Genomic DNA, 245,914 nt, shown 5'->3' on the forward strand with positions numbered 1-245,914 from the left:
TGCCAGCAACAAAAGAAAATAAAATCAACATCAGTTTCAACATGTGGAAGCTATTGCTGTAACTTTCTGAACTTTTCTCCATACCCATTCCCCTCCATGTGCCAGGAAAAATGTATTGCTAGGAGAAGGGTATGAACTGGTTGTCTTCTTGTGAATAGGAAATCTTGAACTTTAAAAACAACAATTGTATTTTTATTTTAGATATGGAATTTGATTTGGACAGACTCATACGAGAAACCCAAAATGCATTGCTTCCAACACCTGATCAAGAGACAAATCTAATGCTAAGAGAGGTTTGTGATGCATTTATTGTAAATTATGTTCCCACTAGTTAATTTTGTGAAACAGCAAATTTGTTCACTTTAACATGAACAATGTTGTTACTTATATGTCTGATATGTGCACATTGGAGAAATGCAAGTGATCAGAAGAGGTTCTTTTCAACTTCTATAATAACAGCTGATGCGTATATGGTACTTTAAAATCTGCAAAATGTTTTGCATGCATCATCTCATTTGATCGTGACAAAAATTCTGCAAAACAGGAGCTATTACTATTCCCATTTTACAGATGAGGAATTTGAAGCTCAAAGGGGCTGAAGAACTTGCTAAGAATCATATAGTTAGCAAGAGGCTGAAGCAAGATTTGAACCAGGGTCTTCCTGACTCCAAGTTCAGCATTCAGTTCGCTAAACCATGTTGTTCCTTTGCTTGTAACTAGATTTTGAAGATTCTGAAAAGTCAATGATTCCTCACTAAAAACATACACTTTCTAGTTCTTTCATTTATAATTATTCTTCTTTTTAATTTCAAGGTCCATTGAGGCCTCTGTTTTATTCCATTATAATTATTTCTAGATATACTTCCAACTTACCTACCTAGGGAGCCTTCCTTTGTAACCAAGATAATAGGCAAAATTAATCTACATAGTGAACCTTGTCTGACAGCGTAGATGACGTTCTGCCCTCACAGTTCCAAGGTGAGAACGCAAATACATTTCCTCATCTCATCTCTGGGGCTGAATTTGATCATCATAGTTACACAGCATTTAGCTTCATTTTAATTTGCTTTGCATTTACATTACTATGGCAATTATCTATATTATTTTCCTGGTTTTGTTTATTTCACTGCACATCAGTTCACATGAGCCTTCTAAGTTTTCTCTGGATTCCTCACATTTGCTCTGTCTACAGCAGAGTAATATATTCATCTGTCACCATTTGTTCAATCATTCTCCAGTCAGTGGGAACCCATTTTGTCTCCAGGTTTTTACCGTCACAAAAAAATTCTCTTAAAAAGTATTTATTAAGTGTCCACTATATGCCAGGCACTGTGCTAAATGCTGGGCATACAAAAAGAGGCAAAAGGCAATTCCTGAATTCAAGGTTTTCACAATATAGTGGGAGAAATGACAACAACAAATACATACAAACGAACTATAATACTGAGAAAACAGGGAATAATGGAAAAAGGACAGCACCAGAGTTATGATGGGATGAGAAAGGCTTCCTTTAGAACATGGGGTTTTAGTTGGAACTTGAAGAAAGCCAGAGAAGCAAGAAGAGAGAGCATTTCAGATGTAGAGGATAGATAGAGGAAATGCCCAGAACAGAGAGGGAGAAAGATGTTCACGGCACAGCAAGGAGGTCAGTGTCACTGGATGGAAGAGTATGTGGCAAGGAGTAAAGTGTAAGAAGTCTAGAAAGGTAGGAGGAGGTTAGGTTATGAAGGTGTGTAAATCAAACAGGATTTTATTTGATCCTAGAGGTAGTGATATTTTGGTATGTATAAGACCAGTCTATCTTTGTATATTCCAACAGTGGGACTTCTGTCCCACTAATCTCTGGGGCAGAGGGCATGGAATAATGTAATGAATTCCCTCACATGATCCCAAATTCTTTTCCCAGTACATTAATCATCTTCAAAAGATTCATCTGATGAGCTTCCCTTACTTTGGTAGTGGAATGGTAATGATGGTTTCCATGTTGGTCCAAGAAGTTTACTTCTTGTCAAATTCTATTCAATCTTAGTACAGCAGCTGCCAAAGAACATGGTTACAAAGAGGTGTCAACAAGATCATAAGTGCATTCCCTATCAACGTCTTGAATTCTATGTTTCCTTATCAGCCACCATCGTAGAATAGATAGAGGAAGAAATAACTTTCTTGATGTTAGGACCTTCAGCTCTGAAATTTGGTTTTGAACCATTTCTGGATGTAGCTGTTGCTTCCCAGAAGAAGACAACAGAACTGCCACATTAAATTTCTTTATCTATGTTTTGAGAACCTTAATGACCTGAGCCCCTAACTTAAACTCAGAGATATTTATGTGATCTGTGGTGCTCTTCATCTCCCTATTTAGGGTATCTGAAAACAAACTTATGTTTTTTTAAGACGGCCTAGTATGAACATGTTTGATTTGTACCAGATTTGCAAGTATGGCTCAACATTAAGAAAGCAATAATATAATCATATTAACAAGGACTTCCAAAACCACAGGATTATATCAACAAATTCACAATAGTCTTTTATACCATACAAGATTCACTTACACTAAATTAAAAAAAACCTACAAAGCATAAACAGAGAAAGACCTTATCTTAACATGATTTTTTAAAAATATCTATAATCAAAATCAAGTATTATGTTTGATGGAGAAACATTAGTTTTCCTCATAAATACAGGAGAAAAGCAATAATGTCCCTTCTCCATTTTTATTTCACATATCTTGGATATAGATATTCTAGAAATACAATCATGCAAAAAAAAGAAAAGACATAAAATAAGTAGAAGGACTGTCCCTATTCACTGATGGCATGATAGTTTACTTAGAAAATCCTAATGAATCAGGAAAGAAGCTAATTGATGTATTTAACAATTTCAGTGAAGTAACAAGATATGAAAACCTACAAAAGTCAACATTCAGCAAACTAAGGTTTTACCTTACATCGGACGAATTGGCAAAGCTTATAAAAAGTGAAATAGTTCATTTTGAGAGGTTGTAGAAATAAAACACACTAATACACTATTGGTGGAGCTGTGAATTGATCCAACAATTCTGGAAAGCCATTTGGAACCATGCTAATAAAGTGTCTAAAATACCCATGCCCTTTGACCCAGAGAATCCATCACTCAGCTTATACCCAAGGAAGTCAGTGATAAAAAGAAAGGTCCAAATACTCTAAAATCTTTATAGCAGCACTTTTTATAGTAGCAGAAAACTGAAAACAAAGTAGATGCCCTTAGACTGAGGAAATGTCTGAACAAACTACAGTACATGAATGTCATTCAATATCTCTTTGCCTTTTTCCTCATTTGTAAAATGAGAAGTTCTAAGATCCCTTCCATCTCTAAATCTCTGATCCTATAATCCTAGTGGGAAAAGAGTGGAAGAAAGGATGAAGATGGAGAACGAAATTTATATGAACAAATGAATAAACAAGAAAATTAGTGTTTACTAAATGCCAAACTCTATGCTAAATATTAGAGATACAAATAAAAATCAAAAATAATCTCCACCAACAAAAAGTTTATATTCTAACAAAGGAACACAGTCCATAAAGAGGAATGGTGGCCAAGGAGAGGCATTATGGTTTGGAAAGTGGTAGGTGTCATGAGAGGGACCAATAAGGAAGTATCTGCTCCCTAATACTACCCCTAATACATCTACTTCTTAATACACTCCTGCTTTTTGTTGTCGTTGTTTAGTTGTGACCCCATTTGGGGTTTTCTTGGTAAAGATACTGGAGTGATTTTCCATTTCCTTCTCTTGCTCATTTTACAGATGAGTAAACTGAGGCAAACAAGGTTAAGTGACTTGCCCGGGGTCACACAGCTAGTAAATGTCAGAGGCTGGATTTGAACTCAGGAAGATGAGTCTTCTTGACTCCAGGCCCAGAGCTCTATCCACTGCCCCACCTAGCTACCCTTTCTAGTAGAGATTGGAATACTGACCTAACTAGAAACCAGGTGGGAGCATGGTCTTAGGCCTGAGTGGTAATGTAGCTGGTGAGGAGATATTTAGGAAGTATGTGATCTGATATGGACTGAAGTAAGCAAAATCAGGACAACAGCAAACACAATCACCAGAACAACGAAAATGAAAAGAACAATAACAAACCACAGAAACTGAAGGCTATGATATTATAATGACCAAGCTTGGGCCCAAAGATGAGATTTTCAAATATACGTTATTCCTTTTTTTTTTGTAGAGTTTGGAGACTATCAGTGTGGAACACAACATACAATGTCATACTTGCTTGATGTATTATTTAGTTTTGCTGAACTATTTTCTTTTTCATTCTTTGTTATAAAAAATTCCTCCCTGGAAGAGGCACAGGGGGAAAATATACTGAGAAATGTAATGATATTAAATGATATTAAAACAAAAATACAAGGAAAGGTTATTTTAAAGGGAAAAAAGGATGATGTGGTATGCGAAGTGTTAGCCTTGGAGAAATTCCCATTTCTAATATTTGGAAACTTTGTGACCTTAGGCAAATCACTTAATAAATATGTACCCTAAGCTAAGTCTGTTTACCAAGACAATTGATGTTGGAGGAAGGAGTTCCCACACGGAGCTTCCAAAGAATCCCTTCATATAATTGCCAAGATTGCCTATATTGTCCCTACAAGAAGGGATAGGTCTGAGGAAACTGGTCGTTCATAATTAGCATGTTTTTATGCTCCTATGAATTCAATTATCTCTATGCAGAAATTATTCTCAGGTCTATATGTATACAGCTGTAGCCTCTCTTCTGATCTCTAGTCCTACATCACCAATTACTCATTGGACATTTCAGATTAGATGCCTTGTAGGCACCTTAAACTTAACACGTCCGAAAAAGAACTCATTATCTCTCCCTCAGAAGCCTTCCCTCTTCTGAACTTCTCTATTAATGTGGAGGGCACTACCATCCTCCTCGACCAGGCTCACAACTTCAGTGTCATCTGCAGCTCCTCATGCTTCCTCATCCCACATATCCATGACAGATCTTGCCATTTCGACCTTTAGAACTTTTCTCCTGTCTCTCCGCTTCTCCCTAATTACAAAGCTACCACTCTAGTCCAATATCTCATCAGCTCTCACTTAGGCTATTACACAAAGTCCTCTGATTGTTCCCCCTACCTCAAACCTCTCCACATGTCGTCCACCCTCTAATCATCTAATGAAGTGATTTTTCTAATGTGTAGGAATGTCACTCCCCTTACTCAAATTCCAATGACTCTCTGTCACCTCCAGTTTTAAATATTGAGTCCTTTTTTTGGCACATCAAACTCTTCGAACCCTAGCCTCTTCCTACCTTTCTAGTCTTCCCGCATTCTACTCCCATTCTGCTCCCCACTAAGTCCAGTCACGCGGGCCTGTTTTCTGTCCCTTACACACAACAAACACACCCTCTCCATCTCTCTGCCTTTCCAGTAACTGGCTGTTCCCACCCCACATTTTGAAAGTTCTTCCTCTTCCCCTACACCTCTTACAATCCCTGGTTTTCTTCAAAACTCAATTAGAATCCCTCCTCCTCCAAGAGGCATTTCCCAGTTCTCCTAGGTACTAATTTCCTCCCCTAAAATTATCTTCCAACTACTCTAGTATATCTTGCATCTAACTATTTAGATGTGTTCTCTCCAATTAATTTGTCAGTTCCTTGAGAGCAGAGACTGTTTATGCCTTTCTTTTCATCCCCAGCACTTAGCACAGTACATGACAGTACTTACACAATAAGCACTCAATAAATGTTTGCTAATTGATCACCTACATAAAAACAACATCAGATTTGGAGTGAGATAACCTAGGTTAAAAACCTCAGCTCCATCACTTACTACCTCTTTGGCTTTAAGAGGGAAGGTAGGAATAAGCGCTTATTAAGCACCTACTATTTGCCAGGCACTTTGCTAAGCACTTTATAAATATGTCACTTGATCCTCACAACAATCCTTTGAGACAAGTGCTATTATTATCCCCATTTTATGGTTAAGGAAACTGAGGCAGATAGAGGTTAAGTGACTTGCTCGTAAGTTTCTGAAGCTAGACTTGAACTCAGGTCTTCCTGATGCCAGGCCTGCCTTCTAACCTAGCTATTTTGGGCAAGTCACTTTTCCTCCTGGGTCTTCAGTCTCCTCATGTGTAAAATGAGAGAGCTGGACTATATGACCCATAAGGTCCTTTCCAGCTCTAAATCCATGATGTGGAGATTTCCCGTAGTAAATTCTGGATGGGGTAAAGGAATATGACCTTTTGGGGTCAACCCCTCAAATCAGAGCCAGCCATCATCAGCTCAGAGGTTTTTGTCAGGGAGGGAGGCCACAGGTTATAGACTATTTACTTAGAAAAAGAAAAAACAGTGTCTATAGGATAATATAGGTTCATACCAGCCCAACCTCATTTCTTTTCCTGATATTAATGGACGTGGCCAAACCATGAACCTAGATCTTCTGATCTGAACATTCTTTAGAATATCTAAATATTTTTTATTCTCATACATATTTGCTATCCTTCCTTTTTAAAATCAGTACTTTCAAAGTCTCCAAAAGAAATAATAAATGTGTGTGTACATGTATGTAAAATGCCATCCAAAAGGAAACTTAGAAATACCAGGAGACTGTTCAGTATAATGCCTAAGCCTTTCCATGTCTTTTCAAATAGACTATATTTTAAAAGTGTTTCATTGATGTGACTGCCAAAAATTTTTTCTGATGTTTAATCTACACCCTGTAGATGTAGTGTCCTAAAGTCTGGACACAGGCAAAAATGCATATTTTCAAGAAATGAATGAAATTTTCAACAACATTTCATTTAATTGGAATATTAACAAATAACATCTTCAATATGATTTCCATCATTTGTGATGCAAAGGCTGATGCGCTTTGCAAGATTCACGTGAACTTGATGCAATAACTCCACATTGCCATCAATTTTAGCACATTCACACTGTATGTGTTCAATCAAGTGTGTTGCATCTGTGATTTTCATTGAGTACACCTTCTCCTTTAGCATACCCCAGAAAAAGAAGTCAGGGGGGCTAACGTCTGTTAATATTCCAAATATTTCAAAATACGCATTTTTTCCTATGTGTCCAGACTTTAGGGACATCCTGTATATAATATTTGTTTTGGTTCCTATTCGTGTATCTTTTTTATAACAAGGGTGTCTAATCCATTCACTTAGTCCTATAAGTAAAGGAGCTTTATGGTAGTTGAGCTTTTTATAGATTTCTTCTTCCATCATCTATTTATTCCTGTCTCATGTCAACCAACAAACCAAACAATCAACCAACCTCCTAAAACAGCCAAACAAAAATGAAACACGGAAAGAACAAAAATTGAGGAAGCAGGAAGATGGGGTTCCTTCTACATTGTTTAGCGTACCTCTTTGTTAACTTGCTGATATGAGATGCTTCAGATTAAGAATATAATTTCTCATCATCTAAGTTTGCTGATGACTTTCTCAACAAAATAAAACTGCATTTTCACGGTGTTCTTCATAATAGGTTTTGACCAATACAGAGAATCTATTAGTCTATTACTTTTCTATATATTTAACAAAAGATATCATGACTTCTTTTACTTTTTATAATAAACTGGTGAATTGATATCACTTTTGATAAAATGTGTTCTGCAATCATATTGTATATCAAATGAAGAGTGAAAGAGGTATTGTGCTTGATTAGAGTATCAGCAGATATTCAGCTAAGGGGATTATTTAATTCTTTGAAATAATAAAGAGAAAAATAACCCTACTGGAAATTACTACTGAGTAACTTATGCTTTAATCAGCTATTTTTCTCTAATTTGAATATTTTCAAGCTATTGTTTCCAATTTGTTATAATTGATATTTGATAGCGATTCTAACTATAGCTATATTGTATTTATCTGGTGGCATAGAATTTGAGAAATTATATCAAATTATGCCTAATTAACTTTTTCTTCCCTTACAGTCTCATAATATTGGCCTTGGTCCAGAATTTTGCCGGAATCTCTTCAGAGTGGCAGGCCAGAGTCCTCTGGTAGCATATTATATGAAGGGGCATGACATTGCTAGAAATCCAAGGTTTCCCTGGTCTTCCAAGATTCAAATGACTCAGATTTTCCGATGGCCATATCCTTCAAACTCCAAGTTTTGTTTTATATGCCATTTGTAAAGTTTTCTAATTTTCCCTTTTCATTATGTTCAAGAGACTATTTAGAGTACATTTTCTTCTTTCTATATTTAAGGTAGTGCTTGTATGAGAAATGAGTGAGTGAGGATGTGAAAAACTGATAGATTCAATTGCCTTTTAGCCACATGAAGAACCATACCAAATTAAATAATTGATTTCACCTTCTTATCAATACAATTTTGATAATAAAGAACTCCACGGTGTGCTGTAGGCTTCTAACTCACTCCCCAGAACTCTAGTTACTTTTAATATCACCAGAGCATACCTTTTTCCCTGTCAAAAGAAGTCTCACCTTGGGAGGATCCCAGGACATGCTAAGCTCATGTGCTGTGAGACCAGTCCTGTCTTGACTGAAAAATGGAATAGTGATTATCTGTCATGCAAAAGGGTACTTCCTTTCCATGGACTGGGTTCCACTTGGAGGTGATGATGATGATGATATTGTTATTACTATTAACAACAAGAAACTGACATTTACATAGCATTTTAAAGTCTACAAAACACTTTATATTCATTATTTCATTTGAGCCTCACAACAAATCCATGAGGGTAGATACTGTAGCCCAACTTCACATAGTAAGTTGTGCCCAAAGCTATTTTACTGATGCTGCTGACAACAGAGGACATTATTTTTTATTTTATGACCATGTGTCCAAGACAATTTCTTGTAAACATACATATGTACGTGCATGCATGTGCATGCGTGTATGCACACACATACACACACAAGCAACTTCAGAGATTTTGTATCCCCTAACCAATTTTTATGAAGGCTAACTCCAATTCTTAAGCAAATGCCTATTGGTTATCTAATACAGGTTGAGTAACTAATTTACTTGAAAAGGATAAATTAACTGGAAGATGAATGTCTGAAATAGCTTTAAAAACAAATATTGGGGGTATTTTAACAATAATAAACATAAGATGAAGTATACCTTTTCCCATATTAGACACATAATCCTTCTAAAAATAGTATTTCAGAGAAAAAATGTATTATGTTAGATATAATAGGATTTCCTCTTTTCTTCATATATATTTGTTCAGAAGGTGAGAAAGTATTCTAAGAGGGTATATTCTATGTTGTATAAGACTTTAGAAACATTTAGACTTTCACCCTGCATCACTTCAGTATATGGACATCTAGGGATAGGGTGTGTTCAGGGATGATTAGCACCTCCAGTGTGAGAGCTTTTCAAGTCCTTTTCAGGGCTGCTTATCCTCCTTTGGTGCCTACCTTTCCCCAGCTCTCACCTGTGGCTCCAAGAAGCTGTAACATGTGCAGTGGCTACGTTCTGGTAAAATTGTCTCAGGAGACCGGCTAAAGTAGGTTGAGGGTAACCGATGGGCCTCAAACCCATCAGTGAGTTTAGGGGGATATCTACCCCAAGGATGGGAAGATTTCCCCTTGCAAAATGGGCAAATGAGAACAGTTTGTTCCAACAGCCATAAAGACAATCAAAACAGACACTGTGGAGCACTTAGAGCTTGATCAGACCATTGAAGATGCCAAGGTCGTCCACTGCATCCTGGGCCATCTCCAGTCATCCTGACTTTGTCTTGCCACTGGACTTTGATGGCTCTAGAAGGGAGAAGGAGGCTGATGACTTTGTTGCGACTCTAACTCACGCACAAGTCAAAACATCACCCATGATGTCATTGGTCCTCTTCAAAAATTAAGAATGAACAACAGTGACAATGTGAACATCAAATCAGGCTAAAATCCCTGTTCTTTCACCTATCCTACCTTTGGTTTTGGGGCCTGTCAGTCAGGGAGGATCTTGGGAGTAATAGGAGCCTCATCACTTCAGCATTATCTGTGTGAGGGGAGAGGAAGAACAGGGAAATATTTCCCCAAAGTGGTTTTGCTATTGCTACATACTCACAATCGTAGATTTAGTAGGAATTAAAAGGAATTGCTTAACCACAAATCAGGTGGTTTTCAAGGACCAAGGAGTTGAAGTCAGCATGAGGAAATAAGTGGTCAAAAGAATGGAATTGATCTGAAAGTGGGTCTATTTGTCTAACTGTTGTCTGCCCAGGTGACTGTGATGGTTCATAGCCCTCAGCTATGCATTAAAAGCAGTATAGCTTTCCCTGTCGGGGAGAAGCTTTCTAAACTAATACCTAGTAGATGGTAGCAACAGATGATCTGAAATAGCTTAAGCTCAGCAGATGATAGCAGAAAGCAACTTGGTGACCAGGACAGCAAGAAAAAGTCAGCTTATATCCAGAGGAGAGCAGCATGATGATACTGCTGACAAAAGAGGACATCGGCAGCTTTGCGGTATCAGAAGTGACATTATCAGAGGACAGTGGCCTCTACAGCATCAAAAGGGTGAGTTACGCTAGCTATGCATATGCTATAATCATATGGGACCCTATGTGTAGACTTTCCATATATGCATGCCATGTTCACATGACATCAACCAAGTGCCCTTTACATATGTTTCCAGAGGAAATGTATTCCCTATGAATGTGCCCCACCATGTTTTTAGTCACATATGTTCTTTGCATGTGTGTACCCTTCCCCACTGGTGATGGAGTGATCTGTGGGAGAGAGTAACCCATGTGTACATATTAGAATCTTTTTTCTTATCATTTAGACATGATATTTGAGGATTTTTTTGTTGTGTTTTGCTTTGCTTTGCACTGTGTTTTCTGGTTATTGGTGTGAATGTTTGCCCAAAAAGTCCCTTGAGCTTAGGGCAGCTTTTCTGAGAGGAATCCCAGGAACTACAAAAGTAAAACTCAGTCAGTCAACAATCAAGTACCTTCTATGTTCTAGACACTCTGCTAAGTGCTAAGGATAAAAATACAAAGAATGAAATACTCTTTACTCTCAAGCTTACATTCTAACAGGGGAGAGAAGTATATAAGTGTGTATGTAGATAGATGTATATAAATATATAAAGAACAGATATAAATAAAATAAATACAAGGTTGATTTGGAGAAAGAGCAATAGGAGTTGCAAGAATCCACAAATGATTCATGTAGAAAGTACTTGTTGCAGACCAGACCTGATTCAGGCCAGGGTAGTTTTTTCAGGTTCAGAAATACAATAAAATGAGATGTTTATAGACCAGTTGAGAATGAAATATGTTATCTAAACTCTTTTTTGGGCATGGCATTCAGGTAATCCAATGATTCTTAATTTTTTTTCTCCTCAATCTATTTTACAGATCAGTTGTTTTCGGTATGAGATACTCTACACTTTTTTTAGTCTTTTGACTTTGTGTTAGTATCTCTTTTTGCATGGAGTACTGTGCTTCTTTCTGGTCCATTCTATTTTTCATGGAATGTGTTGCTTGGGCAAAGTTTTGTACATCTTGTGCAAAACTGTCAATTCCTTTTCCAATTCTTTCTTTCAGAACTCTCATTTCTTTTCCATTTTTCCCTTAGGCACTCTCATTTCATTTATAAAAACATTTTTGTCTCATTTTTAGCCCTTGCCTCATCCATTGAATTTGTGCTGAAATTAGGAGGTTTTTTTCCTCTAAGGCATTGTTTATAGGTGTTTGGGAATTTTTCTCTTCTTCTGAATTTGTGTCTCAAGCATCCCTGTCACCAAATATCTCTTTATAGTGAGACTCTTTTTTTTTTGATTGACCATTTTTCCAGACTATTTCCCTTCAGATTTTATGTTAATGCTGGGCTCTACAACACTTTTGGATGAAAGCTCCAGGCTAATCCTGTTGCTGCTTTCTTGGGGTATTGATTTGTGTTATTTCAGGATGTCAGGCACAGGCTAAGGACCTGCAAGTTTTCAATGCTACCAGAGTGAGCTGATCCAGGGAAAAGTCTGATTGTTTCTCAACCCCTCCCCATCTGAGCTCTGCAAGTTCCTGACTTGAGTTTCAGTCAGAGAAATAAAAGACTACTACAGGACTCAGGTCTTGTCAGCCAGCTTGATAGTCCTACTGGTCCAAAGTGACAACTACAGGTTCTCCTTTGACCTGGGATTCTTGCCCTGGTTATTTATCTGCAGGCCGAGCAGATGCTAGAACTGAGATCCTAGTCTGCTTCTGGGGTCTGAGTCAAAACTCTTCTCTCTGAACTTGCTCCATTTTCAGTACACCACCAAGGTCTTTCCTTCTCTGGATGCCACCCCCAACCACAGGTCCCCTTCTCAGTCCACCCTGGATCTGTGACCAAAACTAAATAGTAAATGACAAAGCTGCCAGTTGGCACCTATTCCCATTGAGGTGCCTTGGTATGAGGTGCCCTAGTATGGATGCAGGACCTTTTCTTGTCCTGATGAACAGCCTCTCCCTAGGTGGGTGCACATGGTAATCTCCAGTGTCAGCAGATCTCCCTGCCTGTGTCTCTATGCCAACTTGGGTTGGACAAAGGACTCATTGTGACTTTTCCTATATTTCCCCATTGTAGATCTGTTTGGAGGCAGTGTAGATGGGAGATAAGCTATGTCACTTCCTGCTACTCCATCATGGTGGTTCCTCCCCCTTTATCACTATTTCTTAAGGAAGTCTAACAGGTGCAAAGTAATCATCACAGCAAGAGGCCAGTCAGCCAATAGAAAAGCCTGAGTTTCCTCATCTGCAAAATGAGAGGTTGAACTCAATAGCCTCTAATCAATTGGATCACTTGTTTCAGGATAGAAAGGACCTAAATTAATGATCCCATCATCCTAAGCATTTATTAAGATCTTACTATGTTCCAGGCACTGTGATAGGTTCTGATCAATAAGAATACAAAAATAAAAGCCACCATCCTGAAAGAGCTTACACAAAGCATACAAAAGACAACATATGTTCACATAAATAGATACAGAATATCAACATGAATAAAAAGCAGTTTGTAGAGGGTGGAGAGCAGTAGTGAGGAGGACGAGGGAAGCTTCTTGTAGATCTGGGTCTTAAAGTAAACCAGGATTTCCAAGTGGCAGAAGGGAAGAGGGAGTGTGTTCCAGGTATGGGGGAAAGACAGTGCAGGAGCACAGAGATAGAAAACAGAGCATCATATGTGAGCAACAGCAAGTAGACCAGAGAATGCATGCAGGTGAATTATTTGTAAGACCGGAAAGGTGGGAAGGGGCCAAGTTGATAGTTTAAATGCCAAACAGAGGAGCTTATATTGGATAATAGAGGCAAGAGGAAGCCACTGGAGTTAATTGAGTATGGAGTAGAGGTAGTAGGACATGAGCAGACCTGTGCTTTTAGGAAAATCACTTTGGAGGCTGTGTTGGGGGTTGGATTAGATTGGGGAGAGACTTGAAGCAAGAAGACAAATCAGGTGAGAAGTGATGTGGACCTGGATTAGGGTGGTGGTTGTGTAAGTGGAGAGAAATGGAAGTATAGAGGAGAGATGTTATAGAGATGATGTATATAGGAAAGATATCATAGAGCTAGAACTGTCAAAATTTGACAACCGTTTGAATATGTGGTATGAGTGACAGTTGGAGCAAAGAATTTAGGATGAAACCAAGGTTTTGAATGTGGGTGACTGGAAGGGAACTTTGGAAGTGAAGTGAGTTCTGGGGAATAGAAAATGAATTCTCTTTTAAACATGTTTAGTTTGTGATGCCTATTGGACAACCAATTTGAAATATCCAAAAGGTAGTTGGTGATGCAGGATATGAGGTCAGGAGAGAGACCGAAATGGATATAAATGATGAAGGGAGGTAGCAAGAATTTATCAGATGCCAGGTTATTTGTCAGGCACTATGCTAGGTGCTTTATAAATATTTCATTTGATGCAACAACCCTGTGAGGTGATATTATAACCTTCATTTTACAGTTGAAGAAACTGAGGCAGGCAGTGATTAAGTGTTTTGTCTAGGTAGAGCATAGTTTTTCACATAAATGTTAAGTGTCTGAGGCTGGATTGGAATTCAAATATTCTTGACTTCAGGCTACCTATCGCACTACCTAGCTATAGACCTAGGAGTATTCTATTCAGATATGATAAGTGAGCCATAGGAAGCTGAGGTCAGCAAGTGAGAGAGGAGAGACAAAAGAGAAGAGGATCCAGGACAGAATCTTGGGGTATATGCATAGTTAGTAGGTACTATATGAATCCAGCAGAACAGATTGAGAAGGAGCAGTGAGGCAGATAGGAGTAACATCAGGAGAGGGACATGTAATTTTAAAAAAAAAGTATCCAGGAATCTACAGTGATCAAGTGTCCAATGTTGTGTAGAGGTCAGGAAGAATAAGAATTTTGCAATTAAGGGAACTCTGGTAAAATTAGAGTTATGAGGTTGAAATCCAGACTACAGTAAAAGGATTGCCTTAATTACAGTGCCCTCCTAGTTGATGTTAGAGAACATAAATTTGTAGCAAACTCAGTGAGCATGGTTATGTGACTTCTTGCAGCTCCAGTCAGCAGCATGTGAGTAGGAATGGAGGGGGTGGATGGTGGAAATGTACAGGGTTGAATTTTGGCAAAGTATGAGAAGAATAGAGGATAGTGTAGGGTGGAACTATATCACTGAGATATCAGTATTGGGAAGGGAGGAAAATATTACCAGAGTAGGAAAGTACTGAAGGGTAGCAGGATTAAATGTCATGGTGAAAATGAAGAAAACGTTAGGAGGCATAAGGCACAGGGAGAGATGGAATGATAGGGGATAATAATTGGGTAAAAGAAGCTCTTAATCCTGGAAAAAGAACAGCTGTGGCTGATGGCAGGATCAATTGTTGCTGTGTATAACTGAGGTGAAGTGAAGGAACAGTGTGTGTGTGTGTGTGTGTGTGTGTGTGTGTGTGTGTGTGTATATATATATATATATATATATATATGTTCTTCCCTCTTTGAACCAATTCCAATGAGAGTGAGGTTCAAGCTTTGCCCCCCACCTTACCCCATTTCCCCCTCCACTGTAAAAGCTCTTCCTTGCATACCTCTTTTATGAGAGAAAAATTTTCCCCATTCTACTTCTTTCTTCCCCCTTCTCCCAGTGTATCCTTCTTGCTTATCCCTTAATTTTGTTGGAGATCATTCCAATATACCTGACTCACACTCATATCCCCTGACTATGTAAATTCCTTTTAACTGCCCTAAGAATGATAAAGTTCTTAGGGGTTACATGTATCATCTTCCCATATAGCAATGTAAATTTCTCTTTTGTATTTTTCTTTTTATGCTTCTCTTGAGCCTTCTATTTGAATGTCAAATTTTCTATTCAGCTCTGATTTTTTTTTCATCAGGAATGCTTGAATGTCTTCTATTTCATTAAATATTCATTTCCCCACTAAGGATTATACTCCACTTTACTGAGAGGGTGATTCTTGGTTGTAATCTTAGCTCCTTTTCCTTCTGGAATATCATATTCCAAGACTTCTGCTCTTTTAATGGGGAAGCTGATAAATCTTGTGTGATCCTGAGTGTGGCTACATAGTATTTTAATTGTTTCCTTCTGGGTCTCCCTGACCTGGGAGCTCTGGAATTTGACTGTAATATTCCTGGGAGTTTTCATTTTGGGATCTCTTTCAGGAGGTGATTGGTGGGTCTTTTAACTTCTATTTTACTCTCTGGAGCTAAGCTATCAGGGCAGTTTTCTTTGATAATTTCCTTAACTATGCTGTCTAGGCTCTGGCAGTCCAATAATTCTTAAATTATCTCTCCTTGATCTATTTTCCAGGTCAGTTGTTTTTCCAGTGAGATATTTCATATTTTCTTCAATTTTTTGATTATTTTGACTTTGTTTTACTGTTTCTTGATGTCTTGTTGAGTCATTAGCTTCCAGTTACCCAATTCTAATTTTTAAGGAATTATTTTTTCAGTGAGTTTTTGTACCTCTTTTTTTCATTTGGTCCAATTCTGCCTCTAAAATAGTTCTTTTCTTCAGTGAATTTTTGTACTTCCTTTTCCATTTGGCCTATTCAGCTTTTTAAGGAGTTCTTTTCTTCAGTGAGCTTTTCTACCTCTTTTACAATTAGGCCAATTTTTAAGGTATTTTCTTCAATTTTTTGCTTCTTTTACCAAGCTGTTAATTCTCTTTTCCTAAGTTTCTTTCATCATTCTCATTTCTTTTCCCAATTTTTCCTCTACCACTCTCATCTCTTTAACTCTTCCAGGAATTCTTGCTGTGCATGTGTTCAATTAGCATTTTTCTTTGAGGCTTAGGTTGTAGCTGTTTTCATGTTATTGTCTTCTTCTGAGTTTGTGTCTTGGGTGTCACAGTGGATAGAGTGCCAGCTCTGGACTCAGGAAGACTCACTTTCCCAAGTTCAAATCTGACCTCTGACTCTTGCTGTACAGTAACAGCAATGTTATAATGAAGATCAACTGTAAAAGACTTGACTACTCTGTTATACAATGATAATACGATGGTCTAAGATAATTCCAAAGGACTCATGATGAAAAAATGCTCTCCATCTGCAAAGAGAGAATGGATGTACTCATAATACAAATTTAAATATAACTTTCTTGCTTTATTCTTTTTTTGCTTTTTTTTTGCCAAATGGCTAATATGGAAATATGTTTTGTGTGATTTCACATGTGTAAATGTTATCATTTTGCCTGTCTTCTCAGTGGGTGGGGAAGGGGTGGGAGGATGAAAAAGAATTTGGAAATCAGAATTTAAAAAGAAAAGAATGTCAAAAATAAATAGTAAATCTGGAGAAACCATTTTTTTTTGTAATGGGAGAATAACCTAAATCACAACTGAGAAATTTTACATGTTCTCTTTCAGTGGTCCCAAGCTGTTTCCTAGTAGAAAAGCCCAGTTCCTTAAACCAGTATGGGCTTAGTGATGCTATAGAGCTGTAAATCATTGAACACTATCATCTCAGAAGTATCAAAGTTTTAGGGGACCCAGATAGAAAAAAGAGATAGATGCTTGGTTTGAATAGGCTGGGGCATGGAATTTCATAGGGGTAGGGAACTTCAGGCTTGCAAATTTCCTCCACAAAAGAAGATTCCCAAATCATCTGATTATCGTCTTAGAGATTCACATGTGGCACTGGGAGGTTATGTGAGCTGTCTGTGGTTACACGTTATCAGCAACAGGACTTAAACAGAGGTCTTCCTAAATCCAAGGTCAAATTTCATCCCACTATTTCATGCTGCCTCTGTCTTACTCCCTACATGGTAGGTAGTTAAATGTTTGCTGAATTATTGAATCAGAAGTCTTTTCCAATGGTTCGTTCTCAGCCTTTACCTTTATTTGGTGTCAAATTGCTCCTGTGTGGTAGCCAGCTAAAACTCCTCTCTATCTCAGTCACCATCAGATATTATTAGATCTAAATTGGGTCTAAATCAATTAGATTGTGAGCTTCTTGTGGGTAGAAATTGTCTTTTGCCTCTTTGATATCCATAGTGCTTAGCACAATGCCCAGCTGGTGCCTACGATGTGCTTAATAAATGTTTATTGATTAACCATTGGGGTTTTTATACCCAGCCTAAGCTAGTCAAAATGATCAAAATAAGATTTTTGTTTGCTTCTTTAGCATTGTTTAATTTAAAAAAACATTGTGAAGGCTCCCTGCAAAGGGTGTTGACTGCTATGATTTCTGCCCAATGCTGTACCTCTAGCTTATCTGATATAAGATCTCCCATGTCCTTTCTTCCAGAAGGGGAGAAGAAAAAGAAACCACTCTGCAGCAATATGATGCTGCTTAGAGTGTACCAATCCTGTGCACTTGATTTTCTTTATCTCTCTCTGTCTCTCTTTGTCTCTCTCTGTCTCTCTTTGTTTCTCTGTCTCTCTGTCGCTGTGTGTGTGTCTGTCTGTCTCTATCTATCTATCTATCTATCTATCTCTATCTCTCTGCTCTCCCACTTGCTGTCGTCTTTAGGAAGTTGTATCCTGATTTTTCCATAGAATGGCTAGAGTCTACCAATAGCACTGCGCCGCTACCTTGCTGAACAACTTTCTCAGAAGTTGGCCTTATTTAGTCACTGACTGGACTCAGACACAAAGTCTGATATAAATTTGGATAGCGAGGTAGACAAGGTTTTAACTAGTTCAGGCCTACCTCTGCAGTATTTGTGCTTGTCATGACACTCAGTAAGTTGGTCCCTATTATAAACTCTTATTATATTATTTGGCAATGATTGGGGATGTGGGCATCCATGCCTTTTAGGAATATATACTTCACCCTGTTTATGTTTGCATTTCAAAAAAAGAGTTGTATTTTTGTGAGAGGAAAAAAGGAAGAAGGGAAGGCAGGGCTAGAGGGAGAATTCTGCTAATTCCTGCCTGTGTAACTTATAGCAAGACACTTAGCATTTCTGGGGCTTAATTTCCTCATCTGCAAAATGATAGAGTTGGACCAGAAAATTTCTATGTTCCTTCTTCCTCTAGATCCTATGATCAATTTAATTTTATGATCAAAGAAAGAAGATCAAGTAGGAAAATGTGCTAATTTTCCTGTTAACCACACATGGAAAGCCTAGCTGTTTGGACCATGAGATCTCAAGTAAGGGCAACCTAATTACAGGCAAAGTAGTGATGAGGAAATAGTTAGAACAGTGAGTGTTTTAAGTACTGTAGTTGCAAACCTAACCAACTAAAAGCATTAAAGTATCATGACACTCCTAACCAAGCTTATAAACATTGAGGGCAGGAGACGATATCATATGTTTATTTCTTTTGTATGCCTACATTGAATAGAACTGAATTTCAGAGTAGAAAAGCTACTGAAGATTTGGGTTCCTTTTTTAAAAAACTCAAGTTGAATCATGAAGGTCTTTTCTAGTTCTGAGTTTATAAAAATTACCAGGAAATTCTGTATTTTCATCTTCTGAAGCTGATCGCTTTCAATTTATTCAAAACCTACATCTAAGTAGTCATCATTTTCCCTATTATTGTAGTAAATTTTCCATTTGGAAAGCCTTTGAAGACAATAGTAATCCAATAACTGGATTTCCCTGACAACAAACTGGGCACTTCACTGGTCCATAGTGAATATGTCCAGCTTTATGCCTTCTACCCTAAACCAAAGCTGCATGAGATCCCAGTGTGAATTTCAGAACAAGGAAGACCCTCTCCTCCACCTCAACATTTATCAGTTATAGGCAACTAGAGTTATTTAAAGTAGTCACTGCACACTGACCCTGGTGTTGGCCAGCCTGGAATGTACCACAACTCCCTTCCCTCATTAGTGTGCAGTCAGTGATTATCGGTGGCAAGATGGGAAATGCAAGCTTTGCTGACACATACACAGAATCTAGATCAAATTACCTGGAGTAGAAATACTCAAACTCCACAATAAAAAAGTAAGATAATTCAGAGTATATTAGCTTTTACCCCTGCATGAAAATAACGGCTATACACGGTCAACATCTGTTTTTAATTATCAGTTGTGTGGGGGAAGCAGACAGGCAGCACAGAAATTAAACCCCTCTACTCATAAAAGGTTGCCAGCTGTGGGTAGTAAGTCAGCCCATCTTCACACAGAAAGTTTGGAGTGGAGGGGGCAAAAGGGTGGGGAATACTTTAGGAGCAAATGCAGCTTCTTTTCACAATGTTTTGTTTTAACCAAGATTTTCAACTTTCTTAAGTACACCAAGACTCTAATGTTTGATTCCAATTTGACCAATATGATTTTTTTAACTCCACATTTAAAGTTTTTGTTAAGGCTATGCCTAATTCAATTCAAAAAGTAAATGGACCTAGTCACAAAAAGGTGACAAATTACTTGAAAGATAGATTCTGAATAGGCCTGCAAAATAGAGGCTTCCATCCAGTGTCTTTCCTAGCAAAGATATGATAAAATACACTTTTTTATCAGTAGAAAAGCATTTATTTAGCATCTACTATGTGTCAGGCACTAGGGATGCATAGGCTGCTGAAAAGATGCTAAGGAAAAAAGTGTCCACTGTGATATTAATAGGTTGTACTTGTTGGGACACAAGCCATCACCCCCAAGGAGCAACAGTTTTGGGGAGAAAGTTCAATAGAAAGGCAACATGGCACAAAGAATATTTGATTGAGAATTAGAGGAGGTGAGAAGTTCTACTGCTATTACTGCTATTTACTACCTGCATATCTTTGGGAAAAGTCATTTAACCAATCTCTCAGAACCTCATTTTCCTCATCTGTAAGATGAGGGGTATATATTAGATGAACTCTGAGTTCCCTTCCTGTTCTAACTTTTTGAGTCTATGACTCATGCATGGCCCCAATGACTTCTCTTCCCAGAAACCAGCACTGATAAACCCTGAAGGTATGGATTCCCAACTGAGTCTAAGGTAGCCCTAACTTCAGGGACAAAGTTAGAAAACACATAGATTTAGGTGGTGATTCTGTGCTTGAAATGGATCACATTCAATTGGAAAAATATCTCTTGTATACCATGTGCAAGGCATAGTGTAGTGGATAGAGGGCTGGCCTCAGAACCAGGAATTCCAGAGTTCAAGTTTCATTTCTGGCATATACTATTTGTGTAACCCTGGTCAAGCCCCTTAACCTCTCTGTGCTAGGCAACTCTAAGACTGTAAGTTGCAGAGAAGGTGCTGACCTGAATTGGGAGAGGGAGATTCTTCACTTGGAAGTTCCCTGTAACAGTGAAATCAAAGGTTCAATCCCTATCTACTACCACCACCACCACTCAGTCCTACAAGGCAGAACCAACCAGATTTGAGGAGAGAGAAGTGGAAGCCTTGGGATAAAGGACTTAAGAAGCCCTGAATCTTGTCCAAAACAATAGAACGCATGGAGCTTTCCTTGGTCTTAGGCTTGACCAGTGCTTGAGCTCCGCTTACTTTTGACTTTGTTGATCTAGGAATGCCTGACTCTGCCTCTTGCCTAGTCCATTGCTCCACCCGATCCCTTGCTGCTCTCTATTCTTACTGATTTTCGATTATCCGGTGGATTAAAACACTGCTTCTTCCCACACTTAAATAAGTGTTTTGCACTTTGGTTAACGACTTTCATTGACTGATTCTGTTGAGAAGTCAGACTTCTGTATGTGTTAAGGCTGGAGGATGAAATGTTCTTAACTACTTTTAGTTAATGTTGCTGCTTTTCCTTATTTTGTGTAAGGGAGAAACTTCCCTTTCATTTATGGCTTTTAAAGACATGCACAAGCATCCATGGCTCACTGTTTGCAGCTTTCTGGTGTGTACACGTCAAGGCTTCAGGAAAGCTTTTCAGTCACAAGTCCTACCTCCTTACAATTTATAAGAGGAGAGCTGTCATTTTGATCTCAGACCACTCTCCCATTTAGCTAACAGTTCCTCTCTTCTCTTTTGCTTCCCCTTGCATATTTCCACTTGGCTTTTTTTTAATCCATCCAACACAGCTCCAACCAAAAGAAAAGGGGTTGCCAACCCATGGACATTCCCTACTTAGCTGTGCAGCTTCCCCCAAAGTTGCCTAAAACAGTTACTGTCTTTTTCCAGTGAGATTTCTGACCTGACTAAACTTCTGCCCATATCCTTGCTTTCTGAATACAGCATTCTGTAAAAGTTTCTTTGCATGATTTCTTAAGATTATGCATTCGACACGGTGGTAGATTCCCAAATTTTAGAACCTGATTACTACCTGAAACTCCAGCATGATATTCTTTCTCCTCTCCACTCCTTTCTCCCTCTCTCCTTCTCCCTCCCTACTTCTCTCTCCTCCTTCCCCCCCCCCTTCCCTCCTCTCTCTCTCTCTGTCTGTCTCTCTCTCATACACATACACTCATTCTCTCTTATACACTCATTCTTTCACTGTGGGTATATATACCCTTATATACATACACATAACATACAGCCATACATATGTATGTAGACTGACTGTCTTATAAGGGCATGATAGAACAAAACTGAATAAAAGCAAAATCAGGTATGGCAATTTTGTTCTAGAAAAAAAAAGTTTGGATTTATTTTTAGAATACTTTTAATTGAAGTTGTTTTGGGCTATGTTGATGAGGTTGCTAAGCCTTCTCTTTTCTCAAACTCTGCCAGTTGCCTAAGAGGCTGGGACCAAGGAAACCAGGGGGCAGAAAAGGAAAATAACACTTTTTCTCAAGAACACGGTGAACAAAGGAGTTTTGTTTTACTGAAGTAGCCATGTGCGTGAGGAGTGTAACCATTTTTTTCAGCCACCTTGAGCCAGAGACAATTACAAAATTGCTCAGAATATCAAGCCCCTTTTTACTCAAAGGACTTGGTTTAAGTTCCAATTTGGGCTATTTTATAAAGTATACAATACCCAAACCACAATTCAACAAACTTGTTATTAAGCTAACTAATGAGATAAATAGAAGACTTCAGTTGCCTGAGGAAATCAGGTTGGGGAAAGGACATTGTATCAATTTTTTTAACCACAATTTGGACTTCAGATTATAAACATGGTTTATGGAATGGGGTGTGGAAGGAGGGTAGGTTGGGGAAGATAATTTTATCATGAAAGTGGGTTTTCTCCCCTTTTATGGAAATTCAAAATGAATGTGTGAATATGTTAGAGCCAAAGTTGTATCAATTAGGATAAGAAAATGGTTCAGAATAAAGTTGTTTAAATGATCCACAAAGGTTAAAATACACACATACATGCATGTGTTTATACACACACACACACACACACACACACACACGCTCCCATTAACCCTCTTGTTTTTCATTTGGATCAGGTGGTAAACCAACTCTTAAAAGCTTAGGATTTCTTTGGGAGTTGAAAGCAACATTCTAAATAAAAACAAAAATTTGACCAGACTATTTTTTTTTTAAAAAAAAACCACCCACTCATCCTAGGAGGGACTAAAGAAAAAAAGAAAAGTAAACAAATTTAGCATTTGTTACTAGTCATTCACCCAGTAAAAGGTACTACCTGCCTTGGGTAGGGAGCTATTTACCTATATATGATATTTAGAAATCTTATTCTAATTCTAAAATCTTGTCTTTCATTTTCCATGGAAAGCAATACTTTAAAAAGAAAAAAAAGAATCCTGGTTCTAGGTATGACACATATGTCCTACACTGCTATTTATTTCATCTTTTATATCATAGCCAAATGCCTATTTATGTCAAAACCTCCTAGTCTTCCTTTTCCTTCTGCCTCTGTGATAATACATCTCAACAAATCTCCTATTTATATTCTAACTTCCTATGCTTCCATCTCTCTCTTCCTCTCATTCTTCCTAACCACTTTCTATTCACTCACCATGATCTCTAGTCACTTTACTCCTCCCTGCTCTCTATGCCTCCAATACTGCTTTTCTTCCTCCGTAGCAAGGGACTTCGCTCCTACTTTGCTAAGAAAATTGAGGCCATCTATCATATTCCCTCTTCTTACCTGCTCCATATTTCCCAATACTCCACCACTCTCTTCTTTTTTAAGTCTAGGCTCTGAGAAAGAGGGGACCGTTTTCTTTGTCTCTTTTGCCAACTACTCTACCTGTGCCCTTGATCCCATACCTGTCTGTCTCTTCTGGGATCTTGCCCTCTTCTTTCACTTTCATCTGCAATTTCTCCCTATCTACGGCCTCCTTCACAGTTGCCTGCAAGCATGACTGGTTGACTCTCCTTAAGAAACCTTCATCTGACTCTACTTTTACCCAAAATTGTTATCCTACATCTTTCTTCCTTTCCTCCATCAGGTTCCTAGAAAAAAAAATGCATCTACACTCATTGTCTCCACTATCTTGCCACTCAGTCCCTTGTGGAGGGATTTGGTGGGGAGCTCAAGCAAGTCCCTGTTTTCAAGCCGCCATCTTGGCTCCACCCTCCCACTCAGTCCCTCATGAACCCCTTTTAATGCGGCTTCTGGACCCATTACTCAACTGAAATTGAGGTTACCAGTGATCTGCCAATTGTTAATTGTGACAGTTTTGTTTTTCCCCCCTCTTCATCATTCTTGATCCCTGTGAAGCTTTTCACACTGTTCACCATGCATTACTTTCGGTTACTCCCTCTTCTCTTTGTATATCATGACGCTTTCCCTTGATTTTCTTCTCGCCTGATTTTGCCTCCTTTGCAAGATTATCATCTTCTCTTTCCAACTGTGTAGCCCTTTCTAAAGCTTTGTCCTGAGTTTTCTTCTCTCTACGTACTCTCTCACTGATCTCATTAGTTTCCATGGGTTCCGTTATCACATCTACACAAGTGACTCTAAAACCAATATATCTAGTCCTAAATTCTCTCCTAAACTCTAGGCCTGTATCAATTGACTGCTAAACATAACTACTTGGATGTGCCACAAAACATCTCAAAATCAGTATCTCTTTCCCCTAAATCTGCCCCTCCTCCAAACTTCCCTATGTCTGTTAAGGGCACCACCATTTTGCTCATCTAGTTCACAAATTCAGTATCATCCTTGACTCTCACCCCTCTATTACCCACCCATATCCAAATAGTTGCCAGTTCTGTTGAATCAACCTCACTCCCATTTCTCTCTCGTCCTCTTCCAGTTCTTACTGCTCCCATGGTCACCCCACCCTCATTCTGGCTCTCAGCTGTGTAATGTATCACCTGTGTGATTTTAGACAAGTCACTTCATCCCTATGGGCCTCATTATCCCCATCTATAAAATGATGGAATTAAATCAGATCGCTCCCAAGATCCCTGACAATCCAAAAATCTACGAAGCTGTAGTAGTCTGCTAAATGGCCTCCCTTCTCCCAGCCTTTCTTCTTCCCAATTCATCTTCCGTGCAGCTGCCAAAATAATCTTCAAAAAGCACAGGCTTCACCGTATCACTTCCTTACCTCCAAATTCTCAGTCTCCTCTCTGCCTCTTGAATAAACTATGAACTCTTAAGCCTTCCACAAGCTGACTCCCAAATCTACCCTTCTGACCCTTTCACGTTACTCTCCTTCTTACGCTCTACATTCTGACCCAAATGACCTACATGCTGTTCCCCAAACTTGTCTTTCCCTTTTGAGATGCCCCCTCCCCACTGACCATGCCTGGAATGCATTCCTTTCCTACATATGTCTCTAGAATCCTCAGTCTCCTTCAAGGCTCAGCCCAGATATCACTTCCTAAAAGGAGTCCCTGAAGTTCCCGGCAGTTGTCAGTTCTCTGTCCCTACTCAAATTACTTTGTTTTTATATATCTGGATACGTATCGTCTGAGAGCCAGTCTGATAGAGTGGACAGAGTGCTGGGCTTACTGTCATGAAATGCCTCTCTGACTAGCTGGGTGACTCTGGGAAAGTTCCTACCCTCTGTGCCCCAGCCACCTCCCAAGGACTTAGCTACTTACTTACAGCTTCTTTGGCTAGAAATGTTGGAGAGCAGGGCCATCATTCTTTTTAGTTTTTGTATCCTCAGGACTTAGCACGGTGCCTTGCACAAGTAGGTGCTAAATCACTGGGTTTGTTTTTGTTTTTTATCAAATATGTCTGGACATGTAAAATTTCACCAGTAATGTTCAGATTTGGTTGGTCACGAGAATACATCATGATACCCAAGAAGATAAGACAACAAGGGCTGAAGGCTACAACTCTTAACTAAATTCATTTGATCAGGTATTGCCAGGAATAAACTGTTCCACATAATTAAATTTCCAAATAAAAGTAACTTGCCTCTTTAAGCAGCAAGACTGCTTTTAACTATGATAGAAATCTTTCTAAACCCTCTTGCACAATTTTCTCTTTTCAAAAGGAATAAATGGAACATGATATAACCTTTTCTAGATGACTCAAGGGACATCAGGATAAACATTGGTTGTTGTGCTGCCCTCTGGGGCTGAGGAGGGATGTAGGATTGCTTGTCCTGCCACTAAATAGTCCCAAATAACTTTTATTTTCTAGTGATTGTGCCTGCTTTTTATCATTCTTGCTTTCTCTCACAATGTCAAGGAATATCAGTTATCGCTTGTCATTGCTATCACTGCCTCTAAGACACCCCCCTCCCCAACCTCCCCACATAAATCTGTTGCTTCTAACAAACAGTAAATTGGAAGCCAGACAGGCCATGCCTGTTAAATCAGCAGAATACTAAATTCCTAAAGTTGTGAGTAAAGGTAGCTCTTCTATGGAGTAAAATACATAAACTTTGTGTCAATTGTTTTCCATCTATTTTTTTCATTACTTCTCAGGTCATAGGATCACAGACTAGGAGCTAAAAGGGACATTAGACATCACCCCTTCATTTTGTAGATGAGGAAATGTGAGTTGATAAGTGTCTGAGGCAGGATTTGAATTCAGGTCTTCAAGACTCCCAATTCAATCAAGGATTCCTTAGTGCTGAGAAGCACTCCAAAATAAAGACAATAAAAGGTCCCACTTTACCTGCCCTATTCAACCAAAGGCAAGACTCATTAAAGGCACTTGATGGACTTAGCATTCCAAAAGAGAAGAACAGCAAAAAAAGTCCCACCCTAATTACCATTACAGAGGTACAGGGGAGGGGAGCTCATGGCCAACTTATACAATACAATGGAAGCACATCTCACCATAGCCATCTTCAAGGAACAGAGTTTGGCTATTCTTCAGACTTTACTAGCATTAAACCTTCCATTTCCCTCTATAGTTGGAACCAAAACAAAAAAGGTCTTTGAATGTCTTGACATAATAAAAGTTACTGTATTCATTAATGTGCACTAGCTAAAGTCTTCTGAAAATTCTACCAGCAATGAGTAACATAAGGCAATGCTGAAGCCTAAGTCTGTACAGACCACCATACTACATGACACCTCACATAATAACATCAGTGCCCTATAATGACTAAAACTTTGTGCAAGCTGAGAACATATTTACCAAAGGATGTATGCCAATTCATCACACTAATGACATATGTTTAAAATTAATATTTTATAGGGAGCAGCAATTAAAACATAACTCTTTGTTTCCATTCATCAAGATCAAGGAGTGACTATATAACTAATGTGCCAGGCAAACGAAATTAAATTATTTCCGAGCAAAAATGTCATCTCTCTCATGAATACTTCCTAGCGTGAAAAGTCCAATTGGGAAGAATAAAATCTTTGAAAAACCAAGTAAATATTCTCAAAGAGAATTTAAATAATAGCAGGAAGCCGCTGAATGCAAATTTTATTTAGACAGCACAAGGACCACCTACACTTTAGAAAAGTGTTTCACTAACAGCTTCAGCTAACCCGTTCTCTGGGAGAAGCAAAATTCAGTTCCTGCTTTGCATCCTTAGAAAAGCTTGTAGACCCATGGACATTTACTGTAATGGGAGAAGGCGTGGGAAGGCTAGTTTTAATAGCCTGAGTAAATAAATGAATGTTATGTAAAAGTTAATGGCAACAATAAAAATAAGAATTTTAAATTAACTTTTAGTCTTCCCTATCAAATTGATCTTAAAGAGATCTTAGCATTTCCTTCCTTTATTACTAGATTTTCAATACAATTTTCCTACCAGTCAGAAGAAAATAGAAACAGAAGAGCCAGACCGAAGAGGTATCTGGCTCAATTTAGATTGGATGGTTCTTACTCACGTATTTAATGTAATTAGCACCTGTTTTGTAAATCACCTAAATCACTCTAAATTTCATCTTAATATATGAAGTATGCAGAAAACTGCCTATTCATATCCTTTGGCCATTTATTTTAAAAAAATGTGAAGTATCTGTTGAAAACCCAGAATCCATGAAGACACTGTGTGGGTTAGAGGGATTATTGATTTACTGTGGAAAGTGACCTCAAAAATTATATCTTCTGACTGATTCATTTTACAAATGAGGAAACTGACACCAAGAGAACCAAAGTGCCGTATATGAAATTCTCCAAAACTCCAAATGATAAGAAGTATCAATTTTTTTTCTCTTCCATAGTTGGATCAACTATAACTCAAACAACAAAACTTCTACCATTTTCCTTATTGGACTATTCTGATGATTAATATCCTTTAGCTCATATAAACTCTGAGGATCCTGATGCCAACTCCCATTCCTAGTGATGAGTCCTCCAGAGCCAAGCTGTCTACATCTCCTCTTGGGACTCTAGAAGTAACCTAACACATACCATCATTGGCTTAAGCCCCCACCAGCATGCTTTCCCCCAAGATCATCATTTGAGAATCATTTAGTCAGCCAGCTTTGAGTGACTTTTAGAGGTAGCTAATGGTACAGTGGATAGAGTGACGGTCATGGAGTCAAGCATACCTAAAATCAAATCCCCTCTCAGATACTTAATCATTGTGTGATCCTGGGCAAGTCATTGAACCTCTGTTTGCCTCAGTTTACTCACCTGTAAAATAAGGATAATAATGGCATCCACTTCACAGTTGTTGTGAGAATCAAATAGAGATAATATTTGTAAAAAGCATTTAGCACAGTGCCGGGAACTATAGATAAATGCTTATTCATTTCCTTTATTCTCTATTTTCTAAGGTAATACAATAAGAATAATACCATAAAAAGTCTGTGACATATCATCCCACAATAGCATCCAGGGGAAATTGGGATTAGATTTAGAAAGCATATGTGACCAAAGGGTAACTCTCAGCTCCTGATTGCTGAAAGTCCCTTCCTCATTCCTGTTCAAGAAGTTTCCTTTACCCACTTTATTGTCTCTTTACTGGGCTCCTATGGAGCCAGGAGTTCATTCTGTACTTGGTTCCCCTTCATGCAGATGCTGCTGCCAACTCATCTAGGGGAACTGTTTAGCATACCATTATGAAGAAGGGAAGTCCAACATCCCCTGGCCCCTTGAAGCTGAAAGGTCCTCTTCTGCTTCAAGGCTGGGGGAAGGGGAATAGGGGGAGACCTGGCCAAGCCTGAGAGCTATTCTCCTCCTTTTCCCCTCATTGTCCCCCCATTTTCTCATGGTTCCTCCTTAGGAGATATGCTGAAAAGCTACATGCTCCAATTTCTGCAAAACTTCCCATTATAGATAACTTGACACTTTTATATGGAATTCAGAGATTGGAATTAAATCCCACAGCCAACTAGAACTGACTTCTTCTCTGGATCTTTATTAAGTGTCTTTCAAAGACTTTTCACACTTAGTCTGAGGTCTTAATTGATTGCTTTTTTGAGATATTCTCCCTAGTTATCAAGGCTAAAATGAAGTGGGATGACTTTGACCTCACTCTTAGTATAGCAATGCTCTTCGGTTTGAATAATCCCTAGAGTTTCTTTGATAGGATATTATTTATAAATAAAAATATTTTAAGTGGCCTGAATAGACCATGACTAGATGCCTAATTTCAGATTTTGCGATGTAATTTGGTGCTTGCCATGCCCAGCTCCTCTTGACTCCTATTTCCAAAAATTCTTCATGATAGAAAGCCATTAGGCTTTGCTGTACTCCACAGTCTATTGTCTTCTCTTATTTTTTACTCCTGAACCTTGTCTTATTTTTTCACTGTTTTCCTCTGTGTGTATTTGCCTTGAAGTCACTGAGCATTAAAATACATGTTGATTTAATGTGGGAGGTCTTACCTAATGATTTGTATTGATTGATTAATCAACAAACATTTATTAAGCACCTACTATGTTTCAGGCATCATACTAAGCCAGGGTAGGGAACTTATAGACTCAAGGCCACGTGTGGCCTTCTAGGTCCTTGGGTGCTGCCTTTTACTGAGTCCAAGTTTTACAGAACAAATCCTTTTATTTAGAGGATTTGTTCTGTGAAGTTTGGATTCAGTCAAAGGGCCACGCTTGAAGACCTAGAGAGCCACATGTGGCCTCTAAGCCTGACATTCCTTACCTCTGCACTAAGCACTAGGTATACAAAAAGAGGCAAAAGACAGTCTCTGCCCTCAAAGAGCTTACAATCTAACAGGGAGACAACATGCAAAGAAATATGTACAAAGCAAATTCTATACAAGATAAAAAGGAACTGATTAATAAAGGGAAGGCCCTGGAATTAAAAAGGGTTGGGAAAGACTTCCTGTAGAAGGTACCTGTAAGAATTTGCCATTCAGAATGCATTCACTTGGTGGAACCCTAATTATATGTACCCAATTTAAACCAACTTAGCAAATATTTATTAAACACTTGAGGGTTATCATGGATTGATAGGACACTGAGCTTGGGAGTCAGAAAGATCTGGATTCAAATGCTGCCTCACACACTGGCAAATAATTTAACCTCTCTATTCTTCAGTTTCTTCATTTGTAAAATGATAAAGTTAGACTCTGGGTCAGAGCCAAGATGGCGGCCAGAAAACAGGCACTTGCTTAAGCTCTCCCCCAGGTCCCTCCACACACATGTAAAAAATGGCTCTGAACAAATTCCAGAGCTGCAGAACCCACAAAATAGCAGAGGGAAGCAGGGCTCCAGCCCAGTACAGCCTAGATGATTTCTGGGAAGGATCTATCACACGGTGCTGGGAGCAGAACGCAGCTCAGTGTGGGGCACCAGGACCAACCAGACTGGGAGCCAGGTGGAACAGGCCGTAGCACCCTGAATCAGTGAGCAGTGGCAGTTACCAGACTTCTCAACCCACAAACACCAAAGACAACAGAGCAAGTCAGTGGAAAACCTGCTGGAATGGATTGAGAGGAGTGCGCAGTCAGTCCCAGCTTCAGGGTAGTGGAGGTGGTACAGAACTGTGGCTGCTTCTGGCCCCAGGCCCACCCGGTGGCAGGAATTAAGCAGCATATCAAAGCGGGAGTGCAGAGCCTGCTCTGCCCTGCTTGGATCTGGGTCACACTCATGGTTGGCAATTCTTGGGGGAGGAGGAGCACTGCTGGGGCAGACCTTGCTGTGTAGAAGTAGCTCTGAAAACAACATCACAGCTCCTAAAGCTTGGGACAAAGCACTCTCTACAAGCAATCATACCCTGACAAAAAGCTCAAAGGTCAAGTAGTTGGCTGGGAACATGACCAGGCAGCAAAAAAGGACTCAGACTCTAGAATCTTTTTTTGATGACAAAGAAGATCAAAAAATACAGCCAGAAGAAGTCAACAAAGTCAAAGAACCTACATCAAAAGCCTCCAAGAAAAATATGAATTGGTCTCAAGCCATGGAAGAGCTCAAAAAGGATTTTGAAAAGCAAGTTAGAGAAGTAGAGGAAAAATTGGGAAGAGAAATGACAGTGACGCAAGAAAACCATGCAAAACAAGTCAATGACTTGCTAAAGGAGACCCAAAAAAATACTGAAGAAAATAGACTAACCCAAATGTCAAAAGAGCTCCAAAAAGCCAATGAGGAGAAGAATGCCCTGAAAGACAGAATTGGCCAAATGGAAAAGGAGGTCCAAAAGACTGCCAAAGAAAATACTACCTTAAAAATTAGATGGGAGCAAGTGGAAGAAATCAAGATCTTATAAAACAGAGCCAAAGGAATGAAAAAATGGAAGACAATGTCAAATATCTCATTGGAAAAACCACTGACCTGGAAAATAGATCCAAGAGAGATAATTTAAAAATTATTGGACTACCTGAAAGCCATGATCAAAAAAAGAGCCTAGGTATTATCTTTCAAGAAATTATCAAGGAAACCTGCCCTGATATTCTACAGTCAGGGGGTAAAATAGAAATTGAAAGAATCCACTGGCAGCCTCTTGAAAAAGATCCCAAAAAGAAAACTCCTAGGAATATTGTAGCCAAATTCCAGAGTTCCCAGGTCAAGGAGAAAATACTGCAAGCAGCCAGAAAGAAACAATTTGAGTATTGTGGAAACATAATCAGGATAACACAAGATTTAGCAGCTTCCACATTAAGGGATCGAAGGGCTTGGAATATGATATTCTGGAGGTCAAAGGAGCTAGGATTAAAACCGAAAATCACCTACCCAGCAAAAGTGAGTCTAATGCTCCAAGGTAAAACATGGACTTTCAATAAAATAGAGGACTTTCGAGCTTTCTCAATGAAAAGACCAGAGGTGAATAGAAAATTTGACTTTCAAATACAAGACTCAAGAGAAGCATGAAAAGGTAAACAAGAAAGAGAAATCCTAAGGGACTTAATAAATTTGAACTGTTATGTTTACATTCCTACATGGAAAGATGATGTGTATAATTCATGAGACCCTTCTCAGCATTAGGGTAGTTGAAGGGAATATACATATATATGTGTGTGTATGTGTATATATATATGTGTATATATATATATATACACATAGACAGAGGGCACAGGGTGAGTTAAATGTGAAGGGATGATATCTAAAAAATTAAATTAAGGGGTGGGAGAGGAATATATTGAGAGGGGGAGAAAGGGAGAGATAGAATGGGGTAAATTATCTCACATAAAAATGGCAAGAAAAAGCAGTTCTGTTGGAAGGGAAGGGGGGCAGGTCAGGGGGAATGAGTGAATCTTGCTCTCATCATATTTGACTCGAGGAGGGAATAACATATACACTGAATTGGGTATCCTACCCCACAGGAAAGTAGGGGGAAGGGGACAAAAAAGCAAGGATGATAAAAGGAAGGGCAGATGGGGGAGGAGGTAATCAAAAGCAAACACTTTTGAAAAGGTACAGAGTCAAGAAAGAAAATTGAATAAAGGGGGATAGGATAGAATGGAGGGAAATATAGTTAGTCTTTCACAACATGACTGTTATGAAAGTGTTTTGCATAATGATACATGTGTGACCTATGTTGAACTGCTAGCTTCTTAGGGAGGGTGGGTTGGAAGGGAAGAGGGGAGAGAATTGGGAACTCAAAAGTTTTAAAAGCAGATGCTCAAAAAAAGTTGTTTTTGCATGCAACTGGGAAATAATATATACAGGCAATGGAGCATAGAAATCTATCTTGCCCTACAAGAAAGTAAGGGGAAAGGAGATGGTGAGGGGAGTGGGATGATAGAAGGGAGGGCTGACTGGAGAACAGGGCAATCAGAATATATGCCATCTTGGAGTGGGGGAAGGGTAGAAGTGGGGAGAAAATTTGTAACTCAAAATCTTGTGGAAATCAATGCTAAAAACTAAAAATATTAAATAATAAAATATGGGGAAAAAAAGTTAGACTCAACCTCTAAGTCCCTTCCAACTTTGAATCTGTGATTATCATCCTATGACCCACTATATTTAAGGATGCTATGAGTCAGTGTTTAGACCATCTATAAACATTAACTTAGCAACTGGTAGCTGAATGTTTGGCCTAAAAGCCATATTACTGGAGAAATTTAATCATATCAGTCTTGTGACATTTTAACTATGAATGAAACCAGAAGATAAAATGAAGCTACAGCTAAATTGAAGCTGGGTTGGCTCACAGGCTCTTCTTGGAGAGGCAATAAAGGAATTGGTTCAATTATGAATCAAAAGGCAACAAGAAAAAAAGCTTTTCAAGGGACACTTGGTCATCTGATATTGTTGCAGGTTTCATGACAGCGCTGGCAAAAAGAGTGTCACAAAGATAAATTGTGGTCTATGCCCCAGCATCTATTGCAGAGGATGAAGGAGAAAAATTGTACAAATCATGAGGCAGGACCTCCCACATTAAATCAACATATATTTTAATGCGCAGTGACTTCAAGGCAAATAGGCACAGAGGAAAACAGTGAAAAAATAAGAGAAGTCAAAGGATTGTGGAGTACAGCAAAGCCTAATGCCTTTCTATCATGCAGAATTTTATTTTAGAAATAGGAGTCAAGAGGAACTGGGCATGGCAAGCAACAAATAACATCACAAAATCTGAAATTAATTATGTTTTACCAGTCAGAAAAACTACTGTTAACTGATGTGAGAAACATTGCTGAATCATTTGTCAGTTTATCATTAGAACACCAACTTGTTAGAGCAAAGATAAAAATCAATGCCACATTAGAAGAGAAATGAGAAAATGTATAGCATGCAACTGAGGCAACTCAAACCTGAGTCATTTCAATAAACTCTTGGCAACAAAAAAAAAAGGAAGAAAGAAAAAAGAAATTACTAAAAGGGCAGATGTCAGCATAGTCCAGAGGTGGGGAACCTGCTGCCTCGAGGCCACATATGGTCTTCTAAGTCCTTGAGTGCAGCCTTTAGATTGAGTCCAAGTTTTACAGAACAAATCCTTTTATTAAGGGGATTTGTTCTGTGAAGTTTGGATTCAGTCAAAGGGCTGCACTTGAGGACCTAGAGGGCCACATGTGGCCTCGAGGCTACAGGTTCCCTGCCCTTGGCATAGCCTACCACAATTTTCTAAGGAAATTGAATCACTTTAAGTCAACTGCCATAGCAAACAGACCAAAATAATTCAGAAACCTGAGTCAGGAAATTGCCTCCTTGCCCAATGGAGATATGGCAACCAAGCAAAATACCAGTTTAGTATCTTAACATGTTTGTAAAATCATGGAATAAGGGTAGATCATGAGCAATATTGCTTCATAGAATGGTAAGAAGTAAAGGAGGGTAAAACAAGTTCATGGAAAGCTTGGGAAAAGACCTAGTCTAGATCATCCCAAGGACACTTAAGGATAAAGGTGGGAAGGAATGAGTATAATGAGCAGATGAAAAATGGAAAAGATCTGCAAAGACTTCTCTTTTTTTCCACCTGTGTTAATGGAGCCACCACATTCAAACACTAGTATCACAGTTCCTGATGTTCTACCTGAGGAAGTAGAAATGGCATTAAAGAAAACAAAGACGAGAAGAACAGCTAAACTAGGTTAAGTATACATAGAAGAGGTCTACATTGAAGGGAATTGGGGATTGATTAACATATCTGATAGAAATATACCAAACACATGGGGAAAAAAAACACAATCCTATTAGAGACAGAGACACAAACACAGAGAGAGGGAGGGAGATACCTACTTTCCCATTTCTACAAAATCTCTGAGAATAATCAACAATGCATCAAGATTATCCTTGACAAACATTTAAGAAGGGGATAGTATTTTGCAAATGATATTCTACAGCAGGCCACATCCTTACAGTCACTAGGGACTGACATAGAAAACACATGATTCCACTGCGCTTATTGTTTATCGACTATAAAAGAAAAAGCATTTGATGCAGAGGAGCAAAGTGTCCTTTGAGAGGATCTTCTCCAACAAGGTCTTCTATTCATATGTTAAATAATACAAGGATCTTTGAAATATGTAACAAGGAAATCACTTTGCTTAAGGATTCCTTGACTATTAAGAAGAAGAAAGGCATAAGACATGGACATGTATATTTGCCAAAGGTGTTTGTCACTGCCATGGAAGTTGTTCAGGGAAGGGTCTAAAAGAACAGGAGTACCTCCAGATATTCTCATTAGTGAATGACATTTCCCTGACTGCAGCAAGTCCTGGAACACTACAGAACCTCCTAAATGCTATCCCTAATCCCTCCAAAGAGTCCAACCTAACTATCTACAAGGGAAAAATCAAACGAGGGAAGAATGCATATTATCCAGATTATGGTACACAGTTGGATGGACACCCCATAGAGCTAGTCGATCAATAGGAATATTTTGAACAAATACTGGGGTTAGACAATGAGCTGGATCCAGAACTGAACAAGAGAATTGGGCAAATTACCTCTGTAAAGCTTAGCAAGACTTTTATTGACCCCTAAGCTTCTCCCTGACACATCAGTACATTAACATCAATATTCTTCCAGGGTTACTTAATGCCTATGAGTCATGAAATACCACATTGTCCAAAGAATTAAAATTGTGGCTCATCTAAAGGTCAAAAGAAAGTCTGAATATGTGTGTGTGACTGGGTTGGAATGCACTAACAGTGAAGGATTAAGAGAAAAGGGGGTAAAAGATGTTATCTGGGTTGCCTCAGAAAGTAGTGGGTTCCAATTTGCATTTCTCTTTGAGATATCTGCTCATACCCATCAGGGTGGCTAAAATGATAGAAGGAGAATCCAATGACAAATATTGGAGGGGATGTGGGGAAAATGGGACATTAATATACTGTTGGTAGAATTATGTACTGATTCAACCATTTTGGAGAGCAATCTGGAATTATGCCCAAAAAGTTATATAATTGTGTATACCCTTTGACCCCAGAAATACCACTATTATGTCTGTTTCCCAAGGTGATTGGGGAAAAATGAAAAGAACTTATATGTTCTAAAATATTTATAGCAGCTCTCTTTGTTTTGGCAAAGAAGTAGAAATTGAGGAGATACCCATCAATCAACAAGGTATGGTATGTGATTGTGATGGAATACCATTCTACTGTAAGAAATGATGAGTTGGTTGGTTTTAGAAAAATGTAGGAAGACTTGTATAAAATAATGGAAAGTGAAGTGAGCAGAACCAAGAGAAAACATCGTATACAGTAACAGCAATATTGTTTGAAGAATAATTGTGAACAACCAAATTATTCTGAGTATGATAAAGGACCTATGAAGAAAGATGCTATCTACCTCCAGAGAAAGAACTAATAAATAGTATACATAGCATGGTCTTACATATATTTATAAATCTGTGTCAAATGGTGGCCTTCTCTCATGCAGGGTCGGCGCGGGGAAGGAGGAAAACAATTTGGAACTTAAAATGTAACAAAAAAGTAGTGGGTTCCCCCTTATGGAAGGCCTTTGAGGAAAGTAGGAGCCCTTGTTGGGCATTCTTACCCTGGTATTGTTGGAATTAGTTGGCTCCTGAGATCCTCTCTAATCCTGGTCTTGTATGATTCTGTGACAAAAATCTCGAGAAGAGGCAAAGATCTGAGCTATTTTGAAGTGTTGATGCAAAAGTGATCTGGATTCAAGCTTTCCTCCAAGAGTTGATGAGAAGACATGCAGAGCCATGCTCTAAGTAGAGTCCAAATGTGAGAAATTTTTTTAAACTCTTTATTTTATTTTTTTAATTTATTTAACATATTTAGTTTTCAGCATTGATTTTCACAATAGTTTCAATTACTATTTCTCCCCATTTCTACCCTCCCACCCACTCCAAGATGGCGTATATTCTGGTTGCCCTGTTCCCCATTCAGCGCTCCCCTCTGTCACCGCACTCCCCTCCCATCCCCTTTTCCCTTCCTTTCTTGTAGGGCAAGATAAATTTCTACACCCCATTGTCTGTGTATCTTATTTTCTAGTTGCATGCAAAAACATTTTTGTTTGTTTTTGAACATCTGTTTTTAAAACTTTGAGTTCCAAATTCTCTCCCCTCTTCCCTTCCCACCCACCCTCCCTAAGAAGTCAAGCAATTCAACATAGGCCACATGTGTATCATTATGTATAACCCTTCCACAATACTCATGTTGTGAAAGACTAACTATATTTTGCTCCTTCCAAACCCATCACCCTTTGTTGAATTTTCTCCCTTGACCCTGTCCCCTTTCGAAAGTATTTGTTTTTGACTACCTCCACCCCCATCAGCCCTCCCCTCCATCATCCCCCCCATTTATTTTTATCTTCTTCCCTTTTCTTTCCTGTGGGGTACGATTTCCAATTGGGTATGTATGCTATTCCCTCCTTAGGCCAAATCTGATGAGAGCAATGTTGACTCATTCCCCCCATCATCCGCCCTCTCCCCTTCTCTCACAGAACTGCTTGCTCTTGCCTCCTTTATGCGAGATAATTCACCCCATTCTATCTCTCCTTATCTCCCTCTCTCAGTATGTTCCTCTCTCATCCCTCAATTTGATTTTATTTCTTTTAGATATCTTCCCTTCATCTTCAACTCACCCTGTGTCCTCTCTCTCTCTCTCTCTCTCTCTCTCTCTCCCCCCTCTATGTATATACATATATATATATATATACACACATAGATATATACATACCTACACATTCACCCATATATATACATAAACATATATGTATGCATATTCCCTTCAGCTACCCTAATACTGAGGTCTCATGAATCATACTCGTCATCTTTCCATGTAGGAATGTCAACAAAACAGTTCACCTTTAGTAAGTTCCTTGCAATTTCTTTTTCTTGTTCTTTTTCTTGATTACCTTTTCATGCTTCTCTTGATTCTTATGTTTTAAAGTCAAATTTTCTATTCAGTTCTGGTCTTTTCACTGAGAAAGCTTGAAAGTCCTCTATTTTATTGAAAATCCATATTTTGCCCTGGAGCATGATACTCAGTTTTGCTGGGTAGGTGATTCTAGGTTTTAATCCTAGATCCATTGATCTCCGGAATATCATATTCCAAGCCCTTCAATCTCTTAATGTAGAGGCTGCCAGATCTTGGATTATTCTAATTGGGTTTCCACAATACTCAAATTGTTTCTTTCTGGCTGCTTGCAGTATTTTCTCCTTGATCTGGGAGCTCTGGAATTTAGTGACAATATTCCTGGGAGATTTTTTTTGGGATCTGTTTGAGGAGGCGATCGACGAATTCTTTCAATTTCTATTTTGCCCTGTGGCTCTAGAATATCAGGGCAGTTCTCCTTGATAATTTCTTGAAAGATAATATCTAGGCTCGTTTTTTGATCATGGCTTTCAGGTAGTCCAATAATTTTTAAATTATCTCTCCTGGATCTATTTTCCAGGTCAGTGGTTTTTCCAATGAGATATTTCACATTGTCTTCCATTTTTTCATTCCTTTGGTTCTGTTTTATAATATCCTGATTTCTCATAAAGTCACTAGCTTCCACTTGCTCCAATCTAATTTTTAAAGTAGTATTTTCTTCAGTGGTCTTTTGGACCTCCTTTTCCATTTGGCCAATTCTGCCTTTCAAGACATTCTTCTCCTCATTGGCTTTTTGGAGCTCTTTTGCCATTTGAGTTAGTCTGTTTTTTAAGGTGTTGTTTTCTTCAGTGTATTTTTCAGTATCTTTTTTGGTCTCCTTTAGCAAGTCATTGACTTGTTTTTCATGGTTTTCTCGCATCCTTCTCATTTCTCTTCCCAATTTTTCCTCTACTTCTCTAACTTGCTTTTCCAAATCCTTTTTGAGCTCTTCCATGTCCTGGGACCAGTTCATGTTTTTCTTGGAGGTTTCTGTTGTAGGCTCTTTGACTTTATTAATTTCTTCTGTCTGTATGTTTTGGTCTTCTTTGTCATCAAAGAAAGAATGCAAAGTCTGAGACTGACTCTCGGTGCGTTTTCGCTGCCTGGCCATATTCCCAGCCAACTAACTTGACCTTTGAGTTTTTCAGTGGGGTATGACTGCTTGTAGACTAGAGAGTTCTATGTTCCACGTTTGGGGGGGAGGTGCCAGCTCTGCCACACCAGCACTGCTCCTTCCCCAAGAACCCCCAACCCGAACTGGGCTTAGATCTTCAGCAGGCTGTGCACCCCTGCTCTGATCCGCCACTTAATTCCTCCCAGCAGGTGGGCCTGGAGCCGGAAGCAGCAACAGCCGTAGCTGCCCCACCTCCGCTGCCCCCGGGGCTGGAAGCCGAACCGCAAACTCCTTCCACTCCCGGAGCTTTTCCCACTAACCTTCTCCACAGTCTTTGGTGTTTGTAGGTTGAGAAGTCTCGTAACTGCCGCAGCTCACTGATTCAGGGCGCTAGAGCATGCTCTGCCTGGTTGCTGGTCTTGTTGGTCCACGCCGCTCAGGCTGGACTCTGCTCCACTCCGTTCCCAGCTCCCAGCTCCGTGTGGGATAGACGTCACCCAGAGACCATCCAGGCTGTCCTGGGCTGGAGCCCTGCTTCCCTCTGCTGTTTTGTGGGTTCTGCCGTTCTAGAATTGGTTCAGAGCCATTTTTTATAGGTTTTTGGAGGGACTCGGTACGGAGCTCACGCTATTCCCTGCTTACCAGCTGCCATCTTGGCTCCGCCCCTCCCAAATGTGAGAAATTTTAAGGGCATTTAGAATATTTTGTTTCCATTTCCAGTCCTAATTCCATCATGAGGAATTCCCTTGGATCTAGAAAGTTTTTCTATTCTTCAAGAGCCTTTTATTAAAATAACTCCAAAAGAGATGAGCTGAACTTTTTATGCTGCAGAGTTGAACTTTTTATGTGTCAAACTTGGTGCCCATGGGCCATAAGCTCCTACAATATTTCCTACTAAGGAGAAAATAATTAAAACACAATTGAGAAATATTTAACAAAATAAGTAAAAATACAATCAAACATAGATAACATTACATTTTAATACTAAGTGAATATGCAACTGACAAGGATTCTTATGTATGGATTAGTGGATCCCACATTTATTTGAGTTTGACACTATTGCTCTACAACATACCACTCCATTCTTTTTGAAACTCCTTCCATGACTTGTGGAACACCACATTATACAGATTCTCCTACCTCTCTGTCCATTCCTCCTCTGTCACCTTTTCTGAATACTTTTTCTCTCTCCCATCCCAACCCCACCTTCTCTGCATGTAGTCATGATGCCCCAAACTTCTTTCCTCAGTTCTTCTTTCTCTCTGTACACTTATACTTCATCTACTTCTATTATTTCTATCTTTATCGCTAAACTTCCAAATAGATATCTCTAGTATTTATCTTACTCTTGAATTCCTTGTTTTACTAGAGTCAAATTTTATTTATTTGTATTGTTAAAACAAGTCAAATTGAAAAAGAAACTTTAGGTATATTGAAATGATACAGAAGAAAACTACTTCAGCAATGAAAGAGGAGTGAGATAATTGAATATAATTTAACCATTTAAATAGAAACACTATGTATAGAAGGAAAATTCTAAAATATTGACCTCTTATTTCTGTTTCAGAGAAAAGAGGAAAAGCCAATATCAGAACAGTATTATCATTTCCATTTTTAAGGGAAAGAAATCCTTTGAACAAATTGCTTTAATCTTTTTGTTGTCACTTTCTATTGGTCCAGGTATAGAGATTTTATTTATATCTGCAATTTTATAGTCCACTTTCCCTTGCTTTGTAGGCGAGATCTCTTTTTTAAGATTTTTAAATTTTTAAACTATTTTTAAGATTTTGAGTTCCAAATTCTCTCCCACCCTCATATCCCTTGCACACCATTGAGAAGATAAGCAATGATACCCATTATAAATGTGATCAAGCAAAATATATTTTCATATTAACCATGTCACCCCCAAGCAAAACAAAATATAAAAAATGCTTCAATATCCACTCAGATTTTATTCACTTAGAGCTGTTTTCATCATGAGTGCTTTGGAATTAATGTGAGTCATTTTATTGATCAAAGTAGCTAAGCATTTCACAGTTGATTATCATTACAGTATTGCTATGACTGTGTTCAATGCTCTATTTCTATTCCCTTCACTTTCAATCAAATCAGTTCATACAAATTTTTCCAGGTTTTTCTAAAACCATCACCTTTGTCATTTTTTACAGCACAATGATATTCCATCACAATCGTATACCACAACTTGTTCAGCCATTTCCTCAATGGATAGGTATCTCTTCAATTTCCAATTCTTTGCCACCACAAAAAGAGCCTGCTATAAAGATTTTTATACATATAGATTCTTTTTATTTTTCTTTGATCTCTTTGGTATACAGACCAAGTAATAATATTGCTGGGTCAAAGGGTATGCACAATTTTAGAGCCCTTTGGCCATAGTTCCAATTCGTTCTCCAAAATGATTGGACAAGTTCACAACTCCACTAACGGTACATTATTGAACTTGTTTTTCCATATCCCCTTCGGCATTTGTCATTTTCCTTTTCTATCATATTCACCAGTCTGATAGGTGTGAGGTGGTACCTCAGACTTGTTTTAATTTTCATTTCTCTAATCAATAGTGATTTCGAACATTTTTGTGTGTGACTATTGATAGCTTTGATTTCCTCTTCTAAAAACTGCCAGTTTGTGTCCATATAGCCATATCCATCATAACTATAAATGGTAGAATTGGGGAATTGTCAATACCTGAAGAACTGTCGGACAAACAAGGCAGGAAGGGTAAGCTGGTATGAATAGTACTAGTTCAATTTGTACTAGTGGAAGAAATACTTCATCAGTTCTGCTATAATGCTTCTTTTGAAAATGAAAATTTGGTGCAACATGATTAATATATTTGGGAATGATATGAGCCTAACTCAAATTTTGTGTTTGCCTATGCACAATTTCATCCACAAGAAATAGTAAGCAAACACAGAAAACCAAATCACAATTCATAAGCTACAACCCAACACTCACCTCCCCAAGTAAACTTCAGGTCTTTTTCAAGATAAAGTGCTGTTTGCTATATATTTTCTAGTGCAGTAAGACCTTTGACCTGAAGGTTATTCTGTCCCTCACCCTCCACCACAGTCTAGGCCACTGGCCTGGAGTTTCTGCCTATTCAGGCCACCTTCTCAATCACAGGGACTTGACTTTGCTAACCTGTGCCCTGTGGGAAAAAGGGCACTGGCTGAGCAGCAGCCCAAGGCCTTGGGCACTACAACTATTTATTGTAGTATTTACATATTTCTTGACCATTTGATGTGCATAGAGCTGTACTATTGTTTTTATTAGGCTCCATTGCATGTGTGTGTGTGTGTGTGTGTGTGTTTCTGAGAAGTTTTTGAGGCTGTGCCCTTAACTTCATAAGCCCTGTGGTTTTACCTCATGATTTTGCATAGCATGGTGATTTTTAGGAACACACGTCAGATTATAATGGAATTGAATGTACATTGGTGAGAAATATAGACACATTGATTTTATTGAAATTTTGTTAAATATATGCAGAGAGTATAGAAGTTGACTGTCAATATTAACCCCCCCTAATTTTTTAAAAGATATTTTGTAAAAGTGTGATGGTAATGAATATATTATAGTGCCCTGCCATATTAGGTCACCTTGTCAAATTCCAATTTTTGTAAAGGTGCTATAGACTCAATTCTTTTGTTGGCATAGGGCAGTCAAATCTAATTTTCCAACAACTATTCAGTGCTATGCTTTCCTTCTTGTGTATCTTTCTGTTAGATTTATACAGCTCTGAGAGACAGATATAACAGTCTCTTATTATTTTTGAGTGACTATTAATGCCTTTTTTCCAACTGATCCAGGTTTTTCCTTTAAGAATTTAGCCTCTGGGGGCAGCTAGGTGGTCCAGTGAGTAGAGCACCAGCCCTGGAGTCAGCAGGACCTGAGTTCAAATCCAACCTCAGACACTTGACACATGTACTAGCTGTGTGACCTTGGGCAAGTCACTTAACCCCAATTGCCCTGCCCCAAAAAAAACAAAAACCAAAAAAAGAACTTAGCCTCTGTGACGTGTAATGTAGTTTTGTTTTGTTTTTATTTAGCTATAGTATCTTTAAACATAATGTAGTTTCTTTGTCTCTCTTTTGATGCCATCAATTTTTATTATTCCTTTCTCAGAGATCATGATTGTAACTCCTCCTTTTTTAGAGAGGCCTAAAACATTATTTTATTCCATCCCCTTATTTTCATTCACTTCATATCCATTTTCTTTTAAGATATCTATCATTTTTTTGCAAATACTTGGGATTTTTAATTCATTTCTCCAAACTTTTTATTCCTATTTCCAATCTTTTTATTTAATCCACTTACACATAGGAATATAATTGAGTTATTTTTGTTTTTTCCATTAATACAGTATGTATGGGTGCATATGTGTCTATGTATCTGATTTGATGCTCTCTTTGTCTTCTCAAAATCTCTTGGATATGGTGTTAAGATTTTCTTGAAGGTTCAAAGAAAGAAAATTTTAAAAAAGATTTACCCCATATTGATGGTTTTTTCCTTAGCCTTATGAAAACAAATGTTTCATTTCTTAGATTTCATAACTATCTGAAAAGTATTTAGCCTTCTTTGGCTTGGCCAATTTGCACACTGAATTTCTTGCTTAACTCTGGGTTCTTTGGAAGGAATACTTCAAATCCTTGCTTTTTTTTAACCAAACATTCAATTATTTTCCTAGGTTCTTAACCTCATCTTTTCAGGATGTTATTTTAGGTACTGGTTGTTTTTGCTCTTTGAAATATCATATCATATTCCAGTTTTACTTATATTTCTTATAACCACAAAGTAATCTCATGCTTCATATTGGTTCTCTTTGAAATGCAAAGGATGTTTTTTCCTTTTGCTGTTGACAAAATTTGTATTCAAATTTAACTATTATGTTCCTTAATGAGTTAGGTTTCTTTTTATAGGTGTTCTGGGGGTTCTAAATTTAGACTCTGCCACCTACTGCCTATAAATATGCTCTTGTATCCTCCATTCTCAAAAAACCCTCCCTCGATCTTTCCACCTCCACTATCATCCTATAGCTCTCCTGCCCTTTGTGACTAGCCTCCTTGAAAAGGCCTTCACTCTCTTTACCCCTTACAATCTGGCTTATGACCTTATCATTCCACCAAAACTGTTCTCTCCAAAGTTACATTTATCTCTTAGTTGCCAAATTCAGTGGCCTTTTTCTCAATCCTCATTCTCTGTAGCTTTGAAAATGCAGATCACCCTCTCCTCCTTGATGTTTTCTCTTCTCTGGGTTTTCAGGGCACTGCTTCCTCCAGCTTCTCACCCTACCTGACCCTCCCTTTTTTAGCCTCCTTTGCTGGATTTTCATCAAAATCACATCATCTAATGCAGGGCTCTCCAACCTTAGGTTTTTATTGAAACAATAGACAATATATTTTGATTTGCCATTTTAGTGAGAGCTCTGCGGTAGTTCAGCTTCATTTACTAAAGCATTTATGTAAATTTCTACGCTTGTAGGTGGACTCCATAAATTGCACCGCGGGCTGCATGCGGGCTGCATTTTGGATCTAATGGTATGTGTCCCACAGGGTTCTGGGTTGTCTTCTCTTCTCCCTCTATACTACATCAATTAGTGATCTTATCAGCTCCTCTGGACATAATTACCATCTCTAGACTGATGATTCTGAAATCTCTCTGTCTCAACCAGTCTGCTGACCTTCATTCTACATCTCCAACTGCCTTGAAGACATTTTGAACTGGATGCCCAGTGCACCTCTTAAATTCAAATGTCCGAAATGGAACGCATTCTCTCCTATTAAACTCTCCCCCCTCCTCACCTTCCCTATTAGCATACAGGATAACACCATTCTCCCAGTACCTCAGGCTCACAACCTAGGTGTCAGCCTCAACTTCTTACCCTCTTACACTCCCCTCACACACAATCTGTTGCCATGGCCAATTTCACCTTTGCAACATTACTTGAGTTTGTCTTCTCAGGCACTACCACTATTCTAGTTCAAGCCCTCATCATGCCATGCCTTACTTAATTTGCTTGTGGGTCTGCCTGCCTCAAGTCTCTCCCCACACCAATCCATCCTCCATTCAGCCACTAAAGTGATTTTCCCAAAGTACAGGTCTGACCATGTTAGGCAGTGGGAGGCAGAGTTGCCTCTTCACAGAGGTATGTCACGTGGAGTGGATTGTGCACATCAAACAGCACAGGGTCTCCCAAAGGGACCAGACCCAAAATGTTGCCATACATTGTGTTAAGTATTGGGAATACGAAGAATAGCCCTCTCCAAGACCTCACATTCAAACGGGGAAACAACATACAAATAACTGTGTATAAACAAGATATATGCAGGTTAAATTCTGTGGGGAAACCTTCCTGCAGATGATGCAAGTTTAATTTATTTTTAATTCAATTTTATTTTATTTTCAATTCTGAATTCTTTTCCTCCCCTACCCATTGAGAAGATAAGAAAAAACAAAACCCATAAATATACATACCTATATATACACATGTATATAGGTATGTATATGTATGTACACATACCTATATATGTGTATATATACATATATACATGTACATGTATGTATACACATACACATACACATATGATCATGCAAAACAAATTCTTTCATTGGCCTTGTCCAAAAGGGAAAAAAGAAAAAGAAAATATGCCACAATTTGTACTCTGGGTTAATCTCTCAGTCTCTCTCTCTCTCTCTGGAGGTAGATACCATGTTTCATCATCAGTCCTTTGGAATTTTGATTGGACATTACACTGAACATAGTTCCCAAGTCTTTTCAGAGTTTATTATTTTTACCATATTGCTGTTGTTGTGTAAATGGTGCTCCTGGTTCTGCTCACTTCACTTTGTATCAGTTCATATAAGTCTTCCCAGATTTTTCTGAATCCATCCTCTTCCTCATTTCTTACAGCACAATAGTCTTCCATTACATTCATGTACTATAACTTGTTCAGCCATTCCCCAACTGATGGGTGTCCCCTCAATTTCCAATCTTTGCCACCACATAAAGAGCTGCTAAAATATTTTTGTACACATGAATCCTTTTCCTCTTTCTTTGATTTCTTTAGAGTATAGACCTAGTAGCAGTATTGATGCATCAAAAGATATGCACAGTTTAATAGATTTGAGGGACATATTCCAAGTTGCTTTACAGAATGATTGGACAAATTCATGACCCCACCAACACTGCATTAAAGTACCTGTCTTCCTATGGTCTCTCCAAGATTTGTCATTTTCATTTTTTGTCATCTTAGCCACTCTGATGAGTTGTTTTGATTTGCATTTCTCTAAGTGACTTGCAACACTTTTCATATGGCTAGTGATACCTTGGATTTCTTCCTTTAAAACTGCTTTTTCATATACCTTGACCATTTACCAATTCGGGAATGGTTCTTGTAAACTTGACTCAATTCCCTATATTATCTTAGAAATAAGAACTCTGTCAGAGAAACTTGTTGCAAAGCTTTCCCATTTCCTACTTCTTTCGAATTTTAGCTACATGGTTTTTGTTGTACAACAAAAAATATATAATAACATTGTCCACTTTACCTTTTGCTATAGCCTCAATCTCTTGTTTGGTTGTGAACTTTTCCCTTATCTACAGATCTGACAAGTAATTTCTTCCATGTTTCACTAAGTTGCTTATGATATTACCCTTTATGTGTAAATCATGTATCGGTTTAGAGATTGTCTTGATATATGGTATAACATGTTGATCCATATCTAGTCTCTGTAAGACTACGTTCCAGTTTTCCCAACAGTTTTTGTCAAATAGTGCATTCTTGCCCCATCACCTACGATCTTTGGGTTAAGCAAACGCTAGGTTATTATACTCATTTGCTTCTATATATTGCATGCTTAATTAGTTCCACTGAGCAGTCTGTTTCTTACCTAGTACCAAATTGCTTTAACAATTACAGCTTTGTTAGCATAGTTTAGGAATCTGTTACTGCTAGGTCCCCTTTCTTACCATTTTTTAAATTGCTCTTCTTGACCTTTTGTTCTTCCACATGAATTTTGTTATTTTTTCAAGTTCTATAAGTTGTTCTTTGGTAGTTTGATAGGTATGGTAGTGAATAAGTAAATTAATGTGGGTAGTATTGTCATTTTATTTGGCTTCAAAGGCAGCTAGATGGTGCAGTAGATAGCGTCCTGGGCCTGGAGTCAGGTAGACCCATCTTCCTCAGTTCAAATCCAACTTCAGATACTCACTAGCTGTGACCCTGGGCAACTTACTTAACCGTGTTTGACTCAGTTTCCTCATCTGTAAAATTATCTAGAGAAAGAAATGGCAAACATCTTTGCTAAGAAAACCTCAAATGGGGCATGAAGAGTGAGACACACTTGAAACAACTGAACAACAAACCCATGAGCAATGAACATTTCTCCAGTTAATTAGATCTCTCCTTGTATGAAAAGTACTTTGTAATTGTGTTACTATAGTTTCAGTGTGTGTCTTGGCATATACTCTTATCTACAGTTATTGTAAATAGAATGTTTCTTTTTATTCCTGCTGAATTTCGTTGGTAATATACAGAAACGCTAATTTGTGTAGGTTTATTTTATATCCTGCAACTTTGTTGAAGTTTGTTCATTGTTTGAGTACTTCATCATCTGCAGAAAGTTATAGTTCTGTTTCCTTTTTGCCTGTGCTTATTTCTTCAGTTTCTTTTTTTTTAGTATTATATCTAGCATGCCTAGCACAATATTAAGTCGTTATAGTAATAATGGACATCCTCCCTTCACCTCAGAACTTAATAGAAAAGCTTCTTGCTAATACCAGTACAGATACTATTTGCTCCTGGTTTTAGATAGATACCACTTGTTTTAAGAAAACTTCCATTTATTTCTATGCTTTCGAGTGTGTTTTTTTGTTGTTGTTTTAACAGGGATCAGTATTACATTTTGTCAAAAGCCTTTTCTGCATCTATTAGAAGTCATATGATTTTTGTTGTTTTTCTTAACATAGTCTGCTATACTTATAGTTTTCCTAATATTGAAACAGACCCACATTCCTGATAAAATTCCAGCCTGATCATAATAAATGATTTTGGGGATATAGTGTTGTAGTCTCCATGCTAATCCTTTATTTAGTTGTTTGGGGTTTTTTGCATCAACATTCATTAAGGATATTGGTCTATAGTTTTCTTTCTCTGTTTTGACTCTCCCTGATTTAGGTATCAAGACCATTAATTATGCCATAGATTCAAATAGGTTATATAGCATTGGTACAATCTTTTGTAGGATTCACTTATAAATTCATCTGGTCTTGGGGTTTTGTTCTTTGGGAGTTCATTTATAGCACCTTTCATCACAAGTCCTAAAGAATTGTCTTGGATCATTGTACTGCTGAAAATGTCTAAGTTATTCATAGTAGATCATCGTACAACGTTGCTATTACTGTGTACTTACTTTTGTTTCTTTATCAGTTGTGAATTTGGCCTTTTCATTTTTGATAATTTGGTTTTCTCCTTTTCCTTAATCAAAGTACCTAATGGATTATCTATTTTTTCTTCAAAAACCTAGCTCCTATTAAGTCAATGCTTTAAAAAAAAAACTTTCAGTATTGTTAATCCCTTCAGGAGTTCTATTTTTGTGTTTATTTGGGGACCTTTAACTTGTCTGTTTTCTAGTTTTTTTAGTTGCATGCCTATTTAATTGACCTAAAAACAATCACACTCCGGACATCTGTCTATTAGACACCCTGTAGGTGGTGTAGTAGAAAGAGTGCTGGGCCTGGAGTCAAGAAGGCTCCTTGTCCTGAGTTCAGATGTGGTCTCAAACACTAGCTGTGTGACTCTGGGCAAGTCACTTATCCCTGTTTGCCTCAGTTTCCTCATCTGTAAAATGAGCTGGAGAAGGAAATGGCAAACTACTCCAATATCTTTACCAAGAAAACCCCAAATGGGGCCACAAAGAGTTGGACATGACTAATAACTAAGACCTCTGGTAATGATAAAGTTTAACTTTGTTTGGTCCCTTATGATTTCTCACTCCTATTTACCTTTTTATGCTTCTCTTTACTCCTGTGTTTTTCTACTCAGCTCTGATCTTTTCACCAGAAATGCTGGAAGACTTCTATTTCATTAAAGTTCCATCTGTTGGGGGTATTTCCCCCACTGTAGACTTATACTCAATTTTGCTGGGTAAATTATTGTTGGCTGTAAGCCTATATCCTTTGTCTTCTAGTATACCACATTCCAGGTTCTCTGCTCCTTTTAATAGTGGTTGTGGCTAAAATAGTTCTGATCCTAACTGACTCCTTGGTAGTTGCATTCTTTCCTTCTGGCTGCTTGTAATATTTTGCCTTTGACCTGAAAGCTCTGGATTTTGTTTCATCTTCTATCTCTGTGCCTCGGTGCTGATTTCCCCCACACCTGGAATGCACTACCTCTTCACCTCTGCCTTTTGGAATCCCTGATTTCCTTTAAGACTCAGCTTCTACATGAAGCCTTTCCTGATGCTCCTAGCTGCTATACTTCACCCTCCACAAACTCCTTATTCATATTAATAATCTGTATATGCTTATGAATATATCTTGTCTTTTACGTTAGACCAAGTTCCTTAAGGGTAGTGTCTGTTATACTTTTGTTTTTGTATTACCAGAAGCTAGTACAGTGCCTGGAATCTAGTCTGTAGGAAACAGAGAAGCAGCAAGTGTAGACAGGAAAGGATTGAAAGATCTGAGAGCATGGGAAGAGGGGGAGCCTTGGGAGGTGTGAGCAAGGATGCAGAGTTTTGAAAAAGCTGCTTTGGTGAATGGGATAGTGAATCAATTAGTAAGATGTAAAAGAATCACCTTGCCGCAGTGAGAGCTCAGTTGAAATTATGTAACATAAATTTGTAATGGGTCCAGGCAATATGGTTTCACGCTTTTTTTTTCTAGTTCTGTTGAGTAGTACAAGAATAGAAGCCAATGCAAGGGTGATGGCCTGGCAAAGCATTGAGTGCTGGAAGTCACAGGGTGAATGAAGAACACGTTTAGAAGCCATAAAGTCACAGGAAAGATGTAATGATGAAAGAGCATGATCAAATAAAGGGATTTTACAGTTTATGAACATGAAAGTTGAACATATGTGAGTGATGGTAAGATCAAAGGTATGACTCTCTCTGTATGTAGCTGAGGTGTGGTGAAGGATTAAATGGTGGGAAGCTCATAAATTAAGGAACTAAGAAATTAGGATGTGTGAGAGAGTATCAAATATGTATGTTAAAAGTCCCCAAGTATGAGGATAGGAGTTGAGGAGAAGAAAAAGGAATATGAGCACTGAATTCCATGAGGAAGAAAGGACAGTTTCCTGAGGGCTGGTAGATAACACCTACCAGAATCTTCATTGGATGATAAGTATGAATTGAATAAACCTCAAAGAAGGAGTCATTGTGGAGTGATTGGTGGCAGAGGGAGAGTCTGGAAATGTCAATGGAGAGTGAGGAGTATTCCACTTAAGATGTGGCCAATGAGTACATGAGGGGAGATATGAATGAAAGTACAGCCAGAGCTGGAAAGGAGGGCCAGGGATGACACAGATTATCAGTCTGCCCCCAGGGCTCCTAACAGGAGACTGCAAACCCCAGGCAAGGAAATCATAATATTGTTCCCATGATCTTTATGAAAAGCATACATATAGCTTTCTCAGAGTGTGCAGCAGCCTGCACTTAGGATCCTTGAAGAACACAGGGCTTATTACCTGAAACACCATGGCAGAATCCCAAGTAAGACAGGCCAGGATCACACAAGGCCAAAACAAAAGGACTCCGAGATTAGTCCCAACACAAAGTCGTTATCTGGGAAATGAGGCTGGAAGGATGAGTAAATAAAATAAGATAAAGAACTATTATGATGCCAGAGATGCCCAAAACATCTATAGATCCACAAGAGAAGAATAACTCTGAAACACAAGTAATGAAAATGTCTTTCCTTTGGATGTTTATTTCTCCTCAACTTTCATCTGACTTTATTCATCATTCTGCTCCTTTTTTTTCTTTGTGGTGCTTCTGGTGCTCCTTACTGCTAAGTCTTGCCCTTTAGAGGCCTTGGAGCTGTTGTCTCTCCCCCTCGTCCTCGCTGCTTGTTCTGTATTCCCTCAGTTCACCAGAGTTGGACTACATTTAAGTTACTCAAGGAGTGAAGGTGTCTCATTGAGATAAAAGAACAAAGCATAAACAGGTGGCAAATGACAGCTTAGGAAGGAGACATCTACATTTGTTTAATTCTCAAAGGTAGAGTATATTTAGCTATAAACTATGAAGGCTACTACTAGAGGGCAGAAAATGGCTATCACCTAGTGTTACTGCTGTTTCCAGTGCCATAGAAAAAGAGGAGGCATAATAAAAAATGAAGATTAGATTAAAAATACCTTCTTGGTCCATGATTGAGGATCCAGGGACAACATCTGAATTTGAGCCTGTAAAGCATTTCGACATCAGGTAAGCCAAGATAATAACAGGGGTATAACTGCAGAATTTAAGACCCTCTAATGGCTGGATAATTATACATGCTTAACCAAACAAAATCTAATGAGAATGATCTGAGGCAGAATGAGAGCACTTCTCTTTTTTTTCTTTTTTTTTAAGGGGCTGGTTAACATCTCCTTTAAGGACATGGCATTTTGGTGACAGAAAATAACTGGTTAATGTGACCATGTCAGCAAGTCATCCCACATACAACACTATTACTCCCCATCCCACCCCCAAATACATGCAGACAGTCCTGAGCCCCCATTTCTTGGAGGAAGAGTTCCTCCTTTGTGCAAATTCCCCACAGAAAATCCCTAATTTCACAACATAATCAAAATGTAGAGGCTGACCTTTTCTGAGGACATGGAGGAGATACCCTTATTAACTAAACATTTTCCATAAAGGCACACAGCAATTCAGAGACTTGATCATAATGGCAATGTGCTCATTTGATCTCCAAGGAATAGATTGCAACATTTGGTTTTTTAGGCCTTCTTTTGATAGCAGTTACCAGTTTTCATCATTTTGCTGTCTTTCTTTGGGGTCAGATATTATTTTTTCAGTTTTTGTTTCTATATCCCCAGCACTTAACAGTACATGGTAAGCACTTGGTAAGGGTTTGTCACTTGATGGACTCCTCTGATCCATAGGGACACATACTTTTAGCTGCTTTTCCAACAGGATGAATACTCTTTTGCCTTGTCCCTCCTGCAACTAACAATATGCATTTTTGAGATGTGGCTAAGGAAGAGAGTGATGAAAACTCAAGACCTTGCTCTCACAGGTAGCATAATGTTATCACATACTAACAAACTCAATTCCTCATCTATTTCTTGCCACTTCCCTTCTAAAGGTGGCATACAGAAACAATATTAACTATGATATATCGATTACCTTTCAAAAATCTTTTGAATCAAGAGATCTTTAACTATAATTATACAACAGACATAGGTCCAACATACCGCGAAGTTGTCGCTGAAAGCAGAAAAATATTTGCGAGGAACAAAGCTGCTTATAAAGTGTAAGTTTGCCTGCACAGGATGTTGGAGCTAAAAGAAGCTTAGAAATCATCTAGGACAGACGTTCTTAACCTTTTTTTGTGTCATGGACCCCTTCTCAGAATAATGTTTTTAAATAAAGTGAAATACATAGGATTATAAAGGAACTAAATTATAGTGTAATACAGATAAGCCAAGAAGTTCCCAAGCCCCAAATTAAAAGTTTTTGAAATAGCTCAGCTCCTCATTTCATTGATTTATAGGTTAATTTTTCTTTAAGTATCTATCAATAACATAAATTCCCCTTAAGAAGATACTGTAAGGTCAGGTGGGCATATGAAAGAAGGATATCAGTTCTTTTATCTGAAGAGCTATAGCCCTAATAAAAGATATAAGGAGAAATTCAGGAAGAAGAGGTCTGGCAGCAATTATAGAAGTGTGCTGGGACTGCTGTGGTCTCCATTTAGGCTGAAGAGTGGAGAAATTATACTCTTACAAAAAAGGCCTTTTTTAAAATGCATGCTTTGGGGCCTAGATTTTAAACTTAACATTTTAATTTAAATAGCTGTAAATGAATGGTCTCAGCATTCAAATGTGAAAGACTTAGATAACAGGAAGCCAAGTTGTCCATCTCCTTGAGGTTTTGATTTGAAGTAGCCCTTTGGCCCAAGAGTACCACAGCCAGCTCCTAGAATAGAGGTCAAAAAGCCACATCTATTAGGCAGGAGAAAGGAGTAGAGCTCTAAGCATAGTACTTCCCAATGGGCTAAAGGAATGGAACTGTAGAACCTAGTCTACTGATTTGACCTGTTCTTTTCTGTACTCCTACTCCCTCCCTGTAGAGCAGTAATAAGGTCAGGAAATTCAGCCCTGGCCATTCAACTCTTAAGGGAGGGATACAGACAGCAGCAGCAATGGTGTGCATAAGACTCCTGGTACAGGAGATGAACTTAGGCTTTACAAAAGGTAGCATGGAAGGAACAAAGTTTCTATAGAAATGGATTTCCAAAATGAATTTAACATCCTGTTTGTTGCTAGTATTCTTCCCCAATTATTTATTTTAAAGCTTAACCCCCCCCAAAAAATTTTATTTTACAGAGAATACAAGAATATTAGCGATGAGATAAGAGCAATTAAAAATAAACAACTGGAATTTAACAGGAAGTTATTAAGGTTTGTTTTTCATTCAAAAACTTATCAAATAATATAAGTAGAAATATACTCAACTCAGTTATTTTATGAGATACTATCTGTACAACTATTAAAGTGAATCTATTTCTTTGTTGGATGCTATCACGTGCTCTGCTTACTTACCTCTTCTATGAATTTTATTACCACTCTATTCTTTTCTCCTTGGCTGTCTATGAGAGGGACTAGAAGAGAAGAGTATCACACAGAGTTAATTACTTCTCTCTACTCTCTCCAGAGGAAAAAGCATACTATCCTTTTTAAAATGAGGAGAATGACTTACTTGATTAATTGCTTTAACAAATTATTGTAGGAGGCATGACTATGAAGTAATGAAACTCAAAATAAAAAACTTTGAAAGACTTAAGGATCTGATCTATTCAATAGCCAACTACAACATTAAGCAACCACTGATAAAGTGTGTTATCTACTTATTCAAAGAGAAGCCTGAGAGGAGAGAAGGGAAATAGCAATAGCATAGAAAGAAAAGAAAAGAAGAGGAAGAAAGGAAGAAAAGAAAGAAAAGAGAATCATTGAAGTGTTTTTTTTTGAAAGAAACAAAAGCAATTTTATAAAGAAACAGGCAAGGGAGGCGGAGCCAAGATGGCTGGAAAGCAGGGACTAGCATGAGCTTCCCGCCGAGCCCCTCCAAAAACCCATAAAAAATGGCTCTGAACCAATTCTAGAACTGCAGAACCCACAAAACAGCAGAGGGAAGCAGGGCTCCAGGCCACGACAGCCTGGATGGTCTCTGGGTGAGGTCTATGCCACACGGAGCTGGGAGCAGAGCGAAGCAGAGCAGAGCCCAGCGTGAGCGGCACGGACCAACCAGACCAGGAGCCAGACAGAGTGTGCCCTAGCGCCCTGAATCAGTGAGCTGCGGTAGTTACCAGACTTCTCAACCCACAAAAACCAAAGACAACAGAGAAGGTTAGTGGGAAAAGCTGCGGGAGTGGAAGGAGTTCGAGGTTCGGCCACCGCCCCCGGGGCAGCGGAGGTGGGGCAGCTACAGCTGCTGTTGCTTCCGGCCCCAGGCCCACCTGGTGGGAGGAATTAAGTGGCAGATCAGAGCAGGAGTGAAGAGCCTGCTGAAGATCTAAGTCCAGTCCAGGTTGGGGGTTCTTGGGGAAGGAGGAGTGCTGGTGTGGCAGAGCTGGCACATCCCCCAAGCATGGAACATAGTTCTCTAAACTATACAAGCAGTCATACCCCACTGAAAAACTCAAGGGTCAAGTTAGTTGGCTGGGAATATGGCCAGGCAGCAAAAATGCACCCAGATTCAGTCTCAGACTTTGGATTCTTTCTTTGGTGACAAAGAAGACCAAAACATACAGACAGAGGAGGTTAACAAAGTCAAGGAGCCTACAGCAGAGGCCTCCAAGAGAAGCATTAACTGGTCCCAGGCCATGGAAGAGCTCAAAAAGGATTTGGAAAAGCAAGTTAGAGTGGTGGAGGAAAAATTGGGAAGAGAGATGAGAAGGATACGAGAAAACCATGAAAAACAAGTCAAGGACTTGCTAGAGGAGACCCAAAGAAATACTGAAAAATATACTGAAGAGAACAACACCTTAAAAAGTGGACTAACTCAAGTGGCAAAAGAGCTCCAAAAAGCCAATGAGGAGGGAAATGCCTTGAAAGGCAGAATTGGCCAAGTGGAACAGGAGGTCCAAAAGACCACTGAAGAAAATACTACCTTAAAAATTGGATTGAAGCAAGTGGAAGCTAGTGACTTTATGAGAAATCAAGATATTATAAAACAGAACCAAAGGAATGAAAAAATGGAAGACAATGTGAAATATCTCATTGGAAAAACCACTGATCTGGAAAATAGATCCAGGAGAGATAAGTTAAAAATTATTGGACTACCTGAAAGCCATGATCAAGAAATTGTCAAGGAGAACTGCCCTGATATTCTACAGCCACAGGGCAAAATAGAAATTGAAAGAATCCACCGATCGCCTCCTCAAATAGATCCCAAAAAGAAATCTCCTAGTAATGTTGTCGCCAAATTCCAGAGCTCCCAGATCAAGGAGAAGGTGCTGCAAGCAGCCAGAAAGAAACAATTTGAGTACTGTGGAAACACAATCAGAATAACCCAAGATCTGGCAGCTTCTACATTAAGAGATCAAAGGGCTTAGAATATGATATTCCAGAGGTCAATGGAGCTAGGATTAAAACCTAGAATCACCTACCCAGCAAAACTGAGTATCATGCTCCAAGGCCAAATATGGACCTCCAATAAAATAGAGGACTTTCAAGCTTTCTCAGTGAAAAGACTAGAGCTGAATAGAAAATCTGACTTTCAAACACAAGAATCAAGAGAAGCATGAAAAGGTAATCAAAAAAAAGAAACTGCAAGGGACTTACTAAAGTTAAACTGTTTTGTTTACATTCCTACATGGAAAGATGATGTGTATGATTCATGAGACCTCAGTATTAGGGTAGCTGAAGGGAATATTCATATATATATATATATATATGTTTATGTTTATGCATATGTATGTATATGTGAGTGTGTATGTATGTATATGTGAGTGTGTATGTATGTATATATGTATGTGTATATACATATAGAGAGAGGGCAGAGGGTGAGGTGAAGATGAAGGGAAGATATCTAAAAGAAAATCAAATTAAGGGATGAGAGAGGAATGTATTGAGGGAGGGAGATAGGGAGAGATAGAATGGAGTGGATTATCTTCGCATAAAGGTGGCAAGAGGAAGCAGTTCTGTGGGAGAAGGGGAGAGGGCAGGTGAGGGGGGAATGAGTGAATCTTGCTCTCATCAGATTTGGCCTGAGGAGGGAATACCATACATAATCAATTGGGTATCTTACCCCACAGGAAAGAAGAGGGAAGAAGATAAAAAAAAGGGGGGGATGATGGAGGGGAGGGCAGATGGGAGTGGAGGTAATCAAAAACAAACACTTTCAAAAGGGGACAGGGTCAAGGGAGAAGATTCAATAAGGGGAGATGAGTTGGGAAGGAGTAAAATATAGTTGGTCTTTCACAGCATGAGTATTGTGGAGGGGTTGTACATAATGGTACACGTGTGGCCTGTGTTGAATTGCTTGACTTCTTGGGGAGGGTGGGTGGAAAGGGAAGAGGGGAAAGAATTTGGAGCTCGGGGTTTTAAAAACAGATGTTCAAAAAAAAAAAGTTTTTGCATGCAACTAGAAAATAAGATATACAGGCAATGGGGCATAGAGGTTTGTCTTGCCCTGCAGGAGGGGGAGGGAGGGGGGGATGGGAGGGGAGTGAGGTGACAGAGGGGAGGGCTGACTGGGGAAAGGGGCAACCAGAATGTACGCCATCTTGGAGTGGGGGGAAGGGTGGAGATGGGGCAAAAATTTGTAATTCAAACTCTTGTGAAAATCAATGCTGAAAACTAAATATATTAAATAAATAAAAAGAAAAAAAAAACAGGCAAGCAAGACAACTTTGAAAGTGCCTCATTGAACATAGTTTCATGTATACCCTTATTATCTGCTCTACTTTATATATGGAAATGCCCCTTCTATTTGATCATTATTAATTTCAGGGTTTTATAAAATGAAAAAAAATATTGATTAGCAAGCAAAATTTAGGTGAATTACCTTTATTTGCATTTTCTGAATAAAAAGCAGAAATTTCTCTCAATTCACATGAAATTTTTAGACTTTGAATTTGAAATTATGAGTCTTTCTGTTTCTTTTCCTCATCTTCAGTTTTACATATCTTCTTAGCTATCATCTCACCCCTTGTCCCAAGTTTCTAATTGCATCTAGCTCCCTTCTTCCTCACCCATCATCCTTTGTACTTATTTCCCCACCCCACCGCCTTTTTTTGCCTTTGTCCTATTTCTCTCTTTATTCACTCTTAAGCCTGTTAAGAATGAAGATAGTAGTATGTTAATAATGCAGAAGTGGTCCATTGCTATTAAAAAACACACACATAATGTCAGGATGATGCCATTGAAGTTTTTTATTCCATTTTCTTTATTCTGCTATTAGTATGGAAAGCAAAGCCCGATGGAGACCAGAGGAAGCTATGAATGACTGTACGAAATATCTAGAGAAGCTGGTATGTCTCTTATAGGATTGGGGATTCCCTCTCCAATGTTTCTATATAATCAACTCAAAATGGGGATAAATCCGAATTATTTCTAATATCCAAATTTGGGCCAGTAAAAAACCTAGATCTCCCTCTATGGTTTTGGAGGGGAGTAAAATCAACTTGCAACTGTTATTGTCTTATAGTTGCCAACCTAGCTAGATGTAAAGTTTCAGTAGCTCTAAGATAGCCATCTGAAAATCCTATCAAATGCAATCAGGATTTTCAAATGGCTGTCTTAAAGCTGCATCTTTCTTCTCCCCTTCTATGCTTAATCACAGTACTTCTGAATGATGCCTATACTGTCCTCCTTGAGTTCCAACACCTAAGGAACTATCTTAAAAAATAAAGAATACTGTATCATGTATTATCAGTAAAGGGTAAATTTTAGACATCACATACATCAAACACCATTCCCTTAGGCATAAAACTGAAGACTAGCTCCCCATTGCCTACCTTCATCAAATCTAAAACATGGCTGGTTGTCAGGGCTTTCTCTAACTTGGCCACAAACTACCCATCCCAGTCAGGCTGGTCCATGTTATCAGTCTACCTGGAATGCTTTGGTTGGGGAAAGGCCCAGTTCCTGTTGACCCTGGACCTAGCTTCTGTCCCCTGTGCTCTAATCACTGCTAGAAGTACAGAGATTCAACATACACCCAAACACAATCCTTTTCATGGTCACTTTCATCTATAATAGCTATAGATATACCCCTTATTGATCCATAGATGCAAACAGATCAACAGAGGCACATAACCAAACATGTTCAAAAGAGAGCTGAGAAGAGGGTACCGATAAGGAGAAAATGGAGCTGCCTGGTACAAATTTGCTTATAGTGATAAGTAATCATTTAATCAGTAAGTACTTTTTGAAAAGCCTCCCATATACTAGGTTCTGGGAATAAAAAAGCCAAAATGAAATATCCTCTGGATTCAAGGATTTTGTTTTTTGACGGAGGAGTTGATATTTACATATAAAATGGCCACAAAAGGAAGACAAGATCATTCTTTTTTGATGGACAGAGTCAGTGGCATCAGGAGGGAGTACCTGAGCTGAGCTTTGAAGGAAACTAGAAATTCTAAGAGGCAGGAGAGAGAAGGGCCATTTTAAACATGCGGTGAAACCTATTCAAAGGCATCAAGACGAGAAGGATAAAGTGCTACATGTGAAGATGGGCAAATACAGCAGTTTTGTTCCTGGAAAAGTAGGTGTGAGGCAGGTTATGAAGGACTTTCAGTCTATATATGATTCTAGAGGTAATAGGAAATCAGGAGAGTGACACGGTCAGATACGTGTAAAAGGAATATCACTTTGGCCACTGTGTAGAGGATGGATCAGGGAGGGGAGAGACTTCAGGGATACCACTTAGGAGGCCAATGCAAGGGTTATGATGAGGGCCTGAACCTTATATGTGAATGGAGAAAGGGGGATGGTGGATGGCAGAGATAATGCAGCAGTGGAATCAATAATAATTGGCAGATGATTGGATGTGTGGGAGAAGAGACTGCAGAGGAGTCAAGGATGATTCAGAAGTTGGTGTGTGTGTATACATATATATGTTCATTTTATAGCTATTTTATGTGTAAATATTGCTTCCTCCATGAAAAAAACAAAATCTTTGAATCCAGAGGATACTTCATTTTTGGTTTTGTATTCCCAGAACCTAGTACATGGGAGGCTTTTAAAAAAGTACTTACTGATTAATTTATATATATACATATACACACACACACACATGCAGATTAATTATCTCAATTTCCTACCTTCCACTGGGTATAAATACATACAAGAGTAATTAGAGAGTATCAGACCTTTCTTTATAAAATGATATAGACAGCAGTGCACATGACTTATCATAAAAACAAATCCAGAGAGAGGCCTAGGATCTCATGATTCCTCAAATTCCACCTGTTCTCAACCAGGCTACATGTGGAAGAACTCTACCCACCCTCACCCCAATTTGGAACTTTTGGGGGGGCAGGGGTGGGGACAGAGAAACAGTCTTACATTGACATTCTCGAAGTCCAAGATGATCTTCTGAACATTTGCATGTATTTCAATTCATTGTCTGAACAGCGTCATGAAGAAAGGTCAGAAAAAGCCGTATCGACTAGGTCACCATCAGCCGTTGCCGCTGCCACCATAGCCTCGATCCCTGCTTTCGCTTCTGTACTTGTCTGTGAGGCTGTTTATTCTGAAGATGAAGAATCTGAATCTTAATATGAGAAAGAGCCAGATAATCTAGAGTGATAATGCACACACGCACACACACACACCCTGTGAACAAGCTCAACCATTTCATGGCCTCAGTTTAATTATAATAATAAATTTAACTCAGTTTCCAACACATCTTGGTGTCCATGGTGGAAGGAAGAAAACAAATTTATGAGATATGCATGTTTTTATTTGTACAACTGATCATTTAAATCTTTGACATTTTCACATTGGTAAGGTTCACTTAATCATCAGTCATTAAAAGGTCTATCCCAGCAATATCTTGGCCATTATTTGTAATAAACATTTTTAAGAGGGAAAAAAGTGTTCATTACAAAGTGCAGAGAGCTTTCAACAATTTCTTTGGAAATATATCTTGATAATAGCAAACATTCACCATAATAGAAAACAGAGAGGAGATTAATTTACCGTGGCATAGGAAGTCCTGCCAGTTCCTAAATGCCCTAAATAGTTTCTCTGCGATTCTTACATTGTTTAGGCCTCAAGGAAAACCAAAGCCCCACCTCCAGGTTTGGTAGCAAACAGACATTGCTTCTCCACAGCTGACCTTCCCTTGTTGCTTTGGTAATAAGTTTCTTGCACATTTGCTAGAAGGTCAGGCAGCTTGTCAGTAGGTACCAATGATACAGCGCAGCCTCCCCATCCTGCTCCAGTCAGTCGTGACCCTTGAGCCCCAAACTGCCTACAATAATAAGAAGAAAAATTTAGAAACTGTCAATTAAAACAAGAGTGAACATCTATGGCTGGCCAAGTTCTCGGGAGAAAACACATATATGTGTTTCCAGCATTTGGGAAAGGTTACAGAACTTGAGACGTTTTAGTTGTTGATTTGTAACTAAAGTTAGTCCCCAGATTTGGCTGGCACTGGCTGTCCGCAAGGCCATGGCTTTCATCAGCTCTAAAAAAGAATCTTCATAGTCTTAATATTCTGTAGGCTTGCCATCAAAATGCTAATGATGGAGTGATAGAGGAGAAAAGAGACACAATGAACATTCATACCTGGATCAGCTAGAAGATGGCTTTAAGTGATATCAAGTTACAACTTAAAGCCCATATGCCTAAAAAAAAGATTTCTTCAGGTAAAGGTGGGTTTTTTTTTCCCCTTTGTTCTCAAGATTTGTTACTCTATATACAAATTCAAACTCCTCTGATATTTAAAGGTCTTAACAAACTCACCAACCTACCTTTCCATTATTAATCTTATTAATCATACGTATTTATTAAACCCAGACTATATGCCAAATCCTGTGCTTGGGTATAAATACAATAAATGAAACTATCACTACTCTTAAGGAGCTCCCCTTCACAACTTTCAGGCCAGTCTTGCTGATCCTTACATACAACATTCCATGCTTTTACACTGGCTGTCCGGCATGCCTGGAATGCACTCCATCTTTATTGTTGCTTTTTTAAATCCCTGGTTTCCTTTAATACTCAGCTCGTGTAATCTTCCAAAGGAGGCTCACCCTGTCCCTGGCCTCTGCTAGTAATCCCCAATTACCCTATATTTTTTCTCCATATAATTGTATGTATACAATGTTGTCTCCCCTCCTAGGGCCTATTGAGTTTCTCTAATACAAAAATCTCTGGTGCTTAATAAGTGCTTAATAAGCACAGTGCTTAATAGCTTGAGTTGCAGTCAGGAAGACCTAAGTTCAAATCCTGTCTCAGACATTTATTCATTAGTTGAGTGACGAAGGGTCAGTCATTTAACCTCTTTAAGCCCTCTCCCAGTCTCATCTATACAGTAATGATAATACCAGCACCTATAGCACAGAGGGGTTTTTTGAGGACCCAATGGGATAACGTTAAACGTTTTGAAAACCCTAATAACATACTCTATAAATGCTGTTATTTTCATTTTTGATGTGTAGCCAACAATCCTGTAGAGCAGATGACCTTGATTCTTACTAGAAAATCTGTCATAAAGGCATATATTATTAAAATTTATCATTTTACAGAAAAAAATTCCCACGAGAAAAATTCAAGCTTCCCTTATATGAAAATCTCTCTGGTGAGAAGGTGATAGACATAATACTTTCATACCTTTACTCCCTGGAGCCTCCTGGAAATAGCCAGACATTCCATAGGCACTCGGTACCACCAGATAAATGTTACTAACTTGGATGGCAATTGTCCATAAGACAGCCAATAGTCATGGGTTGGTTCCAGTTATCATCAGTTAGATGCTGTTTCAAACCTGGGATATGAGTTGAAGTGATAGGCCCCAATACAAAGTATGTGAGGTTTATTTCTCTCCTAATGGGCCAACTTGCCCTGACAACAAAATCTAACACATATTTGCAATCTTTACTAATAAATTTTTCTCCTAATTAGTAGCAGATTAAAAGCTCCACCACCAATATGGTTTTGCCCCCTTTTCCTCTCCTTCTAAATAAGTTACTTTATACTTCTTGTAAAATATCAATAGGCCATTTCCTCCCCATGTTATAAAACTGAGATTATTGCACAGTGGCAATTCTCTCCACCCACAATTTACCTACCCTTTCCAATGATCTCCTTAATTTACTTCTTTCCATCATCCATTGTATTCACTAAAATTTATTCTTCAAAAAGAGAAACACAAGGGAGAAGACAAAAGCTCACAAAAAGATGAATATCAGTTTTCTTTCTGTCCTGAAAACATTCATCTCTTCCTTCATTAGCTGCCCTAATCTGTTCCTCTCATTCTGAGGTCTGTAGTCACCCTTTGTCTAAAGCAGAGACCTTAAAAGCCACACAGGATCCAAGATTGCCTGGAGATCGAGAGGGCCAGTCTGAAGCGCCCCTCACGCTGAAGGAATGCATCCTCATGTCCAGGCCTTGCTCACTGTGGAGGATGATCCAGGAAAAACTAAAGCGATAGACCCTGAAAGGTTGGCTCCCATCTAACCTGAATTTAGATTCTAGTCTTCCATTTGAATGGTTTGCCCTAGGACTGTGAGCTCTCAAGAACAAAATCCACAACCTCCTACTAGACCCTGCCCCACCCCCAACACTTATTTTAATGGTATATTTTGTCTTTCTGATTTGAGTTATATCTGAATGCTGGAGGCTAAAACTCACCAAAAACACTGTTTTCATGTTATTTTGAACCTGGCTGAAACTAGAAACCAAAGGAGACTGATTAGGAGGTCTGTTCTCTTGTGATATATGTGCCAGTTTTTTAAACAGAAGGTTGAAGATGTTTCAGGTAAACACAAACTCCTGACTACTTTCCCAAGCCCCTTATAACTGATCCATGACTGCCCTGCAAAAGACTTAAAATGGGCTAAATGGAAGGCAAGACCTCATGACCCCAAGCCATCAGGGATCAAATTTCCAAAAGCAAGTATGATAAGTGTGCCTATAAATATGACTAGCATTCTTCAATTGCCAGCATTTGTGTCCACAAATCAAGAAGCTGCCCCAGCAAATGAGGAGCTAGGGCACATGTGCATGAGCATAATGCATACACATGCCCAACCAGATACATTCAAATCCCCTATCTTGAGTATCCACTCTGGTTTTAGTGAGTCCTTCAGGAAATATATAAAGAGTGCTGAGATCACCAAACAGGGAAACAAGAAAGATTTATTTTGAGAAAGACCAATAAGAAAATCATGTCTTAAGATTGTTGGAAGATTTTTCCCCCTCTAGGACCTGTGAGATGTTAAATATATCTACTGAGCTACTGCAAATCAGGAAGGCAATGTAGGAATTATGAAAACCTAAACCATAAACCTCCCAGCAAAACCTACTTTGATGTCTGTGATGGCTCAATGGGAAGTAATGTAGAAAGAGCTGGCAAAGGAGGCCGCGTTAGCCTGTTTCTGAAAAAACGCCATGAAGAGTCCATAAAAATCAAAGTCTGGGGGAAGTGAGGCTACAATGAATGATGCCCTCCTCCTCCTCCCATCATAAGGCACTGCTAATGATTAGTTGTTGTTGGCCAGCCAGTACAAACAAGCCCATGAAAAGCTCCCAGTTTTGTTTTGTGGTGGAATGCAAAGAATGTTGGATTTGGAGACTCTAGAGCTCAAAGAAACCTTGAAGGACATCTAATACAACCCCCTAACCATTTTAGAGATAAAGAAACTGATGCTCAAAGAGACCTAGCAACCTAAGCAAGGTCACTCAAGTAGAAAAGAGCAGTACCTGGGCTGGAACCCAGGTCCTGGGACTCTAGCTCCATATCCCTTTCCACTCCACCAACATTGGGACCCTGGGTTTGAATCCTGGATTTCTGCTAACCTGTGTGATGCAGGGTAAGTCAGCTACTGCCCTAGACTTACCTTTCTTCACCTGTAAAATCAGAAAGCTGAACTAGTTCCCCTCTAAATCTATGCTCCTACAACCACAGTTTAATAAGCACATTCTTTAATTTGTCTGATTGAATAGAAGACAAAAGGTAAAAAGATGGCCAACCATTATATCTCCAAAAACAAAAAGCAAGTTTTCATTTGAAAACTGAGAGAAGATGGACCAAACGATGGCAAACTGTGTCAGTGCCTCCAAAGCGTTACCCGTATAGAGTCTCTCTTCTTCTGGGCAGAAGAGAACCAACTTTCAGCTCCAAATGAAATCAGATAGCTGTAACTATACAAACTGCTCTTCTCAGTTCAAAACTGGAGGGTTGAGATGATTCATGGAGGCAAAAGAAGGCCATGGAATTGGTCTGTACCAATTTTTTCAGGCTACATAGCAACTTAACTTGTGTAACCTTTGCTGGCCCAGTACTTGAAATGGGTTCCATAAAAATTTGTCATTCAACTTCCTTAGTAACTTCAGAAACAATGTGGCAGTAAATCTTCTCTAATTTCAACAAGTGTCAAAACTGATATTAAATATGTGAATGTGTTTCTCAAGTAAAACCAAAACAATTCTTTTCAAGATGGGATTGAAGTAACCAATAAGTAGTGGTGAGGATATAATTGACTTGGCTTCAAGTTCATTTTGTATTGTCAATCAATTCTGCTTTAACATTTAACTATTCTTATAAAAATTTTACATGCTTTTTGTTTATTTATGAGAGATATGTTATAATTCAGGCATCATATTTTTTCCCTTCATCAAGTCAGTTCTGTTGCACATAATTAAAATTTTCCAATAAAAAGTCAAAATGCATTGTGATTTTTTTTTTATCTCCCTCTGGACCTTTCTTTGGATTCGTTGCTAAATAATTTTCCCTTCAAGGTGGTAAAAAGCTATCCTAACAATATGGCAAATACTCACATGACCTCTAATTTTCTTTTCTTTCTGCTAGGGTCATAAAACAGGTTGCTTAGGTTTTACATTTGTGAGAGATCTCTCCTCCATTCAGTCTTCCAAGGAATTAGTCAATCCTATGCAATTCCAAAATGATTCAGTTTCTTTAGGCCTCACTTCTGTACTGCGGTCTAATCTTAGTCCTGGGATAATTCAATTGTTGTCATTCCAACAAGAGCACCACCAAAGAGAATGAACTTAAGCCGCACCACTTGGATCCTTTCCATGTCTGCTTTTAAGACCAAAGCTGGAGACTGAAGGGAGCTGAGGCCAGTTAACAAAGATGGCAGGGCCACCAGATATGGGGGCATTGCATTTCCGGAGGGATTTAAAAATCCTTCCCATTGTCAATTGCTGCAATGGTGAACCCACTCAGGAGGACAGGAGCATGCAAAATGAATAGCAGAGAAAGGAACATGTGTACACAATAAGTGCCAAAGGTGGATTGTGAATTTCAAATGTCAGTGGCAGGTTAGTGGGGCACAGTGTGGGCTAGGGCCAACTGGGCAGGCTGGAACTTGAGATATGATGGTGGATTATAGGTTTTTAGAGTTATCAGAAACCTAACAGATCATCTGGTCCAACCCCCTTTTTTTACAGATGAAGAAATTCAGGAACAGAGAAGTTAAGCAAAGTGCCCAAGGTCATGAAGGTAATTTAGTGGAAGAAGCAGGATGAGAACCCAGGTCTTCTGACATAAGAGCCAATGTTCTTTCCATAAGATCAGGGATTCTTAACCTTGAGTCAAAGAACTTTTAAAAAAATTATAACTATTATAGTATAATTGGTTTCCTTTGTAATTCTATGTTATTTTAATTCATTCATATAAAAGATATTTTTTTCAGAAGGGGTCCATAAGCTTCACCAGAATGCCTCACCTTCACCAGACTTCACCAGAGTCCTCGATACAGAAAAAGTTAAGAGCCTTTGCCCTAGACAATGACCAGGGAGGAGGCTGGTGTGGAATAGTGAGAGAATAATGACTTGAGTAACCTTTTCTTCCTTTAGAGAACTGGGTTTGTGGCTAGAAAGCCTGGACTTCTGAGTTTCCAGATTCATTGCTTTATGCAGGAACATGAACAAGTTACTTAACCTCTCTGATCTTCAGTTTCCTCGCTGTACAGTGCCAATAATACTTGCCCTTCCTCTCAAACACGGTTCTAGAGGAAAGTGATTTGTAAATTGTAAAGCTTAACTACCCACATGTGAGCTCTTGTTGTTACCAATCTGCCTTTTCCTTCTCTGTCTTTGCATCCCCAATGCCCACCACGGTACCTTGCACATAGTAGGGACACAATAAATGGTTCCTGTTTTATCTTTCCTACTTTTTCTATTCTTCACAATCCTTTCATCTCACTCTTGATTTCTTCCTTTGCCATCTCCCAATTATATATGCCAAGTGCCCTGAGTTTTAAAAAAAAAAAAGTGCTGTGGCCTGCCCCTTTCACATGTGATACAAATTACCCTACTGGACACGTGTTTTGTCACTCAACCCCTCACTGCTGTTCTACTCTGGATGTGTGTCTGACACTCATGTCTCTTCCCTGAGAAATATCTGATGTGTGTTCAGGCCATACATACCAGGAGCACTGAGCTCTCACTGACTGATGACTATGGTGACAGCGATGAGGCCATTAGCTCCCCCAGAAATAAAAGTGTCAGACAGCCAAGTCCAGCCAAACATATCAGACCTTGGACAGTAAGTCTTTATATGTTCACCAGAGGAGTAAGTAAAAACTAATTTTGGTACTCTGTAATTGGTTTTCCAAACAAGAAAAAAAAATGGAGAGGAACAACTTTCTCCTTTTTTTTTTCTTTAAACATTTTTTATTTCCCTTTTTCTTACCACTGTTAATTTTTTCTAAAGAAAAAAAAAACATTCCCTTTCCTCCAGCTGTAGTTTAAGGTCTTCAACTTCCATTCTTTAAAAAAAAAAAAAGGGGGGGGGGAGTGCCATTTTCTAAAACCACTGCTCTAGCAAAGGCCTAGTTCACTTGCAAATCACTACCAACAGTGTGTGATACTGAAAATGGTGGCTGTTATATCATAACAGGTGCTTAATAAATGCTTACTGAATAACTAATTGATTCATCCCACAAAGGTCAGGAAAAATTAGAAGAAAAGTACATCTGTAGATAGAACTCATTCATAACTCAGAGAAGTTTTATTTTTCTACTTTTCTAAAGGGAAATGGAGGAGAGAAAAATCTCAAGACTAAGAACTCAATCAATCGATAAGCATTTATTCTGCATCTACTATATGTCAGGTACTGTGTTTGGCACTGGGGATATAGACAAAAATGGAAAAGTCCCTGCTCTCACGGAGCTTATCTTCTCTAAGGGAAAATGTCATGTACACATATGAGTAAATGTAAAACATATACGTAGTTACACAGCAAGCCTGACTACTGTTCTCAGGAGAGAGAACCTCAGCAATTGTACTGGCCAACTTTGCTTAGACAGCTTCTAAAACTACAAACTACTCAACTATGTTTCATCAGAAACAAAAGGGGATAAACCTTTCCTCACCCCTGCCCCACCTGATCTGTCCAACTGAAGTAATGTGCAAACTTTTCCACATCTTCAATAACTAAAATTATTTGTCTCCTCCCATTCCTATGCTCTCCATAGTTTCATAAAATAGTCCCTTCAATAAAACAAACTCCGGAAGATTCTTCTGCAATTAAAGAACAAATATTGACGTCAGCAGAAGGGCTCATTAACACTGGGCAAATTCTCTCAACAGGTTGCATTACACATATGGTTTATGAGCATCAGACCCATTCAGTTTAATCTTTCCATGCTGGCTCTGTGGCAATGGACGAGGCAAACCACCGGCGCCAAGTAGTTAATTGTATTTTCCTTATTAATTACATGCAGCATTTTATTCTGGTCTCACAATGGAAATGACATCTACCCAGCCATTAGAAAGCTCCCTGGATTTCACTTTCTGTTCTTTCCGGTCATTTCTATATTTTTTATTTACATGTCCAACTTGTATATGTTAATATCCCACTGCCTGTAAAGCACAAAGCAAGTCATAAAATATTCTAATTCTTATAAAGTTCAATGTCTCAACTAAACCTTTGATAACTGCTGCTTAATCCCTTTCTTCCCAGCCAAAGAGTCTCAGCTTTACACAGAATCTCAATCCCTAAGAGGCCTGAATATCCCAGTCATGTCATGATCCTCTACTACTTGTACAAGAGAACTCCAGAAACAGGCAAAAAAGCCAGTTTGTTTGAGGGTAGCCTAGGAGTTGTGCAGATTAAGACACATTCAGCCCAAAGTCATCAGTAAGTGAATTAAGAAAATATTTGAAGAAAGCTACTACTGCCTTCATGAAAGATCTAAACACATGATAATAAAGAGTTATTTATTATGGAGATTTCAAAGAAGAGTTGACCCTGGACCAGGGGGGAATTATGGCTGCCATTGAAGGAATCTTTCATTCTGTAAACATTTGTCAGCTGTCGGAGAGAACCAGTGTTAGCTGGAGAATGTCCTAGGAAGCCATTCAGTAAGCACGAGATTGGGACTCATTTTCCTTTGAAAGATGGTCATACATTTTAAACTAATTCTCAAGATGCCCCATCTTTTCCTCCCCTCCCCCAACGAACTTACCGACAGACATCCACCAGCCGATCCAGTTCGGGACAGCTGCACTCGTACAAGTTCTTACAGCTCACATGACTCTGGTTCATCAGGTCTCCCAGCAGCTGGACGGCATTGGCAGGTGCTTCCTCACATATCTTCTTAAACTGCAACACCCTGGCTGCCTCACTGAACACATGCTTTGCACGCTGGTACAACTTGAAAAGGAGTACTTGGTTAAAAAAAGAGGGGGAGACATGTGGTTAGAAATAGTCACAGAATCCCATCCCAAGGGCCCATAAAAATATAATCATCAGGCAGCTATTTCTGTCCTCTTACTTTACCAATCCTTACGTTCAGCCTCTGTTTTGCAAGGTGATCTTTCCTAGCCAAAGCAGACATTCTTATAAACTAATCTCAGATTCAGTAGAAGTAAAACCCCCAAATTTTTATATTTTGAAAAAAAAAATAAACCTCTCTCTAAATTATTCCAAACTGTCATTTTCTACCTGTGTGACCTTGGATAGGTTAATGCATCTCTCTGGGCTTCTGAAGTGTCTTCTATGAAATGAAAGGATTGGACTGGATGACCTCTTAACTCTGAATCTATAATCCTAGGATCTTAGAAGGCACAGCAGGTACCATCAATTAACCAACAAACATTTATAAAATGCTTGTGTTATGCCAGGCAAGAGACAATATGGTGCAGGGGAGGGAAGGCTGACATACTGGCCAGACTCTTAATTTTTCAGGGCCCAGGCAACCCTCTAAGACTACAACAGGGGAAATAGAATCCATTTTCAGTGTTCCTAATACTGATAAAGTTTAAAGTCCAGACCATTCCCTTCACCTCTCTCCCCCAAAATGCCAGGCATTCTGCTAGGCATTAGGAATAAAATGGTAAAAGTGAAACAATCCATGACCTCATGGAGCTTACATTATGTCAGTCAATAAAAAGTGCTTTCTATGTACCAGGCACTGTGTTAGGCATTGGAGATACAAAGAAATGTAGAAGACCTTGGCTCAGCTATTGAGGAGCCACATACTTATGCAGGATAAACTGGAAACACTCAAGTGAGGGAAGGGACTCGAATTAAGAGGGATCAGGAAAAGCTTCCTGTAAAAGGTGGGATTTTAGCTGGGACTTAGAGGAAGTCAGGAGGCAGAGGTAAGGAGGGAGGGCATTCCAGGCATGGGGATGGAGGAAGGGAATGCCCAGGATTGGAACATGGAGTACTTGGTTTGAGAAACGGCAAGGGAGTACATAGGGACTAACCTGTCATTTCACTAATATAGGGAACTCCCTTGGTGAAAAAACTCCTTCTACCAATGAAGGCTGGCACTTCCTCTGCAACTCCTGGTCTCAGAGAGCTGCCTAGGGTACTGAGAGTTTATATGATTTGCCCAGTCACACAGCCAGTCTTACCAATTCTGAGGCCAGATCTCTCCCTACTATACCATACTGCCTCCAGTCATATATATATATTTAAATATATAAAAAACCTCATTTTGTATAAATTTAAATCTGCAAACATTATGTACATAGTTAAGAATATACAAAATGAATATGAGGTCACAGGTGGGGGTGGAGTGTGGAAGCATTTATCAGCAGTGGATCAACACATTCTCCTAAGTTATTCGGAACATCTTCCACATCTGTTAGAAATAATTTTCTTTTATTCCCTTTTTTTGGGGGGGGGAGGTGAAATGAGGGAGGACTGAGTCCTCCCACTTTTCCTAGGCCTGATCCTAATCCTAATCAGCGTGGAAGCTTTAACCTGTGCCATTTGTTTACCAGGCACACAGCTCTGATATGTCTCCCTGTGTTAACGCTAACTGCATACATAGCTCTGCAAATACGTAGCCTTACAGGACAGTTGTGAGGATCAAAGGACAGAATCTCCATAAAGCATTTTGCAATGCTAAAGGTGCTAGATGAATATCAGCCATCATCACTACTATTATTTTCACTTAAGCCAAAGTACACAGAGAAGTTGCTACTTCAACAAAAGGGTGTTTTTCAAAGGGATCCTGCCCACTTAAATCTTCTGGAGTCTCACCAACAGTTGACATCCCCTAGCACTCCATTTCTCTTCCTTTGGCTTCTACTGAGAACAGCTACGCCAGAGCCCTGCCCTCAGGAAACATGTCTAACTATGCAGCTTACTCTCCTTTACATATAATAACATTAATGGTTCACACTGCCATGGACTTTCAGGTTTAATCCAAAAACACAAATAAGTAATGATGAGTCAGGATGGAAAAAAAAAAAAACTCTTGGCCTCAGGTGAACACTGCAGGCAGAAGAGTTCTAGGTAACAGGAAAACCAGGACTGCCAGTGCCTAGCTTAGAAACGAGTTTCATTCCAAAATTTCCTTTGTAAGGCAACCAATTATTGGAATTCTAAAAGGCATCCCACTCCACCCCACCAACAATACTATAAATGGTTACCAGAGATGGCAAGTTAGTTTTCTAGGCCAGCCCGCAGGACCCTATTTAACTAAGAATGTACATTAAAACTGATAATGACAGCTTAGGCCTCAGGGCAGTGAGCTGGGAGCAGGGGTCACAGGCATCACAGGCTTAGGCAAAGGATCCTCTAAAAGTCCCACTTATTCATAAGGTGCTCATGGCAACAGAAGCAGGGGAGAGAGGAGGAGAGGAGAGAAGGAAGAAAGGTGGCAGTCATTTGCAAAGGTTACGTGTAAATGAGAGTTTATATATCAGAGAAGGCCTGAAGTCAAATATCATTCTAAATGACACGACACAAGTGCAAAGAGATAATCAAGAGAAAAAAAAAAAAAAACCACTCACAATGACAGCAAACTACTTGCAACATTGAAAGGTGGGTAAATTGGTAATGACCTTTCCAGCTGTCTTACAGGAGACATCCACCATTCCTTAACCTGGAATGCAACTTCACCAGAGCTTTATCTCCTGTCCTCCACTCTAGCCAACTGGCAGCCTGGCATAGTAGAGTCAAGAAGACCCAAATGCAAATCAGACCTCAGACATTTACTGCTAGCTCCATGACCCTGGTGTCTCAGTTTCCTAGCCCCTACCTCCAGGTATTGTTATAAGGATCGAATGAGATAATATCTGTAAAGCATTTATCACAATGCCTGGCACACAGTAGTGTCTGTATAAATGCCAGCTGTAGTTGTTGTTACTTGGATTCAGGGAGACTGGAGTTCGGGTTCTACCTCAGACACTTACTAGCAATATCACCCCTAGGAAAATCACTTGGTTTCTCTCAGTTTCCTCCCCAGTAAAATAGCATTTATTTCTCACAGTTTTGTTGTGGGGATAAGATAATGTATAGAAAATATTTGGTAAATGTTAAAGCATTATATAAGTACTGCTATAATAATATTACTGTTTCCTTCAACATACTGATGCACTTTCTCACCTCCACCTAACCATTACCATCTACCATAAAAACTCCTCTCTCCTCTCGCTTCTTCAGTTATCAAAATCCTACCAGTCTTTCAAGATCAATCTCTCTATTTCTCTCAGTCTCTCTCATTGTGACAGCTCAGGGTCAGTCAGTCAACAGGCATTTATTAAGCACTCACTATGTGCCACGCATTGGGGATACAAAAGGCAAAAGACAGTCCCTGGCCTCAAAGAGCTGACAGTCCAATGGGGCAGACAACGTGCAAACACCTATCTACAGACAAGATATAGGCAGGATAAATTGGGCATAAACAGAGCCTGAAGGATGCTTACTGCAGACAACACACGCTAAGTGGTCGAAATGGAAAGGAGATGGCTTCCCCAAGCAATCACCACTAAAACACCATGTGTGGGTTTTCTGTTTCCTGCTCCTTTTTTATTATTATTTAAGCTCAGTTTCAAGCTAAATGTATAAAATGCCAACTTTAGGATTACATATGTTTCAGTTTACTTCTAAATGACTTTACCTCCCCTAATCAAAGGCTGGGCCTCAAAGTCAGTGGTTTATTTGGGGGATTTTTCCCCCTTAAAAATACTTATGGATGAAGACATCAGTTCCAAAGTCTCTGATTAGGACAGCCACACAGTGCCCAAGACACTGCAAGAAAGTGACATATTATTTAGCTAAGAGTTATGGGGTATATGTGTGTGGTGGGTGGTATTGTGTACCCTCATGACTCACTTTTGGTCACTGCACTTAGAATACCATACACAAGTACACTTCAAGACAACAGCTTTGTACACATTTCCAACCAAGAGTAACCCTCTGGTTTTCATTCAAAATTCCTCACGTTCGAGACTCAGCTGTGACTAATGTTCAGACCTAAGCTCGACCTAGACTTGGAATGGTCTGGTTTCTTCAGAGCTATTAATAGCACCTCCCAGATAAGACCCCAAGATTTTATCAGAGCATCCCAGGTGATTTGATACAGGAAGGGACCTTAGAGAACACCAAATCCATGACTTCTCATTTTACAGGTAAGACATTCCGTCTCAGAGCAAAAAAAATAATAATAATAATAATTTGCCCACGATCACACAGTTAATAAGTGGGAAAACCAGGATTCAAACATCTTCTCTTTCTCTATCCAGTGCTGTTTCCACATCACCATGCTTATAATAATACTCCTTTAAACATCCTATCCTCACAAAAAAATTCTCTCCTAACAAAAAATTTCCTACAAGAATGCTCCCAGACCTAGGGCATCTCTTAAGGTGGTACCGACATTTCCATAGCTTACCCACTCTGGTAAACCACCACTGAACAGTAGTAACGCTAGAATAAGCTGAAACAAACCTGTTTTCGATTGTGATGTAAAGCTCTTGCCAAGGGCTACAACTGATCCCAAGGACCACCCTTTGGGAAGCAACATTTACTTGCCTGTTGCCTTGTAATGCTTTGGGGTCTGCTGTTCTGGCATATGAACAACTCCCTACTGGACATATATCAGGAAGTCTGAAGTGGGGTCCATGATACCTTTGCTTACAGCCTTTACACTGGCCTTGTTTACAATCTCACAGAATCCTGGGGAGCGATTATGTCATTAAAAAGACGGGGGAAGCTGGTTTTTATATCTTTCTTTGTTGATGTGCCCCCCATCCCAACAAGTCCAACCTCAAGAATCAGAGTACATACAAAATGGCTGCCCTGGCCCCCAACACATATACACAATAATGAACTGCTAGTGATCTAACCACAGGAAATCTGAAGACATAATCTGGAAATAGGCTACATTTTCAAAAAGTGGAAAACGCATTGGATTAAGAGCTAAGAGATCTGGGTTCTAGTTCTGACTCTGCCACTTACTAGCTGTGCTACTATAGGCAAGTTATTTCTTCATTCATAAAATAAGGGAGCGGGACTTAACTTGGTGATCTCAAAGGTATTTTCCAGCTTGAAAATATTATGCTTTGAATATAGAGAACTTTCTTGGAAATTTCACGGGATGCTCTGTAAAGTAAATTTATGAGACTAGTATTTTGGGGGTTATTGTTGCACAGTTAACGAAACAAATCCTGAAACAATATAATGACACAAAATGTAATGTCTCAATGGTAAGAGCAACACATTGCTGAAGTGAAATATCAATGATGGCTTTATTTTATTTCTTGAAGAATTTTCATATTCAGTGAATTGGATTCCATTTTATAGATCAAAATGTTTCCTTTCTCAATGGCATGTATTTGAGCCCATGAGGCCAACTGGCTAGCCTATGGATTATCAATAATGCCATAAAAAGATTGGCAGGTAAGGGAGTTTTGCCCTTTTTGGAGAGATCCAGGCCCATTTCTGACACCTCTCTCTAAGACGTTTGTGTGTGTGTGTGTGTGTGTGTGTGTGTGTGTGTGTGCGTGTGCGTGTATGCTGCGATGAATTATGGAATCCAATCATATGGCCTGAGCTCCTGCGTGTGGCCTCTGGAATCAATCACCAAACATTCACTGACCACACACTCTATGTAAACTAGGATGCTAAAAATTCTACACAAGATTCAAAGAGGGACCTTTCCCTCTTTTATCCATTTAACAACAACTCCAATGGGAAAGTAATGATGACAGTAATAATGATGGCTGACATTTATATAATGCTTTAAGGTTTGCAAAGCACTTATTGAGTTTGGAAAGTGGGGGGGGGGCCGCAGTATTGACATGATCAGGTCTACACTTTGGGGAAATCACTTTGGCAGATGTGTGGAGGATACATTTGAATGGAATGTGACATACACAAATAACACAAAAAAAACTCATAAGGAAAAGGCAGGTCAAAAGAATGAATGGCAAGAAGATGGCTATACAGATATTCACCACTTCCAGGATCTAGGTTTATATCCTTTAGTACAGATAATAATCACCCTATAGACCTAAGTAGTAGATAGTTGGAGGTTCTCATTCCCAGAAAATTCATCCCTCTGTGATCAACCTGGTGATGAGCCTCCCCTAATTTAGTTAGCCTTGGCCCACACTCAAAGCCACTCTAGCTTACTAAGACCTGTCAGAGGTTTTATATTCTGCTGGTCTAACCTTGGAAGATCCAAGGTCAGCTCTGGGCCACGAAGTGGCATCAGAGCAGGATATCAGACAATTACGTAACAGGGAATGAGAAGCAACTATGCACCCAAGGCCACAATTCCCAGGGCCTATTTAATGACCTCAGGAAGGAGACTCAGGGCTGGTGTTAGTCTACGATAATTAGAAACCAGCCTGTGTGGGAAAGAAGGAATGTGAATCTAGAGTTAGAGGGCGTTTAGTTGAGAACAGTAGGGTGGAAAGAAGTCTGAGAACTTGGAAAGACTGGGTGGAGAATGAGTTTGAAATGAGAAGACTCAGAAAGAGAAAGGGACTAAGGGTCAGGGCAAATGTGGAAAAGAAGAAATGTGGGCCAAGAGTTTGAGGGTATTGGGTTGAGAAAATTAAGGTGGAGGGAAGTTTGTGAAAGCTTAGAAGAATGAAGCTTAGAGAATGAGTCTGAAATAAAATTCAGCAAGAAAAAGGGAGAGAGGGTCAGGATGGACACATGTGGATCTGGTGAGCCCCAGCTGTGCAGTGAACTTGGATTTGAAAGAGACAGTGTCTGGAGATAAGATGGTGAACTGGGTGTTAGCACATCCTTTACAGAGTACGAATGCCAGCTTGAGGAGACAGAAGATGGGAGGAGACTCAAGGCTTCTAATCACATGGGGTCTCATAGGACTCCTTTGAGTCATATGAGCATTTTCTGAGCTGTTCTTTTCCTATTTTGGGAAGAAAATGCTGAGGATGACAAAAGCAGCAAATGGGTATGCTTTTGAATAACAATTGTTTGACTATAATTGGAACAATACAGCTGCTGAATACAGTTTGGGACTAGACCCGTAATTTCACTTGTATAGGAAATTCCTAGGTAAGCGAGTGAAGGGCAGCTAGGTGGCACAGTGGATAAAATGCTGGACTTCAAGTTAGGAAGACTCATCTTCCTGAGTTCAAATCTGGCCTCAGCCACTTACTAGCTGTGTGACCCTGGGCAAGTCGCTGAACCCTGTTTGCCTCAGTTTCCTCATCTATAAAATGAGCTGGAGAAGGAAATGGCAAACCACTCTGGTATCTTCGCTAAGAAAATCCTAGATAGGGTCACAAAGGATCGGACACAACTGAAATGACGGAACAACAACAACAGAAACCTGTCTCTACCAATACAGGTTGGTAACTTCTCTGAATCTTACAGTCTCAGATAGCTGCCTAAAGCACTGAGAAGTTTAAGGGACTTGCTCGGGTTCACAGAACCAGTATATATGTCTGCAGTAAGACTTGAACCCAGGTCTTCCTGGCTTTGAGGCCTGCCCTCTATCCACTACAACGTGCTTGCTCTTATCAATGTGGAAGGATTATGGCCACACATAAGGAAAATTTTCCTGAGTGTTGTGAAGGAGAAGTTGAAAAGAGAAGATAGCAAAGACTGTTGTTAGGAGGTCATGGAGAGGAAGGGAGAGATGTGATAGCCATGGGGTGCCAGAATCCACAGGAATTAGTAACTGACTGGCTGGGACAGATAAGAAGAAAAGAAAGAATTAATGATAGCAACGGAGTTTTAAACATGAGAGACAATGAATGACAGGAACACTGACAAAAATGACATTAAAAAATGAAGAAAGTTTAGGGAGAAAGATTATGAGCTTAGTTTGGGACGTTATTAAGTCTGAGGTACCAATGAGACATTCCGATCATTATCTTATATCAGTAGTTGGTGATGTGGATCTGGAGCTCAGAAAACAGATCAGGTCTGAAGGTATAAATCTGAGAGTTGCCTGGGTAGAAGTGAGATCTGAAATTACGAGACTAAATGAAACTGTCAAGGAGACAAAATAGAGAAAGAAAAGGAAAGGGCTAAGGACAGAATGTTGGGAGACACCTGCCTTAAGGGGTCAGGAAGAATAGGAAAAAATAGACTGAAGGTGAGCAGCAGGTCTAAGATCGGAAATGGACCAGGAAAACGTAGTGACTCTAAACCAAGACTTCATGGAGAAAGGAGCATCTGAGTTGGCCTGAAATAGCCAGGAAAGCCATCATGGAAGAAGTTTGAGTTGGCCTTTAAGATATTTCAGGCTGGGGGGCCGCTAGGTGGCGCAGTGAGTAGAGCACCAGCCCTGGAGTCAGGAGGACCTGAGTTCAAATCTGGCTCAGACACTTGACACATGCTCTAGCAATGTGACCTTGGGCAAGTCACTTAACCCCAATTGTCCTGCCAAAAACAAACAAACAAAAAAGATATGCCAGGCTGTGGAAGCAGTAGGAACTAAAGCCTAGCAGTATGGATGAATGTAATAAGTATGCAGAACATGAAGAAGTTGTGTATTAGAGAATAGTGGAAAATCAGATTGGACAGATAAGAATTCAGGGTAGTGGGATTCACCAGGGAAAGAGTACTGGCTTTGAAGTCAGAGGACATGGGTTTGAATACTAACCTTGATACTGTCTATGAGAACTTGGACCTTTGTCCAAGGGGAAGTTGTAAGGAAAGTTGGACTAGATTGTCTATGGGGTTCCTTTCAGCTCTAGATCTATGGCTAGATGGTCTAGTCTTGCAAAGTTTGAACCTCAAGGTTATAGTGCTCAATTAGCCCAGGTTAAACATTGAAGATGAAGCGTGAGAAATCTTTATCATTGAAATGGAAATTCCCCAGGGCTTTACACTCTAAAATGTGTTTCTACAATCTGGGCAAGGGCCTGGTTAGGGGAGGATCATCACCAATGGGTTTTTACCAAGAGGAAGAGAGGGATCATAATCCATATCACTGGATGGAATACTCGCACTGATGAAATCATAGATCCTTGAAGTATCTTTGATTTGAGTTATCTTGACAAAATGGTATATAACATCATGCAACTCGTCAGTTTCACTCATAGCACAGAGCTCTCTTCTAGACTAGAACAAGGTTTGGTTTCCAAGGACAGATTGCCAAAAGGGGGGTGGGAAAACCACTTCTTAATCCGTTTAAGGGTGCTCTTTTCTTGTGCAACAAAAGTATGATAAGTTTTTGCTCTGTGGCCTAATTCATAGTATTTTGGGGCATTTATGCAGTAAGATGGAAAAACATTATAGATGCCCCATTGAAGTCATTGTGGTTACACATTTATTTTCCCAGTAAAGTTATTTTTCACAAATGTGAAGTTTTGAAATGGTCAAACCCACAAAAATAAACTGCTGTTTTAAGGCACATTAGGAGCCTATTCCCATGCTGAAAAGACAAAATTATATTAGTATTTTTCATTTAAAAGAACAATCTCTACCTGCTCTTTAACAGCCAAACCACTCACAGAAGAAAAAAAAAAGAGAAAATAATTTGTGCTTTCAACACTGACCACATTAATTCATGGAAAACTGAATTCCAAAGAAATTTATGAAAATCTAAGAATCTGTGACACCAAGTCACCATGTGACTAGAGTGTAACATTACTTCATGCATTTATAGCCTCTCTTACTTAGATTTTCAAAAGTACTGTTTCAACTATGAGCCAAATTTCCTCTTCATGTAAAATATGGAAGACATAAGGGGCCAAAGGCCAGCAGCATTGTGATTATTTCTGATTTTTCTCATCTCAAATACTTTTGATTCAATCCAACATCACTGCCATTTATGTTGTAGAAGTTATGAATTACTAAGGATCACAGTGAGTAAGGGATTTAAAGTTGGAAGTAATCTTGGAGGTCTATCCAGCCTTAGAGGTTGTCACAATTTAGAAGGGATTTATAAATCAGGCAGGTAACTAAGCTAGAAGCTAGAAGAGCTTTCAGGTCCCTTAACAACTCTGAGGTGTTACAATTCCAGCCAACTCAATTTATCTATCACTCCCAGAAGACATATTGGACTTCCTCAAATCTGGGTCTTTGTTCATGCTGTATATACTATGAGCAACATCCTCCATCTTCCACTATCTTTCACTAATTCAATCTAATACCATTTCTTATATGATGCCTCATCTCATCAAATTAAGAGGGGGTCATTTCCTTCCCCCTTACACTTATCTAGAATTAATTTTTTATAACTCATTTGTCATTTATTGAATAATGGCTTATATTACAGTTGTGTCTATGTCAGTTTTTTGGACTAGGCCTATGATTTTATGGGTCTATAAGAGCACTAAGCTGGGAAAATGCACCCAACCAATGCCAATCATGCCTTCTCTGAAATGTACACTCTTAGAGAGTTGCCTAGAACACTCAGAAGTTAAATGACTTGCCCAATGTCATACACCCAGGCAATGCCAGAGACAAAACTTGAACACAGGTTCTGCAGGACTCCAAGACTAGTTAGTTCTCTATGTTGTATGCCAGAAGTGTCAAACTCTCAGCCTGCAGGCCCTACAGAGTATAGCAGGAACCAGATTAAAATGTAATTGAGAAATAAATAAATAAATAAATGAAATACAATGCAACATAAATAGTGTTAGTTTGTGGTTTTCTATGTCAACATGCATCCCCCCCAGGGATTTCTTTTATTTGAGTTTGACGCCACTTTTCTTTGCTACTCAGTCCCTGTGTCTTATCTCCTCAGTTGTTTTTATTCACTCATTTTTTTCAGTTGTGTCTGACTCTTTTGTGACTTCATTTGAAGTTTTATTGGCAAAGACACTAGAGTGGTTTGCCATTTCCTTCTCAAGCTCATTTGGCAGATGAGGAAACTGAGGCAAACAGGGCTAAGTGATTTGCTCAGGGTCACACAGCTAGTAAGTGTCTGAGGCCAAATTTGAACTCAAGAAGATGCCTTCCTAGGCTCCAGGTCCAGCACTCTATCCACTATGACACCCAGCTGCCCCCTTATCTCTTCTATTAGACTGTAAATTTCTTTAGGGCAGGGGAAAAGTTTTGTGCATTTTTGTACAACTCACAGCACTTTGCACTTGGCAGGCACTCAACCAATATTTCTTGAGCAAGTAAATCTATCACTCTCCTAATCTTATTCCCACTAGTTCTCCCAGTTCTTGGGCCTGAGAGGAATCTGCTGCTGTGCACACAGAGGACTTTACTTCCCACTTCATGAAGAACCTGATCACTTCCCTTTCCTCTATTTTACAATATACCCAAAACTAGTTTCTTAGAGAAAGCTAAAGAAGGGAGGCAATCCTATGTCAGTTCATGCAAATAAAATGTGGATTTGTATGGCATTTCCTTCACTTACTGGCGCTCTGACCTCGGGCAAGTTATTTTAACTTCCTGGGAATTCAGTCATCACATGTGTAAAAAATGGGGCTAATCACACTTTTGTAGAACTTACCTCACAAGGCTGAACCTTTATTTTGTGAAGTGCATTTTATACAAGGAACTGTTCTTAATTTAAAATGTGGGCGATGGGAACATTTTCTAATTTTCTCATTTAAAAATGAACTAAATTAAGTTTGTGGTTCTTTTTAAAATTTTTATTTCCATGACTTTTAATTAATTCATTTCTTCCTGTGGGTTAATGGTCCTTGATAGGCAAAAAAAAAAAAAAAAAAAAAAAAAAGTTCCCTACCCCTGATGCTGTTAGCCAAAGGTTGTTAATTCCTTTTACCTCCCTGTGCCAAACTATGCTAAAACATACAAAGAATCATCTTCCTTAACTCTTTTTGAAGTATATTAGTCCCCTGTTCTGAAAATTATAGCAGATCTCAGTTGTTTCTTATTTCAATTGTCACATTTAACCAAGATGAAACATGACGAAATATGCAAAAATGCTTTGAAAAATATAAAGCAATGAGCATGGTGGAGTAGTGGGAAAAGTGCTGGATGTAGAGTCAGCAGAGAAGTAGGTTCAAATCTTGCCTCTGATGCTAGTTTTGTCAGCATGGATTTAGAGTTGGAAGGGAACTTAGGGAATATCTAACTCAATCCCTTCATTTTACAGTCGGGGGAAACGGGATTCAGGGAAAAAAGTCAAATGACTTACCTAATATCACAAAGAGAGTAAAGTACCAGAGCCAGAATTTGAACCAAGGTGGTGCAGTAGAGAGTATCAGGCCTGGAATCAGGAAGACTCATCATTCTGAGTTCAAATCTGACCTCTGACATGTACTAGCTGTGTGACCCTGGATAAGTCATGTAACCCTATTTGCCTAAGTTTCTTCATCTTTAAAATAAGCTAGAAAAGTAAACGGCGAACCACTCCAGCATCTCTGCCAAGAAAACCTCAAATCGAGTCACAAAGAGTCAGACACGACTGAAACAACAACCTCTGACTCCAAATTTAATGTTTTTTCCCACTGTAATGCACAAGTCACTGTAACCTCTATATGCCTCTGTTTCCCCATAAAAGGGGTTATAATAACACCCGTAGCAACCACCTCACAGAGCTATTAGGATCAAATGAGAATTAATATACATAAAATGTTTTGTTACCCTTAAGATGCTCCGTGAATGTCGGCTAATTGTTGTCACTATTATTATGTGACAGAGACTCTGTTAAGATTCATTAAATACAATTATTGACCAGCATTGAGAGAAGCTGGAGAGTGGAGAGTGCAGACCAGAGAGTTGCGGAGATCAAAGAGCTGAGAATCTACAGCATCAAGAAATTGAAAAACTGAGAATCCAGAGAGTCCAGGAGACTGCAAGGACTCTGAGAACTGCAAGGGTTTTCAGAACTTCGAGAAAGGACGAAGGCAAACAGACAGGTTTCGTGAGTGTTTACGGGAAGGCCCTAGCGGGGGGAAGGTTACAAGATGACTTGGTTCCTTGCTATAATATTATGTTATAATTTCCTTGTTGCTACATTAACGTGGGCTTACTAGTTTTGGAATATAATTACTGCTACTCCACATAGGTCTTGGGATTGGATCCTCTGGTGTCTAAATAAATGTTATACTTCCTCCGCCTTCTACCTAAAGAATTTTTCATACTTTCCAATTCCGAACCATACAGGCATGTTCATGGTCATCCTCGAGGTCACGAATCTTGCCTTACTGATATGGAAGGGGAGACAGCAGAGCAGAAAGCATGTAGGGAAGGACAGAAGGAGAAAGAAAGAGAAGTAGCAGTACTGTGCAAGTATTCTATAAATCACCCATTCAGACATAGGGATGAACCATGTTTTTCCTAATACAGATTACAAAATTGACACAGAAACAAGCTAAGGAGAAATGGGATACCTTCACCAGCCTTATCTGTTATAAGCCTAATTCTATTTGAGGCAAATCTTCTGAGAAATTCTTGACTTAACCTGCTGTCAGTTTCATCTCTCAAAGTAAAATAAAGCAAAGAAAGGAGCTGCTATTCCAGACTTAATGTCAAACACCACACATACACACACACACACACACACACACACACACATACACGCATACATACATATGCACAAGGTTGGCTTTGTTAAAATAAAAGGAACTTTGGGAAGAAGTTACCATGTCATTTTGGAAGTATAAACTCAAGGGAACATTAGTTACAGTTGGACATGTAATAGCTTAAACTTTACGAAAGCAAATTTCAAAAAATTCAGGGAAGAAGATAGCTCTGCTCTGACATCAAGAAACACTCAATATAGAATGTGGTTTATAAAAATGGGTGAAATTTAAAAATGAAACTGACTATGCTATAGTGAATAATCTTAATGAAGGAAAATAGAAAAGCACGCTAAAGGAAACAATATGATTGCACAGAGAATGTTCTAATGAACTCAGATTCTTAAAAAGACATTTATTTTTTTTAAAAAGACAGAAGCAGAGGCACAGAACCAAGAACAAATACAAAAGCTTAGCACAAACCTAAAGAATGTCCAAAAGAACAAGGAAGGGGCAGGCTCACCCCTTGGGTGAGGTCAGAGAGAAGGCAGAACTATGAAATCCTTATCTTGCTTCTCTCTTCTCAGGAAGAAGAACCTTCAAACTGGAAAGAATAGAAAACAATGTAAGGCAGGAATGCCAACTCGAGGAACACAAAACATTAGTAAGCAAGCTTAAGTGAGGTAACCATAAGAAAGAAGCCAACAGAAATGTTTCTCTGGTGAGCCAAAGCACAGCTTCCTGACTTCGCTGCCATTCTAATGCACAGGATAGCCTAGGAAACAAGCAGATTTTGAGCCAACTACAAATCTAAAAAACTGAGCCAGAACTGATAAAATGACCAATTCTGCAAATAGCAGCCACAGAAAATCCTGTGGGTCACAACTTGTACTTGTTAAAAGTACCAGCACACACTCAGACTAAGCATATGCTCAGTAATTATCACTAGTATCGACATTTGAAAATATAAAGATTACAAATCCCCCTGACTTTAAGAAAATGACAACTAATATCACTCAACCACTAAATTAGTGTGCCATTTTTCACATACCAAAAGGATTCTCTCCTTTACTAAAATATTCATTTTGGAATTCCTTCAAGTTGCCAGTTTGCTGAATTTAAAATACAACTTTGTTTATAAAAATCTGATTTACATCAGCATCTCAGAAACATATTTATTGCATAGGGTTGAACTCCACATGTATGTAAGAGGATCCAAAATGTTCTGTTAGACAAGCATATGCTCAAATCTCAATCTGTTTACAGGCCATTAGCTTTGAAGATGAGCTGAAGTAAAAATTTAGTTCTAGGATACATTTCATCTACCACCATACATGTAATGAGGATAACTAGACAGCCTTTTTATAACTGATGGACAACCCAAGCACTCAATTTTTATATTCACCCAATGTGAAGAGAAGGGCTGGTGGGGGGAAGGTGAGAGGAGAGGAGGACCAAAGTAAACTTATAGAACATAGAAGTGAGTCACACAGAATGGATGGACGGATGGACTGTGATCTACAATTCTCCTTTCCACATCGCAGGAGGCTTAGGGACACAGTGCAACCCCCACCCCCACCCCCACCCCATATGGAAAATCTACATACCAGAGAAGTCTGAATCATAAGGGTATTAAATGATAAATATGTTGATATTATACAATACCATACATATATTTTATGCATCTCTTGAGTTTATAAACTTTTTTTGTGTCATCTGCTGGTCTTCCTCATCTACAGCTTTGGCAAAAGTCCCCAAAAAGTTCCATTTAATTTCTTATGCCAACCCATGATGTAGCGAAACCACAACGGGGACAGCTGTGATGTGGAAGGGATAACTGTATAAAGTTGGTGGGAATAAGGAGGTTCATGAGATCAAAGACCCATCAGAGTCCTAGAGTACACATATAAGAACTGCTCTAAGTGCTAAGGTACTTCATTACATCTTATTGACTTGGCTGCCCGACCCCACCCCACCCCTACTCCCAATGACACAGATAGCAAACCACCGATGACTGTCTGTGTAGACTTTGTCCATGAATCCTCTAGAGATCATCTACCTAACTCACTAGAGACTTTCTTCTAGGTCTTTTAAGATCATAAGGGGATAAGGGCAGTCCTCTGGCTGTCCACCCGATATTCCTCATTCATGATATCTGGCTATGATGCCTCCTTGAACCAATAGTTCAACTCTTAGATGATGGTTTTTACATCACTTCTTAAACAAAGGTCATATGCTAAAGGCTACTTGCACCCATCATATGTCTCTCTTTTGACCTTTGTGTCATGCGCCCTTTTGATTCTTCAGACAACTGTAGTATTTCATGGCTTACAGTGATATACTGAAAATATTCTGTTCAGGATAAAAAGATAAAAAAACTCACAATCCTTACCTTCAAGGGGTATAGAATCTACAAAGGGCGATTATAGCAAGTATATCAATAAGCACAATGCAAGATAAAATGGCATAGGAACAAAGGAGAGATCCAAAGTGGTCTGGGAAAGTTTGAGGCAGGAGGGAACGTTCAAGCTGGGAGGCTCAAGGAGGGATTCATGGAAGAGGTGGCACTGGAGCTGGGCCCAGAAGAAAGAGAAGAATTCCAACAAGCAAGGATGAGTAGAGAATACATGCTACACATGAGTGACAGATTACATAAATGGCAGGATGAGATCAGGAAACAGTTGGCCAATTTGTCTAGAATGGAGAGAGTGTAATGGGAGTAACTGAAAATAAGGCTAAAGTTAGACAAATTACAGCAAAATATTATTATAAGTAGCACGTATGTAGCACTTTAAGATTTACAAAGTGCTTTACATTCATCTCATTTGGTCCTCACAATTGTTGTGTTGTTGTTGTTGTTATGTTTGCCCTTGTTCTCAAAGAGGACCATGACTTCAGGGAGATGATGACATGACTTGCAGTTGACTTGGATTTGAGTGAGAGAGGGCTGTGCAAGGTCACCAGCCTCACTTTCTCCTCCAGAGCCATCTGGGTCCAGTGGCCTGATATTTACCAGGACAACTAGAGATGGCACAGAATGCATTGGGAGACCCTTTCAGGCTAAGATCTTTTCAGGTTCTCACTTTGAATGAGATAATGCCCATAGTAACTGTTTCTCTTTCAGCCAAGAACCCTGAGGGTCTTCCCCTCCCAGCTTGATGGTTTTTTTTTTTTTGAGTTTTGATTAAAGGGGTTTTCCCTTGATTAACTTCTTAAAGAGGCCTATTCACTGAATGGGCTTTACCTCACTCAAAGTGAGAATCTGAAAAGACCTTAGGCTGAAAGGGCCAGGGTCTCTCATTGCATCCTGAGCCATCTCCAGTCATTCTGGTGAATATCAGGCCTCTGGGCCCGATGGCTCTGAAGGAGAAAGTGAGGCTGGTGACCTTGCACAGCCCTCCCTCACTCACATCAAAGTCCACTACAAGTCATGTCATCATTTCCCTGATGTCATAGTCCTCTTCGAGAACGAAGGGCAAACAAAACCTGTGAGTAGCCTCTGCCTCTGCCTCTGTCTCTGATCCTCACAACAATCCTGAAATGTAGATACTAAAGGTATTATGGTCTCCACTTTTCAGATGAAGAAACTGAGGCTTGGGAAGTATACATAACTTGCCCACAATCATAGAGCTGGTAAGGCAGATAATAAAGGTATCCCTGTCCACGTTTCACACATAAGGAAAAGGAAGTTCAGGTTAATTAACTTACACGCAATCACAGAGCTAGTAAGTGGCAAGGCTGAGACTTGAACCCAGGTGTTCTGACTCCAAGTACCATGTTATTTCATCATATCATCACTGCCTTAATACAAATAAGAAAAATTAAGAAAGCCAGGAAGATTAGTCACATGTATTAATAATTCTCTGGGTAAAAAGGGGTATTGATTATGAAGATGTAGGTGTCACATTAAGGAAGGTATCTATGATTTATAAATAATTTTTCTGAAAAATTTTAAAACATACACAAAGGTCCCAGCAAATACTAAATTCTAAAACTAGATTTAATAAATGATCATAATTTCACGTTTCGTGTTTTAGGCTATTTCTTCACATATACGCACACATACTTTTTTAATTCTAATTTTTATTGTGGAGAGACTTAAACATAAAGCTTAAGAGTTTGTATTTTACTGAACATGCAATAGGAAGTCACTGAAGGTTTTAGAGAAGATAAATGATAGGGTTGGACCTGTGCCTTAAAATAAGTATTTTGAAGCTCTGTGACATATTCTTTTTTTTGGCTTTCACAAGTAGTACATAAATTAATTTTTGTTATTCTTTATTATAGTTGCCTTAGTTCCTTTGTTTCTATGGTATGGTCTACTTTAAATATGCCTAGGAGGTGGTAGGGGAGCAGAGAATGGGTAGGGCCACATTTCCTTCAGTCAGTTTGCAAGACAGGACTGAGCCAATTTTAGGGCAGAGGTGGTAAATTTAGGGAGGCTAGTAAAACTCCCAGTGCTGCCCAAACCAGATTAAATGTATCTGGGGAAATGTTTAACAAGATAAATAAAAATATAATACAACATAGATAATGTTAATTTGTGGTTTTCTAAGTCAATATGCAGCCACAAGGATCCAATTCTACTTGAGTTTGATACCACTGTTATAGGGGTTCTCTTGGGATTCACCTCACTGTTCATGAAGACATGGTCAATACAAAGGACTCAGGTTCTACGAAGGATCAAATTGTGAGTTAGATAAACAAATACTCCAACAAGGCAAGAAAGGTTAAAATGCAGGAGGGTAGCAATGGGTTGGAGAGCCCCTCGTTTCTAAGCTCATTTTCTCCTTTAAAAAAAAGAGAGAGAGAATTTATCCTTCACTTAGCCGCTATAGTATAACGGAAAGCAATATCTCTAAAAGAATAAGTTTTTGTTCTTTTTTATAGTACTACCAGCCAAACTCCCCTTTGGAGCAAAGGAAACCCAATCAATGAGGAGTCTGTCCTCCAGTCTTCATCTGGCTTCTTTTGTGTCTGCAAAAACAGGATCCAGAGTTCTGATGTCTCATGGTCTCTAGGATGTGGGTTTCATCCAAAAATTGGACCAACCACAAACTCTTTCCAGTAAGGCAACAAAACTGTGCAGGACTAGACTCCAAACTCTTGTGATTCTAAGATTATTAATTCTCTACCCTAGCATTTCCATAAAAATCTATCCAGATTTATGTGTCTGGCCTAGAATTCTATCCATGAAAAAAAACAGCCCTGTTTATTTTCATCATGCCCTATTAATTCTCATTATTACCAATCTTGAATATAACCAATCCAAAACTAAGCTCATCTGAATGCCTCTGTGTCTATGTCTGCCTGTGAACAGATAGTTTGGGTTTGGTTTGGTTTGTTGTTGTTGTTTGGGGGTTGGGGGGTGGAGAAGTGCTCCACTGTCCTGGATAGGTGGCCCTAGGGTGTCATGAAAACAATGAAAACAACATGGAATGATACCACAAAATAATTAGGCCTTGAAACAAGATTCCTGGATTCTGGAGCACCTGGACTTCCCACATTTTTGTTGGCAAATCTCTAGCTATAGAGTGAAGGCATAGCCCAATCTGTTTAACTCTATACCATAACATTTAGTTTCTAGGCCCCCTTATCCAATTTCTCAAGCCTAAGTCAGTTCTAGTAGTCTGAGGAGAACATGGGAGATGAGATCTTTCAGTACCACTTTAAGAGATCCCCAGAGGTCACAATCTGGAAAAGCTAGATTCTTTGAGGAATGCACTATCCCATTCAATATGGAGACTTTTTGAAACCCTTTTATCCTTCCTCAAATCTCTCATGGTTCTTCCTCCCCCAACCCTCTCAGCTGAGAACCTCACCTCATATTTTACTAAAAATATTGAGGCTGTTCACTGAGAGTTCACTTTTTCCACTTCCTCGTCATCTCCCATAGCCCAGATGTCATCTGCCACTATCTCCTCCTTCACTCTTGTCTCATATGAAAAGGAGACCCTTCTCTTTACCAAGATAAATGCATGAGATCCCATTCCAACCTATCTTCTTCAGAAGACGTCCTCCCTATAATCCTCACTCTCACTTATCTTCATCTCTTCCTGACTACTGGTTGTTTCCCTACTCCCTAAGTATATGTTCCTATCTCCTCCCTCCTCAAAAAAACCATCCCTTGATCCACCTATTTCTGCTGGCTATCATCCTATAGGTACCCTCTGTTTTGTAACACAACTCCTTGAGGTTATCTACAATAGGTACCTCCCCTTCCTTTCCTCTCACTCTCTTAATTCCCTAAAGTGTGACTTCCAACCTCCTTCTTCAACTGAAATGGCTCTCTCCAAGTCACTAACAATTCCTTAATTGCCATATCTAATTCTTAATCCTCATTCTTCCTAATGCTTCTGCAGACTCTGAAGCTGTCGATCACCCTAATTCTCTGTGACACTCTCTTCTTCCTAGGTTTTTAGGACACGACTCTATCCTGGTTCTCCTCCTACCTATCTAAGTGCTCCTCCTCAGTCTTCTTTGCTGGATCTTCATCGATGTCATGACCATTAATTGTGGGTATTCCACAGGGCTCTGTCCTGGGCCATATTCTCTTCTTCCTCTATACCATACCACTTGGTAATCTCATCAGCACCCTATCATGTCTGTCCTAATGATTCTCCAATCTACTTATTCAACTCTAACCTCTCTTTGACCTCTAGGCTCGCATCTCCAACTGCCTGTCAGACATCTTGAACTGGATGACCTATAAACATCTTAAATTCAACAAAGCCAAAACTGAACTCATTATCTTTTCCCTAAAACTCTCTGCTCCAAATTTCCCTATTACTGTAGAGGACAACACTATCCTCTCAGTCATACAGTATGTCAAAGCAGATCAAGGAATTGGAAGGGTTCTTAGAAGTCATGTGGTTCAACTTCTTGCCCCATTCAGGAGTCCCTCCTACAACATACGACAGATCCAGGCTTTGCTTGAAAACTTCACAGGATTACAGAATCACCAATGTAAAGATGGGAGGAATCTTAGAGGTCTTCTAGTCCAATCTCCAATGAGGAAATTGAGGCTTAAAGAGATTAAATGACATGCCCAAAGTTACAAGGATAATAAATGCTAGATTCAAGATTCAAACCTAGATCCTCTGAAGCTAAATCCAGTGTTTCTTCCATTGTACCAACTCTACTCCCAGTTAACATAGCTCATTCCATCAGGGGACAATTCAAATTCTTGGCAAGTTTTTACGTACAGTGAGTTTAAATCAGCCTCCCTCTTGCTTTGCCTATCACTACTAATTCTTTCTTCCACAGCAGAAGAGTCAAACGTGTGGTTTAAAACACTCCCAAGTGCAGCCAACACCAAATTAAAATGCAGTTCCTATCTGATTTCAATGTTTGATGTATTAATAAAGAAACAAAAAAATATGTGTGCTTTTCTAAGTCAATATGCTGTCCCTTGGGATCTTTATGATTAGTCCAGTGGCCCCTGTTTCTATTTGAGTTTGATACCTCTGTTCTACATCCACACATAAGAAGCTAATCTTTCCATGTATTACCCCTTGGTATACTTGCAAACCCCTATGTCTCTTCCTCCCCTAGGCTAAACTCAACTCTGTCCTTGACCTTTTCTCACGGGGTCCCAGGAAAAGCCAAAAGGATACTTTTTTTTTTCCTAATGTGCCCTTTCTGGTCCTGAGGTAGACAGATCTAGGATTTTGAGGAAGCACAAGTAGCAGAATGCAATGAACAGTGGACCATATTTGGAGTCAGAGAACATAGGTTCAAACCCTTACTCGGCCTCTTACTTCCTGTGGAACATCTTGGACAAATCATCTGATCTCTCTGAGGCCTCAGCTTCTTCATTTATAAAATAAAGGGGTCAGACTGGTTGAAATTTAAGTCTTTTTCCAATTCTAAATTTATAAGGTCTATTTTTATTTAAATAGACCAGAGAAAAACCAATCTTAAGCACAAAGCATTTTCTTACCAAAAAAAAACAAAAGCCTAAGCTTTCAAAAACAATTTAGAACAAAATATATCTTGTACATAAAAAAATAGATTTTTTTAAATGTTATGTTTAGCTTCACAGGAACTTGTTACCTCATTTTTCTGTGTAAAGGAAAATAAGACGTTTCCTGCACAGCCCATTTTAATTGGCCTAATCACTAAAAGTCAGAGTCGTGAAAATTTGAAGGATTTCTGTTCAACCAGTATCTGTACACATTAAACAGAAGTATAATTTCTTTTGAAATTTCTTATGGGTTTTTAAGCTGAAAAAACTAGTCTACCAAAATATTTACAGAGAAAATAAGTCAGTCTGTTGAAATCATACAATTTATTAGACTTTCCCTAAACAACTATCTTTGTATTTAAATCATATCATGGGAATATCTGGCCCAATTTTAAGGTAAAAAGATAGATTTTAAATAAGAAAAGGTAAAACTTTTAAAAATAGTGAACAATAAAAGGTAAACACTTTGGGAAATGATAATATAAGAGGGAAGAGGATCTCATCAGCACAGATCACTTCCAGTGAGAAAACTCCCTCTACCAACACAGATAGGTACCTACCCTGCAATTCAGAGTCAGAGGGCATTGTGTGGAATATCAAGAGGTCCAATTACCAGCCCAGAGTCACAAAGAGAGCATGTATCAAGAAGCGGACTTACACCCAAGCCTTTCTGATTCTGAAGCCAGAGCTTGAGACACTAGCCTAAGCTGATTTTCACAAAGTTTCTTAAAGAAATATACTTAATATTTATAGCAGCTCTTTTCTGGGGTAAAGAATCAGAAGTTGAGGGGATACCCATCAATTGGGGAATGGCTGAACAAGTTGTGGTTTGTGATTATGATGGAATACTATTGCACTGTAAGAAATGATGAGCAGGATACTCTCAGAAAAACCTGGAAGACTTGCATGGGCTGATGCAACGTGAAATGTACTGTGTACAAAGTAACAGCAATATTGTAAGATGATCAGCCATGAATGACTTAGCTATTCTCAGCAATATAACTATACAAGACAACTCTGAAGGACTTAGGATGAAACATGCTATCCATGCCCAGAGAAAGAACTGAGGGTGGCTGAATACAGATTGAAACACACTTTTTTTTTTTAATTTCCTTTTTCTTGAGGTTTTCTTCCTTGTCTATGTTTTCTTCCACAACTTGACTATTATGGATATGTTTTGCATGACTACACATGTATAACCTATATTGAGTTGCTTGCCTTCTCAATGAGGGGGGTGGGGAGCGAGGAAGGGAGAGAATTTGGAACTCAAAGTTTAGAAAACGAATGTTAAAAAATTGTTTTTACATGTAACTGGGGAAAAATAAAATACTAAGTAAGAGCTTTAAAAAAGGGACGTATTTAATTGGAAATCAAACTCAGAAATCCTTGGTGCCCTTCATAGTATTTAAAAGGATCAACATGGTTTCAGCATTGCTGGGATATTTTTATATTCTATGTGAAAAGGTGAAACAAGAAATAGTTGTTGTTTCTGCTGTCATTGCAGTCATGTCTGACTTTTCATGATCCAATTTGGGGTTTTCTTGGCAAACATGCTAGAGTTGTTTACCATTCCCCTTCTCCTGCTCATTTTACAGATGAAGAAACTGAGGCAGAGTTAAGTGACTTGCCAAGGGTCACACAGCTAGTAAGTGTCTGAGGCTGGATTTGAACTCAGTTCTTCCTGACTTTAGGCCCAGCACTCTATGCACTGTGTTACCTAGCTGCCCCTAGGAAGTAATAATAACTACAACAGGTGACGTTTATGTAGCACTTCAAAGTTTACAAAGCACTTTAAATGTATTATCTTACTAGTACCTTGCAACGACCCTGTGAAGTAGATACAGAGATTATTTTGCTTCTATATGCAGAGAACAGCATTTCTGTGAAACAGGAAAATGGCTGATCTGCATTACAGAAGCCTGAAATAATTTAAACCAAGGTGAATTTATTCCTTAAATAGAGAGGACTGCTGGCTGCCATACCCTGTGAATTCTTCAAGGCACAAAATAGCATGATTTTTTTTTCATGTTCTCCCTGAATGATATAGAAGTGCAGGATTAGGAGTCAGAGGTTCTGAGTTTACTCTGAGGTTTACTGAGTCACCTGTTTGACTTTGAACAAATCACTTCACTGCTCTGGTCTTCAGTTTCTTCATCAGTAAAATTAGGAGGGTGGACTGGACAGCTTTTAAGGTCCCTTCCTAACCTAAATATATGATCTTAAGATATTAAATGACTTCCAAATAGTGGCTCAAATCTCCATTTATGAGAAATTAGAGCCAATTACGATCAAAATTAAATGAGTGACATTTTCATTCTTTTTTTAGGACCCATTTGGAAAGCCTGCCATTGTTAAATACACTCAATGCAATGCCTTGGATACTTCCCCAAGAATATCTATTCAGATCTCATTGTGTTTGTTTAAGTTCCATAATAGCCATTACTTTAGAAATCATACCTAAACAAATAAATTAGTAGTGGACAGTGAGATGTCCTTGGACAACAGCATATTTGGAACTGTGGCTGCCCTCCTCATGTACATCAAGCATATAAAGAATAAGGATGGTTTCTGAACAACTTTGCATCTAAAACTTTGACAAGCTAGGAAAGAGGAGAGCAGCAATCAGACATGAGCCTCAAAAACCTTGTCAATCTGAGCACAGCCCAGAGATCATGGTTTTGCTTGAAGGTACTTCCTATCAATCTTTCCCCTCAAACCCTACCTTTCCCAATCAATTTGACAAACAGAAATTATGAATGACAAGACCAAGTACTGAGAACACAAAGATGGGTATAACAAGAGACCCTGCCTTCAAAGAGTTTACAAACAAATGGAAAAAGAAAGCTAAATGTGGAGATAAGAAAGCCCTTGGCTCATATTTGGCATGGGTAGAAATGTTCATGGCCAGCAGAATCAGCCTAGGTCAAAATTAGACCAGAACATAAGTAAATAGTAGGAAGAAGAAAAGAATCCTATTCATGATCCATCAGCTATAAGTATGTTTAATCTTTGCCTCCATCACTGGTTATCAGGGTCTTCAAACAAACATCTGCTATAACAGAATCAAACCTGAAAACCTCCCAGGGCCACAAGGGAAGGGAATAAGCATTTCTTAAGCACCTACTATGTGCCAGGCACTATGCTAAGTGCTTTACCAATATTATCTCATTTGATTCTTATAACAATCCTGTAAGGTAGGTGCTCCTATTATCCCTATCTTACAGTTGAGGAAACTGAGGCAGACAAAGGTTAAGTGACTTGCCAGAGTCACAAAGTTAATAACAATAACTAACATTTATAGCATTTACTATGCGCCCGGCACTATGCTAAGCGCTTTATAATTATTATCTCATTTCATCCTCATAACAATCCTGGAAGGGAGGAGTTTTTATTATCCCCATTTTACAGATGAGGAAACTGAGGCAGACAGAGGTTAAGTGACTTGCCCAGGGTCACACAGTTAATAAGAATAACTGATTTTGAACCCAGGTTTTCTCTATCCACTGCAGCACCAGTATTGCATAGATTGTCAGACTTGGTCAATACATTGTTCCATTTTTCTTACTCACTTTTCTTGGTTACCAGGGAGGGTTCCAAGGACTAGAGGAAGGATACTTCCTAGCTGCCTCATCAGAGGTACAAATAGACTTCTGACTGCAGTCAGTGTTGGGCTCCAAGACAATTATGTTTGGAGCTGGAAGGGATCTTTGAGATCATCTAGAGATACCTCAAGGAAAATGAAACTCTGAAAGGTTAAAGATTCATTCAGGGCCATGCTGTTAGTAAAAAGGAGGGCTAGAACTTAAATCCAGGTCTGTATGACTACAATTTCTACTAGTCTTTCCACTACATCATGAATCTAGGCTGGGAAAGTGATAAGAGCTTGATAATTGCATTCAAAAAGCAAATTCAGGAACACATCATAATGTTAAATACCACATATGAAGTACCATTTAATCAGAGACTTCAGTGTCTAACAATGTTACTATCATTAAAAAAAAGTCTTTGTTCCATAGGAATAATTGCTGTTCAAGGAGTCTCTGATGTGTTTGGGGAAGCCAGGAAGTATGTGAGAGAGCTGCTTCTGTGGGAAATAGGCAATATAGTGAGTAGTTTGCTTGGAGGGACACAGTGATGCCAATCAGTGACTCAAGATCTTTCTCGTGGTTCAATAGGTCTCAGGTGGGGCTAGTTAAGAGAGGCTTGATTAGAGGCAGGCCTACACTTTTGTGATGCCAATCAGTGATTAAAGACCTTTCCCACCCATTCAATAGGCCTCAGGTGGGACCAGTTAAGGGAAGCTTGATTAGAGGTTTATTTGTAGGCAGGCCAACCTACTAGGTACTAAGCCCCAGGCCTATACTCTTCACTTACTAATTACTAAGCCCCAGGTCTACACCCTTTTGCTGATTGGGCATGAAGCCCTTGGGCCCTAAAAGGAGGATGTATACCCAGAAAGTAGCCATTGTAAAGTTAGAATTCAGCCCAAGGAGATGACAGAGCTGCAAAGAGAGTGCAGAGCTGAGAGTGGAAACCAGAGAGCTGCAGAGACTAGAGAACTGATGGGGGGAGAGAATGCAGGTAAGCAGACAGTTGGGATTTGTGAGTGTTTACAGAAAGGCCCCAGCAGAGGGGAAGGTTACAGAATGACTTGGCTCCTTGCTGTAATAGTGTATTATAATTTCCTTGTTGTTACATTGATGTGAATTTACTGGTTTTGAAATACAATTACCGCTATAATGAATTGGGGTTAATGGTTCTGGGATTTGATCCTCTGGTGTCTAAATAAATGTTATACTTCCCCTGCCTTCTACCTAGAGAATCTCTTATACTTTGCAATTCCAAACTATATAGGCATGTTCATGGTCATCTTTGAGGTCATGAATCTTGCCCTATTGATACAGACATGTTAAGCTCAAGTCACTAACTTCAGCTGGATAGAAAATAGAATCACAAAAATAATATCGTTTTCTGTATAGTACCAACAAAACCTGGCAGGAGGAGATAGATCAAGATATTCCATTCAAAATAACTACAGAATATAGAAAATATTTCACACATAGCTCATGCAAGGGATCACATGAATGTACTACAAAACAACCTTTACAGAAATACAGATAAGCAAAAGTAGCTGGAGAGATTAATTGTTTTCCAGGGTTGGGGACCCTGGGGCCTCAAGGCCACCTGTGGCCTTCTATGCTCTCAAGTGCAGCCCTTTGACTGAATCCAAACTTCACAGAACAAATCCCCTTAATAAAAGGATTTGTTCTGTAAAACTTGGACTCAGTCAAAAGGCCACAGCCAAGGACCTAGAGAAAGTCACATGTGGCCTTGAGGCCACCCCTACATCATGTCAACATGAAAAAAAAAAATCCTGCCTTAATTAATTTACAGATTCAGTGTTATACCAGTCAGACTACCAAAAAGTTACTTTACAGAACTAGAAAAGCAACAACAAAATTCACCTAGAGTACCTAAAAAGGTTAAGAATCTCAGGGGAATAATGAAAAAAGTCGGAAAGGAGGGGGGCCTATCAGTATCAGTTCTCAAACAATACTACAAAGCCATAATTATCAAAATTATATGATATTATTTTAAATAGAAAAGTTGATCATTAGGAGAGATTAGGTACCAAAGACTGAGAAGCAATCATGTATTGTAGCATAGTGCTTAGAAACCCTAAGGTTTTCAACTCCTAAGACAAAGATTTATTATTTGAAACAAACTATTGGAAAGAACGGAAAACAGTATGGCAGAAATTGGGCTTACACCAACATCTCACATCATATACCACAATAAGGATCAAATGGACACAAGATCTAGATATAAAAAGTCACATGATAAATAATAGTAGCAGAGAAGGAGTTATCACTAAAAACCATAGATAAGTGAACCATTCTAGACTAGATGAAAGATACAGATGATGAGAGGAGATAAAACAGACAATATTACATAAAAATGAAAAGTTTCTTCACAAACAAAATCAGTGTGGTTAAGATGAGAAACAACTCCTAGGAGGAAAATAGTTAAGAGGAAAAAATTTTGTAGCAAGTTTTGTGCTGTTGGTTTTTTTTAAATAAAGGTCTCATTTCAAATATATGTAGAAAATCGATACAACTAAACAAATAGTCAAAGGATATAAACAGGGCAACCATATGAGAAAAAAGTTCCAAATCATTAACAAAGAGAGAAATTAAAATTGCACTGAGGTTCTTCTACCTCATACCCATCAGATTAACAAAGATAACAAAAAAAGAAAATGACAGTTTTTGAAGAATCTATGGGAATATTGGGATACTAATTGGTCCAGTCATTATAGAAAGTAACTTGGAACTATCCCCTAGAAAACACATTGCATTCTTACTGATCCAGTGATGCCACTATTTGGCTCATATCCCAAAACGATAAAAGAAAGAGGAAAATAGGACCCATAAATGCAAAAAAAAATTATAAAAGTACTTTTTGTTGTAACAAAGAAATGGAAACTAACGGGATGCCAATCTAATGGGTAATGACAAACTATGGTATGCAAAAATAATAGTATATTGTTGTTCCATAAGAAATGATGAAAGGGATGGATCCAGAGAAACCTGGAAGAAGTTATATGAACTGATAAAGAAATAATAGAGCAGAAGCAAAACGACAACGGGCTACAATACACTAAAGAAAAACAACATAAGTATTAAGAACTACGACCAGTTACATCCTCCATTACAAATTATGATTTGTACCTTCTGGGAAAGAGTTCATAAGACTAGTCATAGGTTTTAAAAAAAAAAAAAGAAAAGAAAAATTATTGAATCATTAAAAAGAAATAGAAGACAGTGGTGGGGAAGGGGGTGTGCAGAACAACTTGGAGTTGGTGGAGGATTTTCAAAGCACAAGAGGGATGCTACAAGTGAGGAAGTGTACCTCCTAGATTTAGGTATTCTAGGATAAAACCAAAGTTACCCTAACCCAGTTGTAGCTCTGCTTAGCACCTCCAAATGAATGTTACATAGTTTAACTTTGCCTATTTACCCTTACTGCTCCACATTCTGGGGGGAACTGCCCTCAACATATCAATGTTATTGGTTGTCTTGGCAAGGAAGGGGGATCACAGAGTCTGTATATTTGTGTAAGCTGCAGAGAGGCTGTGGAAGCTGGGTTCTTCTCCATTGAGGGTCCTGGGGAACTTCTGGGGTACAGGAGTGGCATCCACTACTCTCAGTCACGATACAAGTCATCATTACTGAATTTAAAATAGTACTCCAAGGCAATGGCCAGCCCAGGCTAAGGAGTGTCAATAGATATCTTTTGGGTTATGTCATTCGGCGCCAAAGCATGAAGGCTCCCAATTGCCACTGCTGTGACTATAATGCTCTTTAGTATTTTATTCCTTTAAAAAAATGCATGCCACAAATCCAGAAAAAACCTATAAAGGTAAGTGGAAGTGACAGGGGGATATTGTGTAAGGAATTAATCTTTTTTTAAAAAATGGAACTCTGCTCAAATGGAAAGAATTGAGAAGTCCACAAAGTTCATATATAAATGTGAAAAACAGGTAGACCAAAATGCATTTTAGGAGCATCTTGAAAGGGATTATATGGTCAGTAATAAAAGTTTCTTCTAATATACTAGAGACAGGAAGTTAGCTGGAGAGTCAGAGACTTCTTGAGTCAATTCAGTTCAACTGTTGATGAACAAAAGGCACGGTCTTAGAGTGAAAAGTCGACAGCAAAAACACTCAACAAATTCTCTTTGCGTCAGTTTTACTGAGAGATTTAGGACACTCTCACTCCCAAACTATTTTTGAATTGGAAAAATCAAACACTGGTAAGCAGACAGGATGTTCTAAACATAATTGACAAAGTGGAAATAAATAAATCACTGAGACTCAATGGCAGTCACCCAAGGGTTCCAAAGGAACTCAAGGCTGAAACTGTAGAAATGTTGGCCAATATTTGTGACCTGTCTTCATAAACTGTGACGAAAACTGGTAGACTGCCAACACAACTCCCATTCATAACCAGGTCATTCAGGGAAAAATAATCCAAACTATGTTTATCAAATAATGGGTGTTGAAAGCTATCTATGATGAACTGGACAAGAATCCTGGAAGCACTTGACTATTTCTTAAACATAACAACTCAATTCACCACACTGTGACCAAAAAGGCCAACTACTTACAGGTTATATGTCAAAGTATTTGTCCTAAGTCTTGTCCTCCTGGGGACCAGTTTTCTGTGCTTTACAATTTGAATCAAAAATGATTTATTAAGGATTTGAGGTGTACACAGTGCTAAGATACAAAAATAAAATAAGAATCAGATGAAATAAGAGTTCACTCAAGAAGTTTAAAATGATAACAGATAATGCAAGACAAGACAAGAGAATAATGCAAAGTATCCCATCGTACTGAGGAAGAGGGGGCAGACTGAGAAGTAAAAGTAGTAGAAGCAGAGGGACAGAACAGGGAGAGGGGAGAAAGGGTGGTCAGGGAAGATTCATAGGGAAGGTAGGAATTAAGTTGGGCCTGAAGCACGCTTAACATCTGGACAGACAAAAGTGAAGAGGAAAGATACTTCTACTCAAGAGGAATGAGGAATAATGGACAAAGATGGGAATATGACTGAAATATGTGAATACATCAAGTCTGCCTGGAGCAACAGATTTGTGTGATGATGTATGGAATGAATAAACATATCCATCTGTTCATTCAAAAAGGACGTTACTATGATGGCCCCAAGAAGACAAAAACAAAATGGCCCCTGCCTCAAAGAGCCTTCTACATTCTATTAGAAGAAAATATCATCACACATACCATACATACAAAGTAATTTTGAGAAGGGAGAGCTCTACAGCTGGGGAAATCACGATAGGCATCAGGGAAGAAACAACCCTTGAATTGGGGCTTGAAAGAAGCTAGTTATTCCTAGAGGCTGAAGAGAGAAAAGAGTGCATTTACAGGTATGGGGAACATACCTGCACAAAAGAAAAGAGGACAGAAATGAATTCCAAGGTCGAAGAACAGAGTGGGCTAGTTTGGAAGGTAGAATACAAGAAGAGGATGCAGAAGAGCAATGCGAAATGATCCTGGAAAGGTAAGCTGGTATCAGCCTGTGAAGAGACTTACGTGCCCAGCAGACAAGTTTGTATTTTATCCTACAAGCAAAAGGGAGCCACTAGAAGTTCTTGAGCAAGGTCAGGAGAGAGTTCCATAAGTTTTCTGCCTGGGGCAACTAGGTGGCACAGTGGGTAAAGAGCCTGGAGTCAGGAAGACCTGAGCTCAAATTCGGCCTCAGACTTTTACTAGTTGTGTGACCCTGGGCGAGTCACTTAACCTTTGTCTGCTTCAGTTTCCTCTTTTGTAAAATGGGGATAACAATAGTACCTATCTCCCAGGGTTGTAGTGAGGACTGAATAAGATAATAATTGTAAAGAATGTAGCACAGTGCCTGACACATAACAGGCACTCTCTCAATATTAGCTACTACAATTAATGTTTTGTTCTTGTTCAGTTATCTCAGTCATGTCTAACTCTTCATGACCACATTTGGGGTTTCCTTGGTAAGGATTCTAGAGTGGTTTGCCATTTCCTTCTCCAGCTCATTTTACAGATGAGGAAATGCAGGCAAACAGGGATAAGTGACTTGCCCAGGATCATACAGCTAGAAAGTGTCTAAGGCTGCATTTGAACTCAGGTCTTCCTGACTCAAGGCCCCATGCTCTATTCACTGCACCACCTTGCTGCCCCATTATTAATATTATTCCTAAGTAAAAACACTCCCTTTTATTTGGCATGAAACCAGTGTGAGTAAAGACTGGAAGGAAAAAAAGCATGGGGTTTCCAGTTTTTCATGAGCAGAGAATAGGTGAAGGGGCATAAGATAAGGCTGCAAAGATAAGGTGGGGCTGGATGGCAGTAGGCCTGGAATGCCAGGAAAAAAGATCTTAAGTACTTTACTGAGTAGGTAACAAGGAAGCCTCTGAAAGGTTCTGAGCAAAAATAAACCGTGGTCAAACATACATGCCTAAGGAAGGAAGGTATACCTGGTAAACATGTGAATGAGAATTTGAAGTGTTAAGTGTTAAGACTTAATAGAAAAGACCTACGAAGAAGTAACTGTATTTTCATGGTTTCTCCCATTGGTTTTAATTTTTCTTTACAACATAACTAATGTGAAAATAGGTTTAATACGAGTGTATGTGTAGAGCCTTTATCAAATTATATGCTGTCTTGGGGTGGGGGGGGAAGAGAGAGATGGGGAGAAAATCTGGAACTCAATCTTATGGAAGTGAATGTTGAAAACTAAAAATAAATAAGTAAATTTAATTTAAAAAAAAAGTAATTGTAATTGTCCAAGAGGGAAGCTGTGAGAAACTAAACTAGGGGGTGGATGATAGGAATAGAGAGGAGGGAACGACTGCATCAATTTTTGCAATGGTATGGGGGATAAAGAGTCAGCCAAGATGCCAGAAGACTTGGGTGTAAGGCCTGACTTAACTTGATGGACTGTGTGATCCTAGGCTAAACTAGGTTCTTAATTAGGATTACTTAACTTCTTAATGCCCAAAATGAATTGGTAGAGGAGTTTCCTCTGGTGGGGGGGGGGGGGGGAGGTAGCGTGGGGTGGGAAGAGAAAGGGAATGAGTGAAAAGAATGATTTCCCTATACCAATGAAATCATAAGTGCAGCCTAAAAAAATTAACAAACAAAAAAGGTAAGCTTTTGACTACTCTATGGATGAGCCATAAAACACAGCAGCATCACCGAGGGATAGTCTCATCAATAAATTTTCATGGTTTTCATGAAGTTTCCACTTCATGTTTCATATGCCCCTACCACTTAGTTACTGCCTTTGAGGAAAAATTTCTCTTTGGAGCCATAACTAACAGAGACTTGGCCATGTAGCCTCCATATTGATAACCTGGTGTGATCCCCATCATCTTTTGAAGAAAGACTTACTTATCTGTAGTCTTGGTTTTCTGAAGTCGCTTCAGTCCCTCTCTAACCCCAAGATTACCCTCCTAGCCCCATTCCTTTCCTCCTCTCCCTCCCAGAACTGAGAGCAGCAGCTGCCTTCTAGAAGGGGATTTCTCCTAGGAACTATAGGAAGGAATAGAAGTCTGGCAACCACTGCAAATGGATGATTTGAAAGGTAGAGTGGGAAGACTTAGCAGGAAAGACCAACTAAAAGGTAACTGCAATAATCCAAAAGGGGAGAAATAAGAATCTTTATTAGGGCATGGATGGTAAGAGTAGAGAGAAGGGAAGAGAAAGAGGAAATGACTGCATCTATATTTGTAATGCAAGAGAGGGAAGCATGGTATAGTGAGTAAAAAGCCAGCCAATGCATCAGAAGATCTGGGTTTAAGGCATGACTATAGTCAGGCCCCACTGAAAGGGCTACAAGGTCATGGCTAAGAGCTGACAGTCTCAGTAGTTCTGCCCTCCATCAAATGAACCATCTTCAGTTTCCAAGCCAAGCAGTACCAAGGGAGCTGCACTCTCTTCATAAGCCTATACCTCCTACCTCCATCTCCAGTTTCTGGTGCTGCCAGACAAGTTACCTAAAGAAATTAAAATAGATCTAACAAATTCAAAAAAAGATAGAGAATATGGGCCACAGGCTATGATGAAAACCATCCAGCCTGTCACAAGTCAGTTGAACCTTCATGATCTCATTGGCTATAATAACACATCACTTTTCTCATTGAAAGTAGTTACTCTTAGTAACAAAGTGGCCAAAGGGTGGATAAGCATGGGAGAAAGAGGAAAGGCCAGGGGATTACATACCTAGATTTTCATTCCAGAATGCTTCAAAACTGATACAAGTCATTTGGGAAGTTGAGCTTTAACCACTTACTAGAGGTGAAGGAATGGAAGTAACTTATCTTTGGTTGGAAGTTCTCAGGACTTACCATCTTGAGTGTTCTTGCAAAGGATTTGGGTCTTCAGCTCCTCCAGGCTAATTTCTAGGTTATTGCAGACTTCCTCTTGGCTGTAAGGTTCTGAATGGAAGACTTCTTCCACTAGTAGCAGCATTTCCTCCAGACTTAATCCTAGTTTGATCTGCACCTCCTCCAAGCACAGGGCTTTGTTCCAATCCAGGCCTTTGTACTTAGCCAGGAACTGCAAATTCAAATCAAAACAAAGATCAATTTCTATTCAGAAATCAACAGGCCATGTTTTAATTAGCCAAATTCAACATGAAGATGAATTTCTTTCCGCTCAACCTACCCAAGCTCCCCACTATTGCTCAGAAATATAGAGTGGGTTCAGATGTTTGGGATTTCCCATTCTTATATGACAGATATCCAAAGACCAGAAAAATTAAGTCTTTGTCCTCCAAAAAGAACACTAATCTCTTATTGATGTTATGTCTGTCCCTCCTTTCCCACAGGGCTACTTCCATGGACAATTCCACACTTTTAATCCCTAGTCAGATGATTTATCCTTATTACATCCTGCCTCTATAACATTCACAGAAAACTATTCCAATCTCACATGATGTGAGTCTGAGGGAGTCATGTTATCAATGACCTGGTTAGGACTTCCCCTGTTTACTAGATGTCACTTGGAAGGTAGCTAATGAACTTGAATATCTGGACATATGAATGGTATTTTAAATGAAAACCTCATTGGGCAATTCATGAAAAACCATTTTCATTCAACTGGTGGCATGGTAAAGCTGTGTTTTCCCTTCTCCTTTGAGAGAACACCCTAAGTTAAGCATGCACCAAATATTTGGGACCAGCAATAACTTGCTGGAAGGATTTTTTAGCCACTTCCAAACCAGGGTATGTCTCCCTCTCTCTCTATCCTCCCTCTGTAATCCACCGTGGTTTATCCCACAGGCTACTACATGGGCCCTCTAAAAGGAGCTGGCACTCAAAACAAGGAGAGAATGCTTGAGTCCGGATAGTGCCTTTCCCCTAGTCCTTGGAACAGACACTATAGCCAGTCAAGCTTCATTTCCTGGGACCAAGGTATGGCAAGGGCAGAGAACAAACAATGAGAAGAAAAAAAAGGAAGGGGAAAGGAGAAAACTCCATAAGGAAATGTGCAATTGATTTACTCTACTCCAACACCAATTATTAGATTTTCCTTATTCTGTAAAGGAAGCAGGATGTACCAAAAGAGCTTTGTCTTTTGGTTAAGACCATTAATTTCAGGGAAACATTAATAACAAACACTTTTATTGAATGATACTCTCAAAAACCTCAGATTGTGCAGTTGAAAAGAGTTAATGTTTTTAAAGATGACCTGGGAAACCAAACAATAGCATCCTTTGTTTAACGCATTTTACAATTCATTTTACATCCACTTTTAAAGCATAGAAATAAATCTAAGCCTTATTCTAAATGACTTTGCTTTTTCCCTGCTACTCCTCTAAATCTGGCTTTAGAATCTAATGTTTATAATAACCTGATGTTCATATAGCGTAGTTATTTGCATATTGCCTCCCTGTAGAGTATGAACACCTTCTGAGAAGTGACTTGTCTTTTGTTGTTCTTTGTATCCCCAGTACTTAATACAGTTCTTGGAACACAGTAGGGTTTAATAAATGTTAACTGACTGACACCTGAGGTTTACGATGCATTTTGCATACACTACCTTGTTCGATTCTCATAGAAATTTAACTAAACATCATCATTACAAACATCATCACCCCCATTTTACAGACAGTGAAAAGGAAGTTCAAAGGAGTTAACTTGCCCAAAGATATTGCTTGACCAATCAATCAACAAGTATTTATTAAGTACTTAACTGTGCTGAGCATTATGCTAGGTGCTGGAGATCTCCACTTCAGCACATAAGTTAAACAGCTAAGCCTTAAGTATAATTGTTTCCACCTCATAGATGGATGATTTGAGATTCAGAGAAGGCAAATAACTTGTCTTGAGCACATGGCTATCAAGTGGCTGAGCTGAGCTTTGAGCTCACATCTTTCATGTTCAAGTTCAATGCTTTTTCTTTACCATATAGGCTCTTATGATGGGTGCTGCTTAGGTACTAAGTTGACAGTTCCAAAGACTAATGGCCTGTCCCGACATAATCCCTGAACCCAACAAAGTGAAGTAGTCACTTCCCAAAGATTCCAAGTCAATCTACCCACATAAATTCACACCACAGTTTAAACCTTAGAAATAATTTTGTCAGGTATTTAAATATGGAAATAACCATGAAGAAGCTAGGAAAAGCATTTGAGAATCTGGGAGTGAACCTTGACAAGAAATTTAAGCCTTTCATGTTCAGACATGTCAAAAATGATATCTTAGTCTGGACTCTCTTCATTATTTAACACCTAAGTTCCAAATCCTAGTCCCAGAAATCATATTTCCCCAGACACCCTCTCCAGGGTAACAGAGGCCACTACATCTGGGTATGTAAGATGCAAGGAAAATGGCTCCAGGGCTCAGTTTTCAAAAGCTAGCCTCTCCTTTCCTATGTGTGATTGATCTGCACACAGAGGCACTGACTTACAGAATTTCACATTCAATCCAACTACATCCGCAATTTGCTAATGGTTAGGCCAATTGTCCACTTAGCTTTCATCTGGAAGGTCCACACAGCCAATCTAGTGTGCATTTCAATTACCAATGAAATCTACCACATGCCCTCAACATCGACTGTAATTTCCTATGAGCAGCTGAGCAGCACACAATTCAAGGAGCAGAACAGGGAAACCCACTTGAGACCCTTTGAAATTTGGCTCTGGAGACAGTAAGATGATTTACAGATGAGGGAAGCAAAGGAAGATTGCCATTTCTCAAGGACAAAGCATCAGTGAGAGAATTTGCCACTTATGGGTCCAGTGCTACATCTGATTTCTTCTAAGTCCCTCTCCACTCAGCATATGGATAAGAGAAGAAAGAATACACTCTTTTCCTAATAGTATGGATAAGCTGCCAACATTTAGCACCAACATTATGTGGCATGATGATTCGGTTCCAACCTCAGATACTTACTAGTTGTGTGATCCTGGGCAAGTTATTTTCCTTCTCTGAGATTCAGAATTTATCTGTAAAATGAAGAGAATGGCTTTGATGGCCTCTAAAGTCCCTTCCAGCTCTAAATCTGACCCAAAGATTTAAAGTTGGAAAGGACCTTAAAGGTCATTGTGTCCCATCTTCTCATTTTCAAGATGAGAAAACTGAGGCCAAGAGAGGTTAAGTGACTTACCCATGGTCAATCCTAGTTGTCTGAGCTATGTCTTCTTGGCTCCAAGTCAAAGTGCCCTATACACTATTCATTAATTTCTTAGTTGTTGTTGTTGAGTCATGTCTGATTCTTTATGACTCCATGGACCATACCATGCCAACCCCTTTTTATCTTTCACTACCTCCCAAAGTCTGTTCAAGTTTATGTTTGTTGTTTCTATGACACTATCTAACCATCTCGTCCTCTACCATCCCCTTTTCCTTTTGCTTGCAATCTTTCCCAGCATCAGTGTCTTTTCCAATGAGTCCTGTTTTCTCATTATGTGGCCAAAGTATTTAAGCTTCAGCTTTAGTGTCTGACCTTCCAATGAATAGCCTAAATTAACTTAAGTATTGACTGATTTGATATCCTTGCTTTCCAGGGGACTCCCAAAAGTCTTCTCCAGCATGACAATTTTAAAGCATTGATTCTGCGATACTCAGCTTTCCTTACAATCCGATTCTCACAGCCATACGTTGCTACTGGCAAAACCACAGTTTTCACTATGTGGCCCTTCATGAGCAAGGTGATTTCTCTGCTTTTTAGTATTTGCCATAGCTTTCCTTCAAAGGAGCAAGTGTCTTTTACTTTCATGGCTGCAGTCACTGTCTGAAGTGATCTTTTAGCTCAAGAATATAAAATCTGAAACTGCTTCCATTTCTTCTCCCTCTATTTGCCAGGAAGTAATGGAACCAGTCGCCAAGATCTTAGTATTTTTGATGTTAAGCTTCAAGCCAGCTTTTACATTCTCCTCTTTCACCCTCATCAGGAAGCGTCTTAGGTACTCATCACTTTCTGCCATCAAAGTGGTATCATCTGCATATCTGAATTTGTTGATATTTTTTCCCAGCAACCTTAATATCATCTTTTGATACATCCAGGGATTTTGCATGGTCTACTACTCTGCATATAAGTTAAATAAATAAGGTGACAATATACAGCCTTATTGTACTCCTTTTCCAATCTTAAACCAATCAGTTGTTCCATGTTAGGTTCTAACTGTTGCTGCTTAGCCCACATGAAGGTTCCTCAGGAGACAAATAAGATGATCTGGTACTCCCATCTCTTTGAGGACTTGACACATTTTGTTGTGATTCACACAAAGGCTTCCATGAAGCAAAAGCAGATTTTTTTCCTGGAACTCTCTTGCTTTCTCCATAATCCAATGAATGTTGGCAATTTGGTCTCTACTTCTTCTGCTTCTTTGAAAACCAGCCTGCACTTCCAGTAATTCTTGGTTCACACATTGCTGAAGCCTATCTTGCAGAATCTTAAGCATAACTTCTCTGGTGTATGAAACGAGCACAATTGTCTGCTAATATGAACATTCCTTGGCATTGCCCTTATTTAAGACTGGGACATAAACAGATCTTTTCCAATACAGTGGCCATTGTTAGGTTGTCCAAATTTGCTGCCATATTGAGTGTTGCACTTGAACAGCATCAAATTTTAGAATTTTAAATAGCTCACTGGGATTCCATCACTTCCACTAATTTCATTGTTAGCCATGCTTCCTAAGGCCCACTTGACTTTATTCTCTTATTCTCCACAATGTCTGGTTCTAGACTGGTAACCACAGTATCAAGGTTATTAGTGATATTAACATCTTTCTCCTACAGTTCTATAAATTCTTGCCACTTCTTCTTAATCTCTTCTGCTTCTGTTAAGGCCCTACCATTTTTGTCTTTTATCATGCCCATTTTTGCATGACACATTCCCTTAATTTCTCTAATTTTCTTGAAGAGATCTTTTGTCTTTCCCATTCTATTGTTTTCTTCTACTTCTTTGCATTGCTCATTTAAGAAACCTTTATTATCTTTCCTTGCTATTCTCTGGAATTCTGCATTCAGTTGGGTGTATCTTTCCCTTTCTCCTTTCCCTTTTGCTTTCCTTCGTTCCTAAGCTATTTGTGAAGCCTCCTCAGAGAGTCACTTTTCTTTCTTGTTCTTCTTTTTCTTTGGGTTATTTTTTTGTGCTGCCTCCTGTACAAAACTCAGATCCACACCCCACTTCTGGGAGGGTCATAAGTTTGATTCTATTACTACTCGTTAATTTCTTAATCCACATCCTACTTCTAGAAGGGTCATAAGATTGATTTTTACCATAGATAAAAATGGGAGATAGAAGTTTGAGATATGGCATAGTATTTTGGAAAGAACAGTAGATTTGGAATCAGAGGACCTGGGTTCTAATAATCCCAACTCCTATTTCTTCTAGCTCTGTATAGGACCTTAGGCAAGTCACTTAAATTATCTGAGCCTGTTTCTTCAACTTCAGAGTTGGGTAGTAGAAAACGAAGACTTCTAAAATTCTGTCTAGCTCTCAATCCATGAAACAATGAATCAAGTCCCTTGTTTAAACCCATGAAGGGAGTCACTGGGGAGGCTGGTATAAGGACTTCTAAGCCAGTCTTCAGGCTCAACCTCTCCCACACTGGTTTTTAAATGCTAATAAATAGAAAGTAACCAAATCTTCTTGTTTAGTTAGGAAAGAGCACTACAACTGTCTCCTGTTCCCTGTCTCCTCTCTAAAAATCCTTCAGGAAGTACTTATAGTCAGTTAGGTGGCAGGGTGTACAGAGCACTGGCCCTAGAGTCTAGAGGACTCAAGTTCAAATCTACCCTTAGTTACTTACTAGCTGTGTGGCCCTAAGCAAGACATTTAACTTCTGTTTGCCTCATTTTCCTCAACTTCCTACTTTGAAGAGTTATTGTGAGGATCAAATGAGATAATATTTGTAAAGTGCTCACTGCAGTAAGCAAAGACTTTTCCCACACAGTCATACAAAAGAAGTTTAAGACATGATCCCAATGACACAGTAGCTTACTAGTCAGTCACTAAATCAAAACTCTGGATTCTAAAACTGAGCATAAAATTAAGACAAAGAATTAATGCATCCTCCAAGGGTCCAATAATGCCTTGACTTTGGTGCTCTCTCTCTTCTCGTTTATGGGCTTTTCCCCCTACTCCCTTACCACCACACATGGTCTGATGTCACCAGCAGTTCCGATAATTGAAATAATTTGCATTTGGCCCAAGACTTTGAACTCCCACATGACTAATCTTGATTTCCTAAGAACTCTTAATTCCTATTTATTAGGCTAACATGACACTTCAGTGGATCCAAGAGTTCACTGGAATGGGTCCTGATCCCTCCATCAGTGCAGAATTTAATTCCATCTACCATCACACACTATTTGATTCTTCCATAGAGCCCTTGAAGAGGATCTACTCAAGAAACTGGGGTTCTTTTCCTGGGTCTTTTAATGTTTTATGGACACCAGAGCAACACTCCAGATATACATCTTTTCTTATCCCTCATTCTCCCATGACTGGACAACCTCTTTCTCTGGTAAGACAAACTTGATGAATTATTTTGTGTGATAAAAATGTTGTTAGGATATGACAAATTAAAAAAGAAAAATAGACTATTTAAAAAACTCAATATCAGTAAAGGTTAACTGCAAACCTTCAAAGAACACTGCAGATGCCTCTCAAGGGCTTCTACACAGAAATTCCACTCCCTCTTCTGAGTAAACCCCACCCCAGAAGCCAGCCAACAACAGCTAATGAAGGCTATCTACAAATCATATTTGAAACAGAAATCAGAATGGAGTTCTGTTGGCCCAGCCCTAGTGACTGGGAATCCCACCCCCTTCCATTCTAAAGGAAATTTTACATTGTAGGGATATTAGGGAGAGCTCAGTGTGATAAGGTGGTGGGAGAGTTTTGAGAGGGTAGGAACCGGGGAGAAGAGCCAGGTGGAGCTCAGATAATATTTGGGAGTGGAAGGAAGATTATTATAGTGGAAGGCTGGTGAAGAGTACAAAAGAACAAGTGAGATTTAGTTCCAACACTTTGTCCTCCAAGTACAAAATTCTACTTGTGCTTCTGGTAGCATTACACAAAAATATGTGGCATCAGAGCAATTGGAATCATGGGGAGTGATGGGAGCAACAAGCCTACATGAAATCTGCACCATAGTTTGCCAAGAGTTTACAAAGTTTATTACCTTTGCAGCCAGTCGACACTCCATCACTCGAGTATTGAAATGAGAAGTTGCTGCCTTATTCATTGCAACACAACTGTTAGCAATCACAAAACTTGCTTCACTTGGTAGTTGGACATCAGTTGCCCTCAGAGGATTAAACTCTATTAACTTGGCCTTTTGAAAGAAAAAAATGACAGATTAAAACCTAGAAATGGTTCAGGAACACAATCAGTCCAAAAAAGATTCTTTCAAAGTCTTGTCACAAGCCTGGATGACTACCCAGGCTGGACAAACCAAATAACCCAGCTCTATGTAGTTCAGAACCACTAGCTTCAAACCTGCCACTTAGGTCTTCTTATTACACAGCTCAAGCAATATCTTTGTGCTGAAGAAAATCCCCTCCTCTTCTATGCCTAGGGCTTTGGAAACTTGAATTGAAGCAACAGATTTCAACAACATATATTAAATAAGAAATAAACCAGGTGTTCTTGAAGAACAGCCAAATCTGTAGGAAGTTGATGCAGTACTGAAAACTGTAAAGGTTTAGAAGAAATGTCTGCATCTATTTTGGAAGTGGGCAGTTTCTGGACAGCAACCAAAAAGTTCTACTCTGTTTGAGGGAGCTGATAGCCAAGGGGAAGTGGCAACCAGCATAGGAATCTACTTCTGGCTGACTATCAACATTTTCTTCCCCACAGCCTAGGTCCTAAAAATGTTTATAGAGAGAAATATTACTAAGGAGTAAATTATAGAAAGAGAGGTTATGAATACATGTGGTAAAGGAACTAACATTTGGGTTTAAAAACCAACAAGGGAATTTGGAAATAATATGAGATGGAGAGGTTTAGGGAGCTATTTCAGACAACACAGAGAATTGAGAAATCTCTTACACAAACTAGACAAGGAAGGAAAATGGGTATAAAAGAAAAAGAAAAAAGACCAACTGGGAAAGTGAACTGAAATAAGATCATGAAAGTATAAAAGGAAATAAAATAGTGAAACAGATCAAGAATTTAAGAGGTAAACTGGTGATATTGGAAGACAAGGATTGGAATGGTGTTGGAAAATGTTTAGGGAAGTCTGAAAGAGTAGGTCTGATTGGACTTGTCTGTTACTAAACCTATTGGATATGTCAAAGGCTTATTCTCTATGTGGTTTCTCACAGTTGGTACTTCCAAACAGGTCACTGTCACCTACCTTTCCTTCCTCTCCAAGAAATGATATGGACTGATCCATGCCTCCCCCTTCAGTGCCAATATAACGCTCACTCTTGGTACAGATTTCTGCCAGTTCTACCTGGGGGGAAAAGCGAGTTTATATTTAAATAAAGAAGAAATATACTCCTCCTTCTCTTATGTATCAGAATTTCTCAAACTGTTCTATGGAACCCTGGGACTCCACAAAATAATTGAAAAGGGTCTGCAAAGAAAAAGTTGTAACATCAGTAAAGTGCATACCCCAAAACCATATTTTGTTCACAGTGTCAATTGTGTAACACTGTGTATATGTATCCAGAAAACCATTAAAAATTGGTCTAATCACATGAACAAAAAGCTGGCTTCTTAAGGGTCTAGAATCAATTACTGAATGTGCCCAATGATGTATTATATAAAATAAATACAATATAGTATGTCTCTAGCAGTGTATGTATAAAATGTACCTTGTATATTTGTATATATAAAATATGTCCTTAGTTTTGTGAAGGTTTTAACTATGATTTTTGCACCAATGCCCAATACAGACATTTGGATGAAATGTAGAAGATGAAAAGACAATAAATCTAAAATGCTAATAATCAAGGATCTAACAATGAAACAAGGTATTTATAAACTTTATTTGCATATTAAACATTATAATAAATGAATTTAATAAATTTAATAAAATAAATAATACGTGTTTAATAAAAGTACACTAAATTGAACAGAATTGAAAAAACAAAAGAATGAAAAAAATGATCTGCAATTTGGCTTGACTTAATAATGGTTTTGTTTTATTATATGTGATATTATCTTATACTTTAAAGATTCTTGATTTTAATCCACGTGGATACTTCCTTTACTAAAAGAGATCACGACACTTCTACAACCTATTAGGTCAAGAGTTTTTAATCCAGGATTCATGAATTTTTTTATTTTACAATTTCAATTGTAAATTGTATTTCAATATAACTGATTTTTTGATAATCCTATGTATATTGTTTTATGCACTGAAAAACATTATTCTGAAGAATCCATACTGCTCATCAGACCATCAAAGGGATCCATGACTCAAAACAGGTAAGAACCCCTGCACTAGATGGTCTTTGAGGATGCATGTGCCTAAAACATTCCTCCTCCCATAGTGAGTCCAATGAAGAAGCCTCTCCAATCTTAGCTAGGCTGGTCCTACATCAACAGACACATAGTACACCCCCTAGGCCCACAAATGGAACCATTTTAGCTTGGTGCAATTTCCTTAAGCAAGCACTCTGCTCTCAGAGCCTTCAAAGGTCAACTCTGCACCAAAGAAGGCTTTTGGTGCAAGTTATTCCAATTAAAAAAAAAAGTTCTTTGGTTCCAACAAAATTACAAAGATACTTACAAGCGTAACATAGAAAACTGCCAAAGAAAACCCTGAATTTTTTTTTCCAGCAACAATGGGATGAACAAAAAAAAAATCCACTCATTTAAAAACATAAAAACTTTGTGAGATAAACAACACATACAATAGTGTGTCCAACTGTAAATTTGCAAATAAATAAGTTTTTAATAAAAGTTCAAACACCCACTTCAGATCCCATCTACAATGACTTTTAGAAAAGTTACCCTCTTTGTATCTCTTATTTCACCATAACTTGGCAATATTTGTAAATTGCATACATAACTTCCCATGATCTAGACTTCTATAACCCTTAAAAATCAATTAACAAAAGAGATTTTAACCAGCATGAGACATCTTTAAGAATTGGGTAACCTTCCACTCCAGATACACATTAGGCTTCGGGTTTTCTGTCTAATACAAGGTACACACCATAATCATTATCATATATTTTAAAGCAAACAACATGCTACACACGATATCAGTACAATTTTTCTTCATCATCACCCTCCTAAATACCCAACTGGTCACTGCACTGATCTGAATTCTGATCAAATTGACAAAAAGATAAAAACTTAAGAAAACTTTGAAGAACTGATGCAGAATGAATCTTTCATACAAGACCATGGCCTGATATGGGGTGATTGAGTCAGAAGAAGGCTTAACAGATGCCACCCATGACTATGCCAACATATTTATATCAGATGAAAGGTCAAGGAATGGAGAATGAAGAAATGGGAAAGGAGGAAATGAAAGTAAACCCAATAAAAGACCAAAGCTTAGGAAAAGGAGGATGACTCATAGTCAGATTCGTGGCCCTCTATCCATTTTTATTTATTAATCTAGTATAGATATCCCAGACCTTAATTCTTCTTCAGCCAAACAGCCTTCTATCTTGTTTTAATACTTCAGATTTCATACCTGATGGACCCCTTGGTATAGTTTTTCCTTGTTGTTTACACTCACTCCCTTCCAATTCTAACTCTGCTTCTTTGGCCTCTGGTGGAGACTGCTTTTCCTATCATTTACTACTGAGATAGAGAGACAGACAGACAGAGAGAGCATTGGCCTGGGAATCAGGAAGACCTAAGTTCGAATCCAGCCTCAGACACAAGCTGTGTGATCCTAGGAAAGTTACTTAACTTCTCTCAGCCTCACTTTCCTCATCTACAAAATGGGAATAATGCCAGCTTCTCTCTGTCTCTCTCTCTCTCCGGTTGTTGTGACGATGAGTGCTATGAAGGTCATTCGGCGTCCTCAGAAAGAAAGATCTATACATGTTCTGGAGTCATGATTACTAATTACAAAATGGACTTGGATAAATGGCAAAAAATGGTCTAATTTTGAGTACCTAAGCTACCTCTACTTTTATATCTGTAGGTGCCCAAAAGCTTCCGGAATATCAGCACATAAGTGGTACACATTTGTCAACCTTGCTCCAGCGCTCCAAAATGCCAATGGATCGGTGATCTCATTAACGTAGGTATGTCTTCCAACAACGTGAATTGATCATGATCTATCCATGCCTACTCATCCTGCCTAATTCTTTCCCACATCCCTACCAAAACTTTGCCATAGGGAGGGCTTGCCTAACGTGTTGAGGCCTTCCTCGCTTTCTCTCCAAATTTCAAAGAAGACAATAAAAAACATCATACATCACCTATCCTTCATTCTTGCCAAATGACCAGCCTAGCGTCTTTTCTGATTGTACACTTCTTTGCTGGTATAATTTATATCAATTTTTCTTCATAATTACTGATTTGTAATTTGTTACAATCTGTTTGTGCCCACTGTGCACCTCTCTTGAGGATGATCTTAAATTCAAATACTTGAGACTATCATGTTCCATGAGTCACAGCCAAATAAAATCACCCAAATAATATTGTTATATAATAATAAATAATAATAAAGCCCCTACTGTTTGCTGGCCACTGTGCTAAGTGTTTTCCAGGACCAGGGCTCTATCTACTGTGCCACCTTGTTACCACAGATGAGTCCCAAAAGCCATTCCCCATTAAAGTCAAAAGATATGAACAAATAGTTTTTGAAAGAAATTCTGTAAACTATTAACAACCATATGAAATGCTGTTCACTAATAATAAGGAATATGCAAATCAAAACAACTCTGAGGGTTGTGCCTCACACCAAGCAAGCTGGAAAAGATAACAAAAGACGAGAAGTCAATATTAAAGGGGCTATAGAAAGAGAAGTACAATAATGGAACATCAGTAGAACTATGAATTGATCTAACGATTCTGGAAGGCAAATGGGAATTATGCAAAGAAGGTGACTGAAATGTCTGTACCTTTTGACCCAAAGATCCTATCCATCAGCCAAGGAGGTCAATAATAAAAAGAAAGCCCCACATACCAAAACATTTTATTTTTTCAATAGGAAGGACAACCTCCACCTAAGGACATGGAATCAGAGCTGTATGTGATATACGGAAGGGGAAATGCAATATGAAAAAAATCCAAAAAATGTGTTTTCAAAAAAAGGCCTTAGATCGTTTAGGGATGTAGTCATTTTTGTTTCAGTATATGATCATTAAAAGAATAATGTGATTCCACATATGAGTTCACACACAGGCAATGAAGACTAATCTCTCCAATTCCAGGCTGAACTTGCTGTCCATTTGAATGCCTATCAAAGTTATATTCACTAAGGGTCAAGTTCTATAAGTTGTACAAGCTCCATATCAGAGCCTGAGTAACAGGCCATCTGATTGCTCTTCTTGCCCTACTCGTCCCACCCGCACATGGATAGTCAGATCAAACTCTCTGGAGTGATTATGAATCTTATTTAAGATGCTATACAATTTTCCAGAGCTATTACAATCAGCATGTTATCCACAAACAGAAGCCTCTGAGAACTTCATGATTTATGAGGAATTCCTCTGACTTCAATGGATTTCCTCTGATAGTCACAAACACCTTTGGTAAATGTGTATGTATTGTTCTCTCCCCCCCGCCCCATTTTATGCCTTGTCTGATATTAATAACTGGAGGGTCATCAAACAAGTTTATCTCAGTTATATTTTTAAAAGATCTTACATAATTTTGGAATATGCATGGGCGACACCTTGTGGCAAACTTGCCTTTGAGACAGTTTTGCTTTACTAAGCCAAACTTTTTTTCCAGTAGGCAAGAAACAATAACTAAAGTGGGATCTTGCATTATTTACCTTTCGTTTAATTGTGCAATAGTATAAATGTCTACTATTGAATATTGATTTTGAAAGCCTTGCTATTCCTATCTAATACTCTTATCAAGGATGCACTCTCTATGCATGTTTAAGTTATTCTCATAAAAAAAGTTATACAGATAGGAAAAGTTACAGAGAGGCTTGCACTAAATAACCTCCTTAAGTCCCCTCCAGCTCTCAATCCATGTTCCTAGCATCCAAAGCATAGATACAGGTAAGTAGTTGTTGATGTTCATCTTTTGGGGGATAATAATAAATTCCGAGATTTTTCCACAACTTTAACATATTCCCTTCTTTAGAAAGCCTGAGAACCAAACCCCCAATATCTTTAAAACCATGCTGACTTGAACAAGGACCTTCTCTGTGTACACTTAGTCTACTTCAGTTTGACTACTGCAGGGGGTGCGGGGAATCTGTGGCCTTCTAGGTCCTCGGGTGCAGCCTTTTGACTGAGGCCAAGTTTTACAGAATAAATCCTTTTATTAAGGGGATTTGTTCTGTGAAATTTGGATTCAGTCAAAGGGCCACACTTGAAGTCCTTGAGGCCACAGATTCCCTACCCCTGGACTATTCCATCATTTTTTTTTTATCCTTGAGGGTCATTTCTACTTCCTCTGGATCAGGGGCTTGTAAACATTTGGGTGGGGGGGAGGCTCTTGAATCCCTCTAGTAATCTAGTAAAGTCCACAGATCCTTTCCTTGAATAATGTTTTTAAATACATAAAATAAAATACATAGGCTTAAGAAAGAAATCAATTATATTTAAATAGTTATAAAAAATATTTAGATGGCGGCTAAAAAGCAGAGACTAGCGTGAGCTCCCTGCCGAGTCCCTCCAAAAACCTATAAAAAATGGCTCTGAACCAATCCTAGAACTGCAGAACCCACAAAACAGCAGAGGGAAGCAGGGCTCCAGCCCAGGACAGCCTGGATGGTCTCTGGGTGACGTCTATCCCTCACAGAGCTGGGAGTGGAGCAGAGCCCAGCGTGAGCAGCGCGGACCAACCAGACCAGGAGCCTGGCGGAGTGTGCCCTAGTGCCCTGAATCAGTGAGCTGCAGCAGTTACCAGACTTCTCAACCCACAAACACCAAAGACAACAGAGAAGGTTAGTGGGAAAAGCTGCGGGAGTGGAAGGAGTTCCCCGCAGGCTACCGCCCTGGGGGCAGTGGAGGTGGGGCAGCTATAGAACTACAGCTGCAGTTGCTTCTGGCCCCAGGCCCACATGGTGGGAGGAATTAAGTGGTGGATCAGAGCAGGAGTGCACAGCCTGCTGAAGATCTAAGCCCAGTCCAGGTTGGGGGTTCTTGGGAAAGGAGGAGTGCTGGTGTGGCAGAGCTGGCGCATCCTCCCCAAACGTGGAACATAGAACTCTCTAGTCTACAAGCAGTCATACCCCGCGGAAAAAATCAAGGGTCAAGTTAGTTGGTTGGGAATATGACCAGGCAGCAAAAACACACCCAGATTCAGTCTCAGACTCTGGAATCCTTCTTTGGTGACAAAGAAGACCAAAACACACAGCCAGAAGAAGTCAATAAAGTCATAGAGCCTACAACAAAAGCCTCCAAGAAAAACATGAACTGGTCTCAGGCCATGGAAGAGCTCAAAAAGGATTTGGAAAAGCAAGTTAGAGAAGTAGAGGAAAAATTGGGAAGAGAAATGAGAAGGATGTGAGAAAACTATGAAAAACAAGTCAAGGACTTGCTAAAGGAGACCCAAAAAAATGCTGAAAAATACACTGAAGAAAACAACACCTTAAAAAATAGACTAACTCAAATGGCAAAAGAGCTCCAAAAAGCCAATGAGGAGAAGAATGCCTCGAAAGGCAGAATTAGCCAAATGGAAAAGGAGGTCCAAAAGACCATGGAAGAAAATACTACCTTAAAAATTAGATTGGAGCAAGTGGAAGCTAGTGACTTTATGAGAAATCAAGATATTATAAAGCAGAACCAAAGGAATGAAAAAATGGAAGACAATGTAAAATATCTCATTGGAAAAACCACTGACCTGGAAAATAGATCCAGGAGAGATAATTTAAAAATTATTGGACTACCTGAAAGCCATGATCAAAAAAAGAGCCTAGATATCATCTTTCAAGAAATTATCAAGGAGAACTGCCCGGATATTCTAGAGCCACAGGGCAAAATAGAAACTGAAAGAATCCATTGATCGCCTCCTCAAATAGATCCCAAAAAGAAATCTCCTAGGAATATTGTCACCAAATTCCAGAGCTCCCAGATCAAGGAGAAAATACTGCAAGCAGCCAGAAAGAAACAATTTGAGTATTGTGGAAACACAATCAGAATAACCCAAGATCTGGCAGCTTCTACATTAAGAGATCGAAGGGCTTGGAATACGATATTCCGGAGGTCAATGGAGCTAGGATTAAAACCAAGAATCACCTACCCAGCAAAACTGAGTATCATGCTCCAAGGCCAAATATGGACTTTCAATAAAATAGAGGACTTTCAAGCTTTCTCAGTAAAAAGACCAGAGCTGAATAGAAAATTTGACTTTCAAACACAAGAATCAAGAGAAGCATGAAAAGGTAATCAAGAAAAAGAAACTGCAAGGGACTTACTAAAGTTAAACTGTTTTGTTTACATTCCTACATGGAAAGATGATGTGTATGATTCATGAGACCTCAGTATTAGGGTAGCTGAAGGGAATATTCATATATATATATGTTTATGTTTATGCATATGTATGTATATGTGAGTGTGTATGTATGTATATATGTATGTGTATATACATATAGAGAGAGGGCACAGGGTGAGGTGAAGATGAAGGGAAGATATCTAAAAGAAAAAAATAAAATTAAGGGATGAGAGAGGAATATATTGAGAGAGGGAGATAGGGAGAGATAGAATGGGGTAAATTATCTCGCATAAAAATGGCAAGAAAAAGCAGTTCTGTAGGAAGGGAAGAGAAGTCAGGTGAGGGGGAATGAGTGAATCTTGCTCTCATCAGATTTGACCTGAGGAGGGAATACCATACATACTCAATTGGGTAACTTATCCCACAGGAAAAAAAGAGGAAGAAGAAGATAAAGAAAAGGGGGGATGATAGAAGGGAGGGAAGATGGGGGTGGAGTTAATCAAAAACAAACATTTTCAAAAGGAGACAGGATCAAGGGAGAAAATTCAATAAAGGGGGATAGGTTAGGAAGGAGCAAAATATAGTGAGTCTTTCACAACATGAGTATTGTGGAAGCGTTATACATAATGATATGCATGTGACCTATGATGAATTGCTTGACTTCTTAGGGAGGGTGGGTAGAAAGGGAAGAGGGGAGAGAATTTAGAACTCAAAGTTTTATAAACAGATGTTCAAAAACAAAAAAAAAGTTTTTGCATGCAACTAGAAAATAAGATACACAGGCAATGGGGTGTAGAAATTTATCTTGCCCTACAAGAAAGAAAGGGAAAAGGGGATGGGAGGGGAGTGGGGTGACAGAAGGGAGGGCTGACTGGGGAAGAGGGCAACCAGAATATATGCCATCTTGGAGTGGGGGGGAGGGTAGAAATGGGGAGAAAATTTGTAATTCAAACTCTTGTGAAAATCAATGCTGAAAACTAAATATATTAAATAAAAAAAAATATTTAAGTTCATGGATCCCAAGTAAATAATGCTTGCTACAGATCACACATCAAAGAGTATAATGTAAAAATGTAAGCAAGATGGCTCTCTTGAAAAAAATATTTATAAAAATATTTGCAGATCTTTTTCATCCATTTGCTGTCCTCTTTGAAGTCTCATACATAAATGTCTATGAGATGACACTGGCCAACCTTTCTTTAAACTGGTTTTTTCCTTTCATTACTTCTTGCTATTTTTATGAGGCAAATTCTACTCATCCGCCTCCATATTACTTTACAAATTTATATTCCAAATGACTATTGTTCGTTGTTGTCAATATATCTATACCTGACAAGTAAGTCAAGGCAATCTTTCAACTCTCTTTTTCTCTCTGTTAAAATTATTAGTTTAAGGCACTTAAAATTTTGTATGAAATTATTATAGTCATTGTTCATGTCCTTTCTTCTACTCATTTCCCTTTTTTCTAAATCAATAACTTGTTACCAATATGAGGTTGCATTTTTAATAACAGGTATATTTTTACTCATTTTTCTTCTTTCCTCTAGCTTTGCATTAATCACAATCTTTGCTTTAACAAGTCAAGGGTCTGACCACTGGGAATGACTCTCACCATCAGTAATAAGTCATTTCCTATCTGTTAAAATATAATCAATTTGTTTTTTGTTGTTGTTATTTCTTTCTGGAAAGAAAGCTGACTTGATATCACACCTGAAACCTAATTCTGACAATTCCATGGTTAGACAGGTAATGACTCAGTTATTCTGAGTGGAGAAGAAAGAAGAGTAGACAGTGGGAAAACAGGAAAAGAGGAACTGAGAAGGAAAGAATAAAATTATTTCTCTTATGTGTACAAAGAAAACAGGACATACATAGCAGCCAGTTGCATATTATGAATGAGGAATCATGTGGTTGGCACATAAAAATGCTACCCACCCCAAGTGAAATCTAAAGACAGAAGCGTTAAGATGCTTGAGGAAATGAAGTCCCCAAAAATATTAGCATGCAAGAAAACAAGTCATATTTATAAACTGCTTTTAAGTTTGTAAAATGTTTCTCTAACCACAGCACCATAATTCTAGCAGGTATATATGATTATATATGTGTGATAATCTCCATTTTACAGATGATTAAACAAAGGTTCCAAAAGGCTAATTGACTTATCCATGGTTACACAAAGACTAAGTTTTCACAGCTAGAATGTGAACCCAGGTCTCCCGACTTCATGTCCAGAATTCTTCCTACTAAGCTGACAAGTGAAGGAAGAATCCTTTTCTTCCCATTAAAGTCTCTAAGCAACAAAAGCAAATTTTGGGTAGCTATACAATATGAAAGAATCACATATAAAAATGTAAAAGACAGATTCAGAATTTTCTTTCAATTCAATTAATGTTTCTTTATTTTCTATTACATTCAAGGAGTTGTGACAGGCAATGGTGATATAAATGAAAAAATAAATGACCCTTGCCTTCAAGGGACTTTAATTCTATAAGGGGAATGACAGGCATATATATGAATATAATGCAAGGTAAGGAGTGAAGGGAGCAAAGTAAGGATTCTAGGAATACATGAGGAGAAGATAGTACTAATAGCTGAGGAGATCAGGGAAGGCTACATGGAGTAGGTGGCACCTGAAGTGATCTTTGAAAGAGGATAAGGATTCTAGGAGGTAGAAATAAAGAGGGGTACATTCCAAGAATGGCATAAAAGAAATGCATGTTTTTGACCAAAAGCCAATTTAGACCTGATTCTATATCCTAAGCTGAATAGAAGTCATGTGGATTGAAATAATATAACCACCTAAAGAAGTGACATTAAACAGCATACAGTTGTAACAGGGAACAGATAACACCAGTAAATTGGAGTGATAGGAATGAAGTATGTGCATCTATGCACTCCGCACTCAATCCAAAGGGACACAGATGACAAAGACATAAAGTGTTCTCACATTTCTACAAAATGATGAGTAGCTTGCAAAAAAAAAAATGCCCTAGGAGTTGGTTCACTTAGTACTCAACCACTATTTAAGTTATATCAAATGTTCAATAAACTTCACATGGATAACAAAGAGTTATTGTGAACACATTAACAAATTGTGGAAAAGTAATCTTTCCAAGAGAACATCAGGAAGAGTTCAGGTTTCCATTAAACCCTGGACCCCAACAGACTCAAAGCCATTCGACAAAGGACAAAGGGATCTTTCTCTTCCTAATGCAGGTGAGAGCTTTGAGGTGACTAGGAAACACCAAGCCTTTCCCCATTGTACTGCTTATAGACCGAAAACCCTGGGGCAAGAACAGCAATACTTTAACAAGAAGGGGTTCTCCCTTTCCTTCTGCTCCTTGCTCAGTTATTTTAAACCTTGCTTAATAAAGAAAACTGCATTCCCTCCAGCACCCCACCTTCCACCTGAGACCTTCAAGAACCTTAAAGGCTCCTTACACTGCCTAACTTTCATCAAAGTTTCACTCCACCCTAATCCCTCGGTTTCCTTTGTAATCCTATATGTTTTATTTTATACATTTAAAAACTTCAGCATTCATAGGCTTCATCAGACTCTACCAAACGGGTCAATCCCACAAAAAAGGTTAAGAAACTGAACTAGATGATATTAAAGTCCTGTGTAAACATAAAAGTCCCTATGCATACAAGAAAAGAAGAGCCAAAATTATTAAGAAAGCTATAGGGGGAAGGTTGATAGGAAAAACAGTGATAAATGGAGTACTTAGGAATCAATCCTAAAAACGGGATAAATTTTGTAGGCAAAGAAATCTACCATGAGAGCTGTCATCTCCAAACATGAAAGCTATAGAAAACATCCACAAAACACAGTGCTGCAAGCATTCTCAGATAAAAGAAGCATTCGTGACAAAATAGTTCTAGGCATGAAGAAGGTTAAAAAAGAAAAAGGGTACAACTCCAATGATTTTTGTTATGCTAAACTCACCCTCTTCTCCAGTAATAGATAATGAGCCCTTTACTATCCCAATTCTCTAGAGGTATAGTTGCCCCAGGTTCAGACTCTAAATTCAACACACCTTTACTAAACACCTGGTTGCTATGTGCAATATACAAGAAACTCAAGTTCCTATTTTAGAGATTTGGAACCATCAGGTGGGGTCCAGCCAAAAAGGAGTTACTTTCTTAATAAGGCAGCTCCCACAATAGTCCCCAAAAGATTACCAGGGTTTAACTCTGTTTTAGAACACGGTCGATGTCCAAGTTTTGAGTTGCAAGCCCCCTGGGCATATGCTGAGAAAGGTCTTTTTTCTCTGCAGATCCACCAATCACAAAGATGATGTCTCCCTTACGTTTGTATTTCTTTTTCCCTAAAAGCTGGTGACATATCTTACCTCAAGATGAGCTGTCAGGGGACACTGTGAGGCAACCCGGAGACATTCCAAAATAGGAACAGAAAAAAATCATGCTTGTCAGTTTGGCCCTGAAAAGTCAGTCTGGAGACCAAAGAGTAGTTACGAAAGGAATATGGGGTATGGAAGAGAGAGGAAAGGTTGCAAGGATTACAAAAGAAATGGGACCTAGAAAGACTCAGCAGTGTATTTGAGATTCAATCCTAAAATCTGCTCCATTCTAGAGGCAAAAAAAATTTATGCTATGGAGATGTCATATAAAAACCATGCACAAGGAATCCATGTGAGTGCTGGGCTTAGAGAGAAAAGATGTTTTCTGCCTTCTGGAAGGGATCTGGAAAGCTCTATTTTCTGGGGTGTGTGGATCTATGAAGATACTAGGGGGAAGTAGAAGTTCAGTGAAAGATCATCTTTAAGCATATACCATATGCTTTAAGGCCAAACCACAGGGGTTGACAGTCTCCACTAGGGAAAGACAAAAGAAAGATTCCAGTAAGGAAGGAAAACATGAGGTCCCCAAGCGGTCTGTTTTCTTACCTCAGTAAACCTTTGCTCAGTCTTCCCTAACCCTGAGATGTCCTTGTGGCCCCTCCCTATTCCCCATCAAAATCCCATAGTTACCTGTCATCATTCTATCTGTCATTAAAGGCCCAGCTTAAACATTGCCTCCTCTGTGAAGAGTTCCCTGATTGACTTAACTGACACTGGTTTTTCCCCCTTAATCTGATCATATCATTTTATGGTAAATATATGCACTTACACTTTAATTTCTATTGTATTTTGGCCTTGAATATAGTTTATGATCCCCCTCCTAGACCACAAGTTCCTTGAGAATAGGGACCACATCACATTTATTTTCTTCACCGTGCCAGCAAACGGTCATAATGTGTTATACCCAGAAGGTGTACTTAAGGAACACGTGTTTAATCTGGATCACTCTGAAGGCCAGTAAGTATTCAACAAATATTTAACATATACCTTACTATGTCCATGTAGAATGGAACCTGCCATCTGATCCCCACCAAAATGCTTCCCTCCCTCCAAACAGACTAATACACTTCAGCCTACCCCTCCAGCTCATCAGTAAGCTTTCTTTCCACATTAATCCAAGAACCTGCTGCCAAAAGTAGTAGTACCTTCTAACCAAAGCAGTCAAGAGACAGAGCTGGGATGCTGGTGAGTCCTCTGCAGCCAAAGGGCTGAGAGGGAGTCTGGGAAGATGGTCCAATTGGCCAGAAACCTGGAATTCAGGAGGTACAAAAAGCCTTCCATTCAGAGAATGTGCCTAACTGGGATAGTACAGTTAATTCTTTTCCTTGTCTAGATTTCTTAAAAACTCACATGTGCTAAGATGTTGATGGGTATTTGGGAAGGGGGCAGGGGAGTGGAAATCCAAGAAAAGTTGTTGTGGCAAGACAGCAGGAGGTAGAATCTTGGCCAGACTAATGTGATCGGACAGAAATAAGACCAGAGTCACAGCTACTAAATACCAAAGGGGACTCAGAATGCCACTGCGAGGCATGTTGTAAAGAACTGGTGTCTCTCCCTTGGCTAAAGGATTGCTTGTTTTGGCTCCAACCTTTCTAAAATGTTTAAATCATGATAATAATAATGGATAAAAGGCAAGACTGCCAACCTCTGTGGTTTGGCCTTAAGTCCCTTAGCACCAAATGTCATCTTCCACAGTCAATGGAACCCTCCCACTCCCTGGGGAGGACTTCACTCAAATGAAGCACTGATTATCCAGAAGGCATCATATTCCTGTCCCACCCCTGAGGTCCAGTTGACAGCTGACCAACCAGTAACACTAGGCATTAAACCAATTTGGACAGGGAGAAAGGAAAGATGCAGGAAGATTAAATGATCGATACTAACACCAGGTAATTTCCCCAGCCTAATAAAAAAACTGTTATTACTATAATTAACTCCTGGTTATTTCCCTAGTGAAGTGAAGACAAAGATCCTAACCCAGCTCTGACCTAAGCCTTAGTTTCCTCACCTATAAGATGAGGATGTTAACATCTGTACTACCTGCTAGACGCAGAATCAGAGACTTTAGAGCTGGAAAGGCCCATGGAGGCTGTTTAGTCAAACCTCATCATTTTATAGATGAACATACTGAAGTTCAGGAAAGTTAAGTGACTTCCCCAGAGATACATAAGTAGTGTCAAAGAGGGCATCTGAACCCACGTCTTTTGACTCTAGAGACACATATATCAGTTGGTGTAAGCAAAGTGCTTTAAATTATTAATTAGTTAAAATAACCCTGACCCCTGCTTCATTAACTCATATAAAATATTCTACCATGAGTGACTCCTTGAGCATAAAGACCCTGTAGCAAAGCCTTCAGCTCCCTCGCAGTATGACATGGGAAAAGATCTCTGTATCCTGGAGATCAAACCAGGTCACACACAACAAGTCTTTTTTTTAAGGGATTTCTTTCTCCTCCCTCTCCCCACCTCTCCTCACACAACTAGGGTAAAGTGATCTCTCCAAGCATGGCTTAAATGACAACTGGATAGAAGAGCATAGTAATAACTGGAGTTATCCAAAAGCAGGCTAACCTGCCTCAATAAGTAATGAGTTCCCCATTATTAGAGATCTTCAAGCAAAAGTTGGATGATGAACACCATTAGGAATGTCACAGAGAGGATTCAGGCTCCAAGTAGGAGTTTAACTAAATAGTGCTGGAGAACCCTTCCAAATCTGAGATGCTACAATCCTATACACACTCTTCATGCAGGGTTTGGGACAAGAGGTGCCATATGATGTTACAACCAAAAATCCAAGTCACACAAGACAGGGGGCTGTGAATTCTGGAATCATGAACCTTCCAATCTTTAATTTTAGGGTAGAGAATGGAGGGCACTGTAGCCGGATCCTGCTCCTAAAGCCCAGGCACTAAAGGGTGGAAGCTCTGTAAATATGGTCCTAAGCTACTATGGGGAGACCCAATCCCCAATTTCCCTAGGAGAGAGAATATATATTCTCAGATACTTTAGGAAAGCCCCAAAGATTCTCACAGAATCCCTGAAAGAAGCAAGGAGTTTCTGCTCTGATCTCACTCTTCACTAAGGTTCCATGAGGAGCCTGGGATTGCTGGAACAATCACACTGTCTTCCCTCAGTGGATTCAAGCTTAAGATCCCTTATAGGCCCATTCCTCAAAACATGGTGCTTAGATGTCATGCCCGTCAGTCAGCAATGCCTCTAGTCAATATGGGGTTTCATGAGGGGAATACTAATTTCACTCAGGGCCACAGCTGCAGGTATGTTCCCACACAGCCAAGTCATATAATTTCCTATATCTTATCTATCCTAGAGACCATACAACCATCAAGTAAATGTGCAAGAAGAAGCATGGGAAATGCCATTCGTTCACTCATCAAGTACTAAGTGAATACAGTTTTAGGCATTGAGGGCAATAGAAAAAAAAAAGTGAGATTTGATATTTGTTCTCAGAACCTTATAATCAAGTTATAATAAGATTCCAAGGAATGAGTAACCCTAACACCATTGCATTAGAGAAACTCTGCCCTTCAGGTCTTTGAAGAGAATTAATTTTTCTGAGGCCTCTCCATCCTTTGCTGAGCATCCATATACCTCAACCTTCCCCAACCAAAACAAATGTGTAAACAACTTACATTTTTGAAATGACTACATTTTGCAATGAAAAGAACAACGGATTTGGAAAAGAACAGCTTGGGTTCATATCCTGACATCCACTGACCAGCTGCGAAAATCTGACTAATCATTTAATCTCTCTGTGACTCAGCATCCTTATCTATAAAATGAAGGGAATGGATTAGATGCTATCTAAGATCCCTTCCATCTCTAAGTCACTTTACCTCTCTGGGTCTCAATTTCCTCATCTCTAAAACTTCAGATGTTGAAAATGCTATGACCTCCCCTGTTCTTTCCAGCTAAATCTATAATTCCATCATCCATGATGCTAAGTCATTTCATACCCCAGGCCCCAGGTCCTCATAAGGGCCCTACAGCAGAGAGATAATCTCTAAAGTCACTTTCAGCTCTAAGTTCTATCATTCTAGTGGCATATAGATAGTAGGCCCTTAACTGATGTGCACCGAAGGACGACTTTATGAGGGAAAGGTTAAAATATAAAAGGCAACACTAAGGATCTGGCAGATGTTATTGCACAATCTCTCCTCCTTGACATAAATGCCAAAATGCCAGCCAATGTCTTAGCAAACTACTGGCAAGAGGCTTCAAAGCAAGGGCAAGTGACTTTTAATGGAACAGGAACTGGCCCAGGCCCGGAAATTTGCCCATCACTAGGGCAACTAATCACAAAACACATCCACCTCACATGTTGCCAGCACATGGGACTATGAGAATCCCACATTGTCTTGAGGAGCTGGAGGGCAACAGATGTTCACACACAGGTGAGTCCAAGAAAACATAAAGGACTCCCAGGAACCCCTAATAACCAAGACACTGTCCTTACCTCCAATAAGCTCCTTTTGTGGGTGTCATTTTCCACTCTTGAGGACCTATATACAAGTCTCCAGTCAAACAGCACTAATCTAAGGGTTTGGACTCCAGAAAGGAAATCAATTTGAGTTTAATAAACAATGAACTTTTCACATTCCAATGAATTCAGGGGGTGATCACAAAGTCAAACCCCACCACCTATGTACGCCATCCAAAATACTCATAGTCACAACAAAGGGTAAAGTTCAGGTTTTGCTGCTCCGCATCAGTACCATTCAGCTTCTCCAGCTCTGGGGCCACAGGTTTGTCCCTATTCTTAACCGTAGATTGGGCCTGAGGTCCCTTACCACTGAGTCAAGGATGAACTGAAGTGGAGACTCATGAGGCACGGAGGGCAGTTAGAAAGCTATTGTACTAGTGCAAGTTAAAGATAATGAGAGCCTGAACGAGGGTTGTGGCTCTATGCATAGACAGAAAGGAACATATATACCTGTTTATATCAAATATACCTGTCTGGGTGGTCCCTGTAACACCTCCAACCTTCTAAGGGCAATGCATTACCTACCTAATTCCTGGCTTCCTTCATCATGGAAGAAAGATCTAAGTAATAAAGATGAAAACCTGGAAAGTATAAGGCTTTATTACTATCCAGGAAAAAAATAGCCCTAGCTCTTATTTACACCATGCTTCAAAGTTTCCAAACACTTTCCCTACAACAACCCTAGGTAGTAGACATAGTATTCCCATTTTACAGATGAGGAAAGTTGGTCTCCAAGAAGTTAAATGACCTGACCAAAGTCACACAGCCAGGTAAGGGTCAAAACCATGACTAAACTCAAGTCACCAGCCTACAGGGCCAACATTCTTTTCTAGCTTACTGTACTACCCTCCTATAAATCAAGAGTTCTTAACTGTTTTTACGTCATGGGTCCCTTTGGGGGAGCCTATGGACCTCTTCTCAAAACAACGTTTCTCTCAAAACAATATTTTAAAATGCAGAAAACAAAATGTTTAAGATCACAAAGGAAATTACTCATAATGAAACACAGTTTGCTTTTTTTTTTTTAAGTTCAGAGACTCCAGGTTAAGAACCTCTGCTATAAATTAAAAGGTAAAGAATATATTTCATCACATACCATTCCTCCCCTCCCTAATTCCTGCAAACATTCTCAGTGATGATGTGGCTCACTATGTTGTCTATGGCTTACTACATCTCCTTAGCAATTTTTTACTTCCCTAACAGTACTTCTACCATAGGATGCGCTGGGGCCAGGAGAAGCATTCAGTTTGGCTCCCCATTGCTGACTCCCACAAAAGATTTGTTGAAGGAGATGTCAGGGGCTTGGGGCTGAAATCAGATTTTTGATTTCTTTTTTCCACATGAAGATTGTCTTTGAAAATTAGGTTCTGTTTGTTGCTATTGGCCCTAGGGGTTGGATCCCTGGGCCCCAGCAAGAAAAGTATTAAGACAGTATAAATAGGATAGCAAACACAAATTTATTGTCAGAAACCTTACCATCTGAAGACCTGTGGGCCTAAAAAGAAGTCTCTCCACCCACCATGAGGTCTGGTCTCCACCCACTTTATACTTTCAAATAATCAAGGCCCTTCAGAGTCTCTTCCCTCTACCCCACTCCCTGTCACCCCCCCACCCCCAATGTCTTTTCAACAAGACAATGGAGCACTTTATCTTAGAAGTAGGGTCCTAAGGGTGTGGCTCTATTTGAAGTAGACCCATAACAACACAAGGGAATCTGGAAATTATTTGAATCACAGAATTTAACAGTTGGAAAGTACCTAGAAGGGAATCTAGTCCGATCCACACCTGAACATGAGTCCCTGACACCATGTCGCTGACAAATTGTAAGTCATCCTTTCTGCTTGAAAGCCTCCAGTGAGGGAGATTTCAGTACCCCAGAAGGCAGCACATTCAGCTTTTGAACAGCTCAAATTGTTAGAAAGTTTTCTTTACATCAGATTTAAATCTGATTCTCAGTAGCTTCACCAAATTGTCCCTAGACCCATTCTAGACCCAGCAGAATATCTATGTTACAGAATTTTAGTGATTGAAGGCAGTTATCCTGTTGCCCCAAGTCATTTCTCCTCCAGGTTAAACATTCTTTGCCCCTCAAAAAGATCTTAAGGTGGCATGGTTTCCAGGCTTCTCATTAGTCCAGTCACCCTTCTCTGGACACGCTCCAGTTTTTCATGCTGCCGAACTGAACATGATACTCTGGATGGAGTTTGACCAGGACAGAGTACAGCTGGACTATTTACCTCCTAATTCCTGACATTATCCCTCTATTATTATGGCCTAAGCTCTCCAGTGAATCAAAATTGTGGTACCCAAAGGGTAATGGAGGGACATAAGCTGGGCATACATAAACTGCAGCATGTAAAAAAAGTAGTAGAAAAAAAATACCCAAGAGATGTATGACTTGGAAAGGAGGTGGCAAGAGTGAGGGACAATAGGGATGCTTCTGTGGAGGATTTATGGGAGGACATGTAGAAAAGTAAGACAGGATAAGAAGTTATAAATGGGGTAGGTCTGCATCACCAGAAGAAATATTCCCATTGGATGACTTCAGAGACCAATTGGTATTGACTATCTAAATGGCACTGCCTGGGTGCTACTGTCAGGCCAGTAGTGTTTTGACACATTCTAATCCATCAATGATTTTATTGGTGCAGGTCATACGACTTGAGAGTCAGAAGAGTCCTTGGGGGCCACCAAGTTCAATCTGCTCATTTTACAGGAGGAAATTAGAGCTGAAAGTTCTAAGTAATTTCTCAGCTTCATGCACCAGTAGTGTCTGGGGTAGGATTTAAACTGAGGTCTTCCTGACTCCAAGGCTGGTACTTTATCCACCTAGCTACAGAGGTATTCCTGCCAATGATACAGACTGCACCCACCTATACCTGCCCACACTGGGCAACTCTGGTCCATATCCTCCCACAAATTCTCAACAAGGGGGTTCACCTCACATGCTGGGGGCCCTGTCGCAGAAAGTTGTGAAAAAATACACTATTAACCATAAGATTTTAAGGAAAAAAACTGGGATTAAGCACCTCAGATTTAGTTTTCTCTAAAGGATGGGTAAGCATTATAAATCTTACGGCATTTGCTATCTCTAAAACATTCCACAAAGCCTAGACAAGAGTCCACCCCAAACCCAGGCCAGCAACAAAAAAGGAATAACGGGTAGTTAGAGCTGGAAAGGATTTTAGACTTCATCTAGTCCAACCTGCTCTTCTCACCCTCACTTTATAGATAAGGAAGCAAAATCCTAGTGAGGTAAAGCAACTGGTCTGTAGTCACCCAGCTCAGTAAGGACAAGGCTAGGATACAAACTCAGGACTACTGACTCCTCATCCTGTGCTTCTTCTAATGTCTCTGTCACTTCTGTCTCTCACTCTAGCCTCTGTCCACATTCAACCAGTCATCAAGCCCTGTAAAATACCACTGTAATCTCTTTCTAGTCACTGACTCCCCATTGCCTCTTGTAGAAAGTCTACTCTCCTTGGTCCTTACAGTCTGGCATTCAAGTACCTTGACAATGTCATCCTCTCCCTCCTGATCTCGCAATATTCAGCTTTTCGCACCATTATCATGTAGTAACAGTAGGACTACTCTCTGACCCCCAAGCACATCCCTTGCTTTCCTGCCTCCATGCCTATTTTCATCATTTCCTATGCCTAAAATACTCTCCCAGTAGTGAATCAAACCTTTCTCAACTGCATTTGTAAGCTTCATCATTAAGTTCATTCCACTCTCCACTTTCCCTCCGGAGAATGTAAGTTTTTTAAGCGTTGGGACTGAAATTTTTATCTCTATATTCTCTGCACTTAGAACAGTGCTTTGTACCCAAGAGGTACTTAATAAATGCTGATTGGTTTGAATCTCTCTATACAACCTTGCTGCTCTGACAAGCCTAGAGAATTATTGTACATTTTCACAGGAATGAACAACAAAGACCACCCTGACAGCAGCAACTGGAGAGAACCTATCCAGATTAGTTGTGTCTAATTAAAAAATTTACAGAAATTAGACAATGCACATTAAATTGGGGCTGAAATATTCACTTCCGTTATTAACAATTTAGTCCAGTCACTTAGAACATGGTGCTAATGAGACCCAGGTTGCAGACTGGACCCTCATAACAGACCAGTTAGCTCCGAACCAGAAAAACAAACAAGCAAACCACACCATTCATAGAACTGTATAGGACACCGCCTACTGTCTAATTCCCTTATTTGACAAATGAAGTACAGCCAACCACAGGACAATGTGACCACATCCACCATTATCAGTCATCTCACAAATACAAGTTGTTGGATTCAAGCAAGGAAATGGGTAAAAGAAGGCAGCAATCCTGTGGGGAAAAGGTGGGGGAGTGGGGCTTATCACATGATCTATCTATGTGAGTGTAATCACTCCACAGAACTTAGATCTGAAAGAGACCTTAAGGGGCCTTGCAGTCAAGCTCCTCATTTTACAGATGAGAAAACTAAGACCCATAGCTGTGAAGCAGAATGACCATGATCATAGACGAACTAAGCAGCAGATGTGGGCCATGAGCCTGAAGCCTCTAAATCAAAATCCACTCTGTACATATTGTCTTTCCATCATCTTCATATGCAAAAAGATAACACCACTTTTCTCTTCATTCTTCTAACATGCCTAATGGGTTAGTGATAACTAAAAAGTCGCAATGACTGATGTGAATTGTCCTTCATCATCACCTATCTAGGAAAAAAAAGTTTTTTACATGAGAAAACATGATACATGAGAATTGAATTTTCTTTAGAAATAGAAACTTACAATTACAAACTGTCATAACTTTGGAAATAAATTCCTTTATTGATAGGCACTGGAGTTAAGTATTTTCTATATTTTTCCCCTTACCCTTATAGTTTTGTTTATAAAAAACATGAAACATATTACCTACCAAACCTATGGATAAGAGAAGAATTTATTAATAAACAAGAGATAGAGAGGATTTTAAGGTGTAAAATGGATAATTGTTATTACATTAAATTAAAAAGGTTTTGTACAAATAAAACAAAGGTAGCTAAAATCAGAAGGAAAGCAGAAAATTGGGGGAAAATTTTATAGATAGTTTCTCACATAAAGGTCTCATATCTCAAATATATAAAGAACTTTGTCAAACCTACAAGAACATGAGTCATATCCCAACTGATAAGTGGCCAAAGGATATAAACAGGAAGTTTTCCAATAAAGAAATCAAAACAATTTACAGTCATACAAAAAATGCTCTAAATCATTATTGATTGGAGAAATGCAAATTGAAACAACCTTGAGACATCATTTTATATCTGCCAGATTGGCTAAAATAATTGGAGGGAAAAGCGACAGATGTTGGAGGGGATATGGAAAAATGTGAACTCTAATTGACTGGTGAAACTATTATTCTTTGATTAATGGAAAATTCCCGTGTATGAAGGAAACAAGTATCCCATGTGCTATACCCTACCTTCATCCTTTGGGAAAGATAGCAGAACTCTTCTTCTGGCTAAACAAAATTGCAAAATGTCATGCTATGTTAATAATATCACTTAACAATTTTAGGTGGCATACTTTACATTCTTTCTAAAAGTAACCTATAACATGTAAATTGGGAGGAAAATCTTTTTAAAAATAATAACAATGACAACATTGAAGAAATCTAGTACTCTGTGGGAAGCTAAGACCACAAAAAAAAATTTTAATTGTTAAGGTTACGTCCAAAATCTGGGAAAACCATCAGTGAAAAATTGAAAAATGTACCAAGAAAGCCATTTAAATTTTGCCTCACACTAAAATAAAGATTTTAGCTATACTATTTCAAATAGGCTGCTAGGTGGTGCCATAGTACACAGAGCAATAGGCCTGCAGTCACGAAGACCTGAGTTCAGATCCAAATCAGACACTTGCTATCTGTGTGGCCCTATCTGTGACTCAGTTTCCTCACCTCTAAAATGGGGACTATAACAGCACCTACCTCACAGGATTGTAGGAGAATCAGACAAGATAATATATGTAAAGCATTTAACAGAGCGCCAGCATATGATATTTGTAAAGAGAGCACAATATATAAATGCTTATTCCTTCCCAACAGAATTTAACACTAAAAAAAAAATCTGATAAACACTGCCCAAAATCATCATCACCAAATATTATTCTTCTTAATCCTACATCCATTTTAATGAAGAAACAGGAATTTTAAAGGGTCTTATAATAGAAACATAAATATGTTCTGCTCATAAAAATAAGGGCAACATAAAAATGAATATTTAAGCACTACAAAGAATCGCAAATAGTCAATTCTCATTAAGAAAAAAGTCTAATGAGAGCTTTCATCTGTTTACAATTGGCTTGCTAAGTTCCAATTAGCTGAATTTTGCATATGTTTTCAAGGTAATGAGACATTCATCAAAAGTAGGAACATATTAGTCAGATATTATCTGGATGTCATTTTAGCTACAAAAATTACGACCCAATTTTACCTTCCCTATAACTTACGTAAATTATAGGTTATATATGATGGATTATGGGCTTTGATTACCACACATAGAGTTCCAAAGGGCTCTGCTTCCAATTGATTTGACATAAACACAGCCAAACTTAACAACTGGTTAATAGCCATGGAATGTCTTCTTTGGTGGGAAGTGGCCTGAGACCTTTCATAGAATCCTAGTTTCATTTGCATGACTTTTTTTTTTAATTAAACCAGCAAATTGGTACAAGAGTATCCTGGGTGGCTCACATTAAAAGCTATCATTTGAAAGCTGAAACGAGAAAGGAAACCTCCTTGTGTATTTTACTTAGCATAACCTAACTGGCAGTAATATAAAGCAGGGCACCCTGGGAATTAACTAGACAATCTTTACAACTGAGGAATATCTCCTTTCAATGTAATTATAGCCAAGAAAGTAACTTTGGTCTGTAACTACGAAATATCTTTTTTTTTCTTTTTTTAGAAATTTCACGTTGCTAACAAAACTTTTTTTTCCTTTGTCATACTTAACCTAGTACCTACAGCTGGAAAGAAAGCTGGATTCATGTTCATCTAAAAACCAGTAGGTTTAATGGTATCCCCTTAAAATGCCTCTGACCTTGTAAAAAGAAGGGAAAAAAATTCTGGATTTTTGTCAACTCTAAGATAATTCTGCTGACCTGGAGATTAGGAGGGGAAAATAAGCAAGTCTAATAGAGCCAACTAATTCAAAGTGCAACTTTGGATTGCCCAGACGAATAGAAGAAAATATAACAATGAGAATAATCTGAACCAGAGGTAATAAAAAAGTCATTTGTATTTGACTTTGGATAATATTATTGTCCTTCATTTGAATACGGAGGAATTCATAGCAATTTCTACTACTGCTGCTGCTACTACTGTTATCTGTTGTATCCAAACACGGCTGTAGTGGCAGTTTGGTATTTATATCCCTCTATTTAAAAAAAAAAAGACCATATAGGTGACAATCATTGTTTGATTTTTTTTTTTGCCCGTAACCTGTGTTTAGTCTGTGACAATTTATAATTCTGCCTCTTGGATTGTCTGCTCCAAACTTTTGCTCCAAAGGGGCCACCCTCCTCTTGCCCAGTGCCCAGCACGATGATATGCCAGGAAGTACTATTTCCCAGCAGTTGGCAAGTATGTCATACACAAACAAAACAACACCAATAAAAATAGTGAGATCATATTATGAAGACACATTAACCAGCTCCTCTCGGCTAAGGATGGATAGCGTCTAAGAAAGATGAAACTGCCTAAGCAGAATTACCCTGCTTTACTTCTTCCCCTTCTATTTCCTATTCCCTCAGCCTCAACCTATGTAACATTCCTCAAGAAGAAAAACATAATTAAGTGTTTTCACACAAAAGGCTTTTCTCCTTATGCCCGTGCATGAATGTGGGAAACATCAACTATGTGAAATAAGTGTAAACAGAGGAAGCAGCCAGAACAAAGACATAAAGATGGTGAAGGGCCTCAAGAGCATCCTATGTGAGGATCACTTGAAAATACTGAGGTTGTTTAGCCTAGAGAAGGAAAAGGTGGAGACAGGTGGATGTGATAGATGCCTTCAAGGGCCATCACATTATGTGGACAGGGATTTGATTTGTGCTCCATGGCCCCAAAAGGTAGAACTAGAAGTAATGTGTAGAAGAGGCAAATTTGGACTTGAAGTAATGACCAACCTCCACACATTTGTAGCTGTTCAAAAGTAGAACAGGCTGCTTCAGAAAGCAGTGGCTTCTCCCCCCTCCCTCTGCCACTGGAGGCCTTCAAGAAAAGGTTGGATGAACACTGGTTGGGTGCTTTTCTTTCATATGGGGTTTAGACTACAGAGCCATGAAGGTCCCTTCCTTCTCTGAGATATCATTATCAACAAAGTAGTTGAAAGAACCTGCTCCCCCCAACCACAGATCTGCCCAACTGGTAGGAAAAAAAGATCGATCCTACTGATGGCACTTAAAAATGAATTGATTCTATCGCTAAACAGTGACACTGGGAGAGGGGGGGAGGAGCAAATTATTTATGGTTTAACAGACCAAAAAAATGATACATATATAATTCTAGAATTTATTATTTTCTGAAGTCTATAAACTTCCGGGATTCATGTTTTGGCCAGACTAATTCCTGATTGCCATATGCTAAGCTGCAGACAAGTTAGAGAAAGGTAAACAGAGTACCTATATTGATGAAATCATACATCTGAAGTGTTGAAGAGGAAAGAATACCAAACCCTATGCTTAATTTAAGAAAATAAATTGCAAAAATACAAGATGGGGGGGATGGGGTGGAGGGAAGATTGTCAAAACACCAGTTTATATGACAAAGATCTGGGGAGTTTGGTGGACTATAAATGCTTGTTGAGCCAAAAGTGCAGCATAACAGCCAAAAAGACTAACCCTAGGCTGCATTAAGGATGAGGACCAGTAAACAAAACAGGGGGTGTGCTATTGCCACTATAGTCAGGCCACACTGGGAGCATTCTATTCAATTCTGGTCATGACATTTTAGGAAAGACAAAAACAACCCAGAGTGCCTTCAGAGAAGGGCAACCAAGATGATGAGGAGTGACAACTGTGCCATAGGATGGCTAGGTAAAGGAACTAGGAATATTTATCCTGGAAATCAAAGGATGTGAGGGAGCTGGAGAAGAGCATGATAGTTCTCTGGATGTATTTGAAGAGCTCTCATATGGAAATGTATCTTTGCCTGTGACCCATAGGGTCACAGGGAGTCAGACATGACTGAAATGACTCAACAACAAAAACAAAAGTAATACCCTTTCCTGTTAACACATGAGAATCTTGGTTCAAATCCTGGCTCTGCTCTTTACCACTCCATGGCCCTATCCAAGTTTCAGCTTACTTACTACCTTCATGGGCAAGCTTTAGCTTAAAAGGTTGTTCCTGATCCTCAGTTTTTTCATCTGGCAAACAACTCTAAGTCTTAAGCAGTTATTGAAAGCTTACTTTGTGCTATAACTGTATTTTATGATTGCAATATGATACAAATTCAAGATTCCTATTCTGCTGCCACCATCTCTTATACCAGATAAATCTCAAGGTATGATGTATAACTACAATAATTCCTTAGTCCTATTTCTCATTCCTGTTCCTCAGAAACATTTAAATAAGGCAAAGGATCTACAGTTTAACTTACTGTATAAGAAACCTTAAGTACAAATAACTAGTTAATTGTGCTACCCAAAGTTTCCCAAGGAGACTAAGATAGCAATTTATGCTATGAATTAAATGTTTCCAGGCTCTAGATCCTTTTTTTTTTTTAACAAATTTCATTTGTCTCTTCTTCAACAGCCTTAGTTCAAGAAGTCAAAGGCCTCCTAACTTTTTTATGTGTCCCAGGATACAAAATACTGGAATTATATATTCAAGCATCTTAGAGAATCTTCCCTCAAAAATTCATTTAAAAACTATTAGGAAAATAGCAGGGGGCAGCTCTTTTCTGCACAAAATGAAAAACAAATGCATAACTAAATGGGTTTCTAGAAGAGAGACTTCCAATATATCCTTTCCTTGTTACTTATTGGAAATGAGATCTTTACTCCTACTCCCAGTATTGCTCAAAAGAAATGATGCTGCTCCATAGAAAATGGCTTGATTGCAGTATAAATTGTTTTAACATGTTTTATTGCCAACCTGACAGCACAAAAGGTCTACATATAAGAAATACGATTAGGGCAGACATTCCTATTGCTTATTCATATAGCAGAATTCTGGTTTGTTCTGAGAGTTACCCCTTTAAAGAGTTATTTTTTAAAATCATTTAACTGGAAAGATTGGGGAGGGGGGATAGGAAGGGGAAGAGAGTGTGCAAAACAGCCGGAGCCCATGACATTATCCAGGATCAGCTCTGTTATGTGATCTCAGGAGCTGCAGATAGGACAATCTGCCACACAATACGTACTGGGTAACTGGAAAAGTCTGAGAGAAGCTGTGAGATAAGGATAAGAAGCATAAATGATACTTCCCAGTGACCAAAAAAGAAGATGAAAATTGTCCGTAAGTGAAACTAATTCAAAGAAAAGAGCTTTACAGACATACCAGAGGCTGCTTGGACTAAAGTTCCAACATTTCTTTTCTAGAACTGCATAAGAAGGGTCATCTTTACATTTCAATACACTGAGAGAAGATTCCCTCTTTTGTGTGATAAGCACGATCTTTCTTCTTGAAACCAACTGATGGCTTTTTCATCTTTTTTATTGTTTTTCTTGATTAATAATGCTAACAATTTGGCAGGAAACCATCTACATCAGTATGACATTTCCATTGATCCTTTAAGAACAGCCTCAATTTGCTATGATGCAAAAAACAGTATCCATTTTGGATTCACACCCGATTAGATAAAATCGAACCCAAATCAATCTGTGGTGGCCACACCATTTCATGCCCTTATGAGACAGAATCCTAATATTTCTCAAGGTCCTGAGTGCTCTGTCCCCTCAACCACCTAATGATTTTTAACCCCTTTTTAGTGGAAACACACATGTAGGACAATAGTTGAGAGATTTAGTGAATCATTTAATAAATATCTATTGAGAGCACTGTGCTAGAAGTTAGGTGCACTTACAGTCTAGTAGAGAAGATAATATGTAGACAACTAAAATGCAAAGTCACACAAATGTTGTGAGTATATTAAAAAAAAGTCTAGTGTTCAGAATGAGAGAGGTAGTGATCCCACTATGCTCTGCAAAGTTGAGACCACAACTAGAGTAGTGTCCCCTTTTAGATATCAGATTTTTGAAGCAACAAAAGATGTTTGTACAACTAAGTTACAATTTCCACCCATAATTCTACCTACTAAGCAGCAATTACGTATAGCTCATTTTACCATCAAAAAGAAATAAATAAAAAATCCTTAGGGTGCCAGTGTCCTTACTTAAAAGAGTGATGTTAGCAGAGTAGCTTCCTTTAACAGACAATTACTGGGTACCTGGCTAGGCAGATATATACTCTATATATACTCCTATACTCTTTTTTTTTTTTGGAACAGGAAAGGCAGGGCAATTGGGGTTAAGTGACATGCCCAAGGTCACGCAGTAAGTATGTCAAGGGTCTGAGGCCGAATTTGAACTCAAGTTCTCCTGACTCCAGGGCCGGTGCTCTACTCACTGCACCACCTACCAGCTGCCCCTATATTCTTATTGTTGTCTATACAACCTCTCTCTCCCTTGTCTCCTCCTCTTTGCTCAAGTGACAGCCACCCTGGTTAAAGGTTCTCACCACCTCTAGCACTACAACAACCTGCTAATTAATCTCCCTGTAACCAGCCACTCCCCTCCTCCAATCCATTCTCCACCCAATTCCTATTCCTAAAGCACAGTTCTGACCATACTATCCCTCTACTAAAGATGTTTCAATGGCTCATCATTACCCAGAAGGTTCTCCCTTTTCAGCTCGAGCAGCACCTCCTTCAAGAGGTCTTTCCCAAGTCTCCCAGTTGCTACTGCCACCCCTCCCCCATTTAGAGATCACTTTATATTTATTTTGCATATTTCTAGTAACCTATTTCTGAGTATGTAGAACCCTTCCCCATCCCTGTGGAATGTACACTCCTTGACAGCAGAACCTGAGTCACTTTTGTCCCTTTATCCCAGAATGTAGCACTGTGCATGACATGGAATAGGTGCTAAAGAAACTGCCCAGCTCCTGTACTTCTTAAGAGCTCATATCACACTCCATGGAGAACCTCAAGAGCATGCTTCCGTTTGTTTGTCCAAATCAGTGGACAGTCCAGACAAAGATCACCTAAAATGTCATCTAAAATAACATTAACATGGCTTGATGCCACCTACCCAAAAAATCTAGTCTTTTTAAAAATAATTTTGTTATTTATTAACTTTTTTTGAGTTCCTAATTTTCTCCTTACCTCCTTTAACCCCTCCCTTACCTAGTGAGAAGGCAAGCAATACATTAATTATACATGTGAAATCATGCAAAACATCTTTTCATACTAGGCATGTCACAGAAAAAGACAGAAAATGAAAAACTTACTCTCTTTAGAGATAGACAGCATTTTTTAGTATGTGTCCTTAGGAATTATCTTGGATCACTATATTGATAGGAGTCCCTAAATCTTCCACAGTTGATCAACATTACAATATGGCAATTACTGTGTACAATGATCTCCTGGTTCTGCTCACTTCACTTCAGATGAGTTCATATAGGTCTTCCCAGGTTTTACTAAAACCATCCTCTTTATTTCTTAAACCACAATAGTATTCCATCACAATCACAAACCACAATTCATTCTGCAATTGTTGGGCATCTCCTCAACTTCTAATTCTTTGCCATAACAAAAAGAACTGCTATATTTTTGTATACGTTGAACCTTTTTCCTTCTCTTTGATCTCTTTAGGATACAGACCTAGTAGTGTATACAGAGTTTGACAGTCGTTTGGGCATAGTTCCAAACTCTTCTCCAGAATAGTTGGACCAGTTCAAAATTATACCAACAATACATTAGGGTACCTATTTTTCCACATCACCTCCAGCATTGGCTAACATGAGAGAAAAGGAAAAGGAGCAATCTGATAGGCAGTGGTGGTATATCAGAGATATTTTAATTTGCATTTTTCTAGTCAATAATGACTTAGAGAATTTTTTCATGTTACTACTGTAACTTTGATTTCTTCTGAAAACTACCTACACATATCTTTAGCCATTTATCAGTAGGGGAATAGCTCTTATTTCTATAAATTTGATTTCTATCTACATTTGACAAATGAGTCCTTTATCAGAGAAACTTGCTGTAAAAATTTTTTACATTACTTCATTGTCTATTGCAACTTTTAGTATAGTTTCCTTAATTATCTCTTTTAATTGGGCATAATTTTGCATTTGCTTTGTCTAAGATCATGATTGCTACTGTGTTAGAGTAGTGTGGCAGGTGAAAGATGAAATAATGAGGAAATGAAGGCATGCATTGCTTAGTTAATCAATATGCTTAGAAGCACAAACCTTTGTTTCCTCAGTCATTTCATCTTTCACCTGCCACACTATTCTTGACTTTTTACTTCAGCTGAAGCATATTAAGATTCTGCTCTAGTCCCTCATTCTAACACTGTGTGTCTTTCCATTTCAAGTGTCTCTTGTAAAAAAAAAATCATATTGTTAGACTCTAGTTTATAATCTGTTCTACTATACACTTTCATTTTATGGGTTAATTCATTCCATTCACATTCGCAGTTAAAATTCTATTTTCTTCTGTTTATCCTTTTCTCTCTCTCTTTACCCTGTCCCTCTTCAAAAGTCCATTTTGCTTCTGATCATTGCCTCCCTTAACCTGCTCCCCCCTTTCATCAACTCCCTCCCTTTTTCTCTTACCCCCTTCCCCTCCTATTTCCCAGCTGAATAAGATACACTTCTATTACCAACTGAGTATGTACGTATATTCTTCCCTCACTAAACCAATTCCAATGAGAATGAGGTTCAAGTGTTGCCCAGATACTCCCTTCTCCCTCTCCCCTACAAAATCTCTTCCTCGTGCACATCTTTTATGCGAGATAATTTTCCCCATTCTTTCTCTCCCTCCTCCTTTCTCCCATGGCATCTCTCCTTCTCACCCTTTCATAATTTTTTTGAGATCATCTCAACATAACTGACTCACATCTGTGCCCTCTGTCTACATAGACTCCTTCTAGCTGCCCTAATATTGATAAAGTTCTTGGGAGTCACATGTATCATCTTACTATATAGGAATGTAAACAGTTTAACCTTATTAAGCCCTTTATAATTTATCCTTCATGTTTACCTTTTTATGCTTCTCCTTGAGTTTTATGTTTGATTGTCAAATATTCTATTCAGTTCTGGTCTTTTCATCAGGAATGCTTGAAAGTCCTCTATTTCATTAAATATCCATTTTTTTCCCCTGAAGGATTATATTCAGTTTTGCTGGGCAGGTTATTCTTGGTTAATCCCATAATCTTAGGGGCAGCTAGGTGGTGCAGTGAGTAGAGCACCGGCCCTGGAATCAGGAGGACCTGAGTTCAAATTTGGCCTCAGACACTTGACACATTTACTAGCTGTGTGACCTTGTGCAAGTCACTTAACCCCAATTGCCCTGCCTTCCCCCTTGCAAAAAAAAAAAATCCTATAATCTTAGCTCCTTTGCCTTCATAGTCAAATCATAATCAAAGCCCTCCACTCCCTTTTTCCCCCCTGCTCCCTTAATGTGGAAGTTGCTAAACCTTATGTGATCCTGACTGTGGCTCCACAATATTTGAATTGTTTCTTTCTGACTGCTTGCAATATTTTCTCCTTGACATGACAGCTCTGGAAGTTGGTTATAATATTCCTGAGAGTTTTCATCTGGGTATCTCTTTCAGGAGGCAATCAGTGGATTCTTTCAATTTCTATTTTGTCATTTAGATCTAAAATATTGGGGTAATTTTCCTTTATAATTTCTTGAAGTATGATGTCTAGGGTCTTTTTTTTTTATCAGAGCGTTTGGGTAGTCCAATGATCCTTAAATTATCTTCCTTTGATATTTTTCAGGTTATTTTTCTGATATTTCATATTTTCTTTTTTAAATTCTTTTGACTTTATTTTACTATTTCTTGATATCTCATAAAGTTTTTCAGTTCCACTTGCACGATTCTAATTTTTAAGGAATTATCCTCCTCACTAGGCTTTTTATGCCTCCTTTTCTTTTTGGCCTATTCTACATTTTAAGGAGTTCTTTTCTTCAGTGAATTTTTGTGCCTCTTTTACCATTTGGCCAATTCTGTTAACGTATTGTTTTCTTCAGTATTTTTTGTGCCTCTTTTACCAAGCTATTGATTTTTTTTTCATGATTTTCTTGGATCACTTTCATTTATTTTCTCAATTTTTCCCCTACTATTCTTATCTCTTTCTTTAACTTTCCAAGGAATTCTTCTGGGGCTTGTGTCCAATTTGCATTTTTCTTTGAGGCTTTGCTTATAGTTGTTTTCATGTGCTTTATTCTAAATCTGTTTCTTGATCTTCTCTGCCACTATACTAGATTTTTATAGTCACACTCTTTTGTTGTTACTTGCTCGTTGTCCTAATCTATTTCTTGACTTTGAACTTCATGTTAAAGTAGGGGTCTGCTCACCTGGGGGTGGGAGACATCGTCATCTCAAGCTTTTGGCTTTTTCTTGCTGCTGTTTTCAGAGCTAGTTCTGGGGGTCTACAAGTTTTAGGTGCTTCCAAATGGTTCTGATCCCAGGAGAGTAATCACCACTCTCCTGGTCTGTATTCTGGTTTTTACCCAGGAAGGACCCCTATTCTCCTGCAGTAATAAGAACTAGTGCTTTTCTTAGTCATGGGACTATAACAAGGTCCCCTGTTCTCCTGCAGCCTCAAGTGCTTGTCTTTTCTGCCTTGGAACTGTGACTAAATGCTCCTGTTCCCTTGTGACTAACAAGCACTTCCCTCCACCCTGAAACTATGATCCAGAACTGCATGGGCAATAGAGTTGCCAAACAGTGCCAGGACCCTCACACGGTGCCAGCAAAAGATCCCTCAATCTTTTCTTTTTTTAAATTGAGTATTTTATTGTCCCCTAATTACATGTAAAAACAATTTTCAAGATTTATTTTTAAAATTGAGTTTCAAATTCTTTCCCTCCCTCCCCACCTCCATCATCAATAAGCCAAGTAATTTGGTATAGGTTATACATGTACAGTCAAGCAAAACATATTTCCATATAAGTCATGTTTAAAAAAAAAAGCATAACAGCCACAGATATGTGGATTCCGTGAGGACCAACCCTGACATACTGCGCTTCTCTCAGCAACCTAAAGGGGCAAGGACAAATCCAGGGGACTCACGATGGAGAATGCTATCTTCATTCAGAGAAAGAACTGCGAAGCTTGAATACAGACTGAGGCACACTACATGCTCGCCTTTTCTGCTTCTCTTTTGTTTTTGGTTTTGTTGTTTTTTTTTTTTTTGGTTCTGTTTCTTCTTTCTTATGATTCATTCCATTGGTCAAAATTCTTCTCCACGACTTGAATAGAGCATAAATTAATTCAATGCGAAAAAAAAAAAAAAAAAAAAAAGCATAGACCAACATTTAAAAACCCAAGAAATATAAAGTAAAAAAGGATGCTTCAGATCTGTATTTATAGATTCCATCAGTTCTTTCTCTGGGGATGGATATCATTTTGTCACCATAAGTCCTTCAGAGTTGTCTTGGATCACTGTATTGCTAAGAACAGCTAAGTCATTCATAGCTGACCATCTTACAATATTGCTGTTAGTGTGTAAAATTTTCTCCTGGTTCTACTCATTTATTTCACTCTGTATCAGTTGGTTCCAGGTTTTTCTGAGAGCATCTAGCTCATCATTTTTTATAGCCAACAGTATTCCATCACAATCATATACCACAACTTGTTTATCCACTCCCCAACAGATGGGCATCCCCTCAATTTTCGATTCTTCGTTACCAGAAAAGAGCTACAATAAATATTTTTGTACATATAGGTCTTTTTCCTTTTTGTTTTTTATCTCTTTTGAAATACAGACCAAGTAGTAGTGGTCAAAGAGTATACATGATTTTATAGGTCTTTGAGCATAGTTCCCAATTGCTCTACATAATAGGTGAATCAGTTCACAACTCTACCACCAGTGTATTAGTGTCTCAATTTTCCCCCATTCCCTCCAACATTTGTCATTTTCCTTTTCTATACAATTAGCCAATCTAATAGGTGTAAGGCAGTATCTCAGATTGTTTCAACTTGCATTTCTCCAATCAAGAGTGATTTAGAGCATTTTCTCATATGGCTATAGATAGCTTCGATAACTTCATCCGAAAACTGACGGTTCATATTTTATCATTTGAGGAATGGCTCTTATTCACTTCTCTATATATTTGAGAGATGAGGACTTTGTCAGAGAAACCTACTTCAAAATGTACTGCCCTTCATCCTACTTTCCTGTTTATTCTATTCTCTATCTCCTTTCACCCTGTACCTCCTACAAAGTGTTTTGTGTCTGATTACTGCCTCCCTTAATCCACCCTCCTTTCTATAAGCACCTCCCCCCTTCTCTTATCCCCTTCCCCTCCTACTTTCCTGTAGGGTAAGACAGATTTCTATACCCAATTGAGTGTATGTTATTCCCTTTTTGAGACAATTTCGATGACAGGAAGGTTCAAGAGTTTCCCACCACTTCCCTCACTCTCCCCTCCATTGTAAAAGCTCTTCTGTGCTTCTTTTATGTCAGACAATTCACCCCATTCTACCTCTTTCTTTCCTTTTTTGCCCAGTTCATTTCTCTTTCTCACCCCTTAATTTTATTTTTTAAGATATCATCCCATCATATTCAACTCACACCTGTGTCTTCTGTATATACATATATTCATTCCTTCTAACTGCCTTAATAATGAAAACATTATTATAAGTTACAAGTATCTTCCCATGTAGGAATATAAACATCTTATAAGTTACAAATATCATCTTCCCATGTAGGAATATAACCTTATTAAGTACCTTATGATTTCCCTTTTCTGTTTACCTTTTCATGCTTCTCTTGTATCTTGTATTTGAATGTCAAATTTTCTATTCAGCTCTGGTCTTTTCATCAGGAATGCTTGAAAATCCTCAATTTCACTGAATGCCCATTTTTCCCCCTTAAGGATCATACTCAGTTTTGCTGGATAGGTGATTCTTGGTTGTAATTCTAGCTCCTTTGCCCTCCAGAACATCATATTCGAAGCCCTCTGATCCTTTAATGTAGAAGCCATTAAATCTTATGTTATCCTGACTGTGGTTCCACCATACTGGAATTATTTTTTTTCTGGCTGCTTGCAATATTTTCTCCTTGACCTTGGGGTTCTAGAATTTGGCTATAATATTCCTGGGAGTTTTCATTTTGGGATCTCTTTCAGGAGATGATTAGGCGATTCTTTCCACTTCTATTTCACCCTCTGGTTCCAGAATATCAGGGCAGTTTTCCTTGATAATTTCTTGAAAGATGACATGTAGGGTCTTTTTTTTAATCATGGCTCTCAGGAAATTCTGAATTTTTTATTATCTCTCCCAGATCTATTTTCCAGGTCAGTTGTTTATCCAATGAGATATTTCATATTTTCTTCTATTTTTTTCATTCTTTTGGGGTTCTTTTTGTTTGTTTCTTGATGTCTCATAAAGTCATTAGCTTCCACTTGCTCTGTTCTAATTTTTAAGGAATTATTTTCTTCAGTAAGCTTTTGTAACCCCTCCATTTGGCCAGTTCTCCTTTTTAAGGAGTTCTTTTCTTCAGTGATCTTTTGTGCCTCTTTTTCCACTTGGCCAATTCTGCTTTTCAAGGCATTCTTCTCCTCACTAGATTTTTGTACCTGTCTTACCATTTGGTCTATCCTGTTTTTTAAGGTGTAACTTTCTTCAGTATTTTTTTGTGCCTCCTTTACTAAGCTGTTGACTCTTTTTTCATGATTTTCTTACACCACTCTCCTTTCTCTTCTCAAATTTTCCTCTACCTCTCTTACTTAATTTTTAAAATCCTTTTTGAGCTCTTCCATGGCCTGAGACCAATTCATATTTTTCTTGGAGGCTTTGGATATAGGAGTTTTGACTTTGTTGGCTTCTTCTGAGGTGTTTTGATCTTCCTTGTCACGATAGTAACTTTCTATAGTCAGAATTTTTTTTCTGTTGTTTGGTCATTTTCCCCACCTATTTCTTGACTTTTAGCTTTTTGTTAAAGTAGGGCTATACTTCCAGGGTGGAGGGTGCACTGTACCAAGTTTCAGGAGTTTTGTGCAGCTCTTTTCAGAGATACTTCTAGGGACCTATAGGTTTTCAGTTCTTCCAAGGTGATGTGATCTAACAAGAGGTATGTTTACTACTCTCCTGGCCCGTGCTCTGATCTGTGAGCAACCACAAGTACTCTTTTCTGCCCTGAAACTGTGAGGGGAGATCCTCCCTCCAATGTGGCTACAAGCTCTGTTATGCTAGTACTCCTCCTTGCCCTGGGACTGCCACGCAAATCTGAGTATGGGCAAATCAAAAGAATCCTGCTCCAGTGCTAGCAAAAAGACCCCTGTAATTTCCTTCTGACCAGTTGTTCGACACCCTTACCACCTGTGGGCTGAGAGCTTAGGACGCAGCCACCACTGCTGCCAATTCAGTCATTCCCAACACCTGCAATCTAGACCCGGTCTGTGCTGACACAGCCTGCACTGGACCACGCTGCACTCTCACCCTGGCTCAGCAGACCTTTCTTACCAAACCTCCAAGTTGTCTTAGACTGGAAAATTATTTCACCCCATCTTTTTGGGGTTCTGCCACCCCAAAATCTGTTTCAGGGCATTATTTAAACATCTTTTGAAGGGTTTTGGAGAGAACTCGGGAGAGTCCCTGCCTTCTCTCTGCCACCCCATAATCTTTTTTCTGACCAGTTGTCCAAACCTCTTGCTATCTCTGGGCTGAGAGACCCCAAAGCTTCTGCTGCCACTGTTGTAGCCATCTCCAAGGCCCACCACTGGTGCTGCCACCTTGTGCACTTCAGGCTGGTCTCCACCCTGGTGCTGTAGACCTCCCCTGCCAAACTCCAAATTTGTCTTAGCCTGAAAAAATATCTCAAAATAATCTTTTGTTGGCTCTGCCATTCCAGAATTCAATTTAAGCATTATTTTAAAGTTATTCAAAGGGGAATATTGGGAGAGTTCAGCTGGATTGCTGCCTCTATTCTGCCATCTTGGCTCTGCCCAAAAAGACTAATTCTTCCAAAAAAATAAAGACTGTTTATGTCTCTTAATATGTTGGATTCATATCTCATTATTAAGCCAAACCACCACCATCTTCCCCAATATAATCAATGCTTTTTTTCCTGGAAATAATCATATCCTTCCTATAGTTCATACCCAATTCACTCTAAAGAAAAGCAAAACTCTTAAAGCACATATTTGTTTTTAGGGGCAAAACTAAAGTACATGGCCTTACGCAAAGTTGATTGCTTGCGTTTTCATTCTAAGGGTATTTTTATGATACTTGAGGAGCCTAATTAACCCCAAATGGCAACATTATTATAGTAGAAAACATGCTAGCTTTGACTTTTGGTTCTGCCACTTACTACCTATGTAACCTTAGGCAATCCACTTCAGCCTCCCTGAGCCTCAGCTTTTCTTCCATTATATGAAGGAGCTAGACTTGATCATCTCTACATCCCTTTCATCTCTAAATCTTATAATCCTATGATTTTCACACATCCCAAATCATCTCAGACTGCACTCCAAACCACCCTGTAGTTTTGTGTATCAAGTAAGTTGTTTTCTGAATTTTAGGCTAAAAAAGAAATCATTTATATTTTGTATGGCGCAACAAGGTCTTTTCCCTTTGGCCTAAAAGAGAGGAAATGTTCAAACTTGGTACGGTCATCCTATGAAGCCTATGGCAATCAGGTCTCTGTTCTTAGATGCTGCTGGCTTGAAGCTACTTGGCTTCATAAGACTCTCTGAATATCTTAGCAGATAGAGGATCAGAAAGTACACTGAAAACATCCAAGTGCTGAACAGCTATATATTGTTCAAAAGGTTATGTCTTACTCTGCCAGTATGACCAGGAAAAAGGCTATGACCTCCACATGAACCAGTCATAATGGTAGTTCCTCTGGTAGGGCTTCAAGAAATAAAAAATATACAGGGTTGGGTTATAGAGCACAGGTACCTGCTTAATGGGGCAAGTAGCCTGTACCTATTAGTCAAGGGTAAGAACCTATTCTCAGGCTCTAGGTACTTCAAAACAAGTATAACAAAGGGCATAAAGGGTTGGATAACTCACATTAGATAAAGTCACTGTAAACACACCAATACCATTCTGTGCACTTCCCCATACATAGGTAACATCATTTGTTTATTTGGGGGGGTGGGATGGGAAAGGATTCTGCTTTGCTAGTAAAACAGTGATTTAAGAAAAGAAATCACTACTAAGAATAAAACGGAAAAATGTCATCAGATAATAATTTAGCAAAACAAGACATTGTACCTCTCAAGACAGAAATATATTGCAAAAATGGATTTGTTTCTACTCCTAATAAAATAATAAATAAATAAAAATAAGCCAAATTCTGTATTTATTGCATTCGAAAGTTGAGTTTGAGGCAAAAACAATGAAGACATTTTTGTTTTAATATCTGTAAAAAAAAAAGTCTTAATAATTCACAGCTCAAATTTGGCTATTTCAGATTTTTAAGCAGACAGTGCCTTGAACACCCAGTGCAATTTACACAACTTAGAACTAATATCATCAGTCAACACATCGCCCAGAGCACAAATCAACCCCAGTCAGTCAGCTAAATGCCAACAGACAAGTGTTTCATCATAAAGTCAAATTAAATGCTTTCTATCTATTTCCTCGAAACACAATCTTCCTCAAATCCCTGCTATCTGACTTTGCCCTTCTTCACTATTAATCAATCAACAATCATTTATAAAGCCCCTACTATGTAGCAGGCACTGCACTCAGGGCCAGGCTTACCCTAAAGGGGAACAATATATTCTATCAGAGCAGAGAACATTTACATATACTGACATACAAAGAACATATACAAAGTGAATATTTGGTTTGGGGGAGAGAAGGCTCTACTACGTAGGAAAATTAATAGAAAGTGATACTTATGTTGACTTTTGAAGAAAACCAGAGATTCACAGAGGCAAAGGTGAGAAGGGAGGGTATTCCAAGCATGGGGGAAAGATAGTACAGAGGCAGAGAGACACTGTGAATAGAGTTCAAAGTACATGGAGATGACTAAAGTGTAAGAAGCCTAGAAAGGTAGGAAGCAGCCAATTGTAAAGAGCTTTTAAATGTCGGAAATTATAGAGACACTGGAGTTTACTATGTGGAAGGTGAAGAGTGACAAGTCTGTGCTTTAGGTAGGAAAATCTATTTGGCAACTATTTGGAGGATGAATTAGAGCAGAGGAAAAACATGTGACAGTGAGACCAGCTATCAGGCTATTACCATAATCCAGGCTAGAGATGATGAAGCCCTGAATGAGGATGGTAGCCATGTGAGAATGGGGCATATGGAAGAGACGTAGAAATAGAAATGGTGAGATTTGGCAAGATAGCCTATGAGGTAGGTGCTATTATTATACCATTCTACAGATGAAGAAACTCAATTAGGTTAGAAAGGCTATGTAACTTACCCAGAGTCACATACTGTTTGAAGTAAAACTTCAACCCAGGTCTTCCCAACTCTAATTACAACACGCTAACCATTTATATCACGCTGCCTAGTCCATATTTTACACAAATGCATCTTCCTTCCTAATAGCTCACATCATCTCTCTTACACTTTAAAAAACTTCCTAACCTACCAATTTACTTCCATTCCTTAATTTCCTTCCCCTTCTATTCTCTCTCTTTTCCTGAGTCTTTTCTTAATGTGCCAATTACCAAAAAGTTCAGAGTCAGAGGTATTTATTCAGTCCTAGCAATTCTGATCATCGTTCTGGGGGGCAGGAAGGAAATAGTTATTCTCTTGCTCCATTTCAGAGTGAGGAAGCTAAGGGATATAGAAGTTAAATGAGTAACCTACAGTCATGCACAACAAGCCAATGTCAAGGCCAGGATAAGAGTCACTGAATTGCATCCCAGAAGTTACCCCAGGAAGACCTGTAACCATGAAGGGTCTCTAGAAAACTTAGAGGGTAGAACTAGATTACAAAGCATATTTGGTAACGGAATTCTTTCCCATTAGGGTTTCAGCTCTTAGTCACTCTGAATCACTCTAAGCCCAATAGAACTTATGTGAGATGCTTAACAATGTTCTAGTTCTTTACATGTTAACTGGCATCTACCAGACTTTCTTGTGAATATCTCAATCTAGAGTCTGCCAAACATAGTGACTATACATTGAGATCAAATTTATGTGGAAGATTAATTAGATTTGTCCTATTTGGCCCCAAAGGGTAGAACCCAGGAGCAATAGATTAAAGGAGCAACTGAACACTATATAGTATAGAAGTGTAAGCAGAACGGCCTTTGTTTTCTTTGAGCAACTCAGTTTATCTCATTGAGCCTTGCTGAGTGCTGGGCCCCAGGTGACTCAGTTTATCTCATTGAGCCTTGCTGGGTGCTGGGCCCAGAGCCCTGTTAGGTGTTGAACCATGGTGGGGTAAGGCTAACTCCAGGGAGGGCCTAGTTTACATGTCTGGGATAGCAGAGGCTTTTTCCCCTGAACTAAATGAATGTTCTGAAGTTTGGGGTGCTGGTTTTTTCCCCTGAACTGACTGAATGCTGGATTAAAGTAAGCTTGTCGGCCCCTTCACCTTACTTCCCTTGATTAAGCAGATCAAAAGAACCTGTGCTTTCCCGGTCAACCCCTTCACCTTCCTTAAGCAGATCGAAAGAACCTGTGCTTCCCCGGCGTGCCGGCTACACCGCTGCAGAAGCTGCTAGCCGGATGGTTAAAAACAGCTTCCGTTGGAGCCAGAGGCTGCTACAGCTGAAGCTGAGGCAGGAGCTGCCGGTAGCTGAGCTGACCTAAGTGTGGACCGAGGAGTGCTGAGCAAGGACTTGAGGCCAGTGGGTAATCTTTTTACTGTAGAGGGGAAGCATGTATATGATTTTGCTTCTCTGTGGCCTCCTGGTTACTCTTGTGAGGCGGACTTATTGGGCCTGGAAGCTTTTGATCAATATATCAAAATGGGGATGTTGGTTTGTGGGTTTGTTACTGTGGAGCTTAAATACATGCTTTGATTCTTCTGCCTCCTACTTTGAAAATTCCTTATATCCTGTGGTTCCGAACCTTTCAGACATATATATGATTCTCTTTGAAATTATAAATTCTGCCCTCATAATACAAGAGGAAAGAGCACTGGCTTTTGAGTCAGCAGCTTTAGGATCAGAAGACCTGGGTTCAAATCTCACCTTTAACACATTTACTATCTGTGTTACCTTAGGCAAGTTACAACCTCCCTGTAAGAGGAAGGGGTTACACTAGATAGCCTCTCAAGCCCTTTCCAGCTCTAAATCTATGATCCTATGAACTTACAAATTGCAAAGAAGGAAATCTAAGTTTGAGGAATGGAAAAATATCTTAACAATCATGGCTGTCAAAAGCAGAATGGCTTATTTGCAAGGAGACTGGGTTCCCCTCACTTAAGAATCTTCAAAGCAAAGACTGCATCACCACATGTTGGGTGTGTGGTAAGAAGATTCTTAAGCTGGGATCCATGGATAGATTTCAGGGGGTTCGTGAAGTTAGATAAGAAAACAAAAATGTATCTTCATTTTGGTCACCTCTAATTAAAACTTATCATCTTCTTCAATTATTTTAAAACAACATGAAGAAATAGGAGTCCACAGGAGTCACCGTTCTGCCCAAAGAGTACATGATGTAAAAAAGTTTACAAATTTCAGTTACAGAGAGAGGGCTCTTTTTCAAGTATAGGTTTAAACATATGACCAGCGGAGTTTCTTCTGACCCTGCAATTATCACACACATAAGATCATAGAAGTTTAGAAATAAAAGGGAACTCACAGATAGTTTAATCACCCTAATTTTACAGATGAGAAAACTAGAGCCGAGAGAAGAAAAACAATTTGCCCGAGATCATAGAGCTAATAAATCAAAGAGTAGGGATTTGAGGCTCTTGAGGTCAAATCAAATGTTTTTTTCCACACCACCATGAAGGGCAGAACATGCACACTCAATACTCACACACTTAAATTTTAATGTGCAAAGTCAAAGGCCAAGTTTGCAAGCATTAGGAAACAAACATTGGCCCTCAATATTTTAATTCACTGTTCTCTGAACTGGACTTGTTTGCCTTAGTTTACACTGAAGGTAAACATGTAGTTAGCCTACGAAAGGAAATGGAAAAAAACCCAGAGGTCACCTAAACAAGGGCAGAAAAGCAAGACTTCTAATTTGCAGTCAAATAGCTTAGTCACATTATCCAAACGAATTCAACTGCACAAAATCATTAAATAAATAAATGAATGATTCATTCCCCAAGTCTGCCCCTAAAACAAAATGCTAACACAAATAAAAACACCATCCCACACAATTGATAGAAACATGGTCTGTTTGGTCTTTTTTTTTTCTTTTAATGCCCAAATGAGGTAAATGAATTTGGATTCACATGTTCAGAATTTAATTGATAGTAGGATTTAAAGGTGGAAGGTACCTTAAAGGTCATCGAATACAATCCAACCCCTTCATCCTGCAGATGAGTAAATTGAGGTACAGAAAGATAATGTCACATATCCACTGTTAGAGGCAGTAACAGACCTGGGACTCAAGTCTTATGAAGAGTGTAAACACTGTAGTATGGGACTCTGGTTCCTAGCCAGTTGGACAACATAAGAACCCTTGAGAACAAAGCAGAACGAAGACAGGCAAGCGGGCAAGGAGGAGGCCCAGGCCAACTATGTCTTCATTCCTTTTCAGGCTGCGCTTCTGACTCCTCTCCACAAGACTTTCTCTACCATGCCATAAAAATGTCTTCACCCTTGAAAGCTCACTCTACCCTTGAACTACTTTTTACATTGGAAATACCCTTCACTCTTGGCACCTCTCCTGCTGATTGACAGATTTCTCCCAGAATCTCCATTTTTGAGGAAGCCCAGACCAATCATGTCTTCATTCTTCTTCTCTAGACTTCACTGATGACTCCTCTCCATAGGATTTTTTCTACCATTCCACTATACCAGATATTTCCCTTCCCTCCCCCTTACCTTTTAGCTCCCTTCTATGCATTATCTTCTCTCATTAGGATGTAAGCTCCTTGAGGACAGGGACTTTTTTCTGCTTATGTTTGTATTCTCAGCACTAAGCACAGGGCCCAGCAGATTCGTTGTTGTTCAGTCATTTCAGTCATGTCTGACTCTTTGTGAGCCCATATGTAGTTTTCTTGACAAAGATACAGGAGTGGTTTGCCATTGCCTTCCCCAGCTCATTTTACAGATGAGGAAACTGAGGCAAACAAGGGTAAGTGACTTGCCCAGGATCACACAGCTAGTAGATGTCTGAGGCCAGATTTGAACTCAGGAAGATGAGCCTTCTTGACTCCAAGCCCAGGACTCTGTCCAGTATGGCACCTAGCTGCCCAACCTGGCACATAGTAAGCTCTTAATAAATGTTTGTTGTTGTTGACTATGCTGCCCCTTGACTCAAAACTTCAAATATAATTTTTGGGAGAACAACAAAGGCTAACATCAAACCTTCCCGTACTTTTGCACTAGTAGAGCACATACGGAGGTCATGTTCAATGTTGAATTTAAAAGATTGCATTTAAAGATCATATTCTAGATCTGCCGTCCTCTCATATGCTTTGTTACTGCAAGCCATTCATTACCACTCACCATATGGCTCAGTCATTTGAAAATAAATACTCTTTTCTTTAACCATTCCATGGTTGAAGCTTTTTGTTATTCAAAAGAAAATAGTACAATGTCTTTATATGGCCTTCTCTGCATAATAATTAATGACAGTGCAAACTGTTTTCTGATTTTCCTTATGACATGAACTAAAAAGCTATTGAAAAATAAAAACCTAAAAAAATTAAAAAATAAAAACCTAAATTTAAACCATAATTGTAAGGGTTTACTCCTTTTTTATCATAATGTATCTCTCTTTAATCTGAAGGTCAAGTGACAATCAGTTCAAATGAGCTACATTTACAGACAAAGGTCAGCAACAAATCAATGACTATTACATATACTCATCATAGTCATTTAGTCATGATAAACTCTAAGTCAAAAGACCTGAGTTTAGCAGAAGTCTTGACAGGTTCTCCCCTCCTCAGTGACCTTAGGCAAGCTATCAAACCTCTCTGAGCCTCATTTTCCTTCGTATAAAAAAGAGAATAATAATATTTTTGAGGATGTTGTAAGAGAAATGTATGGGGGGGAGGGAATGGTGGGCCAGTTAAGTAGCAAGGACGGAAGGATAACCAATGGAAAGCCTGCATGCTCTACTGGTATCCACATATCATCTTGAGAATGAAAGGAAGCCTCTGCAACCTCACCACCACCTCCTACATGTATTGTGGATGCCCTGGGATGAATCTGTGGGAAGATAAGAAGTGACACAGGATGTTTAGGCATGGACAGGCTGGAATCTCCATTATTAAATATCAAGGGAATGCTTACAATACAGTGATGAGATTGCAGACACACTGGTGTATTTGGTGTGATGGGTTATTGGAATACTTACACTACCCAACCTTACAGGATTATTGTGAGGAACATACTCTATAAACGCTAAAACCCTATCTCAAAATGAATTATTATCAATAGCCATCATTCTTGTTTACCAAATAAAATATGAATGTCTCTCTTGGTAGACTGTAATTCCTTAAGGCCAGAGATTGAGTAGAACATGTACTCTTTTCATTCCCCAGAGCACTATGAGCCATGCTTGTGAGGAAACCACTAAAGAACCTCAGACTGGAGACTACTTGAGCTCACAGATGGTCATTTCTTTTTTTAAATTATATTTTGTTTTTCAATTAGAAGAAATTCGCCTTCTTACTCTCACACTCCAGCCTCTCCCTACTTCTCCCCTAGTGAGAACAAAGGAACAACTAAACCCCTGTTACGACCATGTATAATCTAGCAAAATGAATCTCTGTATTGGTCATGTCCAAAAAGAAATGTATCTCATTCTCTAGTGGATAGTATATTTCATCATCAGTGTTCTGGAATCTTGGTTGGTCATTCTGATGATCATTTCAGTTGTTTGTCTTCACCAAATTGTTGTCATTGTATAAATCATTCTCCTGGTTTTGCTCGCTTCACTCTTCATCAATTCACACAAGTATTCCCAGGTTTCTCTGAAATCTTCCTGTCATCATTTCTTAATAGCATTATATTTTTTCTTGGCAAACATTCTTTGCCACCTCAAAGAGAGGCATAAATATTTCCGTACATCAGAGTTTGTTTTGCTTAAGACTAAGGCTATCTTAATCTATCCTCCACCTAATTCTCCCTTCTATCTTCTCCCCTTGCATTACTTGGTTCAAATGTATTTCTGTACCCCACTCTGTGTGTGAGTATATTCTTCCCTTCCATAACTAGTTCAAGTGTCAGCTGCTATCTCCATCCCCTTCCTTCTTTGCCCTTCTTCTATTTGCACACCCTGATGATATGAGAGATAATATTCCCCAACCTTCCTTTCCCTTCTCCCTCTACTATATTTCTCTTTTCTTTCCATTCTACTCTTGAGATCAAGACATAACAGAATCACTTCCAGGTCCTTCAATGACCCCTGATGATGACAGGAGTCAGAAGGCATCCATGAATCATCTATGCACGTTTGAACGTAAGCAAATATATCTCATTCTATGCACTAGTGGGTGGCTTGTTTAGTCCCTTATCACATGTTCACATGTGTTTACTTTTTTATGTCTCTCTTAACTCCCACCTTTGAAACTCAAAGTTTCTCATCAATTGGGGAATGGCTGAACAAGTTATGATATATGAAAGTAATGAAATACTCTTGTTCCATAAGAAATGACGAGCAAGCAGACTTCAGAAAAACCTGGAAAGACTTACATGAACTGATGCTGAGTGAAATGAACAGAACCAGGAGAACATTGGACACAGTAATAGCAACATTGTGCAATGATCAACTTTGACAGACTTAGCTCTTCTCAGCAATGCAAGGATCTAAGACAATTCCAAAAGACTCATGATGGAAAATGCTATCCACATTCACAGAAAGAACTATGGAGTTTGAATGCAGATCAAAGCATAGTATTTTCTCTTTTTTGTTTGTTTTTTCTTTCTCATGGTTTTTCCCTTTTGTTCTGATTCTTCTTTCACAATATGACTAATGTGGAAATATTCTAATATGATTATACATGTATAGCCTATATGAGACTGCATGCCATCTTGGGGAGTGGGAAAAGGAAGGAGGGGGGAAAATTTAGAACTCAAAATCTTATAAAAGTGAACATTGAAAACTAAAAATTAATTAATTTGAAAAAAGAAATTCAGTTTCTATATAGTTCTGGTCTTTTCATCAGGAATGCTCAGAAGTTCTCTATTTTATTTAAACTTCATTTTTTCCATGTAGCTTTATACTCAGTTTTGCTGAACAAGTTATTCTTGGCTATAAAAGCCTATATCCTTTGCCTTCTGGAGCTCTTGGCCCCTTTATAGTGGTGACCGCTAAATTGTGCATGATACTGATTGTGGCTCCCCAGTACTTGAATTATTTCTTTCTGGCTTCCAGAAGCATTTTTTCTTTGAACTAGAAGCTCTGAATTTTGGCTGGATTTATTATATTCCTGGGAGTTTTCATTTTGGGTTCTCTTTCAGGAAGTGACTGGTAACTTCTTTCTATTTCAACTTTGCCCTTTGGTGCTAAAAGATCTGAGCAGTTTTAAATTTTCTTAAAACATGGTATCTAGGTTCTTTTTCTTTTTTAATCATGGCACTCAGGAAAATCTAATGATTTTTTCCCTCTTCAATCTGTTTTCCAAGTCAGTTGTTTTTGCTATGAGATACCTTAAATTTTATTTAATTTATTTCAGTCTTTTGACTTTGTTTTAATATTTCTTGATATCTGATAGAGTCATTGGTTTCTTTGTGATCCATTCTAATTTTCAGGGAGTTTGTTGATTAGGCAAGATTTTGTACCACTTGTTCCAAACTGTTGTCTTTCTAATTCTTTCTAATTTTTTCCTCAAATGCTTGTATTTCATTTATAAAAACATTTTAGCTCTTGCTTCATATCTTCCAGAAATTCTAGTTTAGTCTGTGCCCGAGCCATTTTGATCTGAGGCTTTGCTTATAGGAATTTTGGAGTTAATCTCTTCTTCTGAGTTCATCTCAAGCATTCCTGTCATACCATAAACAGCTCTTTAAGGTGGGATTCTATCTTTGTTTGTTCATTCTTCCTGCCTATGTTACAGGTAGATTCTTCAGCACTTCTGGAGGGAAGGTCACCTACTCTAACTCATGCCTGACCAGAAATTATATGACAAGATTCCAATTCAATAAGATCTGAGTTTGAGAGGGAGCCTAGAGATAATTTATGTCAACCTCCTGACCCATAATATAATCCTCTCTACAATATATCTGTAAGATGGCTTGAACAGTTACAATGATGGTAAACTTCCTACCCCATGGGGCAGTCCATTCCATTTTGGAGAGTTCTAATTGTTTCAAAAAAAAAAGTTCTTCCTTATATTGAGCCAAACCCTGTTTTTATATTTCATACTGGTCCTGGCTTTGTCCTCTGGCACTAACTAGAATTATTATCATTATTATTATAAATAGCAGTAATAGTAGTAGTTTTGGCTAAGTATAGTAGCCAACATTTATATAACTTTAAATTTATAAAACACTTTATATATGTTATCTCCTTTGATCCTATTACAGTAATTAAGGTAGGACTTTTTTTTTTTTTTTTTTACTGTTTTCTCTTTTGGAGCACTTATTTAATCAGGAGCCCTTGATGAGTCTGGCCTTTGTTTCTTTGATTGAATTGGGAGTCTTTGATGACCTGCTTGCGCCTCAAGGCAAAGCCTAGTTTACATGATTTTGAGTCACATGTTTGTGACACCAAAAGCTTTTAGGTCACGTGGGTTTGAGTCGAATGTTGTGACACCCTTTGACCCTGAACAGGGCATATAAACTCAGAGGTTGGCATTTTTCCTTTGGGGTTCACTCATGGAAGGAGTGTTGAGACTGTGGGCAAGCTGCTGTAACTGCCCCTGGCTTTGCTAACCCAGACCCACTGGTTCTTCTTTGGTGACTATGAATTATGATTTGGTCTTTTTATATTGTCTCTGCTTGTAATTTGTTTGTATTTGCTCTGAAGTTCAGGTTGCTTGCTTTTCCTCCTGAACTAAGTGAATGTTATTCGTATGTTGGATTAAAGTGGGATTATCAACCCCTTAAAGTTACTTTCCTTAGTAAAGCAGATCAAAGAACCTGTGCTGGCAGCCCTTGTTGCTAGTCTTGTTGGATCTTACACCCTTACAGCAGCTGCTAGGCAAACTGTTGTTACAGATCCCCACAACACCTCTGTGAGGTAAGTGCTATAATTATTCCCATTTTACAGATGAGAAAACTGAGACTGAAAAAGCTAAGTGGCTTATCCAGTGTCACACAACTCAAGTATATAAGGCAGGATTTGAACTCTGGTTTTTCTAACTCCAAGTCCAGCATTATATCTATTATGCCACCTAGTTGCCCAATTAGAATAAATCTAATTACTCTTCCATGCCACAGATTTTCAAGTATTTTAAAATAGCAATCACCTCCCTTCTAAATATCCTCTTCCCCAAATTAAAAATATCTAGTCCCATCAACTTCTAAGCCCAATCACTACCCATTGTGTTCACTCTCTTCTGGACAAGCTCCACTTTGTCCCTCTTAAATATAATATCCAGAACTAAACACAGTACACAAGCACCCTAATGTTCCCCTCAGGATCATATGTATAAGACAGAAATACAAAAATCTCTAGGCATGATTAGCAGATAGGTCTGACAAAAGGGAGTTAGCTCTATCCATTATAAGCCAGGTTTAACTTCACAGGGTTAAAGTATCTATTACTTTTTTTTTTTACTAAATATCCTTGTTATCAATGGCCCTCAAAAGGGCTTAATTAAGAATATTCAGTGGACTAAATAGTCAGACTGAAGAACAGGACCTCAAGATAAAATATTTTTTATATGCAGTGCCTCCCCCTCCCCATATCACCATGATTTTTAAAAAAAAAAAAAAAGAGGGCCCCAAAAGCAATCATTCTATCTCAATCCCAAAACCTGCTGGTTTCTGAGACAGGCTGATTTGATTCAGTCCTAGGTTCCTCAGAACCAATTAGACTAATGGATGTCAACTGGACATATGAAGCCTAACTCAGACTCTTTTCTCTCTTACTCATTCTTTTCCATCCTGTATATCCAGTTTCCTTACTAAAAACTTTCAAACAGGATGAAAAGAGCTGAAGCACCTGGCCAACACTCTCCTCCCAGATCTGACCTGATGCAGGTGTGTGCTTCCAAAATACGTACACTAGGCCCTGGCATCCACATCAGGCAAAAAGACTCTATGGTAAGGTTTTATTTGAACCAGAGCCCCAAAGCATTAATTAAAATGAAGCACACCTGCTCTGAGCTGTGAAGCCAGAGATTGATGTGAACTAGTGAAATGCAGGCTTTTTGACCTCTTGTTGGATTTATATATTCTTTAAATAAGCATTTCCTCTTTGTAATGCAATGTTAAAGGAAGAAAAAAGTTTATTACACTGACTAACCTGCTGACATAAACATGCACACTGTTCGGTCCCCTTATTGGTCTTTACTCTACTCAAACACTGCTCAGTTGAGTGTTTAATTTAAGGTTATGGGTGAAACTAAGCAGGCACTGTTACAAGACCTGAAATTTTTTACTCCAAATTTAACTTGGTAATGAGGTGATAGGAAGGACTGCCAATGTAGTCAGCCCCATGCTTAATCCAAGAGCATCTTAATACACTTAATCAAAGATATGCTGCTCCTCTGGTGGTGGGGCAGGGGAGGAGGGAGGAGGTAATGGCTATGTTAGGACTGGTTTATAGGAAACAGAACCTGTTAAATGAAAAGTCTTCCCCAGTGATATAGTTCTTTTAGGCTAATCATAGCTTTTCAGCCAAAGCACTATATACTGGCCCTGGGATTCAAATGTGGATGAATTTGGACAGAGAGGCACAAGGGAGACTTGAGAGAAAGTGCTGTTTCTTAATAAGTTACCTTGGAGAGGCTCAGCCTGTTAGCTTTCAGTGTCACAAGCCCAGCACAACACACTAGGGCACTGGAACTGGAGAGGCCAGAACTTGGGGGGATGATTCCATCCAACAGGCAATTCATTCCAGTCGGGTTCCTGAGGTTGAAATGTTCCTAATAATAGGAGGATTTAAAAAAACAACAACAACAAAAAACAACATGAAATCCAAGGAGGCCCAGGGAGCACAATTTTAAAAGGCAATTTTCATACTATTTAGAAACACCGCTCAGTGTCGTCTGATCTATCAGAAATGACCCATGACATAACTGTCACGGTTCTTCATTCTTGGTATACTCAGGGTCAGATTACCTTTCGCTTTATTCAATCAAGGTTACTATGGCGAATAAAAAGAGACCATGGTTTTTAAAATGTTGGGGGGAAGAGGTTGTTTGTTTTTATTTTTTATATTATCATGGATTCTCAGGATTAGTAGGAACATCTTAGACCATGTAGTCCAACTCATACCTAAACAAGAATCCATTCTACAATCCCTAACATCCCTATCTCCTCTACCAACAAGTAATCAACCAGCCTCTGCTTAAAACCTCTAGGAGCAGCACAGTGGAGAGAGTTCTGACAAGGTCAGAAAGAGGAGGTTCAAATATCATCCCCAGCAATTATTAGTGTTACGAACGTGGGTAAGTTATAGAAACTGATACCTAGGCCTGCTGATTCACCTATAAGTGGAGACAATAATGCTTATGCTACCTATCTCAGAGGACTGGTGTAAGGCTTAAATGAAATCATATATCATTGTCATGCTTATGTCAAGAGGCAGTTCGTTCTGCTTATGGACAATTCAGTTAGAAACAGGGATTTTGAACCTGGGTCCCATGAAATGGTTTAAAAATAAATATTATAACTATTTCAAAATAATCCATTTCCTTTTTGACCATGTGCATTTTATTGATGCATTTAAAAACATTATGCTGAGAAGGGGTTCACAGGCCCACACTCCTTCACCAAGGTTGAATGACACAAAAAAGGTTAAGAATTCTTGGGTTAGGAAGTTTTTCATCCTATTGAGCTGAAATCTGCTTTTCTAAAACTTCTTCCTATTGATCCTACTTCTGCCCTTTGTGATTGCTCTTCAAATCATATGATAGTCCTCCAATCCCAAACAGCTATCAACCAATCTATAATGACATGGGAAATCATTAATAAGTCTGTTTGTCTCAGGTGCTGAGGCAACAAGTAATGCAAATTAAAAGGATAAAACCCTTTAGTACCAAAGAAAGTTACCCAGAACACAAACTGGTATTCCTAGAGGTCCAACCATCAGAAGTTCCTCATCAGAAAAGAACTCCAAGAATTATTAGTTCTATTCGACAAATGGAGAAATCAAGGCATGAGGAGAGATTAAGAGACTTTCCCAGGATCACACTGCAAGTAAACAACAGGGGTAGCACTTAGCCCTAGGTCTCTGATTCCTCATAAAGAACTTTCCCTCTCTAGTTAGAACCCTTGGCCAGCATTCTGTGACTGTGATTTAATGTAAGTCGGACATATGAGGAAATGCAGATTTTTTACTAGCATTTTAAAGATACAATTGAGCCATATGGTAGCTTTCAATGCAGCCCAATTGGCCAACAGTCACAAATAAAAATGCAAACTCTAAATTACGAGGGAAACACATAAGAGACAGAAAAGCCTCAAGGAAGAATATGCTTTCCCGTTCTATGGCCCAGGACATGAAGAACCACATAACCTCAGATCTAGGAAGACCCTCATCTAGTTCTACCTGCTCTTTTTACACATAGAGTAATTGAGGCCCAAGACAATGAACAATTAATGGTAGATCTAGGACTAGAACGTTAATCACACTATGCCATGTTACCTGGGCATGAGAAGTTCTAGGCTGGTTAGAACTATGGTCTAGACTAGAGAACTAGGACACTGGGGATTGAAAGCTACCTTTATACCAGGCTTAGAGAAGAAAATTCCTTATCCTCTGTGTGACTGAGAATTAAAATAATAATAATAAGTCTATCTATTCTTCAGGAATATCATGTCAATTTAACTTAATATACGCAGAAACAAAATGTCATACAAGTAGGAAACCCCACTGCATGACATATCATCACATGCAACATGCCAGGGAGAGATTTTGTAAACAAGCTAAAATAACAACTAGAGAAGTATGTCTTATTCTCTGCAAAGAACAGACCCTAAAATTTTTCCCTAAAATTAGCAGGCAAAGCTCACGTGGCCTATAAGTAAAAAGACTTAGTTACTCAGTTGGCTAGGTTTCTTTTTTTCAATTGAAATCATCTAAAAATTTCCTTTCCAGAAATACAAACAAATTATAAACTGAAACACTGCTGCTGCCAATACCCTTTCATGCAGAACATCAGACAGCTTGTTAAAAAAAAAAGCGGGGGGGGGGGGGGGGGGAGAAAAAACCCTTAGAGATTTACCCAGAAACCAATCCACAGGGTGTCTTAAATGTGAATCGGGCTGACAAACTTATCACGCAATGTTTAAATAAAAATGTACTACGGTTTCAGAGATGAAAATGGGTTTTGCCAAATTCTGCAACAGCTCTATTCCAGAAGGATAACATGTTCAATTTAATATAAACAGATTATCCTCTGGACCCTCCTAGCACTTAAATTTGAATGTTTCCTAACAGCCTCACATTGAGGCAGATTTTCTGCCAGGAGTTGTCTACAAACCTGCTTTGCACATGAGCCATCAAATGAGAGAGATTGTCTTTAAGAAATAAAGCTCACACGCACACACACACACACACACAGACACTTTCACCCCAAAATAGCCTGCTTCATTTAGGGTACTTTATCCAAAACGCAAAGAAAATCCTGCAGTTTGTTATAAGGAAGACCATATAGCACTTGCCAGACAAATACATTCCAAATACCGAAGTTTCCATTAATAACTAGATTGCTTAAAATGGGCAATGGAGAGATTTCATGCTGGCAAGAAATTCTTCACATGAGAAATTTCTTTGTACCTGAGAAACAGAAGTGAAAAGAAGAAAGCTATCTCAATTGAGGATGGTATAATGCAACAGAGATGGATCTGATGCATTTCTGTAATGGATTTGCCACTGAAGCTTCAGTCTGGATCTCTCGGCATGACGTTACATATGTTCTATGGAATGATAATAGCCCAGTCACTATGCTCTTAAAAACACTTTGCAGACTCACAAGAGCAATATCCATTGCTTACAACATCTCCCTCATAGTGCCAGATTCGAAACAATTATTGAAACCTAAACTAGTGCTCAGCAGGGAAGCTGCCTGTGTACCTCCTTGCCATTTGAATGCCTTGCTTCACCCAAGGAAATCATGATTTTCATTTTGTTTTCTTGTTCTCAAGACAAAAAACCAATGATATCCAACCTAGCTCTGTAATGTTTCTAAGAAAATATTTAGTATAATACAACTTCACTGCTTCTTTAAAAACTAGTGAGAGCCAATCTATATAGTCAAAAATGCTTCTATACAGAAGATGTATATAAGCACATTAAAACAGTATAAATGAAAGGCTCTGAACATAATCTTTTCAAATGAAAACATTAACAAAAATGAAAGCCAGAAGAAAGTATGGTTTGCCAGTTCGTCATGCCTCTATTATAACTATATGGACCTTTAACAATGATACATATAATCCAAGTAGTATGACAGAGTAGATAGACTCTATCTACTATCTGATAGAGGGTTGATCTTTAGAGCCAAGAAGACCTAAGTTCAAGTCCCTACTCTCACTCACATTAGTGAGTGATCATGGGAAAATCATTCAACTGCTCAATTCCTCAAGGAACTCTCTAAGATAGTAAGTAACCATGGGTAGCCCATCCATTTATGTGGAAGGAGATCCACAATGAGAGTTCCCTACTCCAATGAAACCATAGGTCTGGACCTGTAAATAAATAACTACAATCCAGGAAATCCCTAATTTATAAATAGCCCCTCCCTAAAAAAGGCCATAACTACCCTCAATGACCACCAAATTAGATGCTGAGGGTCTCCTTCCCCTCTACAACACCCCCAAAAAAGGCCAGTAGAAGCTAAAATTACTGGCACCACTGCCCAAGCCCTTTTCTACCAAAGCTGGAATATCTGTCCCCGTCCCTTCCATTATTGAGGCCTCAAATAAGATCTTTACAATATAAAGAGGCAAAAAATTAACCCAATGAAAGCTAAAATTCACCCCCTGTGACCAAAAGTATGAGGAATCTTAATAAAACATATAAAACACAATTTCTTTCTTCTTAATTGGTAGAAGGTTCCTTATTTAACGTCATTTACCTGGACTCCTTTAAGTCCACATAGGAAATAGTTGTGCCACTGAGGCTTGGTCTTATCAATGTGAATGTCATCAACGCTGGTACTGAAATCCCTGCAGAAACAAAAGATATATCAAAGTTTATTTTTTAGTCAGTCAGGTCAGTCCCTCGAAAAACAAATGGCTCACTGCTGCCACCTTCTGACAATACAGTAACATTTTAATCTTCTCTTTGACACATTTTCAAAACATTTTACAGGCTACACAGAAGCATCCCAACATCCCTAGCTATTCTTATTATTAAGAAATATAGTAAAGAGTAATCTGAACTACTTCCCACTGACTTCACTATTCCGTGACACTCTGTGAAAAGCCAATATATTCTACCAGCTTTCTGCTATTTCTGTCTGCAAAAGTTGGACCACACAATGTGGATGGGAAGATGGCTTTGCTAGGTTTTGCACAACCGAATTCATTCACTCCTGGCTGAAGAAGTAGCCAATCCCAAAACTGCCTCCACATACCCTGCCAATGATCCATATAGTTGATTTTACTATATATTCTGTTTAGAAAACACTATATCAAAAGGCAAAAATAATAGTAATAATTGTAGTATCAGAGGATTTATAGATACGGAAACTGAGAACCAGGGAGGGTAAATAACTTTCCCAGCATCACACAGTAAGTAAGCAAAAGAGGCTTGTACTCATAGCATCCTGATTGCAAGGTCAGCTTTCTAACCGCCATGCCATGATGCCTTTCATAACATAGATTTATTGAGTCATAATACACTGACCTACTTGGGAGAAACCTCTGTGTGTTTTTTAATAATAAAAGAGACACCAAAAATAGTAAAAATAAAATAAAATAAAATAAATTTAAATAGCAAAGAAATGTGGGAAATTGAGCTTGAAAATATGAAAAAGTTTGTTTTTTTTTTTTTTACAAATTTCAAACTTCTAAGCTTATATTAAAACACAGGATATTGACTTCACATAAAAAATGTAAAACTTCAGCAATTCTATCATTTAGCATCAGATATTATATAGAAATTACCAGCTTCCTCTTCTATTATTTGTTAGACTCTAAGCTCCTCTTGATAGCAGGGATTGTTTTAATTAATTTTGTCATTGTATCCCCAGTCCAGCATATAGTAGGTATTTAATATGTGCCTGCTGATTGATTTATCATTTTAGACCTTTAAGTCTTGACAATGTCTAGGTTTACAAATTGCATCACTTTGTACTATAGTTGATACAAATTGTAAGCATATATGTGTAATATCCAGCCAATACACAGTGGAAAAATCAAAAAATACAGAGAAAAGCTAATAAAGTATATCAATGAAAACACAGAATTCCCCCAAATCCCATGATTTTTGAAAGCTCTCAAAGTCTGATTTGATTTCATAATTGTACAACTGAAGACACCTGTCATTCATTACTGGTGATGTTTCATGATCCCATAAAATTCACATCTAGATTAGGTATACAAACTTTGTTACTTTAAGAGCTAGAGAATACATTTTGGGAAAGAAATATCTTGTGAAATACATTCTCTCCAAATGATCCCCTACACAAAAGAGATATTTTCCCAAATTTTCATTCATCCTTTCCATGGCATCCTCAGGCTAGCTTCACCTTTCCAGTTCCACCAAGACCACATGCCTCTCCATACACTTTAGCACTAAGTACAAGAGCAACTGTCTCTCCTCCTTGCCACCCAGCTTGAGCCAAGATCGAAGTTCAACCTAGAAGTACAGACTTTTTTTCACCCTCCAAACTAAGTACAACTTCCAAAGACCTCTGGTTCACAAAGAGTGAGGACTCAAGACTCCAGAACTTCAAGAGGATTCCTATTCACCCAATCTTCTATATGCACATGAAGAAGGTAATATATACACACACACACAAACATCATTCCCTATACCCCTCTCATTCCATTCTTAGGTCAGATCCTCATTCAGTTGAACAATTTGGAAATTCCACTATTCCATGGAGTCTTCACCCTACCTCCATGGTTTCTATTTTGCCATGGTTTAGATAAGTGGGTTTCTGTGCTATGTGGCTATGTATTTTCATTTTGGAACTAGTATTTGGTGCGAAAGAAGTCACATATGCATACAGTTTAACAAGGTAGTTAAAAAAATTGCCCAATGTCCTTGAGTGTTTTTTTTCTTCCACGCATTTAAAAAATGTTTTATTGATGCATTTTAAATCCCAAGTTTATCATTCATCTACATCCTGCCCCCTCTTAAAGTAAAAGCCTTCTCTTGTAACAAATATGTATAATCAAGCAAAGTAAATCAACACAATGGCCACATCTGAGAAGGCCTGCTTAATTCTATACCTCTGCTCCATATAACCTGTCCGATAAGAAGTGGGAAATAAATTTCTTCAACAGTCTTCTGAAGTCATGATTGGTCATTGTTCCAGTTAGAGTCAAGTCTTTCAGTGTTGTTTCCCCTCATGTCATTATTGCAGGCAGCACAGATTGTTCTCCTGGTTCTGCTCACTTCACTTTTCATCAGTTTATGTCAGTGCTTCAATGTTTCTCCAAATCTATGATATTCATCATTTCTTCTGGCACAATGCTAATCCCTTTACATTATACTATAATTTGTTCAACTATACCAATTGACAGGCATCTATTCTGTTTCTAGTTCTTTGCTGCAACAAAAATGGCTGCTGTGAATGTTCAGCATGTGTAGCTATTTTTTCTCTGTCCTTGACCTCTTTGGCGGTATCTGACTAAGAGGAATATTTTGGGGTCAAAGGGTATATATTATTTAGCGACTTCTTCAGTACAAATCCAAATTGTTTCTTAGGCTAGCTGAACCACTTCACAGCTCTACCAGGAATGCATGGGTCTTTCCTCCTATTGCTTCTTTGCCAATATTGATGTGAGGTGGAACCCCATAGTTCTTTGTTTGCATTTCTATTAGGAATTCTAATTCATATATGAATGGCTTTTTCACAAATATTATCATATGATTGCTGCATTTCTTCATTTGAGAAAAAGCCATTCATATCCTTTGACCACTTCCATACTGGGAATGATTCTTATTCATGTAGATTTGTATCAATTTTGTTATAATATCTTGGATATTAGGCCTTTATCAAAATTTGTCATGAAGGGTGTTTTCTGAATTGTTTCCTCTCTCATTTTAATTACATTTATTTTGTTTATTCAGAAGCTTTTCAATTTTATGTAACTGAAATTGTCCATTTTATCTTTTATTATCAACTATATTCTTTGTTTAGGTAAGAATTCTCTCCTTAGGGGCAGCTAGGTGGCACAGTGAGTAGAGCACAAGCCCTGCAACCAGGAGGCATTTGACATACTTACTAGCTATGTGACCTTGGACAGATCATTTAACCCCAACTGACCTGCCTTCCCCCCTCCAAAAAAAAAAAAGCAAAAAAAAAAAAAAGAATTCTCTCCTTAGCCGTATATGTAAAAGTTATCTTCCTTTCTCCTTTTTTATTTTTTTACAATTTGACCTTTTATGTTTATCATATCCATTTGTCACATACAGAAAAAATATTGTTCTAAATGTAATTTCTACCATGTTGCTTTATTTTCCCAGGAGTTTTTGTCAAATAGGGAGTCTTTACCCCAGTAACTGGTATCTCTGGATTTACCTAACAGTATGCTACTATGTTCAATCGCTTTTAGGTCTTGTTCAACTAATCTGTTCTAGTGATCAACTTCTTTATTTTTTAACAACCACCAAATAGTTCAAATGATTGTTTCTTTATGAAATAGTTTGAGATCTGACACTACTAAATTCCTTTTATTCCTACCATTTTCATCATTTTCCTTGAAATGTTTGACATTCTATTCCTCCAGATGAATTTTGTTATTGTTTTGTCTAGTTCTATTAAATAACTCATTGGTAGTCTGAGATGGCACTAAATCCATAAATGAATTTTGGTAGTATCATCATTTTTATCATATAACAGAGTCTAATCATAAAAAGTAATATTTCTCCAATCAGTTGTCTTTTACTTTTTTTGGAGAGGGGAAAGTGTTTTGTACTTGTTTTCATAGAAGTCCTAAGTGTATCTAGTTAGATGGATATCCAGATATCTTTAAAATTCTACTCACTTTGAATTGAATTTCTTTTTTCCATCTCTTCCTACTAGTTTAATAATCATGAGGTAAAAATAGAAAAGCTTGCTTTACTTGATTTATTAGAAAGGCCATTACTATTTGTAGATCATGTATAATATTAATTCTTGGCTGTCAACATATTTACAATACTAAGGAAGGGTACATTTATTCCTATGCTTTCTAGTGTTTTTAACATAAATTAGTGTTATATTTATATGAAAAAAATTCCCTGCATCTGTTAATTATAATCACATTATTTTTAATGTTTTATATTAATATAATCTATTCTGTTCATAGTGTTCTAATGCTGAATCAACCCTGCAATTCTGTTCTAAATCTAACTTGGTCAGAATGAAAAATAAATCTGAATATATTGCTACAGGCTATCTATTAACATTTTATTCAATTTTTTTTTGCCCTGGCACACATAAAAAATATCAGTCTATAATTTTCTTTCCATGCTTTATCTCTTCTCAGTTTAGGTATTAAGAGTATATTTGGTAAGATATCTACTCTATTTTTGAAAATGATTTATGTAGTGCTAGATTTAATTGTTTTTTTGAATGTTTGATAGAATTCACTTGTAAATCCATCTAGGTCTACAGTTTTTTTTTCTTCAAGAATTCACTTATGGCTTTTCTGATTTCTTTTTCTGAGAATGAATTGTTTAAATTCTCTATTTGCTATTGTGTTAATCTGGATAATTTACATTTTTCACCTAACACTGCCTACCCACAGCCTTCTACTCTGGCCTGGAGTTGAATTCCACATAATAGCAGTAGCCTCCAATACCAGCTTTCAAAGTTTCCTCCTGGTCATGTCCTGATGAAGCCCTCTAATCCTTTACTGATTTAAGATCCATAAATCCAACCAGCCCCAGAAGTTGAGGTAGAAGAAATTTGATGGCTATGGAAGAAGAAGTGGTATGACAATGCAGCACTAGGTTACACTAATACAACACAGGAAGGAAAAGGCTTATTGAAGGAGATTTGAACCAAATGTATAAAATAAGGCCAGCTGCAGCACTCTCTTGGAGTGCTGCCTCAGCAGTGTCCTAACTGGATTCTTCCTCAACCACTTAGTGTGTTGGAGCCTATAACTTCAACCACAATCCTGGGATCAAGAAAGAAAAAAGTTGGCCACTGTAGAGGAAAGTGAAGCCCAGAAGTGTGGGGCATGTTACAACACTAACTCACTGTAGGAGTAAATAGTACTATTTACAGGAAGGGTCGGTCCAGTTAAAAGTTGAGAACAAGAGAAGCTGCAGGGGCCTCTTGGAGTCTGCCTGTGGCACTGTCCCAGCAAGTCACAAATCTTACACAACCTCAGTGGTCTAAAGGGAATAAACAGCAGTGGATGGAAAAAGGGTACAAAAAGGGTTGGGCCCCTTTTGCTAAAGGACTGCCAATAAGAAAGAAACCTGACTATAATAAGGGCACTCTAGAAAAACCAGCAGAGAGACTGAGAAATACCAACAAATAAAAAAAAATGAGCCAACAATATAGATAACAAGACAGCACAAAGAATAGGTACTTTGCACTGAAGGAAACCTAGTCAAGAACCTTCACCAAATGGAAAAGTCTTACAAAAAAAAATTCTACAAAGAAATGAAAATACAGCAACTGCAAGAACTTCCAGAATGGTTCCAAAATGCAATAAAATAGTTTTTTAAAAGATAAAATAAAATAAATTATTTTCCTGGGAAAATTTTTGAAAGATTGGTGGGGAGACACAGCCAAGATGGTAGAGTAGCAAGAAGCAATGCAGTGAGCTCCCCTCCACAAAACAGCTTTGAAAGAATTAGAACTCTGCTCAGTATAATCATCAATCATGATTCTAGAAGACAAATGGTAATACAAGCTACCCAACTATTGTCAAAGAGATCAAGGACATGAAATTTTTATTGGACATAGCCAACGTGGAAATGTGTTTGGATTGACTATACATATTTGTATTGGGTTTTGTTTTTCTTGTTTTTCCAATTGGCAGGGAAGGAGGTGCAATGGGAGGGTAAGAAGGCAGATTTTGGCTGCTTAAAACAAATAGAAAATTATTTAATTAAAAAATAAAATACAAAATTCCTATCAATTGTATAAACAATCTATAATGACAGAGAAATGATCCAAAACAGTAGACTTGCTGAAAAAGAGACTGAAAGAACTGGAATGAAAAAAAGTGCAGAGGCAGAAGAAAAATTAACTAAATGAAATAAAACAACAAGAAGTTTGTAAGAATATGTAAGAGTTCTATGAGTAATGATGATACATTGTAATAATATTCAAACTGAAGCTACTATACAAAGAGTTCATGTAAAGGTTATGAGTCTTCCTCTCCAAAAAATGAAAAAATAAAATAAAATCCTGAATATTAAACTACAAGAAATTGGGTGAGAAAATTATCCAGAAGTTAATGGAAGTAGACAAAATAGAGCTTGAAAGAATCAAAAGACCTTTAACTCAGCCATACTGCTACTAAGGCACACCCTAAAGAGATAAAATAAAAAGGAAAAGGTCCTAAAGGTACAAAAATATTTACAGCAGCTTTTCTTCAAGATGGCAAACAATTAGAAATTGAGGGGATCACCATCATATGAGGAATGGCTGAACAAACTGTAATGTTATTATTAATAATGTAATAATTATTAATGTAATGTAGTATTATTGTGCTATAGGGAATGATGAAGGGGATTGTTTCAGAAAAATTTAGGAAGGTCTATGTGAATTGATGCAAAATGAAGTAAGCAGAACCAGGAGAACAATGTACACAATAATGGCAACATTGTAAAGATAATCGGTTTTGAAAGATTTAGTATCTAATCAACACAATGACCTATCACAATTCCAAAGGTCTCATGATGAAATACGCTCTCCATCTCCAAATAGAGAACTGATGGACTCAGAGTAAAAAATGAAGCATATTTTCTTCTATTCCTTACTTTCATTTTCTTTTTTTTTTTTTTGGAACAATAGCAATGCAGAAACTTGTTTTGTATGATTATATGAGTTTTATTTTTCTAGCCTTTTCACTGGATGGGTGGGAGAAGGAAGAGAGAGAGAGAATTTGGACCTGAAAATAAAGTTAAATCAAAAGAATATAGAGAAATCCAAAATTTAATTACCAAGAATCATCATGGCCAAACTCCAAAACTATATTACCAAAAAAAAAAAAAAGAAAATATGGTAGGCAGCCAAGATTAAAAAAAAAAAGAAATTAGACTATTTTGGGACTACTTTGTATTTATGAGAAATCAAAGGAAAAAATGATACTTTGGAACATCTACAAAGCTGAGCTTTATCATCAAAGTTTGACTTTCAACAAATGAGAGGGATTTTAATTATTCCTTCAAAAGAAACTAGATCAAGCAAGGCAGGTGACATGCAAACTGATCCAACAAAAGAAAATAGGTCAGATGAACGAATATATGGGAGAAGTATGTAAATTGCCTACTACATGCCAGCCATTGTGTGAGGTTCAAGGAAGACATAAGCAAAGAACTGAACTTTCATGTATCTAGGGCTATGGGTGTCTTTTTAAAAATTTCCTCTTTTTAAAAATGCTGACATTACCTGGGGTACACTGAAAGAACAAATAGTGTATCCATGGGCAAAATGTATAAGGGAATTTTTTAAAAATCAAGAATTAAATTAATACTTCAAGGATAAAACAAAAGAATTACAATGCCCCATGGCAAATCAATATATCTGGTTGGGAGATAGTACAGAGGAAAAACTCTCAGGTAAGAGAAAAGGTGAATTAGCTGCATGACCTTGGGCAAGTCACTTAACTCCAATTGCCTTCCCTTCCCCCCTCCAAAAAAAGAAAGGAAGAAAAGAAAAAAGGTGAATGAGCCAGAGGAAACCCACCTAGCAGGGGCTCAAAAGCAGATGTAAATAAAAAGTTCTCAATTTCTCACCATGCCTCGAGAGGATTGGGAGACCGAAAAAAAAAACAGAAGGGAGTGCAGGGCACATAGGTAGTAGGCTTCAGAAGTGTATTTAAAACCAGTTCCTCTGACTGGAAAATTAATTCCCTTTCCTCTGTACTTTACACATTAGAGCTAGATAGGTGTGTAGATATCATCAAAAGCACTCTCTCAGTCACAATCATTCTATTAGGGAGTTTTTTCTGAACTGTTTTTGAGAAAATATTTGTGGAGGTTTATTTGGATGTTTGAGGAAAATCTTTTGTCAAAGCAAAAAAATGTTATCAGCAAAAAAGGAAGAGTCATATCGGGATCAGTGACATCTAAACTTTAGGAAACTCAAGGTATGTATCTCTCTAATGCCTGTCAGAAAAGGCCATCAAATGAGAGATACTACCAAGAAACAAGAAAAAAAAGAGATCTAAATTTTTAAATAAGGATAAAATATCCTCAAGAAAAACTTTGAAGGGAAATTTTCTTATTTGTTTGTTTTCTTTTCCCTGTTTAAAGCTAACTGGAGCAGAAAATGAAGGGGAAGACAGAATGTCAGAAAGTAGAAAAGATTGTTCTATTCTGCACATGTAAGCAGTCACAGAGAGTCTGACCAAATGTATACCAACAATCGCTCCTTTTCAGGAAGGAATTGGCATACATATTGCCCAAACAGTTCCTGCAATAGGAGGGAAGACAAAAGAAGGGAACCTCTCTTCAAGGTCATATTTGTTTTTCAAGGAGCACATGATTAATATGGAAATTACAATCTCTTTAGGCACAGCTGGTAAGAGTTCAGGTTCTCAGCACTACTGGCCTGCCACCATGGATAGTCGGTAATTCAACTGAGTAAAGGGGTAAGTAAAGTCCATAGTTGAAAGCCAGGATTCTGACATGCAGGGAAGTACTAAATCCAAGGTCTAAAGCAGAATAAAATGCAAAATCTGCAGTCTGACATATAAAGTCCTTCATAGACTGGACCCCAACAGCTTTTTCAGTCTTAGCTCATATTAACCCCCTTTATACATTCTCTATTCCAGTTATATCAGACTGCAAGTTGTTATCTGTACAAATCATTCCATCTCCCCACCTCTGCCTCTTTACAAGTGGTCCCCCACATCTGGAACACATTCATTTCTTACCTCACCCTTCCTTGTAGGGTCCCTAATTTCCATCAAAGCCAAACACCACTTTCTAACAAAAATAATAAACCATCCTTAATGATGCACTAAAAATAGTAATTGACAAATGAAATATGTGCAAAAGATAGAGACCTAAGTGGAGATGACTACATTTCAAGATGGTAGGACCACAGATTTAGAACTGAGATTTTTAAAGTCATTTAATACAACCCCCTCATTTGTAAAATGAGGAAAATGAGGCCCAGCGAAGTTAAATAATTCACTGAAGATCACACAAGCAGTAAGCTGGGACTGAGCTCAGGTTTTATGACTTCACATTAAGTGTTGTTTCCACTGTAACATGCTACTTTTCTTAGGGAGGAAGTACTAACATTCTGAATAATGAATGGATTAAAGAAATGTTCAAGAGAATGTTAACATTGAGACAATATATTCAAACTTATGGGATGCAACTAAAGTAATCGTCAAAGGAAAATGTGTTATCTAATATATAGTTTTAAAAATAGAAAACAGAAGATCAATGAACTAAAATTACAATTTAAAATCCATAAAATAAGCATAACAATAAACCTAAAATGGATACAAAGGAACAAATAGTAAAAATTAGAGAAAAATATAAATTGAAAATGCTAAAGAACTGTAAACAAAAGAGTTATAGGTTTTTTAAGTCTAACAAAAATCAATAAACTTCTAGATAATTTAATTTTAAAAACTGATCAAAATTAAAATGAGAAAAATTTTTAAAAACGGACAAGGTGAATTTACAATGAATTTGAAAGAAATACAGATAATTATTAGATACTACAAAGAAAAACCCAAACCGAGAATTCTTTTTTTTAATTATTCAAACTGAGAATTCAAAGGAAGTGGTTGATTAGTTCAAAATTATAAAATATCCAAGGTAACAAACAAGAAATATGCATTTTTAGATAACCCAATCTCTGAAATGGAAATCAAGAAATCCTTAAATGAAACTTACCCCCCACAACCAAAAAAAAAAAAATAGCCCTGTTCCAAAAGTACTTACAAGTTGATACTATCAAACATTTAAATAGAAATTTACTGCCGTAAAATTATTTGTGAAAAAAAATAGGAAAAGAAGATACTCTGCCAAACTGTTTTTATAAGACCAGTGGTCTTGATACTCCAACTAGGAAGGAACAAAGCAAAGAAAGATATAATTACATTAATCCTCTGTTGATTCCCCCTCCCAGTAAGTACGTTTTCTCTTTTGATATTAACTTTGTATATCTTTACTTCTGTACACATTATATCCTCCAAGTAAATAAAAGCTTCTTGACAAGGGCTTTTTCATTTTTGGCTTTGCATCTTCAGCACCTAATACATTGACTTCTTGCACATAGGAATACTAAAAGGGACTAATCTTATGATTTCATTGGTAGAGGGATACCTGTCCTTTGTTTCCTATCCCTGCAGCACAAGTTGGCACATTTTCTGCAATGTATAATCCTATTTTCCAAGAGCACAAAGTTAAGTGACTTGCTCAAAGTCATGCAGGATATGTCAGAGGCAGGACTATTTAATAAATACATAATTTTTTTAATTTAACTAAAATAAATAGAATTGAATTCTATAAAGAAACTATAGTAGTTGTATTAGTATAGCACTAAATCAGTAAATTAATTTAGGTAGTATCATCATTTTTATTATACTGGCATGACTTAAACACCGTACAAACAATTCATATCTCTATCATTGTCTTTTATTTCCATAAAAAGTGTTTTATAGCTGTATCTACCCCTACTTATGTAAGTTCTCAGTTTGATTTATTAGGTTACGCTTCCGATATTTTATGCATTTTGTAATTATTCTGAATGGAATTTTTAAGACTATTGTTTTCTCTTGGATTTTGTTAATACTGTAAAGAAATGCTGATGATTTCTGTGGATTTTTTTTTTATCCTAATACTTTGCTGGAGCTACTAATCATCTCAACAGGTTTCTTCACTGATTCTCTGGGGTCTTCTAAGTAAAGCATCATGTCATCTGCAAACAGAAATAATTTTGACTCTGCTTTTAATTTCTGCCTTTAGTTTTATTACTACAGCTTACATTTCTAAAATTATGTCAAATAATAGTGGGGAATGCAATATCCTTTCTTGCTTTATTCTTCAGTTGTATATCAGACAAGCTCCCAGAATTTCTTTTGGTTTTAAATGTACGTGCTCTTGATCATATTAAATATGAGTTCTTTTATGCCCTTGCATTTTATGGTTTTTATAATAACTGAGTGGAAAAAGTGGACAAAATTTCCCTCCCCAGATGAACCCCAGAGACTGACTCAACCTAGAATGGTGAATAACAACCCTCTTTAGTCCCAGACTGCTCAGGATCATCAAACTTTCCCAAGGTCATGAAGGAGCTCCTCAACACTATGCAACAGAGGACAATTCTTCAGGAGATAAGGGCACAGTCCAGTGAGTAGCCTGTATAATCAGTTGGGATCCTGCAAAGGCCATGTCTGCATAGTTCAATCAAACAAAAAGCATTTATTAATCTTTGTGTTGCTATGAAGACAAAGACAAAAGTGAAACAGTTCTCATTCATGAGAACTTTTATTTGTGCAAGAAACCCCACAAGGCACTCTACTCATGCTACGAAGCAGCTTAGGAAATTCTCCACACTGCTGTTGGGCAGGAGAGTGGGTTACCCAATTTGAAATCCATTTGTTTATTTTCTCTAGAGCCCTGAACTTTCCCAGAAAGTGACATTCTCTTCTGAGATTTGACTTAGCCATCTATGAAGTGAATAGCCTCTAGCAGTCTCCTGCTTCAGTGACTACAAGTACACAAACTGTTCTGCCATTGCTGGTTCAATGAGTGCCTGGGCTTCGGGGGTGTAAAGAAGACTGTGACATCCTACTGGTGACAAGGATGGGTAAGCATGCTAAGAGTTTCACAGCAAATTAACAGTCAGTGAGTCTTCCAAGGTATGAGAGTTAATCAGCCTAGAGGGATGAAGTGGAACAGGGTTGTAGTACAACACCAGGAACCAACAGATCAAAGGGGTTAACAAAGTTCAAAGCCAGAAGTTTGACAAGCAGGGAAGTTCCAAATCCAAGGACTAAGTAGAAAACTGGGTCTAAGTTTACAAGTAGTAAGTCAAAAGCCAAGAGTTCCACACAAAGAAAGATTAAAAAAAAAAAAAGGAACCATTAGGAAGGAGCACCATATTTTGGTGATGACTTTTAGCCATCACAGAGCAGACTGACTTGAGCTAACATTAGTTATTGTAGATGGCATGCTAAACTCACCCTCACCCTACCCCCAAGTCACACTGAAGCTCTGAAAGTTCATTGTAAGTATAGGAGGAACTGAATTACATTTAAATCATTCAAACAAACTCTAACTAAACAAAAGAATCTGGTCATTTAGTGAATATCTTTATCATTCAGTAAAGAACAATGGTCACAAAACCTATTTATCATATATCCTTTCCTAATTTAATCTTTTTAAACTTGCATTCTAAATGTTCAAAAATTATTTTACAAAAGGATACAATAATAATGATGATTCCATTTATATAGTGCTTTAAGGTCTGCATAGTTTTTTACATACATTGTATCATTCAATCACAGCATCATGCTTTAGTGGAAATTACATTGATTCTGAAGTAAAAGACTGGGGTTGAAGACAAGCTGAAGACTTGGAGATAACTCTGGTGCTTAAAACCTGTGTAACCCTGAGTGACTTCACTTAATGTCTTGGGCCTCAGTTTTTCATCCATAATATTATGAATCTCAGAGTAGATGGCCCCTAAGGTTCCTTCCAATTCTACCTCTATGATAGTATATTATATATGTGTGTGTGTATATATATATTCAAGTTTTTAGTCACTCAAGAAGCATTTATTAAGCACTTACTACATGACAGGAACTTTGCTGAGCTCTAGAGACAAAAAATAGCCCCAAAAAAAAGCCAGTTCCTGCTCTGAAGAAACTCACAGTCTAGTGTTTAGCTATTTTATAGTTCTTAATGTGAAATGTGGTTTAAAACAACTCTTCCATTTAGATCAACAGAAAAATTTAAAATATTCGCTTGGGCACAGAGGAAAGTAGATCATTTTGTTGCAACACCTCCCCTTAAGGATGGATGTGTCTGGGCCCCTGCTGGGCATGTTGTCTCCTCACTCTTCCTTCCCACATTTCCCATAACCATTCCTCGGGCCCATTAGGATAAATTTCTCATCTTTATCCCTGTTTAAACAACTAACCCAAACTTTACCTTCCTCTTTCTGATTATTAATAGAGTGGGAAAGACAGGCTTGCTTTCCTGTTTTTGTTTTTTCTCTAATGAGTTAAGTGATTTCTCAACTTAGAGGTGTCTACCCAAAGGAAGAAAACACCTGCAGAAGCAAATACTGTCAGAAGTTAGATTACCACTTCAGCTATTACCGATAAATATGGAAATCCCACGTGGGAAGTGCCACAAAGGCCACGATGAATGATTAACACGGGGTACAATATCTAAGTAAAAATATACAGGGAAACACAAAGTATAAGATTGAGGGAGGAGGAAGGAATAAGATCCAGAAGCAAGAAAAATATCAAGACTAAACTAGCACAGGCACACGGAATGGTTAAATCAAGACGTGATATATTCTGGGATGAAATTACACTTGATAAATCAAATTGCCTAAAAGGAACATTTCTGCAAGACACTCTCTTGAGCCACAACCAAAATTTAACTTAGAAAATTAAACAGAAGAGAGAGATTGAACAAGAGGGATGGGAAGAAACATCCATGCAATCACTTTTACTTACCTATACTGGTAAACACTAGTTTTATTTATTTGTTGAGACATTTCTAACCTCAGGTAGGTCACTTCTCTTTGCCTCGGTTTCCTCATCTATAAAATGAAGATAGTAATAACACCTGCCCCTCCCCCAGGGTTGTTGTGAGGATCAAATGAGATGATAATTGTGAAGTGTTTATAGCACACTGCCTCACACACAGCAAGCGCTATATAAAAGTAGGTCATTATTGTTATTATTATCTCCGATTCGTAAACATTAAAAATACCAACTCACCAGCTAAAATATATAATGATGAACAGCACACAAAATACAAATCAGAAGCCAGAATATACTGGTAAGAGTGATATTTAAAAACAAACAGAATATCATCCTAATTTATTAGGCCTTTGTTGAATTCAGAGCAGTGTCCAGGTACTGGGTTTTAAAGTGAGGGAAAATTTTAAAGATGAGGGAAAAAACAGAAGTATTTCAGAGCAGGTTACTCAAAATAACTAAGAGGCTTTCCTTTTCCTCAGGAAAAAAAGGAGTCAGAATTCTTTTTCCTGCATGTGAGTTTGTTAATTAAGGATGACATTAGATGACCTAAAGTTTGTTACACAAAGCTATAAAAGCCTTCTTATGAATGGAGAACACCTGTATTCCAAACCTTATTAAAGGTAGGGCAAGGAAAAAAAAAAAAGATCTACAAGAGGAAACTGAGACCTTCAGGCTGCAGGTCAGAACTGAACTATCAACAAAGAGAAAGGCAAGGAAGAAGAGAGAAAAGGACACCACGAATTCAGGTGTTTCTGCTCTCCCTGATGCCATAAAGAACACAGGAAAGGAGGAAGAAACAAGAATCTATACGGAATCAAATTTTTTTAAGGGCTCTTCAAAGGAAGTTTCTCCCTGGAAACCAACTGGCCAGTGAGGGGCTTCCTAAGGACAACCTCCATTTATCAATTAGATACAAACAAATCTAAGATATATTCTGTCATTCTATCCACCAAACAGCAAATATCAGATCATCATGGGGCCATGTTTTTATTATCAAAAATATCGGGATAAAAAGATTACAAGAAGAATTTGACCAATATAGTTCCGTTTCAATAAATGGGCTCTAGAAAGGAAGAGCAGCTTTTCCTTCAGAACTAAGTGGCAAGACCTAATTTCTTTTTTTCCATCTATACATTTTTGCTCTGCAGGATAAAAATCAAGTAAGTCCAGGGTACAAGCAGACAAGGTAAGTAATAGGCAACAACTGAAAGAGGTTTTTAGCCACATGCCTGTGGGCTTTTACTTAGATCCCTTTAAGACAAAAAGGAGATGTTGTTGATACAGAGACCAGCAAAACACCTGTTTTTATTCATTCATCATTTATATTGCATTTGATACCAAAAACGACTTTAAAGTACCTAAAAAAAGTTGAAATAGCAATAAGACCAAACAATTTAGTTGTATACACACATGAGACACTTGAGACAAATATTCACATATAGTTAAAATTAATCTGGAGCAGAATCTATTTTGCTTCACTAAAAAAAAAGTGAGGTAGCAATCATGATTTCAGACAAAGCTATAAGAACAGTAAGATGAAAAAAGATAAACAGGGAAACTACTCTGCTAAAAAGCACCATCTATAATGAGTCGATATTGACACCTAATTTTTATGTATGAAATAGCATGATATAAAAACTTTTTTTTTAAACTTAATCAAATTTCAGTGAGAATTAGAAAGTAAAACAATAAGACTGAAAGACCTCTGTATAGCTCTTTCACACCTAGACAAATCTAATGGAAAGACAAATGAGAAATAAAGGACATGAATAGAACTTTAGAAAAATTAGAAAAGTTAGACATATGGTGATTGTTGCAGCCATGCATGACACCTTCGCAAAAAAAAATAACCATGCATTGGAACCTCAAAAAAAAATACTGAACATATCCATTATTAACTACAAAGTGATAAAAACTCATTCAAAAAGGAGCCACTGAAGAATAAATTGAAATTAATTGGAACATAAATAATCCTAAGAATTGGTAGATCATGTGATGAATACAGAGAAACACGAAAAATTCATATGAATTGATGAAGAGTGAAGCAGAGCCAAGAAAAAAATGTACATAGTAACAACAATGTAGAGGGAATGAATGACACACCAAAAAATCAAAATTAAATCTAACAAGATTATAAAGATCAAGTAGCATTTGAATGAAGATATATGAGAAGATACATGCAACCTACTCCTTCATGGAGGTGGGAGATCCACAGGCGTTACACATTGAACATATTTTTGGATTTTTCTGATGTATTAATTGGCTGAATTGACTTTTTATTCCTCTCTAAAAAAATACTGCCAAATGATCTACTTTTCAGAAAGGGGGAAGGAAAAGGACATATGGATATAATAAATAGACAATATCAATAAAAACGTATTTTAAAAAACAACTGGTAGATCAAAGAACTTATCAGAGAAACAAAAGAAAAATTTATCAAGGAAAATGATAGCAATAAGCAAACATACTGAAATCTCTGGGATGCAGGTTAGGGGAAAATTTATTACTCCAAACTCTTACTAACAAACAAAAGAAAGAACAAATCAATTAACCGGGCACACAACTAAAATTTTTTTTTAAAATAGAAAATCAGGGGGGCGAAGCCAAGATTGCAGCTCGAAAGCAGGGACTTGCTTAAGCTCTCCCCCAAATCCCTCCAAATACCAGTAAAAAATGGTTCTGAACAAATTCTAGAGCTGCGGAACCCACGAAATAGCAGAGGGAAACAGATCTCCAGCCCAGGAGAGCCTGAATGGTCGCCAGGAAAGGTCTATCACATGGTGCTGACAGCAGAGGGCAGCCTAGTGTGGGCCACACCGGGACAGACCAGACTCAGAATGAGCCAGCTGGAACAGGCCTTGGGGCCATGAAACAGTGTGCTGTGACAGTTACCAGACTTCTCAACCCACAAATGCCAAAGAGCAGGTTAGGGGGAAACTACAGGATCAAGTTCAAAGCAGACTAACCCAAACAGCAAAAGAGCTCCAAAAAAGCCAATGAGGAGAAGAATGCCTTGAAAGGCAGGATTAGCCAAATGGAAAAAGAGGTCCAAAAGACCACTGAAGAAAATACTACCTTAAAAATTAGACTGGAGCAAGTGGAAGCTAGTAACTTTAGGAGAAATCAAGATATTATAAAACAGAACCAAAGGAATGAAAAAGTGGAAGACAATGTGAAATATCTCATTGGAAAAACCACTGACCTGGAGAATAGATCCAGGAGAGATAATTTTAAAATTACTGGACTACCTGAAAGCCATGATCAAAAAAAGAGCCTAGACAGCATCTTTCAAGAAATTATCAAGGAAAACTGCAGTGATATTCTAGAACCAGAGGGTAAAATAGAAATTGAAAGAATCCACTGATCTCCTCTTGAGAAAGATCCCAAAAAGAAAACTCCTAGGAATATTGTTGCCAAATTCCAGAGTTTCCAGGTCAAGGAGAAAATACTGCAAGCAACCAGAAAGAAACAATTTTAATATTGTGGAAACACAATCAGGTTAACACAAGATCTAGCAACTTCTACATTAAGGGATCGAAGGGCTTGGAATATGATGTTCCGGAGGTCAAAGGAGCTAGGACTAAAACCAAGAATCACCTAACCAGCAAAACTAAGTATAATGCTCCAAGGCAAATATGGACTTTCAATAAAATAGAGGACTTTAAAGCCTTCTCAATGAAAGGACCAGAGCTGAAGAGAAAATCTGACTTTCAAATACAAGAATCAAGAGAAGCATGAAAAGATATTTTCTTTGCATTGACCTAAGATCAGCCTATCCATAATTGACCCATTGTTCTTAATTCTGCATTCTCGGAGCAAGCAGAACAAGTCAACTTTTTCTTCTATATGACAGCATTGCCAGAGCTTATGCTCTATTTGTATAGTCATCAAAAACTCAGTGACATACTCATGCCAAGATTGGTTATTAATGTAAGACTTTAATTATGAAAATGGTATAAACAACTTTGAAGCAAAATAATTGAATCATAATTCACATTTTTATAAGTATTACAAGATGGACCATATTTTTAAACATCACAAAAATACTAGGAAAGGCTAAAACTCTTTTTCTTAATGAAAATATGAATTCTTAATACATCATTGGGATTTATGTATTGCATGTGGAAAGCTAGAATCACCTTCTGGTACAATTCTTGTCTGTCAATATCTTTACTAGCTCTCTGAGAACTACAAAGATCAAATGTAATAAATAATGGAATAACAAGAGGCCTTCCCTCATCCTTCCCACTCCAGCTGCTAAAACTCCAAACCTCAAATTACCATGTATTTATTTTGTATAAATGTGTGTGTGTGTGTGTGACACACACACACACACACACACACACACACACACATTATCTCCCCCAAGAGAATGTTAGCTTCTTGAGAACAGGGGTTGTTTTATTTTTTCCCTTGAATCCTAATATCACCCTTCTATATAGTACCTAGCAAAGGGAGTATGTTGTTAATAAATGCTTGTGGACTGATAAAAAAAAATGAACAAACCAAAAAACTCCAACTAAACACCAAAGTAGAAACTTTGAAAAATCAAAAAAGATGCTAACAAAAATAAAAGCAAAAAACCCCCCATTAAATTGATAAATAAATCTAGGCTCTGCATTTTTGGGGTGAAAACAACAAATAAAACAAGGAGGTTTGATTTTAAAAAGAAAGGAAAACGGTGTTGTATCAAAAATGGAAAAAAAATTCATAAGAAATAGAAATAAAGAAAACTATTTTGTCTAATTACATTACAACAAAACCAGTAACTGAGATGAAATGAACGGTTACAAAAAATATGAAAATACTCAGATTAACAGAAGAATAAAATGTAGTATAAGAAAAATAAATTGAACCATGAACAACTCTCCCTGAAAAAAATCCAGAGATAGATGTATTTATAAGCAAATGTTATCAGGCATTCAAAGAACAAATTATTACAATACTACATAAATTGTCTGTAAAAATAGGGTGAAAAGGAACTCTTCCAAACACTTTCTGTGACACAAATATGGCCTTAATTACTAAACTAGGGAGCAACAAAGCAGATTTTTTTTAAAAAAATAACTACAGATAAATATCCTTAATAAACATTGATGCAAAAATATTAAATAAAATATTTTAAAATTAGTATTAGAGACTAGAACAACAAATTAAAATTATAATGTACTATGAGAAACTGGGATTTATACCATCAATATAAGGAAGATTATAAGCATAATATTGTTGTTCAGTTGTTTCAGTCATCAATTCTTGTGACCCTGTTTGGGGTTTTCTTAGCAAAGATGCTGGCATGGTTTGCCATCTCCTCTTTCAGCTCATTTTACAGAAGAGGAAACTGAGTCAAACAGGGTTAAGAAACTTGCCCGGGGTGGAACCAAGATGGCAGCTGAAAAGAAGGGACTTGCGTGAGCTCCCCGCCATGTCCCTCCAAAAAACTATAAAAAATGGCTCTGAAAAAATTCTATAACTGCAGAACCCACAAAATAGCAGAGGGAAGCAGGGATCTAGCCCAGGATAGCCTGGATGGTCGCTGGATGAGGTCTATCACGCATGGAGCAGAGGGGAGTGGAGCTCAGCATGGGCGGTGGCAGGACCAACCAGACCAGCGGCAGGCTGGAACAGGCCCTAGCGCCCTGAATCAGTGAGCTGTGGCAGTTACCAGACTTCTTAACTCACAAACACTGAAGACAACAGAAAAGGCTAGTGGGAAAAGCTGTGGCGGACAGAGTTCACGGTTTGGCCACTGCCCTAGGGGCAGCGGGGGAGGTGCAGGTACAGAACTACAGCTACAGTTACTTCCGGCCCCAGGCCCATGTGGTGGGAGGATTTAAGTGGCACATCAGAGCAGGAGTGCAGAGCCTGCTGAAGATTTGCATCAGGTCCAGGTTGGTGGTTCTTGAGGAAGGAGGAGTGCTGGTGTGGCAGAGCTGGCTGTATAGAAATAGCTCTGAAATCAACGGTGCATCCCCTCAACAAAGTACTCTTTGCTCTACAAGCAGTCACACCCTGACGAAAAACTCAAGGGTCAAGTAAGTTCGCTGGGAACATGGCCAGGCAGCGAAAACGCACTCAGATTCAGTCTCAGACTTTGGAATCTTTCTTTGGTGACAAAGAAGACCAAAACATACAGCCTAAAGAAGTCAACAAAGTCAAACAGCCTACACCAAAAGCCTCCAAGAAAAACATGAACTGGTCTCAGGCCATGGAAGAGCTCAAAAAGGATTTGGAAAAGCAAGTTAGAGAAGTAGAGGAAAAATTGGGAAGAGAAATGAGAATGATGAGAGAAAACCATGAAAAACAAGTCAATGATGTCGAATTGCTTGCCTTCTTAGGGAGGGTGGGTGGGGAGGGAAGAGGAGAGAGAATTTGGAACTCAAAGTTTTAAAAACAGACATTCAAAAACAACAACAAAGAAAAAAGTTTTTGCAAGCAACTAGGAAATAAGATACACAGGAAATGGGGCATAGAAATTTATCTTGCCCTACAAGAGAAGAAGGGAAAGGGGGATGGGAGGGGAGTGGGGTGACAGATGGGAGGGCTGACTGGGGAATGGCGCAACCAGAATATACGCCATCTTGGAGTGGGCAAGAGGATAGAAATGGGGAGTAAATTTGTAATTCAAACTCTTGTGAAAATCAATGCTGAGAACTAAATATATTAAATAAATTAAATAAAACAAAAAAAACCAATTCAGATTAAACAAAAAAAACCAATTCAGATTAAACTTAAAAAAAAAAAGAAAGAAAGAAACTTGCCCAGGGTTATACAGCTAGTGTCTGTGGCCAGATTTGAATTCAAGAGGAGTCTTCCTGACTCCAAGCCCAGCATTCTATCCATTGTGCCACCTAGCTGCCATAAATATAAGATGCCACATTAATAATAAAAATAATAAAAACTACATGATTCTATAGATACTAAAATGGGTTTTGAGAAAATACAACTCATATTCTTTAAAAAATACTAGAACACAAAGAAATAAATGGACTTTTCCTTAACATGCTTAGTAGTATCTATCTAAAACTAAGTGCAAAAATTATACATGATTGAACAAGAATAAAGGCCTTCCCAATAAGATCTGGTAAAACAAGGATGCCTATTGTTACCATTACCAAATATAGTGTTAAAAATACTCGTTCTAGCAATGAGAAGAAAAAATAATTCAAGAGAATAAACACAGGCAAAAGAGAGACAAATTATCCCTTTTTGCATATAATATTATGGTTTATCTAGAGCAGTAGTGCCAAACTTAAATAGAAACAGACCTCTTCCATCTAATACTGACTTAGAAAACCACAAATTAACATTTTCTACATTGTATTCTATTTTTGTTTTGTTCAACATTTCTCAATTAGATTTTAATCTGGTTCCTGCCACAGTCCTTGAGACCCAGGGTCCAAGAGTTTGACGCTTCTGATCTAGAGAACCCTATATAGTCAACTGAAATATTAACTGAAAGTATTAACAAATCAAGTAAAGATACAAAATATCATCAGAGAATTCTCTCAACCTCTTGGGGGAAACATACCCATTAACTGGGGTATGATGCTTATGGTTCAAAGTTAGGAGGCCAAACTAAGAGATTTACTAGCATGCTAGGGAATTTACTGTCCTTGACAGCAAATTCAGATTCATGCAGTACATATACAGTTTTTATAACCTTTCAGGCCTACTGAAGGCATACTGCCAATTAAGATCATTCTACAGCAACATAGGATGGTAAAGTAAAGCATTTCACAGGAGAAGGAACAATAAAGAAAGAGAGAGAACAATCAAGGGAGAAAAGGGGAGTATTTGTAATGCAACTAGAAGGATTTATTATAAGAAAACATTCTCTTAGTTTAAGGGCAAGAGACAAGGGGAAGATGCTAAATATTTTTACAATGGTGAAAACAGTCCTTCTGGAAAAAACTGCAGGGTCTTTTATCCAAGGACATTAAGTAGTTGTTACACATGTCCTTGCATAAGGGTTGGGGACTTTCTTTTTCTTTTTGGAGGGGGATCACAGGGCAATTGGGGTTAAGTGACTTGCCCGCGGTCACACAGCTAGTAAGCGTGTCAAGTGTCTGAGGCTGCATTTGAACTCAGGTCCTCCCTATTCCAGGGCCGGTGCTCTACTCATTGCACCTTCTAGCTGCCCTGTGGGACTTCCTAATATTAGACCACCAAGTGATTGGGGAATTTCTATATTGCTAGTCCATCAAGATGATAAGATTAAAAATTTGGACTAAATAAAATTATGGTGCCTATTTCAATGCCACAATAGAAAATGAGCCCACATAAATTATAAGCATGATCTGTACATTATCAATAAAATACAGAAAGAAGAGATAGGAATTCTATTCAAAATAACTATAGCAAATAAAATTCTTGATAGTCTGCTTACCACGACATACATGGGAACTATATGAATGCAACTACAATCTAGTAACAACTATAATCTTTAAAGATTGTACAGTACAACTACAGTCTTTAGAGAAAGTCAGACCTAAATAAGTGGAAAAATATTAATTGCTATTAGATATGCCAATATAATGAAAATGACAATACTATCTAAAATTAATTTCTTCATTCAGTATCATAGCAACCTAACCACCAACCATTAATTTATAGGGCTATAAAAATAACAAAATTCATCTGAAGGATAAAAACCCAAGAACCCAAAGGTAAAAAAAAAAAAATTAGAAAGAAGGCCTGACAGTACTAGATCTAAAACTATGCTACAAAGTAATAATCACTGAAATGATTTGGTACTACTTAAAAAATAGAGAACTGGGAAAGATTAGGTACAAGACACACAGAAGAAAATGAACACAATAACAGTGTTAAAATAATAACAGTATACAATATAACAGAACACAATAACAGTAATAAAACCAAAGAACTTAGCCATTGGCGTAAAGACTCATGATTCAAAAAAAAAAATCTACTGGGAAAACTAGACAGTAGTCTGTCAAAAATTAACCAATGTCTTAAACCAATGCAAAGATGAGCTCCAAAAGAATATATTACTTACACATAAATGATGATATCATGAATTAGAGGAAGAAATTACCTTTCAGATGTGTGTATACCTAGCCCTTGACCAAGCAAAGGATAGAAAAGATCAGAGAAGACAAAATGAACAATTTTGAATATTTAAAATTGAGAAGGTTTTGTACAAGCTAAACAAATGCAATTAAAATTTGAAGGGAAAAAGGTAACCAGGGGAAAATCTTTACAGAAAGTTTTTCTGATAAAAGTTTCACATCTAATATATATATAAGGAATTAAAATATTTATAAAAGGAACTAATTTATAGGAACAGGAGCCATTTCCCAATAAATCAATGGTCAAAGGATATAAATAGGCAGTTTTCCAAGAATGAAATCCAAGCTATCAACAACCATATGTGTGTATATATGTGTGTATATGTATATGTATATATATGTGTGTGTGTGTGTGTGTGTGTATATGTATATATATGTATGTGTATATATATATATATACACACACATACACACACACACATACTTATATTTAAAAGTTCTCAATCACTAATAAGTAGATAAAGGAAAATTCAAGCAATTTCTAAGGCTCCACCTTACAGCTATCACACTGGCAAAAATGATAAAACAAGGAAAATGACAAATACTTGATGGGTTGCAGAAAAACAAACACTAAGAATGCACTCTTGGAGGAACTGTGAATTAGTCCCGCCATGCTGTAAAGCAAATTAGACCTATTTCCTCCATGTCCATCCCGACCCCCAAATCACTAACTTGTGCATAGTTTTTAACTCAGAAATATAGCTACTAGACAGAAAAATCAAAGTTCAAAGAGGGAAAGAATCTAAATGTATGAAAATATTTATAGCAACACTTTTTGTAGTAGAAATTATGGTATATAAATATGATGGAATTTAAATGCACCATAAGATATGATGAAATAGCCAATTTTAGAGAAACCTAGGAAACCCTATGTGAACTGATTTTGAATGAAGTCAAAAGATCAGGAGGGCAATTTATACAATAACAACAGTAATATGAAGAAAAACAACTTTGAAAGACTTGATAACTTGTGTTAATGACTATGATTGCAGAAGGCATACTACCTACTTCTTGATGAAGAGATAAGAGATTCGATACAGAATAAGATATACATTTTTGGACAAGGTCAATACTAGACTTTGTTTTGCTTGACTATGTACATTTGCTTGGCTTTTGTCTTTTTTTATGGAAGGGGAAGAAGGAAGACAAATGCAAAAAGGGATAGGATAGCAAAAAAAAAAAAGAAAGAAAGAAAAGAACATCTTCAAAGCTTCCTTTCTGTAAATGCAGAAAAGGGAACAGAGGGAAGGCCAGAAAGAATCACAGACAAGTGGGACAGCTTTAAAAGCTGCAGGATGGATTTATTATATACTTAAAAAGAAAAGCAAGCTATACATAACAGAGACCTGTAATTTCATGTATAATCATCTTTTTCTGTTCTATTGTGTAAATGGAAATGCCCACTTTACTTGGTGTTCAAGTTCAGAATAAAAATAATTTTTTAAAAGAACTGGCTTGCATTACTGAATTCTTAAGAATTGTGATTTTTAGACATAAAGCTATCAACTTTACTTAGCAGACTGTCTTTAAATTAAGAGGGCCATCTGCGACCTAGAATGAGTGATCTATTTCAGGTACTAAAATGGTCTCTGCAAAACCAGACAGGTAAGAAAGAATATATACTTTTCTTATCTAGGACATGAACTAGGCACACCAAACTCTTCCTTTATGTTGGCTTCCTCTTCCCCAGATAAAAGACTAAGACAAAATTAGTTTAAAAAAAAAAAGATTACTGAGGTAACTAGAATAAAATGTAACATAATTTTTGGCTTTACAAATCTGCTACAGTAAAAGAACCATTAAGAACCGAGTAAATCTTTTTGAGCTAAAAAGGCAAGACTGATAATAGGTGTCCATGGTAACTGAGAAGCTGAAGTGAAATTTCTTCATAGGAGAAACCTTTCTGGTAAGGTGACCCTCTCTCTGCCACTACTTGTTCACCCCATTCAGCTTCATTCTCAATAAACCAAAGCAACAAGGGGAAGCAGAAAGAACACAGGCCTGGGCACTCTACCAACTAGTTATGGGACTAGTGGGATTAACTAATTGTGGGTGAATTACTTACGTTGGCTAGCCTCATTTTACTATAAGATTAAAGGGGAAGGAAGAGAAAGTTGACCATAAAGTTATTCTTTATCTCCCCACTCAAAAAATAATCTCCACGCCACCCTATCCCAGGCCATACCTAACAATCTGTTTTACATCTTTCTAATTAACTTCATCATATATTATTTTATATCTGGGTATTTTGGGTTGAGAGAAAGCAGTTAACCTTCAGGAGCAACTCAGGTCTGTAATAAATACTCAGATTTCTCATATCATATCTAGAACTGTCCCTCAAGAATGAAGGAAGCATCCTATTAACTTTCAAAGACTTATGTTCCTGCTCTATCCATCCTACTGCATAAAACCTTCCCTAATCAAACTAGCTCTCTGGGAGCAACTTCCTCATGCTTCCTCAGGGGGGGAAAAATTGTTGAAAAACAATGGCTTAGGAAATAAAACTGTCTCCTGCATATATTAACACCTAGGAAGATAACAATCTTAAAGGTTTTGGCAATAATACAATTACATAGCTCTTCTTTGAGGAGATGTTAACAGTCTCTCTGTTTCTAATTGTTATGTCACAACAGGGCCAACCCAAACCACAGGGCAGCCTAAGAAGTTCTTTGGAATGACACACTTCCTGGGGACAACAGACTACATTGGAGCAAGCATTAAGACCTGGTTGTTGTTCAGTCCTGTCTGACCCTTCATGACCTCATTTTTCTTGGCAAAGATGCTGGAGTAGTTTGTCATATTCTTCTCTAGCTCATTTTACAGACAAAAAACTGAGGCAAACAGGGTTATGTGACTTGTCCAGGGTAACAGTCTATGTGTCTGAGGCCAGATTTGAACTCACAAAGATGAGTCCTCCTGACATCAGGCCAGGCATTCTATCCACTGTTCCATCTAGCCACACTAAAACCTGACAGCAGAAGTACAAAGATTCTTACACGGCACAGATCAACCCAGGGAAAGGGTTGAGTAGCTTGGAGTTTTTAAAAAGACAGCTGTTCTTGGCTCTTGTGATACTTTCATCATAGTCCGGAATCACTTGGCTTTGCTGTTAATAATATTTTCTTTCTTTGGAATCAAAATCAACTTTCTAAATGACTATGTGTGGAACATAGCATCCACAAATAATTCTGTTTTCAACTGATGAACAGGAGGCTTTCCTGAAAAGATGAGAAATGCCCTTGATAAGAAAAGTCTATAAATGAATACTGGGTAAAATCCATTAAGATTCAAAGTAGACATTTTTCATACACCTCTTTTCTTCTGCAGATCCAATAGATATAAACCCTTCTCTAGTCTCCACATCATCTTATTTCTTATTTATTCATTCATTTACTCAATCACCACTTATTACTACTATATGCACAAAACCAAAACACTGCGCTAGGGACTGAAAAAAGATAAAGAGATAATTAAGACATAGCTCCTGCCCTCATGGAGTTTACAATGTAGCAAAAAGGATATGACACATAGACAAAAACACAATAGCTACATTATGATGAAGCAGAATAGAATGAGAACAGAAGAGAAGAACACAGTACTACAGACGAAGAAAAGATCATTACTAAATGCCCCCAGGGAAGGGAGTTACCCCCACTAAGCTTTTTAGGCTAACCTTGTTGTGACATGTCAATAAAAAGCAGAGGATTCTGGTCAATGTCAGTATCTCCTCCGGATTTGTGTATGACGCCATTCAGTTGTGGTAACAAGGCTGCAGGCAGAAGTGTTGAGTGTATTGGGTGCATGGTGGGTGGCTTATCAGTGGGAAAAGATTTCTTTATAAACTTTTTGTGACCCTTTTCTTATAAACTTTATAAACTAATTTATTTTTCTCTATGTACTTATACAGGAATGATGTGTCCCTTAATGAAAGATACAGGACATGCCAAGACAGGGTTTCCCCAACATAAATCTGAAGCAAATATTTACCAGCCCACAAGAATTTCATTACCAAAAAGTCACTACTTAAAATCTATAAAGCAAAAAAATTAGTCTCAATTTCTTCTACTTTCTTCCTTCTCCCCCAATCCTTAGCTCCTATTCCTACTCCCTGAACCAATAAGAGCTTCCAGATTGAGACTACACACAGAATAAAGCAGTGCACATAGGGAATTTACCAAATCACAATAGAGTTTAGATTGGAAAACTTTGCCCTAGAAAAAAAATCACATAACATAAGACACATAGTGCCATTAGTGCATTCCTAAAAATGCACAGGCCTTCTCAATATTTAGAGGAACTGCAGTAAGCACAATATGTGCAAAAACATGTACATAAATATTTACTGCAGCATTTTTGGTTGTGCCAAAGAACCAGAAGACAAAGTGGGTGCCCATTAACTGGGAAGTAACTGAACAGATTATGGCAAAGAAATGGAAAAAATGATGAATGGGAGAGATTCGGAAAAACCTTAGAGAACTTGTATGAACTGATGTTAAATGAGGTGAGCAGAACCAGGAAAACAATGTATACAATGACCACAACACTGTAAGGTAAAACAACAGTGAAAGGCTGAAGAACCATGAGCCCAGAAATAACCAATTATGAATCTAGAAGACTGATGATAAAATCATGCTTTCCTACCTCTCAATCAAAGTGCTTAGCACAGTACCTGGCATACAGCAGACTCTATATAAAGGCATATTCCTTTCCTTTCCCTTATAGCAGAAAAGTGATAAACTAGAGGTACAGAATAAGACATAGTTCTAAACACAATGTATCTAAAAATATTTAATTATTGCTATACCAATCAAACTACCAAAGAATCATTTTACAGATCTAGAAAAAAATAACAAAATTAATCTGAAAGAGCAGAAGTTCAAGAATATGAAGGGAATCAATGAAAAAAAATGTGACGGAAAGTGGCCTAGCAGTACCAGATCTCAAACTGCATTACGAAGTGGCAATTGTCAAAAACAATGTAGTACTGAGAAAGAAACAGAGTGGTGGATCAGTGTCTACTACCACACAGTAGTAAATGACCATAGTAATCTAGTGTTTGATGAACCCAAGCTTTTGGAGTAAGAACTCAACATCTGACAAAAATTGCTAGGAAAACTAGAAACAATTTGGCAAAAACTAGACTATGACCAACATCTCTCACAGTATACCAAAATAGGTCAAAATGGGTGCATGATTTAGACGTAAAAGGTGATATAAGCAAATTAAGAGAACATGAAAAATTTTACTTGTCAAATCTATAGATAAGGGAAGACTTTGTGACCGAACAAGAGACAGTGAGAATCATGGGAAGTAAATGGATAATTTTGATTACATGAAATTACAAAAGTTTTGTATAAAACAAAACCAATGTAATCAAAATTAGAAGGAAAGTAGCAAATGGGAAAATTTTTACAGCAAGTTTCTCTAATAAAGGCTTCATTTCTCAAATATCTAGAGAAGTGAACCAAATTTACAAAAATAAGAGCCATTCCCAAATGATAAATGGTCAAAAGATATGAATAGGCAGTTTTCAGAAGAACAAATCAAAGCTATTAAAGTCATTAAAAAATGCTCTGAGCTACTACCTCACACATGTCAAATTGGCTAACATGACAGAAAAGGAAAACGGCAAATGCTAGAGAGGATGTGGAAAAATAAGGACATTAATGCACTATTGATGGAGTTTTGAACTGGTTCAATCATTCTGAAGAACAACTTGGAACCATGCCCAAAAAGCTATAAAACTCAGCATACCCTTGACCCAGAAATACCACTACTAGATCTGTATCCCAAGTAGATTTTTTAAAGGAGAGAGGGAGGACCTATATGTACAAAAATATTTATAGCAGCTCTTTTGTGATGGCAAAGAATTGGAAATCAAGGGGATGTCCATCAATTAGGAAATAGATGAAGAAGTTATGATATATGATTTTGATGGAATACTAGCATGTTATACGAAATGGCAAGCACGATGGCTGCAGAAAAACCTAGGACAACTTATATGAACTAATGCAAAGTAAAGTGAGAACAATGAGAACATCATATGTAGTAATGGCAATAACGTAAGGATAATCAGCTATCAAAGCCTTAGCTTCTCTGATCAAGACAATGGTTCAAGACAATTCCAAAGGAACCTATGATGAAAAATGCTATCCACCTCCAGAGAGAGAACTGATGAACTATGAATACAGTCTTAAACATACTTTAACATCTTGTTTATTTTTATTGTTTGATTTTGTTTTCCTTTGCAAAATGTTAATACAGAAATGTTTTGAATGACCTCACGTGTATAATAAAAATCAAATTGCTTAATAAAAGTCAAATTGCTTGCCTTCTCAAGGAGGGAGGAAGGTGAGAGGAAGGGAGAGAACTGAGAACTCGAACTAGGCAATATTTATAAAAAGTATTTAGCATGATGCCTGGCACGTAGTAGGTACTATATAAATGTTAGTGATTGTTATTTTTGTAATTATTATTATTAATAAGAGGGAAGAAAACTACAGGAGACATAATTTATCCTATAGGTTACTTAAGAATTGGGACTATGGGGCAGCTAGGTGGCGCAGTGAGTAGAGTACCGGCCCTAGAGTCAGGAGGACTTGAGTTCAAATCCAGCCTCAGACACTTGACACACTTACTAGCAGTATGACCTTGGTCAAGTCACTTAACCCCAATTGCCCTGCCTTCCCCCTGTGGAAAATATTATACTATTTTATATCATTTCTAATTTCAACCAGACCCAGAGCCTGAATTAATGAGTAACTGGATGAAGATCCAGGCCCTGGGCTTCTTTGTTCTCTCTAAAAGTTTGCTCAGGAAACCTCTGTCAACAAGGCCAGATTAGACTGACCTAAGGACATTACTCTAACCCCAAGAGAGATTACCTTGCTTAATATTCTACAGGTATATACTTTGTTATGGAATGTAATGAGACACAGAGACGCTGGGCTGTAGTTTCAACTGACTTTTGTCAACATCCTTTACAACTCTATTCAATTAAGGAAAATCCTCTTCTTGTATCATGGTTAAACATACATGGGGGTCATAAAAAATGAGGTAATACAGGCTTGCTAGCTCTGCTAAAATAACGTATATAAGTTTTCTCATTGCTTTGTTCAGACAGCCAGAGCCTATGCTCTGACTCCTTGTACATACAAGTAAGCTAGCCTAGCTATGCTTTAAGGGAAAATAATAAACAACTTGGATTTTTCTATCACCTAGCTCTGTTGTTTCCTTCAACCAAATTTTCAGGTTTAACACCCCCCTACAAAAACCAAAAAAAAAAGAAGAATTGGGACTAGGTGGTAAGAAAGAAAAAATTCAAAGTTTCACCTTGAGTTAAAGAGGCCACTGACTATATACTACACAGGTAGAAGGGAAAAGTCTGAAGATTCAAGAAGAAGACATAGGAATGGGCCAAGGAAAATGGGAAGGAAACTATCTTGATGTTTGTTCTGCTAGGTGAGAGGGGTTCTAATAAAAGACAAGATTTGTCTTCGGTGGTAATAAGAAGTAAATGTGGACAGCCTAAGGAACTTTGGATGTCATCAGTTCTTTTGGATGTCATCAGTTCAGGTATTAAAAGAATGTTCCATGCACTCCTAAGGAACTTTGGATGTCATCAGTTCAGGTATTAAAAGAATGTTCTATGCACTCATGATATGAACGTGGTTTGTAAACATTCTTGACTACTAGTGATCTGCTGTGTAAGGACTGAGTAATACCAGATAAGAGTCTAAGTTAAGGCATAAAGTGGAGAGGATGGGCAGAGAGGGAAGGGGAAGAAGACTAGGTGGTAGTTGGTCACAATTTAGGAATCAATTACTTCTGTAGGCAGTAATTCTAAACCAAGAACAACATTATTCATGTAGGGATGTTGGAGTTCCTCGCCAAATTACATATAATGATGACATTTTATTTGAGATAATCTTTTGATGTAAAAGAAAATATTCTAACTCTGAAAAGCACATTACTGAATCTTCTGAGCTATTAAGGAGCACAAGAAACCAGGTCTATTTTGTGGATAATCCCAAAACAAGGCTACAAAAAAACAAGGCTTATTCCTGGGGAATATCAGTCTATATAAAGGGTTATCATTCATGATAAAAAAAATAAGCTTATCATCAATTTTTTCCTCAAGTAAAATAACATCAGATTTCCTTTACATGCCTCTTAAAAAAAAAAGAAAAGAAACAAAAAAAGGATCAAGAAAAAGACCAAATGGGACCAATTAGCCCATGTCATTTCCTAATTCTTGAGATACAGGAGAACTGTACTTGGCAAAATGTAAATGGTTTTATCTCACAGGTGATATCCTCAAAAGATGTCAACTTTGAATTATGATTACATAAACTGCCTTTTTGACAACATTTAAATGAATTCTCTTGGCATTTTAAGAGAAAAAAACATGAATCTGGACTACCTGCTCAAACACACATCATCATTTTCTACCTCTAATTGTTATGCTGTTCCTTCTGCCTGGAACAATCAAAAATTTCACACTTGATCCATCCATCCCCATTAGTTATTGTCCCATTTCTCCTCCCTTGGGTAGATAAACTCTTCGATAAGGCTGCCTTCAATGGTTGCCTCCATCTACTTCCTTTCCTCTTACTCTCTTTTTAATTCTTTATGGTCTGGCTTCTGATCTCATCATTCAACCAGAACTGCCCTCTCCACAGTTACCAATAATCTCCTAATTGTCAAATCGGTCTTTTTTTCAATCCTCATCCTTTTTGATCTCTCTGCAGCCTTTGCCATTGTCTAGCATCCTCTTCCCATTCTCATCTCTCTAAGCCTTCTCCTGGTTTTCCTACCTGTCTGACTGCTCTTTGGGACTCTGTTTTGGTGGATCTTTGTCCAACTGACTGTGGGTGTGCCAGAGGGCTTTGTCTTGGGTCCTCTTCTCCCTCTATACCAGAAGTATCCAACATAGCCCACTGGCCACATGTGGCCCACAACACTCCCAAAAGCAGCCAAAACCAGATTAAAATGCAATCAGGATATATTTAACAAATTAAATAAAAATACAATGTAAATAATATTAATATGTGGTGAATATGCAGCCCCCCAAGGATATTTATATACAATTTAGCGGTTCCCCATCTCAATTTAAGTTTAACACCACTGCTTTATGCTATTTCTCTTGATGATCTCATCTCTTACATCTTCTGTGTCTTCAATTATCACCTCTATGTGAATGATTCTCAGACCTATTTTTCCAGTTCCAATCTCTCTCCTAAACTCCAGACTCGTATATCCAATTGTCTACTGGACATCTCCAATGTCTTATACATGTCCAAAACCCATTATCTTTCCCCCAAGCCTCCCTCTTCTAACTTCCCATTACTGCCAAGACCACCATAATCCTTCTTGTCACCTAGGCTCAAATTCTAGGTGTCATCCTCGACTCCTCACTCTCCGCCCTCCACTTCCTCCCCAATACAATACATTACAGAGTCCTGTCAATTCTACCTTTACAGCATCTCTTATAAGCCCCCTTCTCTCCTTTGACACAGCCATCACTCAGGTATAGGCCCTCCAGTTGGTCTCCCTATCTTAAGTCTCTCCTCACTCCTGTCCATCTTCCACTCAGCTGTTAAATGGATCTTCCCAAAATACAGATCTGACCATGTTATTCCTGTATTTAATAAACTATACATAAAATCTTATGTTTGGCATTCAAAGCCCTTTATTACCAGGCCCTCTCTCTTTTCTATTCTTTTGACATTGTATACCCCCCCATACATACTCCAGTGACCCCCTCACTGTTGTTCCTCACCCAAGATACTCAGTCTCCCTACTCTGTACATTTTCACTGGCTATCCCCGCCATGACTGGAATTTCCTTCTTCCTCATCTCCATCTCCTGGTTTCAAGTCTCAGATAAAATCCGACCTTCTTACAAGAAGCCTTTCCTGATCTCCCTTAATGCTAAATCCTTCCCTTTGTTGGTTATTTCCAATTTGTGTCCTGTACCTCTTATTTGCACATAGTTATTTGCATATTGTTTCCCCCATTAGACCACTAGCTTCTTGAGAGAAGGAAATGTCTTCTGCTTTTCTTTGTATCATCCAGTACTTAGTACAGTGCCTAAAACATAGTAGGTACTTAATAAATGCACCTTATCAGTTGACTAACTAAAATTCCTTTCCCTCACCTTCACTTACTATCTTTCCTTCGATACTCATTTGAAATGCTACATCTTCCAACCTACCAATCCTTGCCTCCTCTTCACCATTCATATTCCATCCAACAAATACATACATATTGTCTCTTATGTGCAAAACACTGTGCTAGGTGCTAGAGATATAAGGAAAAAATAAGGAATGGTCCCTGACCTGAAGGAGTTTACATTCAACCAATTCTTTCTGAATATTGCGTGTACCATGGATATTTGTATACATGATTTGACTTGGACAGGTTTCAATTCTCAGAGCACTAACATAGCTCCCTATAAAACAAGGGCACTCAATAAATACCTGCTGCCAATTCTTTTTCCAATGACTAATAAGTCAACAGCTTAAAGTATTCCTAAACTTATATAAAACATTATTCAGGAATTCTGAAATATTCAAATGATTCTGAGGTCTCATCAAGATGGGTATTTCTTCTAACAATGTACATCACAACCCCTCCCAGCCTGTCAATCCTATATAACTCTGGTCCATGTCTTATCCTCATTTCAACACTGAGGATCCACCCAAGATACTGTGTGAGTATTAAAAGTAATTTCTTAAGGCTTCTTCTCAGGGAACATTTAATCTTTAAAGGTTCTGAACCGCCAACATTTTATGGCTTGCTGTAATTTTTCACCAACAAATTCTGGGTCAGAAAACTATTCTGTTTCCACTCAATCATAGATCTTTGACTTCAGGTTGTGATCATTCTTCCTAATCAAAGGCAGAAGAAATTCCCAATAGGAAAACCTAGGGAGAATCTTTTTAAAATGTAAGTTATTTTATATCATCTATTTTCCTTTCCCACTCCAGTCAAACGCTACCGATGTTTAAGAAAAATTTCTTCTTTTTGTATGTCTCAGTATATCCAAGATTATGTCTCAATTTTTTTTTACTAATGTGCTTTATTCTTTGGGAAGCCTTATTTCAGGAACACACTAAAATCGTAAACTGAAAACCCAGTTTTTTTCATGTCCCTTTTAGTTTTTGGATACACTAATGTGATCCAAACTGAAACAATGCTTTGGAAGCTTGAACCATTGAATTGAGTAGTCAATGAGTTTGGATAATGTCAGAGTTTTTAATTTTAGGAAAACAAATTCTTCAAATTTGCAGGAAGATAGGATATGCAAGGTAACCTTCTTCAAAGATCTTTAGGATTGTTTTAAAGAATACAATACATGAGAAAACTTCAAATAGAAGGATGTTAGAATCAAGTTTCCCTTAATTTGGTAGGGCTCTCAAAATTAAATAAAGGCTTTAATATGGCTTCACATTCTGTAAGATGTAAGAAGAAAATCTGGGTGCAATTGTCTTTATTATTATTATTGAATATCTTATTTAGGAACTTTGTTACAAAATAAATTAATTATTTCTCTTTGATAAAGATCTCTGAATCTGGACATAATTTTTTATTGCAAAATCCTGTGGATATTTTGTTGGTAAGTGATGTTTTCAAATGTTTACTAAATAAACTAGTTCCAGTTCTTTGGTTCTTTCACAAAGTTTCTTGAAGACAAAGAATGATTCACAGGAGCACTTCCTGTATAAGCCTTGTGATAAGGACAAGGTAAGAAATCCAGTCCCACAAAAAGACATGGCCTGGAAATGGCCAATCAAAGCAACAACAATTCAACAGACACTTTTTAAGGATTTATTACTTCACTTCCTCACCTCTCACTCTCTTTTTAAGTCTCTACAATCTTGCTGCCCACCTCATCATTCAACCAAAACTATTCTCTCCAAAGTTACCTATGATCTCTTAATTGTCAAATCTAAGTGTTGTGCTAGGCACTGGAGATACAAAGAAAAAACAAAACAGTCCCTGACCTCAAGGAGCTTATATTCAACTAGCATGGTACAGTGAGCATAACATATGTAAAAAGTAAAATCAAAGCAACCTGAAGGTGTGTAGAGGGTGTCAGGAAATGCCTCTTTGTAGGCACTAATGCCTAAGCTGAGCCTTGAAGGGAATTAGAGATGTCAAAAGGCAAGGTGAAGAGAAACAACATCCCTGGCATGGGAAACTGTTTGTGTAAAGGTACTAAAGCAGATTTGTAATCTCCTGTACCAGTCAGTTTGGTTTCAATACAGAATACATGAGCGAGTAATGGGGAATCAGCCTGGAAAGCTGGGTTGGAATTGTATCGTGTAGGGCTTTAAAAGCCCCCCAGAAATGTTTGCCTTTTATCGTAGAGACAAGAGGGAGCTACTGGAACTTACAAAGAAAGGAACTGACACGGGCTTTTTTTTTTTTTAAAGCCATGCCAGTACGTGTGGCCAGCAGGAATGCCCATACAAGTGAAAGAAATAGATGTCAGCTCTAACACTCCAATCCAACTCTTCCCTCACACATTCTGCCCCCACATTCCAGAACCAGAGACTCATTTCCTTTAGTTCTCAATAGTAACTTGATATGAGAAGACACGTTCCACCATTCCTTTGCAGAAGGGGGTAAGGGTGCGAGTGGGTGGGAGAAGTATAGTTGTGGAACATTTTTTTAAAGCTGTATTGATTTTGCTAAAAATTGTTCTCTTCTTCCTCTTATTTTTATTTTTAAAAAATTCTTTGGGATGACTCTAAGGAGAGAGGAAGAAGGATCCACGAGGAAATACAGGAGATGAAAAAACAACGAATATCAATAAAAGTTAAAAAAGAATAATTTGGTCTTCAGGACTCCCATATTAGAGAATCCTATAGAAGGATAACACATTGAATTATTATCAGTGAATACTTTACTTAACATGGGTTAATTTAACAGAAGAAGGTCTTTCCTTGTGATAATGAGACAAGGAATAGGTACCTGTGGAAATAAGACAAAGGCAGCAGAAGTGGTAAGGGAAATACAGTGCATAAAGAGAAAGAAAAATGTTGAATGAAAAACTGCCTAATTCTGCCCAGGAACGGCCTTGGTAATCAGCAATGCTCAACTACTAGAAGAAAACATCATGAATTTTACCAAGTCAGAAATGTAGACAGCAACAATATAACCAGAAATATTCAAGAAGTAAGATAACCACTACTGGCCTATTTTGACTAGAAATTCCACCCTTCATTACCTATTTTGAGGAAGAAGAGAAATGGGTCAACAAATGAATTATGCCAAAGATCCCCAAACTTCTATCTGATTTAGTCATTTCTGTCTTTATCAATGTGAAATGTTAAAACAGCAAAAACTTTGAATTCCATATCCTTTCCTTTCCCCCTCTCCTGGTGCCCAAAGGCCAGTCTCTTTGACTATAAATTATATAAGCACTACAGATATGCAACGGTAGGAGGAGCTTCCATACCAAATGCTCTTCACACTGATGCAATCACAAGTTGAGACACACACACATATACACACACACATATATATATGAATATACATATACATATATATCAGCATATATATACTCCACATGCAAATATTCCATATGTATACTATATATAATATTGAAGCTTATTATATATGTATATAATATTAAAGCTATACCTATAAAGTAGTAAAGCTTAAAATTGCACTAAGGCTTTTGGGATACCATGTATGTTTGTGTATATACACATACACATAACACACATACATATGTCTGTGTATTTATACCCCTGCATGGGTCATATATATATATATATATATATATGTGTGTGTATACATGTGTGTATATACACACACACATATACATACACACACACATGTGTATATGCATGTATTCACATATGCATGGTGTCCAAAAAGTCTTAGTATAATTTTAAGTTTGCTCTCTCTCTCTCTCTCTCTCTCTCTGTATATCACACACATATATATAGACCATTCCCTCCAAAAACTACAAGATTTAAAAATGTTTTTAACTTGTGAAAGCTGAACCTTTTAAGACTTATTCATGCACTGAGCCACTTAATCTGAGCGAGATACGGTAGCATAAAAAGATTGTTTTTAATGGCAATTTTCAGAAGAAAAATAAAAGATGATGTTGATTCCATTCAGGCCTTCAAATAACCAGCTCAGACATTATTGCAAACTAAAAACTGTTTCACCCCAAAGGCTATTTTTTATTGTGTTCTGTTTTTGTTTTTAAGGGTACATTTGATGAAATGTTTTGTTATGGATAAATAAATGGCTTGGAGACAGGAAAAAAAAAAGATTAGGGATAAAAAGACATTTCCATAGATAGAAAGTATTAAAATGGGGCCCCAAGGGATTAGTGTTGGGATTTTTCTTTACACAGTGAAACCTTCAAGTTTACACATCCGACCAAGTTGTGCTAAAATGGCGAATACCAAACCAATAGCAATAAACAAAAGGATGAAATCACAATGCTGTATGAGGAGTAAGGAAACTAGCCAATAACTTCTAATGTGAGACAGGATCATCTAATGCTTTCAAGGAAGAATAGTTGTAGAATCTCAGGGTTGGCAGAGGTCACCCAGCCCAACCTATTCCCAAGGAGAAATCCTTTCTAAAAACACCTCAACAAGCGGTCATTCAGCCTCTACCTGAAGGCCTCTGGAAGTAAAAAAACTTATTACTTATCATGACAGCCATTTTATTTTTTATTTTATTTTTTAAATTTAATTTATTTTTTTATTACATATTAAGTTCCCTTCTTCCCTCCCTATCTTGCACTAGAGAAGGCCACCATTTGACACAGATAAATATGTATAGAGAGATATATGTACGTATGCCCATATGAATGTATACGTAAAAACATACTATGCTTACTTCTACTTATCAGTTCTTTCTCTGAAAGTAGATAGCATCTTCCTTCATAGGTCCTTTGCAGTTAATTTGAATATTTATAATACAATAGTGTAGTTGTTCACAGTTATTCTTCAAACAATATTGTATTTACCGTGTACAAGATTCTCTTGGTTCTGCTCATTTCACTCTTCATTATTTCGTGCAACTCTTTCCATGGTTTTCTAAGATCACTGAGCTCATCATTTCTTACAGCACAGTAGTACTCCATCACAATCACATACCACAACGTGTTTAGCCACTCCTCCATTGACGGGCATTCCCTCAATTTCTAGTTCTTTGCCATCAAAAAGAGAGCTGCTATAAATATTTTTGAACATAAAGGTTCTTTTCCTTTTTCCTTGATCACCTTTGGAAACAGACCTAATAGTATTGCTGGGTTAAAGGGTATACACAGTTTCATAACTCTTTGGGTATAATTCCAGAATGTTCTCCAAAATGGTTGGATTATTTCACAGTTCCACTAACAGTGTATTCGTGTCATGGCAGCCATTTAAATAGTTCCAATTGTCAAGATTTTTCTTCCATCAGACAAAATCCGCCTCTCAGAACTTCTGCCCTTTCCTACTAGATCTGTCTGCTGAGGCCAAACAAAACAAATCTAATCGGTCTTTCACATGCCTGTCTTTAAAACTTGGAAAACAGCTTTCGTGCTTCTAATCCTCTTTAACCCATTTCTTCTCCAGCCTAAACAACCTCTGGTCGTTCAACTGAAACTCCAATGGTATGATCCAGTTCCTTCACCATACCAAAGCCCCTCTTTTGAACATGCTCAAGTTTGTTGATGTCTTTGTTACACTGTGACACTCAGAACTGGACACAATATTAAAGAAGCAACATTGTATAGCAAAGCATTGAACCTGGAGTAAGGAAGACCTGAATTCAAATGCTGCTTCTGATACTAGCCAAGTGACTACTGGCAAGTCACTTAACCTGAACTTGTTTCCTTCACCTGCCAAAGGAGAAGAAGAATATCCATATTACCTACTACCTCACAGGGTTTGTACAAGGCTCACATGAGATAATTTAAATGCATTATAGATTAAACACAGCATGCAAAGAAATTGCCTAATTCCAGCCATCCTCATGAAACTTGGTACTTAGGTCTTCAAAGTATAAGGAACTTCCTATCTGCTTCTGGCCAAGTAGTAACTAAGCACTGGAAGGATCTGTAGCCTAGGTATGGCATAAAAGGTCCTGAATGGTTCCTGAGTCCTCCTTTATCTGACAGAGGAGGAAGGGGGTCAGCTAAAAAGAAACAGCTTTGGGTTTGCATTCTTCATGCCTTTTTCCCATGTGTCAAATAGGGTTCTCTAATACTAAACCTTCTCTGAGGCGGGTGAAGGGATGGTTGATGGTCTTTTTTCCTACCCCTCTTCTCCCATGTGGAGCATGGGCTCAACTAAACAAGCTTGCAACCGGATCTTTGGTTACCTTTTCCACTCTATTTCCTTTCCTGAATAGGAGACCAAACATCAGTCTCAAGGTAAACATAGCCTGGCTTGGAGGCAATCTCATAAGTTCAAGTAGTAGACTCTAGAGGTTTTGAGTTCAGTGAGCAGAACTGAAAAGGAAATTTCTTCATTGTACAAGATGTAAATCCTAATGCATAAGTAACCAATGTGCTGTTACAAATACTTATTAAAGCTAATGGTACACGAATAAGACTTACATTGATCATTGTATATAATCAATCTTTATTGACTATGCAATGATACAAGCACCAAGCCCTTTAGAAACAAACAACTAACCTCATTCCTAAAGGTCCCAGTAAACATGTCTCGTAACACAGTTCCTCCCTGTCCAGATGAAGTACTGGCCTCCAAGGTAGTAGTCTGGCAATAGCACTAGTAGTTTCTGTCAATCAGCACTTCTCATTTTGGGTGTGAATTGGAATGAATGACCCCTGAGGGGCTTTCCAACTTTGAAAATCTATAATTCTGTGAATTGTTCAATTCTAACACATTCTTGAAGTCCAAATCAAATCTGCTTCTTCCATGAAAGTGTCTATGAACCCCTCAAATGGTTATGACCTTCCCCCTCAGAATATAGCAATTTGTGTTGCACCTCTATGATGCACTTGCTGTGTAATGTTGTGAATTACAATTATCTGTGTCTGTGGCTTATTCCCCTACTAGACTACAAGCTCCATGAGAGCAAAAACTATGTCTAACCCAAGTTTTTAATCTTTAATTGTTCTTGTAATTACATGCAATTGTAGTTACTGGACTCTGTGATCCAACCAAAACTCTGTGGTAATATTCTGTTGATAAAGCTTCTTGAAAGCTTGAGTTTCATCAGACTATAAAAGAACAAAATTTAAATACCTAAAGCAAAGAGGACAGATGGCTTCATGATTTCGGCTTGATTCAAAATAATCATGTTGCCCAGAAGACCATGGTACTTTTGAGGCTAGTCCGGATATTCACAGCCATTCTAAAGCAGGTTTAACAACAGCTAACATTTACATAGCACCTACTATGTGCCAGACAATGTGATAAACACTTTACAATTATTATCTCATCTGATCCTCACAACAACACTGAGAAGCGGGTACTATTTTTATCCCACTTTTATAGATGAGGAAAACAGAGGTTAAGTGATTTGCCCAGGTTCACAAAGCTACTGTCTTGGACCACATTGAAATCTGGGTCTTCTTGACTACAGGCCCAGCTCTCTGTGCACTAAGGCGCCACCTAGCTGTTCAGAGTGATTTCTAGTGATAATATTAAAACTTTTGTTTGGTCATGACTTGGAGAGGCCCAATTCTCTGAATGGGTCCAAATGCCAAACTGTTCCCAAGATGGAGAGATTTCCCTAAATCTTCTCATAACAGACTGGACCCAAAGGTGCAGTCCAGGAAACACCAGATCAGATCAGATTCCATAGTTATAATTAGGGTAGGGAAAAGGGTTCATCCCCAGGGCAGAGAACTGTAGAAGTTATTCAAAGCACCATACTCTTTCAACATATAACTTAGTGCTTTCTTAACAAGAATGAATGAAAGAATAAAAAAAATTTGTTAAGTACTTACCACTTTGTGACAAGTAGTTTCTCAACGCTGAGTATTTGGGAAACAAACAGAATAAAAAGACAGTCCCTGCTCTAACTGAACTCACTTTCTTAAGAGAGAGGTTCAGCTGCAGGACAGACAAAAAGGCATAAAGGTCCAAAGGGGGCATCAGAAGAGAGTGGATGGCAAGACCCAGGAATCCAGCAATGCTTAAATGAGAAAGCCACTAAATGATAAACTTTGTCCTTACCCCAGATAAGTTCTTTCGCAGCCTGACCCTATTTCTTTCCCCAGTGGGTAGACTCATGTTATTTTAGGGGTTACTTCAACCCACCCACGCAGCCCCAATATCCTTTGCCAAGTTCCACCTGCCAATGTCCCCCAAAACCTGAATTTACCAGAGATTGTTAGTTATGGCTCTGACAGATCCATATCCCTAAGACTGAGCCAGAACTAGATCAAACTTCCAAAAGACAGTTATGGGGGTTGTCTGGGATGGAGCAGCACCGATAAGCATCACTTTTTAGGGAACTTTTTAAAATGTCAATATCCGGAACCAAGAAAAAAATTCCTATTAATGAAAGAGCACCAAAGTATGACAACCTCAGCAACTAACAAGACAGTGGTGAGTTCAAACAAGTATATGTATTAGAGCAAATACAAATAACTCATCTTGGTATTCAAAAGTTCTACAACCTGGAGCCCATCTTACTTTTCAAACTTTATCTCACTACTCACTAATATGTACTTTCTCTTCAACCTGGAATTCTCAAACACACTATATCTAGTATTGCCTATATACTTATTGTTCACTTATTTCTTCCTCCCTATTTGTGCCTTTTTGCTTCCTACAAGTATCAGGAAAACAGTAGGCATTCAAAAAAGTATTACTGAACTGAAGGATAATAACAATGCCTTTCTTGGAATCATAAGATCACAGATTTAGAGCTTGAATGGATCTTAGAAGTAATCCATTCCAACCCTCTCATTTTTTATGTAAGTGTATGTGTATGTATGTATATAAATTTATGTATTTAAATTAAATATGTATAATGTTATATAAATATATCACATATATATACATATAAATGAAGCAACAGATGTGAAATGACTAGCCCAAGGTCACACAGACAGTAAGTAGCAAAGCTGACATTTGAACATCTGAGCCCAGATCTCGCATACTTCCTACTTCACCATGCTCTGACACAAGGCTTGAAATGCTTTTTCACAATTCTCACAAAAAGATAAACAAGAGAACTCAGCCTCTCCAACATTCTACCTGCTGTATAGAGACAATGCTCAATGACTTTGGGGTTCCAAAAGTATTTTTAAATTTTTTTTATGTTATTTTGAGAGGCCTCATGATAGGATGGAAATCATGATATGAACTGTGTGACCCTAGGCAATATTATATATGTGCATGTCTCCCACAATGGAACAAAGGACGGAGACATTTGTCTTCGCATCCCAAGTTTGCCTGAGGCTTAATAAATGTTTATTGATTGACTGAAAAAATACTTTCACAGTTATTTCAATGCTTGCAACAAAAACTCATCTTTATATATAACTCATAACAGTTTTCAGAGCACTTTGACAAAAATTCTGTGAGGTAAGTGGTGAAAGCATCATCAGACCTATTATATACATGAGGAAACAGAATTTCAGATAGGTAAGGTGACTTTTCTGTGGTCACACAGCTAACAAGTACCAAAAGAAAAGTTAGAATCAAGCCTGGGTGCTGCAACTCCAGAATAGTGCTCTTCCTATTAGACCATGCTCTCTCTCAACATTCAATTGAAAAAAAAATGCACTGGGAACTGATTGCTAGTGCTGAGTATGCCATTAATTAGCTGGGTAACGGATCATATATCAGTCATTTAATGCCACTGATCCCCAATTTCTTCATGTATAAAATCCAGGGAAGGACTGAATTAAACGATCTCAAAGGTCCTTTCCAGCTCCCCAAAATTTTTAATCCCGCAATTCTATGAATCTCATTTATATATTAAAAACAAGGTTGCTGAGGTTCTAAAAGGATAAATGACTTTCTTAAGCTATAGGTAGAATTAAAATTCAACTCTAGTGGAAGGGAAAGCTTTCTCAAGGAACTTTTGTGAGAGAATAAATGAGGAACCATTCTCAACCATGGCCTGAAGGTCAGAAGGTCCTAATAAGGAACGCTTGGCATACAATCAAATCTAAATAAATTGCTCATCAAGAACATATGCTTTAATATTTTTTCTCCAAAAGTACATTCTTATATTTACATATCATGAGGGGAGCTTTGTGTGAGTAGAAAGGACAATGTACATGTATTAATAAAAGAGTTGGATTCAAATCTCCCCTGCAGCTATTACTAGCAGTATGACCATTCTATTTCTCCAAGCTTTCAACTTATTTTTAACTTGTACAATGAAAATAATAAAGCCTTCAGGATCCACCTGGCTAGGTTGTTGAAAGGATCAAATGAGCAAATGTATGAAAAGCATTTCGCAAATTTCCAAGTGCTATATTTTTATAACTATTATTAATTACAAAACATTCTTCACAACTGAGATAAAGGTCTCATTGTTAGAAATTGTATACATAATGTTGATCAGTTCTTTAGTCTGATTTTTTTTCAGCTTAATTTTGTAACATCAGAAAATGAAATGATTTATTACTGTAGATGCAAAAACTTATAAAATGCTGATAGAGGGATGTTTCTCCCTCTTCTACCACTCTCCCTTCCTCCAAACTCATAAGACTTAGGATTGATTTTAAATAAAGCACAGGGTTTCTATATTCTGGATATTTTTCTTCAACTAAAAATATATAGTTATTTAAAGAAAATAAATATCCATTTTCTTTTTAACTCCCAAACTATGTTCATTCTAAATTGAAAATAAAAAGTTATAGTATCATAGATACATCTAGTCCAACCCTCTCATTTTACAGATGAGAAAACTGAGGACCGGAAAACATCAACTTAAAACATCTTATATGAAATAAGAGAAAATAGAAGCTGGAGGAGGGCAACAAAAATAGTGAAGGGTCTCAAGTTAATTCCATGTGATTAGTTAAAGGAACTGGGGATGTTTGGCATAGAGAACAGATTTAGGGCAAACATGATTCTAGTCTTTCCCAAAACTTCATAACCATGAGAGCTACCACAAAATGGCATAGACTTAGGAAACGGTGAGTTTCTTTCTCAGCGGAGGTCTTGAAAGGGAGAACGGACAACCTCTTATTGGGTATGTTGTAGAGGGGTTTGATGAATGTTCCAACAGAGACTGGACTAAATGGTCTCTTCCATCTCAGATTTTGTGAAATCTGTAGTCAGCTTGCATTGATCCTAAAAGTCAAGACAAGGTGTCAATAATCACAACTGTGAATTAGATGTAGCTATGAGGTGTTAAGGGGTCCCCTGAATTTGTCTTTTTGAATTGCTATATTTTCCAGAAACACTGGACCCAGAGTATGCAGGAGGCCCTGAAGGTGTCAAAAACAAAGCCTTCCTTGAGCTAACATAATTTGTTTGTTTACATCCCAAACAGGACTCCTTGTGTGTCCTTGGGAGTCAAGAGAGGCACCAGTCAGTCTACACTAAACTGAAAAGCAGATAAGCAGATCATATCTTTATGGTCTAGCAGTTCCCAAGGGAAAAGAATATGGCTTTTGCCTTCCCCTTCCTCCTTCCCTTTGGGAGAGGTTTTTTCCCACCTTTACTGCACCTTTCCCCTTATCAAGCCAAGCTACTCTAGGTGGAGATTTCTGTTTCCTCCTTCTTCCTTTGTCGTACTGTCATAAATATGCACATTTCCATTTGGATTGTGAACTCTTTGGGTTCCACATGCATGCTCATTCGTCTTGTAATGAACCTAGTTTTCACATAAGTTTCATGAAGTTGTGATTGCCTGTTTACAGAGGTGAGCAAGAATGGAAGACAAGATGAAAGGGAAGCAGCCAAACTAAGCCAATCAGATTTAAGCACATCTAGAAAGCAAAATCAAACTGTTTATGGTGTGTGTGTGTGTGTGTGTGTGTGTGTGTGTGTGTGTGTGTGAGATGTGTATTTTAATGCATAATCAGTGGTGGTTTCAATGAAGCCTGAGATCTACAGTAAATGTGGCACATTTTTCCCTTCTACCTCTAAAGTTCTTTAAGACCCAAGACATAGAGGCATAATGGCAATCTTAAGTACTCACGGGTACAAGGGATTTGTATTGGTCAAGTGGAGCATTTGACTTTTCACAGGTTCAACAGCTATTAGGATATCCTGTTCTACAGCCATGGGAAGGACAGCATAGCCACAATAATCTATGTGCTCTCCTAGAAAAGAAAATCAAAATCATTTTGTAATCATCATGGACACCAAAGAACAACTAGCATGCCAATATCAGAGAAAAATTTTATACAATACCAGGTTTTAAGGGAAAATACAAACTTAAAAAAGAAAAAAACAAACAAACTAAAAAACCACTAAGAGTGACAATGTTCTTCCATCCTAGACACCTCTGCCAGGAACCCCTGCCAACTACAAATGACATGCTGAGCTCTTCACTGTTCTTTTTGGCATTCCAATATGTACAAGAGTTGGTCTTTGCTGTTGTTTCTAATATGTAATCATCCTTTTCAAATCACTATGTTTACACATCAACTACAGCTAGCCAAAGAAGAAAGTAAATTCTGCGCTGGTTTAACCAAAAGTAGCACATCTCATTCCAAGCACTATGTAAATCTTCCTCTTTTCTCTCATAAGTCTAACATTTTCCTCAATTACCACTATAATCACTGATATTAGTCATAAAATTTAAATCCAAAACGACATCTGGAGAAAGCTACAAGAAGAAAGTCCATCTGTATTTTGCAGTAAGCAAAGAATCTTACATTAAGTTGCTTTCTATAAAAAAGAAATTTTTATACATTAAACCCATAGAAAGTTTGGTATAGTAGTAAACTGCTTAATTACTCTTCCAAAAGAAAGTTGGATTCCATTTTTTAAAATGCACATAGTATAATCTACACCAAATTGCTTGCCTTCTCAAGAAGGGAGGAAGGGAAGAAGTAGAACTTGGAACTCAACATTTTTTTAAAAAGAATGTTAAAAATTGTTTTTACATGAAAAAAACACAAAATTTCTAAAAACAACAATAATAATAATAATAATGCAGGCTGTCTTCTATTGATGAAACAGATGTGTTTCTTCATAATTGGGATTTAAGCCGAAATTAAATCACAACTTTTTTTTCCTCTGAAATAAAAGGCCTCTGGAAAAAAAATTCCTCTGAAATAAAAAGAAAATTGCATTCCTTTCAAACACTAGTTATCCATAACTTACAGAAACTACTTTTAAAGTTATCCATACATGTTGCCAAACACCCATATAATCCTACAGGATACCTATCACTGAGCTTAAAAAAAAAGTGTTCTACTGGCAATTTTGCAACTCTTTTATTCCTACTAAAAGCTAAAACATAACCATCTCAAACTTCAAAACATGAAAACGAAAGGTTTTGTGGATGGGAAATCATGATTAAAGTGGGAAAGGCTATTCACAATGGCTCATATACTCAACTACTGTCATAATTCAGTTTAAAAAAAAAAACATTATCCATTATCACCCCTGTTATTCAATTTGGTACGAGAAATGTTAGCTTTCACAATATGAGAAGAAAAAGAAATTGAAGGAAATAGAATAGGCAAAGAAGAAAATAAGCTATCACTTTTTGCAGATGATATGATATACTTAGAGAATACTAGAGAACCAAGTAAAAAACTACTTGAAATAATAACTTTAGCAAAGTTGCAGGATATAAAATAAATCCACATAAATTCTCAATATTCCTATATATTACTTATGAAGCCCAACAGCAAGAGATAGAAAGTGAAATTCCATTTAAAGTTACTGTAAACATTAAAAAAATATTTGGCAATCTACCTGTCAAAACAAACCCAGGAACTATATGAACATAATTACAAAACACTTAAATAAAGTCAGATCTAAATAATTGGAAAAATATCAGTTGCCTGTTGTTAGGCCAAGCTAGTATGATAAAAATGACAATTTTACCTAAATTAATTTACTTATTTAGTGCCATAGCAATCACACTACCAAAAAATTATTTTATAGAGCTTGAAAAAATAATAACAAAATTCATCTCGAAGAACAAAAGGTCCAGCATATCAAGGGAATTAATGAAAAGAAATGCTAGGAAAGTGGCCTAGCCATACCAGATCTTAAACTGTATTATAAAGCAGCAAGCATCAAAACTACTGGGTACTGGCTAAGAAATAGAGCAGTGGATCGTGGATCGGTAGAATAGGTATGGTACACAAGACACAGTAGTCAAGGACTATGGTAATCTACTGTTTGATAAACCCGAAGACTCCAGCTTCTGGGATAAGAACTCACTATGTGACAAAAACTGCTGGGAAAATTGGAAAACAGTATGGCAGAAACTGGGCATAGACCTATATCTTACACCATATATCAAAATAAAGTCAAAAAGATATAAAGGCTGATACTATAAGCAATCTGGGAGAGCAAAAAAATAGTTTACCTGTCAGATTTATGGAAAAGGGAAGAATTTATGACTAAACAAGAGATAGAGAGCATTACAAAATGCAAAACAGATAATTTTGATTACATTAAATTGCTAAGTTTTTGTACAAACAAAGCCAATGAAACCAAGATTAGGAGGGAAGCAGAATAATGGGAAAGAATTTTTATAACCAGTGTCTCTGATAAAGGCCTCATTTCTAAAATACGGTGAAATGAGTCAAATTTATAAGAATATGTAGAAGTCATTCCTCAATTAATAAACGGTCAAAGGATATGAACAGGCAATTTTCAGAGGAAAAAATTAAAGATATCTATAGTCATGTGAAAAAATGCTCTAAATCACTATTGATTAGAGAAATGCAAATCAAAACAACTCTTAGGTACCACATCTTGCCTGTCAGATTGACTAACATGACAAAACAGGAAAATTATAAATGATGGAGAAGATGTGGGAAAATTGGAATATTAATGCATTGTTCGTGGAGTTGTAAACTGATCTAACCATTCTGGAGAGAAATTTAGAATTATGCCCAAAGGGCTATAAAAATGTGCATACCCCTTGACCCAGCAATACCACTTCTAGGGCTATATCCCAAAAAGATCCTATCATATGTACAAAAATATTTATAGCCACTCTTTTTGTGGTGGAAAAGAACTGGAAATCAAAGAATGCCCATCAGTTGGGGAATGGCTGAACAAGTCGTGGTATATTGAATGTAATGGAATACTACTGTGCTATAAGAAATGATGAGCAGACAGACTTCAGCATAATCTGGAAAGACTTATATGAACTGATGCTGAGTGAGGGGAGCAGAACCAGGAGAACATCGTACACAATTACAGACACATTTTGGGATAACTAACTTTGACAAACTTGGCTCTTCTCAGCAATGCAAGGTTTTAAGATAACTCTAAAAGACTCATGATGGAAAAAGCTATCCACATCCAGAGAAAGAATTATGGAGTCTGAATGCAGATTGAAGCAAACTATTTGCTCTCTCTCTTTTGTTTTGTTTCTTCTTTCTCATGGTTCATACCATTGGTTATAATTCTTCTTTACAACATGACCAATGTGAAAATATGTTCAATGTGAAGGTATATGTAGAACTTACATCTGATTGCATGCCATCTTGGGGGAAGGGAGGCGAAAGGAGAGGGGGGGGGCGGGAATTTGGAACTCAAAAGCTTGTGAAAGTGAATGTTGAAAACTAAAAATTAATTAATTTAAAAGGAAAAAAAAAAGACTGGAGTCAAGTAGAACTGATTTTGAGTCCTAGACCTGTACTTTAATAACTGTGTGACCTTGACATTAACCTCTCCAAGCCCTAGTTTGCTCAACTCTAAATGGGGGTGATCATCTCAGACTTTCCTTTTTCACAGAGTAGCTGTCCTAGAGAGTTGCCAGTGGTCACATGTGACTTACACAGTGTGATAGAGCCATTACATGTCAGAGAAAGGACCTGAACTCAGGTCTTCCTGACTTTAGGGCCTGCTCTTCAGTCACTAAACCGTACTGTATTTCTGTATTATAAGAAATATCCTTAAAATATTTACCTTATTAGTTCTCTGGACCCTGTAACTTTTATAATTGGCCTTCCTTTATAGAGTGTGGAATTTTTTAAATCTCAGCTTATTATAAGAATGAATTTCAAATAGTTACTATGTTATACCACAGACCCTAACATTTTGAATACTAACAGAGAAAGCGACAAAGTTTTTAAATATTACCGTACATGGGTTTCAGTACCGGCAATGAAACTGGGCTAGAAATCACCAATATCACAATTTCTCTCTTTTTATTACAACACACACCTCAACAATTATATTAAGTATATAATCAAAAGACCTTTACCCCACATCTGCCCCCCTCCCTAACTCATACTATAAGCCAAACAGAAGAGCTGTACCTTACCAGACCCCCTGCCTGGGACCAGACTCTGAGTCTGAACCATTCTCTCCTTCTCTCCCACCCTCCTCCTCATAAGTGAAGCTTATGAGGGCGCCAAGCCAATGGTGAAAGAGAAAAGCAAATATGTATTGGGGAGGGTAGGATAAGGGGAAATGTCCCAATTCAACTCTCTTTCTCTCTCCAACCTCTCTGATGATGACAGATAATTTGAAATTTGATGTCCAAGTTCCCCAAAAAGAAGGCAAAGAAGATAGAACATGAACAAAGTAAGAATTTCGCTTCGTGTTTGTTACAAGGATTTACACACACACACACACACACACACACACACACACACACACATATTAAGTATGGGGGGGAGGGGAAAGATATGGGGAATGAAAAAAGATTTGTCAAATCTTTTAAAATTAACATTTTCATTTATATAATGCTTTATAAAGTGAAACATTTTCATATCTGTTATCTTATTTGATCCTTACAACCACCCTGAGAGGTAAGCAAAGCAAGTATGTGCTCTCATTTTACGGAAGAGGAAAACGAGGCTCAGATTAAGCCACTGGCCAGCCCAAGGTCACAGGGCTAATAAGTAATTTCATTAGTTTTCAAGCCCAAGTCTTCTCCTTTCAGCTTCAGAGGGCTTTCCTTTTCTCTTCTGCTCAAGTGTAAGCTACACTTACTTTTGCCATTGTACTGTATAGCATGAGTCCAAAAAAAAAAAAAAGTTTATTACAAAATGAAATAGAATTAGTTCATAAAGGGACTAGATGCTCCTCCTAGTGTTCAAGCAGGGCAAAAGAGTTAGATTTCTTTTGATTTTTCCTAACAAGGAAAAATAGAAAATTGCAATCCAAATAAAGTAACACAATATGATAAACGTGACTTAGAAAAGGAAAAATTTTAGCCTCAGGTACATACCTCAACCTACCAACCCAGTTCCAAAATTAAGTTTAAAAAGAAACTTTTTTCCAAGAGGTTGCCACCTTTCTACAAACACCCTATGCATAGGGAAGGGCTTGGAATGCATCTCAGAGAGGGGAAATAAAAGAGGAAGCAGTGAACAAGTGACATGAGAAGTGAAATATCTGGAATCCATTTGTAAAAATGAAGAACTGAGGAATGATTATTCAAGCACAGTTTATAAAAAAAGGAAAAGGGGGGAGTAAAATTGGCTAGATCTCATTACAACAAAATAAATAAATTTCTAGACCATGTAATGCTAACAGGGGGTATTAATTTTTGTAAAATTAGGGAAATACAGCAGAGAAACATGGGAGCTAATTCAGCATGAAGTGAGAAAGGGACAAGATTAAAAGCAAAGCAACAGAAACGTATAAGAAAGGAATAGAGAGGAAAAGCAAAGTCAAATATTTTAAACAAAAAAAAATACTTCTAGTTAAGACAGCAGAATGTGGAGAACATTACAGAAAAAAAAAAGAAAAGAGGAAGAAAGAAAAAAAGCAAAGAAAAAGTGAGACATTTGCAAAGAAAGAATAAAGATTAGAAAGCAAGCATAAAGGTCAAATGAGAAATAAGGCTCTACCCATGAACATTTTGGAGTGTACAAAGAGAAAAGGAAAATATTGCAAGTCATTATGAAAGATAAAAATAGACAAATTAAAGCTGAATCTAAAGTAAAGTTAAAACTAATAGGAAATTTTCTGTTACATTATTTCAAAAGCCAAGACAGAAGGGGGAAAATCAACTATTACAAGTTTTCCAATGAAAGTAAAGAACAAAGGATTTGGAAACAAAAATCACAGTGTGAGGGATAGGAAACTTCATCAAACTAACCACAGAGGGGAGCTGGGCCTTGACCAGATGATATATGGTATAATTTTCAAGGAATCTAAAGTTTGAATAAGTTTGCTGCTGGATGCAACCCTTAAACAGACAAGGGAGGAAGGCAAGGAGAAAGCAAGGAAGATCACAGTCTGAGATCCAGTTTCCTGATTTATATGTAAAAATAACTGATTCTGGGCCCAGGCTATTCACCTTCTCCCACTAAAGTGAATGGGACATAGACAAGATGGAATGGAGGAAGGTATTTTCTTCAGGTGAGTCCTAAGGCCAAAGGTGGGGAAGGAAACAGTTAAGATAGTAAGAGTTAAGTTTGTTTGGTTTCTCCCAGAAGTTCCAATTTAAGGAGGAACTTGAGACATTGCATCTCCAAAGGTCACTCTCTACCATGACACAGGAACCTCTTCAATCTGGAAGCTCACTTCACCCCTGAACCACTACTCACTTTGGAGGCACCCTTTGCCCCTGTGGCCTCAACTACTGATAGGCTAGTTCATCTTAGAACCTCCAATTCATGGAACATTAATGCATTGTTGGTAGAGTTGTGAATTGATCCAAACATTCTGGAGAGCAATTTCGAACTATGCCCAATGGGCTAAAAAATTCTGTATACCCTTTGATCCAGAAATACCACTACTAGGTCTGTATCCCAAGAGATCACAAAAAAAAGAAAAGGACTCACATGTACAAAAATATTTACAGCAGCTCTTTTTGGGATGGCAAAGAATTGGAAATTGAGAGGACGTCCATCAACTGGGGAATAGCTAAACAAGTTGAGGTATATGAATGTAATAGAATACTACTGTGCTATAAGAAATGATGAGCAGGTGGATTTCAGAAAAAACCTGGACTTACATGAACTGATGCTTAGTGAAGTGAGCAAAACCAAGAGAACATTGTACACAGTAACAGCTATATTGTGTGATGATCGACTGATAAAAGCTATTCTCAGCAATACAGTGATCCAAGACAATTCCAAAAGACTCATGCTGCTACCCACATCCAGAGAAAAAATCATGGAGTCTGAATGCAGATCGAAGCATACTATTTTCAGAGGGTTTTTTTGGTTTTTTTTTTCCTTTGTCATGGTTTTTCCCTTTTGTTCCGATTCTTCTTTCACAACATGACTAATGTAGAAATATCTTTAACAAGATTGCATGTGTATAACCTATATCAAGTTGCTTGCTGTGTCAGGGAGGGGAGAGGGAGAAAAATTTGGAACTCAATCTTATAAAAATGAATATTGAAAAATGATGAGGGCCCAGTCTCTGGGAACCCCCTTGAATCTGGAATACAGTCTCTGGGAGCCCCCTTAAACTATCCTTGAATCTTCCAACTGGATCTGGCCTTCCCCTAAGGCCACAAGCCTCACATTATCATTAGGCCCAAATCTCTACCTAGCCTCGCTCTTTGTTATCCAGCTACTTCCCACCCTTAATCCCATTACCTCACCTTGCCCTCCTTGGACTTCCCCTCAAGACCCTTCCTAAACCCCTCCTCTAGTCACCCCAGACCACCCCTCAATCCCTCCTACAATCTTTGTGTATATAATCTCCATCTTGCCTCCATGAAGGTGCTCAGATTCAATCTAATGCAGTAGGTTGAATCTGGCCCGCTTGTGGAAACAGGCGTCACAAGGGGGGAGGGGATTTCTTAAGACAGCCGGTTGTGGTGAATCCCTAATAAACTTTCTCTTTTCCCTTGGCTGAGAAGGCTTGAGTCAAATTCTTTTGGCAGGACCCGGTGCGTCAATATTTCGGGGTGTCGACCACCCCTCAACCTAAAACCTCTTCAAAAACTATCTTTACATGTAATTGGAAAAAATAAAATACTATTAAGTGGGGGAGTGGGGATGATGGGGAAGAACCTCCAACTCAAAGAGGAGGCCCAGGTCAAAGATGTTTTCATCTTTCTCCATGCTGGACTGACACATATCCAGAGGACCTGCCATTTTCTCCCCCTAGGTAACTTATTCTGCCCTACTCCCTTCCCTCTCCACTTTCCAGGTCCCTTTCACCAGCAATCTTCCCTCAATAGACTATAAACTCCTTGTGGGAAGTTTTGGCTTCTATTCATATTCCCAGGGCTTAAGCACTTACTAAATGATTGTTGACTAACACACTGTTTATCACCCTTAATCTATTTCCCTAAGAAAGGCTTTGGTTTCTGTTCTATCTACTTTCTTAAAGGTGAAAGTTAATAAAGAGTTTTAGCCTGGGGAAATATTATTTCTTAATATTTCTAGAGAAACTAAAAGAATGTTTTAATATGCTTCCACAGAAATAACCTTGTGAGCCTGAGAGGTTGGGTGCTTGCATGTCCTGGGGAGATTTGCGGCTCCGCTTTCAGAGGAGCCTAGAGAACTAATCCAGAGGCAGCTGGGCCTGCAGTCAGGAAGACTACAAATGCAGGCTCAGACACTTACTAGCTATATGACTCAGAACAAGCCATTTAACCTCTGTCTGCCTCAGTTTTCTCATCTGTAAAATGGGGATGATAATAATAGTATGTACGTCACAGGGTTGTTGTGAAATGATATTTGTAAAGCACTTAGTAGAGCACCTAGCACATAGACAAAGATCTGGAAGGACTTATTTGAATGGTGCAAACTAAGGTGAAACAAGAAACGCCTTTTTAGTAGTTTTATAAATTTTTGTGCTTTGTCATTTTAAATATCAATCTCTTGGGAGAGTATAATTGATGAGGGCACAGTCTCTGGGAACCCCTTGAACTCTCCTTGAATCTTCCCGTAGGACCTGGCCTTGGCCTGAGGCTATAACCATTAAGCCCAAATGCCTACCTTGCCCAGTCCTCTATTGTCCAGCTGTTTCCCACCATTAATCCTGATCAAAATATCTATACCCTAGCTCTGTTACCCTAGCCCTTTATGGTCTGTCATTTCCATATAGCCTTCAGCTATTTCCCCACCCTGGAGTCTGACCTCATCCTTAAGTCCCTCCCTAGACCCCTCTTCTGGTCACCCCAGACCACCCCTCAATCCCTCCCACAACCTTTGTGTATATAATCTCCATCTTGCCTCCATGAAGGTGGTCAGAACCAATCTAGCTCAGATGGGTCTGGCCCTTTTTCCTTACAGGCGTCGCAAGGGGTGGGATCTCTCGGGGCAGGCTTATTTGGCTAACTCTTAATAAACTTTATCTTTCCCCTTGGCTGAGAAAGCTTGAGTCGAATTCTTTCGGCAGGACCCGGAGTGTCGGTACTTTGGGGTGTCGAGCACCTCTCACCCCAAACCCTCATCACCCCCTAAGAAGATCCCATTAGTGGTATATGTTAATGATGTGTTGATGAAGATGAGTGCTTCACCCTGCCACCATTCTAACTTCAAACAGCAGATTTAATTGTTTACATATGATATAGAGATAATATTTCTTCTACTACTTACCCCACAAGCTTGTCTTAAAAGTATAAAGCATTATATAAATATGAGCTTTCAGAAGTGAAATTACTTAAATGATACAAAAGCTATTGATCATTTTTAGAAATTGGCAGGACAAGGATTTAGATGTTAGAAATAGGCTTTTGCTTAACACAGATGATCAGCTTTGTAATTCTCACAGGTAGCGCTTCTGAGTCAGGACCTTGGGTTCAAGGGTAAGCTCTGTTAGACTTACCACCTGTGGGATTTTGAACACGACACTTGCTCTCCCAACTAATGGGGAAGATTAGAAATTTGGACTGTAGAATCTCTAAGATCCTTTGAAGATAAACTCACAGTTTGACAAAAGTAGTCAATCTGTTGAGCTTTAAGGGTTCTGGGACTCCAAGATAGCGACACGCCAGGTCCTGCCCGAATGAATTTGATCCGCCATATTGGGTAGACTCTTAAGGAATCTGAGCATTTGTGACACTTATATTAACAAATGGGCAATTTTGAATCTCAGCTAGATTGAATCTGAGCACCTTCATGGAGGCAAAATGGATCTTATAAATAGAAAGACTGTGGGAGGGATCTAGAGGTGGCCAAGTAGTCTGGGGTGAGGCAAAGAGGGGTCCACGGAGGATGTTGAGAAGTCTAAGGAGGATCTTGATGGGACTGGGGTGACTTGAGGTCAGACTCCAGGAACAAAGAGAATGGGATTAAGGGTGGGAAGTAGCTGAAGGCTACCTGGAGATTGTTGTGTTTGCCCTTGGTTTTTGAAGAGGACTATGACATCAGGGAAATGATGAAATGGCTTATAGTTGTGTGATACCTGAGTAGCCAGCTATTGCTAGAAAAACCCTGCCCCCAGCCACTAACTGCAAACCCCAGTCCTGCCGTTTGGCGGGTGTCTTGGGCCCCTAAGACATTTTCAAGGAATGTAAGTTAATTACCAGGAAAGCCTAACGATCTTCCTTTGTCTAACTGAGTGGGCTGAGAGACAACTCTATCTCTAATCTCAACAAAGCCAGCTGGAGCATCCCTCAGTCTGCCTATGGCCTTGAAGGATGAAAGCCTCAGCCCCAGATATTCTTTTGAATTATGTGACTGTTCCTAGCTCTTATCTCATGAGTCATGTTGTGGGATGTATAGCAAACTGGACACAGAGATCCTGGGTTGTAATTCCAATTGACACTTTGTCAACTATCTGATATGTTGTATTTACAATCTATTCAGGAGGTTCCTCTATTGTATCATGGTCATAAAAGTGAAATAACACAGGCTTGCTGAGTCTGCAAAGTAACATATGTAAACTTTAAGAGATAATTAAGCACTGAATCCTGTATTGTCTATATAAACTACACTCTCCCTTTAAACGTGGTCAATTGCTTTGGGAATTTTCCCCGAATGACCGCCGGCTAATAAACTTCTCCATTCAAAACTTATACTCTGTGGCGTGTCTCACTCGCTTCTAGTATAACAGTTGACTTTGATTTGAGTGAGGGAGGGCTGTGCAAGGTCACCAGCCTCACTTTCTCCCCCAGAGCCATCTGGGTCCAGTGGCCTGATATTCACCAGGATGACTGGAGATGGCCCAGGATGCACTGGGAGACCCTGGCCCTTTTAGGCTCTTGCCTTTTCATGTACTCACCTAATGAATATCAGGTCACTGGATCTGATAGGGTTTAGTCTCTGGGAGCCTCTTTTAACTCTCCTTGAATCCTCCCACTAGATCTGGCTTTCACCTGAGGCCATAAGCTTTTCATTATCGCTAGGCCCAAATCTCTACTTAGCTCAGCCCTCTATTGTCCAGCTGCTTCCCATCCTTGATCCCATCAAAATCCCATTCTCTTGGTTCCCAGAGTCTGTTACCCCAGTCCCATCAAGATCCTCCTTAGACTCCTCCTGAAGATCCTCCCTGGACCCCTCCCCAAACTACTTAACCACCCCTAAATCCCTCCCACCATCTTTCTGCATATAAATCTCATCTTGCCTCCATGAAGGCCCTCAGATTCCATCTAGCTCAGCTTAGGTTCAATCTGGCCCACTGGCATTAGCATCACAAAAGCTCAAGCTCCCTAAGCATCTACCCATGAAGTGGAATCTTGAATAAATTTTGTTTTCATTTGGCAGGACTGGGTGTGCTGGTATTTTGGGGTCTCAAACACCCCTAAAAACATATGGTTCCCTAACCTCATCATTATCCAGATGGCTCTGGAGGAGAAAGTGAGCCTGGTGACCTTGCACAGCCCTCCCTCACTCAAATCAAAGTCAACTGTAAGTCATGTCATCATTTCCCTGATGTTGTGGTCCTCTTCAAGAATGAAGGATAAACACAACCTGTGAGGAGACCAAGCTGCCTGAAACGGAACCCAGCTAGTTCGGTAACTCAGCTCGTCCTCTCCCTCTCCCTCCCCTCCTCTCCAAAGGAAGGTAAATTTTGATGGCCAGAAACTGTCCACTTAACTTGGGGTTTACTAGCTGGATTTCTTTCTTTCTCTCTCCTCTCCCTTCCTTCCACAAAACCTTAAACCCAGGTCACTCTGGAGCTCATGAATATGTACCTGCCCAAGCTTTACTTAATGGCTGCATTTTAGGCCCTCTTGGCTTAGAGTGTTTCTCTTTGGAACAGCAACCCTAAGGCTCTTCCCCTCCCAACTTGATTTTTTTTTCAAGGGGCCATCCCTTGACTCACTTCTTAAAGAGGCCTATTCACTGAATGGGTGTTAACTCACTGTAAGTGATTACCAGGAGATAAAAGACTATGGAGGGCTAGGTTAAGAGTAACAGAGATTTGGGCCTAGCAATAATGGAAGGCTCATGGCCTCAGGAGAACCCAGATCAAGTTGGAAGATTCAAGGGGATTCCCAGAGACTATACCCCATCAAATCCACATACGCAAAGAAATACTATTACAGACAGGAAGGTATCAGTCTATCTAGTCATATTAAAAGCAAATGGGGGGTTGAGCCAAGATGGCAGAGTAAAGAAAGCATTCAGCTGAACTCTCTCACCATTCCACTCCAAACAACTTTAAAACACTACCTCAAATCGAATTCTGGAGTGGCAGAGCCAACTAAAGGTCAGAGTGAGACATTCTTCAAGCCCAAGACAACATAGGAGGTCAGAAAGAGAGATTTGTGACACAGGGAAGGAGGCTGACCCAGAGCCCATATGAATGGAAACACCAGTGGAACTAGGTGGTGGTGACAGAAGCAGCAGCAGCTTTGGGAGTTCTAAAACTAGATATCATGAGAAAACCTAGTAACTGGTCGAAAGAGATTACAGGGGATGCCATGCTAGCACTGAACACAGGACAAGATGCTATTTAGCAATTCCATACAGCCTATGCTCAGGGCAGAGTCACTGCTTAAGGGCAGGGAGGAGCACTTTCAAATCAAGAGGAGTAGAAGCCCTGAGAGACAGTATCCCTTTCTAGGGATTTCAAGAGATCAGAGCCAGGAGGAACAAAAACTGTTAAGGAGCAGAGTACAGACCAGATAGCAGTGACCATACTTCTCCCCAGATCACACCACCTAGCAAGCAAAGAAGGAGTCCTACCAAATTCCTCTTATGACACAAAAATGGTTTTGATACCTAAACTAAAGAGAGCAAAGACAGAGAAACAAAACTATACAACAAATATACTAGCAAGGAGATTACAGCAGTATATCACAAAGATAAGAGCAGGTAGGATTTATATACCAGGAATGCAGGTCTGGTTCAAAATTAGGAAAACTTTCAGTGTAATGGACCAAATCAATAACAAATCCAACAGAAATCATATGATTACCTTAATAAATGCAGAAAAAAACTTTTGACAAAACATAACATTTGTTCCTATTAAAAACACTAGAAAACACTGGAATAAATGGAGCTTTCCTTGAAATGATAAGTAGTATCTATCAAAACCAACAGCAAGCATTGTATGTAATAGGGATAAGCTGGAAGCCTTCCCAGGTGAAGCAAAAATGCCCATGAATACCACCATTATTCAATATTGTACTAGAAACACTAGCTATAGCAAAAAGAGAAGAAAAAAATTCAAGAAATTAGAGTAGGTAGTGAGGAAACAAAACTACTACTTTTTGCAGATGATATGATGGTACAGTTAGAGAAACTTTGAGAATCAACCAAAAACTAGTTGAAATAATTAACATCAACAAAGTTGCAGGATATAAAATAAACCCACATAAATCATCAGCATTTCTATATATTACCAAGAGAACCCAGCAGCAAGAGATAGAAAGAGAAATTCCATTTAAAATAACTGTAGACAATATAAAATACTTAGGAGTCTACCTGCCAAGACAAACCCAGGAACTCTATGAACACAATTACAAAACACTATTCACACAAATAAAGTCAATCTGAACAATTGGAAAAATATTATTGCTCATGGGTAGGCAGACCCAATATAATAAAAATGACAGTCTTACCTAAATTAATTTACTTATTCAGTGCCATACCAATCAAACCATGAGGAAAAAAAAAAACCAACGGCCTCAGAGAGCTAGAAAAAATAGTAACAAAATTCATCTGGAAGAATAAAATGTCAACAATATCAAGGGAATCAATAAACAAAATGTGAAGGAAGGTGGCCTAGCAGTGCCAGATCTCAAACTGGATTATGAAGCAGTAATGGTAAAAACCATCTGGTACTGGCTAAGAAATAAAGTGGTGGGAGAGGATTCTGGGAAGATGGCAGAGTAGGTCATCAAATTCCAAGCTCTCAAGATTTTCCCCCACAAAAGAGTTAAAATAGCACCTTAGGGCAAACAAAGTGTGGGTGGAGACAAAGAAAAATAGGGGCACAACCAGGACCTTCCTGGGACAGTCAGAGAAGATCTGAAGGAAAACGCCAGGACCAGGTTTGGTCCCAGCTAGGAGTAAACACCTCCAGACTAGGTTCGGTTTTAAGGGCTTAAACAACTAGGGGCAAGCCCCAGGCTTAGTTGGTTTGAGAGGCTGCCTTGGCCTCAGCCCCTGGAACTTTTCACCCTGGGATAGTGAGGGGAGTCGTGCGTTTGAGGCCAGGAAGACTGCGGGAACCTCTGCTGATGAGGAACACACCAGACCCAGCCGTGCTGCAAAAAGCGTGGCAGGGAGGCGGGGGGGGGGGGGGGGGGGGGGGGGGGGGGGGGGACGACAGGGGTAGGAATCAGCACACAATGCCAGGTGAGTGCAGAGGCAGTGGAGCAGAAAGCCGCTGCTGTGAGCACTTACAGAAGGTTGGAGTTTCAGCTTTGGTTCCAGGCTAGAGGACAGAACTGAAGATCTGAGGCAACTGGCACCAGTTCCCATACCCCAGGGCTAGAAGTGATTATAAAAATCAAGTTGTTACCACAAAAAAAAAAAAATGCACTGGCAAAGGAGAAAGAATCCAACCATAGAAACCTATTACGAGAATAGAGATGACCGGGGTTCATCTTCAGAGGATGCTGAAGTAAAGAAACCCCCAAAGAGCAACGTCAAATGGTCACTTGTCCAAAAAGAATTTATAGAAGATCTTAAAAAAGACTTTAAAAATCAAATGACAGAGATGGAGGAAAAACTGAAATGAATAAACAAACAAACAAATAAATAAATGAAATCCAAGAAAAACAAGAAGGTTATGAAAGGAAAGTCAACCAATTAGAAAAGGAGATCCAAAATCTCAAGGAGGAAAACAACACCTTGATAATTAGAATTGGGCAAAATGAAGCCAGTGAAATTATAAGAGATCAAGAAATAATTAAACAAAACATGAATAATGAAAAAATAGAAGAGAAAGTAAAACATCTTATAAGACAAACAACAGATTTGGAGAATAGATCAACATGAGAAAATATAAAAATAACTGGAGTAACTGAAAGTTATGATTAAAAAAAAAGAATCTTGATACAATAATACAAGATATAATTAAAGAAAATTGTCCTGAAGCATTAGAATAAAGCAGGGAAGTAGATATAGAGAAAATCCATCGAACACCACTTAAAAGAGATCCTATGTGGAAAATTCATAGGAATATCATAGTCAAATTCCAGAACCCCCAGCTCAAGGATAAAATATTAAAAGCATCAAGATTAGCAAAAGACCTGGGGCTCTGGCCGAAAATATAATACCCTTCAAATTCAGTATGATCTTGAATGAAAAAATGGACATCTGACAAACCCTCAGACTTTCAAGACTTGTTAAAATAAAAATCCTCAACTTAATAGAAGATTGACATACAAGAACCAAGAAAACATAAGGTACACACCAAAGACTGACTATAAGGGATTCATAAGAACAGACTACTTACCCTTTATATAACATAAAATGTAAAATGTATGTCTAACATTCTTATTAGTAATTGTCGAGCTCATAAGAAAAAAAGGGATAAACCTGCCTATGATATGAATTTAAAAAGTAAAACCATTTAGAAACAGCTAAAAAGAGAGTAACTATTTTATACAAAGAGGTACAAGAAGAAGAAAGGATACAGAGGATTTAGATGGGGGAGGAAGGCTGGTAGCTCTAGTAACCTACTTTCATCGGGAATGGGTTTAAGAGGGAACAATACATAAATATTTAGAAGAGTATAAAAGTCTTCTAAATTTAGAAGAAATAAAATGGTTGGGGTATAATGAGAGGGGAAGAGGACAAGGGAGGGATTAGGACAAGGGAGGCATAAAAATCCTTAGAGGGGAGAACGAGGGAATAGGTAAAGGGTGGTTAGATCAATGGGAATGGGAGGATGAGAGGGGACCCTTGGAGGGGAGAAGGCAAGTAATAGGAGGGCAGGGTGGCTGGTAGAGGAGAGGGGGTAGGCAAGTAATAGGAGGGTAATGTAGTGAGTAGAAGTAAAGTAGAGGAGGCAGGAGGGATAGGAAACAAAAGATATGTACAGACAAAAACAAAGATCAGGAGTAGAGTATGTTTGGGAAAGTATATGTCTATATATGCATGTATATATGTATAAGTGTATGTATACATCTGTATGTGTATGTATATATCAAGAAAATATCTAAATTATATTGTAGCCTTCTAGAGGGGTGAGGGGAGGGAAAAAAAAAACCAAAGTTAAAAAGTGCACAGCAGAGAACAAAAGAAAACACAGGAAGCGAAGAAAAGATGGACAATTCTCAACACAAGGTGTATTATTTATCGTACAGGCTTTCTTGAAATGAAAATTTATTGTTACATTTTGATTTATCTCCTATGTTCTGCTATGCACATGACATGTTTTTTTCCTTTCTTACTTTGTATTCCAGTTTCAATATTTAAGTTTACAGTATGTTTTTGTTTCTTTTCTCTATTCTGTATTTGTGTTCTGGTAAAATTTTTAAAAAAAGAAAAAAAGAAATAGAGTGGTGGAGCAGTGGAATAGATTAGGTATACAATAGAGAGTACTAAATTGCCATAATAATCTAGACCTTGACAAACCCAAAGATCTAAGTTTTTGGGACAATAACTCACTACTTGAAAAAAAAAACTTCTGGGAAAACTGGAAAGCAATTTGGCAGGATTTAGGTATAGACCAACATTTCACATCATATACCAAGATAAGGTCAAAATGGATACATGATTAGAAATAAAAGGTAATATCATAAGCAAATTAGGGGAACATGAAATTGTTCACCTGTCAGATCTATGGACAAAGGAGGGATTTATCTCTAAACAAGAGATAGAGGGCATCATGGGATGTGAAATGGAGGAATTTGATTACATTAAATTAAAAAGGATTTGCAGAAACAAAATCAATTTAGCCAAGATTGGAAGGAAAACAGAAAACTGAGGGAAAAAATTTTACAGCAAATATCTCTGATAAAGATCTTACTTCTCAAATACAGAGAACTGAGTCAAATTTATAAGAACAGAAGTCATTCCTCTATTGATAAAAATAGTCAAAGGACATGAACAGGCAGGTTTCAAAAAAAAAAAATCAAAGCTACCTATAGTTATGAAAAAATGCTCTAAATAACTTGATTAGAGAAATGCAAAATAAAATAACTGTGAGGTACTACTTCATACCTATCAATTGGCTAATAAGACAGAAAAATAAATAACAAATCCTGGAAGAGATGTGGAAAAATTGGGACATTAATGCACTACTGGTGGAGTTGTGAACTGATCTGATCATTCTGGAGGTCAATTTCGAACTACGCCCAAAAAGCTTCTAACTGTGCATACCCTTTAGCCCAGCAATAACACTACTGGTTCTGTATGCCAAAGAGATTTTTTTTTAAAAAAGGAAAAGGACCTACGTGTACAAAAATATTTATAGCAGCTCTTTTTGTGGCGGCAAAGAATTGGAAATTGAGACATCAACTAGGAAATGGCTGAACAAGCTGTGGTATGTGATTGTATTTGAATACTATTGTGCTATAAGAAATAATGAGCAAGATAGTTTCAGAAAAACCCAGGAAGACATGTAAAGTGAAGTCTACAAAACCAGAATTTTGTACAGAGTAACAGCAATACTGTAAGGATGATCAACTGTGAAAGACTTAGCTACCTGATCAAGACAATGACCCAAGACAATTCCAAAGGACCAATGATGAAAAATGCTATCCACCTCCAGAGAGAAAAATAATGTTCTTGGAATGCAGATTGAAGCATACCTTTTTTAACTCTATTTATGTTTTATTTTTGTGTTTTCTTCTGCAACATGGCTAATATGGAAATGTTTGAATGACTTCATATGTATAATCAATATCAAATTGCTTACTTTTCAAGGAGGAACAAGGAGAGGGAGAGAAAGAATTTGGAGCTCAAAATTTTTAAAAATGATTATTTAAAACATTCATTTGCAATTGGGAAATATTTAATGAAAAAAATAATTTTAAAGAAGACAAATGGGAAAGTTAACATGGTAGGATTAAAACAGGAGAAAACTGACCAAACCAGTCATAGATTTCTTTGCAAGAGTTCCCAAAATTACAGAGTAACTAGATAAATTGATTTAGGTCAGTGATTATTCATCCAATAAATATTTATTACTTACAGTCAATAAATTTCACCAAACTATGAATGCCTTCTGTTATCAATCAATAAACACTTATTAAGCATCTACTACATAGGAGACACTGTGCTAATCACTGGGGATATAAAAAGAGACAAAAAAAAGAGTCCCTGACCTGAGGGAGCTTACAATCTAATGAGGGAGACAACATGCAAAAAAATATAATACAAAGCAAGCTATATAAATGGGAAATATTAACACAGGAAAAGCAGTAAAATTAAGAAGGGTTGGGGAAAGCTTTCCAGTAGAAGGTAGGATTTTAGCTGGGATAAAGAAAGCCAGGAAGGTCAGTAGTCAGAGTGGAAGAGAGGGAGTGTTCCAGGCATGGAGGACAGCTAGGAAAAATGCCCAGAGCCAAGAGATGGAACATCTTGTTCACCGGACATCACTGTATCAGAGTACATGTTGGGAAGTAAGGCATAAGGAGACATGAAAGGTATGAGGGAGTGAAGTATGAAGGCTTTAAAAGCCAAATAGAGCATTTGTTTGATCTTGTAAGCAACAAAATCTGCTGGAGTTACTGAGTTTACATGAAAGACCTGCATTTTAGGAAAATCACTTTAGTGGCTGAATAGAGAATGGATTGGAGACAGAGAGGTTTGAGACAAGCAGACCCACCAGCAGACGACTGCAATAATCCAGGCATGAGGTGATGAGGGCCAGTAGCAGAGTGGTGGCAGTGTCAGCACACAGAAGGGGGCATATTTGAAGATGGTATAAAGATGAAATCAACAAACCTCAGCAATAGCCTGGATATGGGACAGGAAGGAGAGGTCTAGGAGATAATGAGGAGTCCAAGATAACTAGGTGAGAATCTAGGTTGTAAGCCTGAGGGATCCTCTACAGTAATAAGTAAAGTGGGAGGGGGGAGGGTTTAGAAGGAAAGATAATGAGTTCTGTTTCAGACATGTTGTTTAAGATATCTATTGGATATCAAGTTTGAGATGTCTGAAAGGTAGTTGTAGTGAAAAACTGGAAATTAGCAGAGATACTAGGACCAGAAAGGTAGATTGAAAATTATCAGCAAAGAGATGGTAATTAAATCCATAGGAGCTATAAAACCTGAGGGGTTGGGCCAAGACAGCCATTGAAAGCCTCTCCAGGTTTACACTACCTACTTTTCCCTGTGCAAGACACTGTTGCAGATCGTGAGTAACTGATACTGAGCCATGTTATCTCAACAGAGTAGGAAAGTTACATAATAAACATTAATGTTTCAAGAGCCTGTAGAATGCCAGGAGGCAGATGGTCAAAGACCTCCAGAACCTAGATCATACCACATGTAAAAAGTAAAATAAAATAAAATCACTGATTCAGATACTTCAAGTATCCAAGTGTGTGCTAGAGCTCAAAAGAACCAGCTGTTAAATTTTCATTTGAGTATTTTCTACTTCAGAAATCAACAGATGCTACAAATTAGGCCTTGATTTATTTTTTGTTGTTGATGATTGTCTAGACTTTAAGTGATAGAGAAAATGTTAATAAGGCATATTAAATTTTAAAATGTGTCATCGTATACAATTCTTCGTGACCCTATGTGGTTTCTTGGCAAAGATTATATAATTCTATCTAAATTACCTAATAAGTACTATAAATATAGGGGAAATTTCTAAATCACATCAACCCCATAAAATTTTTTCCTGTCAGGTTATTCTGTATAAACAAACACATAAACGAAGTAATGAGCAGACAAACTGAGCCTCAAACATGTATTTAAAAAATGAGCCCCTGAGGGAGGTTTAAGTATTCTCAACATATATATCATTAAATGTTTCCTCAATCTTCTCCCCAAGGAAAAAATAAAGAGCAAAATATCAAATTTTCCAGTTTTTTATTTTAGAGCAAAAAAATTTCTAAGTACCTATTAAATTGACTCGTCCTGGTGCCCGAACATAAAACTCAGGTATGGATCCAAACTTGGAAATGAACATCTCCTTCAGCTTTAGCAATCTGAAAGGCAACGTGAAACATCTCAGAATATTTTTGAACTAAGGACAAAAAAAAAAATGCATATTTCAACTAGCATGGTGGTATAGTGGAAATAACACTGTTCTCAGAAGCAAGAGACCAAAATTTAAACCTAGGCTCTGCCACTTATTGGCTGTGTGATTACAGGAAATATCACTTTGACCTCTGTGGACCTCATTTTCCTTGCTTGTAAAATAGAGATAATGATACGTGAATTACTTACCTCAGAGGTCTTTTTTTTGTGGGAAAAATGCTTTATTAACATTAAAGCACTCAAAAAATATTTACAAGTGATTCTTCTTTTGAAAAAGAAAGGCAATATCTTCCTGCTATAAATCAACCAAAATTTACTTGGAATTTTCCTCGCTCAGAGCTTTATTTCCCAAAGTCACAAGAAAGCAATTATGAACTATTTTTAAAACAATAACTTCAGTAAATACTTGCCAGTCATTTCCCTACAAATAGGAATGAAATGGTGACCTCAAACGGTTTTTTGGTGCCAAAGCATGTCTGCAAATCATGGAACATCACAATCTCAAAATACTCAAAGTGTACAAATATCCAAAGGGATATACCTTTTGGGCTGCAACATGTTATCATTGATGCTTTGCTCTTAAGAAGTGTTGTAAAAGATCTCCTCTAAATCGGATAAAAGTTATTAAGAAGGCATATTTAACATGGCCTGGAGAGAAAGAAAAAGGCAAAAGAAATACAATTGCAGCCTTCCATGTAACGCTTTTCTTTTTAAAATAGCAGAAAAATATAACATTGTTCATTTTCTTGATATTCTGATACTTGGATGAATCTTGATGAATCTATGATTTCACTGGTATCTGTACTTCTTCTCTCAATGCAAGGCAACCTTCTCTACCTTTATACCTGGGGTGATTCCTTACCCATATCTTTCCATAAATTCTCTGAAGATCTCACATTCATACATATAAAAAATCCTCTGAAGATCTCACATTCATACACATAAAAAATCCTTTGAAGATCTCACACACAGGAAGCCCTTTGCTTATCTTTCAATATCTTAGGAGTTATCAATGTACTGAACATCTCTTGTCATTCATTCTTAATTGTAACCATCCATTTCCTTTCCAAAATTATACTTATTATCGTTCCCCCAAAACCTACTCCTACTGCTGACTTAGTCATTTTTGGTTAGTGGCACCACCATTCACCAAATCTTCCATGTTCAAAACCTTCATGTTATCTTTGATTCTTCCTTCTCATTCAATCTCTCATGTGAGAGTGGTACAGGGGGAAAGAGCTGACGTGGAATCAGAGGACCAGTGTTTGAATCCTGGCTTGCAAATTACTATTGTGTGACCTCAGTTCACTTCTTCAGCCTCTCTAGACCTCAGTTACCTCACCTGTAAAATGAAGGAGTTGCATACTATGTAAGGAACTTAAAAGGTCCCTTCAAGTTCTAAATCTATAACCTTGTATTCAATTAATCACCAAGTTCTATGTATTCTATTTCCGTAATATCTCACTCCAAGATCTCCTTTTTATTCCTTTCAGTACCACCGTTTGTAACAACATGCTACTTGCCGCTACTGTTGGCTGTGTAAGACCAACACCACCAGTACACAGGACAGCTACAGCACAGGTTCTTGATCGGCTTTTCTAAGGAAAGCAACTTTAAGGCAGGTTTACAATCTCACTTAATTAAAGCATACAGATATCATTCACTTAGTTCAGGGAAAAAGTCAGCACCCTGACTTCAGAGAAAACAAACAGAAATTACAAGCAGAAATTATATAAACAGAGCAAATAACACAATCAGCAGACAGGCTTCTAGCTATCTGACCAGGCATTACTACATAGTTAGCAGAGAGGGAAGCACCAACATCTGGGTTTTCAAGGTTGGGGTGGGCTCCTTAAGGGCTACCCAGAATCTCCCCATGACACGCTTCCAATGAGTGAGCCCCAAACAAATGCTAATCTCAGAGTATTATATACACTTCTCAGGGTCGAGAGCTTCATACCTCTGGAGGGCTTCACATTTTTTGTGACTTAATTAATAAAAGGTGTGGGCCTTCTACAAATGAAGGCAAGACTCAATCAATGCACTTGATTGCCTCGGTGCTGAGAAGTACTCCAAGAGAAAAAACAGTAAAAAGTCCCACTTTACTTGCCCTTACACTTTATAAAGGCTTTCACTATCACCAGCCTGAAATATTACAATAGCCCTTCTCTACTTCCAATCCATCCTTCAAATCTCTAACAGACTAAACTTCCTTATGCATAAATTTGGTTATGCCATGCTTCTGCACAAAAATATTCACTGGTTGCCTATTATCTACCAATTAAAGTTCACACTTATTGTCTGGCATTCAAGGTGCTCCATAATTCAGCAGGACCTGGGGAAGTTTTACCTAGAGAGACTTCATTGAAAGTGAGGGGAACTGATAATTATCTTCAAGTATTTGAAGGACTATCATGTAGAAGGGAGAATAAAATCTAATCCTTCTCTTTTTTTTTTGAGGAAGGCAGGGCAATTGGGGTTAAGTGACTTGCCCAAGGTCACACAGCTAGTCAGTGTGTCAAGTGTCTGAGGCCGAATTTGAACTTGGGTCCTCCCCGGCCAGGGCTCTACTCACTGAGCCACCTAGCTGCCCCAATCTAATCCTTCTTGACCTTCAGGCCAAAACTTGAACCAATAGATTGAAAGTTATATTTCCCTGAAATCTGTCTCCCTAGAGGGAAGAACTTCCTGAACACAAATGGAATGGCCACCTTAGGAAGTAGAAATTTCCACCTATCACAACCAGTCTTCCAGGGAAAGCTAGATGATCATTTATTGATCAGAGAAAATTATTGTTCCAAGTAAGGGTTAGACAAAATGAACTCTAAAGACCCAACAATATGATTCCAGGATTCAGCTTCATTTTATTTCTCTTTGGTTCATTCTATTTATTCAGCGTGCCTCTGTATCTATAACGTTCCAATAATGCACCATATGTCATGCTAATAAACTGGTAAGTAGCTACACTTCTATAATTCTGTACTGGTCACTGGGAACACACCAGCCTTTAAAATACGCTGCCATCCAAAGTGCCAAAAAGCAGTCTAATGACCTCAGTGCACTTTCAGTATGAAAAGGTTTCTCACAAAGGTCCCACTGTTCATGGAGGAATTTGCCAGTATAACTCTTTGAAACAAACTGCTGACTGTGAGGCTCTGAATGCTCTTTTGACTTAAGATTAGTTTGATAGCAGCCCCAGTGATTGAGCTTAAGGAAACAAATTTATGGGTGTAACTACCTTTGAATGAACACAGATTTTACCTTTGTGCCTAGGGGAAAGACAGGCTGGAGATGCATCTTGTTGTTCTGTGAGATAAGAGCCCTAGTACTGAGATTAGGAGGTAAGATTTTCAAGGAAGATGTGACCAAAGACAAGACATCTAACCTCTGCTTCAATTTTCTCTTTCAAAAATCAGGTTAGCCGAACCTAACATCCCAAGAGACTACTAGGAAACTTTGTTTGAAAAAATGATTTCTTCCAGGACCCTGGAGAAAGTTATATCAAAGGAAATAAAATTTTATGTCCCTATATTTTATTAAGTGCTTCTTCAGTTTATAAATTTTGTTCTCATTCCATAAGCAGAGTGATATTTTTATGTATATTTGTGTTTTCTATATAGCAACTTGCTCCCCATTTAAAGAGCTAATGCATTTTCAAATTCTAGATGAGCCCTGCTAAAGTGAGATGTACCATTGGCAGAACATTAAAAAATAATAATACCTAACATTTACATAGCACTTTAATGTCTACAAAACACTTTACACATGTTAACTCATTTGATAAAAATTGCGGGATTTCATTTTCTCTTCGTTTCTCCAGCACTAAGCACAACTTAAGTGCCTAGCACTTAAGATAAACAGCAGTAATGATTATTACAATAACACAACAAAGCTAAAATTTATATAGGCTTTCCATGTGCCAAGCACTGTGCTAAGCACTTTAAATTATTATCTCATTTGATTCTCACAACAACCCTGGGGTAGTGTTGTTATTATCCTTATTTTATTGATGAGGAAACTGAGGCAAACAAACCTGCCCAGGGTCATACAGCTAGCAAGTAAGTATCTGAAGCCATATTTGAACTCAGGTCTTTCTACCATCAGGACCAGAGCTATATCCACTTTGTCACCTACCTAGAAAATAATAAATGGCTATTGTATAAATACAATGGTTAGATAGATGGTTAGATAGATAGATAGATATATGTCACTGGAGAATGCTAATCTGTTTAAGGAAGAAAAGCTAAGAAACTACTGTTCCATTTTTCAGTAATGCGTATTATTTGCATCTATCACATCTATTCTTCTCCAACAAGTTAAAGTACCATAGAATTCTCAGAAATATTTCACATATACTGAAATGTGTCCATCACATTCCGTTAATTTAAAGAAGCTTTACTAGGCACCTATGTACAAGATAAGAGACTTCATTAAAAAGATTCATTATTTCATGATATCCTATCATAACGTATAAAGTGCTGGACCTGGACTTAGGTGCTTGCCATTACATAATAGGCTCTGGGACTGGCAATTCACTTAACCCAGGTGTCAGTTAAAACCAGATTAAAATGTAATTGGGAAATGTTTAACAAAAAAAAAATACATACAACCTAGGCAACATCAATTTGTGGATTTCAAAGATGATATGCAACCCCTAGGAATCCATTTTCCTTTCTTCCTTCCTTCCTTCCTTTCTTTTATTTTTTAGGCAATCAGGGGTAAGTGACTTGGTTGGGGTCACATAGCTGATAAGTATCTGAAGTCAAATTGAACTCAGTTTCTTCTGACTCCAGGGCCAGTAGCCAGTGCTCTAGGAATCCATTCTATTGACTTTGACACTGTGGGAAAAGTGAATTAATAAAATTACCCTCCCCAAATGAAGCTTAGAGACTGACTTCAACAAGTTTCCAGTAAACCTTTGTTTTTATATCCCTTAACAAATTCCCTGATATTGCACCAAGAACTTCCCTGATGTGTTTGGATAACATATATACTTTCTCCTCCATAGAAACAACCCTGCTCCAAGCCATGCTGACTCCATGTGGTACTGTATCAGCCTTTTTGCTGTAGGGGTTATTACCCCTAGTGAAGCAGCTGCAGCAGTTAGTGTCCTTCAGCTCATTTTCACTCTTTATCAAAGACTTTTAGCTGCTAAAGGTGGAAGATGCCAGTGGCTTGGGAAAGTTTTCCTCCTTTTATGAGCAGATTTCTCTGATCTAATGAAACTAGCTATACTCAGAAGAGAACTCCCTTACTTGTCTCCTGTAGCTAAGAATATACATTTTTTCTCCAACAAGTATACTATTCATTTTTGCATAACCACCTATGTTTAATGAACAGCCATCTTTCTTTTCCGTCTCATCTCATACAATGATACATTGAATAATGTTTAGCTTATTAATGTTTCCCTAATACATTATATATATGTATATCTATATATTTGCATGCATATATGTACATGTCGAACCTCTTGTACATACTGCTCTCCACCTTGCTATCTCTTTGATTCACTCTTAATTGATTCCTTACGGCTATCATCTCAAGAACCCACATTGGTGAGTACTGACCCTCTTGGGTCCCCTCAAAAAGTTCCATTACTACAGCACTGATAACATATCAGGGCCACCACAGAATTCTCCAAGAGGATAAATTGTAGAATAGTGGCTGATCTGCATTGTTAGAAGGATTGCCTATATTATGAATCTTTAGCAATTAAAAAAAAATCCTTCACATGTTTGGATGAAAAGCATAGTCTCCCTATGCCACATCCAGTTGGGCAGTATATGTATTTTACCAAAAATGTCCCCAAACATAGGGAGCCGGGGATCTCAAACTCCTAAATTATTTCCATAGTTCTTGAAGAACCAAGAATCATATTTTGCAAAATCAAAGATACCATCTGAGCACCCCACATTATCTTTTTCCACCCTAGAGGTGAGATAAGCCCTGCCCTTCTCAAAGACTCAGCTTATCCTCATTCCTTTCTTTTGCCATACAAAACAAAGACAGAGACACTGCCAAAAAGATAAATGACCCTTGACCAGTAGTTACCACAAGATTGAAATAAATAAAATTTCATTCCTTCTTTCCTAAACAAGCAAAAAATACTTACAAATGCACCATCAATGACCTGTAAACTAAGAATATCAAAGTGATCCATTCATTCCTGCTTGGTTTCCAGCAGTAGTAAATGGTTTGTCAATTTCAAGGCAGGGATTCTGGAGTGGGAAGAAGTCTACAAAAACAATTATACACATGTCCATAGTGTTTTAAGACTTATATAGAATCTTGAACTGAAGCCACAAACATTAGCTTTAAATCCTGCTTCTAATACTTGGCTTTTTGGCCATGGACAAGGCATTTAACCTGAAGTTCAGAGTCTTCATCTGTAAAATGGGGCCAATACCTGCCGCACCTGCTTCCCAAGGTTGCTGTGAAACTAAAATGAAATATGTACAACACTATGCAAATTTTAAAGCACTATGGAAATGTCCACTAGTATTGTTTTCAACAATACCTCTGCAAGATCAGTTTAAGTATTATTACTCCCCTTTTATAGATGAAGACATAATTTGTCCCTGCAAACGCAGCATTTGAATCCGTTTTCTGCATAACTCCAGCACGGTAGCTACTCCACCACTACCTCTTCAATGCCTTCACAAATGCACAGAAAGGTGGATTGGGGCACCACAAAATGAACTTACATCAAACAAGGAAGAAGGGTGATGCCTCATGTTACACACTATAGCAGACACTTTAACCACTGCTTGGCTTGTAAAGTGATCGTAGTTCTTCTTAAAAACAGCTCCAAGAAATAAAATTGACTCACAGAATAGATGGAATAGGTCATCTAATTAGACTATATACTCTCCTTAAGGGCCAAACCCTCTATCTTTCTTTGCAACAGACATCAGCCAATTTCTATGCCATATCCCCAATATTTGCTTAATCTAAACGTCCTCCCTTGGGATCATAAAACTGCCCAGGTGAAGCCAGTTTGGACTAGAGCTATAGTTACCAGACAGAAATGGAAATTTCAGGAATTCTGGAGACCACTAATTACTACAATAGTTTTTTGATGAAAACAGAATAGGCTCGGAAAACCATCCTTACAACCACTAGGACATCACAAAGAAATGATACTTTATCATACTCAATATTTCAAATGATCCAGTCACCTACTCCAGATCACCACCTTTCCAGGTCCCAGTATATACTCTTCCAGAATTGTTGGGAATAACAACCAGAAAATCAGGTTTTCTGAAATTAATCTGGTTCTCAGATGACAGACACTGAATTCAACTTTGGGGCCTGCTGGAAATCATTTCAGGTTGGTAAAGCTTGTGCTTAGCTGCCACAGCCTTCAAGAACCCAAGGCTACTCCACTCCATAACAAGGCATCTGAACTGGGCTTTAGGGAAGGGCATACTGGCATTCTTCCTAAAAGTGTGAGAGGATCGAAAAAGTTATAACTTCAGGCAGAATGGGCCTGCTCATGGTTCACCTACAAAAGAAGAAAAAAGGAGGGATGGAAAACCAGTGTTTCTGCTTCAGAACACAAGCTCCAACCTCCCTCATCCATTTTTTCCCTGGGGTGAAAGAAAAAGAGGAGGGAAAGGGTTGACTGCTGTTCTGTCATCTGGCAGAACAGCAGGGAAACCTTTAATTATTCTACAAGGTCTTGACAGCGAGCAAATGCAGTATTCACGAAGAAAGGAATGACTGGGCGGAGCCATGACCTCAAGTAATGACAAAAAGGCGAGAGCCAGCAGCTCAATGCACGGGATCCCCATTCTCCCACCTGGGATGCTCTGCCACCTGGATCAGACGCGTCTCCGGACCTTCCGCGGCCATTACTCCGGCTCCCTTCTCTCTTCACCCGCTTCCACTGGTAATGCAGTCTCTCCAGAAAATCATGGGACTGACAGCAGCTGAAAAGCCTCTTCCTTCCGGGCACTATAGGCAGTACTTCGCGGAAGTCCGGCTACTTGGAGTGGGCTAGCTCTGCAGCTTGCTGCTCCTCCCCCGACCCCTCCTCCGCAGGGTTCCCTTAGCTGGCCCTCCTGGCCTCCAGGTCAGGTGCAGCAACGTGGAGCTAAACAGACGTTTGCCTCCTGGGAGTCACTGCGTAAAGTAGTCGTGGAGCTGACGAAACATTTCCCCTAGGCACTAATCAGGGTGAAGTCTGAATACAATTATCACCTTGTACCACCCCCTCAACCGCAAAACCACACACCTCTGGCCCACTGATTCCAATCTGCACTTCTCCCTTAATTTCTATTCGAGTAAAATACTGGTCGATATTGCACAGCCTGGACACTAGCAAATAAATCATTTAACCCCACAGTCAGCAGAAGGGCCCAACAGAATGCAAAGGAAAATTTGCTTCAAAACTTAAGGGGGAAAATGAAGCCTATAGTGGTAATTGATGAGGGTTTGGGGTGAGGGGTGCTCGACACCCCAAAGTACCGACACACAGGGTCCTGACGAAAGAATTCAATCTTTCTCAGCCAAGGGAAAAGACAAAGTTTATTAAGAGTTAGACAAATAGGCCTGCCCTAAGAGATCCCACCCCTTGAGACGCCTGTAAGGAAAGGCAGGCCAGATCTATCTGAGGTAGATTGGATCTGACCACCTTCATGAAGGCACCAGAAGCAGATTATATACACAAAGGTTGTGGGAGGGATTGAGAGGTGGTCTGGGGTGACCAGAGGAGGGGTCTAGGGTAACAGAGCTAGGGTATAGATATTTTGATCAGGATTAAGGATGGGAAACAGGATTAAGGGTGGGAAACAGCTGGACAATGGAGGACTGGGCAAGGTAGGCATTTGGGCCTAATGGTTATAGCCTCAGGCAAAGGCCAGATCAAGTGGGAAGATTCAAGGAGAGTTCAAGGGTTCAAGGGCTTCCCAGAGACTGTGCCCTCATCATTAATTACGTTGTAAAGTCACTAAAATTTAATATTAAAAATTAAAAACTCGTCCAAAAAGAGAAAGGCATTGGACTTAGTATAACACTGCCCCGTCCCTCCCACCCTCCTATTCCCACCCCCACCCCCAACACACATACACCATCTTACTGAGAAAGAAGAGTTTTCACAATTACAGAGCTACAGCTCAATTTTTTTTTCTAAACTGATGTACTCTACTTACTAAACAGTAAAGTCCTAACATTTCTTTGGACTGTATGGGTATTTGTATATCTAGATAGTGCTTGGATTTATAATTTGTACTGTACTGTTATACTTTTTGAGGAAGACAATGTGAATACATAGTTCTGGTCTGAAGTCAACTTCAGAAGAGTAAAGTACTAGTATACTGTCTTGGGGAAAATATGCCAACTGGTGAAATAAAACTGGACTCACAAAACTCAAAAAGTACGGCATCTTTGCTGTGTGGGAATGGAAACAAGTGGGAACTGCAGATACTTTGCCTCTAAGTTACAGTAATGTTGCTAAAATTATGTTTCTCAAACTTACCCAAAATAGAGGCATTACTAACAAGGGATAGTCAGAATTTTTTAAAAAGTTAAATGATTAAAAATTCTATCAAGAATATTTACACACATCCTTGTAAGCTTTTTCCCACCCACTCCCCAATTTTGAAGAAAAAATGTGAATTATTTTTCTCCAAGGAGTTGTCACATTTTTAGGTAATTTTTGTGGTGGTCAGAAGTAGTAAAGGAACTGATGAGGGCACAGTCTCTGGGAACCCCTTGAACCCTTGAACTCTCCTTGAATCCTCCCACTCGACCTGGCTTTGGCCTGAGGCTATCACCATTAGGCCCAAATGCCTACCTTGCCCAGTCCTCTATTGTCCAGCTGTTTCCCACCCTTAATCCTGTTTCCCATCCTTAATCCTGATCAAAATATCTATACCCTAGCTCTGTTACCCTAGCCCTCTATTGTCTGTCATGCTATTTCTGACCTCAACTAGGTCCCATTGAGCTCCTCCTTAGACTCCTCCTCAAGTCCCTCCCTAGACCCCTCCTCTGGTCACCCCAGACCACCCCTCAATCCCTCCCACAATCTTTGTGTATATAATCTGCATCTTGCCTCCATGAAGGTGGTCAGATCCAATCTAGCTCAGATTGATCTGGCCCGCTTTCCTTACAGGCATCGCAAGAGGTGGGATCTCTTGGGGCAGGCCTATTTGGCTAACTCTTAATAAACTTTGTCATTCCCCTTGGCTGAGAAAGCTTGAGTAGAATTCTTTTGGCAGGACCCGGTGTGTCGGTACTTTGGGGTGTCGAGCACCCCTCACCCCAAACCCTCTTCAGAACCATGAAGCTTAGTAAAAGTAGTTAGATAGGAATGACTCTATTTTCTAAAAAGAAAGCGAGTTAAGGACTGTTCACCACCTTTTAAACTACTCTTAATGAATTTTCAAAGGCCAGAGTTGAGGGATGAATGGGATAAAATTCTAAATTCAAGCTGCTGCTATTTTTTGTATCTCTCCTTAACAATTTACCTGCAAAATTCTTTCCTCCTTGTCTTATTGGCAAGGCCTCAGCTAAAAAAAGGAGAAATTATGCAAATGAATTTGGAGTCAGTCAATAAACATTAATTGCCAACTGTGGGCCAGATGGTGTGCTTAGTATTGGAGATTAAATACCAAAGTGTCACAGTCCCTACCCACAAGGAGTTTATATTTCTATGGGGGGGGAGGGGAATACATGTTTACATAAAAGTAAATACAATATACATATAAAATAAATACATAGTGATGGGAAGGGGGAAAGCTAATAACTGGGGCAATTAGGAAAGTCACGTTGAAGGAAAAGGCACTTGAGCTGAGCCTTAACAGGATCTCAGGTTTCCAAAAAGGGGGAAGGAGGAAAAAGGAAAACATTCCAGGTTAGTGGGGTACTAGGGAAGGGCAGCCTGTGCATAGGCACTGAGAAGAAAATAGAAATGTGCAGGAAACAGCAAGCAAGCCAATTTGTTTGTATGGCAGAGTGGGTGAGGAATAATGTGTAATCAGCCTGGAAAGAAGGATGAAGCTGGACTATGAAGGGAGGAACATTAAATGCCTTGTAGAAGGGTTTGAATTTTAATGTAAAGGCAATGAGGATCCTCAGAAACTTCTTTAGCAGAGAAACAATGTAGTCAGGCCTGAATTTAGGATTATAGAGTCATAGATGCAGTGCTGAAAGGACCTCAGAGACCTAATTTTATAGATTGGCAGCTGTGTGCGTGGACAGATTTAGAGAGATGGGTCATAGGTACATAAATTTAGAATGAAAAGGGACCCTAGAGGTCAAAGAGTTCCGTATCTTTTAAGGATGAAGAAACTAAGGTTGAGGAAAATTAAGTGATAATGTTTTCTCAGTACATAAGAAGTGACAGAGGTGGGATTGGAAATTGGGTGCCCTAACTACAAATAACAATAAAAGTTAGGATTTATGTAGGGTTTTAAGTTTATAAAACACTTTACAAATATCTCATTCTATCCTTAGAAGAACCATAGTGGGTAGGTGTGATTATTGTCTCCATCTTAGATGAGGAAACTAAGGCAGACAAGGTTAATTGACTTGCCTAGGATTAAGGAACTAGTGTCTCAGGACCAGATTTGAACTGAGGTCTTCCTAATTCCAGGTCCAGTATTTTATCCCAGAACCGTCTAGCTAAAGGCAATACTCTCTACTAGCTGTTGCCTTTCAGTGAAGAGGAAAACTGGATTCAAGAAATCAATTAGGACTGGATTATTTGCCAAAATTGTTGTGTATTTCCTCACCAAGGCTCTAAAGATAATCTTTGACTATTCAGTTCAACTCTCACTTTTAAAGTTTCTTACAGCCTTCCTGTGTGCTAAACTATTGTTTTTGTTGTTGTTCAGTTGTGTCAGACTCTTTCTGACCCCATTTAGCGTTTTCTTGGCAAAGATACTGAGAGTTTTGCCATTTCCTTTTCCAGATGAGGAAAAAGAGGCAAAGAGAGTTAAGTGACTCGTCCAGGGTCACACAACTAGGGTTTGAGGCCAAATTTGAATTCAAGTCTACCTAACTCCAGGCCTGGCACTCTATCCACTTCAGCACCTAACTGCCCCAAATTCTATCCCAGGTTCTTTGAAACAAACAATTAAATAGCAGCACCTCCCTCAAGGAATTCTCAGTCCAGTATGGGAGCTGGCTACCTACAAAAACAACACATTTTTTTGGACATGTTCAATGCTGAAATTTGTTCCATGTTTGTAATGGTTTTCTTTTTCTTTCTCAACTGGCTTAGGGAGAGATGGGAAGAAAGGAAGGTGAGAAGGGAAAGAAAGCTGATTTTCATTGATTGTAAAAACTAAATATTAATTTAAAAAAATTTAATATTTAAGCTTACAAAACAGGGTTGTAAGAAATTATTTTCCCACTTCAAAAAGTCTACTTCCAGCCAAACTAGACTATAGTAGGCTATACGTAGTACTCCATCTCATTCCTCTATTCCTTTTCCCATGACTAGAACGTACTCCTTCCTCACTTCTGCCCTTCTGATTCTTTAGTTCTCTTCAAGTATCACCTTGTACAAAGGCTTTCCATGATCCCCAGTTATTAGTGTTGTCAACCAGTGTTTCAACAATCCAGCTGTGGGGGTGGTGTAAAACCAACAACAACCAGCTCACAGAATGGCTGCGAGCCCAAGTTCTTTTGATCTGCTTTACTGAGGAAAGCAACATTAAGGGGTTAACAAGCTTACTTTAATCCAGCATACAAATATCATTCACTTAGCTCAGGGGAAAAAGCCAGCACCCTAAACTTCAGAGCAAATACAAATTACAAACATCAACAGACAGACCTTGGCTGATTCAAATCCCAATTCAGCTGCCCAGAGTCTCCACATCAGTTTGCCACCAAGAGTGAGAACCCTGAGGAAATAGCTCTGTCTTCTCTTTTTATACAGTTTCAGATGTCATCAAACATCATCTGAGCGACCAGAACTTAGGCTCCTTCCATTGCTCTGGTGTTAACACCTCCCTTCATTGGCTCCACCTGGAGCCCCACCTTAGTCACCAATTCACAAACACATAGGCTTAGCACCTAATAGGGGTTTGGGCCTGGGGCTTAGCACCTGGTAAGACTCAATCAAAGACACCAAATTAATCAAAGGAAACAAAGGTCAAACTCTTCAAGGATCCCCAGTACAACCAGAAAAATTACTTTGTATAATTTTTGCAATTACTTTTCTTTCTCCAACCTCTCCTCCTAATAGCATATAAATTCCTTGAGGACAAAGATAGTTCTCATTGTTTTATCTTGTCTCACCATATCTTGTATAGTATATTACACACAGCAAGCACTTAACAAATGCTTTTTAAAATTGAATTTAAAGTCCAAAGGAAAGATTACTATGTTCATTACAAAGGGAAGGAGGGAGCATTGAACAGAGCTTGAGACACAATCTAAGGACAAAAAGCAGAAAAAGCAGGGGCAGCTAGGTGGTGCAGTGAGTCCTGGAGTCAGGAGGACCTGAGTTCAAATTTGACCTCAGACACTTGACACACTTACTGGTTGTATGACCTTGGGCAAGTCACTTAACCCCAATTGCCCTGCCAAAAAAAAAAAGGGCAGAAAAAGCAGAGATCCTGAGGGGTAGGCAAGTGTGGATAGTTGTGGGGTCCCAGAGCAGAATTAAAGGATTTAATCCTGGGTGGGGCCTTAGAAATTATCTAGTCAGGGCTTCTTTTTTTTTTTAATTAAGATTTTTTATGCTTAGTTTACAACACTCGGTTCCTCATGATTTTGAGTTCCAGATTTTCTTCCCCCCACTCTCCTCCTCCCCAAGACAGCATAGAATCCGATATATCTTTCACAAATAACTTCGCATTAAACTTATTTACACAATAGTCAAGTTGTAAAGAAGAATTATGACCAATGGAATGAATCATGAGAAAGAAGAAACAAAACAAAAACAAAAACAAAAGAGAACTAAAAAAAAACAAAAGAAAAAAAAGGAGAGCAAACAGTTTGCCTCAATCTGCATTCAGACTCCCATAGTTCCTTCTCTGGCCAGAAGGGGACATATGAGAGGAAACTCTCCATCATGAGTCCTTTGGAGTTGTCTTTGAACCTTGTATTGCTGAGAAGAGCCAAGTCTATCAAGGTTAGTCATCACAGAATTAATATATCTGTGGTTGTGTATAATGTTCTCCTAGTTCTGCTCTGCCTACTCAGCATTATATCATGTAGGTTTTTCCAGGTTATTATGAAGTCCGCATCTTCCCCATTTCTTATAGCACAAATAGTATTCCATTATATTCATATACCACAACTTGTTCAGCCATTCTCCAATTGATGGGCATCCCCTTGATTTCCAATTCTTTGCTACTACGAAAAGACTCGCTATAAATATTTTTGTACATATGGGTCCCTTTCCTACTTGTGTGATCTCTTTGGGATACAGCCCCAGAAGTGGTATTTCTGGGTCAAAGGATACGAACATTTTTATAGCCCTCTGGGCATAGTTCCAAATTGCTCTCCAGAATGGCTGGATCAGTTCACAACTCCACTAGCAATGTAATGTTCCAATTTTCCCACATCCTCTCCAGCATTTATCATTTTCCTGTTTTGTCATTTTAGCCAATCTGACAGGAGAGATGTGGTACCTAAGAGCTGTTTTGATCTGCATTTCTCTAATCAGTAGTGATTTCGAGCATTTTTTCATATGCCTATAGATATCTTCAATTTCTTCCTCTGAAAACTGCCTGTTCATATCCTTTGACCATTTCTCAATTGGGGAATGACTTGTATTCCTATAAATTTGGCTCAGTTCCCTGTATATTTTAGAGATGAGGCCTTTATCAGAGACACTAGTTGTAAAGATTTTCTCCCAATTTTCTGCTTCCCTCCTAATCTTTGTTGCATTGACTTTTTTATACAAAACCTTTTCAATTTAACATAATCAAAATTATCCATTTTGTAATGCTCCCTATCTCTTTTATGCACTTTTTTTTTAATTTTTGAAGGGCGAAAAGCAGGGCAATTAAGGTTAAGTGACTTGCCCAAGGTCACACAGCTAGTGAATGTGTAAAGTGTCTGAGGTCGGATCTGAACTCAGGTGTATCCTGATTTCAGGGCCCGTGCTCTACTCACTGCGCCACCTAGCTGCACCTCCCCCCCCCCCCTTCTTGTTTTCTCTCCCTCTCTCCCTCTCTCTCTCTCATTGTGTCATGAATTCTTTGCCTTCCCTAGTCAGAGCTTCTTAACCTTTTTGTGTGTCATAAACCCTTAGCAGCCAAGTGAAACCTATAAAGCTTTTCTCCGAATGTTTCTAAATACACAAAACACAGAAGATTTTAAATACAATTATTTAAACAATTTAAATATCATGGATCCCAGACTAAAACCCCTGATTGTCCAACCCAGTGATGTCAAACTCAAAAAGAAAAAGGTGCCACTAAATCTTACGTAAGGATCCCTCCAGGTCACATGTTGACTTAGAAAACTACATGTTAACATTCATTATCTATGTTCTATTGCATTCTTATTTATTTTGCTAAATATTTCCAAATTACATTTTAATCCGGTTCTAAAGCTCCTCAGAGGACTACAGCAGAAGGCCTGTACCCCGCTGGGCTGTGTGTTAGATGTGCATGGTCTATAATGTTGCTTAAACCGTAGCCAACTTCTGATGGCTTTTCAGCCATCAATAAATCTTTGTTACCCTGCGATTGCAATGCGGAGTGGTGACTAGAAAGCCTACTTCTCTGGGGAAGATCTGAACGCAAATCATCTGATTTGAAGCTATGAGATTTAGAAGAGACCAAAAGTCCAAATCCTCATTTTACAGATCAGGGAACTGAGACCCAGAGAGGGGAAGAGACTTGATTAGGATCACACAGCTAGTGAGCATCTCTGATTCTCCATCTAAACTCAGATCTTGTTCAGTTATTTCAGTTGCAACTGACTCTTTGTGACCCCATTTGGGGTTTTCTTGGCAGACACTGAAGTAGTTTGTCATTCCCTTCTCCAGCTCATTTTACAGATGAGGAAACTAAGGCAAACAGAGTTAAGTGACTCGTTCAAGGTCACAAAGGCAGGATTTGACTCAGGAAGATGATTCTTTTTGACACTAGGCCCAGTGCTCTACCCACTGGGACCCATCTCTCTGACTCCAAATCCACTGCCATAT

At 38.3% G+C, this 245,914-nt stretch overlaps 1 protein-coding gene across 2 annotated transcripts; it reads right to left on the reverse strand.

The window, feature by feature from the left end:
* Positions 1–59,656: 59,656 nt before the first annotated feature.
* Positions 59,657–237,964, reverse strand: GALK2 (galactokinase 2). Of its 2 annotated transcripts, XM_036734406.1 has the most exons (11): positions 237,602–237,796; positions 229,660–229,748; positions 209,371–209,494; positions 164,210–164,300; positions 159,905–160,051; positions 110,704–110,802; positions 109,528–109,680; positions 102,233–102,443; positions 68,709–68,910; positions 60,386–60,520; positions 59,657–59,797 (listed from the first exon to the last, which is right to left on the reverse strand). In XM_036734406.1, exons 1-11 carry the CDS (start codon positions 237,652–237,654, stop codon positions 59,725–59,727), a joined length of 1,377 nt encoding a protein of 458 aa, XP_036590301.1. In that variant the 5' UTR covers positions 237,655–237,796; the 3' UTR covers positions 59,657–59,724. The 2 variants fall into 2 exon arrangements, with proteins under 2 accessions (XP_036590301.1, XP_036590300.1); XM_036734405.1 differs by lacking the exon at positions 59,657–59,797 and having other exon boundaries at positions 59,991–60,520; positions 237,602–237,964.
* Between the last annotated feature and the right edge of the window lie 7,950 nt (positions 237,965–245,914).

This window comes from Trichosurus vulpecula, chromosome 8 (assembly GCF_011100635.1).
Source record: "Trichosurus vulpecula isolate mTriVul1 chromosome 8, mTriVul1.pri, whole genome shotgun sequence".
In the NCBI taxonomy this organism is placed as follows: domain Eukaryota; kingdom Metazoa; phylum Chordata; class Mammalia; order Diprotodontia; family Phalangeridae; genus Trichosurus; species Trichosurus vulpecula.

Bases quoted from the DNA above. Each gene is read 5' to 3' on its own strand.
- GALK2 (XM_036734406.1), bottom strand. From the start codon at position 237,654: ATGGCCGCGGAAGGTCCGGAGACGCGTCTGATCCAGGTGGCAGAGCAT. The intron at 109,681-110,703 runs GTAGGTGACAGT...TTCTTTCAAAAG, and splicing joins TTCTTGGAGAGGAAGGAAAG to GCCAAGTTAATAGAGTTTAA. The intron at 68,911-102,232 runs GTAAGTCCTGAG...TTTTTAACCAAG, and splicing joins TTGCAAGAACACTCAAGATG to TACTCCTTTTCAAGTTGTAC.